A 288,358-nucleotide genomic window follows, 5' to 3' on the forward strand; every position below is an offset into this window, starting at 1 on the left:
GAAGAAGGATATTCTGCTTTGGTTGAATGCTGAACGCGAGTTCTACTGTCGGGTTCAGTTTACTGGGAAACCAAATCCCTCCCTGTTCATGTCAAGCCTCCAGCTGAGAAATTAGCAAACACAAAGGCCCAAGTCCTTCCATCTCTAGTTATTCAAATATCTTTAGGTATCAATATCCAGGCTGTATGGTCTCAGGGTTGAAGATATGCCTACATGGCTGGGACATGCAGTGAGAGGGTGCTATGTTGTCATCATCCCAGATTAGCTCTGTCCCCACATCTACTCAGTCTTTGTCCTCCCCATTGAGATAAACCATTCGGAGGCATGTATTATCACTGATTCTTGTTGTCATATGCTCAATAGAAGCATACTGACAAATGAAGAGGAGGAAATGTGTTTGAATTGTGTATCTGTGGAATTCAAGGTAAATCCTACGTTACTGCAAATCCTTGAAGCCCTCCAGTTGCTCTCCGCACCTGTGGTTTACCTCTTGCTTTACACTTGTAGTAGTTATCATTCTCTCTTCAATAAATAATAAGCTATAAGAACAGCAGATGTCTACACAGATATTAAGACATGGTTCTGTGATTTCTTATGCAAGATAATATCTTTCACCTTTCTTTGAACTACCACAGACCAAAGACTGTCATATAGCTTGCATAGCCCCCTTTATGAAAACCCTTAATGTTTAGCTTATCTTAAAGTTACAACACTGTGTTTCATAACCACTGTTTGGCCTTGCATGCAAAGAGAGGAGATTTTTTTTTGGCATTAGCTCTACAAAGCAGGTAGGTTTATTTTCTTCCAACTAATTTTTCCAGCCACCCAGGAGACAAGTGAGAACTGGTCCTTTGGCACTATGTAGCCATGGTCTATGGGATTTCAGAGATTAGTAAGATTGAGACTCAGACACCATGCTTTGAATGGCAAGCAATTTTCTGCCTCCCATCCTCAAATTACATAGGCAAGCTCAAAAATTTTAGGGCACTTCAAGAAGTCTGGGTGCACTAAACTCCCACCTTTCTATATGAACTGTATTTTTTCTCTCCACCCAAAACATCCCAGTATTTTCTTTGATTTTCCAGTTCATTCCTCCCTGAAAATAACAAAGAAAATGAAAGCAGGTATCAAAGGAAAAGCTCCCATGAAACAAGCCAGGGGCTGCTCTACAAAATGATCAGAGAAGGTTCCTGGAATCTTGTCCCCAACATCTGATTATCCCTTAGGCTGTGTGGTGCATGCACTTGCTATAATGCACAGCAATTACACAGTAGCTGTATCGCTATGGCTGTGGCAGGGTAACCATGGGATGGCCACTTGTCTGAGTTCATTCAGGGACAGGAAAAGCAGAAATGAAATTTACTTTAATACCAGAAATCCTCTGTTATTTTTATTTTTTGAAGTGAGACCTCATGAAATTTTAGCCATTTACAGAATGAAAGAAGTCATAGTCTCTCAACCATTAATGCTTGTGAATGGGTTACTTTGATCTGTGCTTCTAGCCTGCTCTGCTGACTTGCCAGAACACAGAAACTCAGCTTTATGGTATATATCTTCTTCATGGCCTTTTGGTTATAGGTTCATTGCTCCTCTCTACCATCTCCTAGATTACTTTATTGTAGCTGTTACAAACTTGCTAACTTGGTTTGCTTTGCTGAGAGAGGATCTGAAGCTTCATGCCTACTAGTAACTCAAGAGAGGAGAATGAACACAAGGTAGTGAGAGAGGGAATCAATGGTTATGTATCTCTACTTGTAATAGAGTCACTCAGGCAGTGTACTGCTGCATTTACACTCCATCCAATAGCTGTACAAGTCTTTCCAAAGCAGTCTGCAATGTAGACATGCCTCAAAAGTTGCTACACTGAGCTCCTTCCATGTCATGATGCTATGAATTTGCTGAAAGCCATTTGGAATATGAGGTAAGGAAGTGTCCACTAGCAACTTCTGTTATTAACAGAGGTGGCTGGGACATTGTAAAATATCCTATTCTGTTTTTGTTGCAATGGAGTCTATAGAGCTGTGGTAGAAAGGTGGGACTCATCAGTCTGGATAATGACATCTTAAATTGCTTTGCCCAGACTTGTCAGAACTGTTTAGAGTTTGACTTTTCCCTGATCTTACTCCTTCATACCACTGCACTTCCACCTTGAGCCATGGAAGACAATAATGTCTCCAGCGGTTTCCATCTTACCACTGTGTAAATGGGCTTTGGAGTGTCATTGACCTAGAAAGCAATATGGTTGTTGGAAGTTATAGGTCAGCATTTAAAGCAACTTAAACCAGGTGTTCAGATCTCAAATATTAACCTCCACCACTGTTGAAAGTGCTGGTTTGCTACTCGCTTGGGTTTTGTACAACAGATTGCCATCCAGTGGCTGAATAACATGTTGCCTGCAAGCATATCTTTGAGTAAGCTGTTTGCTACCCTGTCCATTTCCTACCTGTAATAGAAATTTCCTCAAGCACATTTAGCTTATCTGTACCATGGTTTACCTAGACACAAATGAGGATGATGTTTCCCCTCTACTTGAAAGGCTGCAATGTGAAGTTTTTGGAAGTAACCTTAGGCAATGGTTTGGTTCTGTTGGTTTTTTTTTTTTAAGTCTTTATATGCAAACTCCACTTGATAGCAAGGTACTACTACTACTGCCTGCCAACTGGTATTTTGCATCATAAAAGACATATATAAAAAAGAAGCTAAAAACCACTAGGGAATAGTCTTAAACAAACAAGCCCATCTGTCTGTTTAGTGAATTAATATGTATTTCAGGCGGGAGTGATACCGATGAGTGTTAAGGTTGTCCAGAATTTCTTATGGCAATACTTTAGCTTTTATTGCTTATAATTTTGCTGTATCTTAATTGCTTGGGCAGAAACTCTTTATGCAGGGGCATCTGCCTTGCACTGAATTAATTTTGGAAAACTGCAGCCAAAATAGTTTAGCTCTTTCTATAAAAGTATCTAGGAGAAATAATCAGTTTTGCCCACATTAGAAATGGTTCGTATGCTTTTCTTTGGAAGACTAGCACTCATGTGCTTGGGAGCAGATACTCCAATGAGAAAAGAGAAGAAGAAATGGTCTTCCTGTTGCATCCATCGCTCAGAACTTCTATCTTAATACAGCCCATGAACATTTGAATAAACACAGTTTTCTGGTGTTCAGCAGCAATTAGATACAAACAGCTAAGTTCCCCCAACATGCTGACTGCACTGGATGTTTTCCAGTCTGCGTCAAAGAAGAATATCTCTGCAACTTGCCTTCCTTTTTCTGGGATGCTATAGGTTAGACCAGATCCAAGGTGGGACACCAGGTGGAAGGTGAGACACGCAAGGTGGGAGGAAGGCTTCCTGCACTGTGCCCAAGATAAATAGGGGAGGAAGTTGCCCTTGTGATTTACAGAACAATATTGGCAGAGGGATGTCTAGGAGGTAACAAGAGACCTAGGAAGAGACCAAGTGATTTGGGTTTAGGATATTGTAGGTTGACTGGGGTGGATGTGTGTGAGGTGTGACTATACGTGTATGGCAATATGCGTGTGGGGAGGGAAGATGAGGCTATGTGTAAAACTAAGGGAGAGGTTAGCAGTGGGTGAACTAAGGGGGCAGAGGAATCTGTGGAATGCATGCTGGGAGCTGCAGGGTATGGGACTTATGGGACTTGTTCATGATTTCACAGAATGGTTGATGTGGGAAGGGACCTCTTGAAATCACGTTGTCCATAGCCCCGCTCAAAGCAGAATCAGCTAGAGCAGGTTGCCCAGGACAATGTTCAATCAAGTTTTGAATATTTCCAATGATGGAGACTCCACAATCTGTCTGGGCAACCTGTTCCAGTGTTCAGAGAGTTCACCATTTACCTTCAGAAAGTCTCAGCTGCTTGTGTCTGTGCCTCTGAGAAAGACCGTGCCTCGTTTTCCATGCACAAAATAAATGGCAATAACAGCCCTTCTTCCATAGGGGTGTTTAGAAAAATAATGACTGTTTGTGATTCTGTGAGGTACTGCAGTGGTGAGCTCTGCAGCTCCTGAGGCTGTCTGTAACATGATCTTTCAGGCCTGGGCTGGGTTATTCACAAAATCCTCCTTTACCTCCCCCTCCTCCCTCCCCCCCCCCGTGGGCATAAAGCTGAGGGTGGAGGATGATAATCTTGTGTGCTTGGGTTCACTTTTTGCTTCAGCCATTGGTGAGACAAGAGACATACTCCAAATCAAAGTACTGCATTTTGCAGAGGACCCTAGAAAGATGTGCTTAAGTAGATATCTGATATTGGTCACTCTTTAAAGATGTCCAGAATGTGTTTATCCCTCATTCCTATAGTTCACTGTCAGTAGATTGGTTATTTTCCAGAACTTTGTTCTATGGTACCCAAAGGCACTTCAGAAACTGTTTTTGAACTCCTAATACTTTCGTAGTTCCTTCAAGTCATATCAGATGTTTGTATCATGTTAAGCATTTGAAATGTGCTTAATTTGTTTACTCTGGGTTTTCTATCTAATATGCAGTCTTCCAGAGTCATTAATGAGAAGACTGTATCCTGAGATTTCCAACTACCTTCCAGGTAAGGGAAGCACTGGTGGGTAAATGTAGCTTTTTTTTATTTAAAGCAAAGCTGTTTACTTGGCAGGTTGGCTGTAACAAGTAAGATGCTGGACTACAAATTGAATGGCAGAATGAAAAAATATTAAATGGATAGCAGCTGAATGAGGACTCTGTGGCTTGAGGACGGGATAAGTGTAAGAGCTTGTAAGGAGAAGTATAAGCTTATGCCCTTGAAGCTTTTCATGGATACAACTATTAAAGCAAGCCAAGTCCTTGTGATCTTTGTATATATTATACAAAGTGTTTTTTGTGTGAAATACATACTTAATAAAATGATAAATTATACTGTGAGGGATTATTCTTTCTCTAGTGTTGTAATCTTTAGCTTTAATTCTCCTGTATGGTACATGAAAATGCTGCATGATTTTAAAAATGCTGCATTATTTTAAAAACACCTTTATACTGTGGTACTCCCCAAGAATCTGTTCTATTTATTAGAATCATAGAATTATAGAATGGTTTGGGTTAGAAAGGATCTTTACAGATCACCTAGTTCAACGCCCCTGCCATAGGCAGGAACATCTTTCAGTAGATGAAGTTACCAAAGCCCTGTCCAACATGACTTTGAACACTTCCAATGATGAGGCATGAATGATGGAGCTCTGACTGTCACCAGCTACATCAAAATAAATATAGATATATTTTAGTCAATCATTTTGGACATATTTTATCAAATAACTCCATGAAAGGCATCTCCTGATCTCCTCTCCTGTTTTTCTCCTTCCTTTGCTTAACTGCTCCTTTGTTGCACAACATGAAAATGGATTATGTGAGACTGCGTTGTCTTTCGCATCAGAGGGTGTTTCAAATCCTGCTATAGCAATATGGTGCAATGCTTCCTAAAAGGGTTTTGGCCATCTGAATGCTCCTAGAGGATATAAAGGATCCAGAAGAAATCAAAGCCCCAAGATTGAAAGTGCTGCCTGTTCTTGTGGGCCAGACACCTTCCCTTTGGACCTTACCTTTTCCCAAAATTATAAAGACTGAGTAGAACAAAACAGTCCCTGGAAACTCTGCATCACAACCAAGAGGTAAATTCAGCCTTTCAGTTAATCAAAAGAGAAGCTTAACTTTCTCTGTCCATTAACTACAGAGCTGTCGAGTCTCCTGCTGCTAGCCTGAAGCATGCATTTGGCCCTACCTTCTGCTCCCCAGCCACGGTGTTGACATGTTACACATCCACAGTGCGCTGCCACAGGGTTTTTGTGCTGCAGGCTGTGTCCCAGAGCTTGAAGAAAGCTGTTGCAGCCAGGATGTGGTCTCTGCCTGCGACCACTTATTGGATGCTCCAGATGGAAACTTACTGTTGTGGTCTTTCCCTGCCACATGAGACAGCTTGCCTGAGACACACTCACTTCCTTGTCCCGTATGTGTGTTTAACTCACACTCTTGTGCCTCATCATGTGAGGTTTTATACGCTGACATTCAGGTACCTCAGGAATTTTGCAGTTCTGAGCTTATTTCAATTAATTTAAGACTTTTTGTTTTTTTATCCTGCTCTTAGCAGAATTGGTAGACTATTACACTACAGCTTAAGGAGTGTAGAGTAGCAGACTAAAAAGGAATCTACAGCCTGTAGAAATGATTCCCAGCCCAATGTGGGCCCTGCAGGATGGACTGCTCCACTCATCTATTAGGTATCCTGCTACCTAATGGGAATATCCGCTCCAAGTTATTATTAAATGACCCAAAGGCTCTACACAAAGAATCTAGAATCTAGACCCTGCCTAGGCTGGGCTCTGGGACAACAAGTATGTCCAAGGATATCTGTGCTGTTGAGATTTCAGCCAGTCTGGGAACATTCAGCAGCTAAACAGACATGCAGTATCTTCATTGCTGAAACCTCAGGCTCCTGTGGGTCTAAGATGGCAGCTAAGAAGGCATTTCCAAAAGGTACATTTTGGTTTTAATCTTTGTTGACAGGCATCAGAGCTCAGATGTCTGATTTGGTGGGATAGCTCTTCCAAACAAGAATTAAGGATAAGATTTGCCTTTACCTCAGGGTGTTGTAGATAAGCACAGCTAAGTTAGTCAACCTTGGTGTCTTCCTAACAACAGGGGAGAGAAAAGGAGACACAAGGGAAAATTTAACTGATTTGTTTTAGAAGTCTGTGTTAGGCTAAGTTGATTTAGCTCTCTTCAGTATTTAAAGCAAGAAAATAATCTAGACAAGACTAAGGTGCATAAACACAGGCATCTAGTACCATCTGAGGTGTCCTAAGGGACCTGTAGTTCCTAAACAGGTCTGGAAGATATGACATAGGTTCTACCCTTAAAAATGAAAGCTATGACTGAAAATGCAGCCTTTCCTCTAGGCTCTGTCAAATATGGCTGTGACATGTCCTTTCTTTATAGAATCATATCTACTTATGAAATCAACATGCTTTACATATTGTAACATGACTCATTTCCCTAGTGAACTCATGCAAGTTATTGATCCCACCATGCAGGAACTCCTTGCATGACTGAGGTCACGTGAAATTTTTTTCACCCTTTTTTTTTTGTTTTGTTTTGTTTTGTTAGAGCTTTGTATCCACTTTGTACTCCCTTGGCACCGTTGAAGGTGTGCACTCTGCAGGGTCCAGACTGTGAGGTATAAGAGCCATTGGTTTTCATAGGTTCTGCATGTCCTTAGGGGTGGATTTTTCCCTCAGTGTTGCAGACTAGTGCCAACAAGAGCATTAAGGTGGGCAGATCCTCAGTGGTGTAACACAGCCACACAGAACCGAAGCACCTGAAGCCAAGGGGGCTATCTTCTGTTATTCTTATGTGTGTTATTGAAATCAGAGATGCAGCTCTCAAAAAATAGCCCTAATAAGCAAAGTTGGAAAATATAAGCTTGCAAGCTGATTACACATACCTCAGCAGATACATTTTGAGGTACACTCCCTGATTTAGCAGAAATAAGATCTGTTTGTGGTTTCAGTGATCTATTCAGAATAACCATGGGTTTTGCTGTCAGCTAGTTAGTTATGGCGTGGGTGATTTAGATTTGCTCACAATCATTACTGCAATGAGATCTTCTCTCCCTGCACCCAAAATTACAGCAGGGAATCCCCTGGGCCATACATGCACCAAATATTATTTTTTGGCTCTTGAGAAAGGGTTCAGAGTACTGCCTAATTTTACACACATGACATTTTTAAAGATTAAAATAGATAACATTTTCCTTATTTCTTTTCTGAGTGGTAGAAAGGCCCTTTGAATCAACTATTCTATATAGTCTCTGAGTGGACATCAGAATTGTTGCCTAAAATGATATTATTTAAAAACATCTATAGGGGGAATGGTTTGTATGATGACTAGTTTTATAAGATACATGGAGGCTGGGAAACGGGAAGCTATTCCAAGGAAGTCTGACAATGTATGCTGGCTGGCACATTTGCTCCTCAGTTGGGTGGCTCCAGGTTCTCCCACAGTAATGAGGTATACAGAAAATGCCTTTATATGACCCACATTATGAGTCTTCAAATGAACATGGTGTGGAGACACTGTCTTCTAGAATACCTTGTGAAAAGGTGCCACCAGCACATCTCCTACAACTATTTCTCCAGGTCTGATACTTTAATAGGAAACACCACCCAGTGCATCTTCTTGGCGCCTCAAGCTCATAGATTCATATCGTCTGCAGCATCCAGGCTGTAAGCAGAGCTCTGGCAGTAGAAAGAAAATTCCTTTAGAAAGTTTCCACCAGTGATTTTTCTTTTTCAGTAGGTTTTAGACAAGGTTTCACAGTGTCCTGCAAACAGTACCAGCTCTTGAAAGAACTGTCGTGGCTTATGAGCGTTATGCAGCTTTGCACTGACATTTTTAGATGGAAGTGACATTTGATTGTTGTGACCTTGCTGTGTCTTGTGATGTTCCAGTGTAAAATGAGAGCCACATGACATGCGTATTTGATAGATAAATGGCAACGGAATGCCTTGATTTCACATGTCTCTCTCAGTGAGGACTCCGCATTTTGATCATGTGGCAGTCAGTCCACCTGAGGTCTTTTTCCTTTCTTATTTTCCGATCCCTAGAGAAGGCAAAGTTCATCTTGTTTGCTTCATGCAATTAGGCATGAAAGTATTCGTGTCCTGGGCTGTGTAAGAGGCTTGCCTTTCAGAAAGGTTTTTTCTCACTGTTTCATGGTAAGAAGCAGTTCTCTCTCACACAAGAAACTCACTTATAAGGGGATTTCTATATGCAGAAAACACCTTTACACAAGAAGACAGTAAAATCCCACTTTTAAGTCCTGTTTTAAAGAAAGAGGATTGACCTTCAGTTTAAAAGAGAAAAAGTTTAAAATTGCATCAAAACAGGAACTTTGAAAACAATTCCCCTCCTCAGCTTTGCTGTTTTGTTCACTTCCTTATAAAAATGCAAGGCACCCCTGAAAAATTAAACTCTGATCTCCTAGAAGCTGGTGTTTGACCTTTGCAGGGCAGCGAGCTCTTTACCCACAAGTGTAGAATGCAAACATTTCGGATGCATCACTCCATCTGTTTTCCTGGAGCCCCAACACTGCACCAAGGAGTGACCTCCATCCTCCCCACCATCGCTGTCCCTCTGGAAGGGCTCTGGGGTGAAACACCCGTGCCTGTACATCAAGGGTCATTTGGCTGTGACGGGTGCCAAGGAGATCTGGGTGCTGGGGCAGCTGTTGCGCTGAGCAGTGCCGCCGCCGCCACTGAGTTGGGTAACCATAGCAACAGCATCACCGCCAGCATCCTCCTCCTCCTCACTCGGCTCTCCTCCTCCTCGGCATCATCAGGAGCAGCAGCAGCAGCAGCAGCAGCCCTGGCAGGAGCCAGAGCCCGGCAGCCAAGGCTGCAGCCAGCTGCCTGCCGTCCCCTACCTGCACCGTCACCCAGCCACAGCACCGGCACCGGTCCCGCTGCTCCCCACGGAGGGGAAAAACAGGAGAAAGGGAGCTGAGGAAGGTGCACTGCAGAGGGATCCCAGACAACCCAGGTAAGAGCTGTGGGGCTGCTCGCAAACTCCCCGTGATCGATGTGGTGTGTGCCTGGTGTGTGTTTGCGTGCGAGTGTTTGCTGCTAGTTTTCCAGCTCGCTCCTTCCAACGGCAGTGTGATGACAATTCAAGGCAAGCATGTTTTCCGGTTCATGTTTCCCATCTCTGCCATAATGTCCCTCTCCCTCTCCTCCACCCAGATACATAAGGAATAATAAATAATATTCAAAAATGTTGGTAGAAAATGGGGTGATCGGGGAACCCAATGTGATCACAGTGTTGAACGGCTGTGCTTCCAAAATAAAAGTAGACAGCAGCAGCAGAGCAAAGGTTGATGTGATAATTAATAACCCTTAAAAAAAAAAAAAATCATGCGACAACGCACTCTGTCTCTGCCCACTCCACAAATAAATCTCTCTCATCATATTCAGCAGAGAGCTGTAAACCAGAGAGGTGTATGAATAGCCAAGACTAGAAACCTCACTGTAGTCCACAACGGGCACATTTACCTTAAGTGCTTTAAAGGCAGACTAAATCATTTCAATAACAATACAGTCATACCTGTGTATATATGTATATATATATATTTGTAAAAATGCTGCTCTTAAACCTTTACACCTTCTAAGAAGAAAAAAAAAAAATCTTCTTAAAGATGTAGGTGTGATGTCCAGGCAGTAAGAGATGCTCACTTCATCTGCGTGTGAGAAAGCATGTACTGGGTGCACTTAAAAAGGTAGGAAGAATAGCTCTAATCCAAAGGCATACGGGGACAGTCCTTGTCATTTTAAAAACAGAAGAGATCCAAAGCCGTGGAGTGTCCTTGTGCAGGCAAATATATGTGGATGAGTGCGTACATGTCTGAGGAGCATGAAGGGGGAGACAATAAGAAGTAAGTTTAAGCCAAGCGGTAAGTGTTTGCTATGTAATGACTGCAGAGAGCTCTTTCCACTTCCACATAACTATTTTTATTTATTTATTAATTTATTTTGTCAGCCGTAAGGAGAAAGAGAGCTGCTGCTGCTGTCTCTATCTCCTCTAAACCCCTGTTCTCCCTGTCTGGTGTCCTGATCTTCCCCTGTCCTCCCCAAATCATCCTTGTCTGTGTGGCTGGAAATGCCGCTGGCTTTAATGATGATAAGCATTTTAATAGAAGGCTTTTGAGCCCATGCCATGATATGATACAGTTATAATTCTGCTTCCTAATTATACCGTGGGGACAGTCTGGGTATGACCCAATACCAAGTAATATAGTAAAGGCTAAGAGGCACTTGTCTTTCATGTTAAATCTGATTTGAAAATCACAGTGCTTTTTGGTCCCAATCCTGTGTTTTGCTACTTGTCTGCAGATCCTTCTAAAATCAGCAGGAGCTGGAAGATAATTTGAGATTATAGGTATAGAACAGAAGGCAGAATTGGGCCCAACTTTTCTCTCTGATTATAAACATCCTCTTCCCGCAAGCTACAGGAGAACAAGGAATTTGGGTAGGCAGGACCTCATGTCCAGTTTTTATGCAGAAGTGTGTAAAAATTACCTGGGAATTTGTTCCATCCCAAGGGAACATGATAGGATGAGGGATAGAAAAAGAAAACACGGACAAATATTTGGAATCAGTGCTTTGATTTGCAAAATAATTTCATTAGGAACCTGACCTTATCATCACAACAGGTCTTCTTTACAAGGGGCTGTTTGATCCATGCTAATAACAGTGCTCACGGACACTAAGTTTAACTGAAGAGGATGATTTTGGATACTTATGTTATTTAAACTGAGGCACTGTAGGGCTACAGTCCTCAGGACACTAGACTAGCCTGGCCACATTACACAGTGTATTTCTGCATGAGATCTGGTGTCTACTTCAAATCTAGAAAATATTTAAATCTTGCAACTTCTTTGTAATAACAGAGAGGGAATAAAAGTGCCTGTAAAAATGCCTGTAAAAAGAGCACAAACCTGATCATGCCTCTGAATGAGATATCAATAGCAGAATCAAAGTCCTGTTTATATGTGTTGCAGAGATGTAAAGTGCATAGTCAAGGGGCACCTCAGTAAGGCGTGGAGCAGTGATCCTCCCATCAGCTCAAGCAAATGACTGAAGGTCAAAGGGCTTCAGGGATTACACATTAACACCTTGCAAATGTTCTTAGGTAGTCTTCCTTTGCTGCTAGCTGTGGGCAGATGATTACGGGGAAACCAGAACTCATACATGGACTTTTGATTACTATGGGGCTGCAAAACTTCTCTTAGAAATGGCTCTGGGAAATGCAGGAAAGGTTGATATTTTCATGAGCACTGCTTTGCCATAAAAACCCTCTGTGGAGGGCTGTTTGTTTAGGGAAAGTCAGGGCACTGAGTCTGATATCAGTGTAAACAGCAAAGATGTTCCTCACCTCAGATAACTGATTTTTAATGCTCAGTGTCCCCCACCCCCGCACCTCTTTCCCTTGCTTAGACTGGAAAGCTTAGGAGAGATTTTTTTCATTTTGAATTATGGCTTTTTCTATTGCATTTTATTTGTTTAGTAATGGAAGGGAACACAGTCTTTCTTTTGCTTTGGGCACGGCTGTTAAGAGCTCATCTCTTGATGCCCTCTTAGTGTTGTTCACTAGCACTGTTCTAGGGAAAAAAGCTATTTTTGTATCTAACGATATTACTAAGCATCTTTTAAAATCCCGATCCTTATTTTCATTAGTCACCCACTGTGTGTCGGGGAGCTCAGAACAAAAGAAGACTTCTACAACAGTTGCTGTTCAAAAGTCAGCATTTGCCAACAGGTTGAAACAGGGATTTCTGAAATGCTGCAGCCAGGGCTTTTTTTTTTTTTTTTAAATAAGGAAGCTGCCGTTTTCCAGATCCTACTCTTTAGTAATCTGGGGCAAGAGATGATTTGATGATGAATGTTGTACCTTGCATTTAGTTTAACAATGCTATCCATTTTATTTTGAGGCTATGTTTAAAGTGCCATTTATTACTCCATTCAATAATCACACTCTGTGATTTTCCCTGTTGCAATATTGTAATTTTTTCCCTTTACACTATATGGTGATTGGCTAGATTTGCTGCTTAATGAGAAAGACAGGTAACCATGGAAAATAAAAGTTTTCCCAGTGAATAAGGGGAAGGTGAAATCTTTACATCAGAGCTTGGACACTCCGTATCTGTTCGGTCCCCTTAAAATTAGCAGGAGTTGTGGCCCATCCATACCTGATAAGGAAATAACCTTTCTTTGCCAAAACTCATCTTCTTGAGGGGTCAGTCTGGTGTTGGCCGGTTCTCCTCAAGTCTGAATCATAACCAGGCTCATGTAATATGGACCTTTGTGTCCACCTAGCGGATACCCTCGCTAGCACTTGGAAAGGTTGTAACTGCTTTCTAGTCTATTGGCTTAGGTAGTGGAAGCTCTTGGTCTCTGTTCAGCATCTCCTGGGGTCCATCAGCTTCCTTGATCATGGGTTAAAACCTTCCCCCCCCAGCTTGGTGAGACAGACTGCGAGTCTGTACTTCCCAGCAGCGAAGCTACAAGGCATTGAGAAAAGTGTGTCTAAGAGCATGAACAGTGCAGGCGTCTCACTTTGTGGGTATTTCTTCTGATCTTCCCTGTACCCAGTTCCCTTCTTTGCACGCTGGCAATGCCTGACATGCTTCAAAGAAACCAGGGCCTGTGATGTAGCTTGACCTTTGCTAACACTGCTCCAGGAGGTAATGGGCTGAAACTACCCGGAGCGATTGTGGCTGCTGGGCTGATTGGAGTCCTTCTTCAGAAGGTCAACACCTTGACATGCCTGATCTCAACTTGTTGGGCGAGTGAGTCAGAAGTTGCCTTCTTCCAAATCTTCCAAATCCAAGAAGATACGATTTTATTCTCTCTCTATCCTATTATTAGTTCCTTGCAATGTTAAGAACTCTGTTATTCAGCAGTTTACTTCTTCCCTGTTTCACTGCAGCAGATGGAGCATCCCCACAAAGTGTAAAAGGGAGAATTTCTTTCTTTTCTACACTCAGATGCTGCTTACACCCATGTGTTGTCCCAGATCAAAAGAGAATCCCTTGGAGGAGGGGTGTGTGTGCTCTCTCAGGTCCTCCTACAAACCTGCCAGAAATCTGATGGCATTTCAGCTTCTCTGTTGGGTTCAGACGTGCCTTGGTGTGGTTTCTTTGTGTCTGGAGCCCACACACCTCAGATGTGGCTATGTTTCAGTACTGAAGTAAGCCATTTTTATGGCTGTGTCAGATTCTGGTCCTCCTGGTGTCCACAGAGAAATCTAAGTTCATCTTCAGTGGACACAGAGGGATCCACAAAGTTTACTTCTCTTACTACATGAGGCACTGTAGGTAGATGTAATATCCTGACATGTCCTTGATACCTGTTGTGTTTTCTCATCCTGAGGATCATAGGTGTAAGACAGCCTAAGCAGTAGTTTGACCTTCTGCTGGTATATATTTTTACCAAATTCTTGCTTTTGTACTTTCTGATCTGTGTCTAGTAGGTATATTTATCTACATTTGTTCTTATTTGTTCTTAGCTATGTGGTGTTGTTATGGATAGGTCAGATCTTATGCATCCAAATGGACTTTAAAGGAGGAATTGCAGATTTTACTCTTTATACCATGGACCTGTATTGATAATGCATAGCAGTGGTGTTACAATAAGTTGGTGTCTGTCTCTCTTGCATGGAAATTTCAAATTCTGACCTCCTGGTAACAGCGTGGCTTTTAAGGATTCACAGCATGCAGCACAATGACAAGTGAGACTTTCTTAATGTAACTTGGCTTGGTAGGGACTGCTTGTGCTATTAGGACCCCGATGCCACCACTTAGCAGCCTGGGGAGCAGCAGGCTCTTTCTTTGTCCAGCTAGTTGGGCAAGCAAATCTCTCCTGTTGTGTTACTATCCAGATCTGCACAACTAGGAAGGAATCTGGCTCTGCCAGCATCTTCTAATGTGTAATTTTAGTTCCTAACATGCTGCTAAGACTGAGGCTAGAAAGCAGTGTTCCATTACTTTTTTATGGCCCAAAAGGGCATGAGTATTACTTGGAGGATGTGGCTTGAGTGAAATGTTGTTTGTATCTCTGTCAATTTGTCAGCCCGTACTGCCAAAACCACTGTGGCAGTAGGGAAAGCAAGCCTATTTTCTGAGAATGATTTAATAAAGAACAGAGCAAAAGGACCAGTATTTCCCTCCACTGAGTCCTCTACAAGTGGGGTGTTTCAGTATGAAAATTTCCATCCCTATTATATTATCTCCTTCTCCTTTCCACTCATAGCCTCTTGTTCTTCTCAGGGGCTGTGACCTGACCTTATTGTGGGCAGATGATGCTTTGTAGATGGTGTAACCTCATGGTCTAGCTAAATAGGTCTTTCGCTTGTGAGTGTCAGCTTTGAGGATGTCTGCGTGAAACAGCTGCTGAAATGATTTTGTTTGCATAAGAATTCTCCCATTTGTTTTAGAGGTGGTGGGGAAGATGGGACAACACACAATTATGGAAGATCATGTCCCTTTGTATACCACTTTTCTGGATTTGTGTGATCAAAAAAAAATTGGGTTCTTACTGGTATTTTGGCTTCTTCAGAGGACTGAGACTCTGAGCTACAGGTTTTGAGCCTAAGATGCAGGCTTGCTAGCTGCTGATACCTGTAGCAACTGCTTACCCTCTGTGTGATTGAGTACCTGAGTTCAGCAGGTACTGGCTTACATCTGCACGGCTCTTCTGTGCTATTAAGACCCAACTATCCCATGTCCTAAGACACGAGGATCTCTGTGGGACAAGGCAGATGGATTTCATTAGAGCGGAGCAGCGTCTGGTGCTGCAAGTGACTCTTCTTACAGGCTCTTACAGAGTACACTACACTGCATAAATGTATTCTACACCACACAACAGCACAGCCCTATTTATTTTCTTTGCCTGCCTGTCTTGGTTTAAAATCTCAGCTGAAAACATCTCTTTTCTGTCCATGTCTGCTCACTGTTTTCTCTCTGTTTCCCTCTCCCTTTGCAGCTGTGTTTAAGCTGAGCTGTGTGAGGGTACAGTTTGCAGGGTAGATGTTAGAGAAAATAAAGTTGCATTGTGTTATGTTCTAGAGTGCTTTGCTCTACAGCCACCCAGCCCTTTCACCGCTGGAAGCTATAGGATGCTTGCCACTGACCTCAGAAACAGCAGGATTCATCCCCATGCACAAAAGTCTTTTCAGAACGAAAGATAATGCACAAGGCTGTGAAGAGATTGTTGTTTGAGAAAAGCGTGGAAGCCTGAACCCCGTCGGTCGAAAAGCTTTTGTTGGCTGCCATGAATGGATCAAAGTCATGCTGCTGTTTTAGCCTCGGACGTCACAACCACCGGAACGTTCCTTGTCTTTGTGTGGGGAACCAACCAGCAAAGTCATGGGCATTGAGAGGCAGAAGAGGGAAAAGGTAGAGACGTTATTTCAGCAAGGCTACTCTTTTTTGCAAGAAGTCAACATCTACAGGTTGACCCAAAATGGAAAGGAACAATAATTCCAGAAGGTTATGCTAAAAGCCCTTAGATATGTTCTGTCTTTTATGGTGGGACAGGGAAGAATACATTTTGGATTGTGTTGATTCTTTTGTCTGAAGAGGAAAGAAAGATTGTTGGGGAAAAAAAAAACAACAAAAAAAACTAGTGAGGAATGATCAACAGACTCTTGCTAATTTTTAGCAGCACTGTAAATTAGGCCTTGTTTTCTTTAAGTGACTTGCGTTGGTAGTGTGTGACATTAGTGCTTTAGAATCATAAAAACATAGAATCGTTTAGGTTGGAAAAGACCTTTAAGATGATCAAGTCCAACCGTTAAACTTGCCGTGCTGAGAAGCTCATCGATTTTGTGTAGCTAATAATAACACCCTAATAGAGAAACAGAAGGTGGGATAACTCGGCATCAGAAATTGGAATGCAGAAATAGTCGCTGCTAGTTGAACTAAAAATACACAACAAGCATAACCCTCTTGCCTACAGCAGCACATGCTGAACACATATTAGGCTCTGGTGGTGGGGGGATTGGTTTTCCTTTGTTTTCAGCAGCTGCTAGGTCAGCAGTGCTCTGTGGTGACCCGTGTGTGTGACTGCCGAACTCCACCTCAGATGTGCAAGGCCCCTCGTAGCAAGTTAATTAGTATCCTTGGCAAGTTAATAATTCTCCAGAGCCATAAATAGACTATATAGGGTGAAACAGACTATGTAGGATGACTTGGGAAGCCAGTTTGTCCTAGGGTAGGACTATGTGATCATGGTAGCACCCGATGAGATGGGAATGACCTGCAGCAGGGACAGGGATGTAACCATGGCTACTCTGTTCCTCTGCTCCGCGCTCCTGCTTGGGGATAAACAGCAGATGTCAAAATCCCTGCTGAATTATGAGCCTTGGAGTTATCGCTGCGCAAGGGTTTTGTTTGTGCTCAAAGAGATTTATCCATTTTTCTCTACCGCCTCCCAGGACATACCCAACCTCTCAACTTGGGCTTTACAAGGGTGAAATCTGATTTAGCATGTACATGTTTTTTCTGCTATGAACTTTGAAGTCTCCATGACGATAAGCTAAGAGTGGCCCAGATGTAGTGGTGATGAGGGACCCTGAAATAGGTTCATTAGATTAAATTAGGACACATCTAATGCCAGAATCAGCAGTGCAACATGGAGTATCTGCAGCATTGTCAGATGGTAGATCAAAGATCAGGAACACATTGTAGATGAAGAAAGGTGCTCAATGAAAAGAGGGACTTAACTGACTGTGTTGGGCACAAGTGATGAGACGTTGTCTCTGGATAAAGGACACAAACACAACATAGTGCTGCAAGAGTGAAGACAAGAAGCAGGGGCTGAATGGTCTAATTTGAAATTCCCGCATTATGTGTAATAAAACCCTGGATGTGGTGGGAATCCTTCACTGGTTTGAATACAGAGAGAACTGTGGCTGGGATAGGAGTGGGCAAGGATATGACTGTAGCTACTTTGGTCACCACACCTGCAGGCAGGAGGAATACAGGTGGCTGCATCAGCACTCCTGCCTTGCTTCCCCTCCCAAAGTCAGGTGTCTGCTTACCATACAAGCAGAGGTGTTTCCCTCAGAACAGAAAATGGCAGTATATTTTATGAAGAAGTGTAGCTAACATTATGTTAGCTATTAACGTTATGTTAACATGTTAACTAACACTAACAGAACTGTTTTCAAAAGATTCAACCTAGAGGTAAGCCCTTTCCTCAATGCACCTGAGCTTTTCTTCAGCCTATTTTCCTTCTGTGCCATATTACAACCAGTAAATCCGAGGACATCAGTCTCCCTTGTGCCTCATCTGAGACTCTTTGGAGTCATGGGGATCAGCTGTAGGCAGGCCAGGCAAAGCACAGAGGTTATTTCTCTTGCAATAGGTGCCTCTTGTGTGGACTTTTCTGGGCTGAGGTTACTCTAGATAAAGGGAGCACCAGGAATGACAAGCTTGCTTGCCTGTCCTGCTAAGCCAGTCTTAGCTTCTTTCTGGGACTGCTATTCTACTTACACTTTGATGAAGTGAACAGCAAAAAGCCATTGTTGGTCATAGGATAAGTTCATAGGATAGTTCAGGTTGGAAGGGACCTCTGTTCCAATCACCTGCTCAAATTGGGGTCACCTGTGGGGTCAGACCAGCTTTCTCAGGGTTTTGTCCAGTCCGGCTTTTTACCCATCTAAAATGAAAAGTGGGTGGCCTGTAAAAGCTTTTGAATTGCCAGGACTAGGGTTAGCAGGAGCTTTCAGAGAGAGAGAGAGAGGAGATCTGACAGCATGAGCAAAGAGCATTTCCATGAGGACTCCTGACCGTGGAGATACCCAGAGGAAGCTGGCAGAGACTCTGAGAGGAGAGTGGCATGCAGAGCATGACAGAGGTGAGGATAAACTTATCAAAAGCACCCTTGGGCTGTCAAGGGCAGGTTTATTCCTAGGCATAAATGACTTCCTTTAGGGACTTGGGGGAATATGCGTTGCCAGGGGGAAAGTGCTGATGTTTATAGTGAAATGGGTCTGGCTTGCTCTGCTTCTGTACATGGCAGATGACTGTTCTGGGAGATAATGCCTCAGTGATTTAATTATGTCTGGTTTGGAGACCTTTTGGAAACCTTTTACCATACCTGAGATAACTCAAGGCTTAAAGGATGGCTTTTGGAAGAATCATCTGTTCAGCAGCAATAATCACCAATTACTAAGAAAAGATCACCTTACTTAGTCATTTCCCTCTTATCCCATCTTCCCACCAAAAGCTCGCTTTATAAAAGCTTTGCTTTCAGGACCAGTGCCACTGATAATCAGAAATTTCTCATCGCAAGAACATTTAAAAAAGCGTTTGAGGATCAATTATATAAATGTTTCCTCTTTTGTAAAACAGCTTGGGACTTGTAAACATACTGGGTCCACATCTCTCTGAATAATTCATCATGATGAATTATTTAGTTGTGTAAGCTGTGTTTTACGTAAGGAAATGCTTTTCTTAATGTGAAGAAAATGCAGATATTTCAGATAATTTTGAAAGAAGTAGCTGCCGTTTCACTATTTTCATTCTGTCTATGTTGCAATTAATTTTTGTCATGAGTGTGTTCTTCAGGAGTGGCTGATACCAGGTCTGTAGCATGTCAAGGTGACTTCCTCAGCAGCAAAAATCACAAAACCTTTCAGCAGAATAAGGCTTATCAGAAGTCGAGGAGTCCACTTCCTGTTGCAGATGTGCAAAGGGCAGATTTTAGAATCATTGTTTATTTTTCAGATGAAATTCGAGATGATGAATTCAGTCCATGGGAGAGGAGCAAAGGTGAATGCTGTTACTGATGGAGTCTTTTGTACAATGCTTTCATTTTTGAGCCTCATTTGTGAGATTAACTTGAATTTTGGTTTTTTTTTTTATATTTGGATAATTCTCTTGCATTTTCTTTTCTCTCCCCTTCCTTTTCCTCCCTCAACAACAGATGATTTTGAAGACAGCATGAATGAAACAAAATGTTGGCATGGTCTAGCTGGATTTCCTGACAAGATAAACATTAAGTTAAATGTGAGACATATGCCTTAGTGTGTGACTGTAATTTTATAGGTTCTTTTATATGTTATGGTTGGCAACAGAATCCCTGTAGCCTATTCTGGCTAGAAAGAACAGTATTTCTTAGTCTTAAGACAGACACATGATCTAAAATTGGTATATACCACTAGCTATACAGTGTGAGTGGTGGAGTGAATCTTGGTTACGAGTAGTTTCCATTCCGATACATTTTATAAATGGAGATGGTTATTCAGCCATGGTTCATTTGTGATAGGGACGATGGTCTCATTATCAGCAGTCCTCTCTTCTGCCTTCATCCCACCTTTGGTGTTAAACTGTCTGAAGGCAATGCAGCTCCATTTACTCCCACTGTGGAGTACAGAATTGCGTTGGGTGACAATATTTCCTCTGATGGTTGCACGAGTACAAAGTTGGAGGGACATTAGTTTGTGCAGCCAGACCACTGGAGAGAGGATGAATACCATGCCCCTCCCCACCCCCCTCGATTTTGGGGACCAGTCGTACAATCTGGGAGCTCTTTGAACTGCAGTGAAGGCTGCTTATCCCCCCTTATCTTTTTATGCAAGGATCTCTATGCAGAAATGCTGTTGCTAGTTCATGTATGGGAAGATACAGGCCCATGAGTGTTTGCATTTTATATGAGATCCTGGTCATGGGTGGAATTTAATTTGCTTTACTTTAGTGATCTGCAGTGGAGTCAACTTCATCCAAAGTAGCTGCCAGCTTTTTGTGGACAGGGCAGAGAAACATATTTCTAAGGCACTGCACAGACAACTTTTTTAAAATGCCTACTTTAGGATAGAAAGATCATGCTCAAACTTTGTCTCCCCTGTCTAAAGGGGAACCTGGACAAATAGTTGAGGAACAGCCATTTACACTGTAGATGTCTGTCATTTTACCAAGTGTATCCAATCTTATTTACTGCCAAAATATGGAACAGAGCATGGACATCCTGAGCTTTATCCCTCTTCTCCAGGCACCATTGTCACTTGTTTGTAGGTTTCTTGAGATGTGTGGCATAGTGATCTTCTTTGCATGAGGGATCATACGCAGGCCTCCTGCCTTTGTCATTCAGGTTTCCAGTCTGTTCTGGTATTTGGCATGGTAAGACCACCTTTCCTCTGATCTGCCATCACGTTCCTCTGTATGATGTCCCACTTTGGGCTCCTGGCTGGCTGCTGCACTATCACAGTGAAAGAATGGTGAAACAGCCCCTAGCATTGCTTTGTGTTACATATACTGAAGGATTTTAGCTGTAAGTTATAGTCAGGGAATAAAAGGCATATTTGGCAAAAATGTAGCATGTTTGGAAAGTACATTTGAGCTTCGAGGATGCAAAACCCATGAGCCAGCTTGGATAACAGAGACACTATAACTGCCTTAGCCTGGTGCCCAGCTGCACCAGGACATCACTGGGACCCACACGTGTATGGTAGGGTGCTTTAGCCCAAGCAGAGCAGCATCCTTTCCTTGCCCCTGAGAGACCTTGTTCAGAGACAGCTTAAGCACACCTCTGCAGTGGTTCAGATATGCAGTACTCTTTGTTTGGAGGAGTAATTTAGTGCTTTGTGTGGGTGCATTTATGGGAACACGCAGCTTCTCTTAAAGAAATACGTATGTTTCTGGTATTTGCAGAAGTTATGGCTGCATATTAAAAGAAAAAAAAAAAGACATTTTGGTGGAGAAATTTCCATTATTGTGCTGGCTTTGGATGGGGTAGGGTTAATTTTCTTCATAGTAGCTAGTATGGGGCTATGTTTTGGATTTGTGCTGGAAGCAGTGTTGATAATACAGGAATGTTTTGGTTATTGCTGAGCAGTGCTTACACAGAGCCAAGGCCTTTTCTGCTTCTCACACCACCCCACCAGCGAGTAGGCTGGGGGTGCACAAGAAGTTGGGAGGGGACACAGCCAGGACAGCTGACCCCAACTGACCAAACTGTGCCCAGGTGGCCAAGAAGGCCAATGGCATCCTGGCCTGTATCAGAAATAATGTGGCCAGCAGGAGTAGGGAAGTGATCGTGCCCCTGTACTCGGCACCGGTGAGGCCGCACCTCGAATACTGTGTTCAGTTTTGGGCCCCTCACTACAAGAAGGATGTTGAGGTGCTGGGGCGTGTCCAGAGAAGGGCAACGAAGCTGGTGAAGGGTCTAGAGCACTAGACTCTAGTCTTCTGAGGAGTGGCTGAGGGAACTGGGGTTGTTTAGCCTGGAGAAAAGGAGGCTGAGGGGAGACCTTATCGCTCTCTACAACTCCCTGAAAGGAGGTTGTAGTGAGGTGGGTGTCGGTCTCTTCTCCCAAGTAACAAGCAACAGGACAAGTGGAAATGGCCTCAAGGAGCACCAGGGGAGGTTTAGATTGGACGTTAGGAAAAATTTCTTCACCGAAAGGGTTGTCAAGCATTGGACCAGGCTGCCCAGGGAAGTGGTTGAGTCCCCATCCCTGGAGGTATTTAAAAGACGTGTAGACGTGGTGCTTAGGGACATGGTTTAGTGGTGGACTTGGCAGTGCTAGGTTAATGGTTGGACTTGATGCTCTTAGAGGTCTTTTCCAACCTAAACAATTCTATGATTCTATGATTCTATGACATTCCACACCATGTGACATCATGCTCAGCATATAAAGCTGGGGGAAGAAGAAGGAAAGGGGGGATGTTCAGAGTGATGGTGTTTGTCTTCCCAAGTAACCGTTACGTGTGATGGAGCCCTGCTTTCCTGGAGATGGCTGAACACCTGCCTGCCAATGGGAAGGAGTGAATGAATTCCTTGGTTTGCTTTGCTTGCATGCGCGGCTTTTGCTTTACCTATTAAACTGTTCTTGTCTCAACCCATGAGTTTTCTCACTTTTACTCTTCCAGTTCTCTCCCCCATCCCATCGGGGGGGGAGTGAGCAAGGGCTGTGTGGTGCTTAGTTGCCGGATGCGCTTAAACCATGACAATTATTCACCAGCAGTTCTTTGCAGACAAGACTTTTAGTTGTGAATATCTTATTTGTACCTTAATAGTTTTGCTGTGTGGGGAAAGAAAAGGGATTGTAAGGTGATTCCCAAAGAGATGAATTATGTCTGGTAGTAAGCAAATCAACAACCTTGTGAAAAGAATTGCACCTTAAGGTCTTGTTCCTACAACTGCTATTACAGTGACAATAAGCCATGCTGAGGCTTGGCCCTCGTGGCCTTCGTCAGGACTCCCACCTTGACTTTGCCTAAAGTCCAGGTGGAGTTACACCAGTGGTTTGTTACTCTGGAGCCTAAACTTCTAATGTGGTTGTGGATTTTTCCTTGCTCATTCACAGCAAGTCTTTCTGACTCTGGTTGAAGTCAAGGAGAGCAGCAGTATGACGCCAGATGAATACCTAAAGCCTGAGTTGTGTAGAATTGAGAAAAAAATTGAAAAATCCAGACAGTAAATTAGGCCCCAGACCCATGCCTGTCTTCCCCCCGCCCCTTCTGCACAGACATGTCAACCTGGATGATGTATGTAAGATACAGTCAATGGGCCTCTGTCTCCAGCTCCCCTGGTGCTGAGTGCCACGCCTGGCACACCAGTGGCTCTCATGGCAGCTGCTCTCCGGCTGGTGGATGTGCTGTGCCGGTCCGAGCTGCGATGCCCTCACCAAGTGGCTGGTGGTGCAGGAAGGAGGCTGAGATGCTTTGCTGCTGCAGCTGCTGACGTAAGTGGTTATAGCTGCTGGCAAAAGTTGTGTCCCAGACATTGCTGACAATATATTGAGAAGACAACTTAAATGCTTGTTTTCTTCTCTCTCCACCATTGTGCAATGTAGTACATGATCTTGCACAACTGCTGTTCACTTGACTTCTGTGGTTGCTTTGGTAGGATTTGCAAGTCAGGTGGGTGGATTCTCACCAGGAACCTAAACTACTCATTTAAAAATTTTGTTTCTTCCAGTCTGGAGCAATGGAACTGCTGAGAGAGAATGAAACTCCTTCCTTTTAATTTTAAGAACAATATTTATCTCATTTTGTTTATGAATCTTTATCAAATCTCAGCAAAACTACTGTAAGCCCCAAATCAGTGTTGAGTACATCCTTTCTTTCCAGATCATTGACTTAATGATCAACAAAATAATAAAGATGGTAGAAAATGCAGAATTATTATGCTTAGGCGAGACTTGTGGAAACTTAACAAAGCGGTATGAAGGAAAATGAAATTCTCTGTTGATGAATACAAAGTAACGTAAAATGGAAAGAAGTAACTTGAATGATTCATTGCCCCTGCTGTGTTCTAAATAAATTCTCACCACTTGAGGGGAGATCCTCCAGAAAACCTTTCTACGTGCATGGTATCTCAGTAAATAAAATAATCTCTGAGTAAATAGAATATTTGGTACATAAGAACTGGGATGCAGATTATTTCTGAATATAAGAATTAATTTTTTTTCCCCCCCACAGTGAAATATTTGTCAATTAAAAAATGTTTTCACTTAAATTAACATCAACCTGTGGGAAGTACTGATCTTCTAAAATTTGTTTTGGGAAAAAGCTGGAAATTAAGTGTTCTGTAATCCTATTGGAAAGTTCAGGGTTTGTTTTGTCTTCAAATACCTTTTTTAATTTCAAATTGCAATTGTTTTAGGAAAAAAAAAAGCTATTTATATTTAAAGAAAACCCCAAAACCTCAAAATGAAATGTGCTGATTCACTGAAACATAGTGTTTCAGATCCATCAAAATATTTTTATTTCTGTCAAAAAGTGCTATTTCTTGGGAAATACAGGGTTTTCATTTTGGGTCTGAACACAAATACCCACCCACTCACAGACGGAGAATTGCTTGCTATAGGTCCCATGGGCATGCTCTCCAAAACATTACAATGTCTTGCCAGAAGCATGGCATCTCCTAAAATAGTGCAGTTTAATCTGGTCATTGTCTCCTATGGAGGCCACATCATAAGTAGGAGGCTTCGGAAGCAAGTGACCAGAACTATTAGTGATAGGAACACTTTTCTATGCTTTGGATTTGAGTAGAATGAATATGTTATTTCAGCTGTGAATGTAGGAAATAGCTTAGCTGAAGGGCCAGGTACTGATGTTCTCGGCTCCTATGAATTTGGTGGAAAAACTTCCCCTTGGATGGGGAAGGGTTTTCACTCCTGGTTTTGATATCAACAAGGTAGCTTATATGCCAAGCTAGGTGCAATAGTGCTCTGAAGAACTAACTGTTGAGTACCTAGAATAATAAAAGGTGAAACAATTTATGTTTGTCTTTTTTATTTTCCAAAATGTAAGAGAAAGATAGTATTCTGTGAAAGTGAAAGGCAATACATTGAATGTAGATTAAAAAACATTTTTAGACCATGAAGCTTGCAAAAAAACAAACTAACAAAAAACCAGAGGCCAAGGCTTAGGAGAATTTAAAGAAAGAAAAGGGGCGAGGGGGGGGAAAGTACTACTCATTTTTACAGCCAGTGAAAACATTTGCAGTTACAGGATGAGTTTAAAATCTCCCAGGTGCTGACACAGAGGCTGAAAAAAATGGAAAGTTTCCCATCAGATTAATTTTTGCATCAAGCAATATCTGAGGGAAATGATGACAAAACCTGCCCACTGGGAAATACACTTTATAACTTTTTGTTGTCATAGAATCGTAGAATAGCCCAGATTGGAAGAGACCTCAAAAGATCATTCGGTCCAACCTTTCGTGGGAAAGGGAGCCGAGATGAGATCATCTAGCAGTCTGTCCAGTCGCATCTTGAAAACCTCCAGAGATAGGGACTCTACCGCGTCCCTGGGGATGTTATTCCAGTGACTGATTGTTCTCACAGTAAAAAATTTCTTTCTTATACAGAGATGAAACCTCTCCCAGTGCAAATTGTAATGGTTGCCCCTTGTCTTCTCCACATGGCTCCTTGTGAAGAGAGGGCCTCCATCTTCTTTGTAGCTGCCCTCTAAGTACTGGAATACTGTGATGAGGTCTCCCCTGAGCCTTCTCTTATCAAGCAAGAAGAGACCTTCAGTCAGAAGAGACCTCCTTCTGTCTTTCCTCATAGGGCAGGTTCTCCAGGCCTGCTTTGACCATCTTTGTAGCCCTCCTTTAGACTCTTCAGTCTGTCCATGTCTTTCTTGAATTGTGGGGACCACAACTGGACATGGTACCACAAATGTGGCATGCTGAGTAGTGGGTCGATCACATCTCTCTCTCTGCTAGTAATGCCCCAGTGGATGCAGCCCAGCATCCAATTTGCCTTTGTTGCTGCAGCAGCGCACTGCTGACTCATGTTTAGCTGGTTGTCCACCAGGACCCCCAGGTCCCTTTCAGCAAGGCTGCTCCCCAGCCACACAGAGCCTAGCCTGTACTGGGCTCTTTGGTGATGTCATCCCAGGTGCAGGACTTTGCACTTGTCTTTATTAAACTTCATGCGGTTGTTGCTTGTCTGCTGTTCCAGCCTGTCCAGGTTTCTCTGTAAGATGGCTCCCCCTTCTGACACGTCCTCCTCACCATCCAGCTTGGTGTCATTAGCAAACTTGGTGAGGGTGCTTTCAATCCCATCGTCCAGGTCATTTATGAAGATATTGAACAGCGTGGGGCCCAATATGAATCCCTGAGGGACCCCAATTGTGACAGGCTGCCAGCCTGAGTAAAAACCATTGATCACCACCCTCTGAGTGTGGCCTGTTAACCAATTTCCTATGCATCTCGCAGACCACCCATCCAGTCTGTATCTTGCCATTTTGTCTCATAGGTACAGTTTGTCTAGTTTGTCATTACAGGATTATTTTTACTTTTCATTGAAATCTCTGTCATTGGTCTTGCTATTGCATATCTGTGGGCCAGATTTGTCCCCAGTACTCTGAAGTCAAAAGGTGAACTCTGACATCCATTTCTTGTTTCATAAACCCCTATCAGTATGTAGAGATGTTTGTAGTTTATTTTTTTTTCAGTGCTGAAATTGTTAGGTCATAGTGCACATAACACTAGACTTTAGTACATAGAATGCTATCTGTATTTTGCTTTGCTTTTTAAATGTCACAGTGCCTTCCTTGCTAAAAGCATTCAGAAAGCTTGGTTTTGGTGCTGCATACTGTGTTATGCAAGATTTTTTTTTTTAAACCCAAACCTGTTAATTAACTTCCTCAGCACTTTTTTTTTTTTTTTAAATTGAGAATTCCATTTGTTCAATGTGTAGAAAACAAGAATAGTGAACTCTATACCGAAAACAGAGGGGAGGAAATATAAAGGCACTGCAGAATGCCAAGGCTCAGTATATACACAGAGAAATAAGATGCTCGCAATAACAGAAAACAAAACTGAAAACAGTTTTTTCTCTTCCACCTGCATGGCGAAGTTGTCGTATAATAAATTGATACTTAGCAATCTTTTCTTCAGGGCTCAAAGGAGACCCATCTGCTTTACCACAGCAGATTAAAACATTCAGTGTCTTTCTTGAGAAAAATCCCCATTGTACCATAGTAGGATTTAATATTTGCCATTATCGTGTAGCTGTGATTGTAAAAAGCAGTTGTTAAAAACCACAGTGTTCATGATGGTACATTTAGAAGAGGAAGGCTAAAGGTAGCAAAGCTCCAGTAGGCATTTTTCTTTCTTTTTTTTCCTCCCAGTTAAAAACACCCGTTCACAGCTTGTGCCCTCTCTTTTCCCTCTTGGCCAGCATCTTCTATGGCCTCCCCTAGGTCACATGTAGGATGGAGGCACAGTTATGTAAAATAGCTGTCAATACAATGAACTTCTCGTAAAGTTTGGGCCCGTTCTTATCTCCATGTCCCCACACCGCAGATTGCCGCAGAAACAAGGGAAATAGTCTCATAGCCACTTCCCTGCAATTGTGTTGTGCCGTTACTGCTTCATGCTAATCTGCCCAGGCATAATTCCCTGAGCGGAACAGGTCCTGACTTCAGTGGTGCTTCAGCATGTGATAGCATTGGCTTGCTCATCTCCAGTTTTATGGACACATGCTGACCATTGCCTCCTGCTGATTTGCCCTCAGCTCCTCTCTCCTCATCTCTGTTGTCCCTGCATGAGCACCTGCCATGTTTCTGTTTCATCTCAGTGTTAAGCCCAGCAAACCACCATGCTGACTGCTAGGGCATGGCTCCCAGGTATTGGCTTTCCCTTTCGTCCTTCTCCCCATTAGCCAAGACAGAGCTGTGCTGACCTGTCTCCTCTGGTTTTGGAGGGTAGCTCCTCCCTTTCCTCCCTTCCTTACCCTCAAAATTAAATGTATTTCTTCTCCCCTTTTGTCCAGTTTGGGAAGGATGATCTTGAGGTGGGTCTATCCTTGTGCTTCTTTGTCTCATAAGAGATGCTCAACTCCTTCCCTCCTTTGGTTTGGTGTTTCTGTCTCTGGGAAGCAGAATGTGAGTTCTGCATCCTGGAAGCTTGTTCAGCTCTGAGGATTGAACAGGTCCCTGAAAGCAATTGAAGTCATGCAGAAATAAATATCATATTTTTACTGATATCTATAGCCCCTTCATCTTAGGTGGGCTTGAGATTGCTGTATTTTCTGGTAAAAGAAGCTGGATCATCCATGTTCTTCCTTTCATTCCCTGGCTTCCCTCTCCATACCTTCATTCCCTTTTCTTCCAACCTATAACAAAGCTCTGTTTCTCCAAAATCTCATCATCTTTCCATAGGAAGGGGGCTTTCTTTCCCATCTCTCTCTTTTCTCCTAGAGAGTTCTAACCATCCAGACCCCCTGTACTGGGGAGGGGACCAGTTTTCCCAGGTAGGACCATGTTCTTATCTCCGCTGCCATCTGTCTCCTGGAAGGACCCCATCCTCTTCTAACCCAGGGAAAGAAGAGAAAGAAAATGGCAATCTTTAAAATTGTTCCTCTCTAAATAGTCACAACTAATTACGAAGGCTACAGCTACTGTGAGATCAGCTAATAAACTCCTTGAACGGGTCTCTGAAGTCTGTGTTAGAAGTGGATGAGTCATAGTTGCACCAGCTGATTGCAAATAAGTGGGTGGGAGGGGAATAGGCCCTGTACTGGCAAGGTATGAATAAAGAGCTATCAGCAGGCCTGGGAAATGAGCAGGGGTGAGTTTGGACTGACAGCTCTGCATCAGGGAGATGGAGGCAACTGAGTGCTTGTCAAAGAAGTAAAGCCTGAGCTTTTAAGTTAAATCACACCTTTAAAGCAACCCCTCGAACAATGGAAGTGGGAGATCAGCAGAGGATCCTTCAGGCTGTGAGGCTATGCAGTTTAGTGCATGTGGTGTAGGATTTAGTCTTTGTGCCCTGGCCTGACTACTTGTATTTAGCTCCTTGAACACCAGCATTTGGAATAGGAATGCATTGTGATTTGAGTCAAATCAGAAAACACGTTCAAGTTTCAGTGTTTAAGATCAATGTGATGAAACTGTCTGCATTCGTGGCCTGTTGCAGTCAGAGTCAACAGACGCAAAAGTCAGTTCTGAACCTGGGTCTGAGCCTAAGAATTGCTGAAATTATGTCAGAAGGTCCTCGCTTGGCCCCAAGATCTTGCAGAGGCTAGGGTGTGTTGTGTTTGATTTGCAGCAAAACTCTGCAGGGTTTTTTTGAGTGAGGAAAACCCAGAATGAAGGAAACTGGGAAAATGATTTTGTACACCCCACTGCAGCAAAACACCCTGCCTTTCCACATATCGCTGCTCAGCCTAACTGCTGTTTGTGTGTTACAGCACTAGATCAGAAGAAGTTTGTCAGCCCTGTGAAGCTAAGCCTTGGCCTGTAGTTGCTTTCCAAGACTCAGGGGGAAGTACCATCTGTGTGGACAACATCTTCTGCAAGCACTGCCCCACTGACGGATGAAGCTTCTTGTGGGTCTTAAAAGCATGCGTCAGTTTGCTATGTTCCACTGAAAATGGCTGTTTGTGTCATTTGTATTTTTGAAAGATAAGTACAGCCAAAAGGATTTATAGGATTAGCGTTTACAGATGGTTATATTCAAGAGTGATGGGGAGAGTGGGGCACAAGGCTCAGATCTTATGTTTTATCACTGAATATAGTCTTAAGAAAGTCAGTTCTGCTTATCTTGGAAAACTCACCCAGCTTAGACCAGGTACGGTGTTTTCTGCTCTCTCTGAGGAGGTAATGCAGGAGATGATAACCTTTTTGGGCACATCTTGCTTGGGTTTTTGAGATGTCACCTGGACTTTTGAGGCGTGCATACTGGCTTGCTGCTTTCAGCATGTCATAGGATAGACAAAGCGGGATACAGTCTTGCAGGTGGATAGACAGTGGTGGATGGAGAGTAATGAGTTAGGTTTAGCATGGGGCCATGCATTTCATATTGGGAAAATAAGAAACTATGGCCAAGTCATGCCTGGGGGATGAAGACAGTATGAGAACATGGTCTCCTTGCAGTATGAAAACCCAATCCACACCGGCCGATCTAGTGAAAAAAACAACATTCTAGGGCAGGTTAAAACAATTCAGCCAGACACATCATCAATAACCGATTATTTGCAGCTAAAATTAGACCTGGAATTGGCATTTTGTATCTTAATTAAAACAAAGCTATCTTTATCAATAAAGTATGACAACTTTGAGCAGACATTTCCTGGTGAATGTTAATCCCTCAGTCTCTTTTGATTAGTAGATGGGATTGCATTAAAATCGATCCTCCTCCCGAGGTCCATTTGTGTGCTGTCTCTCGGTATTGAATTACGTAGCTGGCCTCGTGCCAGGCACAGGTCCCCCATCGGGACAATGAAATCACAGCTGCAGTGATGCTCAGTTGTGTTTTACAGTATGCCATTTTTTTATTGCAAAAGGCTCAGGAGACTTAACGCCTTGGTGAGATATTATCTTAGGCTTCAGATCTCTGTCAAACCTTATTACTCTCTTTTCAGTTCAGTTTGCACATAACTGGCTTTTGAAGATAGGAAGGGAAAGGGTAAGGAAGAAAAACAATGCCGTATTTAAAATCTAGTTCTAGTGAAATTTCCTCAGTTATACAGGCTGATCTGAGGGAATTGTTGAGTTTCAGCCTGGGACAAAATGTCACTGGAGGAGCTCAGAGAAACGGATATCAGTTTGGAAGCGTGTGGATCTTGTGAAAAGATGGGCCCATGCAGGCTCATAATTGAGCTTTGGACAGCCAAGCCCTGAAAGAAGCTGTCTCTAAATTGTGCTGACCTGTTGTAATTGTTCTCTGAGGGTCCCTGTGAAGCTGGTGGGAGTCAATGACATGGTCCTTACTGAATTCAGGAGCAGAGAAGAACTCCACTGTCTTTGTTTTCTGTTTCAATGTTGTTTCTTAGAAATTGAGAGTAATTAAAGCTATGAACAATTCTTCCTAGGGAAATTGAAAAAAACTTCATAAAAAGTAATAGAGAAGAGCTGTTGACAGTCTGGAAAGTGTAAGAGCTGGACAGCTTTCCATTTAACTCCCTCCCACCTTTTCCATCTGTAGCTCTTGTCATCAGTCAGCAAGCCAGCCAGGAGACGGTGATAGCTAAATGGTGTGCATTGCCTTAAGGTTCGAGATTATATCTTTCCCTTCCTCTCTGATATCCTTTAATAGTCAGCTTTTATAAAGTGTTCTGTGTTCCTTGACTTGTGCAGTTGTGATCAGGAAGCTATCTTCCAACACCTGACTGGTTCACTTGGAGTTATATGAGCATCTCATGAGAGTGTGAACCGATCTCTTAACTGAGCTGCTGAGCATAATTCTGAGCCTGCCAAGGCTCAAATGTGAAGTGGAAACATACATATATAATTTAGGCAGGAAATAGAAAACATTATGGAATTCCTTACACTGTTGTAAACAATGCTCTGTATCACTTTGCTTATGTGATTTGGCATTTCTAACAGAATTAATGATCTGTGGTAGCAGTAAGAAGGGCGCTGTGCCTGAGTGGAATGGGAGTAATGTGGGATGCGAGTGACTGATGTTCCTTGAAATGAGGAATATAAGAGACTCAGGATAGCAGACTAATTATGTAGCTTGTTTATTTTTCAATGAAGGTCTCATTACTATGATTGGTGTCGAATGGAGAAGAGGAATCAGTTATTCACTGTCTTGGATCTGTTTATTTTTAGATCTGCAGGTTTGTCTTTAAATACTTAGAGATGTGGTGGTAAGAGTTTCAGAGGAAGAAAGATGGACACAATACCTTGTCATATTTTGTAGCAGTGAATCTCTGGTGAAGAGTCACCTTGAATCCATCTTCTATTTCATTTATTTATTTATTGTGTTAGCAATACCCAGGATTCAGGGTAGATAGTTTATCATCTTTGATTGTGCTTCAGCCAGTATTATACCTGCAACCCCCCCAAGTTGTCCAAATACATTAACTGCTACACAGCATTGTGTGTTTCTCAAAACTATACAAAAATTTGGGAGGTGGGGCATAGGTGCTAAATGTTTATTTTTTTACTGTGAACTTTCCACTCAGGAAAAAGCAGCCTTAATTAGACTGGTTAAGACACAGCAATGCTAACAAGCTTTACCAAATGAAGTTGATGATGATAATTCTGCCTTGGAACAACAACACGAACATGAACATATGTAGCTTTAGAAAAGTCTACTGTCTGTAGCGTACTGTAGGCAAGAAACTTCCAGTGCAAAACTGAAAAAGAAACATAGGATACCTTCAGTAGTATGAGATTGATTAAAAAAAAAAACCCTGCTGATTGGTTTCTATACTTCAGATGTCTTTGTAAAGCTGTGGGGAACCTGCATATTCCAGTTTCTTCTGTTTTATTTGGGCATCTGCAATGTAAAAAATGGCTTCTTCATGCTGCTGTTTTCCTGCAGAATCAGGGCCTTTGAACTCTGTATCTCCAAAGATGCTGTGGTGTAGGTTTGAGCTGTGTTTTCCTGAGATGCTGCCTCATCTGACTCTGCTCAGGGTAGTCCATTTTATCACGATAGTCAGCCAAAAACTGAGAAACGGTGAATTTTCCTTTGTATTTCAGAGTGTTTCTTCAGTCTTATGTGGCTAAATCTCTTTATGCAGAGGATTGTTTTGTTTCATTTCATTGTCCTAGATGTTAGCGGCTTTCTCCCAACACAAAGAAAGCTTGTGCTAAGCAAACCAGTTCTATTTTTTGCCTACCTAACTGCATGCAAGCTGGAAGTTGCTTCTTGCTGCAGCGAGCTCCCTACTGTTCTAATGAGCCTTGGAGAGTCTTGGGTTTCCATGTACCCAAGCTCTGTGGCTGCACTCCACATGCTTGTATTACTAAAAGTGACTGTTTACCCATGATGCTTCGAGTGTTGTTTTTCAGCTCAATTATTTATTCTGGGGATTAGGGAGAGGCTGCAGATCTTTTTGACTGCCACGAAATCGAATAAACTAGTAGATCTGTGCATATTTTTGAAAGCAAAGTGTGCTGTTGCTTAAATTTGTTTAATTTTACTAGAAATGTGAGGAAATGTGTTTTGGGAGCAATCAATCCAGCGGTGCCAACTCAGTATTTGACAGACAGCATGAAGAAATATCACAAAACAAAGCAGAATGATAATCCCCTGAAGATTTGCTTGCTTGGGTTTAGGCGCGGGTTTGTACTATTAACCTGCACTCTCTCTACCCTGGGCGTTGTGCCTCCAAAATCAGGCTAGACTGCAAGTGGACTTGAGCTGCTGTGCATCCAGGCAGTATCAAGTTTTGTCTGGAAAAGCAGATTTTGTTTTCTTAGATATTGCAAACAAGTTCCCTGTAGAAAACCTCCGTACACAACCAGTGAGACCAGTTTTTGCACATTATACTGGAAGAGTATATAGACATATAAGACAAGTCATATTGCCTTTAATTTGGTATTTTTTCATGAGCCGAATGATGATTTTACTTGATTTCTTGTCTAGAGAGACAACATTTTAGTTGAGTTCTCTGGTTTGATGTAAAGAAAAGGCAAATATTTTTGGGATTTCTCAACCCAGTAGATCACAGTAGATAATTCCCTTATACCTTTTTTACAGTGTCTGAGCTACAGTAATGCTCTTCTTCCTCCATTGGTGATGCAAATTGTTAATGACTCTGGGGTGAGACAGACTGATCCCTGCCCAAGTCACTCCTTGCTGCAGGTCACTGTCTTCTCTTGATTGATGCAGAACAAGGTGGCAGCACTTTGTGGCCAATTAATTGTCAAAGTGACTCTAATGATATTGGTGAATATGAGACAAAGTAAAAAGTTCAGGGCCTGCTTTGAAGCAAAAATTAAGTCTGACTTGCAATATGAGTGTATTCACTGCCACCTATGAGCACGATAAAAATTTAAAGAGTTTCCACTATTTTAAGCTATTGAAACTAATGTCCAGGCATGGAAGCAGAGAAGCTTTTTCTTCATACCTGCCTTCCCCCTGCACCAGTGCTAAAGCACCTGAGATGGAGACAGCCAATGATTCCAGTCAATCATTGCATGCTGATAAGGTGGCTTCTTGAGAAATGAATCTGCTTACCTAGAATGACCTAACTGGAAACCTAACTGGTGCCTAAACTAGAAAAATATCACCATGAAAGTTAGTTTCTCAAGATAGGGACCCTCTGAAGTCAGGGCAAGGCGTTTATTGGCTTGAATAAGACCAGCATTTCACCTGCTAGTTTTTCAGAATTAAGCCTTCTCAAGCTTACTGCTGTGCAGTCAATAGCTGCTGCAAGAACAGTATCCACAGATGGAGAGTGAATAGCTCTGTAGCAATTCCAGATACGAAATTTTGTTTTTCAGTTTATCTGCATCTAGCAATTTCTTAATTATAGTACCCAGCACTTACAGCTATTTACCTCTTCAAAGCACTGCACAATTATTAACAAATTAATTGCTGCTTCATTGCCCTATGAAATATCCTGATAGTTATCTGATTATCTGGTCCTCCAGTAAATGAGAATAACCATACTGGTTATAAGACTAGGTCACATATGGTACAAAATTCAAAGAAATTTTTGCTAAGTGGGGACACTGGGACCACCCATTATGGATACTTGTACTGTAAAGTTTATTCAATGTTGCAGTATAATTCCTGTATTGTGGCAGATGACTTGGGGAGAACAGGAAGAGCGAAGAGAAGTTTGTTCAGTCCTGGGAGCAAAGCAGCTTCTTCTGTTCATATGGGAATCCACTGTGGTGGGAGTGTGGCTTAACAGGCAGAGGATTATCATCTTTGCAAGATCCTCCTGAGAAATGAGAATGGAAATGCTATGGATGAAAGGAATAATGTCTGAAGTGCTGCAATTAGAGGGACTATAAGTGGACAGAAAATCTGAACTGTCTTTTTCGGAAAGGGAAACTTCCTTGTCGTTGATATTCTTTCTTTGCCTTCTATGCCTCACTACAAGAAGGACATCAAGGTGCTAGAGCGTGTCCAGAGAAGGACAAGGAAGCTGGTGAAGGGTCTGGAGAACAAGTCTTATGAGGAGCGGCTGAGGGAACTGGGGTTGTTTAGCCTGGAGAAAAGGAGGCTGAGGGGAGACCTCATCGCTCTCTACAACTCCCTGAAAGGAGGTTGTAGCGAGGTGGGTGTCGGTCTCTTCTCCCAAGTAACAAGCGATAGGACGAGAGGAAATGGCCTCAAGTTGCACCAGGGGAGGTTTAGATTGGACGTGAGGAAAAATTTCTTTACTGAAAGAGTGGTTAAACATTGGAACAGGCTGCCCAGGGAAGTGGTTGAGTCCCCATCCCTGGAAGTATTTAGAAGACGTGTGGATGAGGCGCTTAGGGACATGGTTTAGTGGGCATGGTGGTGTTGGGTTGACGGTTGGACTCAATGATCTTAGAGGTCTTTTCCAACCTTAATGATTCTATGATTCTATAAATTTAAGTATTTCCTTCTAAGAAAATATGCTCTAACGTGAGGATTAATTAGACTGTTAACCACATTTATCTCCTTTACACAAGAGATCATTCCCTGATGAGGGGGAAAAAAGGATGTTTTATAATGAGTAATGAAAATATGGCAATTTAGGGAATTAACATAGTGTAGTGGCTGACGCAAATGTTTTTCTATTTATAAGACTAAATACGTTCGTCTGTCAGAGCCTCGAGAGCTAAATGCTGGGAATGATGGACCCCTAGTGCCAAGGCTGTACAAACAGGCAAGGGGAAGAGTTGCTTGCTGAGGGCAAAGAAGAGATCTGAATGACATGGGAATTGTTCAGTGCCTAATAAAGCTCCAATTTCTGTGCCTCCCTTACAAAGTCTACAAGTTTTAAAATACAGATGTGCCTTTTTAAATGTATTTATCATATTTAGGCATCTTTTAGGACTTCCCTTGATAAATTTGCTTAGACTTTTTTAGGATTGAGGTGTGTGTTTAGCCTTTGTGAGTGATGATGGGAGGATATTTAGACTGTTGGCACTGTTTAGACTATTTAGACTGTGAAAAGGCAGCTTCTCTGTCTAATAGGTTTCTTATGCTTCTTTCCTGTGTTGTCTAATGGGTCCATGCTGATTTGGGTTAATAAAACAGGGGGATTAGAAATCACCAGTTGCCTTGTAAAGGATGCAACCATATACTTCTTGAAAGAAATAGTCTTCCTTTATGTCCCTTCGATCTCCGAGGCACTAGGAGAAGGCAGTACATTCCTGTTTGAAAATTGCCCTCCCTTGTTTTCGGACTGTTGTTAATGTGTTGTGTGAATCATAGCTTTGAATTACAAAGGTTCCTAAGGCAAGTGGGTTTGGATGGTGCCCTGTCAATTTGATGCTGCGCACACAAATGCATTCTTCCTGGTGATACAGTCCTGCAGTGTGATACTTTTAGACTTCAGCTTCATTTGAGTTTCCTCCATAGCTTATTTGTGTTAATCTCAGGATCACGTTTCAACATTTTTGGAGCCTCAAAAAAATTGAAGATCCAAAGTTTGCAAAGGAACAAGAGATGAGCCCTCTTCCCTGACAGAAAAGTACCTGGAAGTTATGGAGGGTGGAGACTAGCAAATACTTGCTTAGTTTTCATCACTTTTGAGAACTTTGGGGGCTTGGAGTAACCTGATCTAGTGAAAGATGTCCCTGCCCATGGCAGAGGTGTTGGAACTAGATGATCTTTAAAGGTCCCTTCCAATGCAAACCATTCTATGATTCTCTGACGGGTTCTCTCTGAGAGATGATAGGTCCTCCCGTAAAAGGCTCTTTCTCTTCGTAGCCCTTTTTCTTTTGTTCACTGCCCTTGTTTCTTGATGGATTTGTTCCCCTTCTTTGGAATGTTTGTGTTATTTTTATTTTAAAAACAGGTTATGCATCTGTTTTTCCAATAGCATGTCTCTTCTCCAGCTTTTAGCTGGAGTTTTTTGCTAGAGAGACTGAGTTAATCATTTGGCCACTAGATGCTCTTGCCAGATTTGTTCCTTGCCATTACAGTAAGACTGACAGCATGTGTCTGGTTTGTTTGTTTCTTTTTGGTTTGGGGTTTTTTTTCATTTAAAGGAAAGGATCTTCCTAGCTGACAAAACCCTCTAGCAAAAAGGATGGTTAACCTATGAACAATGTTTATACATATGAAATGATCTCATTCTGAAGATGTAACTAAGATTCTGCTTCATGGGGTTAGGAATAAAGTCCTCAAGTTTTTAGTTTATTCTAGCACTTTAAAATTTAACATTTAGAACCTTCTTTTAAAAGATTAGTGCAAAGTCATTGACTAAATGGTTCAGTACATCCTCTTTATATAACCCTTTTGCTGGGCTGGATTCCAGATTATCTTGATTTCATATGTTTTGTATCTCCTCAAGAGAGATTAATTCTATGTTAATTACCATATTAGGGTCAGTTAAGTTAACAAACATGATTTGTGATTTATATAACTTTAAAAGCACTTTACCTGCTAACTTTTTTGATGTGATGTTTGAATACATTCAAGAGAAAAGTTAATAATAATACTAATAATATTAATACTAATAATAACCAAATATTTTCACATATGAATATAAAGATCCAGGCTTTAATAAATGGCTTTGTATTTGTCCTGGTTTCGGCAGGGATAGAGTTAATTTCCTTCCTAGTAGCTGGTACAGTGCTGTGTTTTGGATTTAGGACCAGAACAAAGTTGATAACGCACCGATGTTTTAGTTGTTGCTAGGTAGTGCTTACACTAGCCAAGGACTTTTTAGTTTTCCATGCTCTACTGACTGAGAAGGCTGGAGGTGCACAAGGAGCTGGGAGGGGGCACAGCCAAACTGGCCAAAGGGACATTCCATACCATGGGACGTCATGCTCAGTACATAAACTGGGGAAAGCTGGCCGGGGGGGGCCGCTGCTCGGGGACTGGCTGGGCATCGGTCGGCGGGTGGTGAGCAATTGCACTGTGCATCACTTGTTTTATGTATTATTATCATATTATTATTATTATTATTAGAATTTTATTTCAATTATTAAACTGTTTTTATCTCAACCCACGAGTTTTTCTCACTTGTGCTCTTCCAATTCTCTCCCCCATCCCACCGGGTGGGGGGGAGTGAGCGAGCGGCTGCGTGGTGCTCAGTTGCCGACTGAGATTAAACCACGACAGTATTTTGCTGGACTTTGTGTGAGGTGGTCTACCAATACCGATGGGAAGGAAATATTAAGTTTTTACTGAGGTTCAGTGACTAGTACTGGAATACTTTGTTCTGATTTCAGATGGGTTACTGGAAAAAATGAAGGGTTTTAAAAAGAGTTTCAAAAGTATTAAACTTCTTGGAAATAATGAGAGACACTCTACTCAGCTGACTGGTTGCAATTCTGATTTTCCTATTTTAGAGTGCACTGGAAATGCTCCAGGCTCCACCAATTCTATTAACTGCAATGGGGAGAGTACCTAGGTGCACATGTAGTCACCTAAATTTGTATGTCCCAATGTGGAGCCGAATCCCATATGAAGAGGTTCTTTAAATATTCTCCATCATTGCATGTTAGTATGTGCTTGATAGTCAGCTCTTGCTCTTTTTCTCAATGTTGTTATTGAGTGTGTCTTCCACGTGCACTTTCAACACCATTTTGTGAGTATTCCATGTAATCTTAATACCATGGTGTGACCAATAGTCATATCATGACTGCTTTGTCCCGCATCTCCGTGTCCCATTTTGTTGCTGTTTTTCAGCAGTGTTGGCAATCTGTAGTACCTATGGTTTGCATCATTTGATCCAAAGCTCAGTAACATTCCTGTGACTGTCTAGCAAAGCCCCCTTGACCTGTGACACTCAGATTTTTTAAAGAAAACAAGTTCCTGAAGACCTCATATGACTTGGATGTACCCCACTGGAGAACCATAGCTTTCCAGACATGGGAACTCTGTTTTAGTATAGATCCTACTCTGTTACATGTAAAGATCACTACAAACTCAGCACTGCATGTGCGTGTTCAGATTTTTTTTTTTTTTTTTGAGAGGCTGATGCATTTTTATAGCTGAAAGCACTTAATGGGAATGCAGATTGTGACCCTTCTTTGAAACTACTGCTGCTCAAACTCATTGTGTATTGTTACCAGAGACACTGACCCCGGGGGAACCTGCCTTCTTCATAAGGCTCTCTCAGTTTCTTATCTTTCAAAAAATCAAGTTCTGCTCTTTGTCCCTTCCTACCAGAGTTGGTCAGGTTGTATGGATATAAACCAGTGCAGAATTAATCTATTCTGTGCTGATCATTCTTGATTAAAATTTACCACATTTAACCTTTAAAATGATCTTCCACTGTTTTATTTAGAATTTTTTTTTTTTTTTAAATTCCTTGCTGTTTGGCTGTGCTGTCAGACAGAAGCTATTTAAAAACTACAGTTGTAGCAGAGGATAACATGAAGATCCCAGTGTAGATCTGTCTCTGAAGTGATGAACTGACCAGGTCCCAGTTGCTCCCCAAAACAGTCATGCTGTGTGCAATGTTTTGTATATATTTCTTCAAGGCTTAAAAAAGAGATGATACTTGATTGAAGCATTAAAGATTTTGAAAGGCTCCCATTGTCTGCCTGTAATCAGTGCTATGCAAAAGAGTTTCAAAAGTATTCAAGGAGAGATTTCAGGTCTAGAAAAAAAATCATGAGACTACAGTAGGGATAAATGCAGGTCGGTAGTCATTGTCCAAGCCCTTCAGCCAGGTTTCCACTTCGCCAATTCCAAAGCTGTCTTGTTAAATATGAGCTAACGAAAGCAGTTATGGCATGAAGTAGGAATGGACGGTGGGCATTTGTGGGAAGCAGTTCAATACCAGGAAGCTGCTGGAGCACAAATTGCCTGGCGTGCTGGAGGAAGAAGAAAGTGTTTGGAATAGCATGAGAAAAACACTATCTGAAGTACTTTTGTGGGATGTGTAGCTCTCATGTCTAAGCATTTCATTGTAGCCTTTGGGCCAAGCGAGTGCCATTTATTCTATGGGTTTGGAGGTTTTTTTGTTTGTTTTGCTTTTTTCCATAAAGGGAGTAGAAACATAAAGAAACTAAGTGACTCATCCAAAGTTAGCTATATAATGTGTCACAACACAGAAACAAATTCAGATTTCTTGTATCACAAGGTTGCACAGTGTTCATTGAATCATTCTTCCACCTTGGGGTGAAAGCAGGGTGCCAGGCTATTTTGTATTGAACAAATATCTATGCAAGAGTGGGACTGTGAAATGAAGTTTTGGAAAGGATACAGGGACCACAGCAAGCACAGATTTGAAGAGCTGATCATGTTTGCTGTGGATCCAGCCAAGAAACAAACAGTGGAGAGATCCAAGAGCTAACTAGATCAGGTAATTTCATCAAATGTTTAGTGAATAGAACATTCACTAATGTTTAGTGAATAAAAATGATGCTTATAGTGACTCTCTATCTCTTGACCAGTTACACTGGCTGAAGTGGCTATGAGGAAAACAGAAGCAAAACTCAGAGGAAAATTCTTTTAGAGTTCATAGGACTTTTAAGCATTTATGTAGTTTCCTTTGGTTGTAAATTTGGCTACTTAATTCCTTCTGAGTTCTTAGCAACATCCAAGAGTACCAGCAGTTACCCCTGGCTATATATGAAAATCGACTCTTATACTGGCAGGCGATGGACAGATATTAATTTCATTTCTTCTCAGATGAGTTATGAAAATGTGATATTTCTGTGCATAAACCTTAGAAAGTCCAAATTATACAGAATAGTGAAATATGTATCTTCAGAGACATCAGGCAACCAACCCCATGCATACATATTTTATCTTCTGTCCAAGAATAGCTGAAACATTTTAGTCTTCAATAGCATCAGACAGCTACACGACACCTTGGAGATCATCTAATGATGATGAAGAACGTAGTTTGTTAGACAGCTCTTCTGATCTTTTTGAACTCTATGGAATAAAAGCTCTTATGTGTGTAAGAGAGGAATTTTTCAGTGGAAAACCACAAAGTGACCTTCCAGACCTTGTCAGCCAAAGGGCTGACATAAACCTCACTGTTCCATCTGTAAGAAATATTTTCTTTTAATATTCTTTCTCTAATTCAAATAGTGACATGAATGCATATTAACAGCAAATAAACTGAAAAATTAAAAAAAGGTCCAAAGCCAGAACATTCCTCTGTGATTCTGGAACAATAATCACAACTGTTGTGAGATTCCTGCTGGTTTTGAGCAATTCTTGCAAGAGGAAGGCAGTGAATCCAGTTCTGACCGGGCTTGCTGCAGAAGCTCGGGCTTTAGTAGAGATGTGCTGTGATTTCTGACTGGTTTTGCTTCTGTAACTTGTTTCAACATTGTTCATCTTTGTCAAGATCATTAAACTTGAGGGTGCCCTTTTTGGTTTTGGATTTGAGCCATCAATTTAAAAGGGTGCTCCCTCAGCAGCAAGTACTAAAGCTCCGTGAAGTGAGAGATGAGACAACAGCACAGTGACTGGCTGCAGTTTGAAGCATTTTCAGCACAAATGACAAAAAACACTCTTAAAACTGCAGGGTCTGCTTTTCAGTGTTGACATGTACTTGGCATGTTTGTACAAGTCTTCATTCACTATCTCTCTATGCTTCGAATAAGCACTCGGCATATTTTCAGACACTGTAGCAGAGGATGTGCTCAGATATGGAACAAAACCCTACTGTTAGCAGGCCTGATGCGGGGATTGCTAGCCGTGCTCACAAAGAAGAGTAATATGGTCTTCTAGTCATTTAGATTTTCCCATCAGATATCATCATCCAAGCAACAAGCATGGAAATGATATTAAGAATTGTCCTGCGTTCTCATTATATAACTCAACATGTGTGTATAATTTTGTCCATGTGTCTTTGTGTATGCATGCACATGTGTTGGTGGGCATATGTCTTCTTTCAGTCTCTAATAAACATATTTTGAATAAGCATCAGTCTCAGCCGTGGGGTTTCTTGTCTTCCGGTGTCTGTGGTCTGTTGACTAAGGAAGTCCTTCAATAGTAATATATATTCATATCTTGCTTGCAATCTTTAAATACCCAGCTATTCCCTCTCCCTCCTGAGGACTGAAAAAGAAAATAACTGTTTCTTATTAAAATGTTTAGCCACCTTTTTGTAGTGACAAAACACTCTGGGCTGTTGACAGGCGGAGAGGAATGAAGACAGACTTCACAAAGTACAGCGTGTAGATACCTCCTGTGTGCACTTTTTGCTGCAGTAAAGTGTAATAATCGACTCACTCCACTCAGCTGGAATTTTATATGTTTCAAAATATAAGAACTTTATATATTTTAGTGTGAAAATCCCTGGGAAGGAGGAATGGGAGCTGTTTCATTGCTTTCAGCTGTTGACTGGGTATAGCAAGATTAAGAATTTAATTGTGAATTTACCTAAAACTGAATTACATTAGGTACTTCAAATTCAAGAAAACTCTCTGGTATTTCAGCTCTCATCTTTGCTGCTTAATTGTCTAGACGTATATCAACATATTTGTACACCAGGTTGACACAGTAACTAGTGTCTGGGTTAAACATGAACTTTCTTTACCAAGGTCTTGATTGAAGCATTGATAGTGGATAATTGGGTTTGAGGTTGCTAGATAAGATGCAGTCTATGGCTGAATATTGATCTTTCGTATCCAAAATAATGCACTGGAAAGGAAGAATTCACCTTAATTTTTTTTTTTTGTCCTTTCTGACTCATCAAACCAAGAGGCAGCATTTCCTCAGGGTGGAGGGAGGATTTTAGCATGGGGAAAGAGGGAAACAACAACTGTTTTCTCATCCTGTAAAGAATCCTGTTCACCCAGGTTGTGCCATATGTATGCAGGCAAACAGAATACAGCTCCTAAGGTCAATTTTCACGTGTACCAGGGTTGAAGGAGGATGATCGCTTTCCTATCTTGTTCCTGCAGCTCAGGCTGGGCCAATATTCACATTTCCTATAGTCTGCTGTCGTGGCTTGTTGGTCTTGGGATTTTGGAGTGGATGACTAGCAATTATTCTGTCATTTAAAAAATCATGTTCATATGTAAGGGAAAGGTTGAAAGGACTTGAGTCTGTTCCTCTAAAACCTTCAGTTTTGATGTAGTCCCTTTATTATGTGATATCCGTTTGTCTGGGCTGGATATGCAGCCTTCTCTCTCTCTTGCTCTGGCACTATCCTTGCCTTCTGAAGTCATACATCTTCCTGAGAATATTTCTACCATGGTGGTAAGAAAAGTATAAAAGTGCTCTGAGCTGAAAGTCAAGAAGGGAGGAAAAATAAATTTATTAAAGTTTGATCACGTCATGTATTTTTTACATAGCTTTTTAGTATTTTGTGTTTATATTCAGTGAATCATACAACCATAGAATCATAGAATAGTTTGGGTTGGAAGGGACCTCTAAAGGTCATCTAGTCCAACCCCCCTGCCGTGTGCAGGGACATCTTCAACTAGATCAGGCTGCTCAGAGCCCCGTCCAACCTGACCTGGAATGTTCCCAGGGATGGGGCATCCACCACCTCTCTGGGCAACCTGGGCCAGTGTTTCACCACCCTCAGCGTAAAAAATTTCTTCCTTACATCTAGTCTCAACCTACTCCCCTTTAGTTTAAAGCCATTCCCCCTTGTCCTGTCGCAACAGGCCCTGCTAAAAAGGTTGCTGCCATCTTTTTTAGAAGCCCCCTTGAAGTACTGATAGGCTGCAGTAAGGTCTTCCCAAAGCCTTCTCTTCTCCAGGCTGAACAACCCCAACTCTCTCAGCCTGTCTTCATAGGAGAGGTGTTCCATCACCCTGATCATTTTTGTGGCCCTCCTCTGGTCCCACTTCAACAGGTCCGTGTCTTTCTTGTACTGAGGACCCCAGAGCTGGACGCAGTACTCCAGGTCTGGTCTCACCAGAGCAGAGCAGAGGGGCAGAGTCACCTCACTCAACCTGCTGGCCACGCTTCTTTGGATGCAGCCCAGGATACGATTGGCCTTCTGGGCTGCGAGCGCACATTGCTGGCTCATGTCCAGCTTTTCATCCACCAGTACTCCCAAGTCCTTCTTGGCAGGGCTGCTTTCAAGCCCTTCATCCCCCAGCCTGTAGTGATACCAGGGGTTGCCCCGACCCAGGTGCAGGACCCTGCACTTGGCCTTGTTGAACCTCATGAGGTTCCCACGCGCCCACTTCTTGAGCTTGTCCAGGTCCCTCTGGATGGCATCCCATCCCTCTGGCATGTCAACCACACCACTGAGCTTGGTGTCATCTGCAAACTTGCTGAGGGTGCACTCGGTCCCACTGTCTTTGTCATTGATGAAGATATTAAACAGTACAAGTCCCAACACAGACCCCTGCGGGACGCCACTCATCACCAATCTCCATCTGGACATCGAGCCGTTGACCACTACCCTCTGGATACGACCATCCAACCAATTCCTCACCCCACCGGGCCAGTCCACCCATCAATTCCATACCTCTCCAGTTTAGAGAGAAGGATGTTGTGGGGGACCGTGTCAAAAGCCTTACAGAATTCCAGATAGACGACATCTGTAGCCCTTCCCATGTCCACTGATGTAGTCAATCCATCATAGAAGGCCACTAGGTTAGTCAGGCAGGACTTGCCCTTGGTGAAGCCATGCTGGCTGTCTCAAATCACCTCCCTGTCCTCCATGTGCCTTAGCAGAGCTCCCAGGAGGATCTGTTCCATGATCTTCCCAGGCACAGATATGAGACTGACTGGCCTGTAGTTCCCCGGGTCTTCCTTTTTTCCCTTTTTACAAATGGGGGTTATGTTTCCCCTTTTCCAGTCAGTGGGAACTTCACCGGACTGCCACGACTTCTCAATACGATGGATAGTGGCTTAGCAACTTCATCCGCCGGTTCCTTCAGGACCCACAGATGGATCTCATGGGGTCCCATGGACTTGTGCACCTTCAGGTGCCTTAGAAGTGGCTGTTTATTTCAATATTGCATGCAGCAACAGGAAAAAATGAAATAGGACTTAAACATTGGAATGCTTTTATTGCAAACCCTCCAAAATTAACAGCATTTTTCCAGACATGGTGTTCACCATAGAAATATTTTCTTTTTTTTTTTACTTCGTTTCCCATTGAAGCAAATGTCTGGTTCTTAAATCTTCAGATGACAATTAAAAAATAAAGAAACAATAATAACAGCAGACCCAACACCTCAGAACAAGGAAACAAAAAGATGCTCCTATAATCCTGTTTGTAGTCATTTTCTTAAAATAGAAGATTTTGAGACTGTACATTCCAAGATTCATATCCTACTCTGACTTGCATAACTCCTGTTTGAGCTCAGTGGTAATATTATTGAATAGGTGGCTGCAGATTATAGATCTAAGTTCATAGATGGGGGAGTCATCCACATGTCACATGACACTTTGTGCATTTTTAGTTTTTCCTTTATCCTTCTCCACTTTTAATAAAAGAAAGAAATTTCTCGTCCTTTTTCTTTTCTAAAAAAATCTCTATTTTTAAATAATTACTGCCCAACGAGGGTGCAATGTAAGTAATTTACTAAGCAGAAAGTTTTTATATCATAGGTCATGGCTATATTAAAAGAGAAGCTTTCACATATGGGCGAGCCACATAATGTTTGCTTTGTGCAAGAAAAGGCAAGTTCAACACTTTGCTCTGCAGTCTACAGCTCTTAGCACTTTAATGTCCAGTGATTACTGTTGACAGGACAGCACCAGCACACTTAAAAATCCAGGGGGAAGGTTATTGTCCCCACACCACAAATGATTTCAACTCAGGTAAATTAATAAATGCTTTACTGTACAAAGCTGAAGTTTCAGAGTGTTCTCCTTAAAGCAGTATCAAAACGCATTGCTGAACAACCTTTGCAACTGGGGATACGTACCAACAAGTAAATTTACATGACGAAATTTTGAAAATTTGTCATGTGCAGGTGTAGTTGGAGTGGAAATTTATGCGCCATACTGTTCCTCTGCATAGATAGTAGTCTTGTGTATGTTAGTGTTTATATGATCACACATTTGTTAGGCAGGTAGCTACATACCTGTTATAATGAACATGAGTGGTTGCGTTCTGTTGTGAAAATCATCTTTTATTTCCTAAATGAGGCTAATGGTCATATATTAACTGCACTAAAACAGTTCATTGGTGGATGTATTTAGAACAAATGCCAGTTCAACTGACTAAATTACTTTGAATTACTAATGGGAGATTTTTACAATAAAATAAAATAGCTTCTACTGTTGCCTCGGTTTAGACTATGAAGCTAGACAAAAATCCATTGAAACGTTAATCTCCACCATGACTGCTGCTGGCTAACAGTTATGTTGATGTCCTCTTAGCAACAGTGAATAGCTCCTAAAACGGCTATATTGGTATTTCAATCTCTTCCTGGCACAAAAATTATACAGAGGGATGGGATTCAGTTCTGAATTGGTGGGTTGTTCCAAAAAAACAATGTACCACAATATAATTTGTTTAATAGTTATTTGAAAAAGCAGATGTGCAGATAGTGTATTGAGCTAAACGAGGTGTTGAAAGGGTTAGGCATTTTCTTGCTTGGCACATGCATACTTCAGTCATAGAAGACTTTCAGGAAGGCTGTATACAGGTGGTTTTCAGTAATTATTAGTTACTTAGATTATTAGTGACTTGCTGATGTTAAAGTACTAGTGTGCTTCATTTTAATGTACTTTGTGGTGTGGGCATAGGGGCTGATTTACAGACTAGCTGGGCTTCCACAAATTGCAGTTAATGGGAGCTGCAGGTGTTCAGAAGCTCTTTAAAGGAGAGGTGAGCAAAGAGAGTCCAGAAAAACTCTGATTTGCCTGCAGTGCTGTTGCAGCTGTACCCCCTGTGCCTCCCCTCACATTTAGAGTTAAGTAACATCAAAGCTCAAGTGCCATCCATGAGATTTTATGAATTTTAAATCCTCTATTCGGGTGGTTTGATCACTAGAGAAGATCACCCGAAGCAGAAATTAATCTCCCATTTCCCTGGAGAGAGGTATGCCAGTGTTGTAGAGGGTTTTTGGCTTTAGAATGGGTCTTTCTTGATTTATTTAAATTGTTCTATTTTGTGTTTAAAAAATTAAACATTAATGACAGTGCAGCTGGAGCCAATGCCTCTTGCACTCTCTCCAAATTCTTTAGCCCCCACTTGAAGACAAACTACCTCTGACTAATAACTTTTTAAATTATTTCTACACATTGGAACACATCCACTGAGCAAAAGCTGAGATGAACCACCCTAGAATTTTCCCCTAATTACAGGACTGTGAGGACAGCAAGTACCGGGCTCCCCGTTCTGGTTTGTGAAGATATAAAGGTCAGCACCCTGTCTCTTGGGAGCGACCTAGCCACTGGGATGAGGAGTGACACTGAGCTCATTTTCTTCTCTCCTCTTTTTTATGAAATAAGGCTCTTGCTTTTAATAAAACTGTCCCGGGGAAGAGAAAAAAGTTTCACCTAGTATTCTTTTAAATATTGATATATGTTTTATACTTATTCATATATGCATTTATTGTAGGTAAGGATAGAGTGACATTTTCATTTAGGTTGATCTTTGTATTACCCAGCCAGTAAACTTACATCCTCTTCCAGTCTTCTCATTCATCCTCCTTTAGGAGCTTTCTCCCTGTCAGCTATTTCACAACACAAGCATCAGGGGGAACCCAGGAAAAAGGTGTCGAACGTTCTGTTGCAAAGGCCAGCCTATGGATGTTAGCAATGGAGAAAACAGTAAATTTACAATTAACACACTTAATCTTTGTTTTGTTTTCATTTCAGAGCATGTGTAGTAGCTAATGCTCTCCTACAGATTTAAAACAAAGTTCTGCTGAGTAAGGAGATGATAGCTACTAGTCAGTATTTTCAGGTTTCACCTTCTCTCAGTATTCTTTAAATTAGGTTCAAAATATAAATACAGAAAGTGATTTAATACTATAGACAAACTTTTCAGATAGGGCTGACCCTATCTGACTATTAATTTCTTCACATCTTGCTGCAGTGTATGAGCACAGGTATGCATTTAAGTTTGCAACCCTGACAGTCTTTTTCTCCGGTCTGCCTCATACCGATGTCATCCGGTCTTTCAGTCTCATTTCTTCCACTACTTATTTTACAACTAATGTTGTAATGTGGTTGACATGGGCAATATGAAGCAAGGAATGAGAGGGGTACCGCAGCTTGGGCATCCTCCAATCCATCACCTTATATCTTGACCCCTGGACCGCCCAGGCTGAAGACCCCTGTGCTTGTTGTACCACCGGCCTACAGTGCTGCAGCTCATCTCCATCTTGGGCTCCCCTCCTCTCTTCCCTCTGCTCTCCTCATGTGCACTGCTTCAGTTACCCTTCTGCACCCAGGCCTGCAGGATTGAGAAGCATGGAGAGATTTGGGTGGGTTGGTACAAGCTGTGAGTCTCACAGTCGTGAGCAACTCTGTGTAGGTGTTTGTCAGGGGCCTGCTATGAAAGCTCAGAGAGCTGTAGAGCTTCCACCTACTTCTCTTTTGAGAGTACCTACTTCCCGTCTTGTTTGTCTGATTGTTCTCAGGTTGTAATCTTGACGTTGCAGAGTCCTGGGGTATGAGGAAAGGACATCAAGGAGGTGGACCTGATAGCCTTTGTGTAACACTTAAAGATTTTTTTCTTACAGTTATGACTGCTGAGTTAAGCATTGAATTTTTGCTCTGAAATATTCTTGCTACTGAAGAAAGGGCCACAATAGCTCTGTTGATGACTTTCTCTACAGTTGATGACATTCCTCTACATATGCCAGCAAATATGGCACTTCATGGTACCCTTTCCCCTTTTATCCTTTCTGTTGTAACAACACAGATGTGTAGTCTTAAATGCCCCTATTTAGCTATGCTTCTTGGGAGGGGATCATCCTTATGCTGTAGATTTACAGTCAGTTTAAATGGGCATCATGATTAGATTAAGCTGTCTGTCAGCATGGCACGGCTGCAAAGGACTGTAAAACTCAGTCATATAATTAAAGACTAATTTGGGTTGCAAGGAACCTCTGGAGGTGATCTGGTCCAACCCCTGCCCAAAGGGGCGCCTCTGAAGGTACACCAGGTTGCACAGGGCCATGTCTTGTCGAGTTTTAAATATCTCCAGGGATGGAGATTCCATCACCTCTCTGGGCAAGTTCCCAGTGTGCAACCACTGGCAGAGTGAAAAATATTTCCCTTACCTCTGATCATAATTTCCTTTGCTGCAACTTAATGCCCATTGTCATCTAAGCTAAATATTTTGGCTGATGTAATCAACTCTGTCTTGTATACAAGGTGATCCTTGGCTATTTATGCAGATTTCTCAGTGGACACAGAATATTGTAGAGAAGTTCCTTATTGCAGAAAAAGAGGACAGAACTTTGATATCAAGGATTTAACCTGCCTTTTGTGTAAATCCTGGCTGCTCTGAGTGACACCTCTGTTAGGCTAAAATTGTACCGGACCCATAGCTTCCAGCAGCAGGTGCAGGTCCTTGGCTTTGCCCATATCAATCAGGAAAACACAGAGGTTACCACCACGAAGAATCACTTCAACTGTTGAATGCTTAGTCCTGCCAGACCCACCTAATTCCTCATCTGTGACCCAAGAAAGCCTGATAAATTAGCTTGAGGGTGTTGATGTTAAAAAAGCATATGGACAGAAATACTTAGATAAGCAGATAGGGAAATAAATGAGGTATGACTCTGCAGAGCTGAGTAAGAAGATGAGAAGTCTTTCCTGTGAATGGTCAAGATGGGCGTTCTTTAATAGATAAAAGTGACTGGTTTTGAGGTGTCGCTACAAATCTTGTACATTACGTTGCAGGTTTGGCCCTTCATATGTGTAATTGAGCATAGCTCTATTGACTTCCCTCCATCTCCACTGTTTCAGGCTAGATGAGCATTTTGTCCTTAGTTTATTTTCATTTTATTTAGTCCCCATGGCATAGTGATATCACAGTTTACTGTGCAGGGAATAGAATGTGCTGAACAAATACCACAGATCAAGCCAGAGGAAAAAATTGTGATGAAATATTTTCCTATCAGAAAATGCTGCTTTTTTCAAAAAAAAGGTAGTAATTTTACAAGAAGTTGTTGACTGTGATGAAATTTTGTTTTGAGGGGGAAAAATAAACAACAGAACTGAAACATACTGAAACACATCAGCAATGCCAAAGTCATCTGTTTAAAAAAAAAAAAAAGGTATTAGATGTTTCTTTTCACTCCAAAAAAACAACAACAAAAGTAATCTATACCTCTCAAAAAAGAAGAAGAATAAAAAAAAAACCTCTTCCAAGCTTGTTCCACTGAAAGTCTGCCATAGGGAACTTCAAAATTCAGCATTGGTTCTGATTCAAAATCCAACCTTTATCTCTGAAGAATGACCTAATAATACTTTGTTTGGTTCTAGTCTATGAACAATGTGGTCGGGGGACCGCTCAGGGTCCCCATTCAGACATGTGCTTTCATCTGTTGCTTTCTCTGCTTGCATCTCTAAATGTACAGAGAAATTTGGGCCTGCAGGAAGGATTGACCAAATGGGTCTCTTTCCTGGAGATTTACTCCATGCTTTGTAATTTCATTGAAGGTCCTCCAAAATAATTTGTCGTTTGTATACATAGAATCATAGACTGATTTAAAATGACTTCTATAACTCACCTAGAAAAAAACCCTGCTTAAAGCAAAACCACCTTCAAAGTTAGGTCAGGTTGCTCAGGGCCTTGTCCAGATGAACTTTGAGTATCTCTATGGATGGAGATCCCACAGCCTCTCTGGGCACCTGTTCAAATGTTTGATTGAAGTATATACATAGACGTATATAAACATTTCTGTTATTTGTCAACTTGTTTTTGAACTTCAGAATTAAATAATTCTGTGGTTTTCATAATTTTCCTTTAAAACTTTGAAAACTAATTTTTTTTTCCTGTTTTGCCTTTGTGTAACAGAAGATGAACATTTCTGTATCCAGTTGCATCTGAGATCTGGAATTTCAAGAAAAGAGCCAAATATTTGGAAATAAATCACATTTTCACCATTTCCTCTTTTTTGCCTTTGTCCTCTCCCTTCTCTTAATCCAGGGTGTGGAATTTATCACTGAAAGAATTAAGTCTTTTGCAGAAAATGTTTCCAGGTTAAATGTGTAAATAAAATAATGGAAAAAAATGCATCACAAATTCTTTCAGGTTGGATAGTTATTACAAAGTAAGACAGGTTAATATTTCCCTTTAAGTTTTGGACTTTGGCTGAATGATAAAACAAGCTAAACTTTGCTAAAAACAGTTGAATCCTTCCTATTGATAAGAAGGGTCTTGGCATCTCTTGGCATCCCATCGCAGGTTCTTAACAACTTTGGTAAATATTTAAAGCGTACTGTTTAAAAATTAATACCGCAGCCATCCCTGGTGAAATGAAATGATTGAGCCTTTAGGCACCACCATCATAATACAGCTAATTAGAATAATATCAGAGAAATGCAGAGCAAAGAATACACTTCTAATACGGGCTCCATAGGACATTATAATCCATTGGTCTATTTGGGGTCCTTTGATCTTTCCTCAGCTGCTGGAAGTACCCAAGCACCAAAGGAGACATTGAAAACCACAGGACCGATGTTTTACACTGCAATCATCTTCTGTGTATTTTTTTCCCCCTTTCATGAGTATTATCTGCTTTCTGTTGGAAATTTCAGGTTCTTTTCTATTGGCTTTGGAATTTGTTCCATTTCACTTTCTTATACAAAAGATAAAACCTCTCCAGATGTGGAGGATGCAATAGCTGTGGCTGCTGCCTGGATGGGTGCCATGGGTGTCACTCAGTGTCACTGGGAGATGACTTAGGACAGGTTTCCCTCATAATCACCACCTGCACACACAGACACTCTACGAGGAGGGCAGGTTGTGCCTCACCATGCAGATGGCACATATACCTGGTGATCACAAACAGCTGGTGATTGGAGTGAGTTGCAATGAGTGAGGTACCCTACTCACTGAAGCTGGATCTGTCCTCTGATGGCAGTATTTTCCCCATTGTTCTCAAGGGAGCATCAGGATATCTTTCCACCTCTTCTCTAAAATGCCCTCAATGTTGTAGTACGTATTTCACATTGCTGGCTGACGACACGCTTGCCCCGGTGCCCCGCAGGGAGAAGAAGAACCCTGTCCTGCTCTACCATGGCTGTGCTCCCAATAGCACTGTGCCTCCAAGCACTTAATTCATCGCAGCAGAGAGAGCTCAAACTGGCGGCACTGTCAGCCTGCATTAACCAAAGGGAGGACGTGTACCAAGTTGATACAAGAGTTCTGTTTATCCTTTTGGCCATAAAAATCCCACTGCTGTGGAGGCTTACAATCCACTCCGATACTGGATTTCCGCCCCCCCCCCCAATTCTTTTTTGATTGCAGAGCCCTGCTGTCTAAGATCACCTTGCCTGAGCAAGAGCTGGCTTGCAGTAAACAAAGCAATAAATGCTTCATTTCAACAGTCCAAGTGACTTGACCCATGATGATTTCTTCTGGCCGCCCTATGGTGTTTTTTGCAGATGTGCGTCTCTGCTCTGCCTACAGCTGGGAAAGAGTGAGGAGAGACTCCATCAGCAGAAAAGATCCTCTGCTTCCCCAAGCCTGTTGAAGCAGGATTTCTGCTTTAAGCAGCTTTTCTCGTGTAAGAAGAGTGCGGTTCTCTGGAAAGCTGTTGTCTTTCCCACCCCCTGAACTTCCACTCTCATCTCTTGGCTTTTTTCTACCGTGGTAACATTCCCATTGTACAGTCTGTTAAATATAGGCTGGGTAGTTGGAAGATAACTGAACATTTGTTATAGCAAATGAGGCAATAAACGTCTGAGGTTATGACGGGCAGAAAAGTCAAGGTATTTATCAAATTGCCATGGGAAATAGCTTTGCCAAGCGTTAAGTAATAAACTTTCAATTATCATTTTTATACTCCTACTACAGAATGCTTCTCAGATCAGATTTGCTTTTGTTGGTTCAAATAAGGTGAGAGGTGAAGTCATTTTGCTCTGTGAGCAGAGAGGAGATGCATGTCCTTGTGTGTGCTTATGTACTCACAGCTGTGCCTCTACAGTTCTCTGTTACTCTTTTTTTTCCTTTTTTTTGATTCCTGTTCTTTTTCTTTTTTTGTCTGAGGACTTTACCTTACCTTGGATTAACTGACCTACATGGTGATATTGAGGATTTTAGGATAATCCACTAAATAGCTCTTAGGAAGGTACTTACATTTAGATTCAAAAAGATGATTATACTTTGTTATTGTTGTTATCACTGTAGTATCATCCTCTGCCTGATCTGAACTTCCCAGTTGTATATTGGCTTCTCTGTCATCTTCCTTGTGGTGTAAGAAAGGAGGATTTTCCCTTCTGCTGACACCTGGTTTGACATGCTAACCATCAAAACACAAGTTGTGTTTAACATTCAGCTTGTCCTTGATTTCAGTGAAAGTCAAGTCAAGCCCAGATGAATTTTTCTGTAGAAGCAGAATTTCTGTGTCAGTTGGTGAGGAAAAATGACCAAGAAAGAAAATCCTCAAAACCTCAATAGTTAAACAAAATGAAGGCTCTAAAGTAGTTGCTTAGAGCACAAAGAGATATTGGAAAGACAATGAAAAATTCTTGCAAGCAGCTCACTACTGAGCAAAGAAAAAGGCAAATCATAGGTAGGAAGTAGTAGGAAATTAGTAGTGAAGAAGCTCAGAAATTCGTTACACCATTGAATTGTATACAATCAACAGTGAGTATGCACTTTAAATACAGTTTAAATTTCTGTCTTTATTTATAAAAATGTACCGAGTGGGGCACGGGTCGTCACAAACATGGAATAGTTTCTATAATGAAAGAGGCAAATAGACTGGTGTATTCAGCTTGGGGAGGAACTGCCTGGGAGCCAGGGCGTTACTGTAGAGGGCTGGAAGGTTCTGTGAGGAGGAGGATGGCTCCTTGCTTTTTTCTGCTTCTCTTGGTCTCTAGAAATATGTTGCAGGCCTAGAGGGACCTTTAGATTGATCGTTTATGAATGTGCTTATGGCATTCTCTATTCAGCACTTTTCTCCTGATCTGCTCGTAGCAAACATTTCACTGCCTACATGTAGTTATAGAATAAGGATGATAATATAAGTTTACTTCCCAGGGGAATATGGAGATGAAGCACTGCTGAAGTTCCCATATGATGTGTTTTGTAGAACCACTAAATTTTGCCACTGATATATTTTCCTTACTATTAGGAATAGTAATGGAATACACTGTTTTATACCAGAGTCTTTATGCGTAATTGTTCATAAGTTTGCTCAGAAGAGGCCACACATGGTCAGTTGCTACTGACATATCCAGAATCCTTTTAGCTAAGCTCCAAAATTTTCTGAAGTGTGGAAACAAATTTTTCTCCTCTTCAGAGTTTATACTCTCCCCATGTTATTTTTATACAGCGCTGTTGTAATTTTTAAGACCTGCTATATCTGGAATCAGCTCCAGCACCTGGCTGCTTAGCCAGCAGTTCACAAGCTAGCCTCGTAAAAGCAGACTTTTTGAAAACCTGCTTGTTAAAAAGCAGGCTTCCTCACAAGCTTTCTAGCATATTGAATTTCCAGTGAAATCCAATGCATTCTTTTATACCTCCAAAATAGCTGGTGATTTCAGAGGGAGTCTGTGATGTGCTGGTTCTGTAGAATTACAACCTTAACAGCTGTAACATCACTAAAAGACTTATTCGGGGCTCTGAGCAACCTGATCTAGTTGAAAGTGTCCCTGCTCATTGCAGGGGGGTTGGACTAGATGACCTTTAAAGGTCCCTTCCAACCCAAAGTATTCTATGATTCTATGATTCTATGATGCCAGAGAAAGACCGTGTCTTAAATGAGGTGTTCAAAGACTGAAAGTTCCAGCTGTAGCTTGCTAACTGTGCCTGCTGCCAAAAATGATACTCCCCAGGAAAGTCCTGCTCTCTCCACATTTATGGTTTTTCTTTTAAAATACTCAAATTTTAGAAAGCTTGAAAATAAAGGGCACCAGTAAGGATTTTTCTTGGCTTCTAAAGTGATGGCATTTCAGATGATGAGGTTCCTGATGGATGAATGACTAGTTAGATCTCTGAAGGTTAAGGACACTGTCATATTCATGTCTCCTCTGTCCCTCTATGGGAATTTTTTGCCCCACCAGCCAAGGAAAGTGAGGATGGGAGGTATCTGAGGTTCACTTCAGAGTTCAGCTTGTTAGATGAAATATTGATGAAAGTGGTCTCTTGTTAAAGAAGCGTGTTGGAAACCCACAGCACACATATCTTCTGCAGCCTGTGCTCCAGCAGACAAACTTCTGGTGGAAGGCTTAGAGTGACAGACAAGGACTGCACCAAGCCTAAAACTGTCAAAGTCAAAACCAGGAATTTAAATGTAGAAGTTGCCAGGCAAGGCATAAGGTGGGGACATATAGTAGTAAATGAGTGTTGACTATGTTTATGCCATGTATCTCCATTCTGATCCTTAGGGTGTTTCCTTCAGTCCCCAAACCCTCTCCCTTTACAGCCTTTGCAACCAGCATTTTGGGTTTGGGGTGACAGCACTCCTAGACACTGTATTTGTGGTGCAGCTTGCTCTTTACCATATGCTTTAAGCATGTTCAGAAGGTGTTTTCTAGACTGGGCCACTCAAGGGACCTCATCAAAAAGATGCATGTTTTGAAGCTGCCCTGTCTCATTCAGCTGGGAAATGGGAACAAAGCTGCTCAGCCCAGCCAAAATTATGTCAGTTGGGCCTTATACAGAATTGCAGGTACCAAGAGAGCTCTGTCGGTAAAAACTCAGATAAGGCACTGGATGGGGTGGAAAAAGGGCAGTGAGAAGACTGGTTCCTGACCTTAATTTTGGCATAGTAGGGCTATAAATACCCGAGCTATTTTGTGCTGCTGGATTTTAAATGTTTGAGAAATTTGGGCATCTTGTTATGCCTAAATAAACCCATAAAAACCAAATTGGAGTTTAATTTTTGTGCAGAAGATTCTATGGGCACAGAGATCTGGATAGAAGAGAAGTTGAATCAAGTTGATTTTTCTTCAAAAGGAGTTGCTTCAGATTTAAAGCAGTGATTTGTCAAGTTCCAAGGGTTAATTACATATTGTTACTCTGTCTCTATAGGGCTTATTAAAATGGGTCTCCTGTATTTGCCTGGTGCTCTCAGAACATAAATTGCAATCGTATCAGAGAAATACAAACCAAAAGGAAGAAAATGGAAGTTTTAAAAGTTCTTATCCAAAAGAGATTCCTGCCCTTTCTTTCATCTATATGTCTAATGATGGATCCATAAAATATTTCAAAAAACAGTGGTTAATTTTAGAACTGTTTTGATCTTTTTCTTAATGCTGCTGTAAGGATTTGACTAAGGAAAGCATATTGTTTGTTTCAGAGCACAGTTTCAAATTTGCATTGAGCTGAAAGGATCAATAATAAATTCCAGCTCAAACTGTGAATCTTATGATGCTTTTCTAAATGAAATCCAGATATTTTTATCCCTTTGACAGAGAAATCACGTTTTTTGGAAGCCTCGGCTGCAGAAATGATGGCTTATTATACAAGAACAGAAAAGGACAAGATATTTTAAACATATAGTGGGAAATATCCTCCCATGGTATAAGTAGGCAAAACCGCCTCTTGATCTCAGTCAAACTATACTGATATTCACTGGCTGAGCACCTGACTATGATAAGAAATATTCCAGATATCATGTTGTTCAGATTCCATGCTGTTTGATAATTAATGTTCTTTGTACAGTATCATCCCACAAACCCATTCAGCTTGACAGATTCGTGAGAACACTTTTTGTAATTTTCAGTCATTTGTATCTCCTGATCTTAGTAGTGACATGTAGTCATATGCAAACAATTTTGAAAATAGCCATTTTACTGCTTTGGGTGGGAGTGGGACCTTTTCTGGAGAAAGTTTTATTGATGGCCAAATTTGGAATGTTTCATAAATAAGATGCAGAATTTAAGTTATTTTTTACTTCTACAGACACGGACATTTTTTTTCTGGCTTAGCATGTGCATGAAATAAGATTAGGTGGAATGAGTAGATCTCAGTAGAATTGCATCTTATGGCTTAGTATATCCTTACTTTGACCACACAAGTAGAAACAAGCTTCCTTTACTAGCCTGAAAAACAAACAAAAAAAGTAATTCCCACACAAGTTATTGCAAGTTGTTCTATCTAAAGGAGAGACATCTGGAAAGAGGGGTAAATGTCAAAGTCTACACTGTGCCAGAAGGGTGTACAATGTTAAATGTGTTATTTAGCCTGCAAAGGTTTTATTTCTACAATATTGAAGCTGGTTTTGAATTTAACAGATATGGTATCAGAGTTAACTTGATGTTTCAGATGTTCAACTTCAAATTTGTGTGAGGATCTAGATCACTAAAATAATAGTCTTTTTTGCTCTCTAGTGCACACAGTGTTGCTATTGATAAAATCTTAATGGTGACCTCAGATGCAACTTCGGAGTAAGAAGACAGATATAGTAGTTTCTATTTTCTCTTTTTCCTGGTATCCCCAAATAGGTGTTTAACACTTATAGACAGAGTACAAAGCTATTCTGTTGATGCCAGTGTGACCAGAATTTTACCCAACATCGTTACTCTTATTGCAATCAGTATATTCCAGGAATCACTGGGCTATTACTCAGTGTGTGATGTTGTCTTTGCTGCCAAGATTTTATCTCAGAAGACACACAGATGGCGTGTTTCTGCATATAAACACAAAGTAAAAAGTGTTGGAGCTGCCTAAAACATGCTCGTCTTGCAACAGAGTTAGGTCCTGCAAACAGGACTCAGTGACTCAGCCAACACTGACTCTCCTTTGCAGGATCAGGGTGAGATTCTAGACCGGGTGAAATGTATATCCTGGACCACAATTGATTTTATTACCTAGCAGCCTGTGTGTTGCTCAGCTGCTATAAAACATGAAACACACACTCAGGAAATGCTCTGCCATCTTCTGTCTCTGCTATCAGGGCATTATGGAAACACGACTGCGTTTTCCTTATGACAGAATGTCGTGGTTTAACCTCAGCAGGACACAAATTGTAAATAGCTTGGGTTGCCTGTCTTCATCTGCTTCATAGTGGTATTTATTAAAATGCAGAAGAACAGAACATTTCACAACTTGCTATTTACAGCCTGATGAAATCTTGTGCCTGCCATAGTCATGCGTTCTGTCTGTTTTCCTAATTTTCAGTGCTGTGTGAGAATTACGTTTCATGGATGTCTGGCTGCTAATAGGAGGATGAAATCAGAAATCCATGATGAATGTTTACTCAATACAAGTTCAAAATTATGATTAAAACTCCAAAGATCTTGTTGAGACTTTGCCCCTTGATATCACACTTTCTTTTTAAGATTTTAAGCTTTTTTTTAAGAGAGGGATCTTGTGAGGCACTGAAAAACTGATGTTGATGACGATAACATGAGTTTGAGAAAATAAGCCTTTATATTGTCTTGCCCAGAATGACAGGCCATCACTCCTGGGGAAGAAGTGGCTTGCTGCTTTGTTACTTTGTTCTAACAATAATTCACATTTCTTTAACCCAGAGGAGCACCAAAGTGCTCTCTAGTATACATATATTTAATTTATTTCTATGAGCTGAAAAAAGCAGCTATTTTATAGCATCAAAACAGGAAACAGGTTTGAAACAGACAATATGGCAGTGGAAAATTTATTAGCCAGAAAATGTAATTCCCTATATTGGGAGTTAGGTGAAGGGCAATAGAGTTTCCACCTGTGAGTGGACAGAACTTAGTTTCATAGTACAATTCCTGTTGCATTTAGGGTCTTTTTTGCTATTATTTAATCTTACCTTTCCTTTCCATGAAGTCATTAGAAATTAGTAAAATATAAAGAAGATAAACAAACAAAATTTTATGTAAAATTACTGAGAGTGATTAGTCTGATGTTCATACGTGAAGTCCCTACATCAAAGTTTTGGATCTATTTTTAAACCTTGTGATTTATTACTCTGCTTGAGGTATACAGTCTGTAGGTCAAAGTTGCATTTAGATGCCCAGCAATAGTTTTTTGTCTGATATGTATATCATTAAAAATTCTGTTTCCTTTAAGGGGGTTGTTTTGAGGGTTTTTTTGGAGAGCAGTGAAATCTAGCAATTTAAAATTTAGAGTTTGAAATGCACCTTAGGTGTCTAAAGATATGTGTGGATATCTAGTGGTATTTCTGAGAGGCAGGTATCTAGTTCTCAATCAATACCCATTTTTCCAGAATTGGGATTTTTCATCTGCCTTTAAGAAGTCTACATCAGAGATAAGCACCGAGATTCCCCTGCTAATCTGTGGAGAGAAAGGATGTGACTCATTTCAGTGTAAAATGGATGTAGAAAAATGGGTCAGAGGAATCTCTTTCTAAAGGTGCCTACTTTTTTTCTCTTTGCTAGACAAGCAGCCCATATGTAGAGATAGACAATGTATATACCTAAAATAGGTGAGATGAATTTCAGTTTGAGAAAGGGATGCATTTCCACATTGAGACACCTACATCTAGTTGTTAATGCACATATCGTATGTAGAGATCCAAGTGTTTAAGCTTCCCATTACAGCCAAAAGAGATGCAGTCATTAGAGGCTGAATTAGTTCAGCTGGGTGACTGTTTCAGGCTAAGTTCAATCACTTTCTAGGCTTTATTTGTTTGTAGACTTTTAAGAAAAGATTCAGTTGCCTAACCATAAGTGTGAGATGCCATTTGAGAGGCTTTAGGATGCCTCATTTGGTATTTAGCTGCTGCTTCAAAAGGAAACAGAACTCCCCTACACCATGGGTAAACTGTCAGTTGTGAATAGATCTCTTATTTTATACCTTAGGGGGTAGAAAATGGCACTAGATTTCTATGTTTAGGCATTGGAATTTCTCCCTAGGTGTCTAATTGTTATTGAAAATCGACCTTTAATAATTTCGTATCTAGTGTCATAGGTGAAAATAGTAGCGGTTTGACATTCTGGCTATGCATTTGAGTCTTCAAAATGTCCAAAATTACTCTTTTCCCAAAGTATCTTACGTAGATTTAAACACTCATAGGGCTCAAAATGAGAGGCAAAAATGCCATTGCTTCTAAGAAAGCAATAAAAAGACCTTGGAGGCTCTCTGTTCATTGCATGTTGTTGATTTTCAGATCAAATCTGAAATGTTTGGTTGCACAAGCTAGTGTCTAAAATTCAGAGTCAGATGCAAACATGAAGCTAGTTTCAGCCCTGCAGGCCCATCATCACTTCTGTTGTAAGTTCTGGAAATAAAATTATGCTTCTGACAAAACCCCTTCAGAATTATTAGATCAGCTAGACCCTCTACAACAGAGGTAAAATGAGGTCATAAGAAATCCAAGAAATTTGCTGGGGTTTGTTCATGTTTTGGTAAGCTGCATTTAGCACTGATTGCACTGTAAGTTCTCCTGATGTTCTACATATTGATTGTATTTCTAATAAAAAAAATCAAAAACAATGGGGGTTAAGCATTTGATTATGGGACACCAGGAATGATTAAGCTGTTACCAAGAATTAGGCTATGAAAAACCCACAGGAACAGAGCAGACATTTGTGCTAAATATGCCTGCTCTGAACAGGTTTGTTCACGTGAAAGGGAATTTTATTTACATGTTGATGTACCTATTTTTGCTTATAGCTTTATGGTTAACTACATTCTCTTGACTTTAATTTCACACGCACCTCACTTTCTTGTTTGGAGACTGAGGAAAAGCCTTCTGCTTGTTTTAATATAGATGCTTGATGTGTGCCTGACAGTCATGTCGCATCTTGCCCTAGAAGCTGTTAGTGCCTCTCCTAAGCTGAGTCTTCATTCTTAAGAGATCTTGAATGTTCCCTGTGAGGTATGAAATACAAGGAGCTCAAAAATTTAGCAGGGTCAGGATATGGAAGCTAGTCCTTTATAGAGAATTCAGTTACTTAGGAAATAATGTCAATAATTTTCGAGATGACACTTTATTTCAAACTAGTACGAAGCAAATGATCTGGTAAGTTCCAATGTGCCAGAGGAAATCTGAATAGTCTTGTCTTTCACGTTGGCATAAGACTAAAAAACTGGTCTGCGTCTCATCCTTGTTTGCTAGAGATTCCTGCTCTGAATAAGAAGTGTTTAATCCAAAATGCTGTCCCAGTTTCTCCTTGGGTGATGAAATTTCCTCTGCTCGTAGATAACCTCTCCGCTTCTGACTAGGTGTTTTATTCTTACTGAATTCCTGGCCTGGAGTATATAAAGTTGTTTTGTTTTGGTTTTTAGCTTTTGGGGTGTGATTATGCAATTGCAGTGTTGTACAAGGTATTTGTAGTGATATATATTTTCATCAAGATATTCATGTTCCTGGAATTGCATTGTATTAGTGAAATGGGAGCAAAATAATTGAAATGACACCTTTGCTGGCTGCAAATTTGTCACAGGGAGTACATGGTGTTGGGTGCATCGCTTCATTTTGCTGAGATCATCCCACACAATATGAAAAGGTCTAGCAGGAAACTTTTTCATTTCATTTTTTTCAGGCAGATTTACACCTTTCCATATGTTTTTTCTGAATCTTTATGAAAATATCCAGCTGGACCAATTGATATCCATTTTGATGTACCACCCATAATCCAAGAGGAAGCAGTCAACGACCTGCTACGCCACCTGGACGCTCACAAGTCTATGGGGCCGGATGGGATCCACCCGAGAGTGCTGAGGGAGCTGGCGGAGGTGCTCGCCAAGCCACTCTCCATCATTTATCAGCAGTCCTGGTTAACAGGGGAGGTCCCGGACGACTGGAGGCTTGCCAATGTGACGCCCATCTACAAGAAGGGCTGGAAGGAGGATCCGGGGAACTACAGGCCTGTCAGCCTGACCTTGGTGCCGGGGAAGATTATGGAGCGGCTCAACTTGAGGGCGCTCACAAGGCATGAGCGGGACAACCAGGGGATCCGGCCTAGCCAGCACGGATTCATGAAAGGCAGGTCCTGCTTGACCAACCTGATCTCCTCCTATGACCAGGTGACCCACCTAGTGGATGAGGGAAAGGCTGTGGATGTGGTCTACCTGGACTTCAGCAAGGCCTTTGACACCGTCTCCCACAGCATTCTCCTCGAGAAGCTGGCGGCTCACGGCTTAGACAGGTGTACTGTGCGCTGGGTCAAAAACTGGCTGGACGGCCGGGCCCAGAGAGTTGTGGTGAATGGAGTTACATCCAGTTGGCGGCCGGTCACGAGCGGTGTTCCCCAGGGCTCAGTACTGGGGCCGGTCTTGTTCAATATCTTTATTGATGATCTGGATGAGGGGATTGAGTGCACCCTCAGGAAGTTTGCAGACGACACCAAGTTGGGCAGGAGTGTTGATCTGCTCGAGGGTAGGAAGGCTCTGCAGAGGGACCTGGACAGGCTGGATCGATGGGCTGAGGCCAACTGTATGAGGTTCAACAAGGACAAGTGCCGGGTCCTGCACTTCGGCAACAACAACCCCATGCAGCGCTACAGGCTTGGGGAAGAGTGGCTGGAAAGCTGCCTGGTGGAAAAGGACCTGGGGGTGCTGGTTGACAGCCAGCTGAACATGAGCCGGCAGTGTGCCCAGGCGGCCAAGAAGGCCAATGGCATCCTGGCCTGTATCAGAAATAGTGTGGCCAGCAGGAGTAGGGAAGTGATGGTGCCCCTGTACTCGGCCCTGGTGAGGCCGCACCTCGAATACTGTGTTCAGTTTTGGGCCCCTCACTACAAGAAGGACGTTGAAGTGCTGGAGCATGTCCAGAGAAGGGCAACGACGCTGGTGAAGGGTCTGGAGAACAAGTCTTCTGAGGAGCGGCTGAGGGAACTGGGGTTGTTTAGTGTGGAGAAAAGGAGGCTGAGGGGAGACCTCGTCGCTCTCTACAACTACCTGAAAGGAGGTTGTAGTGAGGTGGGTGTCGGTCTCTTCTCCCAAGTAACAAGCGATAGGACGAGAGGAAATGGCCTCAAGTTGCACCAGGGGAGGTTTAGATTGGACGTGAGGAAAAATTTCTTTACTGAAAGAGTGGTTAAACCTTGGACCAGGCTGCCCAGGGAAGTGGTTGAGTCCCCATCCCTGGAGGTATTTAAAAGACATGTAGATGAGATGCTTAGGGCATGGTGGTGTTGGGTTGATGGTTGGACTCGATAATCTTAGAGGTCTTTTCCAACCTTAATGAATCTATGATACCAAGTAGGCTCTTCATACAGTGTATTTTTATTGGATGCATATCTAATGTTCTAAAAACATGAGAAAGAGTGGTAGTAAACTTTCTGTCCTTACTGAAATGACAAAGCAGGACTTTAGGGTGGGAAAGCCGTGTAGCTGGGCACATGTATCCATCATTTCCAAATGTGCAATATTTTGCCTTGGGAAAAGTTCCCGTGTGATGGTTTCCTAGAATCTTTCCCCATGTTATGTCTATTTGAGTATACATATTATATGGGAAGTGTTGGAGTTTCTACAGAGTTACAGTATTTGGTGTGTTCACAGTCTGGTTCTGGCTGCTGATTGAAATCGTGTGTCTGCATTACCCAAAACAACAAAAAATTAAATAGAGGTCCGAGATAACTAGCTGTAAGCCATGGCAAACTAGTAAAAGCAGTCATCACTGCTATATTGTAAACAGTCCAGTACCCAAAACACACTTCGTACCGCTATATGACAGTGATCAAGAACAACAATGAAATGTTCCTTAGTTTTTCTAAGTATTTCTGCAATATGACAGAAGTATGTATTTTCTAAGTATTTCTGCAGTATGGCTCTGTGGACACAGAGCTCTGACACAGGATGTTTAAAAAAAACCCAACAAAAAACCAGGCAAAAAAGTTACCCGTCCTTTATTTTGCTTGTTGGGAACAATAGTCTGACAACAAAATCAGGAAGGACAGTCGAGTGGATCTAAGAGGGAGAACTTCACCGCAGTGTTTTGAAGATGTGATGGCGGTACAGCCTTGGCCTCACAAAGTCTCCAGATTTCTGTACCTGATGGGGTTTCTCATATGAATCACCATATGAAATTTCTTCTACCAGCTACATTCTTTCCCTAACTTTCTTCTGGGACTTGCTAGAGATGGGATACTGAGTGAGGAGGAACGAAGTATAGTTTTGCTATGTATGTTTCTGTATTGCCTTCATTCTCCAATGACTGTTACTCGAACTGCTGCCCATAATTTTATATTTTTCAATAGTGTTGATGTTGTAATGAAAAGATTACAAAGCCTTTGATGTAATTCCTCTCTGCCCCAGCTTTTGGAGTGATCATGAGGTTAAAACTCTGCTGCTTCCAGCTTCCAGCTTTGCTATTGGCATCTTCTGACAGGATTGTACTGTGCATAGTCTTGTCTGTCAATGAGAGGAGTTAGGAGAGAGCTTAGACACTTACCTAGAACAAGAAAATGTTGAAGAAGTTTTCAACATTTTGCTTATAAGGCACTCAGTTATTGATGGAAGGAGGAAGTTCATACATAACAGGCCTCTCCATTCATCAGAAAGATGATCAGCTCCCACAAAAGGCCCCAGTGACCATTTGGATCCAAAATCAAATTCCTTCCATTACTTCATTATTGACCCCACTGGAAACCATGAAGGGGGACAATGGTCGTAAGATTTCAGGACCTGGTCTGTGCTTACAATGGCAGAATAACAGCTCTGGTATCTGGGAAGAGCCAGCCACAAGTGAAGTCAAACTCCACTAGAAAGCAGCATGGCCTCAGAAACCCCATTTGGAAGGGGAAAGTTTCTCCGCTGCCCACGCCTCAGCAGGCAATTCTCTCCTGGGTGTAGAGCTGTTAGCAACACAGTTCTGTCTGATTTTGGCAAGAAGCATCTCCTGCTGCCATCTGCTTAGACCTTACAAACAGGGCTATTCTAAATAGTGGTCTGTATAACTTCAGGGTATGGGTACCCTGCTTGCCTTAAACTATCTTGTTTGGGCCCTGGTGCCAGTGTAAATTTTGGCACTATGTGGTTCATTACAGGCTGCAGAAACTGCAGAAAGAGGGCGTTTTCCTGCTGTGCATACCATGCTGCTACCACCAGACTGTTATCTGCATCAGAAATGTGCAGTTTATTGCTGGCTTATGTACATCTGCAGCATGCTATGGACATCGGGTCTGCTCACACTTAGTCAGTTCTAGGAAAGCAGAACTTCAAGGGACATGGAATTGGCGTGGCAGGATGGTGGTACTGGTGCTTCCGCAGCTGCCTTTCTAAAAAACTCCCTGTCTGTGTTGCTGTCATGGTTTAACCTCAGTCAGCAACTGAGCACCACACAGCCGCTCACTCACTCCCCCCAGCAGTGGGATGGGGGAGAGAATTGGAAAAGTAGAAGTGAGAAAAACTCGTGGGTCGAGATAAAAACAGTTTAATAATTGAAATAAAATAATAATAACAATAATAATAATAATGTAATAATAATAATGATAATATACAAAGCAAGTGATGCACAGTGCAATTGCTCACCACCTGCCGACCGATGCCCAGCCAGTCCCTGAGCAGCGGCCCCCCCGGCCAGCTTTCCCCCAGTTTATGTACTGAGCATGACGTCCCATGGTATGGAATGTCCCTTTGGCCAGTTTGGCTGTGCCCCCTCCCAGCTTCTTGTGCACCTCCAGCCTTCTCAGTCGGTAGAGCACGGGAAGCTGAAAAGTCCTTGACTAGTGTAAGCACTGGTCAGCAACAACTAAACCATCGGTGCGTTATCAACTTTTTTCTGGTCCTAAATCCAAACCACAGCACTGTACCAGCTACTAGGAAGAAAATTAATTCTATCCCTGCTGAAACCAGGACAATATCCACCCCTTATTCTAGACCATCTACGTCATGCCCAAGTCCTGCACCTTCGAATACGTTTCCATTAATCACCACCCCTTTTCCTGTTTTTTTTTAATATATATATATATACACACATAGATATTCCCTTAGTCTATAGGCCATTCCTCTAAAATGTTCGCTGAGTTCATTTAGTCCATGACTTTGGGCTCCATCTGTTGTAATAATCTTCCAGGGCAGGAAAAATGGAGATGGTATGTGGTGTTGGATTGTTTCATGTTGAAGTCAGTTCTGGTACCATCATCACTGTGCTTTGCTTGGTTTCATTGAAGTTATTCTTCATTAGTCTGGGTGATTCTTATTGTAATATCATTAGTATGGCATATAATATTATGTAGCACTTAACATCAGGTAATTCAGATCATTGGCTATTCTCAACCAGAATCAAATCCCCTTGAGGTACACATAGGACTTCCCCATCCTTCCGCATTATCCACCAAGTGCACCCAGGTCCTTGAGCAAAAGCAATCCCACGGATGGGTTTGTCTTTGCCCGAGGCAGGAATAACCCAAACTGTTTTCCCCAACATATTTCTTACGTGCACTACAGGGACTTTATTCCCATCTCCAGTACGTAAAAGTTCTGACTGGGCAGGGCCAGCTCGATTGGCAGATCCCCTCGTGTTGACTAACCAGGTGGCCTTTGCTAAATGCGTATCCCAATGTTTGAACGTCCCGCCACCCATTGCTCTCAGTGTAGTCTTTAACAGTCCATTGTATCATTTCAATTTTCCCGATTTGCTTGGCTGGAAGTATTTGGGCACAAGCAAAGAGGATTTCAGGAAAATAGCCTTGAGTTGGATATCTTTATCTTGCTAGCATATCTCCTTCCTCTTCAGGCCCTGTTTGCTTTGGAACTCAAGTAAGTGTGTTAAGGACAACACCAAAGCCAACATGTGCCGTGTGACGGGTTGCCAGTGCCCCCAGCTCCCTGTCCAGCTGAACCTCAAGAGCTCAACATCCATCCTGTAAGCCCTTACTCATTTGAGAAGGGTCATTAGCTCCATGAGATGACTGAGCAACATGCTTGCAGCATGACAGGTTTGTCAGGCACCTGTCAGGCACCCTGTACCTGAGGGGCAGCTGTTCTGAGGCTGGAATAAGAGCCAAGGCCTCCAGGAAAAATTACAGCCCTTCTGTAAGGCAAACTTTGTAGCTGTACAAAGCCATCCTTCTGGTGAAGTTTACCAAGATGCTGGCCTGAATTTGAGAAAAAAATGTTTTTCCTGTTGTTTTGATAGACTCTGCTAGCTTCGTTTTATTCAGCAGCTGTACCTCAGGCCCTGTTGTGTTGGCTCCATGTCTAGCACTTGGCCCTTTCTTTTTCAAGCAATGCCATGACAAATAAGTCATCCTTTTCCTCTGTTTGTAAACCACTTAATTTAGCTTTTGCTTTACAGCAAAACCTGGTGCAGTTATTTATATCAACATGTCCTCAAACACTTAAAACAAGTCAACATTCTGATTATGGCTCTGCATATTTTATTGCCTATATTTAAATCATGCTGCTTTAAACCGGCACCTGTTCCTCCGTTACTGCATTCCAGTTTAATAGTTACTGCCTGTCTGAAGAGCCATCATGATGGAGAATGGTCCACAGATTCTTTACTTTCTATAGTAGTCAATGACCCCTGGAATAAACATTTGTTTCAAAGTTTGTGTGCAATTTGTTAAATATTTTGCAGCTGAGGATGGCTGTAATTTTTTTTTCTTTTTTGTGAGCGTGAAGGTAAAACATCATGCTGTATTAATTTCTGTATTGCAAATATTCCCTTTTCCAGTAGTACCAAGATCCTAGTTCTGCTGATGCTGCTCTGACAGTCCCTCTCTGTCAAGTTCTCTCCCCAACATCCTTATCTTCTTCCTGCACTGTCCCAGCCTGTGATACCACACATTTTTGGTGATAATAATCCAACCCACAACTGCTTGTCAAGCTTTCAATGCTCTAAGCTCTTATCTTGCTCAGCGTGTGAGAGTATGACACTACTTGCTGTGCTGCTCTCTTTTGGCCCAGCACTGCAAACACACAACAGCTCCTTATGAGCGTCAGTAGCTCACCTGATTCCACATGAAACCTTAACACAGCTGCTGACAATGTTTGCTTTGTTAACAATTTCAGATAATTTTATTAAATAAAAAAGGCTGTGTTAAGAGACTTTAACTTGCTTAAAACTTGGATCAAGCGATCAAGGCATCAGAGAACCTGCCTTACTAAATATGCACTTATTTCCTTGAACCAGCAGAGTCCTCTTTTTACCTGGGATCCCTTATCTGCTTTATAACACATCTTCTGAAATCTGAAAAAGGAAAGAGGCTCTTCTAAAAAGTCCAGATTCATTCCCAGAACTTGTCTGTCCTGAGCACTGCAAGAGGCAGAAGTGGTTTTGTAGATCAGTGTCTGATCATAACATGATGCATGTGCATTAAGACTCCACGGCCAACCTTATCATTGGCATTTCTTATCTTCTAAGTGCTGAACACCTTTCAATCCAGTGATACTCTGACTGTTGATTCCAGCTAGATGTCTACATCTGTATCATAAAAGGCAAAATGTTGTAGGGCAAAAAAAGGCAAAATGTGGTATCATTAAGTTTTGAGGATTTGCTTGTTTTTTTCCTTTATCCTTTTTAAATATATAAGACAATAATATCTATACAGACACACACATTCTGCCTCTCTCGCCCTTTTCATGTGTGATTCTGCAGACACATTCTGTTTATATGTGCAGTTTTGCTAGGAATGACATTCACCTAACTAGGTGTGGACTTGGCTCATATAGCTACACCTGAGCAAGTTACCTTCAGTTCCCTTGGTAGTCAGCATAGAAGTAGGTGTCAGTGGCCACGTGAATCTTGTTGAGTGTATTTGCTAGATCTCAATTGACTATAGTGTGACTCCCAACACCTCATACATATAAAGGCATTTCTAGTTAATGAGATGAATCTCATGGGCAAGTGTCTATGCTTTAAATTTTTCACAAACAAGGATAATCAGTGTGATTAATGTAAACTATGTGCTTACTTAGAATGTCCTCAGAACATCTGAAGGAGACTATAACTTGTCCAAGAGAAACTGTAGTGAATTTGATCAGGCAAAATAAGCATTTAAAATCTGACAAGGACAGCAGAGTTTACAGCAGAGTTAGACAGTGCCATGAAATTTTTCGTGACCAGAAATGGAAATGCAGTCAGAACTGTGCCAGAAAACATATAATCCATTAGCCTTTCACTGTCTTAGCTGTCACTAGTGCATTAGCTGTCACTAGTTAGTGGCATCATGGTGATGTTCAAATCCCTCTGTTATGTATTCGGATTCTTTGGCGATGTCTCTATTGACATGACAGTTTGTGCTCAAAAGCAGTGAGCTCCTTTACTCATGCATCAGGCAGCCACATGGCTCTTACAAGATGATGCATCTCATCCATCTTCTTACATCTCCTTTCCAGCCCTACAGCACCTGATGCTGGAATCTTTCCAAGGAGGATCTTGGTCAACTGGCTGTCACACCCAGATGTGGCCTATTCAGAAGACAGACAGAACTGGCCTTTAGGTGTTGTTAAAGATTTGAATGAGGTCAAACATCCCGCTATATTCCCAAGGACTTAGTATAGACCTATGTCCATGCTGTTTGGAGATCAGTCATGTATGAAATTGAGTAGAACTTAAAAAAAAAAAAAAAAAAAAAAAATTGTGGGGCTCTTTTATGAATACAGGAAAATAATATATGGTCCGTGTCCTAAAGAGCTCTATTTTCCTGTATGAAACTAACAAAAGAGCACAGACTGAGAAGAATATAGCTCATTTTATTGGTGAGGGGAGCACAGTCAAATGTGAGAACGATGGATAATTCTGTCTGAGTGTCTTAAATAGGCTTCAGATAACTTGCTGCTTTTTGATGCATTTTGTGTTTCTAAGAGTGACAACGGGAATATCAGAAAAAAAGATTTAGGTGAACAGTGGGAATAAGACACAAAAACTTGCGAAGATTGAAGATGATGATGTTCTTAGGAGTTTGGAGTTTTAGCTCTCAGTTGTGCATAAAACTTTAAAAGTCTTTTTTTTTGAAGGTCATAAAAAGAAATACAAGTTGGGGAAGGAAGAGGTAGGGTGGGTGTGAAGAAGAGAGGATTATATAGCAGTGGGAAGCTAGTCCAGGTGGAAGTTTATATTATCTCCTTTTTCCTTCTGTTTTGCTCTCCCTCCTCTTTTGTCTGAATTTTTCCTGCTGTTTTATTTTGTGCACAATACCAACAGCAGGTTATTATTAACTGGTGTAAGCAGATAGCGATTTGTGCTGAGCTGAACTCAGAACTGGTGTCCTGACAGTGCACAGGCACGTGCTAACAGAGGACAAATCGAGGTTGCTCTTCATTCTTTTTTTTTGAGTGATCTGACCTAAATTTGCACAGCTGTGTTCACATTTAATCCTGCCTAATAGCTCAAAGGCTTTATATCTCATAAGAGCAGCCTACTGGCACCTGACATTTATTCTGGCCCTTGTTCAGTTCTGCCCTACAAATCCTCTGGCACAACCTGGTATTTTTGTTTTTTTCCCTAGTAGATTTATTCCTCCATCTAAATACCCTTGAAACGACCAGTCTATGAAGAGTATAATCTAGACCATTGGTTTTCAGCCTTCTTGGATTTGCTGAGCTGTACGAATTCTCCAATGTGGATTGGTCTCACAAACAGAATGTGAGAGGAATTGAAGTAAGTTGTTGACTTGTTTTCCTAAGTGACTTTCTTTGGATCCCTTTAGGTACACTCTGTTTTCACCCATGACTATCTGGACCATATATTTGAAGCTATTGAGCTAGAGTGAAGGTTCTCAACTGTGAGGTGCAAGTGCTTTTACTCATAACACTAATTTTGTTGCTGGAGGTGGAATAGGTATCTACCCCTATCAAACTAGGTACCACTGGTACTTTGTGAATTCCAGTTGTGCTGGCAAAAGACAAAGCACAGTGGAGTTTGTCAGTATGAAAAATATTACATAAAATAAACTAGCTCCTTTCTTATTTGCTCCACTCTGAATACTCTTTGGGTTATGAGTAATTTTTTAAAGGATCATTTATTATTTGTCTTCTGTGTCTCTAACTCATAACATTTTGGCGGTAGCAATCAACGAACCTTGGGAAAAATGATTCATGGTGTTGCACTCTATGAACATATGTCTAATGCATCTGACAAAACTGTGGATATTGATTTTCCCAAGAATATTAAACAGCAAACTTTTTTTTTTTTTTAATATTGGAAGATTATTTTCAGGGCTTGTATCCAAACTGAGTTAGCTCTTTAGAGTATAAAAAACAAACTAGTCTTTAACATTTTGAACTAGGCTGAATGCTTATGCAGTGGAAAAAAACCCATGTTTAATAGATATGATTGAATAAGACTATATGCCTTGCATTTGTTTTTATTTGTATCACAAGTCTTTATTTTGGCTTACATATTGAAAGCATACAATTGAAAGGATTACAACAGACTGGAAACCTAAAAACCTTAGCAAAATAGCTGCAAGGGATTATTGCTATCTGTCTTGTGCTGTGATACTATCACATTCTCTCAACTCTACTGGGTAATGTTAGGTGATTGTAAAGATTGGAGATCTTGCAAAGTAATCCCTGATACTTCTGTGACTAAACAGAGCATTAGAAGGTTTCTCATGGCTAAGAATAACATGATTTCTGAAGAAGACTTGAGATTTAAGTCTTAAATGGTAATACCTATTAAAAAAAACAGACAAATCACAAACAAGCAGTGACCTAAAGGTTGTGGATTTTGTAAGTGCATTTAGGAAACAAACTAACAAGCCCTTCTGGCTGAGTTCTAAATTGTGCATGTGCATCATCTATGCAAATTTTATTGCATATATTCTTTGCTTTCAACTTCATTACATACTGTTTAGTGAGGCCAAATATTGAGTGAGGTGATATCTGTTTTCCACCAAGTGTAGATATTTTGATTTATCAATCTGTTGAAGTTCTCGTACTTGAATGTGAGAAACGATACTACGCAGAGCTTTTTTGTTACTGTTAAAGCTGTGGCAAAGGGCGAGTCTTGAGGGGTCACATACTTCATTGGCTTTCCATGACTCAAATGCTCTAGCTTGTTGACTGTACTATAATGAGATGAAAGGTCTAATTCCACAAGTCAAAGGGACATAAACCCATGCTTGAATCACTTTGCTGAAGTAAAACCATAATCTTTGGTGGTTTCCCCAGGGTTGACACACATGTCTCGGGAAAAAGGAAGTTTTATAATAATTCAGTAAAAAGTTTACATTCCAGTAATTCCTTAGCCTCAGCAGTGCTGGGGAAACAAACAAAACTGTTTTAGGAAAAGAAGAGGTGTTCTGAATAAAATTCAATGCCACCTCTACCCTAGAATAGTCCAAAAATATATTACTTATGGGAGATCCAGGTTCTAGGAACTCTTATGTCAGTGATTTCTACTGCGAAAAGGTAAAATATAAAATATTGTAACTATTTATTTAATAGCTTTGCTAAACAAGCCTTGTCATTTCTTTGTATCTTTAGTACTGTATTTAGACTGGCTCCTTTTAAAAGTGTAAAGGAGATGTCTTGCCATCACCCAAAATCTTAGAAAAGAATTACTGGCTTGATTTATTTTAACAAAATGAGGTGTTAACTTTTGAAATCATTGTTTTGTTGAAGACCTCACCTCTTCCTTCTTACTGATGTGCTGGCAGAAAAAAATGACAGGTTCTGTAAACCGGAGAACGGTTAATGACAATGTTGCAGTGAAAGGACTTACTGACATTTGTGACTGCTTTGACTCAAGCAATTGATGTATGCTCAGAAAAGGCTATTGAGGTGCAATCACTGCCGTAAGAACTGGGATCCAGTTCAGCTGCATGAAGGTGAACATTGGAGTAATTTAATTAATAAAGAAAAACAACAACAAAAAAAAGAGACTTGGTCTAATGAGTGTGCTGCTTCTCCTAATGCTTTAGTCTCAGACCATATTTGTGTGTCTTTATTGTCCTCCTTCTACTGTGTTCCTCTGTTCCTTACTTAGAATTTTACAGTAGGTAAAGGTATTTGTGGAGAGGTGAATAAGGTTATCTCACTGTGACTTTATTCTACACGCTTAACCGAGGAATTATTAATAAATAAATAAATAAACCAATAAAAATGTCCAGCTAGCAACAAACACCAGCTTCTGAAGAAATTCACAATAAAAGATGCTTTAGAAGCAGTAAGGAGAGTGGTGCTACCCTGGAGATAGTATGTGCCGTGTTTCCTGAGAGGCAGCTTTATTCTCCTAAATGAATGTTTCTTGGTTTATGAGTCATTGCCCTTTATCACATGGTGGTTTGTTCTTTTGTCCTTGGTGTTTTTTTCTTTTTTTTTTTTCCTGGCTTCTGTGATGGAGATGGACAAGAATGGTGAAAGCACTAAATAAATGTCTGGTTTACTTTTCACTCAGATGTAATTACACAAATGCTAGACAGTTCATGGACTGTCAGAGTATGCAGTGTCCTGTTCTTATTTCCACCCTGCTCTGTCCCCATCTCACCTTCCTCAGCTCCCTTTGGCTGGGTTGATGCCGATTGCTATCTCAGCAGGCAATTGTCAGACTTGTTTTTAGCTTCATGATGTTTAACGTGTGTGTGTGGGGTATGTAACCAACTAATCACCTGCTGTCAGAGGGCTCATCAGTTGACTGTATCTCTAAAATGCCACTAGCACAAATACTGTGAGTCAAAAATATTGCAGAGAGCAATGGAGGATAAAGATGCAGTTTGGCCAGTATCAGATGTTGAACAATCTCCAATCCAGAAGGTATCTCCACTGACAACAACGGAGACGTGGAGAGTAAAATCAAGCCTTCCTTTAAAAATGCAAGTGAGACAGTCTCCAATCTTTAAGCATATAGATTTTCATAGGGCTTTATTTGCATAAAGCATTCTGAATTTCAGTTAGTGTCTCCTTGCTACAAGTAAAATGACAATTGAAATTGACTGTCTCTTGCTAGGACACCAACTCTAGTTGGAAGGACAAACTGTCAAAGTGGTGACCTGACTCATAAAGTCGGTGCCTGTAGGACAGCACAGCACAACCAGTGATGATGGCAGCACCTTACAAAGCAATCCAGTGCTTTGCAAGTAATGAGAATGATGATGGGCGCTGCTTTTACAGAAACATATGACCAAAACACATTCCAAGTTGCTTTAGTAGCTTCCCATGGATATTTACTAGTGTCGTCTTCAGTCCTCTTCTGGAAAATGCAAAAGATTTGACTTACAAACAGACATTTTAGAAAAAACAATGTACTAAAGCCTTCCAAGAATCACCTTTATATTTTTCTTTAAACTGCTTATTAGATAAATTGATGATACTTCAGTACTGGCAACATTCCCTATTGTGTTTACAGTGCTGATGTATGATGCATCCTTCACTTCAGTATTATTTTTACTGACTACTCCTCTACTTATAACCCAAGGTCGTCCCACATAGTAATCAGTGAGTAAGGGGTGGTCAGAGGTCCTTCACAAACCCTGGATTTTGAAGGGCTGTGATCAGGTTCCTTTAAGGAGGCATCTGGTACAGCAGTGAAAACTCAGTGCATCATTTTAAGCAGTTGTATTTTCTTGATCCAGGGGGGCCTGCAGCTGTTTTGTCAAATTTCATAGCTTCTTTCATAGAAGCATGTCTCTGAGCAATTTTTCTTTGAACCTTGCTAAGTGCCATGACGATAAAGTGTGCCAGAGGCCCCTCTGAGTACTTGTCAGGTGTTCCCTGAAGTACCAGGCTCTGCTGCTGGGGGCTCAGTCCCTATAGCCACCTGGCGTAGATTTATGTGCTCTGATCCTCTCGTGTGCTGGTGGGGTGGATGGAAGTCCAACCTGGTGTAGTAGCTATTTACTCTTTCATTCTGGTGATCAGTCAGGGAAATAAAGTTACAGAAATGTGGGGTTTTTTTCAGGACAATTCTGCTATATTTGTTTTGAAAAAGTACAAAGCATGCAAAATAAAATGTAAATACAGTGAAGGCGTGTGTGTATTTTCACGTATTTAATTCTTCATTCACCCTAGCTAACCTTAGATTCACGTCATTCTTTCTGTCTTTGACCATACTGGTGCTGGTCTGAACTGGCTGGCATCCATTCACACCTCTCCTCTGTAAACTGGTGTCTTCAAAAGCACAGAGTTTCCTTTGATGCTGAGCTTTTGGTCTAGGGAAATATGCCTCAGCACAAATTGCAGATTTATCCAGAGGCAATTCTTCCAATTAGCACTCTTCTCAAGGCTAAATACCTTGTCAGAGTATCACTTTGTGGTATTGTGTCGTTTTCTTTTGGCTTCCCAGACACAGTCTGCTTTGCTTTGATGCTGTACACTCAGATGAGACTATCACACACATAACCAGGTGGATATGCGATATACATGCCTTATAAACAGTATACAACTCCTTAGGCTGTGCAGAAAGGCAAAAGGACAAAGGATTAGTCTCATTCCTGTTGAAATAGGGGGGAAGGAAAAAAAAATAGTATTTTGTCAAGTAATGGCATTTGAGTTTACCTTCACCGCTCCTAAATCATGGCCTGACATGAGCTAATGTAGAGTTCCTTACCTTGGAGGTATATCAGATGGGTAGCTTAACAATTGTCCTTCTTTTCTTTTTCACATTTATAGACATATATTACATATATTGTGTACATCTTATGTCCCATTCTTGTCATTCCAGAGTCAACATCTGCAATGTTTGTTTTTGAGGAGGGTGAATGAAAAATCAACAACCTTTTAACTCTGGAATGAGCTTTTTTTGAAAAATGGTATTGCTTGAGAGGATAGCCAGAAAGAAAATATATTTTAAAATAATCGGTGTAATAAGCCAGTCAGTTGGAAAATTACCAATCAAGAGTGAGCATTGGGACTTAGCAGAAAGCTACAGCCTAATGCTTATCTGAGGACTTCATCCATCAAACTCCTCTTCATTCCTGCTTCATTGGAGGAACTGGTCAAATCTTTGAGTGCCATGGAAATTACTGGTTAGCACATACGGAGAAATTCTCCACTTCACAGTCTGAGCTGGATGTCCCCTTTGCAGGATGAGCTGGATACAGCTGAAGCCCTGTATGTCTCAGATAGGGGAATTATTAATAGCCCTGACATAGGTCTTCCTCAGAGATTGTACTTGGCTGCTGTGAAACAGCTACCAAAATGATGGTTATGAACGTGTTAATTAAACAAAACTGATCTCTATCTTCTCAGTGATGCTATAGACAATTTCCAGAGAGCTTGCAGATTGCCAGAAGTAGACTTGCAGGGAGAAAAGGAGGAAATGGTAAATAGCAAATTCAAAACCTGTCCAAAAGCTGTAAAAGCCCGTGGCTTGCCTCTGCTGCAATTAATGTTAAGGGTTTACGCTGGTGTATTAAATAGTGCTGATTTGGAAACTTACTTTCGCAAAGCTTCCTTTAGTAAGGTATGACCTCCTGAGTTCCCTTCCAACTTGAATTATTCTGTGATTCAATGAACGTATGAGATATTATCTGTAAATGGCTGTAATGCTTCAAAATCTTGATCTGGCTGTTGTGGCCTATTAGGTGCTTTGATTGCCAGCATTTTCCTTAGAAGAATCTCTTCTATTCATTAATCTTTAAATTATTCATATTCCCTCAGAAGCTTCCCTTCTGAGACTTTAGTTAAGTCATAGGAGGGGTCAAAAGCAAGAGAATTCTGAGTTCTGCTCTCATCTGTCTAGGGTTTTTGTCTTTTTGGCCTGTGCTTTTACAGAAATGAGCTGTGCTGACCCTGGATATCTGCCATTTGGTAAAACGGGAAGAAAAAAAAATCAATTTCCCATACAAGAGTAGCAAGAGGGTTAATTAAAATTTGCTTTGAGATTCTTGCACATAATATGTTATTTACTTTCTGCTTCTTATACTTTCCGTAATATTATCATTCTGTCCTCAGGCTTAATTAGACTTTTTACCTCACTTAATTACTGCTTTGATCTGACTTTTAATGAGTCTTCCTGAAGACTCCTTTCCTTTCTGGAAAGATTCCAACTGATTTCAGTTGATTTCAAGTTTTGCATGGACCCCAAGATGCTGAATAAAATGTAGTAATCCATTCATGGATTTGTTAAGCAAAATACTTCCAATGTTTATAATGCCTGTATATATGTGTTGTTTAGGTGATGACCTGAAAAAATCATGTCTGAGGTCCAGGGAACGGTCGAGTTTTCTGTGGAGCTACACAAATTCCATAATGTGGACCTCTTCCAGAGAGGGTGAGTTGATGTTTCCATTAATTTGCAGCTGATTACAGAGGAGTAGTTTACAGAAAAGAGTTAAACTCCAAAACAGTTTCTTTCCTGCCAAATGTAGTTATATTTCATGCAATCTCCGGGACAGGGAAGGATGTCATTGGGCTTTCATTGCTGTCAAGGAAGATCAATGTACATTACTTTCACTATAAAGTCAGACTGACTGACTTGTTTTTGTAATGTAATGTTGTAATGCTCCAAAATATTTTAATCATCTGTTCAGATATAAGCACAATAGATGCTTTAAATGCTTCTGGACTGGTGTTGAGCCTCTGTGTTAAATTGTAGCTGCGTTGAACTATAATGAAAACATTCATTTTAGGGTCATAAATCTAATAGACTATATTCTTTTAATGAAATTTAGCTGAATCCCACCATTTCAGAAGGGAACATGAATGCTCATGTTTGCCTAAAGCTCCAGTTCTGGTGGGCACATAGTTTTTTCACATCCCTGTAGGTTAGAAGAACATGTACAGCTTCTGGTTTACCGAAACTTTTGCCCCTATTCTTTTGTACCTCTCTTCCTAATAGTTTTTATAACAACCCGGTGGCTGTGGAGAGGCCTAACCAAGTGTGAGTTGTTACTCTGTTTGCATATTGGACCCCACAGGTGTTTTTCAGTGAGGAAAAGATAAGATACTGAAACACTTTTTGAGGAGACCAGAAGACCCAGGTGGGTCAAAAGAATGTACTTCATGGACAATAGTGGGTCTAGTGGAATATTATTTTATTTTATTTATGAGGACTGATGTGTACAGCACACTAGATATTCTCTTTCAAGCCTTAGCTTGGCACAGGGGTGGTTCACAGCTGATTTGTCCATCTCGAGCACCATTTCGAGCAAGAAAAATATGGAATTGTTTCAGGTATTGGGATGGATTAGGTAGAGCTGTTTCCATCTACATACAGGCTTTTTGTTATTTGTTTTTTGCTGTGATGAACTACATGGAAAAGATGCTGTGAACTTGAATGAAGGAAACACGGCTCTATTTTGTTTTAACAGCTGACATCTGTCATTCTGTTCATGTCTCCAAGCAAATATCCACCAACTTTATGTTAGAAAGCATTCTGACTATACCAAGTACTTGTGTTAAATAGAAAAACAAATAAATCCTCTGTGCTTGAGGTGTTTGGTTTATCTGAGTTATAAAAGAAGTCTCCTGTGTATTCCAGTCCTTATGACCTTAGAAGACAGTTCTAGCTATAGATTTTTTTTCTTGGCTTCTGGTGATGACTGTAATGTCTTTGATCTTCCTCACTATTGAAAATCCACACCCGTCTGTGGGTTCAGTGATTTTTTTGGATTTAGAGAGTAGGATGATCAGAGGTTAGCCAGGAATCTTCCCACTTCTCATGTTACTGTGTGACGAGCTGCCTGGTTCTGTCATATTGGTCTGCTTTTGCATTCAATAATTTCTGTAAAATGCTTCCTTTGGCTTTGACAGTCAGATCAAATCTCTGGTGTGGGGGTAAACCAGCACTAACATAGATAATATATTCTGCTGTCACACTAATGAGTTCCTAATTATGCTTGCTTTTTTCCCCCACTGGTGCTTACCTTGCTTTACTGATTAATATTCCAAACACATGGTACTATAGGTTATACTGCATTAATTTGTTTACAGTAATTTTTCTTTCTATGTATCCTGCATAGTATTACATTTGCTTCCTTCCATAGTTTTAACCTTTGCATTTCCAACAAAATCCTTTATTGTGTCTCGTATTTGCTGATCAGTATCCTCTGGCTGGCTTTATCTACTCAACACCCCTATCACTGTAGCATGAAAGTGTGCAGAAAAGGACTAGATGAGCTTGCCAAATTTCATTTTAACTTTGGCACATTTTTTATTTTTTCTCCTACTGCCATTGTTGATATTCACTATAGACATCTGGGATATCTTGGATTGACATATGGTCTCCCCAGATGAGAGGGTGGTAGAACTAATAACGATGGGAATTTTCTATTTAACTAGTGTTTTTCTTCTTTGAGTGCCTTGTAAATTGAGTCAATATCATTTTGTCCTGATAAAGGCCAGAAAGGCGATTTAGGAAAGGTTGTCCATCAGGATAGCAGTGGAGCTGAAATGAATCTTAATTTCTGTGGGAGCCCAACATGCTGGTTTTTTTAATAACAAAAGCAAGAAAAAAAATGAAGAGTATTAATAATAATTTATGTTGCCTACTTTTCCTCTTAATACTTTGGTACCAAAAACCCCCCAAACAAACGTAATAAAAAACCTGATGATGTATCTCCACAAATACATAACACTCCTGCTACTGTATGCCTAATTGACATAAGGTTGAAATTCCTGGGTTGGAACTGTATAACTGTGCAGAAATAAGGACAGTATTTTCCAAAAACACTTAGTCTTGGCTAACTGTTCTTCTAAAGACAGTACCTTTAGGGAGAGTGTGGCTGGGCCAAGTAAGCCCTTTGGAGAAGAGCACTCCATGCAAATAAAGGAATGAATAAATCAACAAGGTTTAGGAAGAGAATCCTGGGAGAATCAGCCCTTCTGGAGCCGTTAGGTGATGGTTAATTATCAAACTTGATTAAGGACAGGATCTGCTGGCTGTAAGCCACAGAGTCAAAGTGCTTTAAAATGTTAAGCCTTCAGTAATGGTCCTGTTCTATTTTTGATTGCACTGGAAGCTATTTTGAATTCTGTATGCACACACAGCCACTTGCCACCTGTCCCTCCCCACAAGAAACAGAAACTCCTTAATCTGCCTGAATTACACCTGTGATATTTGAATCATGTTTCTTAACCTGCATGAATGGTTAATATTGAAAAGAGACTCCGATATAAAATTAATCAGTTTTTTTCTGGTAAATATTTGTTATGGTTATATGTTTCTGGCATATATAATAGGAACAGTCATCAGTAAATATTGTGTTGAAGGTAATTTACTTTGGTCAGTTAGTGTTAAATTTATCTTCTTCTGAAGCACAAACATAACAGTGTCAGTACTTATAGACATCAAAGGTTAAATGTTTTAAGTGCTGCTATAGGGGAAGAAAGAACCTTTTCTTTGGTCAAACCAAAGGATTCGCAATGTTGTTTGACGCCAGAGTTCTAAAGGTTGACTAATAAGTAATGCAATTTCTGGAAAAAAAAAACATTTTTAACTTTTCTGTCCTTAATTCTCTCCATCGTGTGCTGCTTAATAACTGGTGACAGATATTTTCTCTAGTGAAATTAGCTAACTGATTCTGATTTTCCTTAATAGAGTAGGAAATAAAATTATCCGTGACTACCAGAGATCAATTAATTGATTTGTCTGGTTCTGTCAGAAGCAATCCTTCTGCACCTCTTTTTCTTAAAGCTTTTCAAAATCTATTTGACAGAGGAAAAAAAAAAAACACAACTATTGCGTTCACAGGGTAAATAACTTTTGGAGTCTGTGAGGGAATAGAGGGCAAAAAGAAGGTGAAATACTGACTTAATAATGCTGGGATTCTGGCAATGATGTATTATAAAACAAGGATCAAGGTAAGTCATTAGTTACCAATCACAGGACTGAATCAACTGCTTATCATTCTTTTCAATCCTCAAATTCCAGGTTGCAATTTGTAAGTGTCTAACAGTTACACTGGTGGTTTGTGCGTGTAAAGGGTGGTGGTGATTAAAAGTGAGTGGAAAAATGAAGTCCAGCTTCTTCTAAAATGAATGCAACATTGCCCTGGGGAAAAGATCAGTGGTCTCAGAATTTACAAAATCCTACAAGTATCAGACCAAGTATCAGTAGCATTCAGAGCTGCTGAAAACGTGATATTCTGCCTTAACAGACAAAGCCTTTATGTGGCAAAACATCCCTGTTGCCTACCAGATGGACAACAGTGTTTCAGTGTACTTAGTCATTAAATCATCCCCTTCAGAGGCACGATGCAGCAGCTCCTTTCCTCAGCAAACTGGGGTTTGGCAATCAACGAATGACTTTCTTGTCAGGATGGATACCTGGAAAATACACATTATATTCAGAGGTTCAGACCTTATTTCCCGGAGTCTTTGAGGTACAGTGTCAGGATATGCAAAAAAAAAAAAATCATTTAAAAGTCTAGGACAGAGAAAAATCTTGTCACTTTGTTCATAACAGTATGCATTTCTTCAAACTTCTCACCTGTAATGAAATGCAAATCACTTTTGGACTGTAAATCTATGTCATTTTGAAAATACTTACCTAGTTCATTTATGATGCAAGGATTCTCTTTAATATAAATGAAGTAAAAAAGAAAAAAGAAAAGGGCTAACAGGCATGATGAAGTGATGGATTTCTGGAATAATGACTACTGTCCTTTGGAACAGATGTATTGACAGAACCGACTTTTTTCTTGGCACGAAGACATGTTATTTCTGTGACTCTTGAACAGACTTTCACTTTAAGGCAGCATCAGATACCTTCCAAAAAAAAAAAAGAAAAAAAGAAAAAAGCTCAGGAGTAAGAAGGCAATGACTGTCTACATGGTCATGCAGTGATAGCTGAGAACCTGCTGCACTGAACTGACAGGACTGAAACTAGTGTAGCACAAACCTGTACTCATGAAAGTAGCTGAGGTGTTGGTGATCAGTAAGCTAAACGTCAATGTCCCAAAGTGTAGCAAATGTTCAACTTCAGGAGAATCAGGTATTGAATCAGAATAGAATCATAGAATAGTTTGGGTTGGAAGGGACCTCTAAAGGTCATCTAGTCCAACCCCCCTGCTGTGGGCAGGGACATCTGCAACTAGATCAGGTTGCTCAGAGCCCCCTCCAACCTGACCTGGAATGTTTCCAGGCATGGGGCATCCACCACCTCTCTGGGCAACCTGTGCCAGTGCTTCACCACCCTCAGCATAAAAAATTTCTTCCTTATATCTAGTCTCAATCTAACCCCCTTTAGTTTAAAGCCATTCCCCCTTGTCCTGTCGCAACAAGCCCTGCTAAAAAGGTTGCTGCCATGTTTTTATAAGCCCCCTTGAAGTACTGATAGGCTGCAATAAGGTCTTCCCGAAGCCTTCTCTTCTCCAGGCTGAATTATTAAACAGTACAAGTCCCAATACGGACCCCTGCGGGACACCACTCGTCACCAATCTCCATCTGGACATTGAGCCGTTGACCACTACCCTCTGGATGTGACCATCTAACCAATTCCTCACCCCACCAGGCCAGTCCACCCATCCAATCCATACCTCTCCAGTTTAGAGAGAAGGATGTTGTGGGAGGACTGTGTCAAAGGCCTTACAGAATTCCAGATAGATGACATTTGTAGCCCTTCCCATGTCCACTGACGTAGTCATTCCATCATAGAAGGCCACTAGGTTAGTCAGGCAGGACTTGCCCTTGGTGAAGCCATGCTGGATGTCTCGAATCACCTCCCTGTCCTCCATGTGCTTTAGCAGAGCTTCCAGGAGGATCTGTTCCATGATCTTCCCAGGCACAGACATGAGACTGACTGGCCTGTAGTTCCCCGGGTCTTCCTTTTTTATGATGTGTTATTTTCATGACAGTTGGTGAAGACAATTCTTTCATTTGGTGAGTTAGTGCATCCATCTTTAGTTTACAGGCACCCTATGTCTACTGAAGAAAGGTGGGATCTGCAGCGCCAGTGGCAGGGGGAAAAGACTGAAACTAAATAGCATCAAGCCTAAGATACGAGACTGTTCTGCAGGTGAAGAGCAGCATCTCAACAAACTCTGTTGACCGATGATCACTATAGTCAGTGGAAAGTAGGATACTCTCGTATCTGGAAATTATCTTCCTCCTTCGAATAAGCAATACTCGGACTTATCTTACTAGAAATACATTAGGTAACTGTTTTGTGTCACTACTTACAGAGAACTGAGCTAAAGGCCAACTCCAACTCATTGTATGGGGTTCGCGTGGCAAGGTTTTGGTAGTGGGGGGGCTACAGGGGTGGCTTCTGTGAGAAGCTGCTAGAAGCTTCCCTCATGTCCAACAGAGCCAATGCCCGTCGGCTCCAAGATGGACCCGCCGCTGGCTGAGGCCGAGCCCATCAGCAACCATGGTAGTGCCTCTGTGATAATGTATTTAAGAAGGGGAAAAAAATTGTGCAACAGCAACTGCAGCCAGAGAGAGGAGTGAGAATATGTGAGAGAAACAACTCTGCAGACGCCAAGGTCAGTGAACAAGGAAGGGAGGAGGTGCTCCAGGTGCCAGAGCAGAGAATTCCCTGCAGCCCGTGATGAAGACCATAGTGAGGCAGGCTGTCCCCCTGCAACCCATGGAAGTCCATGGTGGAGCAGATATCCACCTGCAGCCCATGGAAGAGTAGGTGGATGCGCCCGAAGGAGGCTGTGACCCTGTGGAGAGACTGTGCTGGAGCAGGCTCCTGGCAGGACCTGTGGACCTGTGGAGAGAGGAGCTCACGCTGGAGCAGGTTTGCAGAACTTGTGACCTTGTGGGGGACCCACACTGGAGCAGTCTGTTCCTGAAGGACTGCACCCTGTGGAAAGGACACATGGAAAGGACCCATGCTGGAGCAGTTCATGAAGAACTGCAGCCCATGGGAAGGACTCACATCAGAGAAGTTCATGGAGAACTGTCTCTCATGGGAGGGACCACACGCTGGAGCAGGGGAGGAGTGTGAGGAGTCCTCCCCCTGAGGAGGAAGGAGTGGCAGAGATACCATGTGATGAATTGACCACAACCCCCATTCCCCGTCCCCCTGCGTTGTTGGGGGGAAGGAGGTAGAGAATTCAAGAGTAAAGTTAAGCCTGAGAAGAAGGGAGGGGTGGAGGAAGGTGTTCTATGATTTAGTTTTTATTTTCTCATTACCCTACTCTGATTTTGATTGGTAATGAATTAAATTAATTTCCCCAAGTCGAGTCTGTTTAGCCCACGATGGTAACTGCTGAGTGATCTCCCTGTCCTTATCTCAACCCATGAGCCTTTTGATATATTTTCTTTCCCCCTGTCCAGCTGAGGAGGGGAGTGAAAGAGTGGTTTGGTGGGCACCTGGCGTCCAGCCAGGGTCAACCCACCACACTCATCTAATAGGTTGTCTAACCAAGGCAAAATCACAGAATTAGTACCATCTAGATTCAGAAATAAGGAGCCTGGATAGATGGTACCTGGTACTGAGGACCCTGAGATAATGTTTCACATGCTAGACATGGCAGAGAACCTTAGTGTGTCCTCTCTGAAATGCAGTCAGTTTACAGTGACGAAAACTGTGCCTTGCCTGCGGGAGCTCCTTCTTCTGGGACCTACTGTGGTCAGTTCCCTTTGTGTCTCTTCAGCCATTTTTGTGTAATAATTGCTGATTGTACAATTAACCAGATGGTGTAAAATCAAGTGACAACATTATGCAGAGAATATGCATATCCATCTGTTGCATATAAGTGTGTCACACTACAATGGTTCAGTGAGTAACAGAGAAAGGAGAGGTGAACCTAAGCAAGACACAAGTTAGCAGTTAGGCAATAGCTTCTTGTAGAGTATGTCTCACCATCCTTTGATGAAAGAGAGAGATATATATCCATAATTGGTCTCTCTGGCCCGCAGCTTGGGACTGTCCCTAGGCTGCTTGCTGATAATAACCATAACAGGTATGACTGATACTCCTATTATCTCTGTTTGCATAGGATATGCCCTCTTGCTCTGATGTCCTAATGCCAATTGTTCTGAGCTGCAGAAATGTCGTCATGAGTGAATTGCTACAAAACACTGCACATTATCTCCTCAGCCCCACAGGTTACTGTAAGCACATTGGACACCGTGTCGTATGGGAAGCTGGTGTAGAAAGCAGAAGATAACTTACTTTCTGTTTTCAGAGTGTTTTGCAGCCTGTGACCAGAATCTAGACAAGGGTTCTTAAGCTCAGGATTGAACACGGTGATCAGCATTTTTCTTTTTTAGCAAATTAGAACTTTGTGTCAGAAATGGAAAATGCACCTGCATAAAGGATCATCCCTTCTCTGGGACCTGACTGGAGCAGTGCAGTGAACCCCTACGGGACATGGGATCATCTCCAAGGGTCAGGCATCTTACAACTGATCTGGCATTTCTGACAAGAGCACACAATAGTGTGTTTGTGTGTGCAAAGAATATAGAGTTAAAATAGAAAACACTCTACTGCTCAAGTTTCTACCCAAGGGGAGAGAATAAAAGGAAAATTATATGACAGACATTGGTCTTAGTGGAAGCACTACTGAGGGTTGCTCAGATATTAGTGATGAGTATCATATAAGAATCTCATACTGAATGGGATTGAACAAAGAAAAGAAAAAGCTTGTCAGCTGGTGTGTTTATGTACTTGTTTAGCTGAATAAGGGTATAAAATTTTGGATGTTTAGACAAAGCCAATACCACAGTAGAATGGACACTTTGCAGTGATCTTGTCAGCAATGGGTTGTGATAGCCAAACGAAATAATACAAACATCTACATCTCAGAAAATGCACTGTTTCTTCCAGTCTCAGTTTTCAAGACTGCTAAGTACTCAGGAAATCAATTAAAACCATGTGGCATTTATGTTAATCAGGCTTCTATAGCCTTCTTCAGAATGACTGACATTAATGGGAGTCTCTCCATCAGCTTGTTGGATTGTGTCATCTCCGATTTAGAGGCTGGCAAGCAATGCAGCTCTGTAACTCATGCCTCCAAAGAAGCTTCTTCATGATACCCAGTATTAAGCAAGGACATTTCTAGTAAGTTTTCTGTGCCAGAGTTTGTAGCTGAGCCTTTGGCAATGTCTATGCTTTTGAAGCAGGTCCTACCCCTTTTTTTTAAAGCTGTGTTTCCTGGAGTCAGGCAGTTAGACAAGAAATCCCTGTACTATTTAAAATTAACCTTTTAATGCTTATGATTACTATGAAAACCATGGAAGGTTGTACCCCAAAGCCTAAAAAAATAACTTAATATTTATTAGTGTGCTGATTTTGGCTGGGATAGAGTTAGTTTTCTTCACAGTAGCTAGTATGGGGCTATGGTTTGGATTTGTGCTGAAAACAGTGTTGATAATACAGGGATGTTTTCGTTACTGCTGAGCAGCGCCGACACAGAGTCAAGGCCTTTTCTGTTTCTCACATCGCCCCACCAGCGAGTGGGCTGGGGGTGCACAAGAAGCTGGGAGGGGGCACAGCCAGGACAGCTGACCCAAACTGGCCAAAGGGATATGCCATACCATATGACGTCCTGCTCAGCATATAAAGCTGGGGGAAGAAGAAGGAAGGGGGGAATGTTCAGAGTGATGGCGTTTGTCTTCCCAAGTAACCATTACACGTGATGGAGCCCTGCTTTCCTGGGGATGGCTGAACACCTGCCTGCCGATGGGAAGGAGTGAATGAATTCCTTGTTTTGCTTTGCTTGTGCACATGGCTTTTGCTTTACCTATTAAACTGTGTTTATCTCAACCCATGCATTTTCTCACTTTTACTCTTCCAATTCTCTCCCCGATTCCACCAGGGGGGAGTGAGTGAGCGGCTGTGTGGGGCTTAGTTGCCGGTTGGGGTTAAACCACGACAATTAGTTTTAAAAAATATTAAAAATATATTAACTCCAGGTTCCATTCACTTGGTAAACAATCCCTTATTGGTAATCGGTGCTGGAAGAGTGGAAAAGTGTGTTCCTTGCAAGCCTTTAAAAAAAACCAAAAATCAAAAGAAAAAAACCCCCAAACTTGGCTAACTGTTGTATTTGGTTGACCAAAAAATAAACCTTTGCTTCCTTAACATTTGGATACTATCTCTTCTAAGGAAAGTAAATATCACCCCAATCCAAGTGACATTTACATTGCTGCTTTGATGACTTTCTGAGTGAGTTATGTCAGAAAGCAGCTTCAATTTCACCTAACATGATTTACATTTATAGAGAGCTACACTTCAAATGTTGACTGCAGTTCCTAATTCATAGAGTTACATATGGACGATGGACCTGTGTCTACCACTGGGAATCACTCAGCTCTGTGTGTGTGTGTGTGTGTGTAGGGGAAGGGAGTCTAAGCCCTCAGGTTTGTGAAAGGATGTATATGTATGTGCTGCAACATTTTATTACTTAAGAACAAGTGAAGTGACACGTTTTTAAAGGACTGAACTTTACTAGGACAAGCCAGAAACATGACACCAGCATAGACTGTGTCAGTGCAATTATTCTAAACAAGAGAGGGTGCCAGAAATTACTGAATGAGCAGCTCTGGTAATAAAATGAGATCCTTCAAAAAAACACTGTTCTTTGTGTGTAATTTTTAGGGAATGGGAAGTTATTCTACAAGCTTTCATGTGAGAGTGATTGTGGCGCTTTGCAGCTCTTTTGGCACTTTTCCTCTCTAAAGCACTTTGCAAAGAGCAGCTAATTGAGGCAGATAAAGTTATCTGTGTTCAGAATGTGTTTTCACGTTGTTACACACTGTGCATATCCCTAGAGGAAGCATGGCATAATCGCCAGCAGCAAACCTTGTCTTTAAATATAGGACAAACTGTTGAGAGAACAACTAGACCCTTCCTACAGTTTCTGGTTGCAAGGGAAAAAAAGAAATCCTAAGAGGATAGTCAAGCTCTACAATTTGCTGTCCAGAGAGGCTGGGGTACTCCATCCTTGGAAGTTTTCAAGACCTGACTGGACATGGCCCTGAGCAATTTGGTCAAAATTCAATAATTGGTCCTGCTTTGAGCAGGCATTGGGCTGGAGACCATCCAGCCTGAATGATTCCCTGACTCTAGGATGAGTGTGACCATAGCCTTCCTCAGCATTGAAACAACCCTGCGCAGCTTCCTTCTGCATCGCTCGGTTTCAGCCTGTGCAGTAGACATTATGTTTTAATCATTTATCGTCAGTACCGTGGTCTCCAGGAATTTGTCTAGCTATTTAGCTTACAGCACAAAATAGGTTTATTTGATTAATATTAAAAAGTGATTTTAGCTGAGAGATGCACTTTACAAATAAAATTAAGTTCTGCCTCTCATCTATATGCAATGCTCCACATCTTAAGTCTTGATGTTATTGTGTCCAGTTCCTCAACAAATGGGTCACATCCTGAAGGAGCCCCATTTTCAATGCTGCACTTAACGCCACCCGATTCTAAGAATTTATGGGGTTTGTGTCATCAATTCTCCATGATATCATTAAGCACAAATACTCAGAGGGTAAAACAGTTAGACCTGAGTGCATCAATGAAGATCACAGCTGTCTCTAAAAGGCCCATGAATGAAAAGCAACCACTTATTGTATAAAGTCTATCAGTTCAAGTAGAAACTCACCTTAAAGACATGGTTTTAGCCCATTAAATGAAAACCTTTGTTTTGCTGAATTTAAAACTTAATTAACTTTCTCAAGGGTGATCAAAGGCACTCTGTGATACTCCAGAGGATAATACTTTAAATTTAAGATCCCTGCTTGTAGAAATATTTTTTTTTTATGAATTGGATTCATAAAAATGGGCAAAACACTGCCCAATTACACACCAAGAGCTTTGAAGAAAATCTTATGATGGTCAATTTTTAATGTTATAGATGATAGAATGAGCTGTCTTCCAGGCTAATGACTGATGAGCATTAAAAACTGGCTAAATCCCAAAAGTTTCATTTTAGTTTCTTCTTCTCTTTCTAACTACATTTTTTACCCAAGATTTTAATCTGACATCACACCTTGCATTTTATTTCCTAAGAGAGTGGAACCCATCTGTTTGCATGACATTCCTCTTGGCTAGCACTGTCTGTATGAAATATTTTGATGTTTGTCTTCCAGGAGCAAGCAGAATGCCTTCTCTCTCTGTATCCTTACCTCTTGACTTCTGAATTTTCCTAGTGTGTACAAAGCTTTCCACCTGGGTAGCCAGAGTATCTATACCAAACTGTGCTCTGCTTAAGTATCACCACCTTTTATCTTTGCATCAGAAATCACTTTACAACCTTTACTTATCCTTCAAAATGTCTTTCTTAAGTCCCAGTTGTTTATATTCTACAGATGGGAAAAAGCTGAGACAACTGTAACAAGACTAGGATCAGAAAGAAAGCTAGGAAGTGAATGTATTGATTCACTAGATTATACTTAAACTTTTTTCCCTGGTACCTGTGACTAAACAGAGGCTAATTTGCTGAATGTTGTGCAATGTGTACTTTTAAATAATTTGTTTTAATGACTAGTTATCATTCTAGTGTTCATGACCAAGAAAAATCAGCTGCTATCCCATGTGTGAAAGGTGACTGAAGTAAAGTGAGCACACTCTTTCTCAACATATGACTCAGCCAGTTCTTGCTGAGCTACATGGGCACCAAATGGGAGCAGAACAAGTGGTGAATCTGGCCCATATGGGTTGAGAAGTGATAAGATGACATTTGGAGTTCTAATAAGCTCTCAAATTAATATAACATTTCTGGGCTCTCCAACATGTGTTTGTTTTAAATAACCATGTTGTCCAGAATTTTCCCTCTGATATTGCACATGCCTGGTTTCAACTCTGTATTAATGATTGCTGAGAACTCTATGTGAAAAATTTCACATTGCCATGCAAACTAGGGTTGAAGAAAAAAAAACACACCAGTAATTTCTCTCACTGTTATGTCCCTGACTTAGTGCCTCATGCCCATCATTTTCAGAGAGGAAGCACTGCCTAGTGGCTAGGAGATGTTGTTCAGCTCTATTTCCCTGCTCTACATTTGAAGAAATCCTGTCTCTTGGCAATACTGTCCGCACACTTCTGCACAGTTTTGTAAGATGCATTTTAGTGTAACTGTTCCAAACCCAAATGTTCTATGACTGTTATTATTTGTTGGAGTGAGTAATAAGTTCGGGAAATTTCTTGAGGTGGGCTTGAACAGCCTTTTAGGCCATCAGCTATTATCTACGAACATGGGAGTAGTAATATCATCTCAGAAGATTGTTCTTAACAAGGTACAATCACAAATGCTCAGATGCTGTGATAGTAGAAAACATCATTGTGCATGGGAAAAGTTTGTTCCAGAGTGTCTTTGACTTTTATTTTGCAGATATTTTTGTATTCAGCTTAAAACATCCCAAAGTCTAATTTTCAGAATGGAAAACTGTACACCATCTCTGGATCAGATCCTTTCAAGATGGCTTACATTGGGAACTGAAAATCATTGTTCTTTTTTGACACTTCATCCTTTAGAGTTGCCTTGAGATAATAATTGTTTGTGTAACTGGATAGCTTAATTCTATGAATGCAATCAAACTATATGGTGTGTATACTGCAGTCAAGGTGCAGTTGAGATGCAACGGAAAAAAAAATTGGCCTTTGTCCTTGCATTAATGGGGTTCAGTATATTGTGTTTCTGGATGGGAAGACCTTTTTTAGCACTTTAATTACTTAATGTGCTTGCTGCAGCAAAAGTACATTAACAAATGCAGATCAATTTCTCCCATCAATCCATATCCACTTTGTTACTTCAGAACATTCATTCATTTGTGGGGATAACATCTGCCAAGAAAAGGTATTACAAATAAAATGCAGCTGAAAAATGAACCGTTCTTTAGTAATCTCTTGTTCCCATTTGGCTATGCATGATAAATATTTATAATAATGTCCTACAACAATGAAAAGTCCCTTTATAATGTGACTGTTTGGAGTGATGCATGCAACCATCCAACACCAAAAATGCTGAGGAAGCTCTGGATTTTTAATTTATTTTGTGATTTTTTTGCTGACCAGTTTAACATATTCTCTTGGGTTTAGACACTGCCAGGACTCACACGTTGTCCTCACAAGATAAACTTTGGGAAGCAGTGGAGAGAAATAAAATGGATGTAATAGACCTACTAGAACTTAAGGAAAGTGACCGGGTGTGAAGATTCTCAGATAAGAGCAGCCTTGGCTTGTTCAATCACTGGATAAAGAAAGGTGGCTAAATCCCTTAACAGAAAACATACTGGACTCAAGTTCTTACTTTTGGCAATGGGCACAATACTTAAGCATTAAGATTTTAGTAAATAGGTAATTTCATTTAAGTCAGTAGGTCAAATTACCAGTTTGGGACGAATAAACCTATTTAGTGCTTGCCTTAGCTGTGTTCAGGTAAAGAAAATACACCTGTGCTCCCCTACCTTATGGAATTATTGAAAGGTTAAATACTTTGGCAGTTTCTAGAAAATAAAAAGTAGGAAATATTTCAGAGAATAAATGGATAGAAGGTCTGTAAACATTTAAAACTAAGAATTTTTATCTAACCTGAGCTTCTGACAATTTTTGTTCCCTTACTTAAAGCTGTCATACCTAATTCTGCACAGGGATTCTCTGAAAATCCCTAGTCTCTGATATATGTTTCAGCTCAAAATTGAATTAAAATTGCATTACAAGTCACAACAGGCAACCAGCTTTCCCATTAGTTTGTGATTTGGTGTTTGCCAAAAGATATTGATATACGTGATCTTCTAGCAGATATCACCAACAATATTCTGCCTTCTGATAGCAAGAAAAACTGTCTTTCATTGATGTGGTAGCACTCTGGATCCAATTTTTTGCTTTAAGAACCTTTTTCCAAGTAGAAAAAAGCTATTGGAAAAAGCTGAATGTTGGTGCTGTCTTACCTCACTCACCCTGTCTGTGATGATGTGGCATTCCAGTAAGCTGGAAAACAATCCAGAGTACTAGTAGTCCATGATGCAAAATATATTTTATGCTATTTCAGATAACATGCAAATGATGCAAGTTTCTGGAAGTCCCTACTCCATGGTTTAATTAAGTTCCCATAGCAGTGCTGTCTCTTTTAACTTCCATGACTTTTCACAAATTCGATAGTCAATAAGATCATTCGTCCTTATGACACTGATTTGAATAAGATCCAGTCTCTTTTGGCTCTAGGAACACTTGAATTCTCATCTTAAAGTTGTATTGTACTATTCTTGTAACTACCATTTGAGCTTTTTTTCTGAAAAATCAGACTGGAGTGTATTTCACCTCCACTGTGCTCTGTGATGCAGAACTCAGTGTCTCCTTGTGAGCACCCACTGGGACAGTGACCAATTTTACTGTGTTAAATGTCTTAATGATGAAAATGGCACCTATCTAAACACATATCAGCCTATTTGTTGAGTTGGTGAGAGCTCTCTAAAGACCTAACATTCACGCTGTTTGGAAATCTGTCTTTGGTGTCTCTATTTCACAAGAGAATATTGTATTTCAGTGTGAATATAGTTTCCTCTTGCAAGGTTTGTTGTTTACAGTCCTATATGCATCATCGTATCAAAAGTTTTATGTCCTACATGCTGACGCTGCTTTCCTGTGTTAACATTACCATCATTTTTGCTGAACTCTCAGAGAAATTCTGTTTTCTCACTCGAACTTTTGTAGCACCTAGATTACTTTCATGGTCTTTCAGCTGATGGCTGAAATTTTACCTTTCTGTTGCATCTTCCTGCCAGTAAGAAGTCATTAAAATTTGTCCCTGTTCTAAGCACCTAATGCTTCTCTCCTTGAAAGCAATGCTAGGTTATTCTTGACCTGTTGCACTGCTTCTTGGCTCTCCAGAACTTAGTTGATGGTCAAGCCTATTTGCTACTTGAGATAGACACTGTACTTTTAGGATGGTCTAATCCAAAGATTAGCCTGGTGTCAGATGGCATCCTGTATTTTACAGGATTCTCTGCTAGCCAAACTAACAAGGTACAAAATACACTTTCACGCACTGAAAGTCCTAGCAAAGATTAATAAGAGTAGGAAAATGGTTAAGTGGAGCCAGTGAGCCTTTTATTCTCTAAGGTAGGTGGCCTATTCAGTTGGTTGGAGAGAGAAAGAATAAACAAATTAGGATTACTTCATCAATGCCTATCCATACTCTTGCTGTGTTCCTGATGTGAAGAGAATATTCTTAAGATTAGGCTGTTGCCAGAATCACTATCTAGATGAAATTAACATTTATTCCACTATAATGAAACACCAAGTTTATAGATTGAGGCATCATCTGAGATTCTTTTTAGACTTGCCTGTGATAGAAGGTTTGAGGAGTCCTGGCTCCCTTTGGAGGAGCTCATATGTTTGATCAAAGAAGTCACATATCTGTCATTAGTATCTTAAATGCTGGCATGAAGATCCAGATCCACAGAGGGGCTTGAGTTTGATGGTGCTTAGTGTTATCAGACCAAATGTTTGGGTGCTTTGCTTTCCAGACTGGAATTCACAAGTCCAGTTTAGACATATTTATCTGATACATAGGGAATGGACGGAACAAGTTAGGTGAGTTGTCGTATTCTGAAATAGGACGGAGGGCTAGAGAAATAAGAACGTGTAGCTCCACGGTGAATTCACTTATGTCAGTGGAGTCCTCAGTTTTCATTCTTGCTTCTGCTAATGTCTAATATACAATGCTGATTTGAGATCCAAGTAATATTTTTATTCGATGAAAACAGGAACAGCCTCAGCAGGAATGAAAACAATACCATATGGATAAGCACAGAAAAGATAAAAGATGCAAATGATCTCAGACATGGGAGGGAACTGGACCTAGCTATCGTTTGACTTAGGTTCCAGAAAAACTCCACAAAAGTGTAGCAGCACTCTCTCCTCTGAAAGGAATCTGCACAGACCTTGCCTGAGCAGATGTGATACTGAACTTCAGCAGTGTGTTCAACACTGTTTCCCACAGCCTATGCCTAGACAAACTGGCAAGATACAGACTGGATGGGTGGTCTGCGAGATGGGTAGGAAATTGGTATCACGGAAATGAGTGATTTAGATCGCTTAAAGAATCACCATCAAAGGTATTAGCAAAAGTGGTTTTAATATGCTGTTGTAAAAGTGCAACTTAACAAAGTTCAATGGCAAGGCTCACTCTATTAATTACTGCATGGCAGAAACATACAGAGGAAAACTGAGTTACACTCACGTTAGAATAATTCATGTAGAGACCGGAGACACAAAGGGTAAGGAAGATCCTCCCATTGAGTCATGAGGTCCAGGGCCTCTAGAAAGCCCCTTGCTTTCTAAACTCCTTCTCAGAGAGGAGTCTAGGTGTAGCTAGGTCCAAACCTAGCCTCAGACTTGGTCAATGGTTTATGTCTAAGTGATTGTATATGCAATGTTTCATTAGCATCAATTTAGCATGCAACCAAAGTTACCAAACAAAATCAAAGTTACCATACTACAAGGTTATGCGCGACATCGGTCGCTTACCAAAGATCTGCCATTGTTAAAAGGTCTCTCTCTGCCTCAAGGAGCAACCTTGAGAGGTGTCCCAGCTCAAGGGGATATCACTGCCATGCAGCCACGCTGCCTAGCAGGGAGAGCTCAGAGGCGGCTCACTTAGGCTGTCATATTTATGGGATAAAGTGGTTGGCTCGTAGTCAAATAACATGCGATCGAAGAGGGATGCATGAGACTCCTTGTACCCACAACATTCTTTGTTCCTTGATAAATGAGTCTTGGAAAAGCCACCTGCTATTCATGTGTTAATTGCATGATCGGTCTTCCAAGCTCATGTGCATTGATGCTCACCATGTCACTCTGCTCCTTTGTGGGTTTTCAGAGAACAGATTGAAACTAGGGGAGTTCACACCTGGCTATGGCTCAGGCCTTTACCCCTTCCAGAGCCTGTACCAAACCACCGCCAGTCTGGTCAGGGGCCGCACTCAAGAGGGTGGCGATCAATGGTTTTTACTCAGGTTTTACTTAGGCTGGCAGCCTGTCACAATTGGGGTCCCTCAGGGATTCATACTGGGCCCCACGCTGTTCAACATCTTCATAAATGACCTGGATGATGGGATTGAAAGCACCCTCACCAAGTTTGCTAATGACACCAAGCTGGATGGTGAGGAGGACGTGTCAGAAGGGGGAGCCATCTTACAGAGAAACCTGGACAGGCTGGAACAGCAGACAAGCAACAACCGCATGAAGTTTAATAAAGACAAGTGCAAAGTCCTGCACCTGGGATGACATCACCAAAGAGCCCAGTACAGGCTAGGCTCTGTGTGGCTGGGGAGCAGCCTTGCTGAAAGGGACCTGGGGGTCCTGGTGGACAACCAGCTAAACATGAGTCAGCAGTGCGCTGCTGCAGCAACAAAGGCAAATTGGATGCTGGGCTGCATCCACTGGGGCATTACTAGCAGAGAGAGAGATGTGATCGACCCACTACTCAGCATGCCACATTTGTGGTACCATGTCCAGTTGTGGTCCCCACAATTCAAGAAAGACATGGACAGACTGAAGAGTCCAAAGGAGGGCTACAAAGATGGTCAAAGCAGGCCTAGAGAACCTGCCCTATGAGGAAAGACAGAAGGAGTTAGGTCTTTTCTCCTTGGCGAAGAGCAGGCTCAGGGAGGACCCCATCACAGTATTCCCGTACTTAAAGGGTAGCTACAAAGAGGACAGAGGTTCTCTCTTCACAAGGAGCCACGTGGAGAAGGCAAAAGGCAATGGGTACAATTTACAGCAGAAAAGGTTCCATCCCTGTATAAGCAAGAAAGTTTTTACAGTGAGAACAATCAGTCACTGGAATAACATCCCCAGGGACGCGGTAGAGTCCCTATCTCTGGAGGTTTTCAAGATGCGATTGGACAGGCTGCTAGATAATTTCATCTCGGCTCCCTTTCCCATGAAAGGCTGAACCAGATGATCTTTTGATGTCCCTTCCATCCTAGGCTATCCTATGATTATATGACTCTATTAAGAGTATTTGATTTGTGGATCCTGATGGAACATAAATGTGGGTTTCACTTCTAGCTGTTTCAGAAATAAGTCATCCTCATACAAAGAGCAGATTTGCAACCAACTTGGAGACTTTACTAGTGTAAAGCTAAGTGGCTACAAACCCTTGGCATTTCCAGGATTTGGTGGCAGCTCAGATGGACACATCATTTGTCTCTATTGCTGTGTTGTTCAGTACTGCTCTGGTTCTATTTTGTCTTCTGTGAAAAATTTCTCCTGAGAGAAAATTTCTGAAACACAAGTTTTTGTGAATTCTTACATGATTAATATTAATATTTTTAGGATTAGCTCAAAAATGAGGTCAGAGCTTTAGCAGAGGGGACAGACTGATGATGCAGTTGGAGATGAAGTCTTTTCACCTCTGTACAGATTTTCTGTAAAGGAGAGAGGACTCATATTGACAAAAACATTGGGAAGAGAGGTTGCGATGCAGTTGTTAGTCCTGAATCGATTCTGCAGAAAATGGGATTTCCATCTGCAGAGCTGTCAGGCTTGTGCCAGCACCGAGTGTACTTTTAGAAGAGACTATTCATCCTTCTTGGAAGAGGGGCAAAAGTCCCTTCAGTGCTGCCAACAGTTCAGTGAGAAAAATAGGTAAATTTGTGTAAGATCCCACATTTAGCAATTAGTTTTATTCATATGGAGTGAGTGGGTGGAAATAAAGATGACCCATTTCCTGAGAAAGAGTAGGAAAGAAAATCTGATGCAGAAAGTAAAAATGAGGAAAATAAGGAGAAAGGGAGGAGGAGGAGGAGAAGGGTTTCCTTGGGGTGCACCGATTTGGTCACCCCCAGTCCTGGTGTGGGAGTAATACACCTGTGTCTGAAAGTCTCTTTATCTGCTCATTGAAATGATCAGTTTCTTGATTTATCTCTTGAAACAGTGTTTGTGGGAAAAGGAAAGCTGAAGAGTCACTATTATCCAGTGTATTGGGATAACAGTTATCCAGTGTATTGGGTATCCGTGACCAGGCTCTGGCAGCGGGGGCTGCAGGGCGGCCTCTGTGAGGAGAGGCCGGGGCTGCCCCATGCCGGACACAGCTGGTTCCAGCCGGTCCCAGCCGGCTCCAAGGGCCCCACCGCAGGACAGGGCTGAGCCCCTCGGCCAAGCTGGGGGCGCCTGGGGGAAAAGAGGTGCCAGAAAGGGCAAAAGGCGGCACAGGCAGAGGAGGAGGAAGCCAAGGAGGGAGCAGCAGCAGAGGGACCCCGAGGCCGGAGGAGGAGGAGGAGGAGGAGGGCGGGAGGTGCTGCAGGCCCGGAGCAGGGATCCCCTGCGGCCCTGGAGAGACCCCGCTGGAGCAGAGACCCACCCTGCAGCCCGAGGAGGGCCCCAGGCCGCAGCAGGGGGATATTTCCTGCAGGAGCCGCGGCCGTGGAGAGCCCAGGCGGGAGCAGGTTGTCCCTGAAGGGCTGCAGCCCGGGGAAGGGCCGGCGCTGGAGCAGGGAGAGGTGTGAGGAGGGAGGAGCGGCCGAGAGGGGCTGTGATGGACTGACCACAACCCCCATCCCCACCCCCTGTGCCACTGGGCAGGGGCAAGGAGGTAGAGGTGCTGGAAATGAAGGAATGAGGTTGAGACTGGGGAAAAGGCAAGGAGAGGAGTCAGGAGTGTAGGAGTGTGGCCGGCTGAGCCTCAGAAAAAGGTGTTGATTGAGGGAAAGTGTTTTAGTTTTTGTTTCTCAGCATCCTACTCTACTTTTAAATATCAATAAATTAATTTTCTCCAAATCAAGTCTGTTTTGCCTGTGATGGTAACTGGGAAGTGATCTCCCTGTCTTTATTTTTACCCAAGAGCTTTTTTGTCTTATTTTCTCCCCCTGTCCTGTTGAGGAGGGGGAGTGAGAAAGCGAATGGTTGGGATCTGGCAGCTGGCCCAGGTCAACCCACAACACCCAGATCCACCTTCAGGTGCACATTCTCTGTCTGAAGCTGAGTGATGCTGGAAGTCCTGTGGTTTTCCTGCATCTCTAACTGCAAGTTCAGCTGTGATACCGCCTAGTTGTTACTGATCGAATTATCTTTATATTCTTCTAGTTGGTCTAAGAAGGCTGCAATCTCTCTCTCTTTTGTCACAAGTCCTTCCTGTTCTGCCTCTAACTGTTCCTTTAGCATTTGATCAGAACTGCCTTCTATAGGTACGCCATGCCTTGTATCATCCAATTTAAACTGTAGAGCAGACACCTGATTCAGGTTAGTATACTGTTGCTGTTGTAATTCTTCTTCATTTTGTTTTAATTCTGTTTCCACTTTCTTCACTTTTTGTAGTGGTTGTTCCAACTAGTTTACAGTCTTCAAGACTTTAGTACCTCTGTTCTCCAGTTCTTGTATCTGTGCCACCAGTTTCTTCATTTCTATGTCACAAGCTGTAAATTCTTGATAGTTTTGCTCCTTTTCTAATAAAAACTTATTATAATCATCCATCTTCTATTTTATTTCTGCTTGCAAAAATCCTACCTCATATTCTCTGAGCATTCCAGAAGGCTTTGATGTTTCTGTAAGTTTTAACTGTTCTTCCAGTTCCTTAATTTTTGGTATCCTGTTAATTCTTCCTTTCTATAACTTACTTATCTATCAATTGCCACTGGTTTTCAAGCTGTTTTTCAAGGACTGGAATTTGCTTGTTTAGATATACAGCCTCCAATAATTACTTAGCCAAGTCCTGATTATAAGACAGTTGTTCTTCATGTTCTACATTCTATTTTTTTCATTTGAGAGGGCAAGCTCAAATGGTCCTTTCCTGCCTGACACTGAAGCTCTAATTTCTCCATTGCTAAAAATTCCACTTCCAGTCCTAGAAAGTGTTTATAACAGGAGCCAAGGGGTTGCATTATTTCTTTTACAGTTTTGTGGCATATCATTTTCTTTTTATTGTCTTATGGTGTTGTACAGGATATGTGAAACTTGTCAAACTAATACTCTGTTTGTACAAAAACTGTACAGTCTTTGCTCCACATTCGACTGATGAAACACTGAAAAGTGTCCACATTTCCTAGCTGTTGTTTGTTTGTTTCTGATTCTGTACTGAGAACTTTAGTCTTTTAAAATAGGGAATGCTGTCTTAATCTGTGTTTACATCTCATAGGAGTTACCCTTATAAATAAGGCTGTCTCTCTGAATTAAGAACTTCATTTTGAAAAGAGCTGAACCATTGCAACCCCATTCTCTAACAGGATAAAATTGAGTTATAATGAATTCTAGGAACCAGGCTCCGAAAGAGAACAGGATGAAATTCCTCTCTCAAACCCACCTGAGACATGTTAGGAAATGGCTTAAAGTTTTTCCATTGTTTCTTCTCAAGGAAAATGTAGCTTCTAAAAAAATATATATTTTTTTTTTTAGGAAAACCTTTATTTTCCTCCTTCCATTCCCTTAGTTACTGTCTTCAAAGAAACTGGAAACTTAAAATAATTTTGAATTACAAAAGTAATAATCTTCCTTTTATGGAGGCATAGTAGAGACAGTCATGGGAGTCAAAGTTTTTCTAAAACAAATGGTATATGTGGGTTCTGCTAGTTTAGACTGTTTTTCAGAAGAACTTGTCCGGACAGTCTAGGCCACAAAGTGTAATGCATTTATAACCTGCAACTTCCAAGGTAATGCATGAGAGAAACGTAGCCTATGTTAAGCTGGTGCAAAAGAAAATAATTCAGATAAGTTAAACATTTGAATGCAAAGAATATACTCCCTGCAAAAATATGCAACAAGAACAAATAAAGCTTCATTTCAGCAGAAACCACTGAAATGGTGTCTTTACACTTCTGAGATAAGTTTTTGTTTTCTGACAGGTATCTTCAGAATTCAGCTGGACCCAGATAGATATGCTGAATTCTCGGAATTTATGATGAGTGGCTGTTTTGAATTTCTCTTTGCTCTGGTACTGATCTGCCATCACTAGGCTCAGTTTTATGCAGCTCTGCATCGCCCTTGGGAAGTGTGCTGTGTGCTATTGCCAGATGCTTCAACCTTCTTGAACCCTGATTCATGAGGATCCACCTGCTGATGCACCTGAGCAGAGTGGAGACCTGGTGTGTTGGGTCAGAGATGTGAAGCAGGGACTGTAACACCAAATTGCTATGGAGAGAAGAAAAGACAGTGAGTGAGAATTCCCTTTGGGCTCCTGTAAATGTCAGGCCTTGGTGGGAGGCTCTTTCCAATTGCAGTATGGTAACGTGGCTCCTCTCCTTTCCTTGGTCTGCCAGCCAGCCAGCAATGGCTGAAACTGAGCCCAATGATGGCAGATCAGTACCAGAGCAATGGTTGGGTGGTATTATGGACCAGGAGACCATCCTGAAATTGGCAGAGATACAGGCATAGCCATGGAACAAAGCAAGTCTTATGCTGAGACCATGCAACTTGACCTGTCTGCATGACTTTCTTCCATCATAAGAAGTGTTCATCTTGTATGGGACTTCCAGGTATTTGAAATGACCAATTTAGTGACAGCAGAATTTAGGGATCTGCTAGGTGGGCTAAGTGGCATAACTTGTCCTGGGATCATGATTCACTGTGTGTCAGATCACACTGCATCTTCACTTTGCTCATGTCCCCAAACTTCCTTCTTTTGGAAACTAGTTCAGGGGCAATGGCTGGAAGATGCTCAGGTTTTGTATTCATTTGGGATTAGACAATTGCCAGGCTGTGAATGAAGTGAAAATCTCTCCTTGGTCTGCTGCGTTAGACATACCCACTTTACCCCCAATCAGTTTGTATCTCTGTTTCATGGTCAGTTTGGCTTTCAATCTTCTGGGAAGTTTTGAGAATCAGAATGTGAAAAGATTTGTATACTTTTTTAAAGCAGCAGCCTCCGAGAAGCCATTTCCTGGTTATCATTTTCTATTGTCTGCTGTTTCCAAGACTGGGATCCACAACTTAATAAAATTTAGTGTAAATAACCACTTCTCCAAACCTGTTCATCCATTTCAGTCTATAGACATTACAGAAACACTTTAGAACTCTCATGAAACACCGTATTTGTCTTATTCTAGTAAAAAATATGTAATATAAAAGTTTGGATTAAGAAAGAAAAAGAGTGACCTTCAGGAATATTCAGCTCCTTCTATATCTATTAAATGATTGCTATAGAGTGCCTCTTGTTTGCACCCAGAACAGTTAAGGGTTACTTAATTCTCTGAGATTATCACAGTGTAAGATTTTTCAGGTGTTTCAGTTAGAAGAGCACAAAATCTCTCAATCTCTAGCTGTTCATGTAACGTAAGAGCAGGTTGAAAAAGGTTACTACTTGACAGTGAGACTAAATTAAGCCATGTTTTCAAGGTTTCTCATTGCCTTTGAGACAAGGATATAAGTGCTCATATCCTTATTAGGGTTTTAATTTTTCTGCCCTTTCCTTTCCCTGTCTCTCTTTTCCAACAATAAAGTACGTTTCTTTCATTTTACTCTGCTCTTCAACATTCTACTGCCTACTCCTCTTCACCCCTACTTTACTATGCTGTCTGAAAGGGAAGTAAAGGGCAAATTGCTTTAAGAGTATGGATATGGGACCAAATAAAAAGCAGCATTGCTACCTTGGTGAGCATAAAAGGGCAAGAGCCCCTGAGGTGAGCATAAAAGGAGATGTAGAGAGTGCTGGTTCGTGTAATTGTCAGGGAGCTGAGGGATGCAAGGGCTGCAGCTTTTATGGCCTGTAGGGTTGCAAATTTTTGCAGAGAAGAGATAATCTGATGAAAAGCTACAAGAAGCTAGAAGTATAAAAATGATTAAGGTTGTGGCTCACCTGGATCCAAATTAGAGCCTTACCTCAAATGCATCAAGTACCAAGTGTAGGCTCTGATTCAGTAATGCACTGAAATATGGGAGCTCTCCTGTTTTAACACTAGTGCTCATTTGCCAAAAGTTGTTTATATCTTCTCCACATTGTACCCAGAGCACTCAGCTATTGAGAGCTTCCAGCTCTAAATCTTGGACTAGGCTTGCCAATGTGATGCCCATCTACAAGAAGGGCCGGAAGGAGGATCCGGGGAACTACAGGCCTGTCAGCCTGACCTTGGTGCCGGGGAAGATTATGGAGCGGTTCATCTTGAGGGTGCTCACAAGGCATGAGCGGGACAACCAGGGGATCAGGCCCAGCCAGCACGGATTCGTGAGAGGCAGGTCCTGCTTGACCAACCTGATCTCCTTCTATGACCAGGTTCATATAAGGAGGTGAATTCATGACCAGGTCAATGGTTGGACTCGATGATCTTAGAGGTCTTTTCCAACCTCAATGATTCTATGATTCTATGATTCTATGACTCAAAACATATCTACCTGTGTTTCATCCTGGGACATGCTGAGCACCTCCAGAAGATGCTGAGAACCCTTGCATACTGTTTGCTTCGGTGAGAATGAATCACACCAAGTACCTCTCAGGTCTGCAGAACTGGACAGCATTTGTTGTTAAAACAGGATTTTCTGTCAGAATGAAAAATCAAAAAAGAGGGCTGACCTACATTTAGAATTGAACAATTTCCTCTTATTGAATGCACAACACCCTTTGTCATGCTTCTTTGTGTCTGCATGCTACAGCCTCCTTGTAGGTGAGAAGTTTGCTTTCAGTAGGCCCAATATGCCTTCTAGCTAGAGATAAGGGCTACATTACTTACTGTACTGCAAGGAGGATATGGATTGCCCTCCTCTTTCCCTATTCATTTTAGACCTACCTTCATCAAAAGTTAAAGAACCTGAGGATAAATCTGGGGCAAGAATCGTAGAAACTTGATGTGATAAATGGTTGTGGAGTCTGGATTGGAGTGCTGCAGTTGTGTTTGACTAACTTGCTGTCGTGCCCTGGCACAGCAGCCGTGGGTATCGCAGAGGAAGCTGCCAGACAGACCTGTCACCTTGTTCAACGTTTGTGTAAGACTGAGCATTGAAGGCTGAGGAGAGCCTTCCTCTTGCCACCTCCAAAGGCTTCCAAAGTGAGGAGAAGGTTCCCTGGGCTGTCCGAGTTGTTCCTCCTGCTGCCAAAAAGGTGGGAAGGAAATGCCGATGGTGGGAATGGTGATGGCTGCTGTGAACAAGCACCTTCTGCCTACTGGTAGCTCCTGTACTACACACTCTCACTCCTTTTTTCTGGAACTCTTCTATAGCCTGCCAGGAGCCTGTGGTAGAACTAGGTCAGAAAGGCTTCTTGAAATAGCATTTAATTGAGAAAGTGTCTGGACTGGTGTTTGTAGACATGTGTAAGTTCTCAGGAAACATCACACAAATGAAATATTTTTAAATAAGCTTGCAATTTAGTTTCAAAGTTTACATTTGAGTTTTATGCCTTTTTTTGATCACTTCAGAATGCAACAGAGTAGGAAAGATTTCCCATTTTTTAGTTTAATAGTACATTTAAAATAATTAAGAAGAGCTTTATGCTAATCCACCTTGTATTCTTTTCTTAGTCAGTTTACTTCCAGCTCCTGTAACAATGGAGTTTGAGATCAAAATGTCTCTGTTTGTATCTGATTCTTTGTGGCATAGTGGCAAACTCTTTGGTTGCAAAATGAAATATTCTGTCCATGTATGTAAAGAAAAATATTTTTGCAATTGGAAACCTTGTGTATCTCTGGTGGCTTAACCATGCTAAGGGCCAAACTCCCACCGAGCTGATCCCTCACTTCCCCTCCTCAACAGGACAGAGGAGAAAACAGGATGAAAAAGGTCGTGGGTCAAAATGAAGACAGGGAGATCACTTGGCAATTACCATCACGGGCAAAACAGACTCAGCTTGGGGAAAAGTAATTTAACGAATTGCCATTTAAAGCAGATTCAGGTAGTGAGAAACAAAGACAAGCATTAAAAAACCCACCATTCTTCCACCCTCTTTCCCCCAGTCCCACCTTCACCCCTTCACTCCCGACTCCTCTCCCCACGAGGAGCGCAGGGGGTGGGGATGAGGGTTGTGGTCAGTCCATCACAGCCCCTCGCGGCCGCTCCTCCCTCCTCACACCTCTCCCTGCTCCAGCGTGGGCACTTCCCCGGGCTGCAGCCCTTCAGGGACAACCTGCTCCCGCCTGGGCTCTCCACGGCCGCGGCTCCTGCAGGAAATATCCCCCTGCTGCGGCCTGGGGCCCTCCCCGGGCTGCAGGGTGGGTCTCTGCTCCAGCGGGGTCTCTCCAGGGCCGCAGGGGATCCCTGCTCCGGGCCTGCAGCACCTCCCGCCCTCCTCCTCCTCCTCCTCCTCCTCCTCCTCCTCCGGCCTCGGGGTCCCTCTGCTGCTGCTCCCTCCTTGGCTTCCTCCTCCTCTGCCTGTGCCGCCTTTTGCCCTTTCTGGCACCTCTTTTCCCCCAGGCGCCCCCAGCTTGGCCGAGGGGCTCAGCCCTGTCCTGCGGTGGGGCCCTTGGAGCCGGCTGGGACCGGCTGGAACCGGCTGTGTCCGGCACGGGGCAGCCCCGGCCTCTCCTCACAGAGGCCGCCCTGCAGCCCCCCAGAACCTGGGCACAGACAGCCAGTACATTATGAAAGGTTGTAAATGGACTATATCAGTGATCAATATGCATTTTATAAGCATTGTTCTGTACTGATACTTCCTTTTCCAGGCATCACCCACAGCTGCTATAAGCACTGTACTGTCACGGTTTGGAGGGTGATCATGAAAGGAAAACTTGCCGAAAATCTGCTTCTGTGGAGGTGTTTGTGAACCACTGACACTGGCTGTTCGTTAGCATGAAGGGATCAAACAGTTTGTCTGAAACATTTTGTTGTCATATTGTAGGGCTTCCTCATGTGTGTGGGTATTGCACACTGTACTTGCTTATACAGCAATGGGATAATTTTTCTGATATGCAGCGTAGTCTAATTTATCTGTCTGTCTTCAGTCTTAGGTGTAAAATCATCTGCTTTTCCCATATGCTCCTGTCTTTGAGTACCCAGAGTGCACCAAAATATTTATAGCCAAAATAGACAGTAAAGGAACAGGGGATGGATTCATACAGCGTACTGCTCTTTGACTCATGTGTTTTATAGATCTGTGAAATATTGCTGAATCTGTCAGATATGTAACCTAAAGCATTATCACCACAAGCAAGGAAAATCCCCCGTTGTTTGATGCAAAGTTACAGAATCTTTCATGGCTACACCTCTGAGTTGTCTCATGGAAGGGAAAAGAAATAAACACAGTGCTCCGTGTTGCCTCCTTTACCCATACTTTCTCCCTATACTGTCAAGACAGGTATTGCTTTTTACTTTTTACCTTCTCAGCATGAAGCTAACTGGATGGGAGGCTGCTTTTTTTTTTTTGCATTTCAGCTCCCAATGTCTGCATAGGAAATAAAAGTTTGTTTGGCTGATTATTGATTACCATGTTTTCCTGTGAATCATCTCCTCTGTCCTGCATAAACTTCTGGAATATGTAGCAAGTATCTCTCAGATGGTAACACACTTGGGAATCCTCTTCTGGGGATCATCAGAGCAGGACAAAAAGGTCTGTTAATGTTTCCAGAGAGGGAATGCGCTTTTTCCAGCTGAAACCCCTGAGTTCAAACTTTCCTTATGGCCAATGAAGGTACGTCTGGCATAGAGATTTGAGGTCTCTTCTCATGCTGTTTTCATGAAGAAATCTCTCTTTTTCCTTGTCTGTAAGGTTTTTCCTCATTGACTTCTAAAACAGTGTGCTGCCTCAGCTCCCCAGCAGCAGTAATTCAACAGAGTTTTGCTGACAGGCACTGCTGGAGGGCAACTCCAACACTGGTCTGAGGAGCAACAGAAACTCCAGGCTGACTGATCAGGCTCAAGCACACAGCTGGTTTGTTTGCAGTATGTATTAGCTTAAGAGTTGTTTATTAAAATGTAGCCTAACTTGGGATGAAATTTTACACCTTGGAGCTGGTCAGGTATAACTCAAATCAGGCGGAAGCTATGTGGTTTTGACCTTGTCGGTCTCCTATGGCAGCGTTACTGAGCCAATCTTTTTGATTTCCATGCTGCAGGAATGATCAGGGAGGAGCAGCCTGGTCCGTCAGGGCTCCTGGTGGGAGTGATCTGATTTGGTAGTGTGATGCATCAATATTACCCAACAAATTACCTCTTTCAAAGTAGTCATCCCTTCTTAACCTAGGCTCTACAATGCCGTTACCAGTCAATGGCAGGGAAAGCAAGTAGGCAGCAGCTTGTAGGACTAGATGAGAGCTGAGAAGCTCTGGCATTGATCTGAGAGGAGGAAGCAAAGGGAGGATGGAGTCCAAAGTGTCAGTAACAGGGTTGGTACCAGCCTCCTCCCTTGACATGTCTCTCTGCTGTTTTTAATGTAAATCCTTTAGGGTTAGGTGCTGCCCTGTGGTATGGTTAGATCACTAGAGATGGCACAGTGAGTTATCTGAAGCAGAAATGTTTTATTCTCCTAGAAGTAAATATTTCCTCTGTGTATTTGAGTGCAATGTAATAATTAAAAAAGACAGCAGAAAACCCCAACCTTCTGCACCCTGCTTGATCATTAAGTGAGCACTTAACATCTGAGAGTGATCTTGGTGCTCCTGAGAAGAGGCCTGACCACCGCAGTGCCAAGAGGCTGAAAGGTGAGAGTGGGAGGCAAGGGGAGGTAGCGTCACCCAACACATCTGTTAGTGGAGTCAGGCTCCTGAGGGAGGCTTTAATGTCAGCGCCCTAGGTGACTCAGTACAAATCATCAGGAATTAGTGTGTGCCCAGGCACAGGAAAACAAAGTTAATATTCAAATTATCTATTTAATTTTAAAGACGAATAATTCACAAATGGCCAGCGAAGGTGGTGACGGCAAATTCATTGCTACTAGGGTGATCCACGCAGGCTGACTTGCAGGAGAGAAGGGACTTGGACTGGTATGCACTGCCTGCATAAATAACATTGGTCTTGCAAATAAGACAGATCCATGTCCTATAAATCTTTAGGAAATTTACCTAACTTCCCCTAAAAGTAAATTGGCTTTGTCATTCCTGCTTCTGTTAGGAGGTTGTTTCACAGTCTTTCTCCTTTGCCAGCTACAACTTCTTATTTCTAAATTGCATTTATTCATGGGCAGTTTATATGTGGTTTTCCTTGTACCAATGTTGTACTTTCTTGTACCTCACTCCTCTTCTTCCTTCCTGATGTTTTTCCTCCCAGTGTATTTATAGATCGAGAGGGGATCTGATTGCTCTGTGTTTTGCTGCATTAGATGTGCCAAGTTTTTTTAGTTCTTTTCGTAAAATCAGTTTGCTGTTTCCTGATCTTCCCTTCACAGCACCTGTTCCACATCAACTGGCGATTTTCCATGGTCTCCCTACTTTACTGAAATCTAAATAAGCTTTTCCGCACTCATCTTCTCTTAAAAAAACCCCCACCATAAACCAGCTGTTTACTCAAAGAGAGGTACTACCTAGCCTAATTCTAATGAACTAGACTTAGCCTATTTGTAATAAAACAGGAATTGTATTGCAATTTCTCATTTATTTCCTAATTATTCTTTCCTTCAAAACCTACCATAAAGTCTTATCTTGGGCCACACTCAGGGCCCATAGCGCTGTCCATTTCAGCCCCTTTGCAAAGTGACTGTTTAGCTTCTGCTCATCATCAGCCCTTCTGTACCTTTATTGATTTCTTGGATTTGTTGTAAACCTGTATTACTGAGTGTCCAGTTCATATGCCACTTCTGCCAAGGTTCTCCAGCTTTATCTTCACTAAGCATGCTGACCTCTGATTTTGGCATCTTGGCTGTGATCTTTTTCAAAGCTTTGTACTCCTTCCCTTTAGCCTTCCTATCTGTGATCTTCACAAAAAAGGTAAGCAGGAGGGCAAAATAGCTTGTTATTTTTGGAGGCAATTTCTCATTTATCATTACTGTCAGCCCCATATCACTATCAGACAGTCCTTTCCTGCACATATATGATGGAGGACCTCCTGTAACTATTTTGGTGGCTTTTGCAATGTTTACCTCAGCCTGATTTTCCAGTTTTAGGTGTAGATTTTGACTTCCAGGTGCTGTTCCTATTCTTTGTAGTTTTTCTGTTCATGCCTCATATCATTTTGGAGAGGTTCACTCAGCTAGGCAGAGATAAAGCCCTTGTCTGTCAGATTTATTTCCAAGCCTGAAACGCAAACAGCAGCTACTTACACAAAGGAGAAACCATATCTGTGCAATTGCCTCCACCCAGATGGCAGCCCACCCTCAAGGCTCTGCTGCCACAGTGTCCGCACTCAGGTTGTTGTTCCACTCAGGTGAGAACAGGTCACGCAGACTCTAGGAGATCTCAGGCCACTAACCTGATCCCTCTTTTGCTTGGGTGGATTGGAAGAGGCTGGTGAGGATGACCAGCCTATGAGGCCACTCTCTGATGAAAGTATTTAGAGCCAGCTGGAGATGGTCCTCTTCGTTCTGAGGAAAACCAGAAACACTGTAACACTGTATGGTCAGTTGTACCTGTTGCTTCTCAGCATGATTTATGCCATTTCTAGTTCAGACAGTACCTCACTGTAACAGAATGAGTGGTCTTGGCACGTCAAATCCATTTTCTATCTACCATCCTGTTAGCAGGGACTGAGCACAGTATTCAGTCATACAGCAGTGTGGATTTTTGTAGAGGTACTGACAAAAAGTGTTTTATTTGTTATTTGTGCTCACATTAACATGGTTCTGTTTTACATCTTGGTCTCGCTATTACTTCTACTGGCACAACCAAGAAGTGTGTAAGGCAGTGGAGTGGGGAAACAGAGATATTTATCTGTTTGCTGCTGAAGAAAATATATGGGACTCTGCATCTTGCAGTAGTCTGTATTTTGATCAGGAAAACCCTCCTCACAATGCACAAACTACCGTGAAGTAACACCCAACTTCACAGTGTGGGAGCAGGAACCTTCATTTTTATGTTTTTGCTTAGGCATAAAGTCACCGTTTCACAATTCCTTCCTGCCTGCAAAGACTCAAAGGAAGCTCTGAAGAGGAATGGATAATATTTGCCTGTCTTATGATTTAAATATTAATATGTGGCTTAAAAATAGAAAAAAAAAAACAAGTAATGGGTTTTATTCAGTTTCCTATATGGAGGTTATTTACTTTAACTGGACAACAAGAGGTCTGGTGAAACTCAAATGAGGATGTCTTTTGGTTTTTCTGGCCACCCAAGGTGAAGCTGTTCTTTGCTCATATTCTGCTTGTGATGTTTATAACCTCCTTTGGAGTTGTTGTTAACATTTTGCTGAAGCTTTCATTGAAAAATGACTTGTTCTTAAAGATTTTCAGGGAAAATATTCAATTTTGAAAGGAATAAACTGATAAATTGTGAGAATTTCTATTTCTATTTAATTTTTAATTTAATCTTTGAGTTTGAGCCTTTAACACTTTCACTGCCCTGTGTGTTAATTTCCATGAATGTCACTGGGGTGTTGGGGACTTCGATCTGACGTCTTCTACATCACTGTCTTTCTCTGCCACTAATCTAATTGACCAACAGTGTCAGTACCTTGAGGTGCAAGGCATTGCAATGCACACGTATGCACAATTGCACAAATTTTGAAACAACAGGATATTCAGAAGCCTCTTGCGTCTTCTAGTCATAGGACCATTCTCTAAAGTCTTTCTTTAGGAATACTGTGTCTAATGTCATGATGGTTTATACTGGAATTGCTTTATGCCATTGCGTTATCAAGGCCAGACCTTTTGGCATCAGGTGCCAAACAATCTGCAATAAATCGTTTATTAGTAACTGATTAGTGTCATTCTTTTTATTAAGAATGAAAACATGTTTGGTCATCTATAAAATATGAGTGACATTTTTGGCTGCATTCACTAGTACTGCAGACCTTACTAGTCTCCAGATTCTCTTTACATCTGGACCTTTAACCTTAGAGTTAACCTTAATCTGAGAATTCCTTAGGTTTCTATGACTTTTCTATGCAGTTTTTGTTTTGAGCAGTTAAACTTGGTGGGTACACAGGAATATGTCTATTTATGACTTCTAGAATATCCCTGACATTCAAACAAATTTGCCAAAATTAAGGGGATGAACAGGGAAAGGTTAAAATAAGATGAAGACCTAGCTCCTTTATGTCATTACACCTAGTCCATATTGCAAAGGAAATAATAAAGGGTGGAAATAACCTTGTTATGAATTCACCAGTATTGAGGTATCTTCATGTGTTTTTGATATCCAAGGCTTTATTGTAGTCAGCAGTTCTAGTCCGGACAATGAGTGAAGCCAAGGTCTGCCCAGCATCCTTTCTTAGGAGCTGAATGTCTCTAAGTCTACTGAGAGTTTTGACTACGTGGTCATTGAAACTGGCACCTTAGGCACCTATGTATAGTTTCCCCAGCTTTAGGTGACTTAATCTGGAGCACCAGCCAAGCCAGTAGAAATCAGTTTCCTAATGAAAGTATTTAGGGCTGCTTGAGATGCTTCTGAATGTGAGACACTTGATGAGGGAAGGCAGACATTGTCATAGTGTGGCAGCAGGTAGCCAGTTGGATCTTTCCTGAAGGGACTGCAGCCTGTGGAAGGGTCCACATCGGAGCAGGGAATGCGTGAGGAGGATGGAGTGGTAGAGAGGGGCTGTCGTGGACTGACTGTAACTCCCATCCCCCTGAGCTGCTTGGGAGGAGTGGAGTCAGAAAGGGTGAAGCTCAGCCTGGGAAGAAGGGGGTGGGGTGGGGGGAGGTGTTGTTTTAATGTTTGGTTTTGTTTCTTACTAACCAATTGTGAATAAATTAAATTAATTTTCCCCAAGTTGAGTCTGTTTTGCCTGTGACAGTAACTGGTAAGTGATCTCCCTGTCTTTATCTCATCCTATTTTTCATCCTATTTTCTCCCACTGTCCTGTTGATGAGGGAAAGTGAGAGAGCATCTGGGTGGGAATTTGGCCCTTAGCGAAGGATAATCCACCACAGTCTTAAGCAGCAAAAATCTAAAAGGGGTAGCCAGACAGTTACAGGATGTTATTCTTAGGAATAAGTTGTGGAATGGACACGTAGTAAAACATTAATATCTGCATACTGAGGAGTGTCCTGTTACACTCCTGTGGCAATCCTCCTTTAATACCAAGTTACTGTTCTTTGGAAATGGTTCGACTGTACGGGTAGTCCAAATAGGGTATTTTGGTCGGTTAAAAAATTGTATTGCATATGATTGTAATGAAAATACAAGGGGTCTTAAGGCATAATTCTTGCACATGCTGTGGAAGAGATCGGGAGCAATAGCATTAATTAAAAACTCCTACCATAGTGCAATGACAGCATAAGGGAGAGAAAGATCAGGCAGTTTAGATTTGGTTGCTGTTATTTTTAACTGGATACTGTGTGTATTTAGAATCTGAGCTTCTTTTTTTTTTTTCTGAAAACTAAAATGTAAATGGAAAGTTTTCATGCCCAGGTTCTTGCCTAAAACAGATACCTAAAAATGTCACAGGTTGTGCTGGAATTATACCCAAGCTGGCAAGGATCTGCTGGTTGCAGTAGGTAGGGTAACATGAGCTTTCATCTGTGAAGGACCATGACACAATTGCCTCTGAAATGTTTTTTTTTTTCTCCACATCAGACCCCTTTCTTCAGCTTTTAACCTAGCAGAGACAGATCTGGTTTATCCATTAGCACACCCCTAGCAAAGATTTTACTGATAAGTGTAACCTGTATGAGCTGTTGTTTTATACAGCAGTTCACAGAAAACTGGGAGTTTTAACTGGTCATTTCCACATATGGTTATACTCTTCTGAGGAAATAATTCTGCTAAGTGTCATAACGTCTTTAGGTGCTGGGTAGATATTTACAGTTATAATTTAACCTTTATTTTTATATTTAGAGGCTTAGACACAAATCAGGCCAAAAATATCTGCAAGCACTTGTGAGGTATGAGGAATTTATAAACAAATAGACCAAACCAAGGGTAGGAGGGAAAATGCAGAGAAAGGGGGATTGACACCACCGTGGTGTTACAGCAGGTCAGTGGGAGATCTGCAAACAGGCAGAGGCATCCTGAGCTACAATGTAGTGGATTAGGTGCTGTACTGCACACTGCCTCTTATTCCTCGTTCGTGAAAGTGGTGATGAGGGAAGACTGGGATGAGTTTTTTTTCTCTGTTTAGACTGAGCTTGTATTTGCAAACTTTCTAAAGTAACCTGCACCATGTGTAACTTAAGCCGGTGAAATTGCTGATGTTTTCTTTTTCTGTCTTCCTTCATCTAACATAGTGATCACCTATGGGATAGCCAATAACTAGAATACAGCTGGTTTAGATATGATTAATGCTAACATTTTCATGACATGGTAGCCTCAATATGGAACTGCAGAATGATAATCGCTATGTATAAATTGAATTTTCCTAGATGTGACATTAGCACATTTGTTGTCTTTCCACAGAAGTTTTCTCTTTCTTTGTTTTGTATTAAATTTCTGTCACTCTTTGTCTGATCTCACTGCCTTTTATCATAGATATTTCTCTGTGTCTCTTTTCACTACAAGGAGCCAAGGGATTTTCACAATCTTTCCTCATTAGTCACACATCAGGCCACTGTGTCCACTCTGCCTGCTGTAAAATAAGAGGGGACTGATTAAAATTGATATAAACCCACCTTAGTTAAAACTAAAAACCAGAAGAAAAGACTCAGTATTTCTGAGCATGCCTGTTCTCTTGAGCACTTCTGTTTGAGCGCGGATACCCAGGATGTGTTCTCCTCAATTCTCCTCAACAGAATTTTAGGTTGCATCAAGCGGTCACCTATCTAACAGCATGTCATTTTTAATACTTTCTCCCCAGGTATTACCAGATAAGAGCTGGGCTGAAGATCCCATCCAGGATTCCCCACAGGCTGTTTGCTACGATTGCAGGACAGACAGGTAAGCAGGTCCCAGAGGGCTGTGACATGACTGGAGGTGGGGCAGCATGGAGGAGGAGTGTGTGTGTGGAACGGGTGAGCCTGGATTTCCCTAATGATCAGTGGCTGTTCAGATGTCTGTTCTGGTATGGGTTTGGGCTGAGTTGGGCTTGATTTTTGGTGCTTGTGTCTGTCAGAAAAGCAGAGGAAATTCTCACCATTTTATCTGCAAGCAGTCTCTCATATGTGGCTTTCCTTGCTGACAATCGAAAGAGTTGGTTTACTATTCTAAGTGATTTCTGGATGAAAATTGTTTCAGTGTGTAGCGGGTGGACCCTGGCTGGACACCAGGTGCCCACCAAGCCGCTCTATCAACTTCCCCTCCTCAGCTGGACAGGGGAGAGAAAACATAACGAAAGGCTCGTGGGTCGACAGGGGGAGATCACTCAGCGGTTACTGTCACGGGCAAAACAGACTCGACTTGGGGAAATTAATTTAATTTATTACCAATCAAATCAGAGTAGGGTAATGAGAAATAAACCCAAATCTTAAAACACCTTCCCCCCACCTTCTTCAATGACCCAACTTCACTCCCGATTTCTCTACCTCCTCCACCCAAGTGGCACAGGAGGCCGAGGAACGGGGGTTGCAGTCAGTTCATCACACATTGTCTCTGCTGCTCCTTCCTCCTCACACTTTTCCTCTGCTCCAGCATGGGGTCCCTCCCGTGGGAGACAGTCCTCCACAAACTTCTTCTCCAACATGGGTCCTTCCCACAGGCTACAGTTCTCTGTGAACTGCTCCAGCCTGGGTCCTTTCCATGCGGTGCAGTCCTTCAGGAACAGACTGCTCCAGCATGGATCCCCCACAGAGTGACAGGTCCTGCCAGGAGCCTGCTCCAGTGTGGGCTCTCCATGGGGTTGCAGCCTCCTTCAGGCACATCCACCTGCTTTGGCATGGGGTCTTCCACAGGCTTCAGGTGGATAACTGCTCCACCATGGACCTCCATGGGCTGCAGGGGGACAACTTGCCTCACCATGGTCTTCATCACGGGCTGCAGGGAATACTCTGCTCCGGCACCTGGAGCACCTCCTCCCCCTCCTTCTTCACTGACCTTGGTGTCTGCAGAGTTGTTTCTCTCACATATTCTCACTCCTCTCTCCAGCTGCTGTTGCCCAGCAGTTTTTTCCACCTTCTTAAATACGTTTAGTTATCAGCTACCACCGTTGCTGATGGGCTCAACCTTGAACAGCGGTGGGTCCGTCTTGGAGCCAGCTGGCATTGGCATTGGGATGGGGGAGGCTTCTAGCAGCTTCTCACAGAAGCCACCCCTGTAGCCACCCCTGCTACCAAACCTTGCCACGCAAACCCAATACACAGTGTTAACAATAGCTTTTAAAGAATAACTTTTAGAGTCCTTGTGACTCAATATTGTGCATAGAGGAAGAAAAAATGTGAGTGCAGGATTAATGAGTTTCTGAGCTTGGATATCCCATTTTGTTTTGTTTACTTTTTACATTTGAAAATTTTCCAGTTTAACATTCTTTTGTGGATTAAAGGTTCTCTTTTCTTTAAGTAAAAATGTATTTTTCTATTTGGGAGTCTGGTTCAATTAACTGAGATACATTACAATACAAAATTATTAGACAAATTATATTTGTATAAAATGTAAAGAGTTATACAAAAATATGAAGAAATCTTCTGAAAAAAAATTTCCAAACTCAAAATCTGAATAAAGAAATTTCTTTGGGAAATAAATAAATAAATGTAGTCCAGGTCTGGAAAACCTTTTAATGTGAAAAATCCCCAAGGAAGCAAGAGAATTATTTTTCATCACATTCCAGTGTAATTCACCCTTGGTATATCCGGAATCCCTTGGAGTTCCTTTGCTCTCTGGAAATGTCCTCAAATTACAGTAGTTTCTGGCATAAGTAGTCTTGAACTAATGAAATACTCTCAGGATGAAGATAGGTAGAATTTTACTTTCCAGGGGCAAAAAACCCTCAACAAATAACAAAACCTCCAAACTACTCCTATTCTGCGTTGAACCAGGGATAGCTATATTATTTAAGGAAGAAACTCAACTATTTTCTATACTTACTTTTTATTCAGGTTAGTGTTTTCTTCTGTCTGATACATCTTCAGTGTCCCATCTTCTTTCACCTCTGCTCAAAACAATCCATGTAAAAGCATGGGCAGGAGAGAGGCGAGGCAGGCAATGTGGTTACAGGATTAGCAGCTGACTTTCATAGTGCTAATGCAATCCAGATTGGAGTCTAATAGCTTTATAGGTCTAACATCAAGACAGGAGATATTTAAGCTGTTAAGGCTTTAAACAGTTTTTCCTTGGCTATCTTCACAAGTACTTCCTAATTGATTTCATAGGCCTGCAAGAGAGCATCATTTAATGGGACTAAACTTAAAGGCAAACAGGCCATAATGTTCTTTTTGTTCTCATGCCACTAATCTCTCTCAGTATGGGGATATCTGGGGTAGGAGTAATTAAATTGCCGTGCATGTTTCAATAAGACACCTTTATTAAAGTAGTATTACAACAAAACAAGGATGTTATAAAATAGTGAGTAAACTCCTACCTCAACAACAAGAATTAATACAAAATAGGTGGGACTCATGAGTTTGGTTTAAATGAAATATTTTTAATCTTTTCCTTATCAGGTTCATAGGATCTATGAGAAATGAGAATATATTTTGAAAACAATTATATAAAGTAAAATCTGTGAATATATGCAGTGATAAAATATATAAAATATTTAAGTATATAAAATAAATAAGAGGTAGTATTTATCCTCCAGTGCATGTGGCCTTTTATTTTTATTAAATTTTGCAGGATTTACAATAAAACCATGGGAACTGACAGCATTAGCGATGTTTGCTTCCCATTAGATGTTTTCAGCAACAAAGGTCGAAAAAAAAGTAGTTTTCAAGAATTCAGCAGAGGGGAAGCTGAAGCCTGTATCAGGCATTCCCTTGGTGGTTGCCAGCCAAATCTGAACAGCAAGGACTCCATCCACGGTGCAGGACCAACAGGTTGTACAGGAAGCCTTGACGACCTACTACCTGGTCCACATGCTGGCCACATCCTGTCTACGTTGTGGGAAGAGAATGGGCTATGTGCCCCAGTCGAAGCAAAGGGGAGCTGTGCTGGAGCCCAGTAGCACCTGTGGTTTGGTCACTTAGGTCATCAAGGCTGCACATTAGCTTGTATTGAGTCAGGATATATGAACATAAATATGCCATGTAGCATATATACCTACGCACATATATATATTCATAAAAATATATACATTTCATTCATATTCCTAAGCATTTTTAGCAAGGTGGGTTTCCTTAAAGACAAGAGAAAACTGGTGGCTGGTGACTTTTTCAGCAATGAAAAGGAGAGAGGGAATGAGGCTTGTGCACAGTCTTTGGTTGCTCTCATGTAGGTTTTCAACCCTCGTGAAATTTAGCTTCCTGTCTTTGAATAGATATCATGACTGATGCAGCCTGCTTTTGGCTTATAAAGAACAAATTATGCTCTCTGCTTGTTCTTGTGCAGCTCATAACAGCACATACTTCATTGGCCTCAGCATCAGCTCTGCAGGGCTGAGCTAATGCAGATATATCTTAAAGCTAAACTCTAGAAATGCCTTTCTAAGTGGATTTATTGCACTTTAGCCTCTGGTGCTCTTCAGTAGCATGGCTTGATAAAGTCGCCATGTGATGGTGTCCACCTGCAGCGTACAGTGGGCTGAATTGCATGACTCAAGCACAAACAGCTAAAGGAGCGGGGAAAGTGAATATGCATATTTGTATCATTAACTCCTTGGCTGAGTTGTTTTATGATCTATTAAGTGTCTTCCCTAAGTTTTTAGGCTACCATATAAATTCTGGGACAAGGATTCCTAGAAGTTATGAATACGCAATCATTCAGTGATTTCCATGCTATAGATACAAGATGAAAGACTGCAGGAGCTTATCTTAAAAACATATCTTTAAAATACTTTTATTTTAAAGTTTACCCATAAGCACACAACATCATTGGTCAAAACACTGGGATAAACAACATTGGTCAGAAACAGTTAGGATTAGCTGTTTTATCTTGATTTCCTGTACCACCTGAAAGAGTAGAGAATGGTGGAGACCAGGAGAACAGTGTAGGTGGGGATTACTTAAGGAAGATGGTATGCATGGGGTAAATCTTAGCAGCATTATTGCCTACAAAGAATATGAGGGTGAATTACATCGTTGAAGATGTCAGCTAAGCCAAATCTCAGGAAAAGTATAAATTTTAATTTCCTCTGCAGTGTTTTGCAGTAGTCTGCACACCACCTGGATGCATTACTGTTTTGAGAGAGAATTATTCTTTATTAGTGAAGGTTGCAGTCAGGTTTTTTTATAAGTTCTGGTTTTAGACCCACTATGCTTCATTCTCATGTACTGCAACCATGGATAGCTGCTTGCCTATCAGCTTGCCTAGCTGTTTACCTTACAGGCCAAGGAAATTTTTCTGGAGGGTGAACATTAAGAAAAAAATTATTTTGCATGGCATATAACTAAAGAAATTACTTAGGACTTTGATTTGTGTCCAGATTTCCTTTGTTTCTCCCATCCAGAAGTACTACATTACCAATTTTCAAAATTTTTCAAATAGACAAATATTTTTGAATACTTATCCTGAAAAACTAATTACAAGTAATATAAAGTATTTAAGAAAAATTATCACCTGTCAGGCTAATCTTTATTAGATTGTAGTGGTATTCCACCTAATTTTAGTCAGTTAATTTGGGTTATTGCCTGAGAGTGCAGAAAGCCAAAGACAGCCAAGGAATGTGGTTCTTTCTTCATCTATCTCATATAAGGCAGGGGAAATAAGATACCATATTTTTTCCAGACAAGTCAAGAAAAAGTAGCTGTGTCTGCCATTACACATTAACTCTTTTGACTGGCGATGTAGAGTTGTTTCATGTACACACAGTTTGATGCTTTCTCATAAAATGGATTATCTGACATTAGGTGACAAGAAAAAATCAGAATGATTTAAATTGCGATGTGCAAAAAGGAAAGTAGGAGAGAGTATCAGAAAATGAAGGATATTGCTGTAACCTGTGTCTGCATTGTGCTATACAAGTTCATGATCACCCACGCTGAATGCCTTTTCCTATAAATTAAATGTTGATCTGTGACTACCTTGCACCTAAGACCTAATTTGAAGGGTTATTTATGTTTCTGATATGCTCCTTAACAAACCGATTATGCCTGTTTTTAATAAACAATTAGTGATCCTAATCTCTTTATTAGTATTTGGATATCTCAAAGAAGTTCCTGGTAAAGGAATTCTACTTTGATTATTAAAGAAAAACTTTTTCTTGTAAATGGCTTCTTAATGCAGTCAAAACAAGCATTTGCAGTTTGTTGCTCATTAGAGCAAGAAAAAACAGCATCATGACTTGTGGAACAGTATGAAATTGCAGTCATTAGTTTCAATAACTTTTTGAAAGGTAATTTCTGCCTCCATTAAGTGAAGATAAGCTTACTGCTTTTGAAGCATGAGAAAAGGGGGAGAGATTCATGCTTTAGCAAACACATGGTCGTATTTTCAAAGCTTATTAAAGTAATCTGAAAATAAATATGTATTTTATATATAAAATAAAGCATACCTGACAAATACAAATTATATCTAGAGAGGACCTTACTGTGAGAGAAGTTTTTCTGGGCATGAGTTGCCTTAGAAAACCTCAGTAGCTGTGAGATCATAAGAGATGGTCAGACATCTTAAGAATTGTTAATCTACAATCTAAACAGAACTAATTCCATGATATTCCAAGAGAAAGAAAAGAAAAACAGAGAAAAAAGATGAAAAGGAGTAAACCGAAGATATCTCTGACTGATGTGCTACCTCTGTGTGCATGTCTTAATCCTCTTCCAGTCAAGGCCTTTCACAAATGGCTCAAAGGATGGAAGCTGAAAAGACGTATTTGTGGCTGGGAGATTTTCCATTGCATACCCTGAATTATGCAGGACACCCTCCCTTCCCCCCTCCAGAAGCTGGGTCAGATCACGCAGATGGCAGTGGGGTAGGCCACAGTCTTGGAGATGCTGAACAGCATCCCAACCCAAAATTGAGACCTGGTCAGTGGAGAAAGCCAGAACTAGGAAAGGCCTGTAAACACCAACACATGCCACGAGTCTCTTGCCCTAGGCAGTGAGTCTGAGACACAAAACTTCATGATCAGTGGCCGCCTAAAGGTCTGGCAGAAACAGAATCCAGCTGTTCAGATGCAGAGAGCCAACACAGTATTTCTGCTGCTTGAGGCCAAGAATGAGCTTCAGCTCTGTGGTTAAATAGGCCATACAGCTTTTTCAGACCTACCACTCTGGTGTGAATTGGTCCTTCACAAAGCTCTTTTCTCTTCCAGGTTTACTTACATGACTCTGATTTCCCCACAGTGTTCCTTGCTGCCTTCAGTCTAATATAAGGTTCAATCTTGCAAGTCCTTTAAAATCCACCACTGCTCTAAACATTGAAGAGTCATTTACACTAATTCAGTAGGTAAATTGCATCCAGACAACTGTTTCCTCCTGCTCTGCACTGATGAAAAACTTTGTGGTGTCCTATTGTGATGTCCCATACTTTACTCAGGGAATTTTCTCATCTGAATTAATATTTGGAATAAATACATGGTGTGTCAGCTACAGAGTTAGGTGACACAACAAATGAGTATTTGCTCACCTAAGTTTCCGAAGCACAGAATAATTTTCAGATGTGAATTCTCTAACTGAACAGGCCTCTTAGGGAACTGGCAATGAGTTTGGAAACAGAAATAAACATTACAAAAAGCAAAGATTCTGTTTGTTTTAACAAAACTAAGTATTTAAGAAAGCAATGACAAAACTTTCTGCTGATCCTAAGTGGGTCAGCTATTCTATCATCTCACATTTCAGCATGTCTGAGAATTGAACCTTGGTTTATAGAGCAATACAGTGATAAGAGACTGCATTTATGTTAGGATCTTTCATACAAGGAAATGAATAGGACATCTTGCTTTTTATCGTCACTGAATCTATGTATGGGTAGAGAGGTAGTTTTATGTAATTCTTTCCATGAGGCTAATTCAAAATGTCAAAAGGCAAGGTTAAGATAAAGGATTCATCTCAGAAATGTGCAGCTTTAATCAAAAGTAACACTGAGGGAGAAAACATTCTGAACTTTTTGATCAAGCAATTTAAAAATAATGGTGTCTCCTTTAGAAATTATTTATCCTAAATATAACATCTGCATGCATTCCAAATATAAATATGCTAAACATAATATTTCAAAACTAAAACAAGTCTCTTCAAACATTTAAATAGGAAAATGATGATGCATTGAAAGAATTTGTGCCTGAAAAATGTTGTCTTTGCACTTTCGAAGTAGGCTTATTTTAGCTCAACTGTAAAAATGGAGGGTCTGCACGAGTATTCCTCTGCTAAAGAATGTGTATTTTCAAGCTTCAGCAACTGAGTTTTCAAGCCTTCTAAAAAGCAGACATGCAACTCAGTACATGCAGATAAATGGGGCAGGTTCAACCCTGGTTTGTTGCCTTTAGACCCTAAATTTCAGAAGTCACTGGTTGTTTGTATTCCTTCAGTCTTTTTTTTTTTTCTTTTTTTCTTTTTTTTTTCCTTCAGCCTGAAACACTAAAGTTTCAGTAGAAAGGTACTTCTGAAACTGGGATGTCAAAATGGGTTAACTAAACAATCTATCACAGCTTAAAATCTGCAGTAAGGTCTAATATTTCCTGTTCACTGAGTGCCAAAAAGACAAAGTTGCATTAAAAAATGGATAGATTGTGACAAATTATGAAAATCTTGACAATCAACTGTTACAAACTAGCATACAACAATTTTATATAGATCACAGGACAAAAAACCACAAAATGTACCCAGAATTCTATGCAGGAGACAACCCTGTTTTGCCAGCAAAGCTGCTTCAAGTCTGTCATTGGAGCCAAAACCAGAATGGGTTTGCCTTAGCAATTCATGGGAGCTATAAATTCCTGTGAGCTCCAAGTACCTGAAAGGATGGTACAACAGAGTTAGTGCTAAGATTGAATAACAGGTATATTGCTTTCTACAGACGTAAGAGAGAAAACTGAAAGTTTGTCCTGTATCTCTTGAATTCAGTGTGAACTTGGGGCAGTACCATGTGTAACTGACAGCGGTAATAACCTCGTATTACCTCTAGGTAAGATATATCAGAGGGAATACAACATACTGAATAGAGGTCTATAAAAATACTAGAAAAATCTGCAGAAGATGCTACTGTGCTGGAATTATGTAAGCTAAAAAATAGGCAGACATCACAACTGAGTGTTTTCATAGAATCATAGAATCATTTAAGTTGGAAAAGACCTCTAAGATCATCGAGTCCAACCGTCAACCTAACACTGCCAACTCCAACACTAAACCATGTCCCTAAGCACCACATCTACACATCTTCTAAATACCTCCAGGGGTGGTGACTCAACCACTTCCCTGGGCAGCCTGTTCCAATGTTTCACCACTCTTTCAGTAAAGACATTGTTCCTCACATCCAATCTAAACCTCCCCTGGCACAACTTGAGGCCATTTCCTCTCGTCCTATCGCTTGTTACTTGGGAGAAGAGACCGACACCCACCTCGCTACAACCTCCTTTCAGGGAGTTGTAGAGAGCGATGAGGTCTCCCCTCAGCCTCCTTTTCTCCAGGCTAAACAGTCCCAGTTCCCTCAGCCGCTCCTCAGAAGACTTGTTCTCCAGACCCCTCACCAGCCTCGTTGCCCTTCTCTGGACACGCTCTAACACCTCAATGTCTTTCTTTTAGTGAGGGGCCCAAAACTGAACACAGTATTCGAGGTGCGGCCTCACCAGGGCCGAGTACAGGGGCACCATCACTTCCCTACTCCTGCTGGCCACACGATTTCTGATACAGGCCAGGATGCCATTGGCCTTCTTGGCCGCCTGGGCACACTGCCGGCTCATGTTCAGCCGGCTGTCAACCAGCACCCCCAGGTCCTTTTCCACCAGGCAGCTTTCCAGCCACTCTTCCCCAAGCCTGTAGCACTGCATGGGGTTGTTGTGGCCGAAGTGCAGGACCCGGCACTTGGCCTTGTTGAACCTCATACAATTGGCCTGGGCCCATCGATCCAGCCTGTCCAGGTCCCTCTGTAGAACCTTCCTACCCTGAAGTAGATCAACACTTCCGCCCAATTTGGTGTCTTCTGCTGTTTTCTGCTGTCGTCTTTGTGTTTTTCTAAAAATTGTTTTCTACAGTTTTTAGATAGTTCAACTCCTAAAAGAAAAGGCGTAGACACCTTTGTTGAAGGCTGTGAATCACCAATTAAGGGCAGATCTCCTGTGCATCCAAAATACAGAAGTGAGTGAGGGATTATATGAAGGAGCATGCAGCATGGCTGCATGTCTGTAGCCATGTGTTAGAGGGGTTCCCCAGTAAGAAGCTCATTTAGCATGATTACATTCTCAGTCACCTCAGCCTCCTCATAAGTTTTACCTTCAGATTTAGCAGGTAATTCTGGGTTGAAGATTTTGCTACCCAACCAAGGCAATAAATGTGAAGTCTTACCAGTCATCTGAGCTGAAAGACTTTGGGGTCTAAATTAGTAGGAACTAGATGACTACAATTTCAGGAATGTGCAACTGTATTTTTGTATGGGGACCACAAGTATTTCTAAGCCTTTCTTTAAAAATATTTATGGATGGTGGATTATGTCCCAGTGTTCTGCTGGGCAAATCATTACAGACATGTTGCAGGGAGTGATGGCTTCTTGAGAGTATAGGTCGTCAGGATGTCCTAGTGACTATGGGACATAGAAGATCATAAAAAATTAGGATTTAAATATCCTGAGATCTATAGATGACAGTTGATATGTAAGAAGTAGATATTCAGTAGTTAGAACATATGTATATACTCTTAAGAGTTACAGGTAATAGTGGTTCTTCCCTGGGGAGGGTATCTTACATGATTTATATATAAGCTTTCTAACAAACCTAATTTCACCAAGTTTTCTATACTAGCAGGAAATAGTTGCCTTGTAATGATGTGTTAGGCTGTATTGTAAGGGCAGGCAATAAATCGTGTAACCTGAGTTATGGCTGTGAGATGGAAGAAGCCCTGGGAACCTGTGACTAAGGGTAAAAATCATCTTATCTAACTGCTGATATCTGTGCTGTGTCTCCACCTAAGCTAATGAACCAATCTCCTTTTATAGTCAGAGGAGAGAAACAGGTAATTTGAGGGAGTAATTTAACATATCTATCTTAAGATGAGTTGAATCACACTTATTTCTGTCCGTTTACTATAAAAGAAGTTGCAGGAACTTCTGCAGAGAGACATTTCCATTGTGTTTGTGAAAGACCTGGCACAAAAAGGCTGTGATTGCGGTTTGTGCCTTCATGTATGTATGCATGCAAATTAGGCAAGTAATAAAAAGTAGGAAAGATGACACAGTATACAGAGAGAGCAAATGGTACCCTTGTATTTCCCAGCAAAAAATCAAAGATGATAGCTTGATTCAGGATTATGCATAATGCTTCCAAATGGTTCTTCAGGGTAAAAAGTAAGAGAAAGGAGAAGACTCCAGTGTGAGAACAACTTTCTTATTCTTTTCTTTGGACCTCATTCTGCCACTAACAAGAAAAAAAGCTAAATGATCTAAAAAACGAATCCACATTTTCCTTCTGGAAATCACTGGCAGAGTGATTTATTCATTGAAAATGAAATTGTGGAAGTCGTGTAGTTTGTTTATTTACATTTTCTAAGACTAAAACTATGATTAGATTTTCACCATAAATTTCATAGATGGACAAAGAATATACTAGGAAATAGAAGCCAGGCTTGAATTCTGATGAACCAAGAATTGAATTTGAGGTTCAGCAAAGCATTCTGTGCTGTTAACAGTTCTCGAGGACATTACTCCATGGTGAGTAGATCTGAAGTTTAACATTATGTATTAAATGTGACCATAAATTAATAAAATGAGAGAATTTTCTATGCATTCAAGTGTACACGTAGGCCTTTCAGAATTATTTGCTTAATTTACTATTCCAGCCAAGGAATGCTTGTTGGTTTAATTTCCCGTTGATAACGCTGACAGGGACTGCTCTGAAAAATCTTGTGGCCTACAGATTAAAACAGGAACATAGAGAGCAGGACAACCTGTGTGTCCTTGTCTCTGTCTTATCTGTAAAATGATGGCACTGCTTCAAAGATGCAAATATATATATATATAACTTAATAACTTTCCAAATGTGTAAGATAAGCAACAGGAATCCAAATATCTAGAGAGATATACCCTCTAGCAGGCGATTCAAAATCTTCCATCAGCAGAAAAGCTATGTCCCAGGTAGGATAATGTTGTCACAATGAGAGGGAAGAGTTCTGGAGGATTTGTTCATGGATTCTTTTTTGTCCAGAAAGGACCATTTTATAGCTAGTCTGATACCCTTTGAACCTAAGCCATAGAAATTCAACCAGAGTTTTGTGCACAAAGCACAGCCCTGGAGTTTGAACTGTGGCATAACTTTGTAGAAGGATGTTCAATGCTAATTTTTAAGAGAGAGGGGTGTTTTCTGGGGTGTTATTTTTGGGTTTGGTTTGTTGGGCTTTTTCATTTCCACTTGAGAGAAAGGATTGGTCTGCTTTTTATGAGTAACTTTTTATAGTAGAAACATGCATTGCTTTTCTAACAGCTATAATCAGAGAGATTTGATGTCTCCTTGTTTTATGGTTTTAGTTAGTCTTCATCTTCATGTTCTCCTTATTGCTGAAAAAATCAGATACAAACTGTTGGATAGGGCTTTGAGCAACCTAATCTAGTGAAAGATGTCCTTGTCCATAGCAGGGGGGTTGGAACTAGGTGAACTTTAAATGCCTCTTCCAACCCCAGCCATTCTACGATTCTATGATTCTCAGTATGAATTGTCATGACCAGCATGAACAAAGAGTATGGGTTTGAATGCAGTAATTTCCATTTTCTTTTTACAGTTAGAATCATAGAATCATAGAATAGTTTGTGGTGGAAGGGACCTCTAAAGGTCATCTAGTCCAACCCCCCTGCCGTGGGCAGGGACATCTTCAGCTAGATCAGGCTGCTCAGAGCCCCCTCCAACCTGACCTTGAATGTTTCCAGGCATGGGGCATCCACCACCTCTCTGGGCAACCTGGGCCAGTGTTTCACCACCCTCAGTGTAAAAAATTTCTTCCTTATACCTAGTCTCAATCTACCCCCCTTTAGTTTAAAGCCATTCCCCCTTGTCCTGTCGCAACAGGCCCTGCTAAAAAGTTTGCCGCCATCTTTTTTAGAAGCCCCCTTGAAGTACTGACAGGCTGCAATAAGGTCTTCCCAAAGCCTATGTATATAAGTTGCCTTATACACCCATTAAGCATGAGAAGAAATAAGTAAATAAATTGGTCCATTTAAGCGTAAGCACTTTTGCTGGACTGAGATTGCCCTTTAAGTACTTACATTTCATGTTTATGTTTAAGTTGCACAGACAGCATGTGTGTGATGGTATAAAACCGTGCCTAGAGTCAAATTGCTTTCTCACTATGTGTGTACTGCCTTTAATGAAAGGCTTCATTGTGTAGGTGCTCTGATATCTTTCAATCTCCCATCTGCAGTGGGACCTCTGAGACATGCTGTAGGCAGCCCATCCAGCAGGGCCTAGTAACCTCCTACAGCAATCCTGATGATGCACTGATCAGTCCTGGCATTGGACCCTATGTCTGAGTGGGAAAATCCCAGTTTTGCTTTAGACTTTGCTTGCCATCATCTGTTTGCATGGAGAGTGAATCTGGTCTGAACAGCAGCCTTGAACCATTTGCTGCCTACAAGGCCTGATCTTGCTCCCTTTCTGACAAAAAAGCTCGAGAGGGAGAAGAAGATAGAGGCCTGAGGAAAATGAGACCTCAGTTTTGTATAACATACTGAAGAATAGGAGAACAATTCAAACCTTCTTCTTCCTTCTTTAGACTTGCACTCCCTGCTGGCGTGACACCACAGAGCCTGCAAGTAATGCTGGAACTCAACACTTCCTTTCCTGCAGATTTCAGCATGTAGAACTAATGTTGTGTGTATGTTTATACATTTACTTAAATACCCTTTTTGTCCTGAATTTCATGCAAAACTTTCACAACTTTGCTGAAGATTAAAAGCAATGTGTATCCTGAACAGGGAACAATTTGTGTTGTCTTTGCACCTGCATGAATGATTAGGAAGCACTTGAAGCAGGATAACAAACCAAATGGCTCAAACAGGTGCAAACTATGTGGGAAAAAGAACACACTTTGTTTTGTGTTTTCTTCTTTTCCATATCTAGGATCATATAAATTTGGGTCCTCTTTCATTTTCCATGAAGAAACAACTTCCTCCACACTACATGGAACCTCTGAATATGGCCTGATCTGTCAGAAGCAGACACTCTCTCTGGTGGCTGCTGTAAAATTCTGTGTAGTAAAATGCTGATTTGTGACTTGAAACTTAAAAACAATCCTCTTGGCTTAAATAGATCCTACTCATTTATTAGATATGCACTTGCTTAAAGGTTTGATAGATTGGGGATGAATGTTAGGAAAACTGATTTCACCTTGATTTTAAATTATATAGCTGGTGGCATAAAAATATATGCTGCAATAGCATGCATTCTATAGAAACTAAGAAAGTTCAAAATAACAGACTTGGCTTTTATAGACAGGTGGTAAAAGCTCACCTTCTACTGCAGATACCATGTAACTTAGTCTTCCCCTTCCATACGTGTGTGGGAAGTCATAATGAATACTAAAAATTTGCTACAACACCCTTGACTGGTAAGATCATAAACTCCCTGAAATCGCACTGGTAAGATCATAAACTCCCTGAAATTGCACTGTGTCCATTTAAATGTGCCTCCGAGGACTGCATGTAAAGTGGGTAGATCAATAGAGTTGTCGACTCACTACATCTTTCTGTGTCAGAGTAGAAGGTGATAAAGTCAGCCTCCAGACACTATGGGCCATAATTTTTTACTCTAGTATTGCAGACTATAACTTTGAGAGATCTGTTTCACAAGCGTATTTTATAAATGCTGTGAATGATGTTTGAGGAGCAAAAGAAAATGTATTATGAAAAAAACCCATAACTGAGGGATGGTACCCTACCTTCTGTTTTTTCTTCTTAAAAAAATGATATTGCACATTACCTAATTACCATCAGATGTTAGTATCAAAAGCTGATATTTAAACAAAAAAACCCAAACCCACAACAAAACTAAATTAGAAAAAAAAAATCTGGGAAATAAACACAGTATCCCTTAAGAGTAAGAATAAAGCTTTCTCATTATGTTAGAAGAAACAGTCATGAAATTGTTAGTCATATTTAGTTCAGAGAAACTTGTTTCAGCATTTGTTGCTTTTACAAAAGAAACTCAATTGAAAGTATAGTGTAGAGATCCTTGTGTTACTGACATTTCACCTGGTTAAACAAATAAAGAACACAAAAATGAAACTATGGCACATATGGATAGTAACCGATGTGTATGTCCAATACCCCATGTCCAATGTATGCACTCAAGCCAGTGAATACCAGAAACAAAACCGCAGGACAGAGCTTAACAGAAACAAAAAAAACTGAGTGTTTGTAGTGCTGGGCTATGTTGAAGTTATAAATGTGCCTGTGTGGCATATGATAGCTGGCGGATTTGAGGACCCAGAATGATTTACTAGTCCTTAATTCCTATGATTGCTCAGCTCTTTTTCCCAGCTCTGATCTTGAGCAATCAGCCTCCCTCTGTTTTAGTTTCCCCATATGTGTAATGGGGTTAATTGTATCTGTATCATAAGAGTATTGTGAAACTTAATTACTTAATATGAAGAGCTTTGATATTCCTGGGTATGTGACAGTGTAGGAGAGCAAATAATTATTTATGGTCTTGAAACTTTTTATGGTCGGTTCACATTTTAGAGAGTAATACAGTTGATCCAAAGAGGGAAAAGGTTTGCCTACCCGCACGGCGTAATGAGTTGTAATAATAACAGTAATCTGGGAGTCTGTTAATGTAATTAAAACCACTGACTTTTCTTCTAGGTGGGATGTTTTTGAATATGACTTATGTCCTAAATGGAAGTATGCTGCAACATCATCAGAGCTGCTGTACCACATCCAAAATTAGGAGAATAATTCTACTCATGAAAATATTTCTCCCCCACCTCTACACATTAACCTGCCAGAAATAACTAATACGCATTTGGAAAATCTGCAGTAGTGGACCAGCTTCTACTTTTCACAATCTGAATATAGCCAGTGGCTCTGTAGTGTAATCAGTTCTATAGTCCTTCATGGTGAGAAACAAGGGTTAGTTTGGTGGAAGGTGTTGGCCCTAAGCACTCCACCACGACAGTGGCATACTAAGGGAGTGGAGGGGTTCTTTTATTATGTGCGAAGGAAAATATAAAACTACTTCTTTTATATTCTCATCAAAACTATTGTCAATTCACCCAAACTCCAACATGAGAGACTCCTCTCAGAGTGTCTGGTGTCTTATTGCATGTTGGACAACTCTGGGTCCAGGTCCAGGAGGTGAATCACATGCTGAGCACAGAGCTGAATGCAGAGCTTCCTTGGAGCTGGGGCTGCCACCCCATCGCAGGAGACTGCACTACTTCTCTTGCTCCATGACCCTCTGTGCCCATCAAAGCTTGGAGCTGAAGGGACACTGTGGATGCACAGTTTGTTGTGAATATGAAACAGAGACCAGCTGAGATGAGTGTGCAGTTAAGGGCTATCCAGAGGGAAGGGGATTTAAGCCTCAAACAGCAAAAATCACTTCCCCACCAGCTTAGCTACATCCCTTCTGCACAGTGCCTGGGTAGCATAATGTATGCAGCTGTATACTACCTCAGTGGAAATTTTCTCTTTAACACCTTCTTCACCTTAGGGCTGCTCTTAGGCAGAGGGCATCTTCCTGTTTTCTGGGCAATGTTCTTTCACTTTCTGGGAAACTTAAGCTTAGTGCCTGTCATGTATATGGAGGAAGACACGTATTTATGTCTTCGGAAGCAACAGATCAAACGAATTAAAAATGTGGGGGAAAAGAACTATTTCATTTTAAACAGCTCACATACATTGATTAATGATTTTTGGTATTTGCTTGTTAACTGCCACTTCTGTGTAGCACTTTCCATCTGCACATCTCAGCATGCCTTATTACTGTGAGTTAACTCAGCTTTAAGGCCAAGTTCTTGTGAGGGAAACAAGAGCTTATGTCTGTACTGTGGAACACAAAAACATATTGAAGATCTTTAGCCTAGATTTGACCTGGTACATTCTGCTGCCTAATACAACACCTTCTCTAAACCAACTTACTTCCTGAGAGCAGTGTACTTGTGCTGAATGATTCTTCATCAGCACATTGTACATTATTCATCCTGCCTCCTGCTCTGATAGAAGTTTGCTAGCTGTTATCTTAGGTGTATTTGCGCCATGCTCTGTTGTGCAGTTGTTGGTCTCATGCCAAGTTTTTTCCTGTAATTTTCACCCAAAAACCCCACCCAAAGCCCTGCACAAATGTAGGCCAAAAATCTTGTGTTTTGTCTGCAAGCCATCCCAGGAGCTGGAAAACAATATAACTGGAGGTCAAGTTTTATCCATGGAAATAATGGAAAGTACTGTGAGGTTTTAAATGCAACTTTCCCTGAACCTCCTCTCTTTCCACTGAATAGTGTGAGGTTTTCCAACAGTAACGGTGCTTTCGTGAAGGTGAAGGCCGCATGCAAGTCCAGCCTACTGTTGTGCTGAGAGTACTTCCAGTCATAGTGACTAATATCGTCTCATAATTTCCTGGATTTGTCTGTTTATGTCTATCCATCTGTTACCTCTCATCTTACACTTCACCTAGAAACCGTTTACAAAAGTGAATATCGCTTTGCTTTGGATTTGAGTTTTGCATATATGTGTACAGTTTCTACCATACCCCTGATAAGGTTGAATCGCCTCTTGCATCTCTGTCTGCTGGTCTTGGCATTGGACTTCAACTCACAATCTCAGAAGGAGGAAAGGGAGTTTCTCACATGATTTTAGCAATAATTACAGACTTGAGTATCTTAGAGTCAGATTGAGTAGCCTAAGATTATAGTGCAAGTTTCCTTCATAAGTAACACTGGAAGGACTTCATTCCACATATCTGAAGGATGAATTTTAAATTACAGTGATTTTCTCCTATTAGGTCTTGATTTCTCTCCACTGATCATAAAAAAAATCAAATTAGTTGCCTGCCTTTTCTGTAAATAAAATGAGACATGAGAGATCCCACACTAAAAATTTTATTCAAGGCTATTGAGTGCAACTGAGTGGTAGTACTGGTATGACGTGGATCTGGGGAGCCGCATCAGTGGGCTCTGTTTTAAGAAGTATGTGGAAGTTAGGATTTGAGTTTTCACCATGTGACCTACTCAGAAATATCAAGGTTTAATTCCCTCCCTTTTAAGTAGTGGGAAGTAGTGTAATAACTCCATTCAACCACTAATAAAGTAGGTATTATATTTGTGGGAGATGAAAAATCTCTTGTATAAATAACACAATAAGGATCTCTGTGTTACTAGACATAATAATATTTGATTGAAAATACACTCACCAGAGCTCAGAGTCTCAAGATTTAGATTAGAAAAGACTACAAATGACCTCTGACAGGCTCCAAGGAATTACCATGTGCTTTCGTACCCGTGTTGCACACAGGAAGCAAAAGCAAAGTTTTAGACTTCTATAATGAATTTCTCTTGTTTGTGGATTATAATAGGAAGACTGGTTATTTTATTGAAGTGGGTTTTAGGTTTTAATGAAACCAAATTAAACTGCAAATTGTTACATGTTCTGATTTCCAGTAATAGAAGTTTCTACAATATCAGGAAGAGAGGAAGAGAACAGGGAGTCTAGACTGTCACTAAACGATGAGATCTGCTTCAATTTCCTACTCTCCAACAAGCTTTCTCTCCCATGTTAGGCAAGACACTTAGATTCAGATCTTCAAAGTCCCTCAGAGGCTTAATTTACATTGGTTTATACTGAATACTCCTGAGGATACAGGCCCAAGTCACGCTCTGCCTCAGGTTCCCACCTGTAAAAGGGGCATGAACAATATCTACAATCAGCATTGTGAGGGATAAAGAAGAAGGTGAAGAACTCACACTCTGAGGATGTGGTGAAGGCCATAAAAATGTTCAAGTGATGGATTGCCTCTAAGCCATTCAAACGATGTTGAAGGCTTTCATATCATATCAAATAGATTTTATCTAGAATGTTGCTCACTGTTTACATTACACAGTGCCTGGTTTTGGCAGCAGTTAGCTGCAACAGGAAATTGAGTCACTACACACAATGAAGTAAACTCTTTGAACAATATCATCTGGAGGTGGGTTTTCATCCATTTATTGTTGTCCTTTTGGGATAAAGAGGAAAGCCCATTTTAAAAGGTCTCTTTTTAAAATTATTTTTATTTTTTAGTTTGGGTAGCCAGCTCTTTCCCCAGACTGAAATGAAAGTTATTTAATGTTTTTCATCTTTTTAATCGTGAGCCGAGAGGAACCAATGGAAGTTATCAGGAACTTCACCTTAATTTACATAATTGCTATGTGGAATGGGAAATTGGCTTATGCAAGGAAGGAATCTGGGGCTCATTAGTGATGAGCATCTTCAGAAGAGAGAGTGCTCCCTGACATAGTGTTCAGTTGCAGGATGTGGGTGGTCTTAGGGGATACATTTCATGTTAGCCAGCCAATTAATGAAAACACAAGTGAATTGAACTGAATTTAGTGCTTGCCTGTGTCTGTGAGGTTGCTTGCCTGGTGATTGCAAACAAAAGCATGATGACTATACTCATACAGCAAAACAAGATGGTGAATACAAACTAGGGGAAGTATGGGAAGAGGTACTTCTATTCCACACAGTGTGATCACCATAGACTAAATACGTGCTTCATAGTCTGAGTTGTGATGTAGAATATAATCATGGATAAAAAGGATAAAAAACCTTCTTTGTTCTTTAAGCCCTTAGGTCTATCAGCAGCCTGGGGAAAAGGGGGAATGCAGACACCTGAGGGAGCCAGCCTATTCCTGCACAGAAGTTTGATTGCATTCACTTATACTTCTTGATTCAAGTGGCTGATCCGTTACTAGGGGAAGGGTAAACAGTATGTTAGCGGTGCTTTTGTACAAACAAGAAAATATGAAATTCCATCCTATTTCCTTAAAAGAATTCAAGAAGGAGCAATGCCTCCATGGGGATTAGTCATAAGACTCACATACATACTTTATAGTCCACTGAAAAGCTTATTCTCCTCTGACCCAAATCTCACACTGAAGGCACCTGATTTTGATATCACTCCCATCCTGCAAATATGGTTCAACATAGGCCAAGGGACCTCAGCAGTATCCTTGATTTTAAAGATCAGGAGGTGGAGTTAAACGAGTGAAAAGCTAAAGGATGAGTAACAGATGTGACTGGATGAATTGATCTAAGTGTCTCCTCTTTTTTCACCAGATGATCTAAGATGATCTAGATGATCTAAGATTTGATCTAGATTTCACTAGATGAGTTCAATCCAGCTGGCGGCTGGTCATGAGCGGTGTTCCCCAGGGCTCAGTTTTGGGGCCGGTCTTGTTCAATATCTTTATCAATGATCTGGATGAGGGGATGGAGTGCACCCTCAGGAAGTTTGCAGACGACACCAAGTTGGGCAGGAGTGTTGATCTGCTCGAGGGTAGGAAGGCTCTGCAGAGGGACCGGGACAGGCTGGATCGATGGGCCCAGGCCAACTGTATGAGGTTCAACAAGGCCAAGTGCCGGGTCCTGCACTTTGGCCACAACAACCCCATGCAGTGCTACAGGCTTGGGGAAGAGTGGCTGGAAAGCTGCCTGTCGGAAAAGGACCTGGGGGTGCTGGTCGACAGCCGGCTGAACATGAGCCGGCAGTGTGCCCAGGTGGTCAAGAAGGCCAATGGCATCCTGGCCTGTATCAGAAATCGTGTGGCCAGCAGGAGTAGGGAAGTGATCGTGCCCCTGTACTCGGCACTGGTGAGGCCGCACCTCGAATACTGTGTTCAGTTTTGGGCCCCTCACTACAGGAAGGACGTTGAGGTGTTAGAGCGTGTCCAGAGAAGGGCAACGAGGCTGGTGAGGGGTCTGGAGAACAAGTCTTCTGAGGAGCGGCTGAGGGAACTGGGGTTGTTTAGCCTGGAGAAAAGGAGGTTGAGGGGAGACCTCATCGCTCTCTACAATTACCTGAAAGGAGGTTGTAGCGAGGTGGGTGTCGGTCTCTTCTCCCAAGTAACTAGCAATAGGATGAGAGGAAATGGCCTCAAGTTGCACCAGGGGAGGTTTGGATTGGACATGAGGAAAAATTTCTTTACTGAAAGCGTGGTTAAACATTGGACCAGGCTGCCCAGGGAAGTGGTTGAGTCCCCATCCCTGGAAGTATTTAAAAGACATGTAGAAGTGGTGCTTAGGGACATGGTTTAGTGGGTGGTGGTGTTGGGTTGACGGTTGGACTCGATGATCTTAGAGGTCTTTTCCAACCTCAATGATTCTATGATTCTATGATTCTATGATCATGGACTCCTTGTTGTTGCAAGTATTGTGACAATCTGAGTACAAGGTAGACCTTAGTATACAACTGCTGCTGAAAGGGAACAGCATGAAGAGAAAAGCCATCCTCAGCTTGCAAGAGTTCAACCTTATGAAACGTCTTAGTAGATTGCAGCAGAAAAGAAACAAAAACACTCCAGTAGGGATTACTCTTTAAAGCCTGCAGGCTTGAGTTGAAAGCCATCTCTTTTTCATATATTTCGAGAGAGTTCCCAGAAATGACCCAATCGTAAATGATTCGACAATGTTCTCAAGCAGGAAAAGCACAGCTGCACTGAAGAAAGAGCTGCCGTTCCAATACGAGCTCTCTTCAGAGGTGCTGACCCAGCTTTAGATGAAATTTTGCTTGAAACTGGTGCACTTATATTTCTTTTCCTGACAGAGTATTTTCTCAAAAAGACAGGAAAGTATGAAGGAAAACTGGTTGAATTTCAGTAATTTCAGCCAAAGAAATGTAGAAATTAAGAAAATGGCAACAAGATATTAAAGAAACATTCACCAGGTGTTGATGTCAGTGTGCTTTAAATTGTTCATTTGGCTGTAGAAATTAAGATTCAGTCAGCTGCTCAGCCCTAATTCTGGCTGATTTAGACACAGTTTCTGCAGGATTCAATCCTGCAAAGAACCTTATTGCCTTTATCCTCTGCAGAACTTCAGCTGCAAACTAAGAAAAAACAGAGAAGGAATGTTTTTCTTTTTCAAAGAAAAAAAGACCCTAATTGTTTTATTTTGGTGCTTGTTTACTGAACTGACTGCTTTTCCAAAAGCCCTGAGCTTCTAACAACTATCTCTGGCTCGAGAAAGGTCTGCTGGCTGCATAACCGGTGAGACCCCACCTGGAGTACTGCGTCCAGCTCTGGAGCCCTCACCATAAGAAAGACACAGACCTGTTGGAGCGGGTCCAGAGAAGGGCCACAAAAATGATCAGGGGGCTGGAACACCTCTCCTATGAAGAAAGGCTGAGAGAGTTGGGGTTGTTCAGCCTGGAGAAGAGAAGGCTTTGGGGAGACCTTATTGCAGCCTATCAGTACTTCAAGGGGGCTTATAAAAAAGATGGCAGCAACCTTTTTAGCAGATCCTGTTGTGACAGGACAAGGGGGAATGGCTTTAAACTAAAGGGGGGTAGGTTGAGACTAGATGTAAGGAAGAAATTTTTTACACTGAGGGTGGTGAAGCACTGGCCCAGGTTGCCCAGAGAGGTGGTGGATGCCCCATCCCTGGAAACCTTCCAGGTCAGGTTGGACAGGGCTCTGAGCAACCTGGTGTAGTTGAAGATGTCCCTGCCCATGGCAGGGGGGTTGGACTAGATGACCTTTAGAGGTCCCTTCCAACCCAAACTATTCTATGATTACATGATTCTATAATGCTTCAGAGAACCACAATACTTTGCCTTTGCCCAGATTTGGGTATAGAAGAGTATTGGGTGAGGAGGTGTATATTAATGATCCAGCTTTAGGGATATGGAGCCAGGATTTTAATCCAGTCACATGTAATTTACTTAGTACCACAGACTAAGTGTCTGATAAAGCTGGAACAGGAGTTTCTAGTTTCAAGTTCAGTACTTAGGTCATTGGAACAGGATTAGCATTTGTGCCATGTTTTTTTTTTTTTTTTTAATACATAACGGAGGAGCACAAACTCTTCACAAAATACCTATCTGACTGTGCATGTCTTCTATTTCAAGCTTATTTTGTTAACAGGTTTCACAATAACTCCCACTGTCACCTTCCAAAGATAAGATTATTCCAGCTCTGACCATCGCTACAAGGTTGGCTCACAAATTAGTAGAGAGGCAATGTGATGGAAATTCTTGAAGAACTATCTGCAAAAAGTTGCATCTACTGTTTTTGATTGACATGTTAAACATCTGCTGCTGTTTACTTACTCAAGGCTAGCTGTCCAGGTAGAATTGTGATTGATTTAAAATATAAAGTAGGCATGTGGTAGGCAGTGTAAGGGGAAAGTACCTGGCTTCAGTGCACAGAAGAAAATAAAAGTAATAACACAGGAAGAGCAATGTGATAGAAAACTACTGTATATCAGTTTTAGTTTCTAAAATGCCTGTCCAGAAAGCCTATAACAGCTAATGCTACTGCATGGAAATGGTTGTCATGCTGTATGGATAAACTCTGCAGTTCTGAATGTCTCTAGCTGCTAAGCTCCTTCAACTCATGACTTGTTGTCTGCACCTCTCCTATAAACAACATAAATTCTAAGTCTGACATCTGAATTTAACCTTTCAGACAGAAAGGGAACAAAGGAGTATCCAGGATGCTGAAATACCACAAACTTAAGCATCATCAAAGGAAATTTTTTTCAAGACAATGAGCCTCTGAAACTCACTGACACCAAATACTGTTGCATTCAGTAACAGTGGACAAAGATGCATAAGAATATCCATATATTTCAATAGGGATATAAAAAGTAAAATGAACTGATGCACTGCATATGGATCCCTCAAGAAATTATTCTGTTTGTGGAACACTAAGGAAGCAACTAGATGTCCAGTACAGTATTCCACATCTTTCCCCAGAAACCAGAGAAGCTTGAACTGCTCATGCAGTAAGGTGTTTGTTATACAATAGTGATGATTTAGTCCTGAGAAAACCAATATCCATCCTTCCTTCCTTCCTTCCTTCCTTCCTTCCTTCCTTCCTTCCTTCCTTCCTTCCTTCCTTCCTTCCTTCCTTCTTTTTTTTTTTTTTTCTTTTTTATTCTCCTTATAATTTATGAAGAGTTTCTACCATTTCTGCTAAAGGTTCTTGCCAAGCCTATTTTGGATGCTTTCCAATTTCCCCACAGTTTTTCATTCTTTTTGCCTTCGTGAAAAGTTCCCATCGAGTCTTTAAATTCCCTCTATTAATTTTAAATAAGAACAAGCTAACTCTTAATCTTTTCCCCATGATTCATATCCATGGGCTTTTATATGATTTCCCATAGCTCTCATTTTCAAGGACAGCCATCCTTACAAGGACACGGGCATGGGGAAAACCCTTATGCAAAATGCACTGTAATATTTTTCTCCTTCTTAATACCTGTAGAACAATCTTAACCTAAATCACTATTCCCTGGGTAATGGAAAACAACATCTCCTTGGTTTCCAGCATTTGTAGAAGTATTGAAAAGAGAAGGGACATTCTTTCTACTAGTTTTGAGTCTTCTTGCCCTACTTTATAGGTACTTTTCTGATTATTCTAGTGCAATATTTGCTAGTTGGGATCTCAAATATTTGTTTTTCTCTCAGACTTTCCTACCACCAAAATCCAGAGGAGTAACGCACTTACGTGTTCCTTCTCTTAATTCAAATGTAGCAGCAGAAACAATGGGTTGTTTCCAAAGTTATGTCACTTGAATATATACTATTCATTTTATTATTCTTTGGGAAAGAGTTTAAAAGCTAGGAAGGGAGCTGTAAGCAGCTGCAACAGAGGCCTGATCTGTCATCTTCTGAGAACTTTGTAAGAAGTTATAATACCTCCAGGAAATGACCCCATGGACTTCAATTCAAATCTTGCAAATCATGTGTCCTGAATATTGTCAGCTTATGTCAGGGAGGTGTATTCATCTCCATGGACTGCACTTGGGATCGTTACTTTCAAAATTATTAGGAATGTTGGTGGATAAGTATAGAGGACGAAGAAAAAGAGCCAAGATATTATTAAATCTGTAGAAAAACTTGTGAGTATGATTGTCACTAGGCAAAAAATGTCTAGGGAAATACCTGCACAATTTATCTATTGTGGAAACCTTACAGACTTGCATCCCAGGTTCAGCAGTATTTCTCAGCTGAGTTAGGTATAACAGCTGAGAGCAGTGTGGTAAGTATTGTAATAAAACTCAGAGCTCAAAATGACAGCCGCAGACTTGTTAAATGAGAGACAAAGTGAAGGAGAAGTTAATATGTGGGAAACTGAGGCACAGGGATGCCTCATGATTTGCCTAATGTCTCTCAAGAAGACAGTGATAGCACAGGAATCCAGATCTCTCGAGTGTTGTCTAAATAGCGTTAGTGCAGCCACATACCCCTACAACGTGATGTCTAATACAGCGGCAGTGCATATGTCTGGTAGTAAATACAGGTTTTTCTTCATACTAGATGTGAGTTCATTGCCAGTTTTGCCATTGATTTTCAGGATTATCTTGAGCAATCTACCATAACTTTGTGCAAGTTTACTCTTTATAGTGTGGTGGTAATAAGAATTTTTTGGCACTTTTATTTGCCTTGGAGAGGTGAAGACATTTAAAATTTTGTGTATAGGGGAGTTTATATGAGATTTTTTGGATAGACGGGATTTGGCCCATTTCAGTTTCAAAGTTTTAGACAGGTATTGTTGAGGAAGCTATGTAGGAATAGATTCAGGACCCTTTGTCTTATATTGCTTAGTCCATTTAAGAGCTTGCTGCAGGACCATGATGTGTATGCAAAGTTTATGCCAAATAGAAAGACAGACTGTTCAGAAAGTGATAACAGATCCTTTTCTTGAATGACCCTTAACTCAGACTGAAGGCGATGAATAGCCTTACCAGAAAACAGCCCAAAGAAAGAACAGCTAATGATACTCTTGGCACATCACAGACAGAGAGAACATTAATGCAGTTTAATGAAAACCCAGACAGAAAGCCAAATGGCTTGTGCCTGACATGCATTGACAAAATATGATTGGTCTCTTGCTGATTTATGTTCATGTGTCACCCAGATGAAACTACGGGATTTCAGTTGAGATAATGTGCATAATTAAAAAGCAAAAAAAAAAATTACCGATGCAGTGGCAAAGGTTGATGGAATCTAATTGGGGAAGAAAACTAATGTGAAAAAATAATTCTGTTGCATTTTTGTGCTGAGCTGTATGGACAGTTCAGCAATTAAATCACTAATCAGACAAGAGCTGGCTGACCTAGGAAAGGAGCAATCTCGCATCTCAGCTGGATGGGAAATTTTAAAATATCTGCTCAAAGGAATATTTAAAAGATACAAAACATACAGAAGAACATTTTAGATTTCAATTAAGCTTATGGCTTATATGGAAACAGTTCCTATTACAGATTAGCAATATAGTTTGCTTATTTGGAAGGTACTTTATAATGATACTGTTTTATTTTTAACAGAAACTGTTTTTCAGCAAATGGAACTGCAATATGTTTTTGTGTGCATGTGTGTTAGTATCTAGGTGAAATTTTTATTCCTTTAGCCTCTTTAATAAGCAGACAAAATTGTCTTTGTACAGTTTTGTTTGAGTATCTAAGTGCCACCTGTCTGCTTCAAGGGCTGTGATGGCACTTGTGCTGAAAATATGAGGCCTTGACATAAGTTACCTGTGGTCTGATTCTGCCAATCTCCATCAAGTTAACTGCCTTTCTGGAGGCTGGTTTGTATTTCTTTGCCTTGAGAAAACAGTGCTGTACATGTGAAATGTCTCCAGAACAAAGAATGTATAGTAATTTGTGGAAGGAATTGGGGTCCGAAGAGGAACATCTGATTTATAGCTCATTATCTTGCCCTGGGAACTCAGTGAGTTCTTCCATCCGTTTTATGGGCAGGTAAGGAAGTATATGTGTTTCTACCCTTTTTCCCACTGTATACAAATACCAAATCTAGTGATCAGAATCACAAGCCACCTGGGCACTAGGATCAGGTCTCTCCTGAACGAGCAAGGGATCTGATCAGGTCCACTTGAACATGGAGGAAGAACATAATGTGGAGGGATCACCTTGCGACTGTGGATGTGACAAACCCACCCTGAACATCACACTAGAAATTGAACCTGCAGCCTGTAGAATGAAAGACCCTCAGCTGCAGCAGCTGCAGCTGAGGAATCAGGTCTCTTGTATCTAACTTAACTCTGAAGATTGTTCATAGAAAGGATATGAAAGACCTCCTGACTGGTATCGTACACAAAGAGGAAAAAAAACTATAGGACCTTGAAGCCTTTCTTGTGTATTTACTTTTGTGATCCACAGTGAGGTTCAGAAAACTGTATTTAAATACCTAGATAACTTGCCCAGCTTTTCAGAAACACTAACCAGCAGTGGTGGCTTCTTCCAGTGGGAGTCTGATGTCCTTCACTCTGAATCCTCAGGCTTTTTATTTTACAGTGGGATCTTAGGGACTACCTCTTACATCTGACAAATTAGATTTACTGTCAGATTTTTTATTAGACTGTCACAAAATGTTTTACATATTTAATTCACAGTAATTCACCCTCTGAGTAAAGTGCAACTGGCCATAATGCTGAAGATAAAAGTTTGGTAAATGTATGACCTCCATCCATCGCCTTCTTGAACACAGCAGGCATTGCAATAGTACATTAGGAGAGCATTCAGTTCCCAACCCATACCATTAATCAGAGGACTTGAAAGTGTTACAGCCCCATCTGGGAAATCTTTAATTTCCAGTTTGACTTAAAGTCTGTGATTTTAGCTCAGGACTTTTCTGATTCAGTTGCTGTTGCGTTGATGAGATGATGCCAGATATGCTATGCGGCACTGAGGGAATAGCAGGTGGGTCCTAATGTTATATCCATGCTTGAAATGTCTGTAAAGTACATATATTCACATTTTTATATGTATTTCAATTCTTACATATCTGGATCTTTAAACATTTGTAGTGTTCCAGTTGTCAAAAACATCATGTGAGCAGTGGGGAGAAAAGTGGAAGGAAATCTTCACATTGATAGCCAGAGAAAAAGAGTAGCTGAAACGAAATCCTGGAAGTGTTCTCTTTCTTCTATGTGCACCACTCATTTACACAAAGAGGTTGTGGCAGTTATAATGGGAAACAACTACCTGCTGGATGGCTGGAATGAATTAACTTAAAACATACTATTTCAAATTTTTATTTTTTTTTATTTTTAATCCTAATTTCTGCCAGAACAGTTCTAAACTTCCTGGAAGGTCAGCATGACAGTCTGAAATTGCCACAATCTTGTGATGCTGAAAGAGCTATTTAGTGTTTGGGGGTTTTAAAAAGCACTTCAACACTTCATTTGCCATATTTAGGACTGGATTAATTTTTATCCTTCAGTCCTTTCACATTACACAGCAATGCAGAGTGACATTGACACTGGAAGCAGTTATAAAACTTTTGCCTGAATCATGTAAAATGGCATTTATACAAATGGACATTTATACAAATGTCCATTGCACATGAAAGTGAAATCTTGTCTTTTTTGAGCTCATTAGGAGATTTATTGTTCTCTGAATGGGCTGGAATCTCTCTTCCAAAATTTAATTTTAGTACTGGATCCTTCCTTGCTCCAATTCTTCAGTGCTAAAAGCCAGATAATTTTGTGACAGGGTTGTTTCTTTTCTCCCTTTCACTCAGTACAACAGCACAGGGGCAGTGAAAGTAAACTCAAAACACTAAGAGCTCTGCTAAAGTACATGTCAGTGGATATTTATTATACACAGTCACTTTCTGTCCCAAAGTCACTCCTCCTAATGTACTTGGTGGGAACTGTACTTTGGCTCTTACTATTTCTCCAGCTTGTTATGAATTTCTCCCATATGTTAACAGAGACATGTGTATATCAACTGTAACTACTGTGTACCCAAGTCCAGAAAACCAGAGAAAGGCAACCATCTCAGCGTCTGGTTTGGGGGGAATTTTGTAAAGAATAAATGAAATTTCCAGCTGAAGTTTGCAACAGTAACCACTGTTTGATTAGTTGTGGTAGAGACCTATAATTAGCTCTTATTTAAGAAGGCATATGGCTCCAACAGATGGTAAAGGAAAAAAGCAAGTTAGATAAACAGGACTGTTTGCACAAGACTTTCTGGTCTCCTTTGGTTATATTTTGCAGTACGGTGCTTAGGTTCTAGCAAGATGGCATACTGTTCATTCAAGGAATGCCCACATGTCTTAATTTTCTCTAAAAAATGGCAAAATTATAGAATCATAGAATAGTTTGGGTTGGAAGGGACCTCTAAAGGTCTTCTAGTCCAACCTCCATGCCGTGGGCAGGGACATCTTCAACTACATCAGGTTGCCCCGTCCAACCTGACCTGGAAGGTTTCCAGGGATGGGGCATCCACCACCTCTCTGGGCAACCTGGGCCAATGTTTCACCACCCTCAGCGTAAAAAAATTCTTCCTTATATCTAGTCTCAATCTACCCCCCTTTAGTTTAAAGCCATTCCCCCTTGTCCTGTTGCAACAAGCCCTGCTAAAAAGTTTCCTGCCATCTTCTTTATAAGCCCCCTTGAAGTACTGACAGGCTGCAATAAGGTCTCCCCAAAGCCTTCTCTTCTCTAGGCTGAACAACCCCAACTCTCTCAGCCTGTCTTCATAGGAGAGGTGTTCCATCACCCTGATCATTTTTGTGGCCCTCCTCTGGACCCGCTCCAACAGGTCCATGTCTTTCTTATGCTGAGGACTCCAGAGCTGGACGCAGTACTCCAGGTGGGGTCTCACCAGAGCAGAGCAGAGGGGCAGAATCCCCTCCCTCGACCTGCTGGCCACGCTGCTTTGGATGCAGCCCAGGATACAATTGGCCTTCTGGGCTGTGAGCGCACATTGCTGGCTCATGTCCAGCTTTTCATCCACCAGTACCCCCAAGTCCTTCTCGGCAGGGCTGCTCTCAATCCCTTCATCCCCCAGCCTGTAGTGATACCGGGGGTTGCCCCAACCCAGGTGCAGGACCTTGCACTTGGCCTTGTTAAACCTCATGAGGTTCCCACGGGCCCACTTCTTGAGCTTGTCCAGGTCCATCTGGATGACATCCTGTCCCTCTGGCGTGTCAACCACACCACTGAGCTTGGTGTCATCTGCAAACTTGCCAAGGGTGCACTCGATCCCACTGTCTATGGCATTGATGAAGATATTAAACAGTACCGGTCCCAATACGGACCCCTGCGGGATGCCACTCATCACCAATCTCCATCTGGACATCGAGCCGTTGACCACTACCCTCTGGATGCGACCATCTAACCCGTTCCTCATCCACTGGACAGCCCACCCATCAAATCCATACCTCTCCAGTTTAGAGAGAAGGATGTTGTGGGGGACTGTGTCAAAGGCCTTACAGAGGTCCAGATAGAGAACATCCGTAGCCCTTCCCATGTTCACTGATGTAGTCATTCTGTCATAGAAGGCCACTAGGTTAGTCAGGCAGGACTTGCCCTTGGTGAAGCCATGCTGGCTGTCTCAAATCACCTCCCTGTCCTCCATGTGCCTTAGCAGAGCTCCCAGGAGGATCTGTTCCATGATCTTCCCAGGCACAGACATAGAATCATAGAATCATAGAATCACTGAGGTTGGAAAAGACCTCTAAGATCATCGAGTCCAACCGTCAAACCAACACCACCATGCCCACTAAACCATGTCCCTAAGTGCCTCATCTACACGTCTTTTAAATACTTCCAGGGATGGGGACTCCACCACTTCCCTGGGCAGCCTGGTCCAATGTTTCACCACTCTTTCAGTAAAGACATTTTTCCTTACATCCAATCTAAACCTCCCCTGCCGCAACTTGAGGCCATTTCCTCTCGTCCTATCACTTGTTACTTGGGAGAAGAGACCAACACCCACCTCGCTACAACCTCCTTTCAGGGAGTTGTAGAGAGCGATGAGGTCTCCCCTCAGCCTCCTTTTCTCCACGCTAAACAACCCCAATTCCCTCAGCCGCTCCTCATAAGACTTGTTCTCCAGACCCCTCACCGGCCTCGTTGCCCTTCTCTGGACACGCTCCAGCACCTCAACGTCCTTCTTGTAGTGAGGGGCCCAAAACTGACTGACTGGCCTGTAGTTCCCCGGGTCTTCCTTTTTTCCCTTTTTACAAATGGGGGTTATGTTTCCCCTTTTCCAGTCAGTGGGAACTTCACCGGACTGCCACAACTTCTCAAATATGATGGATAGTGGCTTAGCAACTTCATCCGTCAGTTCATTCAGGACCTGCGGATGCATCTCATCAGGTCCCATGAGCTTGTTTACCTTCAGGTGCCTTAGATGGTGTCGAACCTGATCTTCTCCCACAGTGGGCGGCTCTTCATTCTCCTAGTCCCCGCCTTTGCCTTCTGCGTTTGGGTGGTGAGGCTCGAGTACTTGCTGCTGAAGACCGCGCCAAAAAAGTCATTGAGTACCTCTGCCTTCTCCGTATCCTGTGTAACCACGTCTCCTGTTTCGTTCTGGAGGGGGCCCACATTTTCCCTCATCTTCCTTTTATCCCCGACATACCTATAGAATCTTTTCTTGTTGCCCTTGATGTCCCTGGACAGATTTAATTCTACCAGGGCTTTAGCTTTCCTCACCTGATCCCTGGCTGCTGGGACAATTTCTCTGTATTCCTCCCAGGCTACCTGTCCTTGCTTCCACCCTCTGTAGGCTTCCTTTTTGTGTTTGAGTTTGTCCAGGAGCTCCTTGTTCATCCATGCAGGCCTCCTGGCGTTTTTGCCTGACTTCATCTTTGTTGGGATGCATGGCTCCTGAGCTTGAAGGAGGTGATCCCTGAATATTACCCAGCTTTCTTGGGCCCCTCTTCCCTCCAGGGCTTTGTCCCATGGCACTCTACCAAGCAGATCCCTGAAGAGGGCAAAGTCTGCTCTCCTGAAATCCAAGGTAGTGAGCTTACTGTGCACCCTCCTCGGTGCCCTAAGGATCTTGAACTGCACCATTTTGTGGTCACTGCAGCCCAGGCTGCCCTTGAGCTTCGCATTCCCCACCAGCCCCTCCTTGTTGGTGAGAAGAAGGTCCAGCATAGCACCTCTCCTCGTTGGCTCCTCTACCGCTTGGAGAAGGAAGTTATCATTGACACATTCCAGGAACCTCCCGGATTGCTTATGCCCTGCCGTGTTGTCCCTCCAACAGATGTCAGGATGGTTGAAGTCCCCCATGAGGACCAGGGCTTGTGAGCGTGAGGCTGCTCCTATCTGTCTATAGAGGGCCTCGTCCGCTCGGTCTTCCTGGTCGGGTGGCCTGTAGCAGACCCCCACTGTAATCTCACCTGTCCCTGCCCTCCCTTTAATTCTGACCCACAGGCTCTTGGTCGTCTACTCATCCATCCCCAGGCAGAGCTCCATGCACTCCAGCTGGTCATTGACATAGAGGGTGACACCCCCTCCTCGTCTCCCCTGCCTGTCCTTCCTAAAGAGCCTGTATCCCTCCATCCCAACACTCCAATCATAGGAGCCATCCTACCACGTCTCCCTGACGCCGATAAGGTCGTAGCCCTGCAGGCGTGCACACATTTATTCCCCATGTTTATTCCTCATGTTATCTTCTTATTTATTCCCCATGTCATGTGCATTTGCATAAAGGCATTTAAGTTGTGCCCCCGATGAAGCTGCCTTACTGGCTGGAGTTCCTTTGTGCTGCTCTTCAGGCGCTCTCCTGCTGACCTGTGTTCCTTCTCCAGGCTCTGGACATCTATTGCTGGCCCTGGCACCAAACTGGTAGGAGTGGGATGGATTGAGGTTCCCCTCCCCTGGCATCTCTAGTTTTAGTATGGCCTGCAGGTGTTTAGAATTTTGGCAATAGTAGAAGAAACTGGATGACAAGGAAACTTAGAAATTAGAAAATTCATACTTATTTTGTAGGGACTCTGGACAAGAACCAACTCTCTTTGTGAGGCTAGTCGGAATTTCAGATGCTGAAGACCAAGAGACAGGACAGTCCAAAATGTGTGTCTAGATCAGTGAGGGAGGTAGTCATCCACTAGATAGATTTCGGTTATGTTTATGGCAGTACCAACCAGGATGATGTGTGCTGTAGACATCACTCAGACTACAGGTAGGTGGCAACAGCTAGTCCAGACTGAGATTTTAAAGGCGATACTATCTATACCCATTTATTATTGCCCTCCCTGTTCACTTATGTTAATAGACTATGTGATTGCTTCCAATTTGCTTCAGGGCAAGGACATCTAGCTCAGTTTCAACTGCCTTCTGTTGTGATTTACCAACAGTTGACTTTCCACTGAAGCAGATTAGGAAAGATCACATGAACCACTGACACAACATGTCTGCGTGGGTACTAACATAAGGTTTGTGGGTAGGAAGATTTGAAAACGCTCACAGCTCTTTCTCAAATGAGTGTGTTGCAATGCCCTTCATCTGTCTGTGCACGAGTGACCTGGGAGAACCAACCCATCGACGTTTAAAAGTATCATGTCTCTGAGATTTTTTTGTGTGGGAACCCAAGTATAGAGACTATGATATGCTTCTTGTGGCTCTGAATTAATCTGAAATACAAATTTTTAAGTGTACACTGTTGCTTATAAAGAAATATTTACAGTAAAGCTCTATTTACAACTGTAGCTTCTTGATTTCCCTGCGTTGTTGAAGAGCATCTCTTTCATGAAAGCAAAACTTAGCAGAACCCTGCTTTTCAATTTATCTGAAAAGCAGCATAATAATAATGCATTCTCAGACAGCAAGAGAGATTCAAGAAGTTGCCAGCAATTGAGTAATTATCTTGTTTCCAGTGCTATAGTCGTAAAGGCATCAAAGAGGCTAGATCTGAAGTTAGATCTGTTTTCCATATGGATTTTTTCCTGACTGTATAATCACTCCCTGTTCATTTTAGACCTCTCACGCATTGCTCAATAAACCATAGAGAGATAATTCTGGAGAAAGCAGGATGTAAACCTGAATTCATCTTTCTAAAAGGCCATATTCCCCGGAGTTGTAATTTTATATTTAGAATAAAAAAAATATGACTTTCTTTGTCATTTCCTCCTTCCTTATTTTGAAAAAAGTAGTAATTAATCTTACTTCTCTGGGCTACTGAATAGAGGACAGAGTCAGGGTAAATCCTATCTCTGCTCTTTCTTTGTCAAACCCAGAAATTGAAGTATACTAAAAGCAGAGGTAATGGAAGGGTATAAGTATATATACTTATACATATTTTGTTGTAATTTTGCTGTAATTCTCAGCAAAGCTGTAGTCAAGTCCTACAAGTTTAACAGAAAAGTTGTATAGGAGAAAATTTGCTGTGAAAGAGGTTTTAATGTGTTTCCTCTGGAGAACACAGTTTTTCACATTTCATTTAGGTCTTGTGCTTCTTGTTGTGTAGGGAAATCTAACATTATTTAGTCTTAGCAAGGTAGTCAATTTTAAAATAAACCAAGGACCTAATTCCAAGGCTTTCTTCATGCTTCTGGTACCTGTTGGAAGCAGAGTTAAAAAGTAATGCAAAGTGATGTAATGATGATCATGCTTGCTGTGCATGGTCTCTGTAGTACTACAACTGAGAACCTCTTCCTTTCTAACTGTGTTTTTTTCTTCAGAAACTCTCTAAAACATACTGCCTTTCACTCATGGCTTTGAAGGTACCCTCCTATCATAAGAACATTACCTCATGCAAGAGTTCTGAGTTAGGGTCTGTGTGATTAGGCATTTACATGTTTTAAAGCCCTGAAAAATAAATACAAACAAAACTCCAGCATTTCTCAAAGGTCAGATTATACCAATGCTCTTGGGCAAATCTGGGTCTCAGACCGGGACGCCTACCATCCTTGAAAAGGTCTGTTGGTTAACATTTATTCCAGTTTTCTTTGGCAGTTATGGACATCAGGAGGAAGCATAATCGAAAATGTAATTATGGAAAGAATCTAGCTGTTGAGATTGGAGCATGCTAATCACTTACACGCCAAACAGATTTCAGAGGCATAAAAAACAGCCAATCCTATTGCTTTGCAAACAGCAAGGGTTCATATGACTTAGGTGGCTCTGGGGAAATCATTCAACATCAAGTCTCAGCTACACCAAGACATTGCCATTTCAAAGTATCTCCTTGACAGAAATCAGAGGTTGAGATATGCGCGTGTCATTGTCAGTTCCCTCTGCCCAGGTGAATTCATTGTTTATTTGCTCTATGGAAACGTTATTGACATAGAACAACTATGAAATTTCTCAAACCATTTTTACATTTTTTTAAAAAAAAGTGAGTAAAGGATGGTTCAAATAAAGGAGATTCAAAGGGAAGAAGGGAGATAATTTAGGCATAGTGAAAGCAGAGGAAGGATGCTATAAAAGCTCAGAGTTGAAAAATGAAGAAAGTGGGATACCTGGAGAGGGCAATTGGGATAACTGGTGTGTGTATGAGGATCTTAGAAAAGTCAGGGGAACAGTTCTGACCCACAGAATATTATCAACATTTTTGATTACTTTTCCCTAGAAATGTCTTCCTCTCCTCACATGAACAGAAGTGGTGTGAGGGTGTTGCTGGGGGAAATAACACAAATGAGAACATTTGAAAAGCAGGAGAACTCAGGTCCCTGTCACAGCTTTGCACCAGCTGAGGGATGCTGCCAGTCTGGCCAGGCAATACTTTCAGCTGATGTACCAGTGGGTCCTTCAAGTAGAAGGGCAAGATACTCTGGCATATCACACCCCTTCAAAACACAAATAGAGTAGCACATTAATCAACTACAGTTGACTTCATTATCAACTTTATCAAATTATACCTACTACCACAGCAAAGCTATGGTTAAGAGAGTTTGACCAGATGTCATATGTCTCTGTAGGGGACTATGGTTTCTGGTGGTGTCCTTCAGGTTCCAGTGCTTTTTCTTGAAGATGTTGAATCGGATTTTCTTACACGTTGCTTAGTTCTTTCTACTTTCCTATCCCAACTGTCATTATATGCTCTGAGACATTATGCAAAACTATTCTATTCTATTCTATTCTATTCTATTCTATTCTATTCTATTCTATTCTATTCTATTCTATTCTATTCCATCCCATTCTATTCCATTCTATTCTATATTTTTCTGTTCTATTCTATTCCATTCTTCAGGGGCTTTTGCACATCTGCCACAGACACCCACCACCACCACTCCAGCGCCTTCCTACTGGCAGTGGGCATCAGAACAATATAGTTTCTATTCTCACTAAATTAGGCTGAAGATAAGTAACAAATTTTACAGGTCACCTATCCATCAGTTCCCTCCTTGTAAGATTATCTGGAGAGATATTTTCAGGGGCCTCCAGGATCTAAACAACAAAGCCTCTCTCTGATTCTTTAAAGGGATCAATAATTTCTGTATGACGTGCTGCAATAACATTTAGAAATCTCCGTCTATAGAAACTTCCAGATGGGAAGATTAGGTAGACTAGAGTGTACCTGGGGGAGCTTGGTAAATTGGATATGGAGACAGTGGGAAAGCGGGACAGGATATATTGACTGGTCTGTACAGGTAGCCTATGCTATGTGTATGAAGTGTGCACAACTGCAAAGAGCCTTTTTTCCCTTCCTTTTTTTTAAATGCCATTACTCAATAGTCTGTAAAGGGATTGCTAGGGGTGGTAGCCTGATGGCAGCATATTTCCTGTGGAAAGAATTAAAAGAGAGAGATGCATCAACAGGCTTTTCTCATTCTCTTAAATGAATGGTTGTGGAGCACAACTGTCCTGTTCATGCTTGCAATGGTTCTTACAGCCCTGAGAGCTCTTTCACTTTCCAGATAATTTGAAGACCTATTCAACCCAGAGAAGATAAGCAGTAAATGGAATAGCCACTTAGGAACAGGAGACAGGGAAATAGGATTCCTTCTAGCTTAAGGGACACTGCAAGTGTCACAAATAAGTCTCTTAACAAGGAAATTTACTGAGCAAAAGCTCATTACCAGAAAATTAGACTTTCCTTGTTGAGTTCACCAAAGCTCAAGCCTTTGAAACTGTGGAATTAAGAGCGAAATGCAGGTCAATACAGTCTTAGCTCCAGTTCTCACCAGGGAGTGAGAGCTCCCAGCAGTTTCCACACACTATGTCTGTCTTCCTTGGACTGCATGTACGTGCTAAGCAGTGCAGGCATAGCTCAGAGCTGTTTGAGTAACTGAGGTTATGCTAGAAAGAGATTTGGGAAAGCCCATAGTTTCAAGCTTCTCTCTCACACCATCCTGTGCTTTGTGCCAAAGGACAGAGGTGCTTGTGTGAACACAGGGGTAGATCTGCAATGTCTTCTGCCAGCATCCCTCTCTGAACAACATCAGCTGTGGCAAATGTCAACCTTATTGCCACTGTCTGTTAGCAGACAAGTCTGTGGGTTTAGAGAGACATGCATTGCTGTCAGCATTTCTAAGACATCTTCATGCTACCAAGCGCTCCTCTGAGAAAACTCCTGCCACAGCCTTATGTCATGCTTTAGGAGAGAAGAAAGCAGGCTGTGGCCATTGAAATAGGCAGGGATGGGTTGTGTTTAGGAGATGATCAGGCACTCATCTGCTGTAGTTCTCTGCCAGATCTCTGCAAAGGTAGATCTCTCTGCTTAAAACTGAGCAATTTTTGGCCCTGTAGCATCATATTCACTCACACTGACTTGAGACAACCCTAAGCATTGTAGCATGTCTTTGACTTTGACCTTTCCAACAAGGGAAAGGACTGTTTATGCCACCTTGCAAATCTAGCTCCTAAAGCAATTACACACTAGGAGTGGTCTGCGCAGGAGTGTGTTTGAAAAGAAAATGACATTAAACTTTCCATCCTAGAAGAGTACCAGTATATCAATATCCAAATCAAATAACATAAAGCTTCCTTTGTCTGCCAGCTAGGAATAAGAAAGCATTATACCTCTAATATGATTTTTGCAGTGTCTCTAATATGATGAGGTTTAAGTTAAAATAAATATGACTGCATGCTTTTGAAGAGCTAATCAGGCTGAAACATTCTAGCCTAACTGGTGTAGCACAAGGAAATAAATGTGTATTTATCTAGGCTGCCTGGACTTATGCATAACTGTTGTGCAGGATATGTGATGGGAAGACAACAGCAGGGTGAAACACTTAGGCGCTTCCCTTGTGTGCTTGGTAAAAGTCAGTAATAGGAAAATGGTTTGAATGCAGTCTGGATGACAGCCCTATGGTCCTGCTAATTAATTAGCTCAAGTCTTATTGGTCTTATTGGTATTTAATTAACTCTTCCCCCCGCCCCATGTGATTTTTTTTTTTTTTTTTTTGAGAAGGTGCTTCTTTGTCTGCACTATTCCAGTTCCAGCAGACGGGCGCCACAAAAACTAATCATTATAATGACAAAGCTCCATCCACTTGTCTACCAGGGCCTTTAGTACGTTTTTTAGTACTTTTTTTTTTTAAAGTACTTTCTCTTCTTTTATTTTTTTTTCCCCTAAACACACTTTACTTCAGGAAATCTTTAGTCCTCTGTCAGTCTCAACTCACTGACTTCTGATTGCAAATTATGCATGATTCTTGCACTGAAAAACAAAGCAGTACCTTTAGCACAACAGAATAGACCTGTCCTGATTTGAAACTCTTGACAAACCAGCAGTCTCTAAGACTTTCTGACCTGGACTTTTATCTTACCACAGCTCATGGACTCAAAACAATTCTGCAAAGGCCCAAATTCCTGGAAGTACCTTCTGAAAAACTATTATTCTTTGTAAAAAGAACGTGCCTGCTGGCTTCTTGATGATGATCACAGATCTATCTCTCTTTGAAGGACTGATACTGGTACACCTTTTTTAAGCACATCTTGTCAGAAGAGTTCCAAAATACCATTTGCTAAAAGACTATCTTTCAAAAGCTCAGATTCCTACAGCACTGAATGCTGGAAAGGAACAAAATTGGTTCTCAGTAAATTTTGCAAGAAGTTGTTGCTCAGGTGTTACGGAAGTAGAATTAGCAGGGGATTCTGATTAATAGCCGAGACACAACTTGAAAGTACCTAACTCTGGTGCCCAGTTGTTCATTAAATAGTCACACAGGCTTCACAGACTCCTCTAGAAGGAATTCGTTGTAGTAAATAGTGTTGCCTTGAATGTGGGTTTGTACAGCTAAGCAAGTCACACTGTTTTCCTGTTAGTGAAAGAAGAATTACTCAATAAGTAGTGGACTTCAAGCAAAAAATTACCTCAATCTAAAGCATGCAGGTTTTTTTTGTTAGATGAAGGATGTCTTAAATTCCATAGGCTCCACTGTAACCAAAACAAAATACATACACTGGAGGCACCTAAAAGTTAGAAAGGACAAATCCCACCTGAGTTTATGTGAAGTTCATTTATGATGGTGTGATACATCAGCACACAGATGAAGCTACTGACTGTCTGAATTCAATGTGGAGAAGCTTAGGGTTTTGGTTCTTGAGTTCCTCAGATTAATCCCAATTGTATTGGCCAACTTGGCTGCGCTCACATGGGTCAAGGGCCTGAAGGATTACACAGGACTTTTGGCAACTTGAAAAAATGGCTGTTTTTTTTCTTTTTCTGTATTTTACCTTAAGATGCCTCTGCACTTCCAGGCTCTACATTCGAGATCTGGTATTGGCTATTGTCCCCCCTCCCAGGTAGCAACTTCTGGGACCGCCAGAGGTGACAAGAAAACTCCCTCTTCTGAAAAGTGCCCATTGCAGATAAAAGATGACATTTCACAGGTGAACACCCACAGTCCTCATGGTGCTGGGTAGCAAACCTCCCTAGAAGACATTTGATGCTTTAGCTTTCATTACACATAAAGTTAATAGGCTAAGTGCTGTCACAGGGTCAGCTATTCTCATTTTGAAATCCAGCCTGCCTACAGTTTAATATTTATTTTCGTTAAATACCATGTTTGGGAACCTGCAACCCACAATAACAATCTGCTCCATTACCATTAATTACTGTGAATGCAAGTGTTTAATTACAAGTACTAATAAAACTGGCCTAGATAATCCTGAAGTGAAAGCGTAGGAGAAAAAAATAATCTCCCTGCAGAAATCACACCAGGAGTCTGTCTGTGTTTTGTGCAGGTGATTCCAGCCTTTGCTCAGCCTGTGTTCATGAAAACAACGTTTACAGCAGAATATTTCAGATTTTGTACAGAAACGAAGAGATCATTCTTAATGAGTCAATGAACTTCAGAGTGCACCTGCTTCTGGATGGCGAAAGGGTGAGTTGTCTTGGGATGCACATAAAAACCAGGAGGGCTGGGATTCCTCTTACCTAACTTTAGGTGTCCATTGCACAGATATCTCCACTTGAGAAGATGTTGTGGGGTCCCTGTGCTGTCACAGGTCTTATCAATGTAGCTGAGGGAGGGAAAGGCATGATTTATCTGACCAAATACCAGCATCTGCATTAGAAGGAGAGTGACCTTCCTGTACCCATCATTACCTATGCTCACAAGGGTGCGTGGGGTGATTTGTTTATTTGTAATGCCAACACTATAAACATCTGCGTTAGGTTAGGTAGACCCTATGCACCGTGCCTGTTATGAAGAGTAGTCTACACCTTGACTTTCCAGTGGAATAAGATGTTGACATATACTGGTAAATCAGTATATCAGAAACTCAAGTGTATCAACCATAATTTGTCATTTGTGTACTAGGTCACTCATTGTACATATCTGTGTAGATCAACCTCACCTGAGAAAATTGGGAATCTTCTGCATCTTGCTAGGACCAGCTTCTACTCCTACCATCCATTACTGCTATCTTCTCCTCCTCCTCTCTCCTTGTGACTGGTTTTTGCTACAGTCCCTTTGCACCACTCAGAGGTCTCCTCACCCTTCTCCTTAGTGCTCCTGATTGCAGGAGTGCATGGCAGAGTAGCTGGAGCTTAACCTCCCTATAGTCCATGTACGACCCCTTTGCTTTCCATTGCGTCTCAGCTAGAATGGATTCATACCTAGATCCTTCTCCTCATTCGGCATCCACTCCTTCAGCCAACATGAGCTTAACCACCCATCTTCTAGGGCACCTTTGACTTCCTCTTATTGATGTGAAATTATTGTCTCCCAATGATGACTCCTGTTCCCAGGAACTACAAGAGAGGAGCAATCTTAGAGTACGGAGAGTACTGTTTTACTGGACTCTTACACAGAAAAGGGAGAAAGTGTCATTGTAGAATGACATTCAGGCCTGGCCCAATGTGTCATCGTTGTGCTTTGCCAGCACAAGGACTGGTACAGAGTACATGGCATTGGTACTTGCTCTCATTGATAATGAGAGACACATGACATCAGCTGTTTTTGCAAAATCAGCATGCCATCAAAATTAGATATGCAGCCAGTGTGAATCAAATGCTGTGTGTTGAACTTTGGCCCAGAGATTCTCACTTGTCCTTCCTTGTATAACTTTGCATTTGAGCATGAAGAAATTCAAAATTTCTGTTTTGTCTGATTTCAACCTATATATACATGGGTTATATCTAGATCTAAATTAAAACAGCTGGAGAACCTAATTTAAGCTCATTTCACATGCTTCCCTTTCCCTCCCACTTTTTTTTTTTGTGTTTTGGTTTGGTTTGTTGGTTTTTTTTGACAGTGTCATCAATTTATTCCTCCCTAGAGTTGTTGTTTTGTGCTTATATGAAAAATTGTTAAATGCAAGTTTATCAATATTCATTAGGAAAACATTCCAACATGCTTAACTGAATATTAATTTTATCCTTCCTCAGTGGAACATCTCTGATTAAAAGTCCCTCCCTTCAAATTATAACAGTTTCTGCTGTGTTGAGCAGGGATGATTTCTGATTATTTTTGCATTAATATTCAGGAAAGTTGTGCACCTCACAAAATGAAAAAAAAAAATCCCACAAGATTCCTCACAGCTAAACCTCATTCTGATGTTTGATGTGCTGTGTGCATTACACTTGTCTTTTCATAGGAGGTCCCTTGGGAAAAAGACAGCTGCCCAATTCTGTACTTACAGAATGGTTTTGCACAGAGAAAACTCCATTATCTCTGTGTGATGAAGTTGCTTTGGGTTTTCAGGGATGTAGAATAAGAGGATGAACAGGTCTGTTGGCCCCCAATGAGTTGCTGAAGAGACTCTAAAGAATCAAATGCAAAAAATAAAACTTTTTGCGTGTTGAGCAGATTAGCACAATTCACTTCTGCTTAATGCTCCTAGGCCTCTTTTTTCTGCTTTGATGTCTTGCTCTCCACAACTTTACAAATTTGATATAAGTATGGGAAAGACCAAAGTGTGCCACTCCACTAAGCACCATGCTCAGAAGAAACCTACTATATCCACAACTATTGTTCAGGGAAGGTTTTGCATCTCTGTCATGTCATCTCATATGTTGGATGTGTTCCTTGCAATGTGGTGTTGGCAAAACACATAGAGATTTGTAAAGTGTTTTAAATATTATCTCTGTCCATAACTTCTTAACTTATTCAACACACAACAGATGCAAATCCTTTTTGTGCCAATTGTGTGCCGTGGTGAGTTTTTTAGTTGAGAGTGAAGGATCTGTTCACTGCTTTTTCTGTAAATGGAACTTACGATAAATAGACAAAGAAGATAGACTGGGTAATGGAAGTGCTGAGTTCCCATGCTCCATGTAGTTTCTACTGTCAGAGCTGGAATTATCAAATATTATCTCAAGCGAGCAGTATGCTTTCTCCTCATGGTGCTAGGGTAGTTTTGTTGATGGGATAGGTTGCTGGGATAGGCTCAGTACAAAAAAACCCCAAACAACAAAACCCAGTGTGCATGTCCAGATGAGATTATTTGCTACTGTTTTGGGGTTTTTTTTTCTTTTTTCTCCCTCCTCTTGCATAACCCTAGATAAGCTTAAATATGGAAATACATCTTTTTTGTCTGGCATTAAATGGAAGAAGCCTCAATTATCTGCCTAGAAGTGGCACTGAGCATACCTTTCACCATATAAATGGTGCTTTAAAACTCTCTGGTTTATTAGATGCCTTTTTCTATATTATCCCAGAATGCAGCATTCTTTGAATTCATAGGAAACAATATTGCAGGGCTGAGGCAGCCTTTAGTGTTACAAAGAAGTCTAATTTATTTTCATAAGCTTTTGCTTTCATTCTTATTGAAGAAGGAGCTCTGCCTCTTTCATCAAGCAATAAAACAGGTAACTTGCTTGCTGGCTCTATTCAGGGACAATTTAGTAGCAGAGAAAGGACAAAGTGAGGCATGCTGGGATATCACAGTATATTAGATTTTGTACTTTCCGGAGAAATTTAAGTGAGATGGGACATCCAGATCATTCAGTCTGACATTCTGGCTAATCGGTTAAATGTTATGGAAGTATATCACAAGAATGCTGGAAACTTCAGTTATTATTATTACCAAAGATGTAAATGTAAACTTGACAAATTAGAATTCAAAACTGAAATGATGCACTTGATTCCAGGCCAGTTCAACAGAAATAGGAGTACTTTGCTTTGTGTATACTTTTTATTGTATAAATACTTTACTTTTTAGAGACAAACACTTTCTATTGTACAGATTCCGAATAGTGTTCAACAAAATGCATTTCCCTGTCAGTGCAGTCCTTTGGCAAGAGAGGCAGAGGTTAGGAAACAGCCTGAACTCTGGACAGCACCTTCTGGAAAACTGTGTGTGCTCACAGACGAATATGGGGTCTTTTTGCACAAGCTATGAGGCCCAGGGTGGGAGCACTAGGGGAAATGTAGGCACACCCCAGCAAGGGAGAACAGGATACCGAATTTGCAGACTACTTTCCACAAGACACAAGATGATGTTACAAGAAAATGCAGAGTGATATTAAACTGATGCAAACAATGAAGAATTAATCAAATCAGAAATGACAATTAATTTCAGCCTTGCTTCATTTTAGGGGGGAAAAAAAACAATGAAATGCATGTACTATTTCCAAGAATGTTTTCAAAATTTCTGTTCAGAACTGTCTTTACTTATATTATTTTTGACTAGAGACAAAATCAGTATGTAAAATGCAATAATATTTCCCAGAGGTCAGATGTTCTGAATTTCCTTTACTTTTATTTGGGTGTATGGAATATTACAGAACAGAATAATATTCCTTGTTTAGTATGAATGTATTTCTGCAAACACAGATTTTATTTTTTCTTTCATGAGCTGTGATTTTAATCATTGACACAGCTGAAAGGTCAAAGAACTTTGTAAAAACCACTGGAAGACACTTCACAGAGTATCTGGGAGAACACTGCTTGGCTTAGCCAGTCAAACACTAATTATATTCCAGAGAAATTTTTCAGACTAATTTCTTAAGTATGTTGGTGTGAAATTTTAAAGCTTTTCTTCGGGGGGGGGGGTGGGGGTGGTGGTGGCAGAAATCTGATAGTCTATCAAACTTTTGCAAAATTATACTGTCTGTAAATGGTAACTGTGGAAAACACTATAATAGTCCCAGTAGTGCTAAAAGAAGCAGCCAATTTTTCATTTAAGGACAATACTATTTCATACAGGAGACTGAGGAATTACAGAAATTTCCGTGCCTCTTCTGTGTGAGCTATGGAAAGGCCATTTCATTTTTTCCCATGTAAAGGATCTTATGCACCTGTGGTTCTAATAAGTGAAACAAAGTAAAACACAAGAAAGTCCAGCAGGTGTCAAAGCTGTATAGTAACTTGTGTCATGTAATTATTGTACGTAATTCTGTTGTTTCTCAACCTATGCATAAGATTTTTAATAATATTTTCTCATGAAGAGTCCAGTGATTTTTTAACAACTGTCCAATTTTCACTTGTCTTAATATTTACACCTCCAATACACAAAGGAAAACATGTAAACTCTGTAGCGAGAACTGTGATTTGATTTTCTGTGAGTTTTTGCACTATTCTGAGCAGTTTGAATTCAATACAGTTTTGGGATTAAAAATATCCTATATTTGCACCTTAACGCATGACCCCATGCAGTGATGAATATCTCTAAGTCTCTCAGACATCTGCTCATTGCCTCAAGGTGTTTTGAGCTAGTGTCACTGCCTATTGAACTTGTTTTAAACACAGACTCAGATTTCAGTGACAGTTGCAGGTGCTCAACAGTATTAGGCACAGACCCAAAATTTCATCCCCTCTGTTGGAGGATGAGGTTTGCTTTGTCTGAAGCACTATACCTGAGCTGAATTCCTAGTTTAAATTCAGACTGTAGCTTCGGTAATGATTATTTCCTTTGCAACTGCCAGCAGCTCTGATTTTTAGTGACAACAATTCATTAAAAAAGAAAAAGTCTTTTTTTTCTGAAAGACATACTTCCAGGTGTTTTGAGACAAACACAAAAGAGAAAGCACATTTTCAGAGGCTGGAATTTTCTCCTCACATCTCTGTGCCTGTGGTCATGCTAGAAGAAATACCATATTACTTCAGAAGAGTTTAAATTTTACAACTTTGATAATTTTGTCAAAGTACAATCGATCCTTGACTCTCAATTTTCTTCCTTCAACAGAAAAAGGCACTCTGTAGATGGAGTTTCACCTTTGGAAAACCTAGCTAAACATGTTTTATGTTATATATTTTATGAATCCTACCTGTCAGAGCAGGCTAGATGCCTCTGACATTGCCTTCAGTGCATTTTTGATATATTCTGTTGTTAAGAAAGTGCTAATCAGCTGGAGAAAGTGGAATTCATCTTGCCTAACTTAAGTCATACGAAATTCAGGTGTATCTAGACCAATATATTTCTTTAGGCTCTATCTATTGTCAATGGAAAGAGACAGGCACAAACAGAAATCAATTGTCCTTTTCAGATGTGTACCTCAGGACAAGTCAGCTCACTGTATGCATCTGCTTGTTGCTTTCCACTGACAAAAGACAGAACCTAGATGTCTCACCTCACCTTTTTGTGGCAAAAATTGGGTAAAAAGAAGTATTTATAATACCCTATCCCCAGTGAACAACTCCACTTTTCCACCTGCATTCCTGTGCATCTCCTGTTGTACTCTGGTATACAATAAAGGATGTTTACACCCACAGAAGATGGCTATTTTGGTAATAAAATTAGTGGGGTTTTTATTCATATTTCCATTTAGGTTGATAGAAATAAAAACATACTTTATTCTACTAAACCTACATTGCTGGGGAAGAAAAGACATTCCAAAAGAGTGAAGGAGAAAGTGCTGGGCAGCTTAATCCTTCTTCCATTCTAATTTATTTATTTTAATTGATTATAGTTGCTTTAAATGTGCCAAGGTGGGTTGTGTTATCCAATGTAGTCTTTTCCAGGTGAAGATAACAAACTGACCGCTTCCTTCATGTACTGTTTCAGAAAATCCAATTAAAGTATTTTATTGACAATAAAAGAAGGGTAATCTTGCTGGTGGGACCTATTAGTTGAAGGTACTAGTGAGCTGGCTTATCATCACACATGATATCTTCAGTGTATTTGGAAAGCTGAATCCTACCATGTATAAACATGCTCAGTACCCTGCAACAAAGTGAACAGTTAAACTTCCGTCAACTGAAGCTTTAAAAACAACAAAAGCCTTTGAATTTTGCAAAGAAAATGGTCTAAATGAGAATCAATTACAAACTTCCTCCATGAATCTGTCAAGGGCCAGAAAGAGTGACTGGGAGACAGGAAAACCTCAGCTTGCTGAGAAACAAATTAAAAGTCTGATGATGAGAGATCAGAAATTATCAGAACTATTTGAGCCATTTCTGATTGTTTTAAGCTGTAAATTTTGAACCTTGCATTAGTTACCGGCAGGTAATCAGAAAGATCCATGGCTATTTCTCAACCAAGAAAACCTAGTCCTTGTTCTCATTCAGCTGACAAGATAACTCAAATGAATACTCGCTCAAGGCAGGAGCTTGGCTTCAGAAATACTCCACTGACTCTCAGTGTGCAAAGAGCAAGCATCCAGCAAATGCAGTGCTCTACACACTCTTGTCTGGAGTGATTTTTTTGACGTGACAGGACACCCAGGAGCAGATAACACCTCTGACTGCTCTGGTTCCATCTGACTCCTTCAGCAATTACTTCGACTTGCTGTGGCATTTGCTCCTTTCTGCCACTGTGGTGGGATGCTGCTATTGCTGCATGTTTTTGCCTTTGCTCTTATCAGACAAACCCATCCACCTTTGCCTTCAATGTTGTAGTGCCAATTTATAAAGGTAACCTTGCCTCTCTCTTTTTGTAGGTGGAAGATGCATTGAGTGAGGCAGATTTTCAGCTCAAGTTGGACCTGCACTTTACTGATAGCGAACAACAGTAAGTGCTGTTTTAAAGCTCAATTGGTAATGCAGGCATTTGTTCATTGGGAAATTACTTTCATGAAGTGAGAGTCCTTTGGAAAAAGGGATAGCTTTGATAAGTCTTTCCTTTGCCTCAGTGTTGAAGTCTTTCTGTTTCTCGTCTCTGTATTTGAAGAGTGTCTCATACTCCTCTTTAAAGGAACAACATTTTTTCTCCTTTAAATGTGAGGTTTTCAAAGGCATTAAGTGTTGCTCTATCTCTACTGCTGTTAAAGTCAAAGGGAATATCATCATTGACCTCCATGTGAGCGGGGCCTGTGGTTCAGGAATGAATTTATCTCAGGAGGCAATGAAGTATTTTCGGGCTGAAGATGAGTGTATGAACATGCTAAGCACTGTTCTTGTATAAGAACCAAAGCTGTCTCTATATTTTAGGAGGAAAGAGTCTTCCCATTGACTTTGATCTCTTCCCACTGCATTTGATTCCACAATCTTAGGTGAAGTGGGAGTAGCATCCCTTCCTGAGACATAGCAGAAAGTGTGATCCCAGACGTTATTCAGCCTCTGTGAATCACAGAAAACGCTTCCAATGACTTCTGCAGCATTTATGGGGGATGGGAGGGGGTGCAGAGAAATCATCTGAGCTGTGTTTCATGCTAAGACTGTCCCCATGTGATTTTATTCATATCCATAGGGCACATTAACAATTTTCAAGAACATGTTTCCTTTATCTTCAAGATACAAAAAGTGAAAACTTGTTTTCTCAGGCAGGTGGGACTGGACCATCAGTCATCAGCTGTGATGCTGATGGGTCTAGAAGAGAGAAAAAACAAACATTAAGTGATAGCCAAGAATAAAAAGAACTGAAGCTTTCAAGTTATGAAATTGTGCTTTAACACATACATTTAATTTCTGTTATCATCTGAATGATTAATCCCATTTACTATAAACAAGAGCAGTGATTTTTATAAAAGGATGTTCTGCAAATCTCATTGAAAAACTTCTTGGGACTAACCATGCACCACACTCAATCATCTCATCATAGTTTTTCTTAGCTCTGGGAAACAATTGGCTTCAGAAGGGTCTTTAATACTGTAAAACAATTCTTCTTTAGAAGTGAGTTTCACTTGCATTGGGAGGATGTGGTTAGGCATGCTCCTGGTTTACGTCTCAGTCTCCTGCCCTATAGGTGACTCAGGTGTCATGTGGTTGACTGCACACTAGGAAAGTTATTCTGGAATAGTTATAATCAAACTCTAAATTAAATTCTTGGGTTTTATTTACTGAAAAAAGGAGAAGCCAGTCCAACTTGTATTGTTTCTCTGCAGTTACTTCACCTACTCTTTTTTTTTTGCCTCTTGCAAAAAGTTTTTTCAGAAGATCAGCTATCTGGAAATACTTTCAGCTCTCTCTGACACAGGACTGCTTCTAACTCTCACAGATTGCCTGAGTTGATTGCTCTTGCACTGAAAATCACAAGTAGTGAGCTGTCCTGGCTATGAACACTCAAATAAGCTGAGCAGTTTGCTAAATGCATTTCCTTCTGCTACTTAGTTCTTGATGTCCCCAGAACTTGTGCATAGGTGGACATTAAGGACAATCACCAGGGGAAACTGGAATTGCATCACATCTATTTTTCTTTCATACAGTATATTTATATATCTCTCTACATCTGTTATTTATTATTTATTTTTGTATGTATATGTATATATATATTTGTATTTATATTTATGCTAGGCATAAGTACAAGACAAGATACCCATCAGTTATGTAAACACTTATGAAGCTGGGAAGTGATAAAAATTCACCTCAAGCCATCTCCCAGTCTGTTGCTTGTAGCATGTTACAGGCTGTGACAACTCAGGCTTTCACCAACCCTTATAAATCCCTTTCTCTTTCAGGCTGAGAGATGTTCCAGCGATCCCCATGATCAGCAGTCGTACACTGTGTCTCCACTTCCACCCCCGGAGAGGTCTGCACCACCATGTTCCTGTCATGTTTGACTATTTCCACCTGTCAGTGATATCCGTCACAGTGCATGCATCGCTGGTAGCGTTACACCAGCCTCTGATCAGGTAAAGGACACAGAAATGTCTGTTCAGAGGCAGAGGAGATTCCTCTTCTGAGTTCATTTGTTTATTGTATAGGAGAAGCAGAGACAATAATTTAATTTCAAGGTTTTTTGTCCTGAGCTAGTATTCTGGAGATTGGGGTTTAGAGCCAGCCTCTGACACATGCTCCTTCCCTTGATAAGACACTAGGGGTCTGATCAACAACTAGCAAAATCTTTGTGATGAGGTTCAGAAATTTGGATTAGCCTTGATCTCTCTATTCCCCATCTGTAACATGAGGAAAGTGAAAATTCTCTTATCCTTGGCTGTTTTTCCTCTTTAGTCTAAAAGCAACTTAGAGCATTTACATTTTTTTCCCCTGTTGTTTTGTAAAGCATTTAGGACAGCTGGACTCTAATCTCATCTGTGGCCTCTGTTTATTAGCATAATTCATAACATGGATTGAAAGAGGTATGCATGAGTCAGTACAGGATAAGGCTCCGTTGAATTTTTCCTTTGCAGCATCATCTGATTTAACCGTGCAGCAGTATAATACTAGCTGCCATGGGGTCTAGGTGTGATTTATGTTATCTGATTCATAATGACTAGAAAATAATCCAGAACTCCTTCAAATAAAATAGGACTGGAGGTCAATATCCTCTAATATTTAGAGCAGGCGAGGGGAAGCAAAGGTCTTGCTGGCAATTTACTTTGTGTCCAATCTTGTCACCGTGTGAGATAACGAGTGCTGAGAGGGAGGGAACTCCTTTGGTCCGGAAGCAAAATGCAGTGTTCAGCGTTGTTCAGCTTCCCTTACTCCAGCAAGGCCTTGTTGTTTACCGAATGACCAGGACACTCTTAAGTTTGTCAAATATTGTGCAAAGAGCACTGTGTCAGAAAGAAAAGATGAGCCTGTAGACTCTTTTTTTCTCAGGTTTCGTATTTTGACTTAATACATCTTTGCTTCAGTTCTCCATTTGTATAAAGGCATTGCTTGTACAGGATGCCATAGAGCGAATTAAGATTGTTAGAGGTTGAGTTGTGACAGTGATGCGAGTCGTATTAGTAGATCAGACTGACACATCTGTCTTTTCTTCTGCTGCTGAGATACAGGTAACTGCTGTATCTCTCTTCTGCTATGTGTTGACTTTTTAAATAGTGAATTAGATTGTAACAGACTACTTCTAACCAGATAATTTTGCTCAGATAATTTGCCCATTGTTCTACTATATAAAAGGATGAAAGAACAATAGTTATCAGGCTTAATGACTGTTTTCAATGCTTTGTTATCCTCTAATGAATGGGGCTGCAGAGACTTGTTACTGTTATTAGGCATAAATCTCATGATGAGCAACTGTTCCATAGTCAAATTATTATAGCTTTTAAAATATGATTTTGTGGACATTTATGAACTATACCATATTTTTACTTAATGTAGTGGAATGAAGATTTTTGACAACACAATATAGAGTCTCATTTGCTTAAGGCAGTAAAATAATTTTAAAGTATGATATTGAGGATTTATCTTCGTCTTGATAAATATTCAAAACCTGAAGAGTTTTTAGATCATGCATTATCGAAATATAAACCAGGGTGAAGACACTAGTGTAAAAGAAATGCCAGTTCCAAGCATTCTGAAAGAAAACCAGCCAACTGAAACTTACTTGCTCTTCTCCCAGGTCAGAGCTTTCCTGCTTATCACTTATCATTGGAGTTTACTAGGGACATAGAAAAAAAGGTTTAATTGTAAAATCATATCTTTATTTTTGCTACACAATAGAACCTGATTGACTGGAAAGTCTTTTTTGTCACATTATAGAAAAAATAAACACAAGATAGTTACATTGTCTGGGAAAAATATCTATGCAGTGTTTTCACTCTGTTTTAGTTTGCTACTTGATACTGTCCCATTATAGTACGTACTTTACATGTATATACACATTATTTCTACACATATGTATACACTTAAATGTAAAACAATAACAGTTCTAGACCTGCCTTGAAAATAATGATCTCACGTTGTGTAAAATTGAAATTCACTGCTGTCCTGAAGGAAAACAACTTTGCCTGAAGCACAGCTATCTGCTCACATATGCTCTGTGGACTCAGCTATTCATATTTTGTTAGCTCTGTTGGCAAATTAGATACTCTTCCCCAAAGTCCTTCCCCATTGCCTGTATTTAAACAGTGAAAAGAGTAGGGAAACCAGCAAGACCGATTCAGGCCTTTCCTTGCAGGGTAATATACACCCACAAATAGCTCCTGTTGGGCAAACCTTGCCAGGGTGCCTCCGTTACCTCCTGTTTTTTGACAAGTGAACATTTTGATATTGATGTTTGTTGTGGTTAATAATTCTTATACAATAAATATTACATTAGGTTTGATACTTTGAAGCCCTTGCCTCTTACCAAACTGAGAATGAGTGAAATTCATGTTTCTGGGATCCTCTGCAGGATTCTGAATGGAAATTTTGTGACCTGAAACACTGCTCCCCTCACCTGCGCCTTCCCCTACAATCAAACCTTTCTGCCAGGTACAGCAGGACATTGTCACACCACTGTTTGCAAACCAGAGGGCTGGAGCTGTGCTGTTGCAGACCCCAAGCCCCTCGCCCTCCTGCAGCGACAGCTGCTGTGCAGGTCGGTGGTGTCTGCACTGAATGCTTTTGGCTCAGACCACAGAGCAGTATTTTCAGACTTTTGGGATGTAGGAGAAACAGAGGCAAATCTAGAGCAGGAGTTGGCTGGCACATCTCTCCTAACATCACAGAAACGACAGTTCTTTTTGGAAAGTAAAGGGCTTCCCTCTGGCCCTGGGCCTCCCATTTTGCCCAGGATGACAGAAGATGACCGCAGCAAGTTTGTCAAAAGATGAACAGAAAAAGTGAATGATGTTCAGGCTTGAGAGTACTCACCTGCTGAATGCACTGGCCTCCACAAACTGCTTAAATACCTTTTTTATTCCCTTACCTAAGCTCCAGAGGCTAAATGTGAGTAGACAGTTGCAGGAGGAAAGTGAGGAGTTAGGGCTTTTGCACTTCAGTTTTCTGCTTTGTCTTTTGTATAGGTCAGTCTGGTTTCTGGCCTGAGCCATTGACTTCTCCTTTAGCTCCCTGTCACTGGCTTTGCTACTGGTCCAGTCTATAAGTGGAAGCAGCAGTTATTAACCCAGCATCAGCTGTTAGAAAAGGTGCTTTGCTCCAACGTAGTTCAGACTTCAAGAAATATTTCTACTTTTCCCAAAAGGACACATCCATCTCTATGGCATGCATGTCTACTTAGTCTCAGGCATGCTGCAAGCTCAATGCCTTTCTTATATTGGACTCATTTAGGAGGCAAACAGCAAGAAACATGGTTACCTGCTTCATTAATTCCACAGACCTCTGCACTACTCATTCTCAAGAGGGGTTAGCATATACTACTGTTTATAAGTAAAAATACAACTTGTAAATAATCTCTGAAACAAGTACCCAAATACATAGTTTCACACACACACAAAGTTTCCCACAGTGAATATATTGCCTTATATGTTGTATTTCCTGTTAAGCAGCATGGACAATAGGATCTGATTGGCATATCTTCTACTGAAAGTTTATCCAATGACTTCAGATGATTTGTACTTTCTTCCCCTGAAAGCTTTCTGGATATGTAAGAGCTGTGTTTCAGCACCAGACTGCTACTATCTGTACAGACTGGTCTCCCCAAAGCCATGCTTTGTCTGAGGACTGTGCAAAATCCACCTCATTCGATAGCCACAGCATCTGCACTCTTACTTTGGCTCTTGGGCTTCAGCTGAAAACATTTTCAATCTAAATGAAAAAAAAAAAACAAAAACCAAGGGGAAAAAAAGCAAGACTTGAAATTGCTGCAAATAAGCACGATCCTTCATCACAGGCAGCTGGCAAACCTGTTTTCTCTTGTTTGCACAAGAAAGGGGTTTAATTTCCTCAGGTTTCTGGATTCTCTTCAACTATTTATTCTCTTTCCTATGTTCATACATACTTTCAGGATTTTACTTGTTAATAGTGAATTCTTAATTGCTGACATCCAAATCACTGTATGAGAAACAAGAAATCTTGGTGGCATCTGAGATGGGGAAATAATATAATACACATTTTGCAGGTGGAGAAACCGAGACACAGTTACTGAATTTTTCAGTGCCTTGAGCTTGCTCTGCTTTGGGAAGAGGAAACAGAATCAAATGGACACAGGGTATTTAAAGGTTTCAGCCCTGACCTAGTTCTGCTTGGCTCCACTGCACTGAGGAATCAAGCCAACCCTGACCATCCTTGAACAATTTTATCTTGCCTAAATCCTTTTATTCCCAGGCATCCTCCTGTTCCTCAAAAGCATGACTGATATATCTATATGTGATACACACACTGTACTACCCTGTACACCTCGAATCTGGGTGTGGACTATGCAGGTCAATTTTTCTACAATTGTAAGTGTAGCTGGCACCTACTTATGGGCAGCTTATATCTGAAACTGCCACAGATGTAATCCTGGGTAGCAAAGTTCATGACATTTTTCCTGCTCTATCTCATTTGCAAATATATTAATCTGTAGAAAGAAAATGGAGTATTTATGCAGTAAAGAGCTATTGCTTCCATAACATGTTTAGTAAAAGAATACCGGTTTGTTGTTTTTTTTTTTTTTCTCTAAGAACTCTTGCATAATAACTGGATGATTTTTCCTCTGAACTTTCTTTTATTTGTTACTGTTTGTTATGTATCTACAAAGATAAACTTCCACTTTGACATGCCATTCCCCTGAGCTACCAGCAGAGAAGTCACATAAGAAAAACCTGACTATTTCTGAGTCAAACTTTCAGACACCCCCCCCCCCCCCAAACTAAATAAATCTCACCACATGACTTTGCCTGCTTTGAAGTTTTATAGCAACTAAAGGTGTTCAGGACAAATGAACCAGCATTTTCCAGCAATCACAATCATTAGAGATTTCAACTAGATTCCCCCTCTGTTTGGGATCTAGGGAGAGATATCTGTTTCTGTTACAAATTATATTTTAATAAATCCCATTTATTGCATCCCTAAATGGGATGTTTTACACAAGAAGCTCAGAACATGGGGAGAAACTTTTTAGCAGCGCCTGTTGTGATAAGACAAGGGGTAATGGTTTTAAACTAAAAGAGGGTAGGTGTAGACTAGATAGAAGGAAGAAATTTTTTACGCTGAGGGTGGTGAAGCACTGGCACAGGTTGCCCAGAGAGGTGGTGGATGCCCCATCCCTGGAAACATTCCAGGTCAGGTTGGACGGGGCTCTGAGCAACCTGATCTAGTTGAAGATGTCCCTGCCCACGGCAGGGGTGTTGGCCTAGATGACCTTTAGAGGTCCCTTCCAACCCAAACTATTCTATGATTCTATGATTCTATGACAATATTTTACAGTCACTGATTATAACCTTAGTGAAAGTCCTTGTGTAAGAGAGAAACATGTCTAGGGGAGCACAACTGTAATTATCTACATAATATTCTCAAAAACAAATAACAGATCATCCATGTATCTTATGGCCACATGCCAGCAGTAATTTGCCAAAAGATATATATTAATGTTTTGAGTTAAAGCAGTGAGGGAAATCAGTGCTGTGCATTGCATCTTTCCTGATCTGTGGGAGTGAGAAGGAAGTTCTTGGTGAAATGCAAACGGTGCTGTCAGTGGAGGATGTGGGGGTTTGATTCTGAAGTGTGTTATTTCTATAGGACTTACTTATGTTTTTCATTTTTAAAATCAGTAATATTTTATGCATGAGGGACTGAGGGAAAAAAGTGATTTCTGCATAGGATCTGGCCTAAATGGGATGCAAGTTCATTTCCTGAACTTCCACTCCTGGTTCAGTCACAAGATTATAATTTCTTGTCATTAGAAATGTGAAGATTGGGGGGGGGGGGGGGTGGTGTTTGTTTTTTTACAGTTTGACCATTTCATGTCATGCAAGATAGTTTTTTCCCAAGCAAGATTCAGAAGATCCCAATCTGTTAGGTTTTTTGCCCCATTCTACTGAAATCTACAATTCATGAAGAAATTGTTTTGCTTACCAAAGAAAAAAAAGGTCTTCATTTTGAAAAAAGTGAATGAAAAACTTAAAAAAAGGTTATTTCATTTTGGGGCCATTTAATCTCAAAGGTAGTATTATATTTTATTAAACCAGCCTAAAACATTTATTCTGAATTACTTCAATAACACATCTGAATTAACATTTATCAAGGCCAATCCATTTCTTATGCTAGGGAACTGCCATCTGGTTAAAGAATTGTCTACAGAAGATATAAACCAGGGAATGATTATTTAATATTTTGCACAATACAAAAACTAAAAGGTGCCACATTCAATTCTCCAGCAGCAGGTTCAAAACAAACAGAAAGCTCAGCATATATTACAACGTGCAATTCATTCCAAAAGATGTTACAGAGGCCAAAAGTATAAATCAAAAAGGCATGGACACAAATTCATGGAAGATAACCATGACTGCTGGAAATAATTGCCTGAATATAACCTCTGAGTCAGAAAGTTCTTAAATTTTGATTGCTGGTATCTTGCAGGTTATACCATAGGAAAAATCTGGGCTTTTCAAGGCAGCTTACTATAGTATGTGTCCATAGATGGCTGCTATAAGAACTACGAGACTCCTCTGAAGGATAAAGACATCTCATGGATAAGGTCATCAAAAGAACAGCTCCAAAAAAATAAACTGTTTCTTTCACTGGAAATATTAATAATTCTGCACACATGTCCATTCTCTCTGACAGGCACACATTACCTCTTTTGACTTTTTTTATCCTGACTCCAAATAAAACCTAAGGTTAACATACAGGGTGAGGATCTAAATGTTGATATTAAATCAATGCTATTAAGGCATAGTCCAAATGGACATGTAAATGACGAAAGTTCAAGATTCATGCAAATGAGCATGGTTGCAGGAATAATAAGAAAAAATAAATACAGAAAACAAAATTTGATGTAGCAATTTAACCTGTTATTGCTAATAAAAATTGTCTTCAAGCATTATGTGCTTCAGAAAGCAGTAGAGGAACCTCAACAGTTTGTAAGCCTTCCAGTTAAACTTTCCCTCAAAAGACAGATGTCATTTTGGCAGGTTTCCCAAAAAAGGTTTTTGTTTTACAGTGGTATGTGAAATCAATTTCCATAAAACCAACAGATTAAAATCCCTTCTCTGTTGTAAAAGAAAAAGATAAATAAATTAAAAAGGCATTAAAAAGTGCTTTTCTCTCCCTTAAAACCTTTGAAAGCTTTGCTAATATTCAAATGAGGAGTTTCTCTCTCTGATACCACAGCAATCATTTTTTATTTCTGCTTCTTGAGCCTTTCCAGCAGATCAGGGCAGACAACATCATCCAATAACAGCTGAAATTATTCAGAGCAGTGTTTATCTCTTGGCTGTTTGTAATTGCTTTAGTTTATTTATTTATTTTTATCTTAAATGTCGCATGTAGGAAATACATGGAAAGACTTCATGCTGCTTAGAAGCAGCCAGCTGGAAATTTCTTGGATCACATACATTAATACATACATAAGCAAGGCCAGATATATACTAAGGTCTTCTACACCATCCTCCCCGTCGCAGGATGTCCTTTTTGTCAGTATATGAATGCTAGGGGATATATAACAAATGGCAGTTTTGTCTTAGAGGCGAGGCAGGGATTTGTGATTAACCTTCTGAAACTGGCCCAATTCCTAATCTTGCTTGAGATTCTTTTTCTCATGTTGCACACATCACTGAGTTTCCCTGCACATCAGAACCTCACCTGTTATTTGGGTGATAACAGGTATTGCTGCACCTCTCTTTTGTCTTATATCCTTAGCATAAGCATCCTTTCTTTTGTTGTGTGTTTCTGTACAGCAGTCAGGACCCTTGTCTGTCCTTAAAAACTGAATCAGATGTAGATATCCATGAATTATGGCTGATTTGAGCTAACATGGCCACATGATACACATCTACACAGAGGAATAACCTCAGATTGGAAAGTTTTGGCAGAATGAATGGCACTGCCCTGTGGCTTTTAGTTCTGGCACATTACGGTTTTAAAATATTTTTTGTGCTCCCCATCTTGGAAGTTTTTGTTCTTCCAAGGAGACCAGGTCTCCTGGGTATGATGTAATTTGGGATGCCTGGATGGGCATCAGGTGCCTGTGGATGGTTATCCCAGTTTGAAAGCTGTGGTACAAACTCAGTGGCATTACCTCTGCCCCGACTATGAACAGCAACCGTGTTTTTCTTTTTTCTCTGCAGTTCATTATTTCAATTCCGCCCTTGCCTACGTGCTTTTTAAGAACACTTGTGGTTGCTTGCATCACCATTTAGATTCAGTAATTTGGCTTATTGTATTCGCCACAAGTAGCCTGATTTCTCTCTTGAAATCCTGATGTAGTTTATGTACATGTTATCACAGGGACTAACAGTGGGGTTTATTTCATCTGACTTCAGTTGTTTATGAGGCAGTCATCCTAGCCTCTCTTTATAGTCCACAATAAGAAATAAGCACTTTGAGGGTGAAATTCATCTGACCTATTTGATATCAGTACTTCAGAAAGAGATGACTCATACCCTGGAAATGCTGATTCCTCTCCAGCGACTATAAAGGCAGCCTACATCATTAACTGGGATGTAGACATTTGCTCAGATTAATCCAGAATAAGAGCCCTAGCTCTGCATCGGGACTCTGGTGGGCTCGATGCTGAGTAAACGCCAAACAAGATGTTCCACCCTTAATGGGTTCATGCTATAAGATAGGAGACATACAGATACAGTCAGAAGGGAACACTGTGACCATAATAGTCAGCACTGAGAGGTAATGACCTCAGCACTAAAGCAACTTAAATTCTATCAAGCTTTTGAGGAAGGATTTGGATAACAGCAAATTCATGTTGCACATGGGTATGGGAGAACACATCCCAAATGAATGGACTGCTCTCAGCAAAAGGAAATGCATGTTTTGGGCTGAAGTCTTGTCATGTTGATGCTGGAAGCTTATGTCATGGGACCATGTGAAGTGGGAAATAAGCTTACAATCCATAATAAAAGATTGGGATGAGCTGTAAAGGATATTGATAGTAAAGAGAGATCATGCACAGTTCAAAGAGAAGGGTGATATGGTTAAAGCCAGAGAGAAAGATGTTGAATCAATCAAGATGCAAGCTGATGAGAAGCTGGATAAGAGTATTATCTATGTGGATTGTTAAGATGTTATGCTGGAAAAAGATCTGTAAGAGAGCAGAGAAAGGACTGAGTTAAAGAGAACACTCAAGCCACTGGACTGAATGCCAAGAAAGCAAGCTCCATTCACATCATTTCAGCTAGTGCATACTGGACAATGTTCATTTTGAAAGGAAAACGTGGACTTACAGTGCCAGCTTGAAATAAATAAAAGCAAAAACTAACAACAACAACAAAACCAAAACTGCAAACATATTCTAAGGAAGGAAATAGCACTGGGACAACAATGATTCTTCTTTAACAATACTTCTCTGATTATTTTTCTTCTCAATTTTTCTTCTTTTAGTTTTGCTCGTCCAGGGAAAGGTTCATGGCTTGGTAAAGGCAACCTGGAGGCGGGACCAGACCAGTCCAGTATGTCATTAGAAAATCTAGTGTTTGGAGCTGGCTACTGTAAACCCACTTCTTCAGAGGTAAGGAGGATGAACAATGATGTCTTACTTCCATTTGGTCACACAGAGTGTCCACATTATCTGTGAAGAACATACCCTGGTTTATATTGCTAGTAGAGGGATTTTGTTGTAGGAAGAACCCTTCAAACATTTCTGCACAAACCACCTGGCACCTGGATACACAGTTCCTGGGTGTTCAGCCCCCACCTATATGAACCATTTCAGAAAAATTCAAGATGTATGGATATATCCCTGATTGCCAATGACGCTTTTAAGGCAGGATTCACTTGACCAGTTGTCTGCTGTAAGGTGAAACTAATTATTCAGTAAAAGATCCTTGCTTTCAGGTCCTATGTTCGACAGCCAGAGGACTTGAGTCATTATTAGGAATGTTGTGAAGGAAGGGCTTGTGTCTGGAGTATTGAGTATCGTGTGTGCTGGTGACGGGGCGTTACGCACATTGCCTTACTCAAGGCAGGTCCCACAGTTAGTGTATGCCTTTGACCTTATTACTTACTGCAGGTGAAGAGGAGAAATTATTGTGCAATTTTTAGTACAAAGTTGTTTGTTTGGAAAATAATGATTAATTGGGGTATTTTTGTTTTGTTTTGTTTTGGTTTTTTAAGTGCTAGCTTTGAAGTGGTTTTTGTCAGAAACGTTTCCTCAGATCTAGAAACTCAACCCAGAATATTGGAATCGTTAACTTGTTAGGAAACCCTGATTCAAGGGTTCTGATTAACCTGCTGCCCCCAGCATCCCTCAACCTTTCCTGTTAAAGCTGTTCTGTTCTGTATAAATATTAAAAATATGCTAGCCTAGAGTGGCTGGTGCAGAAGAACTACCAGGGAATTAACTCAGACTGAGGGAACGTTTGGCCTGAGGCTGCTATCCGAACCATTGGGTCATTGTATGCTTTTGGCAAACAAACTGACCTCAACCTCTGCTTCTCTGGTAGACATCAGGTAAGTTTAAATAACTGATTCAAGTGTTTGTAGACTAATCTCTGTACATCTCTGTACATCACACAAGAGAGAAGCTTCTTTGGAGAGTCATTCCTAGTTTTCATTATCCTCTGCACAAAACTCTATTGTAAGAAGATAAATGGAAAGACTAACTCTCCACTCCCATTTTTCCTTTTACTCTCCATGGAAAAATCTTAGTCTGCTGTGATTAGGAAACCTTATTTTCTTCCCAAATGTTTTCCTTAGCTGCAAACTCTATTTTCTACCTATCTCTGTTGACTAACCTTCTTTGTTTATAGGGTTTTTTTCTTCTTTTTTTTTTTTTTTTTTTTTAAATGACAGCATAATTATTATCCTAGCAGGTGACCTATTGAATACCAAAATGAAAGCACTCTATCACGAACAGGCTTTAGCACTCTGTTACACTGCAGGTCATTCGAACGTCAAGCACCAAATAATCATAAATATAATGCTGCACACTCCACATCCACATGGTCAGATGTGCATTTGCTTAGCTTCAGAAACCTCTATAACTCATGACATCTGTTCTTGATCTAAGCATTTTAATTTAATAGACTGTGATGGCCTTTTTGCATATGCTATCCATGATGTATGATAATGAGCAAAGACTATTTCTCTTGGTTTAATGTAAAAGAATAAATAATTCAGAGCTAGAAAAGAAACTACTGTGGGGGTAAACCTAACTCCAAATGAGGGCCTTGTGACTGACTGCTGGTTTATGTGGGAGTTTATATCAAGCCATAAGGGATTGAAGGAAGAGGAGTAATATTATTTCTTACAGTGCTGTAATGCTTGACACTGGGCCAAGTTTACTTCCCTTTACAAATTTGTAATTCCAGGTTGTCTGAATGTTTGTTAAACGTAACTTCAACTGGACTATAGACGTGTCCAGGTTTGGGGAATTTTGCAATCACCATCAGTGGGCATGAGAATGGATCCTACCCTTTTCATTAGATGAAAACTGCAGACCTCTCTACTCACTTTATATATATTTTTGGTTCGACCTTGCCTACTGCATGTCCAAATTAGTAACTATTGGATACCTTAACTCAATATATACCACACTTTTTTTTGTTTGTTTGTTTGTAAGCTACTCTGATTTGATGCAACTGGTTAAATCTAGGCTAGAACAATTAACATATCTTGTCTTCCACAGCAGACAAAGCTTCACTGGGCAGCAGGACATGGGAAAATGAATTTTAAAGAGACTTTGGTTAGCTCCTTTCTATGTCATAAAATGCTGTGAAACAGTTAATGTTGGTCTATCCTGGTTTTTGTTTTGTTTTGCTTTCATCTCCGCAAAACTGAGTTTGGATCCTTCTACTTTTTATGCACATTTCTGTGTTTTCCTTGATCTGAGAAGTCTCCAGGCTTAAGCTCTTAAGATGTATCTCCTGGGCAAGGGTCTTCTGTCTGATGTCTTTTCTAGGGAACTGAATCTGATTATTCAGTTCTCTGTAAGACTGCAAACAATTGAGACTTTCCTTATTTGAGGTTTACCTATTGTGAATAAAGCAAAAAGAGCTTTTCCCCTGCCCTGGTTGCAGTCAGATTATTTTTCCATTATATTTCCATTTGAGCAGAAGCTTGTAATGAGTAGGAACTCTAAATCATTCCTACTGCACCCTCTTCCTTAAGTCTAGGAGCTGCATAGCTTAAAACCCTAGGAAATCAGTGGTTCACTGTGTCTGAGGCACTTAGTAACGCCACATTTTATTCATTTTCATAGGTTTGGCATAAATTCTACAAAGTTATGAAGAAGATTTGCTCATAAAAGTAAACTTTGCCCTCACTAGTGCCATCATACACAGTAGATGGACTAATGGCGTGGTGTGTTGGGTTTATGTGGCAAGGTTTTGTTAGCGGAGGGGGATGGGAGCAGGGGTGGCTTCTGTGAGAAGACACCAGAAGCTGCCCCAATGTTGGACAGAGCCAGCTCCAGCTGGCTCCAGGATGGACCTACCGCTGGCCAAAGCTGAGCCCATGAGCGACGTTGGTAGCACCTCTGTGATAACATTTAAGAAAGGGTAAAAAATACTGTGCAACAGCTGTAAGAAAGAATAGCAAAAAAATGTGAGAAACAAATAAGCAGGCACCAAGGTCAATGAAGAAGGAAGAGAGGAGGTGCTCCAGGTGCCAGAGCAGACATTCCCCTTCAGCCTGTGATGAAGACCACGGTGACGCAGGTTGTCCCACTGCAGCCCATGGAAAACTCCACGCAGGAGCAGGTGGCTCTGCCCTGAAGGAAGCTGGTTTTAGATTTGTTCTTATTTCTCATTCTACTCTGTTTAATTGGTAATAAATTAAATTCATTTCCCCAAAAAGAGTCTGTTTTGGCCATGATGGTAATTGGTAAGTAATCTCCCTGTCTTTCTCTTGACCCATGAACTTTTTGTTGTATTTTTCTCTCTCTGTCCTGTTGAGGAAGGGGAGTGATAGAGTGGCTTGGTGGGCACCTGGAAGCCAGCCATGGTCAACCCACCACACATGGTTCAGACAAGATTTGAACACATGGCTTCAGTAGAATAGTGGCTGGATTTACGGTAGTGCTAAGCCCTCAGGAAAGCCAGAATTGTGCTGAAATCTGATGTTAATACTACTAAGTCATGTTGTCCAGACATCTCTTGAATACAAAGTAGAGGACTCTTTTCTTGACATATCATCTCTAGGTCATACATCCCATTTTACCTCTTCCTTCCTCATAAAACATGGGTGCATCAGAGAGCTAATCTTCTTTTTAGGCCCATAGATTGACTGTGGAAGTTCTCATCTAGTTTACGTAGTTGATTTGCTTTTTTCTTACTGAAAATGCAAGTAACTGCCTTCATTTCTAAGAAAGTCTGTATCAATCATCAGCTTCTCTTGCCACTTCCTGAGCTAATCTTCTGTGTTTGGGCTGCTGAGGTGCCACTGCTTAATGATAGATCCTGAAGGTTCCTCGTTCTGCACTTCTGACTTCTCAGTGAGGAGACTAATTAAATGCCAGCGGCTTTGGACTGTACATGTGCATTTTCCCTAGCTCTCCCCAAGTGACTTCAGAACACCACTGACAGTTTCCTCATTTCCTAGCTTAGCAGAGTAGTTATAATATTTAATCCTATTTAAACCTTGGGTTTTTTTTAAGTCTTTCACTCTCTTCCCAGTCATCTACCCAGCAAACAGGGATCTTCCCTTTCTCCATTCTTCCTTCCCTCCTTCTCTATGATTTTCTCTCTATCTATACTACACTTTTCCTTTCAAGCAAAATTAAGACAACAAAGATATTTCTTATTGAAATAAGAAATTTTTGTTGTCAGATAAACATGAAGGAAGATGCTTTTGTGGTCAAAAAACTAGTAGAGAGCAATCTACAGAATAAGAAAATGTACTAGTACTTTCTCAAGCTCTCTTCAGCCCATAACCTGTACTCACAGGGTATATATATCACAGTAGATTAACATTATGTTCAAAGTAGGATCATATCTACTGCAGGCTTGGGAGATCTAGTGGGATGAAACAGACTCATGAGCTGTGTGTGACTGGCTTCCCTCAGGGGCATCTGAATTCCCCTCTGGGTCTGCTAAATTGCTTTTCTCTGTGAGGAAGTTCAAGGGGTTGTTTTGGATGTTACAAGGTCTGTATCTGAACGTCACACTGACTCATGCTTTCAGGTGATCTCAGCAGCTGTAAGAGCTGGACACTGAAAAATATCTGCAGATCCTACATCTACAATAAAATAAAAAGAAAATGTTCCTTGCAGAACTGAAAATTGAATGGTCACTTACACTTCAGGAGTTTTATGCCTTACGCTGTACCATACACCTCTTCTGTATCCACTGTTGTCAGGCTGTTTTAATATCTTTGTAATATTGTGCATTGCATGCCTGCTGTGTTATAATCAAGTTGAGTCAATGACATACTGGGGGTTATTAATAAACCGTACTCACAGTAATCTTATTTTCATTTGGATAGCAGTTGCACTGCAGATAAATTGACTTCTAAGTAATCAGATTGATTAATCACATGACTTCCCATTAGTAAGGCACTGGTGTTTGATAAGAAGTGTTCTTCTTCCATCTAGCACTGATGTAGCTATCCCAAAATATATAAAGTTTATGCCTGGCATAATACAAGAACTAGGAGTGTCATTCAAATAAAATTGCGTTGATAGTAAGAGTTCTTTTCCACAGACAGTTTGCTAATATTTTCATCTTTTCAGCAACGTATGAAAAACCTAGGCTGTTTCAGCCTGATGCCAAAACATTACTCAAACCCACATTTTTATGTCACATAGGAGTCATCTGTGTTTTATTCTTTTCTTCTGTATAGTTATGGCTCTTTGGCCATGATACTTTTTCAGCTCTTGAGAAAGGAAGGTGGTGCATCAGAGAATAGCCCGTGTAGGATCCATTCCATCCCATTGTGGGAATTGTAGTATGCCCTGAAATCCCAGTTTAGCTGGGAGAAGAGGAAAACACAGCTGAGAATTTCATTCCTCTTCAGACATAGGAACCTTTATGTAGAGATTCCTGTTATCGTTTTTTGTATTTATTGGCACAGCAGCCATCTTTCTAACTTAATTCCATTGTTCCTTTTTTTTTTTTTTCAGGGCATCTGCTGTGTCCTGAGCCCAAAACAAAATTGTATGAGAAAGACAGAGTGTTGTGGTTTAACCCGGCAGGCAGCTAAACACCACACAGCCGTTTGCTCACTCCCCGCCCCGCAGTGGGATGGGGGAGAGAATCGGGGAAAAAGAAGTAAAATTTGTGCATTGAGATAAAGACAGAAAAGGAAGGGAAAACAATAATAATAATAATAATAATGATAAAAAATATATATAAAATAGGTGATGCTCAATGCAATTGCTCACCACCCGCCGAACAATGCCCAGCCAATTCCCGAGCAGCAATCGCTGCCCCTCGGCCAACTCCCCCCAGTTTATGTACTGAGCATGACGTCACATGGTATGGAATGTCCCTTTGGCCAGTTTGGGTCAGCTGTCCTGGCTGTGCCCCCTCCCAGCTTCTCGCTGGCAGGGCATGAGAAGCTGAAAAGTCCTTGACTAGTGTAAGCACTACTCAGCAACAACTAAAACATTGGTGTGTTATCAACATTATTCTCATCCTAAATCCAAAACACAGCACTGTGCCAGCTACTAAGAAGAAAATTAACTCTATCCCAGATGAAACCAGGACAGAGAGAAAGAGAGAGGGAGGGAGGGAACAGGGGAGGCTGAGGGAGAGGGTTACTGGTGAGGGAAGGCAAGGCAAGGCAAGGCAAGGCAAGAAAAAAAAAAAAAGGTGTTAGGTTTGCAAAAGAACTAAAACTTTGCAAAAGACTAAAACTCCACTGTTTCCTTTTAAAGGAAGAACAACGTATATTTTTCTCTTTTTTTCCCTTTGAAACTAACAGAGGATCTCCATCTCCTGCTAGAAATAAAGGGACCTGATGTGTCTAGAGGGCTGTGAAGTTGCCAGAAGTTTTTGTAATTTTTTTTTTTCTTAACTGTGTACCAAGGGAGATGTTTTACAAACAATGCCTGACTATTTACAAACTTAAGGCATAGTTAAGATTCTGATTATACCAATTTAGAAGTTGAGTATGTAAGACAACTGGTATATAGTATTTAATGTTTAAAAAATAATGATTTTTTAAAAAAAAACCCAGTATTTAAAATAGCTTTTACCTATAATTACTCCATATAACTAATCCAGACTGCAGAAGTGTAGTTTACATCAGAATTTCAACCTGAAATGTTAATTTTACATGGAAACGGCTTTACTTTTTGGTATCAGACTTCTCTGCTTTGGGTGTGAGTGTGGTATGGAAAGTACATCTTTCATGTATTAGCATGTATTTGTAATGGGTGGTTTTAAAGGAACAGGATTCTTTCAGTGTCTTGCTTATGCAAATGGTGATTAGTTGTGATTGAGACTCCAGCAGATGTCCAATGCATAATCGTTCTGAAATAGTAAGAGCGCTGATATACTGTTCTTTATAAGGTGTAATGACAAGTATCTTTAATCAGTGTGTTCAGGGCACCGTTTGTGATAATTACTGATGAAGTCTTTAATCTTTAGTTGCCTGAAGATAAATGGCTGATCGTTAGAAAGAACTAAATTATTTCCTAGCTGTAGCAGAAAACATGGTAACTAATAATGTGACAATAACTGGTTTCTTTAATCATTGGCATATTTCTTTTCTGTGGCTCTTACTTTTTGATCTGGCATATGCGGGGTACAGCAAGGCAATGATCTGCATTATGGTAGAGTTCAAAACTGAGATTAATTTCAGATTAGGCCTAAAACATGATGTTGAAAAAGCTTTGCAATCTTTTCACTGTGGGTGTTCAATGAAAATGTCATGAAATCGTCTGGAGATTCTTGTGAGACTCTAGACAGGACAGTGATGGAGTCTTCTTCTGGAGAAAATCCTCAGGAATTTCTCATACTGGACTGGTAATTGGTTCCTTTTGAAAATCAATAGAATTTGCATAGGAAGTTCCATTTTTCATGTCTTTTTTTGTTATTTTTCTGCAATGCTTATGTATTGGAAAGAATCAGACTGCTGTATTCTCTTTACAAATCTCCCTGTTTCTCTGCATACCACTGTGAAAAAGTTGATCACATCTAGACTTGTATAACTGAAAAGAAGTTTTTAATAGCTAATTTAAAGTAGTTGTGAGTAGAGTGGTAAAAGGCAGACTGAACATGAAGAACTTATTTCTCTTTCACAGCTATTATTACAGTTATATACTGAAGAACTTATTTGGCTCCCATCACATTATTTTCTCACTTTAGGGCTGAAATCCACTGATGTGGTTTGTACAGTTATTCACTTGAAAGACATTCTTTCAATTAAAGTTTTCCCTTTCTACAGATTTTTACAGCACTGATTTTTGAAGAAGTTTATAGGAGGGGGCTTGGGACAGATGTTTCTTTCTTTCTTCCCTGAAGTGGAGTGTACAAGCAGCAGGAACAGCCTTTCTACTCTTTACTTTAGGAATTGGACTTGGCTGCTCTCTACCTTTTGATAGAGTGCTCTATGTTTCAGTTTTTCTTTCTTCTCAGTATTTTTTTCCCGGTGGTATTTTGTTGAAAAATTATCTTCATATGCCCTAAAGAACGCTACAATAATTCCCACTGACTGATGATGAGAGAGGTCTTGAAAGGAGACCTAATCAGCTCTCATAGCTTCCCAGCTGATGGCCTTTCCAACAGGAGCACCGATGCCAACAACAGCACAGTCAAGATCCATCATCTGGAAGCTAACCCTTTGCTATTGGCAAGTGTCCCAGACAGCAGCTCGGGGACTGGGGAATGAGAAAAGAGATTCCCTCTTTTTCCAACCACTTTGTCTTGTTTTGTGGAAACAAGACTTCAAGTGACAGCAAGAGCCTGTACCGCTGTTCAAAGCCATCATGTCAGTCATAATGACCCAAGAATCAGTTTCACAGCTAGTATGAATTATAAGTTTTGGTGCAGTGCTCCGGAGGAACACTTAGAAACACAGTCCCCACGACATCAGCTTGTGCACAAATGAATGCCCCTGCTCCAACGATCTCACAAGTTCTCTGAGGATCAGACAAGTTTCAGCAGCCTGACAAACAGAAATAAATGGGCTAAGAGAATAGAGATGGTTGAGTGTGTTATGATTCTCAAAAGTATTGCCAACAGAGGTGAATAACATTATACAAAAGTTTAGCCAATATAGATAAAGCATTTTTTGAAGCTTCATGGCAAGATAAGAATAATTTTAGAAGCTCTTCAGTACAAGAATAGGTCCTCCTGAAGTTGGTTTGACCCAATCACATGTTCAGAGTCTGTACTGGAGTGTTTTGATGAATGGCAAAAAACAAAGTTTTTGGACAGAAGTGGGTAATGCTTCAAGGAAGTTCTTTGCATAACCAAGAAAGATGTGTGAGTATTCAGGCAGTTAGACATATGAGTATTCGGGTCAGAATCTGGGTCTAAAGATTTATTTAGGGCAAGCTAGATACAGTGAGATGCATATGAGCTTACACTACTTCTTTGACTGGCATAAACCTTGAGAAATCAAGCTTCCAGTCAGTCTGGTTTTACAGTAGTATTTACCCCTGCTGTTCCCAGATTCATAGCATGATATTTGAATAGGTTCTGATGCATTGATGCTGTCTGTGCACTCAGTCACTATATTATCCCAGGATAGCTGGGTGTGTCATGGAGTGTGAAGGAGCTGCAGTATCATTCATGTGTAGCTTCTGGTTTCTAGTAAGTCAGATAAGGCCAAGAGCCTATTCCCATCACTTTTCTTCCTTGTCATGTTCATAGAAACATAGAATAGTTTGGGTTGGAAGGGACCTCTAAAGGTCATCTAGGCCAACCCCCCTGCAATGAGCAGGGACATCTTCAATCAGATCAGGTTGCTCAGAGCCCCGTCCAACCTGACCTGGAATGTCTCCAGGGATGGGGCATCCACCACCTCTCTGGGCAACCTGTGCCAGTGCTTCACCACCCTCAGCGTAAAAAATTTCTTCCCTATATCTAGTCTGGATCTACCCTCTTTTAGTTTAAAACCATTACCCTTTGTCCTATTGCTACAGGCCCTATTAAAAAGTCTGGCCCCATCTTTCTTATAAACTCCCTTTAAGTATTGAAAGGCTGCAATAAGGTCTCCCAAGATGTTCCTAAACTCTTTCCGTGTGCAATAAAAAGCCATAAAGTCAGTTGAAGGCACTATATGTCTACTCTTTGATGACCCAAACCAAGAGTCATTGTCAGGTTTTTGTTAGGTCTTGAAGCAATCTGCAATGTCTCTGTTGGAATTAGGTCTACCTGGCATTGGTAGACAGAGTCGGCTGATGAGAAGCAAGGGTGAAAGCCTGAACAGGACAGAGGGGTACCTCCAAAGCAGTGTTAACTCATGTTCCTGGGGGTGGTAAAGCACTGTTTCTTCTCTATGTATTGTATTTCTTTTGTAAACAAATACAGTTTGACTCTCCAGAGCTGTCAGTCAAACCCTCTTTCTCCTCTATGGAACTCACTAGAAGTATTTTATTTAAAACCATAAAATGATGGCCTGCAGAATAAATGGTAAGCTACTCATGGCTCATGAAATTTGATTGTCTTTGAGCGTAAATTACTTGAGGGGTGCTATATGTACTATGCATAATACAGGAAGTATCTACTGGGCTGGGAAAATGAACCTGTGAAAATGTAATACTTATGCAAATTTATACAGCTCCAGCTATTCAAAAGTTCCCCATTTTGTTGCAGTAAATTATAGCAAATTAATATAATTGCCTTCAAGTACCATACCCAGGAAAGTTTCTGATTAGCCATTATTTCTGTTTCAGTATTAAAATAGAAATTGTGGATTTCTGAAGTGATAAAAAGGACTGTATATTGTTTTATAATTGGCTTTGCAATTTGATGTATGTTTGCATGCATGTCAAAGAGCTATAAATGATTCATTGCCTGAGAGTGTCATAAGTGAAGACTTCAGGAATGCGGCATAATGACAGCATTAGACATTGAGCTGTTTTCTGACATCAAAAGATGTAGAAACCGCATTCCCCCACATCAAAGAAAACAGACCAGCATTATAGCACCTAGGCCAAAGCGGAACATTTCTTGTGCAGACTGATTGTTTGCGTGTAACCAGGGCTGTAAATTATTATTTTGGGTTGTGATTGGTTGAAATACAGTAATACTCCAGAAAAAAACAGGTTTTGAAACATTGTGAAGAGAAAAATCCAACGGATCTCATTTGGTCACTTTGAAAACTTGAATTAACTGAGTGATGGAACTCTCTGCGCCACAGAGTTATCTTCAGAAAAATAACTGGGAAAGGAATGGAAATTGATATGTCTTACTTGGTTTTACAACAAACCTTGGAGTAGGATCTTGCAAGAGATCTTCTGTTGATTATTTTTCACAATACAATACTGGACAAAATTCAGGTAACCTGAAAAATAGCATATTTAGAACCAATAAAAGGATTCTTTTTTTCTCCATTTTTATAGACCATAAGACAGCTGGTATAACACATTGCCAGAAGGTGCTTCTGTGAAATTTGTAGGATTTGCCACAATTGTGCAAAATGACAGCACCAACAATTCCTACAGTCCTTGTTCAGAAAGGATGGGAGCTGTGAGAGCTGTGGCATAAACCAATCTTTGGGCAATTTGAGGAAGACTTTGCCTGAAGGCATGCAATTTCTGAAGCTGTCAGGGCTTAGGTTTGGATTTTTTTTCTTTGTTTACTTCTGTCTCCTCAGTGAGTATTTGATATTTAACTATGATTGGTTGCAAAACGCAAGGCTTGTTGGACTTCTGTTTTGATCCAGTTTGACAGAGCAAAATATACAAATCAGCATATTTTGCTCACATGTTTGGGGAAGAATGAGAAGTCAGTCGTGAACCAAGTAGAAAGAGGGGGATATGCAAGAACATTTGTAAATAATAATAAAAAATAATAGTGCTATCAATAGAGACATGATTTCTTCCCACCTGCATATGACTCATAGGAACCTACTTGGTAACACTGTGGCTATGTAACAGACTGAAAGAAATAATAAAATAAAAAATCTGCCTTAGTAATGAAATGTCAAACTGCTTAAAAAAATAAACCCATAAATGTTGAAGTAATTTGTCACTGCCAAAAGACAACTAAATATTTCCTCTTTAGCCATTGTTTGACAGTGTTACTAATGTTTAAATTCACCAAGCTGAGAAAGAGATCAGAAAGTGTTATGGTTGTTCTAATTTTTATCTCCATTTGTGAAGAGAAAGCTAATTAACCAGCATGCAGCAACTGCTCTGATTATAGAGATCTCCACACTGAATACTGGGCAAAGCTCTGAAATAAATAGATTTGGGTGGGCATGGTTGGCACCATATCCCTTCTCCCCTATGACACTCTGTGTGATCAAGAACTAAAATGACCCACTGGGAAGGTATGTTCAGATAATAGTTATTGTAAAAGTCATTTCAGAAGCCAAACCAGTGGGAGTAGAATGACAGCATTCAAAGTGATCTTGGCCACCTGCAGAAGTAGTCTGAAAAGCAAACGGTGCAATTAATAAACATCCTGTTCCTAGGCAGGAATGACAACATATCACAAATCCCAAGAGGCTCATGTCCCTATATGCCTTTCTACTAAAATAATTCACAAGCCTTCTTGGTTTCTTGATGTCACCATGCCATGTTGCAAGACAGTAGATATGTGTTCTTCACAGTTAATAACAGTGGGTCTTGATTAGAGCAAAAGCTCAGGCCCTTCGATTGATAGGGAATATAGACAAACGTTGTAATGCACAGAGATCCTGTTTCGTTTTTGGTTTTGTTTGTTTTTTTTTTTTGGTCTGGCCTCTTTGAGATCTAGGTTCCCCAAGAAAAGGAAATAACTCTTATTTTATATTGTATGATGCTTGAATAATGGTCCTCAGATTTTGCTTGTGGCAGCATCAAACTCATAGAGGTCTTTTCTGCAAAATGTGACCTGGAAATGAGGAAATTCATCACCTCATTTAAGTGGGACTTGCTTTTTGATAATATTTTTAGTATGCTTTATACACTTTTGTCCTGCCTGGTTCTTTATATATTCCTTTCTTTGGACAGGAGGATCCCTGTCTTTGCCTTTGAATCTTTCCTTCTGCACAAATGTCAAACACACTCATCCCAGTGATACGTGAGAAGCAAATACTATTTCTATTTCTAAGTCTTACACCAGTCATGAAAGAAGAGATACAGAAACAGAATACTACTTCTTGGAGTAACCAGCAATCCATATCCTCCCATTTCTTATTACACATCTTCCAAAGTAAGACTCCAGTCTTATGTCTCCATCTAATTTCTCTTTCTCCTTCCCCATAGATCAGGATCCATGTCCACTTTGTCACCAAATTCCCCACTTGCTAGCTGTGGGCTCTTTTTGCCTCTGCTCAGCTTATAGGTAATGCTGGTACATAGTCAATAGGCTGCACCAATGAGCTCATCTTTCATTTCAGATACATTTCTCTAACTCAGGTTACTGCTGTGTATAACTTGGGCATGATTTGTGTACCACCAGGGTCATAAGTACCAGAACTTCCTGGCTGGTATCTTTTACATAACCTCCAGATTTGGAACATAGTCTTCAAAATAAACAATTTTTCAGGCTGCAGTAACACTAAAAATCCATCCTTTATCTTATGACAAGTTGGTGCTCCAGTGTTTGAAGTAATTAACTCTTCCTCCATTTATGGACATATTTGTAGCTGACTATAGTTTTATTTTAAGAGAGAAGCAGGATGGATGCAGAGTGGTTGGGCTTTTTAGGCTTAAAATGGCAGCTTCATGTGCTACTGCCTCAAGGTCTTCACACAACTCAAGCACAGTTTGTTGGGAAATTTCACTGGGCCCAAGCTAAGTTTTCATTGTCATGATCTGCTCCATAAAAAAAGCGAGCTTGGTTGCTATAGATAGATTTCTTTAATGAGACTGCTGAGTTGATCCTGTGCTTAGTGGTAGGATATCAGTCAGGACCCTCTTCCTCTGATTCCAGTGATAATACTCCACCTTAAAAATAGGACTCATCAAGTGTTTGATCACTGTGATATTGACTTTTGAGGCAACTTCTGTGAACATTTTGGAAGGGCAAAAAGGGAACCAAATTTCAGAAAGCCCAAATGGAGTAGCAGTGGGACAAGTGCAGTGCAACTTAAGTTATTTCTCAAAACTGAATGATGTGCAGAGGATGCAGCGTCAGCCTAGTTCTCCTCTTATAAGTTGTAGCCCACTGTATGCCATTTTCCTAACAAGTGGGAGAGCCCAAATACTGTGGTCAGAGATAGGAAGGGGTGATGCCATCGCTGAGTTCAGTCCACCACCGTTGTGGGAAACTGTGAAATAGGCATGTATTATAACAGGTTGGAATATATTTTCCATACAAACATCCTCTCTGCATCCTACTGTTTACTGTTCCCCAGCTTAAAAAGTTTCTGTGGCATCCTGTGCTATGTTACATGGTTCAGCACATGACAATTCATCTAGTTTCACAATGTACAGATGAGTTTAAAGTATGTTTTAATTTGTATCTGTAGCGCATTAAGAGGGTGTGCAAGGTCTGTTATGGTGCTTAAGTGACAAGTCTTGAAATGTGAAGCCACGATAATTAGCTAACTTGCAATCGCTATTAAAAATGTCTTAAAAAAAAAAAAAAAGAAAAAAGGAAGGGTGTTTCATTTCACTCTGAACAAGGAAATACTTTATTTCTAAGTTGACCTAACATGTTCTTTTTTTCCCAGTTTGGGCATCAAACTGTAAAATTATTCCTGTAGCTCTAGTCATAATATGATAATAATTATTACTATTCAATTATTCCTGTAGCTCTAGTCATATGTGAATAGAGATCCAAGCCTGAAGTCACTTTCTGTCTGGCAGTGACTGGGAGTATTTAATAGAGCCTGGCATTTCTAAATAGGAAGCTGTGGTCCTCACTGTTGCTTTTATTAAATAAAGAGCATTTCAGAGTCACCATTTGTTCTGGGTCTGTGCATCAAAAAGCAACACTGAACCAAGTAGTTCAGTGCATGCAGTTTGATAGAAGTTCATTGTGTTTAATAGTGTATTGTGCCAAACACTATGAGAGAAATGGCATCTGCAAGAGAACTGGTTTTAACTCATTTGTTTGTCAGGTCCAAACTAGCCCACATGCTCTGACAAAGTGTCTTCAGTTGGCTCTTGTAGCAGCCATGGCCATACCCTCCTGCAGGGAACACTGTGAGGACAACACAAGATGGGACCTTCACTTCCCTACATGCCTCTTCGCTTCCATCTCAGGTCCCTCCAGTTCCTGCTTTTTCTCTAAGTTAGAGGATTTCCAAGCTCACACTAGACCCAGACAAATATATGCTCTGGGACTGGTTGTCAGCTCCTTGGAGCCAGCAGCTACCACTGGGTGAAGAATCCAAATCATTATGTCTGAAATGTTCGTACTGTTTGAGGGAAGAAAATGTCTATTCAAATTTGGGATGCCCCGCAGTTCTCTCCCTCTGCCTGCACCTGAAAAGAGTTGCTCAGATGATCTTTCTGAGCATTAGTTTTCTCAAATGTAAAACATGGAAAATGGCACTGACTTACTTATGATGCACGTCAGATTTTATAAATTACAACCACGATATAAAACCAGAGCCTCTTAATCTTTGTGTATTGTTTTTATTGCCATTTATATTTTAGTATTTCCAGGCTGACATAAATATAACCCCCCAATTAAATCCTGATTCTGGCTCCAAAAGCTGGAGAATTAAAAAAATAAATTAAATTATCATAGAATCATAGAATCATTAAGGTTGGAAAAGACCTCTAAGATCATCAAGCCCAACCGTCAACCAAACACCACTAAACCATGTCCCTAAGTGCCGCATCTACACGTCTTTTAAATACTTTCAGGGATGGGGACTCAACCACTTCCCTGGGCAGCCTCTTCCAATGCTTAACCACTCTTTCAGTAAAGACATTTTTCCTCACGTCCAATCTAAACCTCCCCTGGCGCAACTTGAGGCCGTTTCCTCTCGTACTTGGGAGAAGAGACCAACACCCACCTCGCTACAACCTCCTTTCAGGGAGTTGTAGAGAGCGATGAGGTCTCCCCTCAGCCTCCTTTTCTCCAGGCTAAACAACCCCAGTTCCCTCAGCCACTCCTCAGAAGACTTGTTCTCCAGACCCCTCACCAGCCTCGTTGCCCTTCTCTGGACACGCTCCAGCACCTCAACGTCCTTCTTGTAGTGAGGGGCCCAAAACTGAACACAGTATTCGAGGTGCGGCCTCACCAGGGCTGAGTACAGGGGCACGATCACTTCCCTACTCCTGCTGGCCACACTGTTTCTGATACAGGCCAGGATGCCATTGGCCTTCTTGGCCGCCTGGGCACACTGCCGGCTCATGTTCAGCCGGCTGTCAACCAGCACCCCCAGGTCCTTTTCCGACAGGCAGCTTTCCAGCCACTCTTCCCCAAGCCTGTAGCGCTGCATGGGGTTGTTGTGGCCAAAGTGCAGGACCCGGCACTTGGCCTTGTTGAACCTCATACAGTTGGCCTCGGCCCATCGATCCAGCCTGTCCAGGTCCCTCTGCAGAGCCTTCCTACCCTCGAGCAGATAAACGCTCCCGCCCAACTTGGTGTCGTCTGCAAACTTACTGAGGGTGCACTCAATGCCCTCATCCAGATCATTGATAAAGATATTCAACAAGACCGGCCCCAGTACTGAGCCCTGGGGAACACCGCTCGTGACCGGCCGCCAACTGGATTGAACTCCATTCACCACAACTCTCTGGGCCCGGCCGTCCAGCCAGTTTTTGACCCAGCGCAGAGTCCACCTGTCTAAGCCGTGAGCCGCCAGCTTCTCGAGGAGAATGCTGTGGGAGACGGTGTCAAAGGCCTTGCTGAAGTCCAGGTAGACCACATCCACAGCCTTTCCCTCATCCACTAGGCGGGTCACCTGGTCATAGAAGGAGATCAGGTTGGTCAAGCAGGACCTGCCTCTCACGAATCTGTGCTGGCTGGGCCGGATCCCCTGGTTGTCCCGCTCATGCCTTGTGAGCACCCTCAAGATGAACCGCTCCATCATCTTCCCCAGCACCGAGGTCAGGCTGACAGGCCTGTAGTTCCCCGCATCCTCCTTCCAGCCCTTCTTGTAGATGGGCGTCACATTGGCAAGCCTCCAGTCGCCCGGGACCTCCCCCGTTAACCAGGACTGCTGATAAATGATGGAGAGTGGCTTGGTGAGCTCCTCCGCCAGCTCTCTCAGCACTCTCAGGTGGATCCCATCCGGCCCCATAGACTTGTGAGCATCCAGGTGGCGTAGCAGGTCATTGACTGCTTCCCCTTGGATTATGGGGGGTTCATCCTGCTCGCCGTCCCTGTCTTCCAACTCGGGGGGCCGAGTACCCTGAGGATAACTGGTCTGCCTGTTAAAGACTGAGGCAAAGAAGGCATTGAGTACCTCAGCCTTTTCCTCATCCTCGGTGACAATGTTCCCCCCTGCATCCAATAAAGGATGGAGATTCTCCTTGGCTCTCTTCTTGTCATTAATATATTTGTAAAAACATTTTTTGTTGTCTTTAATGACAGCGGCCAGATTGTGTTCTAGCTGGGCTTTTGCCTTTCTCATTTCTTCTCTGCACGGCCTAACGAGATCCCTGTACTCTTCTTGAGTCGCCTGCCCCTTCATCCACAAGCGGTAAACTCTCCTTTTTTTCCCGAGTCCCAGCAAGAGCTGGAATGTCACATTCACTAGGAAATGACGGTTCAAAACTGTATGAAACTGTATGAAAACTGTATGAATTACTGTCTTGTTTTTTTTAGTAAGCACTGGGATGGAACTTCTCTGCCTATCTCTGAATTGTCTGTGTCTGAACTTTCAGTTTAATTTTCCTTCATACGCAGTCTGTGGAAAGCAAGGAGCATTTCTAGGGGATAATGCATTATAACATCAATATTTGAAGTAGAGGGGATGAACTGTGCTCCAAAAATGCCTGTTTCTCTCTGTGTTATGAAAGGAGTCCACGGTGATAAGCTGAGCTGGACATGTTTACAGTCCAAATATAAAAGTTTTGCTAGATACTAGTCTCACCATTCTTATGTGAGCAAACTGGGATATGTGTTAGAGCTTTGATCAGTGCCGCCTACGTAATTAATTGCAAACATTTTAAAACAAAACTATTAGGATGCTATAAAATCCTGGGAAGCATGTATTTATTTATTTATTTATTCATTCATTCATGTATTTAATATAAGACAGTACGTAGCATTGATGCAAAAAGCAAAACTCCTCCGCCAGCTGCTATGCTGCATGATTACACAGCATAAAGCCATCTATGTCCCAGCCAGAGCAGCAGCTGAATGTATCCTTCCCTGTTGCTATGTATAAAAGTTGAATCAAACCTTTTTTTGGTATTTTCTGTTGTCCTGAATGCCAATTCGAATGGCACAATTGTATTACGCCACTGAACAGGATCTCCTTCTATAAGTGTGAGTGTGTGGATACAGGTGGGAGAGACAAAAAAAATGTTAACAAGTGTCCTTTTAAAACTTGACTGGTTTTATGCCTGCTGCCTGCAGTGATGTGTAATAACAAGGCAGCTCTTCAGCTCAGGGGTCCTTGTTTGATCACAGCAACAGGAGTGGATTTGCCTTCCTTATCTGTGAGTAAGCAGCATGGACTCTCTTTAATCAGAAAGGACAATGTACTAAGGCCCTTTTTGATGTCTCCACTGTGATATTTTGTTTAGGAGGTCAGAATTTACACCATATGTATGTGTGTATTTATAAATATTAAATTTAAAATTACAAATAAAGACCAGCTTTTATATATATATCTGTCTCTCTACCTATTTATGCATCTGGTAGATATAAACAATTTTTTGCATAAACAATTATTTTCAAACAGTTTGAAAATCAACCACTGTTTTTTTCCCATAAAATAATTATTCAGTATTGCTGTATCATCTCTTAGCCAAAGGATACTTCAGTATGCTCTCTCCATGTTCCCTACACAGACTCTTAATAATAACAACAAGATGAAGATATGGACTAATATGTATTATTTTCATACATATATCCAACAGAGGGAAAGAAAAGCATATGACTTTTCTTGTGCCGATGATTCAGTGATCAACTTGGAAGAAGTATGCCTCCTGTCAGACACCTGCTCTAACTTTCATGAGACATCTTCTCCAGTGCCTAATTTACTGCTGAAGAAATGTTTTTATGGCTTTAATTTTCTCTATGGTGATGTATAACCCTAGAGATTAGGTGGAGGAAAAGGAATTTTTTGCCTTCTTATTCATCATCATCATCATTCATTAAAGACTTCTATAGAATACCATATCTGTGCTTTTACATGAAGAGCCATCATGATTATAGACACTTGTGATGATATATAGGATGTAACTTGACCTCCAGACACTAGGTTCAGTTTTCAAAGTGATGTGGGAAATAGACTTCAGACAAGCTGAGGAGATTTCAGAATTTGGCTTCATTTCTATTGAAAAGAAATTAAAAAATTGTGAAATGTCCCCTAAAAGAAAAATCTGGGAAAAAACCCACAACAAACCAACCACCTGTGCATGGAAGAAAGCTTTTTGATTTGTTTTGGACCTTTAAACTGTACAATATACTGTTATCTAAATATGAACTTGACGAAAAGAAAATGAAAAAAAAAAAGCCAGAAGTTCTATTTGAAATGAAAAATCAAATGTTTAGTTTTAAGAGCATCAATACAAGACATTTGAAACTTTGTCAGTGTTTTACCAGATTTTTCTCCTAGAAGAATGTTAATGGAAATCAATGTGACCTGTGAAGCATTTTCGTTTTACTAGGATGGTATTTTTAGATGGAAATTTTCCTATCAAATACTTTCTTGGCCATTTCTTCTTTCTCAGCCATTTGTCATTAAGAAACCTACACCTTGCATTTTGAACAGTAACTTATAGTATTGAAACCCTGAGACACAACCATTAGAGCTGACCAGGATAATTATCTTCTGCCTGTTCAGAGGATGGCTCTTTTGCAAGCCTGATGGTTCCTGTTTTTCAAGGGTGTCAAGCCAAATACTTTCTTCCTGCTAATTTTGTACAAAGTGAAATTATCACTAAATCTGACTCCAATCTCAAATATTTTTTCTACTGCATTATCATTCCAGTGGTTTTGACAAAGTAACTCTAAGAGTTAATATAAATGTCAAATTGTATCTTGTATTTATGAAATCCTAATCAATGTTTTCTGACATAACAGATTTAGTGAGAGGCAAAGCATAAATAGTTCCATACATTGTCAATGTCTTTCTAGCTATTGTCCTTTATTGACATTTATGACTAGTGTTACTAGTGTCATATAAATCAAAGGTAAATATAATATAGTGATTTTATTTTTCTTTTATTTTAGAGCATTGGGTAATGGACCATCATATCATATAGCAGACTAGTAAATCAATACAAGCAAGGCAATTTATTAAGTTGATAAAATATGCACATTCAAGTGCATCCTAGTCCAATATATCTGTTTATCTTACGCGTTTGGTTCTAGGTTTCACTTTGTTTCATGAAGGGTACTTAATTTTCCCAATTTTCCATAATGGTTTCTCCCATAAGCATGTTGTCTTCCTGTTAGTGGATATTAGAGGAATGAGGTTTATAGGAGCTGGCTGATGTGGTTGTCACCCATCCCTCAAAAAGGTTCTGTGTCCACAGATCTGCTGCTGACAGATGGAGAACACAAAGATGTATTGTTTTTCCACCAGATAGAATCAAGGTTTGTGTACCATGCCTGTTATATGTAGTCTACAGCCTTTCTGTTAGACAAATATTTAAAGTCCTTTTCTTTCTTGGCTACCCATTTTCACCACACCTTTAGGTATTTAATGTCTTGGGGACTTCTTCCTATCTCTCAAAGAAGGCTAAATTCAGCCACCATTTAGAAAAATTGCTGGGAGCACTGACAGAATGACACATACACAGGCAGCATGATTAAATATGCAGCGTTTGCTGAGGAAACCAGGCTAAGAAGAAACAGTATGTCACCACAGAATGGCATCCACAAGTTGGCCACTATGGACTTTCATGTCTTTGAACTATGGTATGGTTTCAGATTTGCCAATAATTTTTCACTGCCTGGCACAGGGATATAGAAGTTATTTTCTATTGATGAGTGAATTAATGAGGGGGAGTTGGTTTGGTTTGGGTTTTTTTCCATAGCTGAATGGAAATGTAAATATACATATATACACGTGTATATACATAGAGAGTTTTTATACATATGCCATATATATTTATAAAAATATTCTTAGTCAACCCAAATGCAGGATTTTTACTTTTTTTCTCATGAAACATTCTCATTGAAAGTACTTTATTTTAAATCATCAAGGTTCTTTTTTTCCCTTTGGATTTCATCTCAGTTCTGCCATAGAAACTGCTTTGGGGCCTAGAAGAAGACATTCTTTGCGTCTTCAGTCTTCTCTCAGAGTTCAATTTAGCGTATTTACATGATAACCTCTTTAAGACAAAAATAATTTCTGACATGCAACCAGTTTCAGTAAACGGGGTAAGAACTTGCCCTTCTCCTACCACTGGTGCCCTCTGCTCAAGCTGTAGATTTTACATTTTACATTCACAACACTGATTTGATTAACAGGGATATATCAGATCTCCCAGGGATATATCAGATCTCCCTCAACATGCATAGTCATGTGTGTCCCTTCACGTGAAAAGGGAAGATCTGTGGGTCTACTATTGGTTTCTCAGCAAGAAATAAAAAACAGGGCTGAAGGAGGGAGAGAAACAAAGGTCAGGAGAAATGAAAAACTAAAATAATTTTAGTCATTTAGTAAATCTACGTTTGCTTTCTGTCTCTGTGGAGGGCTAGATATAGCAGACCTGTTTTCATTGGGGTCTCTGTCTTAACTGCAATGTAAGTAATATGAATCTTTTGGAAATTATGCTTCTGAAAGCATTTTCAGCTTCTGTAAAATAAAGAACTTTATCACAGGTGGCGAGAGCTATGAATTTAAGTGATAAGCGTGTTATAAATATGAAGTTCAAGTTCATCCTATAGTTCTGGTTATGGAATAGTAGGGTGTCAGGGTTGTGACTGTATGGACACTCAGTGCACTTAGGCGTTAATTCACTGGTGGTCCAGGAACCCTTCAGTTCGTTGCCTATATGGATGAGATAATAGATCAAGCTGAGAGAAGGTGGCAACAATTAGAAGCAGCATTAACTCATTGCTGTAGAATCTTTCTGGGTGGGAATTTTGATCAGACCCGGAGATTCCTCCAAGCAGCTCCTAGAAAAGCTGACCAGTACAACTTGTGTACAAGCATCCTGGGTGGTCAGTCTGGCTCTCCCAGAGATTCTGACGGGAGGTTCCTGATGCAGAAGTGACCAAACTGAACACAGATAAGACTCTTGTGGATGGTCAATAGGTAGTATTACTGCAGAGGTCTTTCTAGAATAGTCTTTCATAAAGAGTTGAGATATTAATGAGATGTTTCACATGCAGTTTAAGATACTCAATAACAATGGATGATGCATGTGCTGGAGTGGTCACACAGGACCACAGCCCGGCTGGTACAGGAATTCAGCAGAACAACAGCTGGGGGAGTCTCACCTGATCCAGGTGAAGATCACTGTAAGGACCCTTGCAATGGAGACTTGCATCATCCTCTGGACAGCAACCAACTGTCCTGTTCAGGAGATTGGATTCCCATACAAGTGTTACCTGATGCAAAGGTCCCAATAAATTAGGGTTTTTTTGTTTGGTTGGTTGATTGGTTGGGTTTTTTTTTAACAAACACTTTGCAGATATAAATGTTTGTGAAATAATTGACAAGCATAAGATAACTGGCACCATATAAGCTGCATGATATAACTCCTGGTTCCCTTCCTGTTTTGCTTTTTTTTCCCCTTTAATTATAAAATACAAATATCTGTCTTTGTCATTTGTGTTCCTACACGTGAAAGAGTATTCTTCTGCTCATATGCTTCAGTCATATCTCTAATTACCAGAAATTGTTATCTTATAATCTCTTTCTTTCTTCAAAAAATGAGGTGTAAACACTAATGTATTAGCTCAAGCCATAACTCTAATTTCATTTCCAACCACCAAATAACAGGAAATCTTCTGTCTTAGAAAACTGTCTCCAAAGTAGAGATGTATAATCTCCTTGGTCAGTGAGTTTGAAGCTAGAATAAAATTTATATATTAGGTGACCGATGTGGGCATGCAGACAAATGGGCAGACACTGTGCTCTCAGAAACTGCATTCATCTTGGGATGCTGAGATTTATTCCTCTGTTTCAAGCAGTTCTCTAGTTCTTCGCCAGAAGTAAGCAAGGTAGGCTAGTGCTGTCTGCTAATGAAATACTGCTGGAGACTGCAAAACTTGTCTATTTAGTCTGGAATGGCTTTTTAGTATCTTAAAATTCTTGACAAGCAATATGAATTCGAATCTGAATTGTGAAATGCTGTTTCGAATTAGATTAAACGTAAAGGCTCTAATTTGCCGACTTAGTGCTGCTGTTGAACATTGCACATAGTTAACATAGCTTGTGAAATTACTTTAGTACAAAACAAATACAAGCAACTTACAAAGCGTAAATTCCAATTGGTGCCTTTTGATATTAGATGGATTTAGTACACTGCAAATGGATATTCACAAATTGTTCTCTGCATTTGAATAATGAGTTGGCATGAACCTTATTTAATTACAGTGTTTGCTTTTCTCAAGTAATTTTCCTTTCTCTTCTTATAAAGGAAAAGTAAATTTATAAAGTAATACACTCTAATTATAGGAGAAATCTGTTGACTGAAAAGAGCATTACACAGGAAACCTATTCATTGAAAAAGCTGATTTATTTAAATGTATTCAGCAGGGATATTGTCAAGAATGTTTAGTTTGTTTGCGGTTGTTCATTTTGTAGGCTATTTTACTTGGCTGAGTAAATCTAGAAGAACATCTTAGAGGACAGATGGTCCCTGACAAGGGACAGTGATGGTCCAGTGTTGGGATCTAGCTTTGCAAAACATGACCAAATTGAACTGAAGCCTTTACATTTCCAAAACACTAGGCAGTTGGTTTTATCTGGCATTTGTCTAGGTTTTTCTCTATGTCATCACTCCTCAGTAAACTGAGAAATGGAGAAATTAAGGTTATATGTACGTGATTCTTCATGACACCCTGCAAACACACCTTAAGTGATATATCCTTTTGATATAATGTGTACACTTAGATGCTCACCTGACACTTAGGAAAATTAGTTACTCTATTTTGCCACTGAGAAGCAAGGAACTATGAAGTATTTTACATTCACTCAGTTGCTGAGGTGAGCAGATCCGGTGCCTGTGCTCTAGCGCAGTGCAGAGGGAAGTTTTCTGAACTGGGAAAACCTCAGGGGGAGCAGAGTGACCCTCCAGGAGCCTGTAGCTTGTGCAACAGCAGCTGATGAGACCTGTTGCTGAGGTGAGCAGCTCTGGTTTGCACAGAAGGGCGTGCAGCAAAGGCACTGTAACTCTGCCTGCTTGACCATGGAGCAATGGTATCTACCCGACGGAAGGCCATGTTCTCTCTAAGCTCTGCACCCGCTGCGACTGACGCAGCTTCCCAGACAGAGCTCCAGTAGGAACACGCTGCCAGCCAGGTGTCAGACTGCAGGGTGTGCCCTGCTCTTAGGCCAGTACTGGACGGCAGCAGTGAGCACACTGTGGGAGGTGCGCCCAGGGAGAGGAACTCCTCCGCTTAGTGACAGAGCTCCAGGAGGAGGTGAGTAGGTTGAAGAGGATCAGGGAGTCTGAGAGGGAGATGATAGACTACTGGAACCACCCCCTACCGTCCCTGGGACAGACCTGTCAGGCAGACAGGACACATGATATGGAGGATTCCCCTATCGTCTCCCCACCCAGCAGAATGCAGTGACTTCAGGGATAGGGGGCAATGCAACAAGTTCCTGTCTGGCGCAGCAGGCACATCTCCTCCATGACTCCCCCACCTTCCCAGGTGCCCTTGCATAATAGGTACGAGGCTCTGCAAGTGGAACTGAACAATAACGAGGACAATGGTTCATCTAGGTTGGAGGTGTCACCAAGGTTAAGTCAGCCTACGCCCCGCATCAAAACCACTTCCATAAAAAAAGATGGGGCATTGTCATAGGAGACTCTCTTCTGAAGGGAACAGAAGGCCCAATATGCCGACCGGACCCACTTCTTAGGGAAGTCTGCTGCCTCCCTTGGGCCTGGGTTAAAGGTGGGATGAGAAAACTTCCTACCCTGGTACAGCCCTCGGATTATTATCCCTTGTTGCTTTTTCATGTAGGCAGTGATGAAGTTGCAATAAGAAGTCCAAGGGCAATCAAGAGAGACTTCAGGGTCTTGGGACAACTGGTTAAGGGATGAGGAGCACAAGTAGTGTTCCCCTCTATCCTTCCAGTTGCAGGGAAAGATGAAGGAAGAAACAAGAAGGCCCAGCTGATCAATGCCTGGCTCCGTGACTGGTGTCACCAGCAGAATTTTGGGGGTTTTGATCGTGGGTCAGTCTACATGACACAAGGCCTGCTGAGACACCTGTATCAAAGGAGGAAAAGGATCTTTGCACAGGAGTTAGCAGGGCTCATGGAAAGAGCTTTAAACTAGATTTGAAGGGGGAAAGGGATAAAACCAGGCTTGCTAGAGATAAGCCTGGGGGCAGCATGCCAATGTTTGAGGGACAGTGTGTTACTGAGGTCCTTCAGTCTGCTCCATGATGTTCTGAGTGCACTGGAGCGCATTTGAAATGTCCCTGTACTAATGCATGCAGCATCTTAGCCATCTCAGTGGAGATAGGGAATGGAGATCCATGCGACAGCAAAGATGCAAGGGTTGTTGATGCATTAGGAACCATGGAAGCACAGCAGAACAGTGAGATAGGAATTAGGGCTTCTCCCTCAGTAAAGGTGGCAGGATCAATAGCCCAGCTGAAGTGCATCTACACCAATGCACGCACCATGGGCAACAAACAGGAGGAGTTGGAAACCATTGTGCAGCTGGAGAACTATGATATAGTTGTCATCACGGAAATATGGTGGGATGACTCACACAACTGAAGTGCTGCAATGGATGGCTATAAGCTCTTCAGAAGGCATAGACAGGGAAGGAGAGGCGGTGGGGTAGCCCTGTACGTTAAGGAGTGTTTTGACTGTCTAGAGCTTGATGATGGTGATGAAAGGGTTGAGTGTTTATGGGTAAGAATCAGGGGAAAAGCCAACAAGGCAGATATCATGGTGGGAGTCTGTTACAGACCACCCAACCAGGATGAAGAGGCAGACGAAATATTCTATAAGCAGCTGGGAGAAGTCTCACAATCGCTAGCCCTTGTTCTCATGGGGAACTTCAACTTCCCGGACGTCCGCTGGAAATATAATACAGCAGAGAGGAAACAGTCTAGGAAGTTCCTGGAGTGTGTGGAAGACAACTTTCTGACACACTTAGTGAGTGAGCCAACTAAGGAAGGCGCCTTGCTGGACCTGTTGTCTGCGAACAGAGAAGGACTGGTGGGAGATGTGATGGTTGGAGGCCATCTTGGGCACAGCAGTCATGAAATGATAGTTTTTGATTCTTGGAGAAGTAAGGAGGGGGGTCAGCAGAACTGCCATCTTGGACTTCCGGAGGACAGACTTTGGCCTCTTTAGGAGCCTGGTTGACAGAGTCCCTTGAGAGGCAGCCCTGAAGGGCAAAGGAGTCCAGGAAGGCTGGACATTCTTCAAGAAGGAAATCTGAAAGGTGCAGGAACAGGCCATCCCCATGTGCCAAAAGACGAGCTGGCAGGGAAGACCGGCCTGGCTGAACAGAGAGCTTTGGCTGGAACTCAGGAAAAAAAGGAGAGTTTATGACCTTTGGAAGAAGGGCCAGGCCACTCAGGAGGACTACAAGGATGTTGTGAGACAGAAAATTAGAAAGGCCAAACCCCAACTACATCTTAATCTGGCTACTGCAATAAAAGCCAATAAAAAATGTTTCTATAATTACATTAGCAACAGAAGGAGGGCTAAGGAGAATCTCCATCCTTTATTGGTTGTGGGGGGAAACATAGTGACAACAGCTGAGGAAAAGGCTGAGGTACTTAATGCCTTCTTTGCCTCAGTCTTCAGTAGTAAGACCAGTTGTTCTCAGGGTCCCCAGCCCCCTGAGCTGGAAGACAGGGATGGGGAGCAGAATGGAGCCCCCATAATCCAAGGGGAAATGGTTAGCGACCTGATGTAGCTGATGTCTACACCACTTAGACACACACAAGTCTATGGGGCCAGATGGGATCCACCCAAGGGATGAGGGAGCTGGTGGAAGTGCTCACCAAGCCACTTTCAATCATTTATCAACAGTTGTGGCTAACTGGGAGGTCCCAGTTGACTGGAGGTTAGCAAATGTGATGCCCATCTATAAGAAGGGCCGGAAGGAGGATCTGGGGAACTACAGGCCTGTCAGCCTGACCTCGGTTCTGGGGAAGGTTCTGGAGCAGATCATGCTGAGTGCCATCACACAGCATGTACAGGACAACCAGGTGATGAGGCCCAGACAGCATGGGTTTATGAAAGGCAGGTCCTGCTTGACCAACCTGATCTCCTTCTATAAGAAGGTGACCTACTTAGTGGATAAGGGACAGGCTGTGGATGTTGTCTACCCAGACTTTAGTAAAGCCTTGGAGAGCATTTCCCACAGCATTCTCCTCGAGAAGCTGGCGGCTCATGGCTTAGACAGGTGTACTCTGCGCTGAGTAAAAAAACTGGCTGGACGGCCGGGCCCAGAGAGTTGTGGTGAATGAAGTTCAATCCAGTTGGCGACCGGTCACAAGCGGTGTTCCCCAGGGCTCAGTTTTGGGGCCGGTCTTGTTCAATATCTTTATCAATGATCTGGATGAGGGGATCGAGTGTTCCCTCAGTAAGTTTGCAGACGACACCAAGCTGGGCGGGAGTGTTGATCTGCTCGAGGGTAGGAAGGCTCTGCAGAGGGACCTGGACAGGCTGGATCAATGGGCCAAGGCCAACTGTATGAGGTTCAACAAGGCCAAGTGCCGGGTCCTGCACTTCGGCCACAACAACCCCATGCAGCGCTACAGGCTTGGGGAAGAGTGGCTGGAAAGCTGCCTGGCGGAAAAGGACCTGGGGGTGCTGGTTGACAGCCGGCTGAACATGAGCCGGCAGTGTGCCCAGGCGGCCAAGAAGGCCAATGGCATCCTGGCCTGTATCAGAAATCGTGTGGCCAGCAGGAGTAGGGAAGTGATTGTCCTTTTATATTTGGCACTGGTGAGGCTGCACCTCGAATACTGTGTTCAGTTTTGGGCCCCTCACTACAAGAAGGACATTGAGGTGCTGGAGGGTGTCCAGAGAAGGGCAACGAGGCTGGTGAGGGGTCTGGAGAACAAGTCTTCTGAGGAGCGGCTGAGGGAACTGGGGTTGTTTAGCCTGGAGAAAAGGAGGCTGAGGGGAGACCTCATCGCTCTCTACAACTCCCTGAAAGGAGGTTGTAGCGAGGTGGGTGTCGGTCTCTTCTCCCATGTAGCCAGTGATAGGATGAGTGGAAATGGCCTCAAGTTGCACCAGGGGAGGTTTGGATTGGATATTAGGAAAAATTTCTTCACCGAAAGGGTTGTCAAGCATTGGAACAGGCTGTCCAGGGAAGTGGTGGAGTAACCATCCCTGGAGGTATTTAAAAGACGTGTAGACGTGGTGCTTAGGGACATGGTTTAGTGGTGGACTTGGTATTGTTAGGTTTACAGTAGAATTCGATGATCCTAAGGGTCTTTTCCAACCTAAATATTTCTATGATTCTATGATTCTACTTTCAGTCTAATGCATTCAGTTTGATGCCTCACTTCTAGTTTGAGGAGCACAACAAAAGAACATTTTCTATAAGAGATTAGACAAGGTACAACCTTATCACCCTCCCTGTCTCTAGCTTTTCAAATCTAGCACTCACAGGACTTGTTCAGTCTCCAAAGCTGGTAAAACTTTTCCTTCTCTTGAGGTCGCTAGTTGTAGGTTTTGGTAATATGCCTACCTCTCTACTGGTAACTTGCTCAGCATAAAAAGGATTGTCATTGCTGAGTTCATCAAATAGCTGCTGGAAATAATCTCATTTGGCAGGTGATGGGACAACTTTTTTTGTTTTTTTTTAATCTGGGATCAATACAACTGATGTTCTTTCAAATATCACAGGAAAAAAAAAACAATTCTTAAAGCAAATAATTGCAGAGTCTGCAATTATCAGCATTATTTGCAGTCATTTGCATTGTTTTCCTGACTACCTCTTTTTCCATCACGTCTTGGCTTTCTTCATCTATTTTGCCTCTGATGATGTTGGCACGATGGAAGTCATATTTTTCTCTGGTGTTAGTACTATTAGCTTCTGTGTAGTCATCCATCTTTGCTATCAGAGTACCTTTAGGTGGTAAGTCTTGTAGTGAAGATATGTTAGGCATTCATTTGCTCCCAAAGTTTTCAGAAGTAGAAAAGGGCAAAAGCCAGAGATACAGTCTACTGTTACAGACAGAGAGGGTCTTGGAAAAGGAAATCAGTGCAGATGCATTTTACAGCTAGCATAGAAAAATCTGTCTACCTACAAACTAATAAGATTAAAATAACAGTAGACCAAAGGAATTAACTCAAAACTTCATGAGAATCTTTACAAAGGAAACTGACCTATACTTTTACAATGGATGTTGCAAGCCCAGGGCAGCCATCATGCTTTGTGTAAGCTGGGATTGTCAGCTTCAGTATGAACTTTTGTTTTAATAGTTTTGTCTTAACCAGAAGTAAACTGATATCTGTCCTCCTGATTCAAGAAACCCAGAGAGCTGAGCACTTTGTAGCTGTTTAATGGGTCATAGCCACTGGTTTTCCTGCCTGTTAGTTTTACTGCAGTGTTTTTCCTTAGAATAGCATGTACCATGTCTGTTACTGAACTTGATTTGTTAGTGTTGTAGTCTGAATCCCTGTTTCAGGCTATAACCTAGGAAATAGAGGACCACCTAAATAAATGCACAGAAGAAGATGCAATTAAAAAAGCGAATGTGAAAGGTTTGCAATCTTCAGGCCATTCCAAAGGAAGACATTTCTTGACATTTCTCAGCTTACTGAACAGTGATGGCTAAGTAGATTTAGCTGCAGCAGTTTATAATGGCATCATTTGACAGATGACTGCCCTGCTGGGGTCCCTGCAAACAAGGATGCACAGATCTTAGTTCACATTAGCTTAAACTGTCCCTGAGGTGGGTTTAATAACTGCCGTTATGTCCTGCTCTGCATCCTGTATATATGTGGCAACTTTTAGAAGAAACAGTCCTGTGAGGGAGTAAAGTCTTTAAGTCACTGAAGGACCAGAGATTTGGAGCTCGGCGTCTTTTTTCTATCATGCTCACTTTCCACCTTGACAAGATGTTTTTTCAAATTAGGATGGATGTTCCCATTAAACAACAGGGTTTGAAAGTCAGTTGCCATTTAATAAAGTTTCATCAAAATGCTTCAGGTTAATGATATGGCCTCTTACCCATGCACGACACGGCCTGGACTGTGCCTGTTTGGCATTTCCTTGAATTGCCACTGTGCAGTGCTGTTCCCCCCATGCAATGGTATTCTCAAAGCATAGCACCTTTCTTTGGCACAGATGTTCCTCTCAGAGAGCTGGGACAGGACGAGAAAGGAGATCTGGGAGCAATCTTTTCAGTCCCTTATACATGCATATATATCATCCATATCTTACAGTAATTTGAAGAAAGTTTACATTTCGATGGACAGCAATGCTAGAGGAAATTTGACTTGTCTGTTGTAGTTGTACTCAGTGCTCCTGATTCTATGTGTCTACAGTGTAGAACACGGGGTCAGTTGTCCTATGGTTCCTTCATAATTAATGGGAAGAAGTGGCCACAATTCAGTTCCTTGATTTTAGATGTCAGCTTTATGATGAAAATGATCATTCCCCAGCCGTGTGTTTTTCTTTATCAGTTCTCCATCTCTCGACAGAGGTGGTAGCTCAGAAATAGGTATCTAAGTTTGCGCGTGTGCCCTTCTCTCAGAGCCCAGAATTTTCTTATTGTCTGCTTTTAATGAAGACACTTGACAATCTTTCTCCTTATATGTTTACTCTTAAAGTGGAAGGTATAAAACTGGAACCTTTTTCTGTGAGAAATACACTGAGTTCGTCTTTATTCACTTAGTGCTTAATATTAGAAGATGGCAGTCGTTTAAGGAGGGAGCAGACGGAACAGCTTCTGTGGACTCAATATCATCCTACTTATATGGAAAACCAACATTACTTCGGAGGACTGCACCATTTGCTAGCCATACTTCTTCCATCCTAAAGCATCTCCTTTTCCAAAATGAGGATCCAGACTGAATTGTATAGTGTATCGCTAAAATGGTGGCAAAGGCTCTGCTCTTTCTCTTGATTCCAGAGGACCCTAGAGCTCTGAAACGATTAATCAGGAGGCAACTTGTCTCTGTTGGTAAAGAAACAACCTAGTCCCCCATACATACACTCTTGGTATTCATGCATTAAAAAAAAAAAAAAAAACAACAACAACAACCCACAGTGACATAAATCCTAGAGTTGTCTTTAGAGTAAATAAAATTTAGGTTGGCATTCAAAATCTTCAGGTGACAGATTAGTAGGGCAATGACTCCAGGTCTCTGTTGCTTTTGCATGGCAGTGTCTCTGAAACTAATTAGTTTGGGACTTAATGTTAAAGGATCTTCAGAAATATCTGACCTTTTTTTGATTTTTGGATTCATACTAATCTGATTTATTTCCTGAAATCCTGAGTAAATATGTAGGGTTAATTGACAGAAATGTTTGAAAGAGGACACAAAGCAGGTAAATTCTTCTCATTCCTGTGTCTACAAAAAAGAAAGTAAAATTGAGGTCCCTCTCAACAAAAGCAGATACATTTCAAGCTCTCTGGTATGGGTAACAGTGCTGCCAAGAAAGAGTATTCCTGGCAGCATCCCCGAGAGCATTGCCAGCAGTTTGAGGGAGGCAATCCTTCCCTTCTCCTCAGCACTGGTGAGACTGAGTGCTGACACTCTGGAATACTGTGTCCAGTTCTGTGCTCCCCAGTACCGGAGATGTATGGACGTACTGAAGCCAGCCCAGCAAAAGGCACCAACATATTCAGGGGCTAGAGCACATGATGTACAAAAAGAGGCCAAGAAAACCGGTCTTGTTCAGTCCAGAGAAGAGAAGAATCAGCGGGAATGTTACTGTCATTTACAACTACCTGATTAAAGAACAAAGAGAAGATGAAGCCATATTCTTCTTGACGGTGCATGGCAATAGAATGAGAGGCAACACACACACAAGTTGAAACCGGGGAAATTCTGACTTGATACAAGGAAAAAAATATTACTGTGAAGGTGGTAAAACAATGGAACACCTTGCCCAGAGAGGTGGTAGAAACTACCTCTCCAGAGGTGTTCAAGACTCAGCAGGACACAACACTGAGCAACCTGATCTGATTAGACCTGTTTTAAGCAGGCAATAATGACCAAGTTATGCTGCTAACATGCAATGCTCAATGAACTGGTTTGGTTTTTCTTTTATAATGGTTCTTTCCCCATTCTATGGTTTGCCACTGTATAAATCGTTGCAAAGTATACTCTCCTAAACCCTGTGCTTCAGTAAGTTGAACTCTCTGGTCTCTAAGAATTTTTATTAAATCAGCTGAGGTCAAATTTGAAAAAAACACCATAAGAGAAATGGGCAAACACTAAAGAATTTAAAACAGAGCTAATTGATAAAGATTTTCAACGTCTTTAATTCACATGTTTTTTGAGCCCACCTGCAGTTGCATTTTCTTATTACTTTTTTAGTTTTAAACAATAATCTATGCCAAGAAAGGCTGAAAATAGACCTATTAAAGTGTAGTCTTGCACAATACCATGTTATACTATTGATAGGAACTATGAAAGTATCTCACATTTTTCCTTCTGCTCGTCAGTGTAGCATTTAAATGCCAGAGTAATTTTTGCCTAAGAAAATCAGCAATGGATTATAAAAGAGGACATTTTTTCATTACATTGTATATCAATCCACTTCCAATTTTCTATTGTTTCCAGTAGCTTTTCTTTATGCTCCCTTTTTCTATATTCCATGGTGAGAGTAAAATAGATTCATGCTGACGCTGGAGGTTTTGAAACCTTCCAAGAACAACCAACTCCGTCAATTATCATCAGCCATTTCTCTGTGGGTCAAGATGAGCAGTCCCCTTTGTGTCTACCACAGAATGCTAGTTAACATCTTGAAGATTTGCATGAGAAAGCTGAGGGAAACATCCCAGCTCAAGCTAAGAGGCATGAAATACAGGCTTTAGTGAAGTCAAAGGGAGAAAAACATGGGAGATGCACTAGTGTGTGGTTGGTGAGTCTTCCCTGTTGCTCCTGGAGATGCATAGCTATTTGGACTGCCAGCGTCTGTCCTGGTTTCGGCAAGGATAGAGTTAATTTCCTTCCTAGTAGCTGGTGCAATGCTGTGTTTTGGATTTAGGATGAGAACAAAGTTGATAATGCACCGATGGTTTAGTTGTTGCTAGGTAGTGCTTACACTAGCCAAGGACTTTTCAGCTTCCCATGCTCTACCGACTGAGAAGGCTGGAGGTGCACAAGAAGCTGGGAGGGGGCATAGCCAGGACAGCTGACCCAAACTGGCCAAAGGGACATTCCATACCATGTGACGTCATGCTCAGTACATAAACTGGGGAAAGTTGGCCGGGGGGGCCGCTGCTCGGGGACTGGCTGGGCATCGGTCGGTGGGTGGTGAGCAATTGTACTGTGCATCACTTGCTTTGTGTATTATTATTATTACATTATTATTATTATTGTTATTATCATTTTATTTCAATTATTAAACTGTCTTTATCTCAACCCACGAGTTTTCTCACTTCTACTCTTCCAATTCCCTCCCCCATCCCACGGGGGGGGGGAGGAGTGAGCGAGTGGCTGCGTGGTGCTCAGTTGCCGACTGAGGTTAAACCACGACAGCCTCTGAAAAGGCAATCAGTACCCAGTTGGCTTGTAGGAATTGTATTCTTACCCACTCAGTGATAAGCAGTGGACTAAGTTACAAATTGTTCCTATTCTCCATAGCCATGCAACAGTGAAAGTCCTATCCTGGTGTCTTTGTGCAGCCCATATGCTGTAAAAAGCAGATCTACATGTATTCTCAATTTACTCGATGTTTCATAGAGTTCAAGGACAGAGCACCTAGGTGGCTTTCTCACTTCTCTGTTTTCATAACCCTTTCTTCTCCTGCAATACAGATAACTTACTCCTCTTTGGGGGAACAACAACCAGATATAATCTTTGATTGCAAGTTCTCACACACCTTTCTACTGCATCGTTGGATAAAAATTGTAAAATGCATACAGAGACCTCAGAAATATGAGCTGTTACTGATAGTTGTCATACTACTCCTTGCAACTCTCCATGAAATCCTAGGAACAAACCCACAATTTAATACATAGTTTTATTTTAAATCTGAGCAGTGCAAGTTTCAAATATGAGTAATTTATACAAGCGGTGGTTTTTGACAGAAGTGAAAACTTTTGATTTATGGCGCCCTAATGTAAACTCAGCTTATGTTCTAAGTGTAAATGTGTTGTTTGGGAAATTTCTGTATTAAATATGCTGTGATCTGTCCAATTACATCTCCTCCCACAAGAGATATACTAATCCAGACATTGATCCTGGAGTACAGAGTGGCTCATATTTGTTGATAGGATAGCAATGCCATCTGTATGTTTTTCTCTAATGTGCATAACACAGCATACCACGATACCATCAAGCTACAACCTTTGCAGAAGGGAATAAGAGGATATGAGGAAAAAGGAAAGTGAATGTAGCCATCTTTATAGACCTTTCCACCCCTCCTCCCATAGCAGAGAGGGTGTGTTTTGCACAGCACTATCTATGTTGTGGGGAGACATTGGCTCCACAGTGGGACATGTGTGAAGGACAGAGACGGACTTCGCTGTTGGACTGTTTGGACTGAGGGTCTTTGTACATGTGACAGCATTGCTGGGACCTAATAGTTTTGGTATGGTTTGGGCAAAATGTACATGTAGAATGAGATACTATTATGATTACACATCTAGCTAGTTAGGTGGTTAGGAGGTAGGGATAGCTAAAATCTCTCTTTGGTGCCAAATGCTTGATTAGAAATGAAAGGCTGACCACAACTGGATTTTTGTAGAAACCTCTAGGACAAATGGAGACCATGAATTTTAAGCTCCATATTTTATTTTCTTGATACTTTTGTTACACAGGGCAGCTTTTATGTCCCATCTGAAAACTGCATGCAGCATGCATACAAATGGCATAAGGACCTCTGTATTCTGCTCTTGAATGCTCAAAGAGGACTTCACATGTACTACACCCTCATAATGAAGGAGATTCCTGATTTACCACAGCTGAAGCTGGGTAAGTGAACAGACATTTAAAATCACTGAATATTTTACAGTGCTGCATTTTCAATACACATTTTAGTATCAAAATTTCTGGGCTGTGCAGAGATTTTAGAGGACTTTTGTCCCTGTTTTCTGATTAGTGTTTATTTTGACACACTGGTAAAGATGACTGCCTTCTCAGCTTATGCAAGTCCTTTTATAGGATGTGGCCTGATGCGTAGAGGGGTAAAATGTTTTGATAAATTTCTCAAAATACTTGCCTTTCAGTGATTTTTGGCCTCAGTTGCTTTTTGAAGACTTGAACTTCCAGTTCTGAATTGCCATGCAATCTGGAGAAGACTCTAGCATATTTTTTCCTCTTGAGCAAACATTTTTTTTAAACTGAAAAGAAAAATCTGAAAGGTGATATGAGTGTTTTTGAAACATACTCCCTCATTTACAATTTGCAATGTATTTCTTCCCTGCCAATTACATAATTACAACTTGCTCTTTAAATTGATTCTGCTTTTCTTCCTAATTCAATTGTTTAATAGGTTTCCTGGTTTTGGCAGAAGCTTTTTTTGGCTGGTCAGGCCTGTTAGGTCCAATGTGCAACTGCTGGCTGGCTGGATTTGCGGAATGGAGCTCTGTAATTTGTGTTTAGTCATGCTTGTAATGACAGCATGAGCTCCTGTGAAAATGAGGCACATCCCTGACTAATTCCTGCTCCCCCACCTGTTTCTTTGAATTTAAGGATTGTGGCTCACAATTTCACATCTGTGTTTCTGTGTCTTTGTATTTCTGTATACAGGTTTTGAAGTTATCAGTTTGTTATGTTGCAGAGATAATTATATTAGGAGAGTTGATTGCATTGGCCAGGAGATTTAAAAAGGGAGCAAAAAACATTTTCCAGTTTTACTGTATAGTGCTTGTATACAAGAACTATCAAACATAATACATTATGCTTTACAGAATTATAGACTTGATAGCTCCTATTTTCCACTTCATGTCTTGTTCCCCAAGACATATTTCCCTTCAAGATAGCCTAAAACTCATAGGGTGGGAAGAGCACATACTGATTTATTCAATCCAGCTATGAGAAAAAAAAAATTACAGCATTTTTGTTTGCAACTTACGAGCTCTCAGACAGAATCCAACATGCAACAAAACTCACAGTTCAAGCATCTTGGTTATCAGGCACATATAATAAATAATTTGTGTCTCACCTGCACAGGCTTATAGGCTGGGAGATGGCAGAGTTATGTATGGTTGGTTCACCACAACTCGAGAACCACCCCAGAGCACATATTGGCTTTCTAAATACAATTAGTTTGGTTTTCAAATGACTACTGGTACTGAAGCAGGCACTTAATTTGCAAATGTACTTCTAACGCATGCAAATTTGCTAAATGCAAATACCCTTTTTAGCCTCTTGAGCAGAGTGCTATTTGCATCATTTTATTCGCAGTCTGAAAATCTACTGAAGATTTGGTTTTAGGGCTAATCTTCTGACGCCTGTTGCAAAATTCAGCAAAATCCAGCAAAATCATGGGGTGTAAGATTCACCCAGTATGATGAATATAAGCAAATTTTTACATCTGTCTCCTTACAATCATTGGGGAGAAACAGACCCATTTAGGACAATAAAATATGTTATCTGACAAGTAGTGCTTTCTGCCTTGGGGTGACATGAACTGCACCTTGTACTTGCTCATTTTTCTCCACTCGCCCAGGGGGAGAATGTAAATGACTCATTCAGTTGTAAACATCTATATTGGTCAGATTAATCTCGTCATAGTTTCTAAAGATAGTTAAGATAAATCCAAGACTATAAATCTCTGCAGACTTTCTTAATTCTTTTTTCCAGCTCCTTGAGTAGTATATTAAAAAAAAAAAAAAAAAAAAAGCCTAGTTTAGACATTAAAAGTGGGAATGATTCTTTCCCAAATTTTACCAGTTGAGGATGGGTCTTTTCAAGGCGCTACCCATCTCAGTCTGTCCTTTCCCATTCCTTAGTACTATTTAAGAAGAGTCATTTGGGGATTGGGGAGGAGATTAGCCTGTTTGTTGTTCTGCTTTGTTTCTTTACAGATACTATTAGAAAGTCCTGCATTACAAAATCAAGCTGCCAAAGCTGGAGAGTTGATTTATGTCCTCCTTTGCCTTATAGTCTGTGGTGCATTTAAAGTGGAGTGTCCCTGTGCTGGATTCTCTCAGGACTACATCAAAGCACTACGGCTTGCTCTAGGAGTGGAGAGGTACTTCACACTCCACAAGGCAGTACAGAGATGCCCAATCTTTTACTACTCAGGCATCTGGTATTGCTTACACAGTCCTGCGTAGCACAACAAGGAGAACCATTTCTTGCACATCATTTGCTCAGACTTTGCAAAGGTGAGACTTTGCATTCAGTTCTGGAGTTGGCCATAAATACCAAAGGCTAATAAGCAAACTTCTAGTAAAAGAGAGTGTAGACAATGAAAAGCCAAATTCTGTTGTCTTTGTCCTGACAACGTTCCAGAACTTCTACAGGTTTAGTGGTCCAGGTTACACGAGCAGAAGTTGTACCTGCACCTGCACCAGTACAAGGTGGGCTGTGGAGTGCCCACATGCAAGCAGAAACTTGTCTATCATCAGGAAGAATATAAAATGACCTATTTCTCACATGAATAAACAGCAGAGCATTAACATTTCACATCTACTGTTCTCAAACCTGATCTCTTTCTTTGTGTTTTTTCCCTAGAGGAGCTATCTGTGGAAGAGACGTTATCTCAGCTTTGGACGGAGCTGCAGGTATTTTCTTCAACAGAATCTGCCCATATGTTTTTCAAATCCATTTTTCAAGTGCACTGAGACAGCCGAGTCACATACCAGAGCGGGGAGAAAGGGAATTTGGTGCCATCAGAAAGTTTGTTGAATGTTTCTCTTCTACCAACAATTTCACATAATTTTGATTAATCACTTACAAGACATTTCTGTCACTTTTAACAAGTCACCAGCTGGACTGCTTTAACATCCTTCAGTGAGCCTAGTCCTGAGTAACAGAGTATGCAGAAAAAAATTATTTGGAGGTAGGTTGCACTAACAGCTTTTATGCTGACAGGAGAAAACACTTTGGCAGGTTGTACAACCATATCTTTTCAAATAAAAATGCCTAAATGTGTAGGGAGGCTCATGGGAAGAAAAAAGTGATTTTGACATAGAAGTGACTGAACTACTCTCTTGAACATGCTTCTGCCATATTTATTTCAAGTGAGACACAAACAAGTCATTATGGGTGCCAGGAAGAAATGCAAGCGTCAGCTGACCACTGGGGAAAATGCTTTATAATCAGAGATTCAATAGATTTTATTTGCTCAGTTTATTAGCAGGAGGGACAGCATAGGGAAGAATGACAAAATAACAATTAATGGAGGGAAGCTGAAGTCAAACCAAACTGGAATTGCATTCACACTCCAGTTACGAATGGTGGGCTAAAGTTTGTCAAGAAAATCTTTGAAATGGCAAATTTCTTAATTTTAAGTAATGACTTTGATACTTTGCAAGAAATCTGATTTCATATAAATTTGATTTAGAAAAAACATAAGTTATTGGGCTCAGCTCTACTAGATTTAGAAGCTGTAAGGGTACAGGAGGTCAGACAACACAATCTAGAGTCTTCTTTGGACTTATTTTCTATGAGTCTGGGAAATTCCATATTGGCTTCGCATACGTCAGAAAACGCCAGCATTAATTTCTCTGTATTTTCTAATTCCTGTCCAATTCTTGTTCTCCCAAAAAAGCTTATTGACTTGTTTTGCATGGCAATATTAGTAAAGCCAGACTGCTTTGACTATTTTTTGAAAGCTGCTGGGAACAGTGTAGCAACGGATAGGTGAACACAAGAGCTCGAACATCTAGTTCTCTGGAGTGTTATAAAAACTTTGTTTTTCCTTTACGCCATGAAAACATTTTGCTTTAGCATCCTGGGATGATAGCTTTCTATCCATCTATGCATAATTTGATGGCAAAGACAGTGAATTTGCAGAGACTCTCAAGACATACATGTTGAGATCTTGTACAGTTTTGGTGGGACATACGCGCAGCATTGGCCATCACTGCAATGTAAGTGCTGAAGTCGTATGTACCTCTATATGGTGTACAGATTAATGTTGGCAATGCTCTCCCAGTATTTTGCCTCTAGGAGTTTGTGAACTGAAACCATTTCTTTTCAGCAGAACATAAGAAAAACAGTCATTTATAAGGGAAGAAAATGCTATTAAAAACCATACAGAGAGAAGCCTGTGGGGTTAGTCTCCTGTTGCCACTGTGTTACCAGAGCCAGGTCCATTTTCAAAATTAAATACAAAGAAAAGAAGGAAAAAAAGTGAGTTTAACCTACCATAGCTTTGTATTCAACCCAAGAACACAGCAGATACTCAATGCAGGAGAAAGTGGAAGGGAAATGTTTTTTAATTGTGTGATTGATTTGTAAAAAAACAAGCAAAAATAACTCCTCAAAAAACCCTCTCGATTTGTTTTGCGTGACAGTATTGTTAAAGTCAGACTACCCTGAGTGGGGCTTGAAAGGTGCAGTCACAGGGAACAGGCCAGCAGCAGGTATGTGAATGGAGTAGCCAGAATCACATTTGGTGATCATTTTAATTGCTGGGTTTTGCTCTGAGGAACTGAGTCCCTGGGATTTGACCTGCATCACTAGTTTTGCTAAGTTCTTGTCCTGTGTGTGGCAGTGCAATAAGACTCTCACAATTAGAAGTAGTCATTGCCTTTTCCTTCCTTCCTTCCTTCCTTCCTTCCTTCCTTCCTTCCTTCCTTCCTTCCTTCCTTCCTTCCTTCCTCTCTAATATGTTCAAAAGGTTAAGAACCAGTAAACTAGAAAAATCGCTATCAATCATACACCTATACCTAGTATGGCTTGCATTAATAATGCATCTTCTTTGAAGACTGTGCTTTCAGTTTATGATGTAAGAGGCAGCTTACTGACTAAATAAAAAAAAAAAAAAATTGACATACAGCATATAAAACTGAATGCAGTAAATAAAGTAGTGCCCTGACTCAGCAAAGAGAAATGTTTTGGCAGGATCTTTTGTCTACCAGTATCCCCCTGATTTTTCCAGTACCAGAATGGGTACTGGAGCTTGTGCCATTTTGGACAAGTCGTTAAAACAGAATAGCACCCGAACAATGTAAACTCAGTGACAATATCTGTATTATCCACACACGCATTTTCTCTGTTTCTCTCTCTCACACAGACAATTTGTTTTAATCATGGCTTAGTTTGCAGTGTCATCAATCTGGAAACTACCTGCATAATAAAATGTGAAAAATAAGCAGGCTTTCAGCTAGACTGCAGTCCTAACCGAAAAAAGACCTGGCCAAGAACTGATAAGAGATTCCTCTGGTATTATTTCTGGAGTATTTCTGGTAGTATTACCGGTTTCATGGAAGCAGGTGGGGACCCCAGGAATAGATGAAGGCTCAGTCCTGTACTCTTTGTGCCAAAACATGGAGGTAAAATGCAATGTCTGTCTCTTGTTAAAGAAATTGTGAAACCAGGGAGATTGATATGCAAGACTTTGCTGCTGACATGCACTTCCTGGGCTGCAGAGCTTTAGCGCAGAATTGCAGCCTAGAACTGGAGGGCACGGAGAGCCCCAGCATGTCCTAGTGTGGGAGAGAAGCACCAGCAGACTCTGGGATGTCTGTTTTCATCATGTGTTGAGGACACAATGTTTTGGTTTGAGGTTTGTTGTTCATTCCCCCCACAATCACCCATCTGGTATCCTAGTGTGACATGGCTGAGAAGGCTTCTTTTGCTATCAGAAAGGAGATGATGGGCCATGGTTTATTATTTCAGAGGATCCAGCACCATCTGGTGGATAATTTGGAGCCCACTGTCTTTGATTTTTTTTCCCAATTACTACATCTGTAGTAAAGTGTCCGAAAAAATTGAGGCTGTTCCCACTTCTGGCTCTCCAATTGTGTAGCTGAGACCCTTTGCACTAAAATATGTGGCTTTTAAAGAGTAAAAGCAAAAATCTCACCAGCTTTATTTGGGGTAAAATAACTGAAAATAGGAGCTTTAATAATAATTCTAAATCAAGAGGAATTTTGTTGTTGTTGTTGTTCCTAAAAGGACTTAATCTAACATACAAACTGATTTTCCTTCATGACACCTTCTTGATCACAAAAATGTCCGTTCTCTCCTCCAGCTGTTGAGCAATCCAGAGAAGATAGCAGAACAGATAAGCAAGGACCTTGCCTGGCTTTGCTCCCACCTCCTGGCCCTGTGGACCCAGTTCCTGGAGGTGGCAACACTCCATCCAGAAGTCACAGCTTATCTGACTCAGGAACATCACATGCTAAGGGTAAAGTTAAGAAGTTAAAAGCAAGTTCAGTAATGATAACCTCCTGATAGACATTAATGATTTATCTGGACATATATTTCCAGTACTGTTCTGCCCATATGAGTATTTACTTGAAATGGGGTGAGCAGGGCAAGAGGTGAAGAAGAGGTGAAGCCCAGGATTTGAAATTACAGATTTCAATTTCTGGAATGAAAGCTGTTGCTTTTATGGGACACAGGATCCTGTGTAAAATGAGTGCACTTTGAACACCAGAATCAGACCATGGAACAGGAGGTTAGTGGGAAGAGGTAGATATCGCCAGTACTTGCTAGATATCCATAAAGCATAAACATTTGTTTTAAAAAGCACAAGCATCACAATGACAAATAACCAAAAAGATGATTTTATCTCAACTTCTTTCACAAAACTACCATGAGGAATATAGATTTGTTCTCTTCACTATGTCACACACACATATATATATAGATAGTTCTTGCCTTTCTTCTAGTGAGGTGCACACAACAAAATATTAATAATGTTCATGTGGAAACTACTTCTTGTACTTGATAATAAAGAAAGCACAAAAACACTTGTCGTTTGAGCTAACTTTGTCAGATCTGCTTGTCTGATTAGTTCAGCCAGTGCTGTGTCTTCCATTAGGATGTTTTTGGTTATTGACCAGACATCAGGTCAGCACATCACCTGAGCTGAACTCATAGTCTGATCTAATCATTAGAGTAGGGACATAGAGAAAAGGGTAGGATTCACCTTGCTTAGCTTTAGGAGTCTCTACAGTGTAGGTATTGACATCTCAGCTTATGTTCTGGTTCCTGTCAAAGTCAGTGGAGGTCAGGTTACTCTCCAGAGTGACCAGAACAACTCTCCGCATGGTTCAGCTTGCAAAAAGGAGGCATAAAATTCAGGAAGAGGTGACTGAGTGACTGATGCTGAGACTCCCCTGGTTAGTTTGACTAGGTCTTCCTTGACTCTGAGAGGACCTGGGTGGCTTTCAGCCAGAGGACCCAACTCTGTATGCTCCCAGCTCCAGCAAGGTGAATCCCAGACTGTGGTTTGTTCCAGCCTCGACTGATGCTGACTGCCTGCTTGACCTTTGGCAAATTACATACCTTTGTGTGCTTCAGTTCCTACCCATATAAACTGTGTGTAATGATACTTTCCCAGCTCTGGAAAATGGTTTGAGAGCCCCAGATGAAAAGTCATATTATTAAGATACAGTCTTTTCGAAGGGATGCTAGTCCTTTTTTTAGAAAGCCCGTTTGTTAAAGCACAGCTGGGATTTAGGGAGATGCTGAGAAGCTATGACATATGCTTTTTGCTGCCATTTTCTGACACTGTAACAGAGGTCACTTTTACAAATATTATTAGTAATGTATGGGCTGCAGTTTAACAGCTTAGTACATTTGATTGCATATTATGCTTGATTCATTTAAACTCAAAGCTTATTCCAGGGCAGATAGCAGCACTGAATTTTTTATAGCTTATTTCACACTCCGAGCTCTGCCAGCCACTTCAGATCTGTGGCTCTTTTGTAATTGATTATCCAACATTGAACAGATCTAATGTCCATGAAGAGATTTGAAGAGCTCTCATTTGTAAGTATCATGTCATAGGCAGATGTGTTTCTGCCATGATAGGGCTTATTCTCCCCTGGGCTGATATATAAGACTTCCTTTACTCTCTTGGGAGTCACTGTGGATGTTCCCATAGAAGAGTTGATCAATTATGAATTGTTCTAATTTAGTAACTCACTCCACTGCTGTCATACGGTTTGCGGGGTAGGAAAGGAAGAAATCTTCCCCACTTTAAGAATACAGGGGAAAATGGTAAATTTGACAGCTTTTAGAGAAGTAGTCAGAAGATGCATGTAAGCAAATCTTGATTTACTGTCAAGGGACACTTCTTACCTCCCAGCAAAATATGCAAGACCACCAGTTGCTTTGCACTGGACTGGGAAAGTGAAGCAGAATTGAGCGCTCTGTTTTTTTCTGTCACCAGAGTGGTGAAATGCAGACAGAGCATACTAAGGAATCTGGTCCTGACAGTCACTGCTCTGTCATTAGCCTGATTGTACTTGGCATGACACCTTTCAGCAGATCTTAGGTTTAACTTGTGTGTTTCCCCGTCAGGTGAGGAGATTCTCAGAAGCCTTTTTCTATACCGAGCACCAGAAACTGGCTGTGCTGACGTTCCAGGAAGGCCTGTAAGTAACCCATTAACCCTCCCCTGTCACTGGAACAACTGAAAATGCAGTTTAAAACATTTTGCAATCAAGACTGAGGTCTTTTTCTGCTGGATATGGAGGAGTTTGTTTTGAGAGAAGTCACTGAGTCTGTTCTAGCTCCATATTGTAAAACCATTGAAATCAGCGTCAAAAGTAAGTGACTCTGATCAGACCCCAGAAATTATTAATTTCAAGATTCCTATATTCTAGGGATACAATGCAGGAGATCCTCTTTCCCCATCTCTCTTCTCAGTCGCAGCTGGGTGCATTCCTCTTCAGAGCATATCTCCACCACCACCACCAGCCTCAGGGCAGGCAGAAATATTTTTTTATATCTTTCTTTAATTAACTTCCTAAACCCACTACACCAGATCCAGTACTGGTACTTTTAATGGGAAATAACTGCTGACAAACAGTGAAAGCTTAACACTTAAAAATTTGCTTTTTACCATCCCTAATATACATTTTTTGGGGCAGGCAGTCATGGACTTCTTTTGGTGTTTAGTCTAGCCCTACTTTCTATAGTAGAAAGGATCTTTAAATGTAGACAGGAGCATTAAACAGCCAGTGCAAAGCTGTAGATGTTCACTAGATGCAGCAGTGGAGGACGGGAATGGGGAATACCACCACATTAGCCGGAGGAACTGTGGGAATGATGTGAGCTCAGGGCTGATAATTAATTGACCGAGAATCAACAGTGCAACAGTCCAGGAAAACAAATGTTGCACTAGGCTGCATTCATAAAAATATGCTATAAAACATTGGCAAGGTAAGTATTTCCTTCTGCTTGACACTTCTTGCTTGGAACCAAGCTGGGCAGTATGAGGATCCAGTTTTAAAGCTACACCAGGGCAAATCCTGCCTTCAGTTTTAGCCAATAGTCCCAAGTGGGGCAGATGGATAATACTCAGGACCTGACCCCTGAAGGCAGAGTTCAAAGAAAGATGCTCAGGTTTGAATTTCTGAGTAATGAGTGATGTCCGGACTATTTGTCCACTGAAACAGCCTGTCACCATGGGGGGACCACAGCATTACCAGTGTGGAAACCCGTCTTTCAGAAGGGGCTTAAAGGCCATGACATCAGGTGCTGTCATAATGATGAGGCTTAAGTGAGACATCTGCTTCTGACCTCATGCAAAGAAAATTACTTTCTCAGAGCTGTCACTAGGGACATTAGGGCTGATTCAGTGTTGATGGAAAGGGCCATGACTTCATTAGTGGATGGGTTGTACAAGGCTACCTTGTTCTGCCAAATTAGAGCAGCACCATGGCTGCAGGGGCCCAGCTGTCCTCCCATGTCAGGTTTTAAGTGAGCTATGTACAAGGAAAACCCCATGTCAAGATCCTGAGGTGAGGGCGCAGACACTCATGGCCCCATGCAAACAAACATAACCCTGCATAGAGGGAAGCCTAATTACATGAAGTGCTTTTATTTCTCCAGGCAGCCACAGAACTAGCCCATTTCCTACAGATAAACATAATTTTTCCTCGGTGATTATCAAGGGGACTAAGTAAAAAAAAGTAAAATAGTTTACAAACTTTAAAAGTTGGTCTATGTAGTAAATTCGGTCTATGCAGGCCTCATGGCAGAGTCATGTTTTCTTTTTGTTTTTGCTAGATGATGGAGTTGGATAAACAGAGTCTTGGCTGCCAGAGTATTATTAATGTTGGGGGTGGCAGTAGGGAGTATTAATTGAGTTCACAGAGTCTCCAAGTGAGATCAGCTCTCAGCATGCCAGGTGCTGCACAACCACCTCAAACAGTAACAGTTTTTCCCCCAGTTCTTTCTTCCTTCTTACCAGACGAGGGTTGTTTTGCCTCCCGTACTGTTGCTGTGAGTTCTGTGTGAGCCCATGCACCTACATGCCTGGCAGCATTTGACTGCTTAGACAGAAGAGGACACACCATTTTCAATACGTTGGGTATCACACAGGGTAGGAGCCTCTAGTGGGTGACATATCCTCCCAATATTTTACAGAAAAAATATTTTTTCTCACACCTTTCAATATCAATTATTCATCTTTTGTCTCGAAGCAAGTTTAGTTTATTATTTTTACGTGTGGTCTTTAGTAAAATGCCGATGTTATTAATTAATATGTCAGTGAGAACTTTATTATGGTGCTAAGAGTTAACTCTAAATGCCCAGGTGTTGCTGCAGGCAAGAATGAGCAGTTAGCTGTTTGTGACTCCTGTCTGAGTCATGTTTTAGCAATCAATGACTTGTTTATCTTTGAGGAAAAAATAACTGGCCTACAGGTAAGAGCAAATGATAGACAACAACAATTATGTTCTGAAGCTGAAGCTGATATGCTGTTCTGAACAAGGTATTTGTGTCTAGACATAGGAATCTTCCATGCTGACATGAATTACAAACCTGCTGTTTGAGTTTTGCTTCATAATGTGTAAAGTGTGTTTTTTCCAGTTAACGGCCACATGATGATTACCTGCCTTTTGTCAATTATAATCTGAAATATTGCCATTGTGCTGTCCTATGGGATCTGTGCAGAACTGCTTTCAGCTGACCACCTATGAAAAGCTTGTTGCCTTCCTCTTTATTCCTTAGGATAAGCAGACTAATTCATCAAAGAGTCAACACAAATAAACAAACTTTGTATTTGATGTTTTCCCCATTTTTTGAGGAAGATGCTTACATAGGAAAGCTCATCAGAACTAAAAATTATTGTATTTATTATAGCTGAACCCACATTTGTATGCCAGTTTAATGTCACATTCACTGATGAAAGCCGGGTAGCATTTTACATGGGCCAAAAGATGGAAATAGACAGTTATTCTAGTTTTGCCAGCAGGCAGTGGCTGAACTGACGTGTCTTAGCTCTTCCAGATGCATATGTATGTGAGATATCGCAGTGCTCTGAGGACTGGTATAAATGAGATAGAGGGCCTGCCATGCATCCTTCTTGGCCTTGTTCCTCCCTGCACTGCTCAACCAAATTTTTGATTATTGCTTCCTGCATCTGGGTTTTGAAACCCTCGCCACAGCCAGAGTGACAGACCTCTTTTCCTGACCAGAAAGCCAGCTGAGGGATCCAGTCTCGGCCAGCTGCAGTGACCCCTGGGAGGAGAGCAATGAGTTATGGTAGCTAACAGGAGCCTGTGGCAGCAGCAGCTGGAACAATTTCAAAAAGGCAGAGGTTTTGCAGTGAGAGAGCGTGCAAGCTGTAGATATCTAACTGAGAGATAGAAATCAACTCATGGGAAACCTCCTAGGAGCTCTGGGTACCCCCTCATCACGCAGTACTGTCTCTTCTCCTTTCAAGCACATTGCCTCTGTCCTCGGCCTACACATCCAGCTTTGCTGCCGGGCTTGCAGGAGTCATGGAGAAACAGCACGATAACTACTCAAACACTCAATTTCTTTTGTACTTTGCCGCCAGGATCCAAAGTCATGGACAGATTTCTACAGAAATTCGTAATTCAGAGTACTTCACCAGCATGCCCCCGCTTCCGGCAGAATGCCTCGACATAGATGGGGACTGGAACACGCTCCCAGTTATCTTTGAAGATAGGTACATGGATATGCCTTGCAAAGGTGAGTGAAACACCACAAGGTACAGCTTCATGAAACAGCTTGAGCTGAGGGAGGTTCACTTTCCCAGCCCAAGGTAAGCGATCTCACATCACTTGGGCTGACTCTGTCTTGGATCAGAGTGTGATCCACTATGTAATATAGCTGAATTCTTCTGTTTTCCCTAGTAGCAAACTAGGATATTTTCTGTAGCTTCATATTTTTCATCTTCAAAGTAAGCTGTTTAGTGACAAGAGCTAGAAGCAAAAATCTAGAAAGAAAACAAAATCTTTTGGATTTTTGTTACAATACAAATTTAAAGGAAAAACAGCACTATGAATTTCATCCCCAGTGTGACATCTAGTGGTAAGAAAACTCAGAACAAAAAGCACAATTTCAGCATAAAGACCAACACTGTCCCTGAAAGGCAGCATTGTTTTCCAAGAAAATATATTCCCCTTGAGTACCTAAATAAAATTTTTAATTAAGAAATTATTTCATTCCCCAGATTTGTAGTAAAACCTCATAGCCCTTGGTTCCCTTTTCTTTTTACTCAACTATTAAGATTAGCAGGGAAGAAATATGTATTAATATTATAGGTCACCATAGTCTAGTGAATATGGCCTGTGGTCCAAAATTTCCACTCTTCCAGAGTTATCCAACTGCCTAAACTTTGACAATGCCTATTACAGATATTTAAACTATTAAACTGAGTATTAAACTGACTCACAAGCAAGAGCTATACTATGAACAATGTCGTATGAGAGCAGGAATACAAAGAAGTGTCAGCTTTGTTTCTCTAACCTATGCTGTAAAAACTAGCAGTTTAGATACAATTATACTGAGAAAAGTGTATTTTATTGTTATTGTCTTCTTTGGCATAACTATAACTGTTTAGTGAGTATAATTCTAGTTAAATGCACTCTGGCATTTGCATTTGTAATATACCTCTAATGCATGTATAATTTATATAATATAAATATACATACTTTTTTAGGCCTTACAATCACTTTTCAAAGTCCCACATCACCTTGGGGTAATTTGTTGTGTTCTTGCAGGTACTACTTTTTTTTTCTTTCTTTCTTTCAGATCAGAATTTCGAAGTTTTCTCAGATTTTGACATTCCTGCACATACTCAAATGGATGTAATAGATGACAACGAAGAATTTGCATCAAATGATGCCACTGCAGTAATGAAAGGAGACTTTGGGAAAGGTACTCTGCTAATACACACAGATAGGATAAAGGGGAATCCCTCCTGCATATATAGCGGTACTGAAGGTGCTGTTTATACAGCTAAGGGTTTAAACCAGTACTCCACATCTCAGGTATGTACAGCGAACAAAGAAGGCCAAAGGAAACCTGAAAATATTTTTGTTTCAAGTAAGGAAACTACTTCTGACTCAGAGCCAGGCAATACAGAATGCACATCAGAAGACTTTAAAACACCAGAGGAAGTTTTATTAAAAGACAGTAGTCTTGCGGCAGATGTTACCTATGGAGATATGAAACCTAGCAATAAGGATTCCCACAAAAGTGAGCCCATGTTAATTGTCAGTGCTCAGTATGAGTGTGGAGCATGTGGAACTGATGGCTTGGAAGGCAGGACTGAAATACATAAAATAGATGAATCTAGTCATCCCAAGAATAATTTCACTTCATCTGAGCTTGCACTGAATGAATTAACCAGTCTTGAAAAAACAGGAGATCCAGACACCAAGGCTCCGCTCCCTGTTTCGAAAGCTTTGCCCACGCACAGCTTTGAAGTGAAATTGTTCACAAAGGAGCAACGAGGTGAGGAGTGTGAAGAATTTACCCTAATGTCAGGGGTTATAAAAAGATCCTCCTCTATAATATCCGATTCAGGCATTGAAAGCGAACCAAGTTCGGTGGCGTGGTCTGATGCTCGTAGCCGGGCACTGGAGCTGCCCAGCGATCGAGAGATCCTGCACCACTTGGTACGAAGGCACGCCACCCACCGAAATTCCCTGGAGGGTGGCCACACAGAAAGCAATACCAGCTTGCCCAGTGGGATCCAAGCATCACTCACATCCATCAGCTCTTTGCCCTTTGAAGAAGAGGAGAGGGAAGTGGAGCTTACCAAACTGACAAAATCTGTCTCAGCTCCTCAGATCAGTAGCCCAGAAGAGCCTGTGGATGAGGTGGATATATCCAAACACAGTGAGGCAACCTCAGGAGATTCAGGAGGAAACTTACAAAGTTGCATAGAAACAGAGGGTGGAGATGGAAAATTAATTGTGGACTCTTCTGAGTGTCAGATCACCACTGAAAGTGGACAATTAGAACCAAGAGGACATCCCAAACCCTCTGTCAGACACGGTAGCAGTAACACTGAGTTACGAGGGGAGGAGGAGAAGGAAGGTTTTCCAGATACTTACTGTAGTTTGGAAAATGCAAGACCACCCATTTGTCCAGAGCAACTCCCAGATAATATCTCTGAGTGCCAGTCACTGGAGAGCAATGGTGAGTGCAGCTTAAAAACACCAAGGGCTTGTAATTACTTGGACAAAAATATAGATAAGTTTGATACACGCATTGAGGATCCAAAGGATAAGCTTAAGCCGGACAGTTTAAAAATACAACAAGACTTTTACTCCAATAGCAGAATTTCAGGAGAGGAGAGTTTCTCACAAAGCATAAAGCTGGCACCAGATTTTTGCTATCCTGTTCCAGCTCCTTCAGAGACCTCAACTGAATTTGGCTCAATGCAAGGAGAGTGTGGTAGCTCTCTTGCTGATGAAAGCCCAGCAGTGTATGCAGAAATGCAGGGGTTACAAGAAATTGAGCTCAATGACTCACCTGCCTCAGCAGACCTTGCTGCAGGATCCTACCAGGCTGAATATCCTCAGGAACCCAACAGCCAAGAGCATAAACTTGTAGCTAATGGCACCGGGTTTCATTTGGCGACGACGGAGGGAGTAGCCCTGGAAAGCAGAAAGGCTGTTGATGTAGTTAACCTGTCCGTCTCTTGCACAGCCACGTGTCTTCCCTTTTCTTCTGTGCTCAAAGAGACCCCTGCTATGGTCGGCTTCTCTACAAAGCAGGCTGCATTCCCCATCACACGCCAGCCTCTGGGCTCTTTCGGAGTTGTCTCTTCTAATTCAAATGAGATGGATGAAGAGACCAATGAAAGGATGCTGAAGTAAGAATGTCTAATTACTTTCTTCATTAATGTTACTGTAATGCCAAGAGACCCTGACAAAGTTCAGGGCCCTAATACAGTAAACATACTGTAAGCTTGCATTCAGAGACAGTTGCTGCCTGAGGAATTACAGTATAAATAATCAGAACAGACAAATGGTTTATATAGAATAAATTTTCTAAATAGACAGGAAGATGAAAACACAGAGAGATCGAGATTGTCGAAGGCATTAGCTCCTTAATCTTCATGAAAAACAGTGGGATTTAGGCATCTAAATAATCTTTAAGATCTGGCCCTCCTTCATGAAGTCAAGGTTACCCAGACTTGAGTATTAATCCCAGATAGTTCACTACGGCAGTGCCATAGCTTGTTTTTCTCTTCTGCTTAAATAATTGCACTTATTAGCTAAACTATGAAACAGGAGCACCAAGTGGCTGGTAGGTCAGCCTCTCAAACTGGAAAAATGGGAGACTTGGCATCCTGGGTAGCTGGAGAAGAGGCATTATTTTTTTTTGTTACTTCATTGCCCATGGCAAAAGTGCCACATCATGGCCTTGATGTCACAGTGGCCCATTTCACAGATTGACACACTAGCACATGTATACTTCTGTTATAGTTTGGTGCCTCTGCTGTGCTGAGGGAAAACAGTAGCATGTGAATTTCTCAACCCATTCAGCTGCTCAAAATGTTGGCTCTCTGCATGTGCATTCATTTGCAGCCCAAGGCTTTATTTTTATTTTTTGAAAACATCTTGAGGTTCATTTTATAGATGCTGTTGTAAGTCCTGCTTAATCTAAGCACAAAATTTGTTCCTTCTTTGTGAAGCAAAATATTTAAGCATGTATTCATGCACAGGAATCCAGGTCCATGGCCTGAACGCTAGATTTTCCATTCTTGTGTCCCTTTAAAATCAGTAGGGCTGATGTAAGTAATTGCTCACCCTTATATCAAGTGGCCTTAAGCTGTCCCCAAGCTTTAAAGGTTTATATCTCCTAGCGTGGTCCATCCCAGTTTTCTACCTAATTCTACACTTACGTTGTTATTAATTCCTAAAAGCTCTGGATAAGTTTTGCTAAGTCTAAAAGCCACTGAAGAGTTTGGCATCTTCAGCCAGCAGAATGCTTCAGGGTGAATTCGTGTGTCAAATTTTAGGCCCTGAGTGGGAAAGGGGCTAGTTTAATTCTTTCAGCACTGAGCTGCTCTTCCTTTTAGCTACTAAATGTTTTCAAAAGAACCCCAAACCAAACCAAACCAAAGCAGAAATATCTACCATATGAAGTGCATCCTTTAACTCCACAGTCTGAGGAATGGGGAGAACACCTTCTACCTGCCTATAAATGCATCTGATGCGCAAAATGATATATTTTGCATTTCAGTATCTATAAGGCTGATGACATTGTTAAGATGCAAAATTGCTAATTCTGTATCTTAGTCTTATTGTTATGGGTCACCAGAAAATTATTTTTTGTAGATCCTTCATTCCTCTGGCAGGTGTGAGGTGCTAATGGGCTTTAGTTATTCCCTATATGTAGCCAAATCACTCAGAAACAGATTTTCTTCCCTGCATCCTGATTTCTCTCAATCAGAATAGATAAGGAATAGTATGCAGGTCTCTACTTGAAAGTTGCAAACATAACTTCTTGCAAATACCAGCCTCCTTGTTTGTAGTTTGAAGGTTTGTTGTTGAACACCCAGTTCTATTGTGATTAATTAATGTATTCTCCAGTTTTTATCAGGCCAAAGAAAAATTTAAAAAAGAAATGAAGATTGAAGGATTTCTGTACAGTGACTTATCTGTACTAGCTTCTGATATCCCATATTTTCCACCAGAGGAAGAGGAAGAAAATTTGGAAGATGGAATTCACCTGGTTGTCTGTGTCCATGGATTGGATGGTAAGGCCAGGAGGAATTGCTGTTTGCAAGTCATTTTGGTGTAAACAAAAAAAAGGGCAGATGTTCAGCAAGTATGAAAGAATGGAGAGTCTAAGGAAAGTATTTATCTTAGCTAAGTATTTAGTCCTTATTATGTTATTCAGTCTATTGCAATAAAGGATCAAGGAGACTATTAAATATTTGCTCTAAGAAATGGGTGCTGCAACTCTTTTTGTTGTTGTTTCAACAGAATTCTACACCAAAGTACATCAGTCCTTCTGTGTACAGGAGGAGTGCATTACAGTAACTCTTCTTGTCTTTCTGCAGATGCTTGGTTGTTTTGCAGTATGTCACCAGGATGAAAACATTATTTAACCACCCCAACACTCTTATAGGGTAGATAGTGTCTGGCTTTCGAAAGTGAGAGAATAAAAATCATTATTGACTGCAGAGGAAACAGCTTGGAATTTTTTCCATATTCACTTTCTAAGCAGAAAACAGATATGTTAAACTTGAAATGTCTCTTGACAAATTATTGATATCAATGGGAAAGGTGTAGACATTAACCTTGAAACTACAGAGAAGGAGGGGTAGAGACTCTGAAATCTCAGGCATTCTCAGAAAGGTGGAAAACAAACACTTGCTGGCTTGAGCAGGGACTGTTTACCATTCAATATTTCAGTGGCAGTAATGTCCTTCTCACGAGGTGGAGGTACCTCCTTTGCCAACAAAACATTTCAGAAGACTCTGGCATTTCCTAGTATGGAATGGGGCATCTTCCAAAATATTAGGAGCCTGACAGTATTTCAGCACTGTCTCTAATTGTGAATACACAGAGGCAAGCTACTCTACAGCTGAAGGTACAGCCCTATACCCCAGCCCTGGCAGGGCTGCAGCGTCCCCTGGGAGCCTCACCAGCTGTGAAGGTGGAAGGACAGACCTCAGCATTTTTTCTTACCTCTGCTGTTCAGCAAATAAGGGACAGAGTTATTCTGGGCCTGATCTTTGCCCTTTCTTCCCCACCATTTATGCAGTCCCCAGCAGCAGGAGCTGAGGTCCAGCCCCACCTTGTGCAGGCTGTGGGTATTCTTGTTCTCCTGCTGTTTCAACGCATGATCCTATGGTGTGCTGAGCTGTCTTAGCAGCACTTAGCAAGAGCTCCCTGGTGTCAAGGTTTATAGGAAGACGAGTGTATTAAATTGTCTCTATATTAGTTATTTTTCTGTTGAATTACATCTTATGAAGTACCATTTATTTCTAGGTAACAGTGCAGATCTGCGGCTGGTAAAGACTTTTATAGAACTGGGACTCCCTGGTGGAAAACTGGACTTCCTAATGTCTGAAAGAAATCAGGTAGTACAGAGCTAATTTCTGTCTTCCTTTAGATCTGCTACAAGCTGTTGACATTGCTGAAACAGGCCCTTCAGCAAAGCCTTTTCACCAGCTGAGTGAAGCAAAAGCACTGGGGAATTCAGAGAATTCAGACCAGTGCAAAGTCCTGGTCCTGTGCCTGTCTAATTTGATAGGGTGTTCAAACCCACCAGAAAATATTCCTAGCATTAAAGTCAAAGGCAATGGCATTAGCACTTAGAGGACTAGACCTTAGAAGAAAATTGATTTATCCTGTCAATTTGCAAACCTAGCAGCCTGGTGCCTCTCCCTGTTGGATGCCAGGCAACACAGCACCGGCAGAAAGCAGCAAGTTTAGTGATGCTAAATTCTCCAGAGGATGTGGAATATCCAGCAGGTGTTGTCAGCTTCCTTTGCTGCATCAGCCATTGTTTCTTCTGTTGCAATGTTTGTGAGATTTATTTCCTTGCATGACAAAGGAAAGCCTTCTAGAAAAATTCATTGCTAGTCTAGGCAGAGAAAAATAAATGAATTCTGTGCTTTGCCCTGCAATGAACCCATATTTATGACACAGAGGCCTAATTTTATGCACAAGATAAGGATTTCCAGTGCCCAGTCAGCAACATCATTCTGATTTATAAGCAGCTGAGAAAATTGAGTCAAAACTTTCCAACCTTCTTTGTTCAACAGCATTTATATTTTGAAGTGGCCAGTTGGTGTTAGTCTGTGAACTTGCCACCTTCCAGTGCACATCACTCTCAGCAGCAGACCTGCCCAGTGAACATAAGCAAGATGAAAATAATGAGGAGACCACTTCAGACTTGCGTCAAATCCTCTTCTCATGTTTTCAGAGAATGAAACATCTTACAACATCTCTATTTCACATTATCCAGAGCCCATAATGGGAACTTTTAGTGCTCTTATAGTCTGGAAAGGTGGGGAAGTTCCCATGGCACTGGAAATAGAACCCGTGTGGTTTGATGACTATTTGGATGCTGTAAAGCATCCTGTCACACTTTTTTCCCTGCTCTGAGAACCACACTGAAAATGACCCAAGAAATCAGTCATTTAGCTGAAGTTTGGCTTATAGAGCAAAATGCAAATCACTTTTTTTAGGCATTCATTTCTGATACATTTGACAAGGTCAATCAGACTGAGATGATACTAAAGGATGGAGATATAACAGGTGAAATATGATGCTTGATGTTTTCTGCTTATGATTAATGTTCAGGCTGATATTCTTCCACTTTTAAACAACCTGAAAGATTGGGATAATGAGCCTAGGAGGAAATCATTATTTATCAATACAGACAAAACAAACAGGCAGAAGGTTAGTGGACTGTTTGTAGTTTATGAGAACATTTATTTTAAGGCCTTATTGCAAAGTGAATATGCTCATGTTTTCCATTGCAAGCGCTGCAATTAGCAAGATGAGTTGTGTCACAAAAGCATTAATTACTGATATGTTTGCTCTGAATAGCTGTACCAACATTTGATGATTGTTTTTGTGGCAACTCATTAGTTACGAATTTGATTTAAAGTCCTGTTGGATTGCCAAATGACACAGTTCTGAATAAGATCTGCTTGCAATCATATAGACTGGACAATATATTATTTGTTTTATTGTATCACAACTGGCAGTACTGTTGCAAGCCACAAATTGTTTGTCTCTCTCTAGCACTCATTCTCTTACTGATAACTGTTGAATAGCAAACACACAGCATTTCATTAAGATTGCCAAATAATTTTGTGATTACATCCTTAGCATCCTTAGCATCAGCATAACCCACGTGTCAGTGTATAATGCTGTAAACTATTTTATCGTAGTAATCTTTTAAATCCTAAATGCCAAAAGCTTTTCTTCCATGTGCAGAGTACGGTATCTAAAGCAGCTGAGCATTAGCAGTTCTTACCAGTGTCAGGTCAGGCTGCTTTAAGATCATACTTATGACTCTGGAATCACTCAGCCTAATATTGTTAATCTTACTATTAGTAAATCATAGGTCTGGGTTTATCCTATCATGACATGTGCCAAAGTTAGAAGCACAGTTGGTAGAGAAAGAGAAGTAACCACAGGAGGTAATTTAATCCCCTTAAAATATGAATTGTCTTCTAGAGGGTCCTATTTCCACGCCCTACAAAGTGTAGGGTTACTCTAGTCCTAACTTGAATTCTCAGGTTGTGCTCTTAAAGCTAAAAGGCACAATATAGAGTCAAAGAGACTCTATGACAGAAAATTTTGCCTTTCCTTACCTACGAGCTCACTGAGGACAGCGAATTTCTACATGGACTTTAACGATAGCTATGTGACCCACACTGACCCATGGTATTGTTGTTACTGTTGATGCTATGTGAGAAAGAAAATACTTGTCTTGAGTAAGTTTGCAATATTAGTTGGAAGCTATTTGCTAATAAACTGAAAGTGAAACTTCATGACCTTGTTTTCAAAGGAGAACTTCAATTTTTAGAGGACCTGGAGACTGAAAAAAATCTTCCCCCTTCCCCCTTGAGCATGTATAAAGAAAAATTGAACTGGTTATTACGTTTCTGATTGCATTTTACTTTGAAAACAACATCAGTTTGCCATAAGTGCAATATATTTTAATTCATTGACTCACTCTATTTTTCACCAGACTGATACTTTTGCTGATTTTGATACAATGACTGACCGATTATTGGATGAAATTATTCAGCATATCCAGTTGTACAACCTCTCCATATCCCGAATAAGGTAAGTGTTCTGATAGTTAATAGTCTGTAACTGTTTGAGTTACATGAGCAACATTCAGTGAAATTAGCTTTTCCAAAAGTACCCTGTGTCAAAAGCCATTGAATCAGTGAGATGAATTTTTACATTGTTATAGATGGAAGAGTATCTACTAGGCTGAAAAAAATGTGAAATGATAACTAAAGGATGTTACTGAAAGCCCTGATAGAGTTCCCTCAAGAGCAATTTATGCCACCCTTATGTTTAATTTAAATAAAATACAGATGGTTTTTATGTTAATGTAATTCTTTCTTTCCCAACAGTTTTATTGGACATTCCCTTGGTAATGTCATCATTCGATCTGTACTAACTCGCCCCAGGTTTCGCTATTACCTCAACAAGTTACACACCTTCCTGTCCCTCTCTGGGCCTCACCTGGGAACCCTTTACAACAACAGTACTTTGGTTAGTACAGGTAAGAGTTGATGGGAAAGCTATGACTGGCTGCAGTCCATGGCAGAGTGCATGAGAGAGTAACACATGGAGGTAGCAATAAATCATAACAACATGACTTGTACACTGAAGTTGTGGCAAATATTTGCTGAAGACTTCAAACCCACGCAGAAAAAACTTGCAATGAGAGAGGCTTTCAGTATCTACTACAAGGTCCAGCACAGTGCTCCCTGGAAAACCCAAGGGTGTGCAGCAGTGAGAGATGACCTTGCTTCCACTGTATTCTTCCATTTCTCTGTGTACTGCCAATAAAGAGAGGCATCTCCAAGGCTGAAGAAGGCACTTACAGTGCTATGGGAATGGAATGTCCCACAGTTCAACCTTCCTGAGTGTTTATGCTACCATGACATGGATAATCATAGAATCATAGAAGAGTTTGGGTTGGAAGGGACCTTTCAAGGTCATCTAGTCCAACCCCCCTGCAATGAGCACGGACATCTTCAATTAGATCAGGTTGTGCAGAGCCCTGCCCAGCCTGACCTCGAATGTTTCTAAATCTACCCTCTTTTAGTTTAAAACCATTACCCCTATCCAGCGAGACCCTTAGACTTTTCTCCCTGTTGATTAGCAATATAAGAGGAAACAAAGACTTATATTGAGTTACAGTGCTACCCTTATTGTAGGCACGTCTTTAATCCCCTTGGTTGATAATTAGCAAACAGGATAAAAATACGCACCGATTTTCATTCCAGGTCTATGGCTCATGCAGAAGTTGAAAAAGTCAGGGTCACTTTTGCAACTGACCTTCAGGGACAATGCGGATCTGCGCAAGTGTTTCCTCTATCAGCTCAGCCAAAAAACGGGTGAGTAGGCTTGATGTGGCTGTGTAAATATCAAAGGTCATTCCAAAGGATTGTGCTGGATTGCCATGTCCTCCAGGGAGTAAAGGAAATCTGCATTTTGTTAATGATCTTTCTTTAAACAACCTTGCTTTCGAGAAGGGCTGCTCTGTCTAAAATCTAACATCTATTTTATCTGTGCATTTTTTCTATGCCAGTTATCAGTGAATATATTTGCCAAACTGTTAGCACTAAATAAGACCTCCATGCTGTAGTAAACATGCACCTAAGTTTATATTCTGCAAGCAAGAAATATCATTCTTGACAAGCCACCATTGCTTAATTCATGCTACTAGATGAAAACCATTTTTCCTTTTTTTTTAAGTTTAACATCTCTTGTCTCTAGGAAACATGACTCTGTGAGATGAAGAGCAAATTTTATACATGTCTATTGTGACACCTTTGTACTACAGAGAGAGATGTATGGCCTCACACTGGAAAAATGATGCCTGAATAGAGACCTTTTTACCCCTTCCTTGGTCTGCCATGACTAAATGAAAAAAATCAGGCTTTTCTTAAGAAAAGAAAGTGAGCATGAGCCCTCTGTTCAAGCAAATTTTTTTTTTTAAGAGCTATTTTTAATATTGTGCATGAGCAAACTGATGCTAAGTGTGTAGTCACAAGGTCACTACTTGGTATTTAATTCCTTTCTCATATTTTGGTACATTGTTAATAGGAACCAAAGACTATGTTAAGATGAATATAACTTCTTAATTCTTAGTCTGACAGACATAGAACTGTTTCATAATTTTATGAACACACTAAATGACATAATCAATGATGGAAAGCTGCTGTATCTTGGAATTATTTGAATTTCCTTATTTGAATTTTCCCTTTGATTCCCTGGCTCTCGTTTCTGTGGAGTATAGTTGATGTCTGCTTTATTACTGTCATGTTCAAATAAAATTGAGTCTACACAGGAAGCTCACATTGTAACTTCCCAAGCAAAGAATTCCCAAGCATTCATTGTTTGTTAGCTTGCTAGACTGGAGATCTAACAGGCTATAAATTAAGGTGTTATCCCTGCAAAAGCAGAAAGCAGAAATTTAAATGTGAAGAGGATTGTTTGTAAAGTCAGAATCATCGAGGTAGATGCTTCGGCAAAAAATCTGAGGAAGTAGGTGGGTCCATATGTGAATATATGAGCTGGCATACCGTGTCAAAACAGAGGTGCCCCTACTCTAGCACTCTGCTCCCAAAAGTAGTTGAGAGAAGCTACAGAGGGAGAAATATCAGAAGCAGTGTTGTGCCTACTTTCCCAGATAACTCTTTAAGCCTCCAGCAATTTCTGACTTTGTTCTTGAAGTAGAGGTCCCTGCTACTTTTCAATCTCTTTAAATGTTCCTTGTGCTTGTCTTGAAAGAAAAAAATAAACATCATTCCCTATTGAACCTCTTCATGTAACATTTTAGATATGGTAACACTCACTGTTGCTTCTCCTACCTTTTACCTCAGACTGAAGTCACAAACTCAAGTTGGTTTTATTGCACAAGAAGAAAATGATAGACAGCTTCAGCCAGGCTTAGTAAAGGCAGCCAGCAGGACTCTTCTTTGTGGTGGTGATGGACAACTTTTGTACGAAAGTCTAGAAATCAAAGGACTTAGTTCCAGGCCCCTTTCCCATAAGGGGGAGGGAAAGATGAAGGTCAAACCCACAGCTCTTCTGTGTTCAGGATACTCTCTGGACCAGTAGACTGGATCATCTGTGTCCATTTTCCTATTTTTCTGCTGAATGTGGGTGATGGAGAGCTCAAGAGACCACAGACAGGGCAAATAGCAGAACCCTGTTTCCATAGTCCATTAGTGGCCCCACTGCCTCCAGGGAAGAGGGAGGATTCCTGATTTCCAGTCCATGTACCAGCAGTGTGCATTTATGCCCCTGAATGCAGGGACTGGATCCCAAGGCTCCCTCAACACTGATATAATGGTATGGCATCATAGCAGTGAAGTTGGTTCCTCTTCTCCTCCCTCCCTCTGTTTTCTTTGAAAATTGTACTAATTTGTTGTGTTACTTTTGAATGTGATCCCCATTCCTGTAAGCACGTATTTATCCAAAAACACTCGCTGACTGTAGTGGGGCTGAACATGTGTTTCCAATGTTTAGAGGCATAAATATTTGCAAGATTAAGGTTTTAATCAAACACTTTTTTCAAACAGAGACAGTTCTTACTTTTTTTGTTGACAAACAATTGACCTGTATGACCGTTGATAAGTAGTTTGCAGAAGCAGCAGAAATGGGTTTAAGCTATTATTAATCTTTCTAAGCTTGTGTCGCATGTTTTAGTTACTATCATCTATTTTGCCGTGTAGATTTTCAAATGTGTTTGAATGTGAAGTCGTCATACTGACACTGTATGTATTTTCATTGCTGTGCATCATTGTGATAGATGTATTTAATGCATTTGCCACAGGTCTTCAGTACTTTAAAAATGTTGTGTTAGTGGCCTCACCCCAAGACAGATACGTACCCTTTCATTCAGCAAGAATAGAAATGTGCAAAAATGCACTTAAGGACAGACACACAGGTATGTTTAAGATCCTTTTTATACTTACAAAGCTGTTGAAGAATTGTGTTTTTGTGTAACTGAGGTCAGTGCATTAGAAGGGTTTTTCATCAGCATGATGAAAACTCAAATGTTTATTTGATAAGGAAGAAAATGTTCTCTTCCCACAGGAAATTAGTGAAATCAATAAAAGAAGCTTTTTAAGAAGCTCTTTGTCTGATGAAAACAAATTTCAATCAGGTCATAATCAAAGGTTTCTTACTGCTTCTTCCCCTTCCCTCTAATTTATTTTTTTAAAAGTGATGATAATAGAACTAGCTCTTGACAATGTTTTTCTGTAGTCTACTGATTTACTAGTACTGTCTCACCTTTGTTTCACATAATGAGATCTCTCTCAGCACATCCAAAGTCAGTGGGTTTTCCCTTTGTTTTCAATAGTGTTTGGATGATTGCCTGTTAATTTAAAGGACAGATCCAAAATCATATTGGTTTGTAATAAAATCTGTAAAGCACATCAGGACTCATGTCATCAGAGGCCTAGTCCTCCTGTGAGCTCAGGCTGTGTATTGTCCCAAGTATTGCCTTTGTTATTAGCAGTCTCCCTCATTTATAAAATGTTTCATGGCTTCAGTTTGATACCACTTCCAGAAATAATGTTCAGTCTAATTTCATACCTATTTCACATATGTGATTACCTAGAAATGGAGGTAGTCTTTGGAAGTAGAAAGAGACACCCAAGCCCAATAGTCAACATGGTTGCCCTCACACATCTTACCTAAATTACAGATCTTTCTATCCTACCTCATATATGAATTAAAAGGCAATTTTCTAACTCTCTCTTCCAGTGGTTGTTTCTCAGGGAGATGTTTGACCTTGCAGGAGCCAGATCTACATTCAGTGTAGATCATTTATGAGTACAAGCTGCCTGAGCCATTGTTTTTCCGCTATAAACTCCTCAACTATCTGCATGATGTTCTTCCTGCATTAGATTCCCCAGAGAAACCCGAATGGACCTCTACATCTTGCCAGACACTTTTGCATTTGAGTTCACAGTCAGCATTAGTCCAACCGTCTTCCCCTGAAGGAAACAAGAGCATTTCCTTCCACCACAGAGGAAACGAGACTAAATGCTGAAGAGTATCCCACTCTTCATGCTAGCAGCTTCAGCAGACCTCTTCAGATGGCCAGTGCCTCCATTAGATTAACAGCATCCTCGCACTTGGCAAATCTTTGAAATGGACTACTATCTCTTGCATTTTGGCCTTGCTTCCATTTTCCTTCTCATTGCAACTGTAATTAAATGATACTGGAAGGAAAGAGGGGATCTGGCAGCTTTGTCATGGAGGTGTAACATCTAAACTCTTTTGCAGGTCCTGTTTATGCAGAAATGATTAACAACCTGCTCCAGCCTTTGATTGGGGCGAAGGACTGCACTTTGATCAGACACAACGTGTTCCATGCTCTGCCAAACACCGCCAACACATTGATAGGCCGGGCTGCCCACATTGCCGTGCTGGACTCTGAACTTTTCCTGGAGAAGTTTTTCCTCGTGGCAGGACTCAACTACTTCAAATAGTGCCTGAAGTACGGGGTAACAGAGGCAAACCTTTTCATTGAGTGGAGGAGAATCCCTTAGCCAAAAGAGTGCAGTATTAGAAATGAGATCAGGCGGGACATTCAAACTCTCAATTTCCATTTCTGTTTCAGAGAATAAAGTGCTATGGCTTTAAGGCATTCAAGCTTCCAAATATTGGTGCTTTTGGAAGAAATAAATATTCCTCTTCAGTTTCTATGTTCTTTGTCCACATAAAGACATGAGCCACTTCTGAGGTACAGAATCAGAATAAGAAAGCTAATTCTCTAAATGTGATTGGACCAGTGTGAGTCCCATTGCTCCTGAATATTAACCCAGGAATTTGGCTGTCCTTGTTTTAATGCTTATTTACATATTAAGAAAGCTATACATTTGTAGCACTTTTGGGGTAGTTAACACAAGAGGAAACAAGCATATATGAACTCAGGTTAAAACCTCTTTTGTGACGAAATGAGAAGTCTGAAAAACATTTATGAAAGTTTCAATGTTTCCATTTGTTGAAAGAAAATATCTGGATGGTTCCATTACTGGTAATAATTTGTAACATACGTACATACAAATAATGGAAAGGAGTGAAATATTTAACATAGAATGAAGAAATGTAGATATTTGTCTTTAAAAACCCCACAACTTTAAGTTGGGAAGAATTTTGTTCAGGTTAGAATTTGCCAAACCAAAAGGAGTCTGTTGGATTACTTGTAAAATATCAGTGGCATCCGTTAACATTTCTCCTGTTTACATTTATGAAGGATCATTATTGTGCTTGTTATAACCTTAGAGGTAAAATTTTTAGTTTTACATTTGTATCTAAGTACATTTACCCCAACAAATTTTTATTTTTTTAAAATCTATTACTCTGAGATGAAATTCAAAATATAGCCAGTAATAGCCCTAAAAACCCCAATCAGATGAAAATAAGCTGGAGACACAGAGTGGTAAGGATTGTGGAAAGCTTAAAAAATATGAGGATGTCTTCTTAGGCACCTCTATTAACGCTTTACTAATGCCCATTTGCAGTGCTATATACAGTCCTAGTTAAATGGTGACAGCTGGTTGAAACATTTAAAACTTTATTCATACGAAGATATCCAAGTTGTTTTTAAGGGTTTGGAAAAGATCCCATTTTTCACTTTTTTAGGTTTTTTTTTCAAATTTTCATTAAAATTTTTATCAAAAAGTTATTAAAGTGACAAATTTCAATAACTTTCTATACATTTTCATAACATTTTGATAAATTTTCAATGTCACAGCAGTTTTTTCAAAAAAGAGAAAGTGAATAATTCTTCACAATTATTTTTGTTTGGAAGGCAGGTAATTTTTTAATGCAAATATAATTTGTTTAAAACCATAAGTGACCAATCATCTATATCTTGTGACAAAAACGATAAAAAAAATAACAAAGGTGGTTTCAGGTGTCAAGACTCTCACCAGTAAATTAAGAGCAAGATAGTGGAGATCTCTGAAATAAGAGAGTTAGAAAGTGAAAACAAAAGACCTCGCAACCACAAGGAAATATTTGTACATGCAAAAAGTAAAACTAGTTTTTTTCAAAAGAAGAAAAGTGGAAAAGTTACACAGAATTAGTTCAAGAAAAGATTTGCTAGCAGACTGGTAAAGGCTGCTAAAGAACAAGGCTGGTTTGATAATGTAGGCATGTTTTTAAAATAGGAAGGAGAAAGAAGGAATATACAAAAGGTGAGATTAAGGTCACCTGAAAATAGGAAGGTATATTGCACCTAAAAATCATCTGCCCCTCAAAGGGGCAGAAATTATATAGAAACAGTTACATGGTGTGTTTCAATATTGACAAGTTTTTTAAACATTAAATATTACCTCAGTACTTGAATAAAATAGATAGATACTATTTTGTCTTTCTTTCCCTTTTCTAAATTGACAGTTTAAAGCTAAAAGCCAGATTTACCCCATTAACAAATAAATCCTGCCAGGAATCAAGAACTTCTGATTCCCGCTCCTTGTTTGGGAAGTCTCTACCACTTTTTGGCCTCAACGTTTTAGTGCCAGCTACACTTCCATATCACAGCTTACTTCTCCCTTGGTAAATTGTTTACAGAATTTTAAATATAATGAGACATGTAGGTTAAGCTGTTATACAGTGCAGTGGTTTCAAGCCACAGACATGGACTTCTAAGGAGTACGTGAAAAACAAGAAGAGCAATCTCCAAGCATCAGCAAGCTTCAATGTGCTGTTTGAGCGTCTGCTCCTCTTTTATAAAATGTTCAGGAGTCTGCCAACAGAAAATTTTGAAAAACATTCAGAGAGAGGTTGGTTTACACATATGTACATGCCTAATGTATGTGTGTGTATATATGTATACAGTCTGTACAAAGAACTGTGCTTATTTCAAGGTCTCACGCACCAACTTTTTTGGTCCTGTGTATACTGAGTCTGACAACATATCAGTGTAGCTGTTCTTACATTCAGAATGGTGGTTTCTTGCCTTGCCTTGTACGTTGGACAGCATTCCCAGCCTTCTGTTTGCATGATTGTGAGAGAAGGGAAATGTGAAAAGGTCTCTTTTGTATTGCTGAAGCTGGTTTCAGTATGTTCAGCACGTTCCCTTTCACATTCTATACTGCTACCAGTGCTCTGACTGATGGATAAACATACCTAAAGGTTTCCATATTCCTATACATATAATATTCTTCCATGGATCAGAGTCTGATTCCAGAATTGGAGTTGGATTGTACATGGAGTTGGATTAGGTCCATACAGCTTGCTCCTTGTGGGGTATGGCAGAGAGCTTCTATAGAGCCTCAGAAAAATCTGGGAGATGTCATTCCTATGAAATGATGAGATAGATTTTATCTTCCTTATGCTGACAGAACATTGTGGGAAATATTGGCAGTAATGGTCTAGCTGAGCATTCATTTTAAGGTTCTCAGAATAGCCTCCCCCTCTTTTTCTTCTTTTATTCTTTTTAATGGGATGTTGCCTTGATAAAGACTCAATATTGTAAATCCACTCTAATTGTGTAGACCCTATTGCAAGGAAATCTTCATCATCATTATAATATAAATAACATTTAAGTGGTTGGACTTCATCAAACTATAGCAATCAACATGGATTTATTTTCAGATTTTTTTGATTTATATATAAAGAAATATATATTAAGAATTACCTTCATAACAAATAACAAAATAACTGCACAGTTAGCATCTTTGTTTCTGTCTCAACCTTTGGAATTTTAATATATTGTCCTTTCACATAAAGCCTTTTTAGATACATTTAAGTACATTAGCAGTATTGCTACAAGGATTTCCTTTCAAACTGCACAAGCTTCTCTTGGCTTGATATATCTACGGGGGTAGTGCTTAAATTCTTAAGTGAAGCTCTCATATTCACAGATGAGACACTTTTTCAAGAACTTGGACAGAGGAGGGACAACCATGAAATTTTTGTAGCTTGTCAATGCCCAGAGCCAGCTCTGTGCTTAATGTTAGCTGTCTTTGAAGTGAAACTCCCTTCACTTCTATGGGATTCTTTAGTTAAGAAAAAAACAAAGCCAGCAATTCAGGGTTGTTTATTTAGCATCCAGAAGTCTTACAACCAGCATGGAGGATCTCCTGTCTCCAACAGGTAAAGTGCATTTGTTTATCGAGGTTTTCCAGTGTTAAAGATGAAGTATGGGCTATAGCCCTGATGAGTGTGTTCTCTGAAGGAAAAGTGATAGCCCACATGTAGGAAAAGAGCAGCAAAGACAGAGGATCTCAGGGCTTTAAAAGACAGGGGCAAAGACTGGGGGAAGGAAGGAAGACAGGAAGGTGCACCAGCAAGGGTGAATTTCATAGAATCATAGAATGGTTTGGGTTGGAAGGGACCTTTACAGATCATCTAGTCCAAACCCCCTGCCATGATCAACCATCAGGTCAATCAAAGCCCCATCCAACCTGACCTTGAGCACTTCCAGTGATGGGACATCCACAACTTCTCTGGGCAACCTGTTCCAGTGTCTCACCACCCTCATCGTAAAAAAATTTCCTTATAAAGAATTGAAAAACTCAACACAGAGTAGTATCATCTCACTTAACTTTAGGCAATTGTGGTGTAGATGTCTGTTTGTGTCCTAATAGTGGAAAATTAACTCCTTTTATGATCAGTGGAAGGAAAGATGCACTTTTAAGGTGTGATTTATCAGACATATTTTACTTTTCTGGTCTAATTTTCTCTAGTCCTGTTCTTTTACACTGACTATGCAGGATATCAGATTTAGCTATCTACTTACTTGACATCTACACTTGATCAGATGAATCCCACACAGTGCTGGAACTCTTATGGGACTCAGTCCCCACCCCAAAGGCCCAAAGAAGGGATATTGTGCTTTGAAAAAGCACCCGGCCCTTGAAGCCATTTCCTTTGCAGTGGCAGCTATCTAGCTTGGAATGGCACAGTAACTCTGGAAGAAAGAAGAACAAAAACTTACCCAGTTTTATTGACAAGTTCATAGAAGGACACAGTGAAAAGACACAAAGAGGCCTTGACTTGTTTTCAATCTCTAGTTCATTTTTAAATAAAAAATATATATAAGCAGTCCATAGCATTTAAAAGGATCGGCATTAACTATTTGAAAAATTTTGAAGCACTTGAAAACAGTGTGGTTATAACAATCCAGTGGATATCATGTCTTTATTAACAACTGGATGAAATTTTCCACTATTTTGGGGCTCCTAGAGCCTATTGAGCTCCACTTTGAAAGAATTTAATTTCTTCTGAAATGGAAGATTTGTTTCTTGAATATGGATGGAAAGAAATTGCAGTAGTGACTAAGTGTGAGTAGATGAGGGACAGAAGAGCTAGTTCTTTCTGCAGCTGGGCTGAGGATTTTCAAGGTGGTGGTTTTCAATCTCCTGATAATAGTCACATGCTGACCTGCATAAAACATGGAGAAACCTCTGGAGATGTTTCTACTTCGAGGACAGAATTTAGCCTAACTTCATCACCTAATTTGTGCTTAAAAGTTAGTTGCAAAATGAATCTGTTCTACTAAAATAAAAGTCTTAATTTCTCTATGTAGTCAGTACAGTTACTTAGTAGTACCTAAGAGAGGTAGGTACCACTGAAAGAGTTACTACTGAAAGTCTTCAGGAGTGATCCTGTTTTCTGCTTGGTGGCATTCAGGGTTACCTACCTCTCTTCCCTGACCAGGGAACTTATCATAAAACTCACTTTTTGGGTGCCTAAGACGTAGACAAAAAGTAGAGGCCCAGCATTCGTGGACTGAATGACATCCCTAAATATTAGCTCTTCAGTTTTTCATACTTTCTGCAGGTTTTGACTGTACAGCTTGATCAGAAGCAAACACTGAAGAGATGAATCAGGCTCCTTTAAAATTTGGCAGGAAATGTGTCTTTTCCCAGCCTCCAATGGATGCCCATTTTCTCTTTAATGAAATTGTTAATTTGTTTTCAAAATCAGGTCTGTCCACTGACAATAGAGGAAGTTGAAATTGCTTAGCTTTAAAGGATTATATTCTAAAGGCTTGAAACCTTAGCACAGAGCTTTGGAAATTACTAACAGGAATACTGAGCACTATTTTACTTCAAAGCACTTCATAAATATCCACTGACCGATCCTCTTCACTGTTCCCTTGCCAGAGAAGAGCCATGCTTGAGAGAAAAAGCTATCACAAGATGATGTGAAAACTGGGAATTCAAGCCAAAGTTTTCATTAGAATTTGTACGTTCCTCTGGTGCTTTCTGCATGTTAAAAAAAAGATCTCTTCCTTTCTACCTCTGCATTTGAAATTGCAAAGTGGTAACGCAGGAGAAAGGTGAGAACTTCTAATAACAGGGTTAGACCCTTGTGAAGGTTTATGCAAATATCCCATGCAACTTTACGTATAATGAATAGTCATGGGGCACTTCTGCAGCAGTCTCAGCATGCCAATATGTGTCAGCCTAGCTGAATGATTATTTTCTTTGTGGACTTAAATTTCCATTTAAAAATTATCATCAGAACAGCCTAACATATTTCATTCCAGCTGGTCATTTAGATGCTAAAGGTCATGTCCATGGAGAACTCTTATGGAGTGTTTTGTTTTATTTCAATACATATGCTCAGCAATTTTGATGTTGAATGTTGTTAAGTAGTTGACAATTTCCAGCTCAATCTTTAATATTTATTTACCCCCTCCCCCAAATTTCCACTGTGTATTTAATCATTGAATTTTTTTCAGGTATAAATCAGTATAAATCCAGGTTTGTTGGAGTCAGAGTTCAGCCTACCTATTCTCACTCTTTGATGCAGTTGCTTTATGGCAAGCTATAGTACCTGAGTCTCAGGAACTTTGTGAAATATGGCACAACCGTGTGCACAGATAATCACTGAAATAAAAATTAGTCCATTAAAGTTTGGAGTCATAAAATACATAGTCTGGGACTTGTTTAACTGCAGCTCACTCTTCTCTGGTTTGGTTTTGCCTTTTGGATCAAATGCAACCAGAGCAAGATTGTCGCTCTTGCTCTGTTTGTTCATGGTTCCCTTAATTTGCTATCCTTTAAGTAAACTGGATTGCCCTAAGCTACTGTTCTATTTTGCCCAGACATTCCCAAGTTTGTATGGTCACCTTTCCATGATCTGACTACATCTCCTGCTTTTCTTTTGCCTGTGTCTTCCGTGAGTTCCTCTTCTTTTTATCCCTCTGTCCTTGCCCTCATGCAAAGCTACAAAATTGTCTAACTATCCAAACAAGGCAGTTACTTTCTACCATCCTGTGAAGTACTGTCAGTAGTTTTAGATTTTGTACTGAATCTGACTTGGGATACTGTTAAATTTCTTCATAATAGCTTGTATGGGGCTATGTTTTTGATTTGTGATGAAAACAGTGTTGATAATACAGGGATGTTTTCGTTACTGCTGAGCAGTGCTGACACAGAGTCAAGGCCTCTTCTGCTTCTCACCCCACCCCACCAGCGAGTAGGCTGGGGGTGCACAAGAAGCTGGGAGGGGACACAGCCAGGACAACTGACCCCAACTGACCAAAGGGATATTCCATACTGTACGATGTCATATTCAGCAATACAACTTGGGGGGGGGGGACACACACGACTGTGGAGGTTGGCCAGGGCTGCCATTTCTCAAGGACTGGCTGGGCATGAGTCAGTTGATGATGAGCAATTGGGGTTTTTTGTGTAATTTGTTTTTCTGCTTTTTTTTTTTTTTCTTTTTCTCTCTTTGTTGTTTTTTCCCCCTCCTTTTTTTAATTATTAAACTGTCTTTATCTCAACACATGAGTTTTCACACTTTTACCATTCCTATTCTCTCCCCTATCCCACTGAGAGGGGGTGTGAGTGAGCAGCTGTGTGGTGCTTAGTTGCTGGCTAGGGTTAAACCATGACAGATTTGTACAAATCCAGTCCTTCAAGCTGCATTTTACACGTGCGATGTGAGGTTTTGATTAAGTGACCCAACAGAACTTTTCCCAGAATTCAAGCTTATCCTTCATGAATCCTTAGTGGGAAGCTGAAATACAGATCCCCTGGTTAATTTGGGCTTTGTGATGGATGGAAGATATTTTGCTGATTCTGGATAGGTGTTGTATTCAATTCACACTGGTTTACTCCTGTCTGCTTTGCACAGCCTTTCAGCATGCTTTTTCTGCATCATTGTCGTATGCTGCCAGTTGTGACTTCCTGCCTGCCTGCCTGCCTACCTGCCTTGTTCCTCCCTCCTTCCCTCCTTCCCTCCCTCCCATCCATCCATCCATCCATCCATCCATGACGTTCATGGTTGCTCAGAACAGAACTCTAGAAATTAAAGAAAAAAGTGTCATGCAGGTGATCAGCATCTCTTTAAAATGACAGTACTAGGTGAGGGATATGCCCTTCTAAAGAAAAAAGAAAAAGATTTGTAAAAAAGAAAAATTATTTTGTAAAAAGAAAAATTATTTGTACTTAAAATGTTCTATAGGCCTGGTCCATCTCATTCTGAAATAAATTAAAAGGTCTCAGTACCTTTAAGAGTGCCACATATAGCCACACACAGAGCTTCTTGCCACAGTGAGCATTCAGTTGATAGTGTTCGCTCCAGAGACTGTGAAGTCATTCCAGACGTGCATTCACAAATGTATTCATCACCGCCATTCCATTTATTCAGGAGTGGTACACCGTGTTCTCACATTCATTCCATTCAATTTTTTCAGCCCTTTATATGAGAACTGTTATCCACCTATCCAAACATATTACAAGTGACAGAATATTTTGTTTCGGAAGGAACAGCTGGAAGTGTCCCAGTCTAATTCCTGTTCAAAGCAGGATTATCATGAGCATCATGGTAAGGTCAGCCATGTCTTTGTCTTGCTAAGTCTTGAAAACATCTGGTGATGGATATACTACAACTCCTCTGGATTACCTTTTCAACTGCTATACATCTCTCCTAAGGAAAAAAATAAATAAAATAAAATAAATCAAATTTTCCAAGCTGCAACTTCTTGCTGTTACCTTTTATTATACTACCTTTTTCATCCCTGGTGAAGATTTTGTTTCTGATGTATTTGTAACTCCCTTTTCAATACCTGCAAACAGCTCTTAGATTGTCACTTGGTCTCCTCTTTGCCAGACTAAACAAGCCTAATGCTCAACCTCTCCTCAGAAGCCATGTGCTTAGACCCCTCATCATCTTGGTAGCCCTTTGCTGGGCCCTTTCCAGTTTCTCAACCTTGAACTGGGTTTAGGAGGCTCCAGGTACTGGCAAACTTCCTTGGATGGTAGTTCTGGTGCAGACTGGTGCATTTTCCCTGCGCAGGAGGGTCTCATGGGTTGTTGGCTCTCATCACATCCTCTTCTTAACTCAGATTCTACTATGAAGAGCTGGAGCTGTTCTCCGGTCGCCACAATTTGCAAGCTTCCAGCTTGCATCCCCCTATGAGTTCATCCTTACTTCCTTCTCCTGTGTCATCTTGGTTAAGGTAATAGCACTAGCAAGGGCAAAGAGTTGTGACCCGTGGCATATCACCACCATTTGTGGGCCTCTTTTTCAGCACACAATAAATCTGGTCCCCCATTGCACCCTTGGCATGCTCACTGCCATGCTAATCGTTTCCCTCCTGCTTTTGCACATCTTATTTGAGGTGATCTTAGTCATTGGTAAGCTTTAGGCACAGGTAGTGAGGAAGCCTGGTGTGAGTCTGCTCCACCCTTGCATGACAGACAGGGATGATCACTTACCTTGTGATCATCAGGTCCACGGCATGCTGCTTCCTGACAGTCTCTAGTCTGAAAGAGCTGCTGCTGCTGTTTCTTCTCTATTTTAATAAGACTATATAATACATTTGCACTTCCCTAAAAGAAATCGATGCACTGAATAGAAATGCTTATGAAAACAATTTAATCAGTGTAGAGCTGCTTTAAATGCAGATTAGTCAGTCCTTCCCTGCATAGGATAAAAGTATAAAGAATAAATATGTATAAAACTCTTCTTATGCAAAAGGTCAGACTAAATTAACTTCTATTACAACCTTGAAACTTGATTTCTCTGTTTTTGAAAATTCAACTCTCTATTTTCACTTGAAGTGCTGCAAGATCCTATTATCTGTGTAGCAAACTAACCACATCTGTCTGAAACTGATTTGCACACATACATATATGTGCCAGAAGTCCATAGGCTAGATGCACGGAGCTGCACATCTTCAAGTAGCTTCTGCCTCTGAAAATATGAAACTGTGACACCGTGAATAGGACTACTCATTGCAATCCAGCATGCCTTTCAGTCTTTGAAAGCTATCAGCCACAAACACAAACAGCTTATCCAAAGCAACAAAAAACCTCCTCCACATAAAAGTCCAGTCTCAAACAACTCTTTTTTTTTTTTTTTTTTTTTTTGCAGTGGGTGGTTTGAGTACCAAGATGGCCTCATTTATTCTATATTTCCCATAAATGGAGTTACGCTAATAAGTATAACAGCTTTTGGTGCTGAAAGCCCAAATATTTCAATTTTCATGGCAATTTCTAGCAACTAATTTAAAAAGTTTTTCATTCCTTCCTGAAAGCATAAGTGCTAGTAGAAATCTACCTGTCCCAATTCAGGAGAAATGCTCACTCTTTGCTATTTTTATATGGATAAGACTACCTGCATCATTCCCCACTGTGGAAAGATGTCAAAGCGTTTCTGATACACTATCATATATGCAGCTACCTGCACAGGAAAGGTTGAAGAAGAGACTATGGGAACCTTTTTGATCTAAGGTGCATCATCACTTTCTGTAAAAATGATAAAACAAAATGTAGTTCTTGTATGCCATACATACCTTGTGTGGTATACCCTACATACATACGTATACAGAAAATGCCTTTTCCCTTATGTGATGTATGTTATGTTCCCATATGTAATGAATGTATGTTCCCATACGCAGTCTGTGTACGCCATACCATACTTAGAAGCTGGAGGTGATTGTTGAGTCTAACAGGTTTCTGTTACTTTTGGGGGGGAGTTTACTTTGGTTATCCTCCAGAGCTCCTGTGAAGGAGCAATTTGCTGGCTTCATCCACCTCATTGGAGGAGAGAGATTGTTCTGAACAGTGATTTGTCAACCTCTTGGCACACCATTAGTCAACTAATCTTATCCAAGCAGTCTTGAATTTGATGTGTGTTATCTACCACCTCCATGGTTTCCATGGTCAATGCAACACGTCAAACTGAGCTGCCCTATCTCCTGAGACAGGAAGCTTGTCACCATTTTTTAATTTTCCTTGACATCCATCCTCTTCAACCAAGCGTTCATTTTTAAGCTGATAGACCAAAGATTTATCAGCGTTGCCACTCTTCTTACTAATTTTAGTCTTGTATATATTTGACTATGCATCCAGTTTGGGAAATTAGCTATTTCCTTTTTCTGCCGTTAAATCTTCTTATGAAGTATGACAGAGATCAGTCTAGACAAGCCGTGGTACTCCTTTGCAACTGCATGTCTGGGAAAAAACAAACATACATCAAAAACCCACTAGTAACCGGTAGTGTTTTCTAGGTTTATTTTCCACTGTGTTTGTTTTGCCAAGAAAGAAGATACACTGGTGTTTTGTCCCATGCCTTTTAGGGGCTCCAGGTGAGTAAGAGTCCAGATTTGGACTGATATACTGATAGACTAAGGATGGGAGAAGGCAAAGGTGCAGGATAAACCCTCCTTCTGTCTATGATGTGACCGGAATATACCCCCACCAAGATGGCAGTAATGACGGAGAAAGCAAAAAGAACAGTTTCCCAAACCCTATTCACTAAAATAAATAATTCCAGAATATTATTGTATGTTTGGGAAAAGTATTAGGTCAAAATCAAAACACAGATCAGTATATTCCAAAACACAAAGGTCAGAAATAAATTAAAATTTATTTCTATACTTTGTTACTTGGATTTGTCTTTAATAGTAAGCTTTCTTAAATGCTGAACAGTTTAACCCAGGACTGGATTTCTTGGACTTGAACAATGAATCCCTTTATTATTAGTCTTAGACTAAGGCCTCAATCGTCTTCATAAATCCCTTAGTATATACTCAAGTCCTTTAAAAAAAAAAAAAAACCTGACCTTAAATCTCTATCTTTCCACTTATGCTTAGACAATTAGCCACAGCACCTGAGATATCAAAAAATTAAAATTTCTCTATATACAGAATTACCTTCAATGAACAGTACAAGCCTCAACTGGGAGGACTTGCCTGCTGGGGGACCTTCTTTCTTGTTTAGAGGGAGCTAATGGTAATGAGTGTCTAATTTAGGCAAATCAAGAAAATAGGTGAATCCTGTCCTCTCTCTTATCCCTCTGTTCCACACTGCAAATTCACATTCAGGCACTTAAAATTAGAAAATTTGGGTTTATATTCCAAACAAAACATATCTGGGAGGCAGGTCTTGATTGATGTTATATCTTTCCCTGTATGCAATGTCCAAACACAACTACTCTGTTTTTGACGCTGGAACCATTATCTTGGTTTGAGAGTCTTGGAAACTTTGATGAAACTCTTTTTAAAGTGTATTAAAATTGTAAACCTCAAAATCAGGCTCTAACTTTTTAATAGTTAAAGTTAGCAAAGTAATCAGAAATAACTTCTCAGTTGTACAGTATCTATTCAAATGGAACACCTTACACTGCTGAATTAATTCTCAGCTCAATGGTAACACCTAAAATTAGACCCTCACTGTTCCTCAGCTGACATGTGGAATAGAATTCAGTGGACAGGAGCATAGTTCTGTGAAGATCCTTATCCTATGTTTCAGAGTTATGTTTTACTTATTAAATTATAAGAAAATACACCTTGGAATTAAAACCTACTATTTCCTGTAAGTAATTAACTCTGAAAGTGGTTTCTTTAAGCACACTTTTACAGTTTTTAGTTCACAAGGGCAAGGCTAGGAAATTTTTAAAAAGAAATATATTTTTTTCAGATAAGTAACTGACAAATACTATTAGGCTGAGTTTCAAGTGATTAATTTCAACTTTAAGCAGTTCAAATTTTTTTTCATAAAAAACTGTAAAAAATCAAGAGGCTGACCCCTGGACTTACTAACCATTTGTACCCATGCATAGTGGATGTGAAATACTAGCATTGGTATACATGCCCATGTTTGTGCACACAGGCTGCAAAACAACGCATCAGAGATATATCGTTCTCCAAGTACTTCCTTTAAGGCTGATTGTTCAGGGCAAGCAATATGCATGATATAACTGGTGCATGTAACAATAAGTACAACCTTCTGCAAGTTTGGATTTAAAGACAGTAACCTGATACCGAGGCTGAACTTTGCAGATTAGTAGTCTATGGTATTTTTAATTATAACCATTTCTGTGGTCTGAATACGAGTACAACTGATTCTGTCATGTGACACTAGAGGTTGTACTTTTAAATGAGACATTATTACATTTGATTGAGGCAGTTACGTTTCTCATGAATATATTTCAAATCAGACGGAAAAGGCAATATTTAGAGTCTATGAGCTTGGTAAATCTGTACTGTTTCTTTATTTATTTTTAAGACACCAAGATTTATAACACATGCTCTGTTCTGCCTCTCTCTAATTTACTTCCCTTTCCCTAATGAACACTTGTCAACTGCCATACACTTCAATTTTCTTTAACTATGTCTGTCAAGATTTAAGTGAGACATATCGAAAAACCCCCCTGATCTCACAAAGTGGAAACAAATGAAGTTGAGTCAATTCCATGACATTTTGGGGAAAGTGGAGGTGCAAATCAATTTTCTTGAAATGTAGGTTATGGCTCAACAGCATTCACAAGGTCTTGACTAAAGGTCTGATCCTGAGAAATGCTGCTCAAATGCACTTTTGATATAATGGGCCAGATCCCCACGTGGATAAACCTGATAAAGCAGTTTATACAGCCTAAGGATCTTGCCGAATGGCAGCCAGTAACATTCATGGCATCTCACAGTCAGACCGCCAGAAGATAGCAAATGTCCTGGGTTCTTTTTAAGGTCAATTTTCCAGTTAGTCAATGGTGTTTTCAAAGTAACGTCTTTTTAGACAAATGCAGACCTCTCCAAGGGATCAAGTCAATGGATTAATGTGGACAGATCCTTATAGGTTAAGGGAAAGGGCTTTTAATTTTTAAATCTACTACTTTGAATCATGATCATACAAAAAAGCTGAAGAAATCTGACATGGTCCCTTGTATAAACAAGATCATGAATGTAAAGCTTATAACGCCACTGTGAAATTTTAATGCTTATTTATTATGGTTATGATGAAACCTGTATAATAAGATGATGATATTAATAATAATAATGAATAGTCATCAGTGCCAATATGATTCTACTATTTTTCTACATATGCTTTATCGTGGCATTTTGTGTAGCTTGTGTTCTGTGTAAAGAAATGTCAATAAAATCTTTGCTTCCTTTTGTCTGTACTTTGTGTGATTCTTGATACTTAGACAGGAAGTTCCCCAACTCCTTTTGTCCATGTAGTAGGGGGCAAACATGATGACAGTGATGAAAAGAAGTAGAATAAAATATTATCAAGTATGAAGCAAGAGAATAGATGAGCTATATGAAGGACCATGCGTGATTCAGACTGTTTTGTTTGAAGAATGCAAAACAGCTCTGAGATACTGAATCAGTAATTATTAAACAAACTAGTCATGGCCTAAAAGTCCTTTAACATGGAGCTCTTTGTTGACTGATTAAATGAATGAGACCTTGAAGCAGCAAAACCTTGAAGGTAGCAAATTAGTAAATGCTTGAACACTTTTTTTGTAGGTCTTTCTGTGTGTAATGTTTAAGAACTCATTTCAGGAATGCAATTCATAAGTAGACTTGAGTTCCTCTGGCCCAGTACATGGAGGCTGTGAACTTCCTCACACCCAGCTGTACACTGTCATCAGGAGGTTACAGAAGTCAGTGGGGTGGGATTGGGGGGGTTTGCTGTTTCTTCATGCCTCTATAGCAATGTCTTTACCAGTTAACAGAACAACAAAATGACATTTGTGCTTTTTGTCCAGCCAAATGAAGAGGGACTACAGCCATAAGTTCTGGTCTTACTCCACAAATTTCCAGAAAAATACATCTGTACTTAAAATTAGTCACAGCTGTACGTCAGCAACACAAGCATCTGTTTATCCTTACCTACTAGCAGGGATATATCCCTCTATCTATTTGTTTAGTTTTACACCAGAGATATTTACAGACTGCTGACGGCATCAGTGGTATAGTGTGGTATGATGAGATCCATAGCTGGGTATCTATCTTGGGAAATGGAAAGGAAGGAAGTGAAGCAGAGCACAGTACAGTCCCAGAAGACATTTCCTGTCCCTAACTACTGTATCTTTATGCTATTTCAGACAATTCTTGTGGAAAAAGAGGTGTTCAATGGTGTCTCCAAAAACAGCAAATGCATGGAGAAGCTGATGGAAGCCCAGACACAAGCAGGGAGTGCAAAATTTAGGGGATTGCTGCCTTTGTGTTGCAAACTGATTAGTAGCCAACAAAGGGCTGTATTGTTGTGCCTGTGTCTGTATAGATAGTTTTTCTTCTGACTCACTTCTCAATCATATCAAATGGCAAAGGGACCAGCAGCAGGGAGGGGATAATTAGTGCATTGGTTAAATGCATTTCCCTTTTGATTATAATTACATTCCACTTGCACAGGCAGAAAATGAATTGGCCTCACCTTAATCCCAACAAGTCATTTGTCCATCCTCAAAATGTTACAGGAGTTGGCATATTTTCTGGGATTTGGCAGAATGCATCTCAAAGCAATCAGGATAAGCAGATAAGCAGATACTCTTGTCAATATCACGAGAGACTCGGCAAAACTATTCTGGAAAGCCAAGCCAATGCCAGTTTCATTATGTCTGGTCCAAATTGGTATTTTCAGTCCATTATTTTAAAAAATGTTAAATACACCTTATTATTATTGTAAGTCAAATTGTGGTACCATATGGTAAACTATATCTTCATCAGACTCTAGTGTTGTGCTGGGGGCTCCTAGTGAAGAAACACCATGATTTGTTGCCATGACTGTCCAAGATGAAGTAGGTATTTTCCAAAAAGATCTATGGTACAGCCCGCACGTTCTGGTTAGATTTTAGTCTATATTTCAGAGACACATGGGTTTCCTAGACCAATAAAGTAAGATGAGAGCAATACTTTGAAAGACGGGTCTCTGTTTTCTAAAAGGCAATAGGCAGATGCCTATAAGGGGGCAAAGGTTCTGTTTGGCCCTTTGGATACCTTCTTAGGGGAGTCTAAATGCAAGGGGCATGTATGCCCTTGAGACGTAGGGTGAATCACAAATAACTCCATGGCAGGCACGAGCGATATGAAGAAGAGACCAGGTCACGCAAGCTTTTCTTGTCTTTTCAAGACTAGGGCTAGTCAGTGGTTTTTCTTCCTTTATGGTTGGAAAGCTAAAAGCAAGTAGGCAGGCTAGTAAAATGTTACTCTGTATAGCCCAAAGTGAATCTGGTCCAAAGCCTCTTAAACACCTGGAAGCACAGTGCATTCTGCACAGCACTAGCCTGCGTATGGCTGGGCTCTGGTCCTGTTCTCCCAGATGTAACTTATACCTGTAGCTGCAACCTGTGTCCCTTCCCACAATCTTTATATTTCAATTTCTCTCTCCTTTTCCTCTAACCTGTGCCTCCAACACAAACACATCCTCCTTCCCTGCCCATTACCAAAGATAGTACATAGCATGGTGGACAATTGACTGGAAAAGTCAGGAGGCAAATTTAAAACTAAAGAGACTGAATTAGTGCAGACCCAAACACCTGTTGACACAATTAAGACTGTAATTAGCAAACAAATAAGCCAAAACTGGTCTGCTGGACTTCGAGCTCATTACTGTGATGGAATTGAGGCCTAATTACTCAAGAACAGAATAAGAGTGTGGGCTTTCTGCATTTCATCCTTCCAGGTGTCGTTGCTCAGACATTGATATGTACAGAATGGTAGTATTAGCAACCTGTTCTTCAGCTTGGATGGTTCCTGAGATCTCACACTAGCCTGATCAGGCTTTCATTATCATGCCCCAAAGAGGTTTCCTCTCTAATTTGAGTCAGAGAAGGAATGAGACATACATTCACACACGCGCTCCCTCTCTCTCTCTCTCACATACACACACGCATGCACGCACAAAGAGATAACATTAGCATCTACTTTACTTACAGTTAATTCTGCTCTAGGCCTTTGTCCAAATAGGCAAATAATAGCTTCATATTAATACAAAATTGCACACATTTGGAGAGACAGATGAAACTTGGTCTGTGCTTTTCTTCCTTGAGCCATGAAATTACAAATAAGAATCAACACCCAAATTGGAAACACTATCTTTCACCATTGCTTGCCTTTTCTCCCTTTCATTGCACGTCGACTGCATTTTGTATTCAAACACAGCCATTAATTAGTCATTAATAGCAATTGTTGCTCCTGAATCTAGAATAGGTTCATCCCATAAGCAGCATGAGGTGGCGTTTCAAAGCAATGTTCATTGCAGGGACTGCAAAGTTGGGCGGGAGTGTTGATCTGCTCGAGGGTAGGAAGGCTCTGCAGAGGGACCTGGACAGGCTGGATCAATGGGCTAAGGCCAATTGTATGAGGTTCAACAAGGCCAAGTGCCGGGTCCTGCACTTCGGCCACAACAACCCCATGCAGCACTACAGGCTTGGGGAAGAGTGGCTGGAAAGCTGCCTGTCGGAAAAGGACCTGGGGGTGCTGGTCGACAGCCGGCTGAACATGAGCCGGCAGTGTGCCCAGGCGGCCAAGAAGGCCAATGGCATCCTGGCCTGTATCAGAAATAGTGCGGCCAGCAGGAGTAGGGAAGTGATCGTGCCCCTGTACTCGGCACTGGTGAGGCCGCACCTCGAATACTGTGTTCAGTTTTGGGCCCCTCACTACAAGAAGGACGTTGAGGTGCTGGAGCGTGTCCAGAGAAGGGCAACGAGGCTGGTGAGGGGTCTGGAGAACAAGTCTTCTGAGGAGCGGCTGAGGGAACTGGGGTTGTTTAGCCTGGAGAAGAGGAGGCTGAGGGGAGACCTCATCGCTCTCTACAACTCCCTGAAAGGAGGTTGTAGTGAGGTGGGTGTTGGTCTCTTCTCCCAAGTAACTAGCGATAGGACGTGAGGAAATGGCCTCAAGTTGTGCCAGGGAAGGTTTAGATTGGACGTGAGGAAAAATGTCTTTACTGAAAGAGTGGTTAAACATTGGCACAGGCTGCCCAGGGAAGTGGTTGAGTCCCCATCCCTGGAGGTATTTAAAAGACGTGTAGATGAGGCACTTAGGGACATGGTTTAGTGGGTGGTGGTGTTGGGTTGACGGTTGGACTCAATGATCTTAAAGGTCTTTTCCAACCTCAATGATTCTATGATTCTATGATTCTATGGCTGCAGAGAGTGATGGTGTTACTCTATAGAAATACGGGAAGTCTGCCTTGCACTGTGCGGTAGGAATAGATTAGCTCAGGAAACACTGACTACGCTCCATCAATTTGTTAGACAGATCTGGTGATTTCTTTACCAAATTTCAAATTATTTTAGTGGACTTGGACATCAAAATCATAGAATCGTCTTGCTTTAAATTGTACATCCTCTTGCCACAAGCATGCATCTTGCCTGTTTGTATAATCCAAAGCTGCCACAAGCTTTTTAGCTGCAGAGTTATTTATGGATTACCCTGTCTGATCTTTAATGTGGAACATATACAGCAATATCTCTCTAGTGCTGCACACTACTGTGCTAACTGTAAAGAAGCAGCAGGCAGCTCAGAAATAACATCCTTAAGAAGCTTTGATAAATCATAAAAGCAATCTCTACATGGCAGGGAGACACAGCTAGTCAAAATGAAAGCTATTTTAAATCACCAGTAATAGTAACTGGAGACACTCTGTGTCTGGTTCAGTCTGGGTTGGATGTGAACTTTCCCAAGAGCATTTTATACTACATGGAGTTGTGACCGTGAAACTGGCATGCTGCCTTGTCTCCTTGTGAATGTCTGACAAGCAATGTCTTTGACAGGGCTAAACAGGCAGCAAATCTTTGCTTCCATTCTCAACAGTAAACCTTGAATCCAATCTAGCACCTGCATGGCCATGTCATTTCCTCCATAGCTGAAATGCCACTGACTACACCAGTGAATCAGTGGGGTGTCATTACCAGCCCCAAATAACCTGCACAATCATTTTGTACATAACACGAAGGATGGCCCTTGCCACTGAAAATTTGCAGAAGGAAAACAGGAGGGAAGACTCAGATTTTGTTACTTTTATGTTGGCTTCCCAAGCTGCAAATCACTAACACATGCTTTTAAAATCACGGGGTTGTTAGTCCTACAGTCAGTGAACAGTCACAAGAGAAAGAGGAAAGAGGAAGAGGTCTCCTCCCCTTGCCACGCAGCCACACGATGTCAGTATCGGTTCATACAAACAAAATGAATTGTGCCTTTCCTTGACTGTCATTGTGCACCCCGGCAGGACTATGACAGGCCAAGGCTATGATGTTGGAAGCAACTCCAGGTAGGTGGCACACCATGCCCACGCACAGAACCAGGTGCACAACGGGATGGTCATAAAGGCAAAGCTGTGTGTTCTTCAGATGTGCAATTTTGTCTCTGGTAAATAATTTCTCTTTTCTAGACTACCATCATGTATCCTGAGAATATATGAATCATTGTTTACTTACGTTTTTCCAGTTGCAGATGATGGAAATTGAAGATTCAGACCCAGCACATGGCTCAGTGCCCATAGGCTTGCTTTGTGTTTTACCTCACGACTTTCTTAGAAGTTGTCCACTGAGTTCTTACAAATCTGGCTTCTTTTACAGGTTGTTCAGGACTCACTGTTTCTTATTAACAAAACTGTGACCGCAGATTAGGCTATTGTACTATCAAAAAGCATGAGGGCACAGAGCCTGCTAGAATTTATCAGGAAGATTTCAGTGGATCAAGCTTTTAACACGGGAATTGTCATGAGGCATTAGTCAAATACCACCTTTGTGCTTCTAACAGGGTCTCACTGAAATGGCCAGTGAATCTTTGATATGGACATGTCCTCCAGCAAAAGGGATTTACTTGTCTGACGTGAAGTTTATATGAAAGCCTGGATGTATTTTTCCACTGGAGAACTTGCAAATACTGAACTGGAAGTGGAAGAGATCTGTTACTTGGCTACTCTGTTCCTGGATTTTTCCTTCAGGGTTGAACATCCTTAACCTTTTTAAGGAATGATGCTGGAAAGCTTGTACTGAAAAGCTTAATCCATTTTACTGGTAACATGTCAAAGCTCAGCTGAAACCATATGCTAGATACATTCTGTAAACCTTCTTAGGTTTCTGGGTTTCTGGTGTTCTACACTTCCTTTTCTACCAGATGATTCATACACAGAGAAAGATTAGCACTGCATTAGAACAACTCTGTTGTTAAAGTTATATAAATTCATGTTTTCTCTGTTGCCATATTTTTGATGGTATAAACACAAACAACTAAAAGCCAAATCATAGTTAAATACTGGAATCCTCTTAAACCCCTTTAGTAGGCAGCCAGCTGTTGGAGTTGTTATAGTTAAGCAACAAGTTTCTATTTTAGATTAATATTAGATTTTTTTTGCATATTTGTTTAAAAGTATTCCAGCGTGGTTCTCTCTGGAAAAACAGGTGCAGCAATTGGACCAACTTTTCACTGTTCCTCTGCTGCCATCAGCCACCACCTTGGCTGTTCTCTAAGGGTATCACAACAGCTGTCTATGTGTCTCCTTCTATTTTTGTTAAAATGGATGGAAATTAATGGCTGTTTGAAACACCGAGGTCTTTCCAAGCTAGAGTTCTCTTGAAGCATTCTGGAAAAGCCTTGATATTACTGACTCTTCTGCTTGAAATAGAACAAGTCCATTTGCCTAATTTCCTTAGCTCAGGTCAGATTCAAGTGTCACAGCAAGCAGCTCTGCTCCAGAAATGAAATCCAAGGTGAAAATGTGTCAGAGCTAAAGTGGAAGTACTTCAGCCCTTCTGACTTCCTCAGCAAATGATAGGATCACACTATAGCACCGTTCTTCCTCTTCCATTCCTTCTTACTCCAAAGGGAGGGAGGGAGGATTCAGGGCACAGACACTACTTTCTACATTACTCTGGCATCTAACAGCTAGAGTGGAATTACTTCTATGAGGGACAAGGGAAAGGACTCCTTTCAGCTCATCTTGCTTTCAACCAGCTTAAAATAGTGAATGCTATAGCCTCTCTATGAAAGGCTTTCATATGGACTTTTTTTCATAAACAAATAACAGGAAAAGGGAAGTTCAAGCCATGAAAAATACTCCCAAGCACACAATTCTTTTACCTTCCTTTAAGCCATACTGCAATGCCCTTCAGTTTGACTTGGAAGAAAGTGTCCACTACATAATAAAGATCCCATTATGCAGACCCAAACACCAAAACATACCTCTAACTCTCTCTCCCTCTTTTGGACTGCACTCACCAGCAGCATGTGCTGAAAGCCCTCCTGTCCAGTGCACTTCCCATAGGAGTGCATATTACTCATTAATATTAATTCTTCAGAGAGGAGCTGAGTATGTTGAGTAGAACATTTTTTACTATCAAGAAGTTTATCAGTTTTAATCCCATCCTCTACCACAGGTTTATTGGAAGAAGCAGATCCCAGGAGTACAACGTCTGCATGGTGGTCCCTGGCTCTTAGAAGAGTTTGTGGTACAACTTTAGATCTGCACTGAGAAAGCTCTGCTTCCCTTAACTTTTATTTGATGGGGTATTCTTGTAGGTCCAACCTAGTGCAATGTCCTCAAGGGTCAAGTGCACCATCCTCCTTGTTCCAACTCAGACCGCAAATGGCTGAAATAAGATATCAAAGGCCAGACCAAGTACAGTCCTAATGTAGAATGAAATACATGGAGTAAGGGAAATTAAGAAGGAACACTCATATTAAAAAAAAAAAAGAAAAAAAGTCTTTGTTTAGAGAGCATTCAGTCAAGACTGTCAGAGGTTTTTAAAGCTTCAGACACATTAATCAAAACTATTTCAGATATCTCTGCAGTGCTCACCCTTCACAGAGGAAAGAAACACAGTTAGGCTGAAGTGCTAACGTAAACGTAAGTAGGAACAAAAAAAAAAAATCGAGAGGCCATGAAAACACTCATATGAGTCACAATGTTTTAACCATCTGAATAATCTTCACCAGGGCAATTTTGAAGCAATATTTCTATTAAACAAGAGTGCTTATAGGTTTTGTAGTTTAAAGACTTTTAACAGAAATTTTTTGATGGTTGCCCAATCAGTGCAAATATTGACCCCTCCTTTGAACAAAACAAAATGGAAAAGTGGAATCAATTAAACACATCCTCTGATTGCCAATGTACGCAGGAGAGGTTTGCAATCAATCCTAAAGGAGTAGTGTGGTGGTGAAGAAGTATCTGTGCTCCACTTGTTCTCTCAGAATAAAAGTGTTTCAATATTCCCTCAGCTATTTTGTAGACTATTTTCTTGAGGAAATGAGGCTCATACAGCTCTGCTAAGCATTTCAGCTGGAGTCCAATTTAATCTAAATTTGATGGGGGGATAGAATTCACTAAGGTATTAAGTTCTCACTCCTTCTGTAAGCAGGACAATCCATCAGAAAAAAAAAAAATACTGAAGTGCAAGCTTGGTCTTTATTAGAGATGTTAATCTGCTCATTTTCTTTTTAGCAGCAGAGTAACTGAGCATTAGTATAGACAAGTTTATAATGATTATTTATTGCTTTTGAAATTAATACTTGGCATTAAGATATCTAAACTTATTGAATAGTTCCTGGGGTTCTTAAGTGATGAAGTGAACTGTGTTCTCTCCTCTTTCTCTCATTTTCTCCCTTACATTCTAAAAAAAAATCTACCCTGTTTTGCTAGTAACTAGGCAATATTTTTTTTTCCTCTGAAAGCAGTCAACATTAATAACTGAGTTGCCATCTTGCTCATCTGAACACTAAACCAACCTTAACCTACACTACATATATTGAGGGGATTAAAATCTCGTGATGTTACAAAGTTAAAATTTATATGTCATGAGGAAAATTAGAAGAGGTAAAAAGTATAGGCAAAAGACGAACTCCAAAATTTCTCTCAGACTGATATCCTGTATTCCTGCATTCAGTCTGGGCTCACAGGTGGCTGGTTCTCACTCTGCGGTAAAGAAAAAGGCTACAAAATTCATCAAAGATCTTGTTCATCCACTCCATCTTCACCAGTAGCAGAGGTGGATAATGTCCTCACTGATCAGTGTGTCAGATGCACTTTGTGGGGTTATAAACAACTACACAAAATGCAAATAGCAGAAAAATGATTCCCAAGGTACCTGTCCCTTCAGGGTACCCACTCTCTTCACTGCAGTAGCTGTGTGTTTTCGAATAAAAATGTTTACTTTGTGTTGGAAAGGCTGATGGAAACCAAAACCTCATCTCACAACTCCTTCTGTCACCACAGGCAGGTCAGTACTGTCAGCCGTATATTTAAGTTTCTTAGCCTGACCTACTGTCCCTTCCCACCAGGTTGAGGTTTTGTCCTGGAGCCAAACCAGAGCTAAGTGACAAAACCCACTTTTGCTTTGTCATTTGGTTGCTGTCAAACTGTAACTGATGGCTTTTGACAAAGTGCCTGTGTCTGTTAAAGCTCTCAGATGCAGAAGGCTCCCGATAAGCTCGTAGGTTGGGCACTGTGGCGTTTGTATAATGGGCAGTTAGTTCAGCTTTCCTGGCCGTTACTTTCTACAATACTGTGGTGCGATGAATAGCAAATTGTCCATGTAATCTTTTCTCTTCTGAGGGTTTTTTTATGCTTAGCAATAGCTATGTTTTCTGACAGAGCTAGCTGGGACACCTCTCAAATGAAATGTTATTTGGGGGAGGATTGTAAGTTGTTCAGTGCTAGATCTAAATTATATAGCGTGCTTGCTTCAGCAGAGCAGAATACCACTCTACCTGGTCTGCGCCTGTTTCTCTGGCCAGGAAGCAGAGTTATTTTGTCCTGTCCCTGCTGTTACAAGGGCCATGTAAAAATTATAGCATCTAGTCTGTTCAACAGTCCCAGCTGGCCCTGGTCCTCATGCTGCCAGGCTTCCTGCAGATTTTCCTTTGAATACAATAGGAAGTTCATAAGTCAGTCAGTGTCTGAGGACACATAAGATGTGACTGGGAAGCCAACCAGACCCCAAACACCTGGTTGATTCTGCGGTTCCTCTCAGTGTCACGATTCATATATTACAGGCAGTTGATCAAAACCTCATGTTTTCTCATGGTTCATGCGTGTTTAAAAGAACTGTTGTGATGATTCTGGCAGGACAAAAAGAGGTCACAGAGGGAAGGAAGGAAGAAAGGGAGGGAGAGGAAGAGAGGAAGAAAGGAAGGCAAGGAGGAAAAGTGAGCAGATAAAGGATGATAGCAGATAACCGGGGAAGATAGCTTCTATTCTGTGAAGATTATAATATAAAAAAAGTCCGGGAGGATGGATGTATAAAATATTCTCTTTTAAATACTCGGGCTGGAGGAAGAAGAGCAGGTTTTGTAGCAGCATTATGTTCTCCTTTTCCTGTGGGAACAGAAAGGCAGTGGGTGGGAAGCACCTGGCCCTTCTTCCCTGTAGCATTTTCTGGCATGCTCCAGAGGAGCAGATATGAGCTGCTGACAGAGTGTTATACTGTACGTCCTCGATGCATGTCTTCACAGGACAGAGGTCAGTCTGGAGGCAAAGTAACTCTGAATAAATACAGATCCATTTGTTGCATCTGATTAGTATGCAATGTTTGAAGGATTAAGAATAAAGATAGGGGAGCTTGCAAATTTGAGATAGAATTCAACAGAAGTCAACAAAAAGCCAAGACAAAATAACACAACAATTAATTTAAAAGACAGAGAAAAGGCCATGGATCTTATCTGTCATACTAGGTACTAGTGAAATCTCATCTGAAACAATGTACAGCGCGGGCCACTTCTGTCCAATCAATGTTCAAAAATGATTAATTGAAATAAGGAGATGAAGGAATGTATAAATAGACTAATATGAAAACAGAGGAGAAGGAAAACCTTTCAAGACCTAAAAAGCTTGGCTTTAGTCTAAGCAAGAAAATCATGGTAAAAGGGGCAGGAATGCTGCCTGTAAACATTAAGGAGGTGTCCTGGTTTCGGGATTAAACCACGACAGGAGGTAACACTTAGGGAGAAGAAGAGCTATTTTTGTTGAGGGAAAAAGAATAGAACCCAAAAAAGAAACTCTGATAAACTAACTATGAATGTAATTTGGATGAATATAAAAGGCTTCCAGCTACTATGGTCTGAGACAGCCTTCCGGTGACAGTAAAGGGAAGTGGATGCTGAGCTTACCTCAAGGTGTTGGTCAGTGATTTTATAACTGAGGTTCCAGGACACTATTTTCTGCAATAACAGTGAGCTGAGCTCTGCAAGCTAATAAATCCCTTTCGATCAAGTATCATACTCCTAAATAGACCTGTGTCTCCAAATCATAATTTGATTCTCATCGTGTCTCAGAGCAGTGAACTTTTCTCCATTCAGCAAATCTTTTTCAGACGTTAAAAGAAAGGTCAAGAATAGGGAAAAAGAGAGAGTAGAAGCTAATATTGACTATTTACAAAAATGGTCATGGTCAGCTATGAATGAAGAAGAAAGAATAGAAACATTCACAGTTGGCAAACAACAAATTTCACAAGTAAGTTGAAATGTGAAATTTGCTTCAAAAGAAAAGTAGGATTTTTTCTGGAAAGATATTCATGGTTTAAGTTTGCAAAATATATGAATGATTTAGCTTAAGTCCTGTCTTCAAGTAACTATTTGAAAATCAAAGTTCCATTTGCCTTCAAAAAGATCCAGAAACCTATGTCATTCAAATACCTTAAAAAGAAATAATTTCTCATTTATGCTATCTTTCAGAGCACCTTATATCAGGGCAGAAAAGCTGTGAATATGAGATGTTGACCTGAAATATTCCTAATCCTTTGCCACTAAGAAAAATGTCTATTTACAACTATTTTCATCCCATACTAGTACAGTACAGTATACAAGGAAGAAAATTACTATGCTTGCTAGAAACATGTACATGCCTGCATGGTACTGTGGTTATTGATCTGTCACTTAACGTGGACACCCTGGACTTTCAAGTTTCGATCTTTATCACATGATCTGAAAGTCTAAGTTCCCTTTTGAATCAATCATCAACGAGGATATGTAATTTACTGCCCAGTCATGCATGTAATACCATTAAAATCAGTCTCAAAGAGCTGAGTTTTGGACTCATTGACAAATATTATGCCCAGAAGGAACCACTGAAACTCTATAATGGATATTATACCAACAGCAGAATTTCACCTGCTGCTGAAATGCGTTATGTCCTAATTTCATCCACCCTTGGACCACATTGTGTTAAACACTGCAACTTAACAAAGTTACAAAGAATAACTGGCAGTTTCTGCCCTCGAGTCCCTGCAATTTCAAAGTATGACCAAAAGGTAACTGGGAACTTTCAGAAATGGAACAATCCACGCAGGAGAAAACTGTCAGCTTTCACGTGCTAGACATGCAATTGAATTACCTTCTTGAGTTTGATTTCACTTCACTGGGACCAAAACAGGATGCAATCTGTAGTCATTGAGAGAAAAGCCTCATCAGCACAATGAAATGGGAAAATAACCCTGAAAATAGTGCTGAGGTAAAAGCCCTTCCACTCCTGCTTATCCTTCCAAATGGCTGGGGGTGAGAAAGAACATGTTGTTAACTTTGTAATGAGCACAGATTGAAAATTGCTTAAAAGCCTGCACACAGTAACAGGGAGGATTTTACCCAGTGGCACTCTGAGAAAATTATTGTAATTGCACTTTTTAGTTATTATCAACTTGGTCTCCAGGACCTTGGTAAGTGCCATTAGACATCTGCTGTGGGACTATTCTCAGCAAGCAAGAAGCCGCCAAGTCCTTTAAAAAATATAAATAAGTGGGGAGCACACATCGTGTTTTTTTCCTGTAGATGTGCCTCACAAATAACATTACAAAGATCTTTTTTTCTGTAAACTTAAATATTGTTATTGAGGTAGGTTGGTATATGCTATTATTTGCTGTAATGAGTGCTTTCCAGGTGAGTTGGATAATATTTATTCTACTCATTTTAATACTTATAATAGCTGAACATCTGATTAAGGTGAATTTTCTAAACAGTCCAAGAAAGGTATGTTATAAGTTGATAAAAGTTGAATATCTAGACTCCTTACTTTCAGAATTTCATAACTCATATTTGCTTTACTTCTGCCACAGTTCTGCAGGGTTACTCTTGTAAAAAGAAGGGGAAATAGAGAGAAAAGGGATTGAATCCAGAAAAGAATGGATGGATTTAAAGAAATAGTCATTCTCTGTTCCAACAGTTAGGAATTAGGTGCCCAGCACCACGTGTGGCGTTCACAGTACTGAGCCTGCAGTAGGGTTTCAGGTGCTGATTTCACCTGTGTTTTGTAAAATTGTTGTGGGTTATCCCCGGCGGGCAGCTAAGCACCACACAGCCAGTTACTCATTTCCCCTCTCCAACCTGCCAATGGAAAAAGGGAAGAGGAAAGGAAGAGTAAAAGCAAGAAAACTTGTGGGTTGAGATAAAAATTGTTTAATAAGTGAAGAAGTGGAAGAAGAGAAAAAGAAAACAAAATGAAACAAGCAATGCAAAGGCAATCACTCACCACCTCCCATGGGTAGACTGATGCCCAACCAGTTCCCAAGCAAGAGATGGCTAACCTCCCTGAAACTCCCTTTTTACTGCTGAGCATGACGTTATATGGCATGGAATATTTCTTTGGTTAGTTCGGGTCATCTGCCTGGTTGTGTCCCTCCCAGCCTTTTGTGCACCCCAGATGTATTCACTGTGAGGGCAGAGGGAGAAAGAGGGAAGACCCTGATGCTGTGCAAACACCGTTCAGCAATAGATAAAACATGAGTGTGTTATCAGCATTGTTTGGTCACAAATGTAAAACACAGCACCATACGAACTGCTAAGAAGAAAATAAACTCCATCCCAATCAGATCCTGTACAAAAATATTCAGAAGGGAGAGCTAAGAGGGGCAAGACCTAAGTCCTAGGCCCTCTTTCGCTGGAGATCTCCTATATCCCAAGGGAGAATCCCAAAGCTATCCCAGAGTCTGGGCAGGGCCTGAGTAGAGATGCCAGCATCCTTCCTGTGGAGGAATCTGGGCTACTGCAGACGTGGCAATGCAAAGTATATGGCTGCAGGAGGAAAACAGTTGTGAAAGAGGACAAGTGAGGATAACCATCTGGGATGGGAGCATCCAGTTTTCATCCCTGCTTTTGGATTATTTCAGATTGGTAGCCAATGCTTTTCAGCAGGAATAAGTGAAGGCTATATGGACACTATTAAATTAAATGCACAGGGACTTTCCTCTGGCACTGATACAAGTGGCATGGAGTAGCAATATCTATACTATTAAACTCTCTTGCCTTCCAAAACAGGATGGCTGCATCTAATCTGCTTCTTGGAAATGGTCTGTGGCCCGCACTGACTGGTTAAGTGCCAGTCTGGAGTTGGTGCTAGTTGGTCCTGACCAAAACTGTGCCAGACCCCATTTTAACAAATCAATACTATAATACAGCAAGCTGCTGTCACTGCCTAAGTAAAATATAGACACAGTCAAATGGTCCAACAAGCAGATGTTTATTTGCTCACTGGTGGCCTGATTATCTGCTGTAGCTCTTTAGGTTTGCCAAGAATCTGGGGCAACCAGAAGTTATCCTGCTCTAAATGGACACACCTCAATGGAAGTGGCTCTTAAATGGACCCAACTTCAACAGTCCTTAGGCTTCAAATGGTTTATCAGACCAGCGTTGAGCAAAAGAAAGGAATCTTTCCTTTGCAGATGGAGTCCTCCCCTTGCAATAGCCACACTGTGGAAAATGCAGAGCTGGAATGGCAGGAGGACAGGGAAAGGTTCATCCTTCAAAAGACTCTTGTTCCCTCCCCATGTATGCTGCACTGCTTGCCCAGGCAAGGCAACAAGGTAGGGCAACAACAAATAATTGCACAATTATTCTTGCAGGAAACCTTGCTTTGCTCCCCTCTGCTCTATATTGTGCCTGTTTTCATGTGTTGTTGAAACTAGGACACTACATATAAACAAAGAAGCTAACTCAAACCCTCTCACAGAAGTAGGCCCTCAGCCTCCTGCTTATTCCTTGCCTTTTTTTTTTTTTTTTTCTCCCAGGAGGCCTTACCTGGGAATCAAACACAAAGCTGCTCTTCTCCATCCTTTGAAACTTGGTAATACAAAAGGGAGAGCCTTGAAAGCAAAGGTAACTGCAGAAGGGCAGGCAGATATTCACATGCAAAGCAACCCTCTTGGGCTGTTTCCTGTGCTTTTTCTTCTCAGTTTCCCCCTGATCAAAAAGCAGTCTCCACAGTCTGCATAATACATGAAGCCGAGATAGCTAACAGCATGCTCTGGCTCGGAGAACTCGTGAGTGTGTAGGGAGACTTTGATGTCTGCATGCTCTGAATGGCCCTAAATGGCCGCTCTTGCCCTGTTTGCCCCTGCATCCCTCAAACCCCTGCTCAGGAGCAGAACTGAAGCGTTACAGTTTCCTTACTTCTTTCACTAGAATGGTGTCTTTTTCCCCCCTGAAGGAAACCACCCCGACTGGCGCTCTCTGATGCCTAATGAAGCAAGCACAGGACAAGATTCCTATCAACGCAGTGAGGGATGAGAGGAGGAAGAAAACTTGTTTAGTGACACCAGCGGAGATGGGTAAATACAGGGCAGTATCTCAGAGTGGAGCAAAAAACATCCCCTACGACTGCATGAAGGAAAGGGATTAGCTCTCAGCACTGAAGCCACGCTTTATGGTAGGCGTCTACATGCTTTGAAGCACAAGCCTGAGAAATTGAAAAGGAAACAAACCTTAATCCTGCTTTTTTACGATTTAGTGATAAAGTCAAATCCACTTCGCTGTAAGTAGCTCAGCTGATTTTTAGAAGCCAGGCTATTTCCTGAGATACAAGGCTTTGCTTATATAAAGAGATCAACATTGTTTATTGGGGTGAGGGGAGGGGAGGAGCAGGCAGTGGTGTGTGGGAGAAGTTTGGATGATCTTTGTAGAGGGCTGCCTTTTTTTATTTCGCTATTGGTATTGTTACTATTTATTTAGTGTATGATTCAGGGAGTCGGGGAATAGAAAAGGAAGAAGAAATATGAGGAAGGAAAAGTGTTTTGTCCATTTTTACCAAGACATCCTGAAAGTCCATTCAACAGGTGCGTTTTTTTACTTCCTATTACATGAACATTTCTTTCAGAAAAAAAAAAAAATCTGCTGTTCTCATCCTGTCCAATATGACTGATGTAGTCTTAATTACATATGTCCCATCCTGCTAAAAAAGCCTATCTACTTATTTTCTGCATGGCTGCTGAGCACACAGATCTTAAAAGCATCTTGCCAGTGCATTTCAAGGTCTAGCCCAATGAAAAAAAGCTAACTGCAAAAGAATAGCTAGCTATAAAACAATTAAAATTGTGTATAAACACCATTAACAATAATTGATCTTTTAAATCAGGAAGCTTTTACTGATCCACCTTGACATTGGAGGTCTAGATACAGGAAAAAATAGCTTGCAACAAATGTGAAAGGAAAAGCCACTAGATTAGATGCATCCCATGGTCAGTCCACTCATAAATCTGCAGTCCTAGTGATGGCACTAGGCTTATATTATTCATTCTAGATAGAGGGATATTCAAGATGACTAATTAAAAAATAAGTTTGTATTGGTTAAATAATGCCACCTTTGTTAGTAATATCTTTCAAAATTTTGAAATACAAATTGAAAAGGGAAGAATTTAATACATGGCATTTTACCTGCCTGAGAACAGTCTACATTCAGAAATAAAATAAAAGGTTGGGATATAAACCATAAATATGATCACCCTGCATTTTCACATTTTGGCAGATGATCTTTATTTAAAAAAAAAAAAAAGAACACAATTATCTGCTTGTTTTCATTTTATAATTTGCAAGGACCTTGGATCAAGATTTCTTTCATAAGCAGAAAGCAAAGCATTTAAAATGAGTGTCCAGTAACCCCTCTCAACGTAATGTGCAATTTCTGGAGTCACCAAACAGCCCAAAATAAAGTGAAGCAGTAACTGCTTACAGAGCTTCACATGTTCATGTTTACTACTATCAGGAAACTAGTCCAGTCTCTTTACAGGTTTATGATACTGCAATTATCAATTCAATAGCCTTCTCCAAAGCCCCTATCAGTTTCCATCCTTGATGTCACCCTATCAATACACTCCTAATTTCTCCCTTCCCCGCCCTTGTACCTCATCTCTAGCTATATGTGAACCCCAGGGAACCCAAAAGGTCAAGTGGAGCATTCCACACTCCAGAGAGCTATAGCTCAGAGTAAACCCTTTCACTGCTCTCTGCATCCCTTATGCCCAAGACAACCATTTTGCTTTGCAAAGTAGAGGCAACAGGTCACTGCTTATCTGTGTCCCCTATGGCAGGCAGCCAGACAATGCACTTTTCTCTCTTTCATTACTTCTTCGGTCCTGTATGCTCTTCTCCCAACATTGTTCCTGTCCTGGAAGTCTCTCTAAGATGGTGTCTTACTTTTCTACATACTGCTTTGAGGCAACCTGCTTATCTTTTATAGAAACTGTTCCTTACCATTTGCTGTCACATCTAAAGAGAAATAATCAATTGCAACTCTGTAAGAAGCATATATGCCATCATAAGTAACTTCAGAAAATCAACAGCAGGACTCTCAGAGAGAGTGTAAATACAGCAATGGATATTCATTATTATTTTCCTGAAAATTCCCCCTACAGGGATGGTGAAACCAATAATGATGCATCACCACTACATTTGATTTGTCATTTGTCAAGACCAGCAAGAGGCATCCTGGACTTCTGTTTTGTCTTAGGAATGGGAGTCACCCTGAGAATGATATGTCATTACTATTTTTATTACTTTGATGGATTTACTAAATAGCTTACTTTAGGATGAGAGCTTAGTTGTACTGAATGAAGTGTGCACTGTGTCTGAAAGTCTGTCATCTAGGCACATGAGAAATAAATATGTGAGATGTACCTGAAAGTTGAGATACATATACCAGAACATAAGAAAAAAACAAAAGAAAGCAAATCAAAAGACTACTAGATGGTAATTTCTTCCTTTTGACAGAGAATAGTAGTAAATTAATACAGAACAAAGGGGGTGGGAGGTGGGGGAGAGGGTGTTTCTACTGGAGACTCAGCTTGCTGATAAACTGCTTTTTTAGCAAGTCAGCCAAAGAGCTGCAATGAAGAATTGAAATATGTCAATACAGCAGGTGGGCTGGTGCTGTGGATGTTTTATTTCCTGAGGGACTGGGGAAAATCTGTTAAAAAACAAATAGTTGCAAGAAAGATGTTGACCAGGTTGTTGGGGTTTTTTTTGCTTGCTTGTTTGTTTGTTGTGGTGGGCTACAGGATTCTCACTAATTAAATAAATGAGTGAATATTGCAGAGAGAAACTTGCTAAAGAAAGACTTAAAAGAAGCAGCTCTGGTAATCAGATTTCATAGAATCATAGAATCATAGAATGGTTTTGGTTTGGAAGGGATCTTCAAAGATCATCTAGTCCAACTCCCTTGCCATGGGCAGAGACATCTTCACCTAGATCAGGTTGTTCAGAGCCCCGTCCAACCTGACCTTGTACACTTCCAATGATGGGGCATCCGCAACTGTGCAACCTGTTCCAGAGCCTCACCACCCTCATTATAAAAAATTTCTTCCTTATGTCCAATCTAAATCCACCCTCTTTCAGTTTAAAACCATTACCCCTTGTCCTACTGCAACAGGCCCTACTAAAAAGTCTGTCCCCATCTTTCTTATAAGCCCCCTTTGAGTACTGACATGCTGCAATAAGGTCTTCCCAGAGCCTTCTCTTCTCCAGGCTGAACAACCCCAACTCTCTCAGCCTGTCCTCATAGGAGAGGTGTTCCATCCCCCTGATCATTTTTGTGGTCCTCTTCTGGACCCGCTCCAACAGGTCCATGTCTTTCTTGTGTGGGGGACTCCAGAGCTGGACGCAGTACTCCAGGTGGGGTCTCACAAGAGTGGAGTAGAGGGGGAGAATCCCCTCCCTCAACCTGCTGGACATGCTTATTTTTATGCAGCCCGGGAAGCTCTCTCTGTCCTTAATTCTTACCTTCAAGTGAAGATCTGTCAAGAAAAATCTTGATGGGTGAAGGAGAAGGACAGAATGAAATAACAATAGTAAATTAAATTAACTAGGGACACTCAAGCTGGACCTTCAAAGACAGGTCAGAGCAATCCTGTTGCGATGCACATATTCAAAGAAAAGTAGGAGCTATCTTCTTTCACTTCCTTTTCTCAACTTTGGCTTTCTGCCTTTCATCCTTCTTTGTCCCTGTGTGCCCTACCATTCAAAGTGTGTTGTCAGTCACCATCTTTGTCTAAAAGAGGAGGTAAGACTTAAGGACAGATTAGGCCACACTAAATATCCCCACCCACCAAGAACAGTTTGTTCAGGGGCTGTACTAGTCTTTATGTTAAACCCTTAGTGTCATTATTTTCTCACTATGACTGCCTTTCTCCTACCCAAATCCTCCCGTTATACCTTTCCAACTTAATCAGGACACACAATACAGAGTGGCCACAACAGAGGACAGAGCTCCACCTCGGTAGATGCTCTGCCTCCCTATGACAACTTAGAGGCTGTTCCAGGGCAATATTGGTCTCATAATCAGAAACAGTCTCCTACATTGATTTAGAGTTAACTACATATTCATTTATTCAGTCATTAATCATGTATTTTCTCATCCCATGTTTTGCAGGGATAAAACAAAATCTTCAGTCTTCTTTGATAAAACAGAAGCGACCAAATCTTGGTGTCTGCTTCAGGATGGTCTGAACTGAAACCTAGGTGACATAGAGTAGCACTTCACTGACAAGAAAGAAAACAAATGCAGAATGATTATTCTGAAATATCACTACAACCAGATAGTTGTAATAAATACATATGTAGAAATGTTTTATAACTGAAATGTGTTAATTTCTGAGCCAAAGTTAACTTCAGGGAAAAACTGCGGTTGCTGCCTATAGGAAAAACATAGATTCACAGAATCATAGAATATCTCAGGCTGGAAGGGACCCATAAGGATCATCGAGTCCAACTCCCTGCTCCTCGCAGGACTACCTAAAACTAAACCATATGACTAAGAGCATCGTCCAGACACTCCCTGAACTCTGACAGGCTTGGTGCCATGACCACTTCCCTGGAGAGCCTGTTCAGTGACCAACCACCCCTCTCAGTGAAGAACCTTTTCCTAATGTCCAGTCTGAACTTCCCCTTACACAGCTTTATTCCATTTCCTCGTGTCCTGTTGCTGGTCACCAGAGAGAGGAGATCAGCACCTCCCCCTCCGCTGCCCCCCTTGAGGAAGCTGTAGACTGTGATGAGGTCACCCCTCAGCCTTCTCTTCTCCAAGCTGAACAGACCAAGTGACCTCAGCTGCTCCTCCTAAGTCTTGCCCTGAAGGCTTTCACCATCTTTGTCGCCCTCCTCTGGACACGCTGTAATAGTTTGATGTCCTTCTTACATTGAAGCACCCAAAACTGCACATGGTACCTGAGGTGGAGCCGCACCAGCGACGTGTAGAGTGGGACAATCACCTCCCTCGACCAGCTAGCTGTGCTGTGCTTGATGCACCCCAGGACACGGTTGGCCCTTTTGGCTGCCAGGGCACACTGTTGACTCATATTCAACATGTCATCAACCCAAACCCCCAGATCTCTTTCCGTGAGGCTGCTCTCCAGCCTCTCGTCCAAAAATTATTCATTTTTTCTGTAATATGTATCATTAGATTACATCATCAGGTCAATGTCTTCTCCATTTTATATGTGGAAAGTATGCGGAAAAAGGCAATAAAGAAGTTTTCTCATAGTTATGCGAGAAAATAGAACAATGCATTTGACAAACGGCATGCACTATGTCTATGACCTAATCCCTGGTCTATTCAACTAGGTCATGGCATCTTCTTTTCAAAGGACAAAAAAAATCTGTAATTCAGCTGAGAACTGTATACTGCATAAAAATGCATTTTCACTGCATATTTCACTAAAATATAAATTATTATGTTTTCAGGTAGGTGTCAGTGCTGTGAAATGTCAAAGACTTTTTTTTCTTTTACAAGGCTTTTATATATTATCACAACAAAACTGCTGTTTAATTGACATTCCCTTTACTATCACTCAGACAAACAGAAGGATTAAAACATCAATTAAATGGTGATTATGACACTGTGCTACTTTGCAGAATCTGAAATTAACTGCTTAACAATAAACTTTTGTGGAAGAAGCTGTTGAGGAACTATTTAAGAAAGCAGTCCTGAGTTTAATATCTGAAAATCTTATTTTTGAAATAATGCTTTATATATATTTTATGAAGAAAATGAATGCTTTTGCTTCTGTTTTTGAGAGTACAGGTGTACCAACAAAATATGGCATATTAATAAAACAAGAACAAGACTCAGGAACATAGGTTTTCCTCTAAACCGTCTATGCAAATTCAGGCTCTAGCCCATCAACATCTGCCTCCAGAACAGAGATGAAAATAGATGCTCATCTTTGCAGCTCAGGCAACCCCCTGAGAGCTAAGTGTAGCTACTGGGGACAGTTAAGATGCTGAATGTCCATTACAGTTTAAAGTATGATTCTTTTGCTCGGTACACATAAATGTATGCTTTCATAGTCAATGTCAATCCAAAATAGATGTGGTCACTGCAGTACTGGGATGCAGAAGTCCCAGCTGATATAAAATGGACTTAGTCTCTTCCTGAGTTGTGTGTGGGTACATTCGTGACTATGTAGGCACAACTTCAAAATAAAAGATTTTCCTAAGAGGTGGCTAACTCAGTGCTTGAAACGTAGGTACTCAATTTGCTAGGCTGAAGAGGGTCTACTGATGCAAGACAGGCTCTTCAGAAAACCAGGAAACTCAGAATCACCAGCCATTTCCAAAATTTGCCATGGAGAATCTTAAGAGCTAAAAGTAGGGAGGGTGGGGGGGAAGGTTTCATATCTGAGTGAACTCCAAGCCACTTATCAAAAATTTTCAGTATTGACTGCCTGCTCTGGAGAATGATCTAATCATATGTTAAACTTTATGTCATTACAGTCACCTCGTACCATTTGATGAAGCCAATTAGAAATTTTGGAAATAACAGGTTTTCAGCACTTTTATCAGGAAACCTTGGATAAAACAGCATTTCCCCAAGGTGATAACCCCTTTAGGCAATAAACCCTTTAGTCTGCACGGCTTTCTGGAGAGGGACTGTCTTTGGCTGGCTCCTCATGGTAAGTTCCACACCAGGACAATAGTGTCATCCTTCTCCTTTGATGGTCTCAGGGGCAGCTGGTTCAGTGTGCTGGTTTTCACTGATTAGGTTTTCACTGATTAAGTTACACGTGTTCCTTCACCTATCATTGTTCCTTTGATCCTTGCCAGGTCCCTATGTTTAATTTGCTCAGCCTTTAGTCAGATAACTTAACAATATCAGTGCAAAGTCTTTGAAGAAGCAACGTCTTATGTTTCTACACAGCTGCTGGCCCAGGCTTGGGTCTCTGGTAGCATAATATTGTTACCAAATTACACTCCTGGCTATGCCACTGGCCTGCTGCACATTCTTAAACAACTTCTTAAACAAGTTATTTCAGTGTCTGCTCTCAACTGATAAAACATGATGAATACAAATGCATGCAGTTGTCATAATGAAGAATGAAGTAGTTCAGTTTCTAATCCATTGCTAATGTGTAAACATAAGTATTAAGGTAAATTTCTAATGTTTTGAAAACTTCAGCACTGTCCTTTCATTGCCATTGCCTCTACATTAGTGTCTCAGCAGCTTTCTGGATTCCAGGCTTGCATTGTGTTGCCTGTACCATTTCTGTGCTACACTAAAAGAAGTCAGTTGCCGTTTCCCCAGAATTTTACATCAACTTCTGTTCAGATTTGATAAGCGCTTTCTCATAACGCATGTTTTCTGTACTGCATGGGTGACTGGAGGTATGGTAACTTTTTTCTTGCTGGAACAAAACAGAGGTGTGTTCTGAGATGTGGATATGATAATGAAGGGGTGGTGCCTACAAGTTCTTCCGTGTTTTCACTCCATCCACACTGTGTCTGATAACTGTGAGAAAACAAATCGTTTGAAAGTCTCTGCCTCAATTTTCTTTGAAAAGAAATGTTGCCATGGACTTGTTAAGTTTATAAAAACAAATATGCCTTAGGGTAGAGTGGCTGGAGTCAATGACTTAAAGGTCCTAAAAGTCTAGCAAGAAGGTCCAGTGCACAGAACCAACTGTGAGTCTAAAACACGGGAAGGATAAACAGTCGGTGGGGGGAAGACGGGCTCAGGAGGAGAGCATCCAGTCCTGTGATTCCTGTAGGGATTTTAATGACATAAATAAATGAGTCAGAGATGTTGCTACAGCAGATCCTCCCTAAAGGAATGGTCAACCCTGAGGAACTTCAAAGGAATGAATGGTTTTTTTCCTTGCCAACACAATTCATGTGCTAGGTATTGTGTTTCCATAGCAACACAAATTTACTTAATGAGGCAGTTTGCACAAAAGGAAGCTAAGGGCTCCAACTCTCTGAGTACGCTGATGTAGATAACTGCATGAGCCATCCAGCAGCTACTATACAAGGATCAATATGTCGGGTAAATATGGATGAAAAAGTTGTAGTTCTTTCTCATGTTGCTTCAGGTAAGCTAAGCTATGATTTCCCCACGTATTTAGTGTTTAGGATTTAGACCATACCAGGACCCAAAGATACCAATACTGCTGGCATGAGGTGATGCACTGTGCAGAATAATAAAGGGGGAATAATCCCTCATGAAGGGCTTTTAGAAGCCTTACGTGGAAGTACTACTACCACTCTGTGGTCTATTGTTGGAGCCCAAATTTATCCAAACCATTCTTACAGGTGCACACACACTCGTATGCACACGCACATACACACTCATGTGAGCAATACGGAGCACAAAACACATGCAAGAAAGGAAGAGGTTAGGAGAAAAGTGATCTGCTTAGTGCTGAAACCTGTCATGCTGCATGGAGCCTCTGGTCATTTTTAGAAGGGGCCATGACCATAGTCACAGACAACCAGGCTCCCACATAGTTTGGGTTTATTTTCTTTTTCTGAAACATTTTCAGTTATTTTTCAGATGACAGCAGTTGCTCTCTAGCAAAACAGGGTCCCATGGCACACAAAAGGCTGAAAGTAAGCAAAGACTTCAGCTGTTATCTGAAAACACATAGGCTGGACAATTTAAGGAAAATAATTTACTTACCTAAATTATCGTTTACCTGTGAAAAGAGGAATAATTATCATGCTCAAGTGAGAACAGATCATTGAAATATGTTAAATTCTAATAATTTCTCATTATTGTATCACAAATAATGTCCCATAATGCTGTACAAAGAATTCATGTTAACAAGAATTCTGCCTGCCTTCAGCTCATGGAAGTCAAGCCTTTTGATCAATGCAGAACAGGGGTGTCCATGCCTGAAATCATCCCTAAATCCATCTACATGGGTTCTTTATTTCTCTTGCCCATTTTTCTCTTTTTTTCCTAAAAAAAAAAAAAAAAAAAAGAGAAAAAACCCACTATTTTTCATGTTTTCAAAGGCTGTGAGTGACTGTGAAGAAGGAGAGACTCACAAACATTATCAAGAAAGTGGAATTTCAGTTTCCCCGGGACAGAAGAGAGAATCTGGCTATATAATGGCCTGACCTCTCATCTTACTTATTTTAAAAATAAAATACCCACCCTGAGAGACTGATATTTGTTGTCTTTGCTGCCACTAACACCTGGCAAAAGAGTTACAATTATATGCAGAGAAATTCCCATTCCATCTGATTTCAGTGTGGTAGCATGAATGAGTAGTAAATATGTGGATGACGAACGCAAACTATTAAAAAGAAAGTAATGTTTTAGACAAACAAAAGCAAAAATCAACAAGTTTTCCCCTAAAGTATCTGGCCAACCTTTCCTTTTCATGACTCATTCCCTGTTCTTCCCATTTATTCATACCAACCACAGACCAAAAAACAGTAGTAGGGACCTGTTATTCCATACACTAAGCGACACATGACCAGTTTTATCCAGTTCCACTGAACCAATGCTCTTGACTTTAAAACCATAATTATGCTTGTCATGAAGAGAAGTGTTTGAGTGTATCCTTGCATGACTCTGGTGAAACGGGTGGAGGCGTCCGTTTTAATGCTGATAAAGTATTTGCTTATCATGGATATCTTCAGTTCTTTTCCTTGAACCTCTGAACTGACAGAGATTATGCTTGCTTTCTCTTCTCTCTCCCACTGGTAACCCATTTTTTACCTAAGGGTATTTTCCAGGGTACAAGATGGGAACATGGGTACTAATCAGAGAAAATGTCTCTTCCTGGGGATCTGGGTCTGAAGACATGGAAGGAAAGAAAAGAGACATGAAGCCCTGGCTGGGTCTTTGATTATCTTTCCTTTCCTATTTTTCATTGGGTCCTAATTCCTTTCCACTGGCTTGCTGAGTTTTCAGCAGCTTGATTTTCCTTTCTAAATGAATTATAATGAATGCTGGGTTTTCTGGTAACAACTGGCCCAATTCTGTCTACAACGTGAGTCTAAAACTGTAATTGCATTAATGGTGTCCTTTTCTTTGTTCACAATATGCTCTTTCCTTAGTTTAAATAAAAAATGCTCTCTGGAATTCCTTTCTTCTTAAACTTTATGTATTCATTACTGACCCTTTCTCTCTTTCACACTTGGCTAAATAATGATACTTCCTCCCTTCTCTGTCATTGGTTTGCTAATTCTGAGAAGCTTCCAGTCCATCTACAGAATTTTAGCTCAGCGAGGGATGTGTTGAAGGGTGTTACCATCATCTCAGTACTGCTCACACATTTTTGTAGATGCAGGTCTCTACCCTTGCTGTCTCTGTTTTAGCTGTCCATCATGGTCACCTTAATACCTCTTCCTTCTAAAAGGAGATTGCAAGTCCTCTAATACGGTCCCAGTTAACCCATGATGCCTTACCTTGTTTAATTATATTCCCATTTGCTACGAAATTTCTTGGTGATTTCAGTGGCAGCAGACTATACTCTGAAATGCCGATTCCACTCAAATAAATGGAAAATAAATTCCGCCTGTGACTTAATACAGGCAGCATGCCATACTTGTCATTTTTTTTTTTTTCTGTTACATGCGTTTTGGTTTCCATTTCACTGTATCAACAGATTTCTTTAGGGAATTCATTAGCCCTTGGTGATCTCTCTTTCTCGCATTTTCCTTCTCTTCCTCTCCATCTTTCATTTTGTACTGTCTTAGGACTCAAGGAATAAAGAGTGCCCTTTAGCATCCCAGCACAGCGTTCTAGGAGAGATGCGTAGGTTTGAATTATATGGTGTCACTGTAAATGCATGTATGTGTATACACTGTACTGTAAATACTGTACTGTTCTTGAAGGAAAGATTGGAAAAAGTATAAAGGTAGGAAAATGACAAGCATAAATGGCTGATTTGGGTTTACATGGATATTTTGAAGATATTTTTGTCTAAAAATATCACTAGTCTGTAACAGGGTAAAAGGGCACTGAGACTAAAGACTAAGGTCTTTTGCTGCATTCTTGATCTGTATCAGTTCATGCCACTGCCTTCCAGTGGGTGCTGTGTAACTGCTTCCAAGCTGCTGGGAAACAGTTTGAATTAGGGAGAGTTGTACCCCTGCTCAGCTGCAATTCCGTCTGGTGTCATTGCTAAAAATGAGGATGAGTGTCTTACAAAAAGCAAGACTTATGCTAGTAAATGCTCTCTTTCACGAGCTATCAAAGCTTAAAGAAATTGTAATATTCATAGTATTTGTTAGTTCTGAGCTGAAGGTGTTTCCTCTGAATGTAGGTAGGAGTAGAACAAATGAGAAAAGGTATTGATGGCGTGGATATATAAAAGAACTTATTTATGCAGTCCGAATGTGTCAGAGATTATTCCAAGCAGATCTCTTTTTTTTTTTTTTTCCCCAAAGAATAAGCAAAAGTATAAGTTTTGTAGCTGTAATGGCACATACAATCTTAATGAACTCAAACAAAGGCAGCAACCTTTTAGAATGTATTCTCCTGTGAATAAGCTGGGAATGTGAAAAACCCCATTGCTAATTAGACTAACAACATTCATCTGAAATGGCTCCAAAGAGGGTTTATTTTCAAAAAATGGATTTGATGACCCAAAGATACTGCATTATTGAAAGGACCATTATTGTTCCAATCATAGAAACAGATTCTGTGTTTACTCAGGTTTTTACTTAATTAGAGTTTCACTTTCTTTTTTTTTTCTTTTTCTTTCTTTTTTTTTTTTTTTTTTGTAATTCATGCTCCCACTGAAGTCAATGGGAAAGGATATGAGTCATAGCACTCTGACACCTTTGTACGTGTTATATATACCTCATCCTGCCCATAAAGCATATGAGGCAGCTGCACAGATTAGTAGAAATGTGAACTAAAGACCATTGTCCTGCCTAAAGCCTTCTGCTTTAAATATTTGGGCTCTTGGATATGGTTGCTGGATAACCACAAAGAGTGAGATTCTTCTCACCTAACATTATACATTTAAAGATGTGAGGTTTAGTATAAACTAGTGCAGGGTTCATCTCATCCAGTGCTACATGTTTACAGTGCAGGCATCTCCATCTGCACGAGAAATCTGCATTGTTATTATAGTTAACAAAGATAATTTAATACAATCAATGAAGTTTAGGAGGTCCCTAAACTCTACTGACTCTTTTGACCATACAGGGAGCATAGTGTTACTCGATCATATGGAGATACCAGCACGGTAGACGTATGTTCATTCAGCAGATGCCAGCTAGCTGTCTAGGATTCCTCAGCAGTCTGTGAGAGATGGAGAGATGCTCCTCCAGAGGGTGAATCATCTCATCCTAAGACTGATATTGAAAACAGGTCAGGTGACTCACCCTCTTCAATTACCATCTTAGACGGATATCTAGCTCTTTTAGCCATCCTGGTGGAGGCAGTAGGTAAAATGCCACCCCTCCGAACCCAACAGACCTTCTGTGAAAAAGACATTTTTCTTTCTCATCAGGGCATGATAGCATGACTTGCAAGCTACAATGGCCACTAGTCACCTTTTAAGAGGAGAACGAGTCCTTGCCCAGACCTGTGAACGCTAATTAGCGTGACTCTCCCAAAAGAGAATAAGATAACCTGTGACATGGCACTGCCTGCCTTACACTCAGAGAGACCTGAAGGGTGCAGAGCAGTGTTGGCAAACCCCTGGCTAAGATAGGAGTGGGATGTCTGAGTCTGAGTTTTGGCCTTCAAGCTGCTCCATCGCTGGCTTACTCTGACTGTACAGTTTTAGTCTCCCCTCGCCTAGAACCTGTGGGGGATTGCTGTATGTACAAGAGTGTGCAGAGACAACACGTTCAGTCCCTTAACTTTTGATTAATACAGAAAGCAACAAGCCAAAGCACAGGCATAGAGGAATCAAGTGCTCTGTATTTTAGAGAAGTGACTTCATCTCTGTAGACATGTTTCACACCCACTGCTCCAAACACAAGTGTTATCTCACTCAGTTCCCTGACAGCACATTCCTCTTTTGAAACCTGACACGAGTACTTTGAGAAAGGCAGGAAACAACAGTTACCGAGCACACACGTTACACCCAGGGATAAGAACAATACGCGTCACAGTCACAGAGCTGACATGCTTACAGGCATTTGCCTACCAACCTATTAGTCTGATATTCTTTCTGAAGAGCAAATGGAAAGTGACATCCCATCAAAAAACCCTAGATAAGCCCAGGTCCCAAGACCCTATAATCTAGATAACTTCCCCCCTCAATTCCTCACATAATGTATTTGCAACCGACAAAATAGATGGGACTATGGGAATGTAGGTTGCGTGGGGCAGGGGGCAGGGTCTGGTTCTTAATTTAGACTTCAGATAGAAAATCAACTGTAAAAATCTGCAGGAAATACAGCCAGACATTTATCTCTATATGTCTATTCACTGGGGACAGATGCAATGCTGATCTATATTGGGAAGGGAAAGAAAAGACAATCGGTGTGTTGCTGCATGGCCTTGGCCACAACACAAAGCACTACAACACCTCATGCAGATGTGATCCTCTCCAAGATCCCACACTGGTACATTTCACCTGGCCCAAATAAGGACCCTGTAAAGACAAAGTCAGGGAACCTATATGCAAAGGCTGTAGAAAATCCAGATATGCAAATCCCAGATATCTAAACACCAGTGTGGGTTCTACCTTCTCAGTTCTGCAAAAGCAAACTAAATCCTGCTTGACATCGCCATGTCACGGCAGGTCAGTCAGTTCATAATTGGCTCTAATTGGTACGGTGATGTACTTTACCTGCAGGCAAATGGCACTCAGAATGGTGTGGAATTCTCTCCTGCTTCTGAAAAAACACCAGAGCTTTCAAACTGATCTTTACACCCAACAGACCCACTGATCAGGATAATTGAGAGGCATTTTTTTTAGATACACATAGCCATTAAAACCCAAGCCCACTGTGTAATAAATTTTACACATGGGGGTGCATGAAGGTTCTTCCGCAGGATCTTTAGAGGCTGCAGGACTGTGGTTAGCCTTTGTGTGTCACATATATACATAATTTCCCTGCGTGAATCATGCAAAGAACAGTTAGACCCTGCAGCTCCTCATTGTAGCCATGTGCTATTCCTTAGATGAGCCTTTCAGTCTTCCAGGAGTGCATTTACTTTCTGCAATCTTGGGCAACAAATGGTGAGGGGAGAGACAGAAATCAAGTCCCTGGATATATATCTCCAGGCTTTCTTTGATCATATCCTAGTTTTTCAACTTGATTTCAAGCTAGATGCTGTAGCTATTTGAAGATTTAAAGAAAACAATCCTGCAAAAAATAATAGTAGAGGAAAAGGATATTAGGAGTACAAGGAGACTTTTGGGGCCATAAAGTCCAGTCCTCAAACTCACAGGAAACAGTGCAATTAATGTTTGGTCCACAGAACATATACTTCAAACCCTGGAGCAGAAAATACTGTCAAATGTCTACGTGAAACTTAAATTTTATAGTGAAACACCAAAATTTCCAAATATGACATGTCAAAGGAAAAAAAAAAACGCAAGAGATGTTGGGCATTGCTAGCATAGTCACCTCCTGCAAAAGCTAGTGATGATTTAGGAAAAATTAATGTGTGATTCTAGAAGCAAACCATACTTTGCAGGTCTGCAGAGCTTTGTCCCACAAATTCCCTTCTGCCTGCAGCCTGAAAATAATTTCAACCCTGAGTGTATGTTGAAGAAATGCCATCCAGATTCTGGAGGAATTTCTGTATCGCTCCTGTCATCAGCACATCCCATCCTGCACCCCTGGGTAAACTCTGAAGTGTCAGAGGGAAACAAACAAACCCCACCAGTAATTAAAAACAGAAAGAAATGATGAGCAGGGAAAGGAAAAGAGGCAGACTTTTTTGCCCCAACTTTTGGAAGTCATTGGGGAAACTGCAAAACACGAGGTACAGAATAAATACAAGCCAAGCAGACCTTTGACACGTGCATACTGGTACAAATCCCTGCAGATTTTCTTTCAAGACTCACTTTTCCTATCTTTTATTCAGGCAAATGAGAACACCTTTGTACCCCATTTCATTCCCTCAGCTATAAGAAGGCACAGAAATGTGTCATCCAGCATACTCCTTCAGGAGTTGGGATGAATGATTTGCTTGGAGTCTGACTTCATAATAGTGCTTTGCCTTCTCATTAAAATAAATCACAGAAAGTGTTGTCATTGCATGCTCCGGGCTTAAAAAGAAGTCCTCAGGTAGTTATTCATATCTTAAGGGACAGGCACGAAGGCAAACTCTGAACGGCACATGGAGAGAGTATAGAGAAAAAGCTTCACAATGGGAGTGAGAATAAACTTCCGTTGTACCTACTCTTGAAAATTCAAATTCTGGGGTGTATTAAAGAGTCCCTGAGATTTTACATATATTTGGTTATGTTGCCATAGTGAAATACTTCAAATGATCACGCATATATATATGGCTGTCATTTGGGATTGGTTACTCTCTGTGTGTGTGTCCACATGCCTTTTTCCCCTATTTGGAAATAGATTAATGAAATACAGTCTTTGGGAATCAGGTTGCTAAATTTTGAGGATTCAACAGATATTTATGTATGCTGCTGGGAAATGTAGATGCATATATTCACAAATATCGATATATATATGTGGAATATAGGTGTATATATGTACCAGGAATATTCAAGGGCATCACAGGACCAGATTCATTACTTTCTCCCACTCCTGTAGGTGCTAAGCGGAATATCCTAAAACCTCACATTCAGATCTCAATGGGTTTCCTTTTTTCCCAAGCTCTGGATACTGCCTCTTCACCTTTGCTCCCACCTCCAGGGCAGCTGTCAGGAGTGTGTGCGGAATCTGCCTGTCTCTGGGACAGGTCACCCTGATGCCACAGAGACATTATTAAATATTATGCAAGGTGGTTAATTCCTGGGGAAGACCCCGAGCATTGCAGCTCTGCCTGGTGACTCAGAGGCACATGTGTCCCTTACATCACTAGATGGCACTATTAACTTAAAATCATGGCACACTTTCCCAAGAGCATCCCTCCAAGTCTCGGACATAGAAAAGAAATAGCAGACGGTCTCTCTGGAGAGAAGAAAGGGGGGCAGAGTGGAGACCATTGGCAAAATAATCTACATTTTTCATTTTGCCAGGTTCTTAAACAGTTACACATCCAAAAAAGGTTCAGGACTGTTAAAACCACAACAGAAAAAAGCCCCAGGCTAATTTGGCTCCGATTCGGACACCTCTTACAGAAAAGGTCTGAGTTGCATCTTGAGTCCTAGGTGGGCTGGCTCCAGACTCAGCTTGTGCCCGCAAGCCCGTGGAGTGTTTGTGCCTGCGGCAGGAGGATAAACACAACATAAGTTGTCTCATTAAATTTTTATTGTCCTTAAGCCTGGAAGCCTGTGGGATCAGCTCTGGGTCCTTTTCTTTGTAGTGATGAAAAAGAAAAAAAAAAATGCTTGTTAGGAAAATCACAGTTCATTAAATTATGATCTAAAAGAAGCAGCAGTTTCCTGTCTTCAGTCAGCTGATATTATCTGCCTCTTATGGTTGGTTAGTGGGAGAAATTACGTGCTGGTTGTTGCAGGATCCTTGCCAGTTTGGGTCAAAAAGCAAGGGGATGCATCAATTTGTTCATGTAATTATGTGTGCTGCTGCTCTCCCTCTGGTTGACTGTGCTCTCCCTCTGCCTTCGTAAGCCAAATCTACGTGCACATTCAGTCTCTCCATGCCCGCTCTGTAGTGTTGGACTGATGCTAGGGTCAGTGTAGCTGTGGAATGGGCGTAAGAGTCTTCTCCTAGCCCCTGGGGTGGCAGTTTCTCAGCACTGAGAAGTGCAGGGCCAAGACGACCTGCTTCAGGCACATATAAAGCCAGCAGCAGACTGCTGGTAGCAGCAGAAAGCATTGCTTTCCTGTGGCAGCCCAGAAGAGGTGGGCTGGATGCTGGTACCTCTTCATAACGGTGGTGGTGGTGGTGGTAATATAGGTTTGACCTATATTTCTGAGAAGCTTTGGGCTGAGTCCAATGCTCACTGCCCTCTTCTAGACAGACACCTTCTCATGGAGAGAAAGACCTTTTCGATGTGGTTAAGACTCACCTTGTGAAAGCAGGAATGGAAATTCAATTGCTATGTAAATATTTTAATACAAAATGCAAGAGTTTCAATGAAACAACTGAGTTGCCCGTGTCCTCCTCCCCTCTCCCCCTCCCTTCCCTTCAGGATACTTCATGGCCTGATGATTAAGGCTTAATTTTAGGAGATTAAAGTTGAGATATCGAAGTATACTTGGTCCTTCTCCATTCAAACCGCAATAATGTCTGAGTGAAGAACACTGTGTGACAGTGAATTTCTTATGGGGGGAATATAAAAGGTATTATATGAAGGGATTTATTTGTTGTTTTTTGTTTTGTTTTTCCCCCCCCCCCCCCCCCCCTCAAAGAAAGCTCTTTGATTCTGATGTGCTGGAGGTTTTGTGTTATTTCTGTTGAATGCTGCAGACCACAGCCAGAGCAAACTGTGAGGAAGTGAGTGTGTGAGGGAATGAATAATAAAAAATCAAGAGGGTTTAATAAAATGTGAAAATACTGGCGTGGTAAAGGCACTAGCTCAATAAAGAATGGACAATGCATGATTGATGATGAGTGCTGTGTTGGTAAGTACTAATTCTGAGATCTCACTGTGAGGGAAAAACACTTTTCTTACAAGATAGCAGGTGTGTGTGGGGAGTGGGTTTTCAAGAAGCATGTTTAAGAAAAACTTTAAGCAAAAGAAAGTGTCTATTTTTTTACTTTTTTTTTTTTTTAGTTTCTCTCTGTCCCTTGTACACACACACAGACTCAAACACAAAGCTGTGGTGAAAACAAAAAATATCTGTTATCTTCCCATTTCTAATTCCTTGACAGATTTTCCCCACTCCTTTTTCTGCTCTTGTTGCAGCCAAAGTCTTCCGACACTTTTGTATTGCTGTGACACCTGCCAGGAGAGAGGAGGCAGGGAACAAATTCTGCTTTTCCCTTCCACACATCTAATGTCAGTTGTTGCTTTAGGAGTGTGCAGATGCTGCTCACGTGGCAGGACAAATCAGCCTGTTTTACCTTCCTCCCCAAGAAGCTGTCACCCTCATCAGAGCCGCGATGCCTGCTTTCAAGATTAGGCTGATTTGGGGTATGTTTTTCTTCAAATTGGGTCAGGTCAGGGGTGGCGACTTTCAAGAAGAAAGAGCGCACTGCAGAAGGTGGAATGCATTAACGCCCTGGGTCGGTCATCAGCCCTGAACATTTTCTTGAACTGTCAATTCTATCTTAGGAGGGTGAATTACATTTCACTTTTCTGGTTGATTGAAGATTGATTTAATGAAGCAGCTACATCTGTGAATGGACTAGTTTATTTTCTCACAGTCTTCATGGAAAGACTTTGGGGGGAAAAAAAGAAAAAGAGGAAAAAAACCAGCCACATGTCTGTCCCATCCCAGTCCTGCAGCATCTTTTAGCAGAACTCTATTTAGGCATCTCTCTGTTTAGGGTTGTGTGTAATTACTTTGCCACAGATACCACTAAACGTACAATAAGTATGAGGCTGTTTCTTTCTATAGAAACTCAGCTGATAGCTTACAACAGGTTTTGCAGGTAGAATAGACAAAGCAGTTCATACCTGTACATCTAGGATGGAGGGAGGGAGGGAGGGAGGGAGGGGAAGGGGGCGAGAAAGAGAGAGGAAGAGAGAAAGACTGATTTATTTAGTAAAGTATAATTTCCTGTACACTAATTTAAATACAAGGGTAGTTAACTTGTTTCTGGGAAATGATGATTTAAGTCAGATGTGGTACTTGTGCAAGGGTGACAGTCTGGTTTTCCTCAGGCACGAGAACAAGATAGAAAGCAGCCACGTGACAGCTGTTAAACCTCTACTGGAAGGCATCCAGATGCTACGGTGACGGAGCTGGCATAGACCCTGTGGAAAAGAGAATGGAATAGCCCTAGAGAAAGTGTGCCCAGAGGATACAGTGCAGCAACAGTGGAGGTTTCTCACCATGCTTAAGCTAGTAGCACAGCTTTTATTTCCACCCACAACGCTAAAATCCGCTGGAGCAATAAGTAAGAGTTTAATGTGCTCTGTTTTTTATGTTAAAAGAAAGCATCAGAGCCACCTTTTCAGAGTCAGTATGCTTAATGTTCTAGGAGTGAGGTTCACTGAGCCATGTAAATGCTTAGCTTTTAATGTTTCTTGCCATGTAGGGGAACGCACGAACTAGGCATCAGAGGCCTAAAATTGCTCTACAGTGAGGGAAGAACTAAGTCAGCTAATAGGAAGTACTGACAAGAGCATGCATGAAAGCCATCCCTTGTGTATATAAGGTATCTTTGACTTAAAATGAACTGGAAAGTCCTTGTGGGGGAATCTGGCCAGGGATGCCTAGTTTACTGATCCGAGTTCCAGAGCTGGGAACAGTCCAGGGATGCTCAGCTCAGCCAAGATAGTGGCAGCTCTGGGACAAGTGTGACAAAGCAAGGCCAGGCACAAAGCAGCTGGGATGGGATCAGTCTTGAACTGTGGCCTGGACTTCCACACCAGCTGGACATCTGCTATCTAATGCTCCTTTGGAGCAGGCATACAACAGGGATGATGTGAAGCTTTCTGGGGATGTTATGGCTGTTTGCTAGACCAGTCTATTAGTGCAAAGTACTGACGTGTGATGTTCAAGTCATAGACACACATAAAACTCTGCTACCGCAAGGCACCATCGCTCCCGCATTTCCTCAGAGGGAACCACAGTACAGACTGTACTTCAGACCAGGTTTTGGAAACCTCCTAGTTAAACCCTGGTCTGCATGAAAGAGAGAAGACCCAAAGTCAAGCTAACCTGCCTTAGTCATATTTTCACGTTATCTTATGTTGTTATTGATTAACAGGAAAAGAAGAAAAAGAAAATTGTGCTTCCATTCCAGTGTCTCTTCCAACAAGATAAATCAGAGCGCACTTCCATAGCATGGTGGAGAAAGGATGAGGAGGGGGAAAGGGAAGGATGGGGAGAGAGGAGGAAGGTAAAATGAAGTCACATTGAAAAGTATAGTTTTTACCTTCAGGATAGGCAACATCCACAATTACCTTGAAAAACCTTTGTATGTAAATGATTTAAATTGTATCAGATGGGTTGGCTGGGGAGTATTTAAGAACAGAAATGACTGAATAGATTTCTTTCTATTTCTAAATGAAGTAACTGCTTATACTTTGAGAGTCTTGGGGTTTTTTTGTTTGGGTTTTTTGGGTTGTTTTTTTGGTTTTTGGGGGGTTTTTTTATAGCATAAAACATCTAATGCAAGATTAGGGGATTATTATTGCAGGGAACAGATGTACTGGTTTTATTCACCAACCAGGAGTGTCCCAGATTGCGTTGTCAATGACCTCAATCTTGGATTGCCGTGATTCATCTGGGAAAGGAGCGTGATTCCATCTCTGCACTTGCCAGAAATGTCCTAAATTCCACCAGTCCACTGGGACCTGTCCAAAATCCTACTTGCAGCACTTGGTCTATTGGACAACCCATACATCCCAGCATTTCCTAACTGAAATTTCCAATTTCATTACGTTGTCCCCACTTCTCTAACATACTTGTAAACTCTGTCCAACTTGATTCTTAATTCTTCTTTTCTGTTCTCCTACTTCAACATCTTATTAAGACTATAACGGTGTTGGAAAAGGGAACAGGTTTCCACACACTTTGCCTTTGAGGCATACTGGGAAAAACAGTGAGCTCCTTCTGGGTTTATGAACCCCATATTGATTAGCTTAAGACAAGCAGAGAGCATCACAGAACAGTGTAGCTGTGACTCAGATATCCTATAATGGCTTTCAGATAATACTGTTTATGGTTTGCCACCAAAACCAGTCATCGGTGATTATTTTTCACCTATTCACCAGAATAATGAATACAACGTGCAGGAGTTTGAGAATGGAGCTGCAGCACATCGGTGAATACGTACAGATTTGCCTTGATTTGGAGGCATCTTTGAGCCACCATCTAGATCAGGACTGACAGTTGCTGATGTGTATCCTATGGGCTAACTCCATGTCAGGGGGAATCTAATATTTGGACAAAGCTGAAAGAAAATGAACACCTGAAAACAGCAGAATGAAAGTGATGGCAGATTTAATAAGAGAGAGTGTGGTAGGATCATTGAGGGCAGGTGCCAGCAGCCCTTCGAGCAATGCATCCAACTCATACATTCAAATAAGCAATATGAAAGGCAGAGACCTCAAAGGCCAGAAGAGGACTAGATCAAGTAAGTGATCAATCCAAGTGGGTTAAAGATAGGGTTAAAAATTGGAGAATAGCTTTGCTAAAGGCACCATTTTAAAGGATGGTGCCTACGTCAGAGGCACAGAAGACGTCCGCATGGCCAGCAGATGGCTTGAAATCCAGCATGTTTGATAGATGAATTAAGGCAATGGCATTAACAAAGAACCTGACTTAGAGAGTCATGTAAGCACCAAAAGAGGCTGTGAGGTGCTCAGTGGAGCATTGCTCTAACTGTAATGTTCATAGAGGATTTTAAGGTCAGGCTTGAATCCTTGGGGCCCCAGTTAAGTTGCCTACTCTTCTTACCCAGCATTGCTGAGAGGTTTTTGGAGGCAGAGACAAGACCCTGGCTCGGCTTCAGTCTTCCTCCTTGTCCTTCTCCCCATTTCCTTGTTCCAGGATCATCTCTGAATAAGGATTGATGCTGGAGCTGGGAAAGGGAAGAAGGATAAGGAGGACCCCTGTCTTCTTGTTTTTTATTTCCGGCCTCAGGCATGGGCTGTGCTGCTGGCAGGCCTAGACAAGGACAGTTTTCTCACACACTACAATACACTCACTCCCCCTTCTATTGCTGTAACAGAGATGTTATCTATGTCTAAACTTCAGGGTTTCAGTGAGACTTCAAGGTCACAAGGGACAATGAGCTGTAGCTGAGCGTTAGGACACGTCCACCATAACTACAGATCTGTTTCAGAGACCAATTCCTCCCCCTCAAAATCCAGGGGTTAAGCATATAGCATAGGCACTTTTACAGCATGATAATGTTCCTATTGAATGGTTTCTTGATGAGTGCTCTGCTCAGTACATCATTTAGGCTTTCCAGGACCACAGTTTTTGGCCATTAGAGTTGTTTCATCCTTTCCAATGAATAGAAATAGTTTTAGGTGGGATCAAGACCATCACCAAAGATCTGAAAGGTCACTCTGACTTTACAATTCTGGCCCAAACATTCCCTGTTGGATTAATGAATGGATTGACAGCAAGCAGATCCTTGGTAAATACAAAATCAACAGGTATTGTGGGACGACTGGGAGAAGTGCAGGGTCATTCTTCAGGAGGTAGAAACAAGCATATGTGTCAGTAACCTGCTGTTGTGGTTTAACCTCACTCAGCAACTGAGTACCACACAGCTGCTTGCTCACTCCTTCCCACCCCACCCCACCCCCGCTGGGATGGGGGAGAGAATTGGAAGAGTAGAAGTGAGAAAAAAACTCATGGGTTGAGATAAAAACAGTTTAATAATTGAAATAAAATAATAATAGCAATGATAATAATGTAATAATAATAACAACAACAACAATAATACACAAAGCAAGTGATGCACAGTACAATTGCTCATCACCTGCCGACCGATGCCCAGCCAGTCCCCGAGCAGCGGCCCCCCCCGCCAGCTTTCCCCAGTTTATGTACTGAGCATGACGTCACATGGTATGGAATGTCCCTTTGGCCAGTTTGGGTCAGCTGTCCTGGCTGTGCCCCCTCCCAGCTTCTTGTGCACCTTCAGCCTTCTCAGTTGGTAGAACATGGGAAGCTGAAAAGTCCTTGACTAGTGTAAGCACTGCTCAGCAACAACTAAAACACTGGTGTGTTATCAACATTATTCTCATCCTAAATCCAAAACACAGCACTGTACCAGCTACTAGGAAGGAAATTAACTCTATCCCTGCCGAAACCAGGACATCTGCATGACTCCCTCATGTTGCCCTTATCGTCTCCCTAGGATGGGAAGCTCTTCGCTTAGAGCTTAGTGAATGAGAACATTTCTCAAAAGGATTTTTAAAGCTTTTCCAAAGTAGAAGCTTGATTTTATCTTGTCACTGAGTTTTTGGTGTTTGTTAAGGAAAGCTCCATGCTTGTGTGCAGTGACAGATTCTGCTATAGACACCTACTCCAGCTAATATTAAAAAATGTTAATTCCTTTTAACACTTTTTAGCCCTGTCAGGGTGAGATGCCACGCAGGTATGGATGGAAAAGAGGTGATCCAACAAAATGCATGTCACTCTCACGTTACAAAAAGCTCTCCCACCACACCAGGAGTGCTAATGGAAGGAGCTACATTCACCATGGCCACCTGGGAAATCCTTTTAACCAGGCATCAGTTTATATAAAATCCTGAAATAAGCTATTGTTTACACAGAACAGATTTTTTCTTGTACAGGGTAAATTGCTACTTGTGATTTTTTTTTTCTCCAGCAAAACCCATCTGATACTATTTAAATCACTAAAATATCACTTCAGCATCAATTTCCCCTGTGAAGGAAGCTGAATCTGGGAGAAAGACTGAGGACTGTAGAGTGAAAATCACATCACCCTCTCCAAGGGGTGTTAGTATAATTTCCTGCCTTGAAATCCAGGAAAGAGGAAAGTTAAACTGATTACAGCAAATGACAGTAACTTCCATGGAAACAGCAAAACAAAAACAAAACAGAAAGAACATGCATGATGCTACATGAATTATCACCTCCTCTCTGACTCTGGTACTCCACCCTGCTCTCAATTTGGAAGTCAGTGCTGTCTTAGGATATCATCGACTGAGCCCAGTGTCCCATTTCAAGAGTCCTATAGCTGGTGTCCAGTGCCCTCTATATTTGCCCCAGGCTCTGGCCCTGTGCAGGTGGGAGACTCTTCAGAAGGGTCATCGGATAGCCCTGAAGGGAATCAGTTTATAATGCTGCAGCCATCTATACTGTGGAGGGCTGCATCCCCCAAGCAGGTGTGCAATGGCAAAGTGTAACCTCCCTAAATTACAATACACTTCTTGTAATTGAGACAGCTATCTGGTTCTGAATTGGGAAAGAGGAAGGCAACCTGACTGTTCTTTAAATCACAAGCTCTTTGCGCAGAAACAAGGGAGGGCTGGGTGTTCTTATAGAGAACCTGCAAGAGGAAGCCAGGGTGAGAGATGTTTTGGTACTAATGTAAGGACTTAACAGTTGATTGTTTTCATTTTAGAGGTAAGAAGAGCTAAATGAGCGACTATAAAATATATTTTTCCAGAAGCCTGAACAAAAACTAACTGATCTGTGTCCTCATTCACTTTGTCAGAAAAGTGGTGCTTTTCTATATGTTCAGAAGATGCCTCATCTCCTCCAGAGGAAGCTCTTGTCTGCCAGTGGAGCATCATAGCTTCCTCAGATCTCATTTTTCTCCTCTAGTATTTTGCCTCTAGCCAAAGGCAGATGTGAGTTTAATTTGGATTGTGCAATTTCATGTTAGGCACACTACAGTTTTTTGCTATTTTCTTCTGCAGCTACACTACTATATCTCAAGTATCACAATACCGTTAACATTTAGAAATGGCTTATAAAATAAATTTGGTTTCATCTCATTGTGGTAGGGATGAAATTGTAGCAAGTTGCTGGCATAGTGAGTTTGGTGGGTGTGATGGGAAGAATCATGCCTTTCAGTGAAATGGTTTGAGATGGCAGAAGTCAGTCTGCATTTCCAGGTCTGCATCTCAGATGGCACCGACAGGGAATAAAATGCTCAGTGACTTATTTTGATGAAGACAGGCTTTTACCACACAAATAGACTGCTGCAAAAAAAAGCCTAGTGGAGCAACAACTTTTACATGTATGAATATGCACTGAGATATTAAAAATATTTGATATCTGCAAAGCCCCTTGTAAGGAGGTTCACAGAACTGCATTTTTGAGACAGTCAACTGACGAGTAATGAGTATTTAAAAACCATCAACACTCCTTCTCCACTGCTTCAATTTATGCCTACCCATGGCCTTCCAGCTAAGAGACACTTATCATCTAAGACTAAAAAATGCGAACAAAAAGCCTCTTTTGAAAACAGATGTCTGTGCTTCCCCTTCAAGAAGCCTCCCAAGCTCATGTTGCAAACCAAGGTAAGAGGAGGATGGAGTCCAGTGCTTCCAAGATTTTTTTCATTGTAAATAGCTTTTATTTTTTCTCAGCTTCCTCATTTTTCTAATAGAACTGGATCAAGACCATACGATAGAGAGAACTTCTGATTGGTTTTGCTTGGTTTTAGTTTGTTCGTTTGCTTCATTTTTGAAGCAACCTGGGTTTGAAAGCAAATTTTTGAATGCACCTGACCTAGCTGTTCATTTCCCATTTTCAAAAGTCATTTTGATCTGTATTGCTAGCCCCGACAAGAATAATTGACCAAAATGCAGCAATGCTGAGTAGTCCAGGCTGTTCTCAGAGAAATAACAGAGATAAATTAGTTTCCTTTCGTATTTCAGATTCCCTCGAAAAAAATCCCAGCCTATGGGAAAGAGACTTTGAACATCCTATACCCCTGAGGATCTGTTGCTCTTATTTTCTCTATTCATTAATGTTCAAAATTAACTCTATTAGGCAATAATGTCATATACCCAATAGATGGTGCTGTTAGTTTCAGCTTTTCCCACCATCACACCTGCTGAGTTTTTAGAAAGAAGTGGGTCAAAAAAAAGGAGAGCTAAATTGCAACAGATTTGGGCTGTGTGCAAGTCCTTTGGAGTCAGGGACAAAGGGACCAGTCTGTACAGAGCCGATTTGCACAGATGCTTTGGGTTCCCCTGGCTGGAGCTGGGACCACTCTATGCATCTAATAATAACCCCCTGAGATTGTCAGTTCTGCCTCTGAGCTGTTTAGCTGGACAAACATGTAATTTTGATGGTAATTTCTGCACTCCTGAATGTATAGACATCTGGCATTTCCCAGGTACAGAACCTACTATACAGCTGGCTCTTGGCTGGACTCCAGTGGGATTAATTCTGCACTTTCTATCACTTCCCCCTGTGTGTGGCTGCCTTATATGAAAAGGACAGTCATTTCAGAGAGTGTGCTTAAGAAAAAATGAGCAATTCTTTGCTCTGTCTCTGACACCCTCCCCCCCCCAACAAATAAACAACAAAAATCAAGTCTCAAATGCCCCTCTTTTCCTCAGGAGTTTTTGCAGAATACTGCCAATGCATAGCTCCGTGAAGGAAAATTGGTGGGTTAGAACAAACATCCAAAATACGCAAAAGCAGATCGAACCGGAATATTTTTGGCAGCTGCATGGAGGTAGAGTGGGCTCCATGACAGCTGATTTAAAAAGCATTATATTTAACAACAAACAACAAAATGATCAGAAAAAAATGGCCATCAGTTGTCAGCTTTTCTCACAGGAGAACGGAAATTCCTTTCCCTTATTCTTTTTAACTCCTTTTTTCTTTACTTTTCCTTTTTTTTTTTACCACATTCACCAGAAAAAAAGACAAGAGCAAAATGAAGAAACATCATGCTCTAGTAATGCTGCTTAAAAAAAAAATAATTAAGCAAACTGAACTCCAGTAGTTTGTGAGATGCAGAGTTAATGAAGCCTGGTTTCTATGGACTTGTGTTTCTCAGCTGATCAACTGTTTAACTATAAAGAGTTTCTTCTCATATATTTCAATCTCTTAATGTAGAGTTTGATGGTGAAATGAAGGCTGCCATGTTTGACTACAGAAGTTTGCACATGGAAGTTTTTAGAAACAAAAGTTATGAACATTTGAACTGCCTTCTCTACTCAGATTGCTGGTTTTGTGAAACTTGTAAGAAATTAATTATCTTTGTGATCTCTGCTTCTCTGTTAGATTTGCCTGACTGCAGACAAGAAAAGTTTTGCTTTTGATCTGCAGAACACAGTGAGGTGAGGATGCTTGAGAATGAGCCAACCTACCTCCAGAGAAGGGAGTTCCCAAATCCGGTGAAAGAGCGGAGAGTAGAAGTGAGATACTCTTATGCTATTGAGGAGTAAAAAAGCTCTGAAGATTAGATCAGGGACATGGGCTACTCAAGTGACTGAGCCCTGGCAGCATTTCCTAATCTAAGCAAATCCTTGTCAGTGCTATTCCGGGGGTAACATTTCTTTTTGACATTTCTAGACCTCCCATAGGACTTAGAAAACCCCTTTCTAGTATGTTTTGTAAATGTTGATGAGGTAAATGATAGGAGAGGTC

General features: G+C 40.9%; 1 protein-coding gene across 1 annotated transcript; it reads left to right on the forward strand.

Moving 5' to 3' along the window:
• Positions 1-9,380: 9,380 nt before the first annotated feature.
• On the forward strand, positions 9,381-232,156 carry FAM135B (family with sequence similarity 135 member B). The gene is made up of 20 exons (XM_076329049.1): positions 9,381-9,557; positions 76,813-76,908; positions 112,215-112,294; positions 151,594-151,733; positions 158,675-158,745; positions 160,631-160,804; positions 170,322-170,448; positions 205,181-205,334; positions 208,044-208,093; positions 211,513-211,668; positions 213,795-213,868; positions 217,285-217,439; positions 218,505-220,578; positions 222,305-222,471; positions 223,712-223,803; positions 226,434-226,531; positions 226,831-226,982; positions 227,713-227,823; positions 230,271-230,384; positions 231,734-232,156. Exons 2-20 carry the CDS (start codon positions 76,832-76,834, stop codon positions 231,937-231,939), a joined length of 4,272 nt encoding a protein of 1,423 aa, XP_076185164.1. The 5' UTR covers positions 9,381-9,557; positions 76,813-76,831; the 3' UTR covers positions 231,940-232,156.
• The last annotated feature ends 56,202 nt before the right edge of the window (positions 232,157-288,358 follow it).

Source organism: Aptenodytes patagonicus, chromosome 2 (genome assembly GCF_965638725.1).
Source record: "Aptenodytes patagonicus chromosome 2, bAptPat1.pri.cur, whole genome shotgun sequence".
Taxonomy (NCBI): domain Eukaryota; kingdom Metazoa; phylum Chordata; class Aves; order Sphenisciformes; family Spheniscidae; genus Aptenodytes; species Aptenodytes patagonicus.

Excerpts from the sequence above, each read along its gene's own strand:
- FAM135B (XM_076329049.1), top strand. The coding sequence starts at position 76,832 with ATGTCTGAGGTCCAGGGAACGGTCGAGTTTTCTGTGGAGCTACACAAA. Across the intron at positions 208,094-211,512 it reads AGCTTTGGACGGAGCTGCAG|CTGTTGAGCAATCCAGAGAA; the intron begins GTATTTTCTTCA and ends TCTCTCCTCCAG. Across the intron at positions 226,532-226,830 it reads CTCTCCATATCCCGAATAAG|TTTTATTGGACATTCCCTTG; the intron begins GTAAGTGTTCTG and ends CTTTCCCAACAG.